The sequence below is a fragment of the Martes martes genome (assembly GCF_963455335.1).
Source record: "Martes martes genome assembly, chromosome: 1".
Classification (NCBI taxonomy): domain Eukaryota; kingdom Metazoa; phylum Chordata; class Mammalia; order Carnivora; family Mustelidae; genus Martes; species Martes martes.
This window is the reverse complement of record NC_137888.1, coordinates 158,101,401-158,389,758: the sequence shown is the minus strand read 5'-3', so window position 1 is coordinate 158,389,758 and position 288,358 is coordinate 158,101,401. Positions and strand designations below refer to the sequence as shown.

At 43.2% G+C, this 288,358-nt stretch overlaps 3 protein-coding genes across 3 annotated transcripts in view; all 3 read left to right on the top strand.

The window, feature by feature from the left end:
- Positions 1 to 96,144, top strand: part of ALDH1L1 (aldehyde dehydrogenase 1 family member L1) — a 108,982-nt gene extending 12,838 nt beyond the window's left edge. The window contains exons 2-23 of the mRNA XM_080805995.1: positions 7,760 to 7,911; positions 9,919 to 10,153; positions 10,989 to 11,154; positions 12,985 to 13,086; positions 13,913 to 14,002; positions 14,958 to 15,095; positions 17,170 to 17,295; positions 20,763 to 20,854; positions 55,368 to 55,515; positions 57,279 to 57,398; positions 58,646 to 58,773; positions 62,478 to 62,628; positions 63,789 to 63,859; positions 66,909 to 67,014; positions 68,368 to 68,455; positions 82,005 to 82,098; positions 84,449 to 84,548; positions 85,849 to 85,947; positions 88,700 to 88,865; positions 92,578 to 92,683; positions 93,813 to 94,012; positions 95,801 to 96,144. Of these exons, the coding sequence (XP_080662121.1) occupies positions 7,785 to 7,911; positions 9,919 to 10,153; positions 10,989 to 11,154; positions 12,985 to 13,086; positions 13,913 to 14,002; positions 14,958 to 15,095; positions 17,170 to 17,295; positions 20,763 to 20,854; positions 55,368 to 55,515; positions 57,279 to 57,398; positions 58,646 to 58,773; positions 62,478 to 62,628; positions 63,789 to 63,859; positions 66,909 to 67,014; positions 68,368 to 68,455; positions 82,005 to 82,098; positions 84,449 to 84,548; positions 85,849 to 85,947; positions 88,700 to 88,865; positions 92,578 to 92,683; positions 93,813 to 94,012; positions 95,801 to 95,856 (2,709 nt within the window). The 5' untranslated portion in view covers positions 7,760 to 7,784 and the 3' untranslated portion in view covers positions 95,857 to 96,144. The remainder of the gene's footprint in view (positions 1 to 7,759; positions 7,912 to 9,918; positions 10,154 to 10,988; positions 11,155 to 12,984; positions 13,087 to 13,912; positions 14,003 to 14,957; positions 15,096 to 17,169; positions 17,296 to 20,762; positions 20,855 to 55,367; positions 55,516 to 57,278; positions 57,399 to 58,645; positions 58,774 to 62,477; positions 62,629 to 63,788; positions 63,860 to 66,908; positions 67,015 to 68,367; positions 68,456 to 82,004; positions 82,099 to 84,448; positions 84,549 to 85,848; positions 85,948 to 88,699; positions 88,866 to 92,577; positions 92,684 to 93,812; positions 94,013 to 95,800) is intronic.
- Positions 96,145 to 121,245: 25,101 nt separating this feature from the next.
- Positions 121,246 to 253,084, top strand: SLC41A3 (solute carrier family 41 member 3). Its single transcript, XM_080813098.1, has 12 exons — positions 121,246 to 121,345; positions 121,916 to 121,975; positions 132,101 to 132,318; positions 154,830 to 154,937; positions 196,787 to 196,858; positions 224,294 to 224,438; positions 227,422 to 227,568; positions 230,504 to 230,648; positions 231,714 to 231,793; positions 234,387 to 234,521; positions 250,778 to 250,926; positions 252,169 to 253,084. The coding sequence occupies exons 3-12, from the start codon at positions 132,133 to 132,135 to the stop codon at positions 252,376 to 252,378; spliced, it is 1,377 nt and encodes a 458-aa protein (XP_080669224.1). The 5' UTR covers positions 121,246 to 121,345; positions 121,916 to 121,975; positions 132,101 to 132,132; the 3' UTR covers positions 252,379 to 253,084.
- A 16,432-nt stretch (positions 253,085 to 269,516) lies between these two features.
- On the top strand, positions 269,517 to 278,194 carry ZNF660 (zinc finger protein 660). Its single transcript, XM_080797429.1, has 4 exons — positions 269,517 to 269,696; positions 270,744 to 270,844; positions 272,331 to 272,425; positions 276,340 to 278,194. The coding sequence occupies exon 4, from the start codon at positions 276,510 to 276,512 to the stop codon at positions 277,503 to 277,505; it is 996 nt and encodes a 331-aa protein (XP_080653555.1). The 5' UTR covers positions 269,517 to 269,696; positions 270,744 to 270,844; positions 272,331 to 272,425; positions 276,340 to 276,509; the 3' UTR covers positions 277,506 to 278,194.
- Positions 278,195 to 288,358: the final 10,164 nt, after the last annotated feature.

Below are 288,358 nucleotides of genomic sequence, written 5' to 3'. Positions count from 1 at the left end.
GTGGTCCATAAAGTTGCTGTTCATCTGTTCTTTCAGTTGGTCTTCTGGACCTTCTGGGGGAGGGGCCTGCTGTGATGAGTTTCAGGTGTCTTTGACTGGGTGGAGTTTCACAACCCCTTGCCAGGGGGCCAGGGTCAGTGTTAAGCTGTTTTTAGTTGCTCTGTGTAGCTTTTGTTTCCTGAAGGCTTTCTGTGCTTCTTTAGAGGATCAAGATAAAAATGGCTTTGTCTTGATCTCTAGTCCCAGAGCTAAAAGATCGTGGTCCCATCTCTTTAGTAAGCCCTCAGGGATAAGTGGCCTTCACTTTTGTGTGGCCAAACTCTGCTGACTCCTGGGGTACATGCCCACACGGATCCTCCCAGGAGAAGGCAGAGGGTCCCAGGCTTCTGCACTTTGTCGGGGCCTGGCATGGGGAATGGTCTTGGGATCATGCCTGCACCCACTTCATCCCTCTTGGGGGAAGGCGGGGAAGCGCAGGGCTCTGGCACTGACAGTTGTTCCCCAGTTGTGTGTGGACATGCTCCAGCCCTCCCAGGGGAAGGAGGAGGGTCCCCACATTCCTGTCCTTTGCAGGGTTCCCACAACAGAGAGCAGTCACCTGATGGTGCCATGGCTCATGGTTTATGGTGAACAGAGCTGAGACTTCCCTCCCAGGCTCGCTGACTGTAAATAGTTTCCCCACTCCACTGATTGAGAGCTCTACTGCCTCGGCACCCCCATTCTTTTTGTGACTTCAGAAATCCTGAGACCAAACTGTCCCACCTAGAATTCTGCTGTGTTTCACCACCTGAGCACCTTTCATGCAGGAATATCTCTCAACAGATTTCTAAGGGTGCTGATTTTGCCCTCCAGGGCTATGTCACTTTCCAGTAGCCAGCTTAGTAAGACTCCCCCCACCCTCCACCAATTACCTTCCGATATATCCCCTCAGAATCACTTCTCCGACTGTCCTACCTTGCAAAAAGTGGTCACTTTTCTACTTGTAGAGTTCCAGATATTATTTTCTTACATCTCAGGTTGAATTTACGGGTGTTCAGAATTATTTGATAGTTATCTAGCTAAATTCCGTGGACCAGATGAAACAAAGTCTCCTACTCTTCCACAGTCTTGCTTCCTCTAGCAGCACTGGGCATTGTATGAAAGCAATGAATCACTAAATTCTACTCCTAAAATTAATATTTATGTTAACTAACTGGAATTTTAAAACTTTAAAAAAAGTATGAAATATCTAGGAAATAGTTTAACCAAAGAAGCGAAAGTCTTGTACAATGAAAATTTTAAAACAATTCTGGAGGAAATTAGACAAGACCCAAATAAATAAAGACATGCTGTCTTCATGGGTAAAAAGCTTTAATCTTTTGACAATACTACTCAAAGTTATCTACAGATACAACACAATCCTTATCAAATTTTCAAGAGTCTTTTAGGCAGAAATAGAAAAGCCAATCCTAAAACTCCTGTGTAATTGCAAGGGGCCCTAACAAGTCAAAACAATCTTGAAAAAGAATACATTTGAAGAACTAACTTTCCTTCTTTCTTCATTTCCTTTCCTTTTCTTTTTCTTTCTTTTTTTTCTTTTTTTGAAAACTCACTTTCTGATTTCAAAACTTACTACAAAGCCACAATAGTCAAAAGAGCATAATCCAGGGGTACCTGGGTGGCTCAGTTGTTAAGTGTCTGCCTTTGGCTTGGGTCATGATCCCAGGGTCCTGGAATGGAACATGACATCGGGCTCCCTGCTTGGTGGGGAGCCTGCCTCTCCCTCTGCTTGCTGTTCCCCTGGTCATGCTTCCCCTCTCCCTCCCTCCTTCTCTCTCTCTGGCAAATAAATTAAAAAAAAATTTTTTTAAAGAGCATTATCCTGATCAATGGTTGCATGTGGGAGTCCAGAAATAAACGTGTCTGACCAATTGGTTTTTAACAAATTCACTAAGTGGGGAAAGATTAGTGTCTTCAATAAACAGTGTTGGGGCAACTGGATTTCCACATGTAAAAGAATGAAATGGGATCCCTAGCACACAGCATGTACAAAAACTAACTTAAAATTGGTCAATCACCTAAATGTAAAAACTAAAACCATAAAACCCTAGAAGCAAAGATAGGGGTAAATCTTCATGATGTTATATTTGGCACTGGAATTTTAGACATATACCAAAAGCAACAAAGGAGAAATTGGTAAATTTGACTTCACCAAAATTAAAAACTTCTGTCCAGCAAAGGATATTATCCAGAAAATGAAAAGACCACTTTCAGAATGGGAGAAAATTTTTGCAAATTACATATGTGATAGGATATTAATATTCAAATTTATAAAGAATTCCTACAGCTGGAAAACAAAAAGACAGCTCAGTTATATAATGTGCCTAGGTGTGGCATACTGAGGAATATGGTAATTTTATGTTTAGGTTTTTGAAGATTGCCAAACTGTTTTCCACAGTGCCTGGACCATTTTATATTCTTACCAGTAATGTATAATGGTTCTAATTTTCCACATCTTTGCCAATACTTGTTTTCCCTTATTAAAGTATTATAGATGAGCCAAAGTAGGTGTGAATTGATATTTTACTATAGTTTTGCTTGGCATTTCCTTATTGACTAATAAGGTTGAACATTTTTTTATGTGCTTGTTGACCATTTGCATATCTTCATTGGAGAAATGTCCATTCAAGTCTTCTCCATTTTTAATTGTTTCACAAAACAGATATTCAAACAGATACTTGTTTTCATTTTTTTATTTTGAAATTTTTACCATTTAAAAATTTTTTAAATTTAAATTTAAAATTTAAATTAAATTTTGTATTTCAATTCAATTTTAAATTTAAATTTTGTATTTTTAATTTTTAAAATTTTGTATTTCAAAAATTTTAAATTTTTGTATTTCAATTCAATTTAAATAACATACATTGTATTATTAGTTTCAGGGGTAGAATTCAGTGATTCATCAGTTGCATACAACACCAGTGCTCATTGCATCAAGTGCCCTCCTTAATGCCCATCACCCAGTTATCCCATCTCCCCAGCCACCTCCCTCCAGCAACCCTCAGTTTGTTCTCTGTAGTTAAGAGTCTCTCATGGTTTGCCTCCCTCTCTTGTTTTCATTTTATATATTTTTCTTTCCATTCCCCTAGGTTCATCTGTTTTGTTTCTTAAATTCCACATATGAGTGAAATCATACGTATTTGTTTTTCTTTGACTGATTTATTTTGCTTAGCATAATACCATCTGGTTCCATCCATGTTTCCATGTTGTTGCTAATGGCAAGATTTCATTCTTTTTGATGGCTAAGTAATAGTCCATTGTTTGTGTGCGTGTGTGTGTGTGTGTGTGTGTGTGTGTGTTTTGGCAGTTGTGGACTTTGCTGCTATAAACATTGGGGTGCATATACCCCTTCAAATCACTATGTTTGTATCCTTTGGATAAACACCTACTAACGCATTGCTAGGTCATAGGGTAGTTCTATTTTTGACTTTTTGAGGAAACTCTCTACTGTTTTCCAGAGAGGCTGCACCAGGTTGCTGTCCTACGAACAGTGTAAGAGGATTCTCCGTTCTCCACATCCTTGCCAACATCTGTTGTTTCCTGAGTTCAAAGAGATACTTGTATACCAATGTTCACTGCAGCCTTATTCACTACAGCCAAGAGGTAGAACTGGCCCAGTGTGCAGGAACAGATGAATGGATGTATATAGACATGCATGCACATGCACACACACAAATAGATAAATAAAATTCTTTCATAAAAAGGAATAAAGTTCTGATACATACTACGACATGTTTAAAGCTTGAAGACATTGTGCTAGATGGACTAAGCCAGATACAAAATACAAATATTCTATGATTCCACTTATATGTGATACCAAGAATAGTCAAATTTACAGAAACAAAAAGTAGATTAGAGGTTAATAGGGGCTACTTGTAGTGGTTGGGAATGGGAACTTATTGCTTAAAGAATATAGAGTTTCTGTTTGGAGTGATGAAATAGTTGTGATACTTACACAATACTGTGAATGTAAAAAAAAATGTCTGAACTGCACATTTAGAAATGATTAAAATGGGGGCTCCTGGGTGGCACAGTTGGTTAAGCGATTGCCTTCAGCTCAGGTCGTGATCCTGGAGTCCCAAGATCAGATCCTGCATTGGGCTCCCTGCTCGGCAGGGAGTCTTCTCCCTTTGACCCTCCCCCTACTCATGCTCTCTCTCTCTCTCATTCTCTCTCTCTCCCTCAAATAAATAAAAAAATAGAAATGATTAAAATGGTGAGTTCTATGTTACATATCTTTTACCATTATAACAAAATTTGTAAGCTATAATAAACACAAAAGATAGACAAACTGAAAATGGAAAAGAATACGGGTCCAGAGACAGATTTATCCAGATATGGTACTAGAAAAACATTTCTGGACTTCTGTGTCATAGACAAAAATCAATTCTGGAGGGATTGCATGCAGTGAAAAAAAACCAAAACAATAAAAGTTTTTTTCTTTACTAATATCTCTTTTTTTAAAATTAAGAATTGATTTTTTAGAGATGTTTTAAGTTTGCAGCAAAATTAAGGGACAGGTACAGAGATTTCTTATATACCCAGTGCCTCCTGCCACACAAAACATCCCCTGTTATCAGTTTCCTCCTCCTGAGTGATACATTTGTTATGACTGATGAACCTACACCAATAGAGTATCACTCAGAGTCCATAGTTTACATTAGCTTTTTTCTTGGTGTTGTACCTTATGTGGTACAACCTTATATGGGTTTGGACAAAAGCAAAATGATATGTGTCTGTCATTATGGCGCCACACAGAGTGTTTTCATTGCCTAAATATCCTGTGCTCCACCTGGTCATCTCTTTCCCTTTTCCAACCCTTGGCAGCCACCAATCTTATCGTGTCTCCATAGTCTTACCCTTTCCAGAATGTCATATAGTTTGAGTCATACATTATGTAGCCTTTCAAGATTGACTTCTTTCACTTAGTAATGTGCATTTAAGGCTCCTGCATGTCTGTTTGTGACTTGATAACTCATTTATTTTCAGGGCTGTTGTCTGAATGTACCACAGTTTATTAATCCATTCACCTACTGGAAGACTTTGTGGTTGCTTCCAAGTTTTGGTAATTATGGATAAAAGTTCTAAAAACAGCCATGTGCAGGTTTTTGTGTGCATGTAAGTTTTCAGCTCCTTTGAGTAAATACCAAATAGTATGACTGTTGGATTGTACGGCAACAATATGTTTCCTTCATAAGAAACTGCCAAAATGTCTCCCAAAGTGACCCTGTCATGTTGCAGCCCATCAGCAACGTATGAGAATTCCTGTTGCTCCACGTTCTTACTAGCACTTGATGTTGTCCACGTTCCAGATTTTGGTCATCCTAATAGGCGTGTAGTCGTAGTGTCCCTTTGTTCTTTTAAACTGAATTTGCCTGATTATGTATTATGTGCAGCATCTTTTCATATACTTGTCATCTTTATATCTTGTCTGGTGAGGTGTCTCTTTAGGAATTCAGCCTACATTTTGTTGAGGTGATTTGTTTTGTAATTGTTAAGTCTTCAGAGTTTTTTGTATATTTTGGATAACAGTCCTTTATCGATGTGTCTTTTGCAAATGTTTTCTCCCAGTCTGTGGCTTGCCTCCTCGTTCTGCTGGCAATGTCTTGCAGAATGGAAGCTTTTAATCTTAATGAAGTCCAGCTTAACAATTTTTTCTTTCATGAATTGTCCTTTGATGTTATATCTAAAGAGTCACTGTGTACTGAAGGTCATTAAATTTTTTCCTGTGTTATCGTCTAGGAGGTGTAATATTGCATTTTACATTAGGTTTGTGATGTATTTTGAGTAAATTTTTGTAAAAGGAGTAATGTCTGTGTTTAGATTAACATTTTTGCATGTGGATGCTCAGTTGTTCCAGCACCATTTATTGAAAAACTATTTTTGCTCCATTTTGTTGACTTTGCTCTTTTGTCAAACAATAAAGATTTTAGAAGACAGAGAGGACATCTTCATGAACTGGCATAGGCAACAATTTCTTAAATAGATTATAAAAACCACTAACCATAATGGGAAATTTTGATGAGTATACTATGTTAAGTTTAAGAACTTGGGTTCATTAAAACACACATAAGACAGTGAAAAAAATCAAGCCACAGAATTGAAGTTATGTTTCATAAATATGTATGACAGAGGATCGATAGTCCAGATTATTAAAAAACAAAATCAAAAGAAACAAACAAACAAAACCAAACCCCTCTTGCTGCAAACTAGTAAGGAAAAGGCCACCCAATTAAAAACAACAATAAGAAAACAAACCAAAAAAACCAAAAGTCTTAAAGAGGCAGTTCCCACAAACAGATGTTCAAGTGACCAATAAACAACTTGATCAACTTCAATAGTCATCAAGGAATTGCAAATTAAAGCCCAATGGCATGGCTATATTTCACGTTAGCAAAATAGATGAAAGGAAAGAGGCACAAGGCCTCTATGCCAAACACGTGGGCATGGGAATTGGTACAACCACTTTGGAAAATGGACAGAATCTGTTAAAGCTGAACATTTTCATGCCTCTGACCCCAAAATTCCACTCCTAGGAACGGAATTTGCCCAACGTAAATATGTGTCTATATACAGTAAGAATCATATGCCCAAATCTTGATAGCATCCCTATCATAATAACCTCAAACTGGAAACTACCAAATGTCCATCAATGGTAGAATGGATGAATAAATGTGTTTATTCACATTCACACAGTGAAATACCATGAAATACTATGCAGCAATGAGAATGAGCACAGTACAACTACATGCAACAATGTGCATAATGTTGAATGGGAAAAATCCACAGAACATTGCACTGCATGATTCTATTTTATAAATACAAACATACATATATGGGAGCTGCTGGAGTGTTTCTTTCTCTGAGTGCCGATTATAGAGGTGTGCTTAGTCTGTGAAATTCATTGATCTACATACCTATAATTTTGCGCTTTTCTGTATGTATGAAGCATGTTAATACTTCAATCACATTTTCCAAAAACACATGTATATTTTTACAAATGGATAATTTAAATAAATATATCAAGTGAAAAATAGGTGTTACAGATATGAGCATGGGGATTGAATGGCCGAACTTTGGAGACAATTGCATGATGTAACTACTCATTATTTCACATATCTTCCTTCTACTTGGCCAGCCCAGTAGCACCCCGTTTCGTTCCCCCTGACCCCGCCCTCGGTCCTCAGGGCCTATCCACCCAAGCATTCTTTTCTGTGAGATGGAGATAAGCAGACCCCCAGGCCCAGGTGTCCTTGCTGCTTTCTGGCTCAGGGAAATGAGCCTGATGGGCAGGCTGAAAGCTGTTTGCAGAACATAGCATCTGAGAAAACAGACTTGATGTAACCAGGTCACAGAACTGGTTAGCTACAGAAATATGTTTAAATACATCTCAGAGGACTTGCCTCCCAGTGTTCCACGCCAATTTAGAGGATTTCAAGGAGGAATCCCTAATTCTATAATCTCCATTCAAATCACCCACTGTGGCATATAAAATCCCTCCCTTGCAAAAGAAGTTTCTCCTCTGGCCTTCACAGTAGCAGCTCTCTGCAGAGGCCTGATGCTCAGGGAGCTCCGGAGGTGACCTTAAGTGGTGGAGGTGGGCAGGGTGGATACTGTACAGTGGATACAACTGTGCAGTTGTCCACTGGGACTAGGGCCAGATCCCTGAGCATCCTGTCATAGTACTATGTCTAACACTGTGGTTTTGTTCCATCCCCAGATCCTTCTGACCCATCCCTTCTGCCATGAAGATCGCAGTGATTGGGCAAAGCTTGTTCGGCCAGGAAGTTTACTGCCACCTCAGGAAGGAGGGCCATGAGGTCGTGGGTGTATTCACTGTCCCAGACAAGGATGGGAAGGCTGATCCCCTCGGTGAGTGGGTGGCCCAGGAATAGGGAAAGGGGGTGCCCAGGCAGGCAGGTAGCTATGGGTAGGAGCAGAAGTCTTGTGGTGGTCATGGACATCCCTGGCTGGAGGCAGCCCTACATGCCCCACCTTGAATCCTGCTCAGGTGCAAACCAACTGCTTGGCTTTTCTGAAACAAAATAGAGACCCCTTCCCCAACTGATCATGGGGTGGGGCTTGTGTCCTAGAGAAGGGTCAGGGAGAAGCCCAATCTGCCCCCAGGGTCCTGCTGTCTGACAATTTCAGGCTTCTCCGACCCCAGCACCAGGCTCTGGAAGGGCTGCTGCTAGATGGGAGATACCGCAGGTCAGCGTTCCCAAATGTGAATGTTCAGGGTATCTCCATCAGTGGGACTGCCTGCTATGCAAAGTGCTGAGCCCTTCCCTGGGAGTTTCTGTCCAAAAGGGTGGGGTTGAGTCTGAGAATTTGCATTTCTAACAAGTTCCCAGGTGATGCTGATGCATCTGGCTCTATGAGATGCACAGTTTAAGAATCTCTAGCCTCTAGACTGGGAGCCTCAGCAGCACTTCAGGATGCAAGGGCCTCAGCTCAAATGTACAGACCCTCCAGGGACACTCAGGTCCTTCAGAGGCCAGATGGATGCAGAATATAGAGCAGAGGTTAAAAACGGAAGGCCAGATTGAGAAAAGAGCCTTGTGGGGCTGGCCGAGAACAGGGGCATTGTTCATAGGGATAATGAATCTCGCTAGACTGAGAAGCACAGCTGACCCCCGGACCCAGGTCCAGGACCACTGTGATGCTAACCAGGCCTCAGTCTCAGACTTGACCCCACTGTGACCTGTGATATAGCCTGACCTCACCACAGCCTGAGCCCTGCCCTCAGCCACTAAATGACCATGGATACTAGTCTCTGAGCCTAGACCCAGATGGAGCCTAGCTGAGACTTGACCCTGGCCTTGGATGTCTTGCAGAAGTATTCCCTTGATCCCGGTATGGACAGCTTTTGCAAGCACAGTCTAGTCTGCTCACTTTGATCCCCCCCTCCCTTGTTATCCCCAAATGCAAGGCAGAGGCAGAGCAGGTCAGTTCTAGTGAGAGGCTAGTCATCATGCTGGGTCTTCTAACAGAGAACCCAGTACAGGGATGTGTTTGTTAGGTGCTGAAGAGGGCAGGCAAAAGAGAACTCCAAGCTATTGGGGTAGTGACTGCTGAGGGCAGATGTCCCCTTTCAGGCTGGGTAAACAGAGGGAAGCTGTAACCTGTAGAACTTGGAAGCTTGGGGTTGTACTGAACTGCTGCTCACAGGTGGTGGGCGCTGGGTGGGCTGGGGTCCCTGCACGCTGAGACCTGGAACTCAGAGGGTGGACATGGTGGGAGGAAGGTGTACATTAGGGCCAATTCTGCAGATATTGGGAGAACAGCAACGAATTCAGCCGCTACTCTGGGGAGACAGTGCCGCCTCTAGGGTGAAGAAGTGAGGCAGGAGGGTGGGGGGCTGTCAGGACCGAACCTGACACAAAGGAGCGAGTCCCTTCTTTCCCCTTCTCCTCAGCCTTTTAGTCTCCCTCCAACACCCCTTATCAGTAGTGCTTGACATGGAGCAGCTGATGAAACAGGAATGTAATTTGCAGGGTCCCAGCTGCCATCCCAGAGAGCAGGAGAAGGGCGGAGGACAGTAACTTGGGGACAGCATGACAAGGCTGCAGGAAGGGTTGAGGAGAAGGGCCCAGTCTTCGGGGGCCAGACAAGAGTCTGGGTGAGGGGGAGCTTAGATGTCTCGGAGGTCAGCAGCAGTCCATCCACGCAGAGCAGCCCTGCAACCTTGCCCTTGGCCAGTGCTCTCCCCTCGGTGCTGTCCCTTCCATGCTGCCCAGTGGAGCCCCGCTGTGCAGTGGGGAAGGACAGGAGGGACAGGCTGGGAGGGAAGATGCAGGAGTCACTCTGCTGGGAAGGCAGCAGTGGCTGTGGGGGGTGCACGCAGGGAGGGGCCGTTTCTCACCTGCTGCTCCACAGGCCTGGAAGCCGAGAAGGATGGAGTACCAGTGTTCAAGCTCTCCCGCTGGCGGGTAAAAGGACAGACGCTTCCCGATGTGTTGGCGAAGTACCAGGCTTTGGGTGCCGAGCTCAACGTCCTGCCCTTCTGCAGCCAGTTCATCCCTGTGGAGGTCATCAACGCCCCCCGCCATGGCTCCATCATCTACCACCCGAGTCTGCTCCCCCGGCACCGAGGGGCCTCAGCCATCAACTGGTGAGACAGAGCAAAAACACCCACCTCTTCCCAGAAGTCATCCTGCCCTAGCACGGAGCAGGCATCATGCAGGGCCCCATCCTGTCAGCTGTTGTCAGATGGCATCCACAGCTGACTGGTGCGGTGTGACGAGTAATCAGGAGTGCCAGAGAGAACTAGGGACAGGCGTCATCAAGTGCTCTGCGCTCCCCCAGGAAACTGGGAAGTGAGCACTTCAGTGTTCCTATCCTGTAGGAGGGTCACTGGGACAGCCGGTTACGGTGTTCACCCAAGGGTACCAACCCAGGCTGGGTGGGACCAGAGGCCTGCATTAACCCACACCATTGCATCCCCCTTGGAAAGGGATAGAGATGAAGTAAGGGTCACCTGAAGAAGACAGTTGGACTTGAGAGGCACTCAGGAGACAATAAATGGGATGATGTGACTGATGGGTACTGCAGTTCAGTTGGGTGATCAGCAAGGGGAGATAGCCAATCTGGGAAAAGAGTACGTTTCTAGTCAGACTGGGATTCAGGCTCCCTGACATCTGGTTACATCACTTATCTGGGCTTCAGTTTCCTTATCTGTAAAAGGGGCATATAGTGCCTGTGACAACTGTTGGGGTATTTATGTCACATCAGGCATATAGGGCTTTTACCACAACACCTAGCAAGTGGTTGGTGTCAGTAAATACCTTCTCTTTCCAGCTCTCACCTGAGCAAGTATCAGTCCCCTCAGGGGCAGGGCATGGAGGAGGTTGTTAGAGGGTGACCAGAGGCCCCAGGAGCTGCCCCCAGTTTGCCCTTCTCCCTGATCCTTCCTCCTGGACTCAGGCTCTTATACTTGTGCTCCCCAGGACCCTCATTCATGGAGACAAGAAAGGGGGGTTTACCATCTTCTGGGCAGATGACGGTTTGGACACTGGGGACCTTCTGCTCCAAAAGGAGTGCGAGATCCTCCCAGATGACACTGTGAGCACTCTGTACAACCGCTTCCTCTTCCCTGAAGGCATCAAAGGGATGGTAAGTGCTGGGAGCTGGCCACGCCACATGTGAGCCTCCCTATCCTGGTGCCCTTTCTAGGCCAACCCCCACCAGGCTGTTCCTCAGTTCCAGGATTCTGGAGGGAGAGAGCTCTCATTTCAGGGTCTCAAAGAGGCAGGATTAGAACATACAGTGTATTGTGTTAGGCAAGACTCTTGGCAGTGTTAGGCAACTGACAGAACCCTATTCAGAAAGCTTATCCAAGAAGGGAACATTTTTGGCCCATTTAATATGGAAGACAAAAGGCAAGGGTGGTGTCAAGCATGGCTGAGTCCAGAAGCACAAGCCATGTCATAGGATTTTGTATCTCTGTCCCCTTATTGATTCTGTTTTTCTGTTGGATTAGCTTCAACTTCAGGTGGGCTGCCATCAAATGGGAGGAAAGGCAGTTGCTGGTGGCTCAGGGGTTATACCTCTTGATTCCAAAGGAAGAAAAACTCCTTTTCTCACAGAATTCATGAATGAAAAATCAGAGAAGGCCAACTGTAGTCATGCAGGTTGAGTTGTCTGCAGGAGAGGGGGTTCTGTCATCAGCAAGACAGACAAAAAGGACTGAAGTCAGACAGTTGAGGTTGGCATGGCAGGCAGGCCCTGTGGGGCCTGACTCCATAGGGACTGATGTGTCTGTGGGGCTACAGGTGGTAAGCCCAAGGAGGCCAGCTAGGGTTGGCCCAAGGCAGACACACTTGAGCTTCCCAATGATACCAGCAACTGGCAGGGGTCAGACAGGAAGCCATGTCTCAGAGGAGAGCATTCCCTGTTTGGAGGTAGCAATAAGCATCACAATGACTAAGATTGTTCACTGCTGCCCAGATGTCAAGCATCCCCTTCCCTCTGCTCCTGCTTCTTGCCAGCCACCTTTTATTTTTCACATTGTGTCAAACAAGATGCCTCTTGTATTCTCTCCCATGGAATCCGCCTACTCACAGAAGTAGTGAACAAAGTAGATTTGCTGGAGATTTGATATAAGAGACAGAGAAGGGGGTCACATGGCATATCCCACAGGAAACAACTAAAAACATCCTTTGGGGCTACACTGTCCAATATGGCAGCTGCTAGCCACATGCTGCTATTAAATTAATTAAATTGGATTTTAATTAAAAATTGAGTTCCTCAGTCCCACTAGCTAGCTTTCAGGTCCCCAGGACAGGAACTACACATGGCCTATGGCCATTGTATTGGACAGTTGCAGCATAGAACATATCCACCACTGCAGAACATTCTGGAGGGCAGTCCTGCTTTAGACGTTTCTGACATTCATCACTTCTTGGTTTGGGTGGCTCTGCGGCTCTCCCCCCAGGACCCCTTCAGGATGGACCCAGACTCCCTGGCTATCCTCCCCACTTCCCTGATTCCTTCCTCCGCAACCTTCCCCTTTCCTTAACAGAAAAACTACTTTGTGCTTAATCTCGGACTTCGAAACATCATGGGGCTCAGGATCCATTCTCCTTAAAAGTCAGGGAAGGTTTTAAATGAAAACATGGGAATCTGTGTTTGTTACACCTCTATAGGGCCCTGTAGTTTATACAGTCTTCTTCTGAGATCTCAGAAGGTACAAGATCTCTATAATCTTCTAAAACTGTCTGTAGTAGAGAGAGTGGGTTTTGTACTCATTCAGATTGGAATTAGATTCAGGCTAACTGTACCTGTTCCTATGATGGATATTCCTTGGGTGCCCATTGTGTACCAGGTGTGGGGCTATGCAAGTCTGGTCAATGTGGGGCTGAGTCCAGGCCCCTGGTGAACCCAGGGGCTGGGAGTAAGGGAGGGTCGTAATGCTGGTAATGCCAACTGACCCGGCCTCCCCAGGTGCAGGCTGTGCAGCTGATCGCAGAGGGCAAAGCCCCCAGACTCCCTCAGCCTGAGGAAGGAGCCACCTATGAGGGCATTCAGAAGAAGGAAACAGCCAAGGTGAGTGAGTGCAGGGTCCTGCCCACCCTGAGTTTGCCAGTGCATGGTCTGGGATGCAGAGGGTGTTCACGGAAGCTGGGGTTCAGACTGAATAGCCAAGTTGTAATTGCTTCAGACCTGAAAAGAGAGCACCTCAAGCAGGAGACACATGAGGAAAGCTCATGTGGCATCTGGACAGGCAGGGAGCAGGGTGTGTTCTGGGTTCTTCTCTGTTCCTCTTAGGGAGGAATGGGCAGACAGGGTCACCAGGGAGAAGAACTGGGGGCGGGGGCAGTGTGTTAAAAATCAGCCATAGGACTGGAAGTCTCTAAGATGGGGTATGAGAGGTAATTCAGTTTCTTGGAGCTATTGCAGCCTTGGGGGTGTGGGGGAGACCTATGGGTTGTACTTCTGCTCAGTCCTTATGGGGTGCATAGGGATCTCTGTGAGCCCTGAAAGTGAGGAGAAGCTGTCAGGGGTGGGAGAATGCCTATGGGATGGGATTGCACTTTGTGCTGGGGAGGCTGTGTAAGGCTTTGGCCATCTTAAGAGAATGCTATCTTGCCCAGTCATCCTGAAGTTTACACAACTAGTGAAAGACTGGTGTCAGAGAACACCCAGAACTGGGAGAGGCCTGTCCCAGCTCAGGGGCTCAGACCCAAATGTCCAACAGGAAGCCAGACTTCCCACTTTCCTCCCCAGACCTCCACCTAGTTAAGGGTCATCAGAGCACAGGTGGGGTAGGAGGTGGCCTGGAGTTGAGGGGTTGGGGGAAGATGGGGGAATGGCAGGGTATGACCAAGGAGTAGGGAAGAGACTGGCTGAGCACACACATCTTGCCCCACAGATCAACTGGGAGCAGCCAGCAGAGGCCATTCATAACTGGATCCGAGGGAATGACAAGGTGCCGGGTGCCTGGACAGAGGCCTGTGGGCAGGTATGTTTGTGCATGGCTGCGATTGGGCTAGATGCACTGGTGTGCCCTGCTGGCTGCAAAACTATCAAAATATATTTGAACTGGCTGGCAAATAAACTGCCCTGAACCCCAGCCCCACCCAGGTGCCCTCAGTCACCTCAGCCACCCTCCCCCCAGAACCTTGAGACCTGTCCACCATCTGGTGGCTGAAGGATAAAGGTCCAGCGCAGCTCAAGGCCTCCAGGGTCCTATAGCAACTCTGAGCTCAAGCTGTATTGCTTGTAAAATATTCTGACTCCCACCACAGGCTCAAAGGGATCCCAAGTCCAGCTCCGACTTTGACCTGGCGCCAGTGGGGAAGGGCAGCCTGCTTAGTTAGGCCAGGGATTCGGCAGTGGGCATTCTTCAGATGCTGAAGATAGTGAGCTCTAGGGCTCGCAGGCTCTCGAGAGGCATTGAGAGGTGTCAGGATTGTAAGAGGGAACCTTTGTCTGTTCCCCACAGGGCAGTCCTGTCCTCCACAAAGCCTCAGACTATCCAAACCCCTGACTGCTGCCCAGCTGCCCAGCCTTTGTCCAGGAGTCTCTCTCCTGCCCTCATCACCACAAGATTCTTTGCAAAGTGACCAGAGCTTGGTGGCATCCCCAGGGCACTCTGTGATGCCTTGAGCAGATTTCTGCTGATGCCTGTCCACCTGAGGACTTGAGGCCAGGGGCCAATATATAGTGTCTAAGGGGCATTCAGGGCTTGAGGGCCCCCTGAGGCCTCCAAGGCTCCTCCAGATCTTGTTTGTGCCCCTAGAGGGAGAATCCTTGGGGTTGCAGGTCTTGTTTTGTGGCTGCCCTGGCCCCCTCCTTCCTCTCCGTGGCCCCACCCAGCCCCCCTTCATCCCCTTAGCCCCACTCAGACTAGTCTGGGCTGCCAGCAGTGGGAACCTCTTTCATCCACCATCTTCTGGTTTTCCTGTCCTCAACAGAAGCTGACTTTCTTCAACTCAACACTAAACACTACAGGTGTGGTGCCTGAGGGAGAAAATTTGCCCATCCCAGGAGCCCATCGGCCGGGCATAGTCACCAAAGCGGGACTCATCCTTTTCGGGAATGATAACAGAATGGTAATGGTGCTGCTTTCAGTCACATGTCTGTACTGTAGGCTCCTGGGGCTCAGGTCTGGCAGTTAGACCCCAGGCTGCTCTAGAGAAAACGGGAAAATGAGACTGCAGACTCCAGAAGTCTGCAAGAAGACACAATGCTTGTAGTTCCCTGTTCTGGGAAGTCTGGCCCCTTCCTTGCTTTTCCTGACCAGGCTCCTCAGCCAGAGGGTACCAGAGCCCTATGAGGGTATTGGAATCAGAGAGGCCCTGTCCTGGGGGCCCTGAACTTGGAGCCTCCTTTTAGTTCAGCAGAGTGTCCAGGTGCCAAGGGGTGTGGTCACTCTGTGCCTCAGTTTCCTTCTTTCTGAACAGGGACATCACAGGGAAGAACCCTTGGAGCCATACTGGGCACACTACATGTCCAGACTCATGTTAGCAGACTCTGCAACTCCGAGTAACAGCTAATATTGATGGAGTGCGCTATTTGAAAACAATTTATATCAATTAAAATTTATTTTCCCAACAACTGTATGAGATAGGTATTATACTCATTTAACAGAAGAGAAAACTGAGACAAAGAGGTTTAAATAACCCTCCTAACATCACCAAGTGAGTTTGTGGCGGAGCTGGGATTCAAGCCCTAAAATTCTGGCTCCAAAGCCCACCTCTTGGCCACTAATAGTTATTCTCTTCAGTGGTTGGGTAGGTCTGGACCTTAATATACTGGGGACAGAGAAGGAGCACAAGCGGGGGTCTCCAAGCATTTTGGGGATTTCAGCAAACCCTGTGGATGTTGAACCATTGGCTGCCTTGGTGTGTATAGGCCAGATGGAATGTGGAGCAGCTTTGCCGGGGATTTGTGTGAGCTCACTCTGTGTACCTACCCTACTGTACCCTGCCATTGGAGGGCCTGAGGCTGCCCTCAGTGTCTGCGATTTATGGTGATGGGGTGTTTTAAGTATTCATGCTTGATACATGCAGTTGAAAGATGCTGTCCATCTTGGGTCAAGTTCCCTAGAAGCAGCATCTGAGACAGGAATTCTTGTGCACCTGATTTATCGAGGGAGTGCTCTTGGAAAATCCCACATAACCTAGGGCTAGGCTGGGACATAGGAAAATGCTAAGCAAAGATATAAGGGTTCTGGAGTTTTCCAGCCTTTATTTCATCACAGGCTCTGCAGTGTGAATTGCATCTGCTGCATGCTCACATCACTAAGTGCTCAGTTTCTGCTGCCCCTGGGGAAAGGGATTGGCAGTAAGGCATAGCCCCTGGTCTTTTGTGTGTGGCTGTGTTTATCTAGCTACAGCTGTAGAGGGGGAAGGTGCAGATGTAGGCTGCTAATGGCCCACTCATGCAGCAGCTAGAGGATGGGGACACCATCCAAGAGGAGGTCTGGTTGGGGGGTACCAACTGCACCTTCCTTGATGTCCACAGGGACAGCAAAGCGAAGGAAGCAGCCTTGGAAGAGATCCTTGGTTGAAGCATCTTTCAGGAACTTCTAGCTGGGTCTGGCTGGGCTTTAGCTCACCGAAAGCTCCAGAATATTTCCAAAAGGCAAAAGGGTGGAGATCAGGCAGGGAACCGGCTCCAGTTATGTCGGGATATATATAGAGTATGCCATTCCTATAAACCACTCTTGTCAAACACAGATGTCCTTGTCTGCTCCTCTTCCCACCTCTAGACCCCATGGGACATCTGATGACCTTCACCAGATGTTTCCCTGGGGTTTCTGGGAGCTGGTCTATTAGGTGATTAGTTGTTTTTTTGGTCAACTTTCAAAGTCATGCTTGAATTATTTTTGTCTAATAAATAGGCATTTTTATAGAAATGATAAAATCGTTAAACTTAAAAAGAAGTGAGAGCTTGGTTGGGGGTAGGTGACCAGGAGAAGTGAGCTCTACCATTCCCTCCGTGTCCATAGAATAGCCAGCATGCCCACTCTGAATGTCTCTCTTCCTCATTAATCTTGTGCCTTTCTTCTCATGGTGCGGGTTAGAGAAGTGTGTGGGGTGCCCAACACAGTACTGCATATGGAACTGCTCTTCACCCTGAGAGGAGGGCAACCTCGGGTGCTGTGAAGCCTTCTTTTTGCAGCTGCTGGTGAAGAACATCCAGCTGGAGGATGGCAAGATGATCCCAGCCTCCCACTTCTTCAAGGGAGCAGACAGCAGTGCCCTTGAGCTGACCGAGGAAGAGCTGGTCATAGCAGAGGCTGTGAGGGTAAGAGATCCCTTCAGGGATTCTGTCTGGTTGTGCAGGTTGTGCACTGCACATGTGTTTTTTGACTCACGCTCCCTGGAGTTGGGTGTGCACACCCTCTGTGGATATATGTGCTGACCCCAGGCACATGTTGGTTCTATCCTGTCTTGAAGCTTTCTGATGTCCCCTTGCTTTCTTCCTTTGTCACTGTGGCACTGGTATTTGGCTGGCTGGATCTGACTTTTCTAACACTCCTTGTCAGTGGTGGACAAATGAAGCAATAAGCCCCTGGAATAGATAACAAAGGCAGGTTCCAAGTCCATGGCCCTTTGATAAGAATGTGTGCAGTGTAACCTTCCAGAAAAGCTCCCTGAGAGGGAGTCTCTTGCCCTGTGACCAGCATGGGCATCATAGTCAGGCAGACCTGGGCTCTAATCCAGCTGCCTTGCATGATGCCAGAGAGCACTTCCCTCTCTGAGACGCAGTCCCTTCCACCACAAGTCAAATCAGAGGTCACTTCCCAGAGTTGTTCCTGGTCCTTCCTGCCCGCCCCCCACCCCCCGACTCATCTCCCTCTCCTTGGGAGGCAGGGTATTGACGGCATTTAGTCTTATTGAATGGAAGGCATTAGATGAATTTCCACTCATTCACTCATTCAGTCATGTACTCAGTGACTTGTTTAAGAAATACATGAGCTCCTATCAAATGCCAGGTGCTAAATCAGACACAGGAATATGGCAATAAGCAGTGTCCCTGTTGTCACGAGGTGTCCTTTTTCATGGGGAAGAGAGCCAATGAACACCCAAACATGACTAAGATAATTTAAGACAAAGAGAAGTGCCTGGAGCAAAATAATAGGATGATGGAGACAAGATCCTTCGGGGAGGGGAGGACGACTGTAGAAGAAATAATCAAGGCAGGCTCCCCTGGGCAGGAGGAGAGGAGGTGTGCCCTGAGAGCTGAGTGGAGAGAGTTTGGGTGAAAGGAGGGCTGTGGTGAGTGAAGGTGGATCAGTTGGCTGCCACACTGGTGACTGTGGGTGTTGATGACAAGTGCAGGGGACAGGACCCAGCAAGGGAGGGACATGAAGAGCTGGTACTGCTCCAGAGGGCACTGAGCATTTCCTTGGTAGAAAGCTGAACATTCTGAATGTCTGTAAAAAGAAAGAAAGAAAAAGAAAGAAAGAAAGAAAGAAAGAAAGAAAGAAAGAAAGAAAGAAAGAAAAAGAAAGAAGGAAAAAAAGAAGGCTATTCACTCAAAAATATTCTTGGGACCACTGCTCTGGCCCCAGCCCTGCGCATGCTGGGGATTCTGGGGCCAGCTGGACAAACTGGCCTGCAGCTTCTAGTTGAGTGGCACTTGGGGTGAGCTAAGGTTGTGTTAAACCTGAGTCAAAAGCTGCTGCAACTGTGTCCTTCATCTGTGCACTAGGAAGAATAAACGCCATGCCTGTGGGTGATATGAGTGGTAGAGGAGAGAACACAGATGGAGAGGGTCCATTTAGCCAGCACCTATGAGGACCTCAACAAATGTTGACAAGGGCCTAGTGGTCGTCAGGAGAAGCACATACTTGCACAGTGTGCACCCATGTCATGTTCTAGACACTTCAGGAATGGTAGTGTGTTTAATTACTGTAACAGCTCCATGAAGTAGGTGCTATTATTACCTTCATTTCCCAGCTGAGGAGCCCGAGACTTGAGGCGGGGTCACAGCAGATGAACACCGGCCTGGGCTTGGAGCCCAGCTGGTGGGGCTGGAGTCCTGGCTTCTACTGCTGTGTGGCTTGCCACATGGCCTCTGTCATCCTCAGCATTGATATCATGACACCTGTTGGTCACAGCTGGGCTGGCCTTTCACAATGCCTGTTCTGGAGGCAACTGGGGTGGAGGGGAGATGGCCGGGGACGAGAGGCCAGTGTGGGGTGGTTGTGGCTCTGTGTGGCCACCAGGATAGTGTTGGTGGAGAGAGCTCATCCTGGCAGCTGCAGCAGGGGTCAGTTGTGTTCAGCAGACCTCACCAAGTGCACACCGTGGGCTGGGGCAGGCCTTTGGCAAAGAGCCCAACCTCACACCCTCCTGAACCAAGCCTGTGCAGAGCACTGCCAGTGGCACAAATGCCACATTTGCTGAGCTCCTTCTGTACACCAAATGCTCTGTCTGCCTCAGGCAAGACATCCCCCACAGCCATTATCAGCTCCTTGCACAGATGAGGAAATAGGCACTGAAAGGCTGTCTGCATCTCCATGTCTTGTCAGGAGCCAAGCTGGGGTCTGAGTGAGGCAATGTGGCTTTGGGGTGCACTGCCCCTCAGAGGTTCCACATGCATCTGATAAGGGCCAGTGCATCTTGTAGGTACCTTAGGGTGGTATGCCCACATACCATCAGGTGACCCGCGGCCCCAGGCCACTTGAGTCTGAAGAGGGCCTTTGCCAGCACAGCAGTCAGTGAAGATTTCAGGAAAGAAGTGACATAATAGTTGGCCTTAGAGGCTGCCCAGGATTTAAACATGAGCTGGGGTTCAGAGAAGGGCATCACTGGTAGGCAAAGGCTCGGATGGAGGCCTTAAGGCAGGCAGTAATCAAGTGGGGATAGGGAGTGGCTCAGCATGGGTGCTGACGGTCACACTGAGCATGGGAAAGGCAAATTACAACACCTTTCCAAGAATGAAAGAGAAAGCCAAGGAGAGGTTAGGTTAAGGGTGCCAGGGGGCTGGTCCTAATTGGACCTGCCCACTTCCATCTGGGTCAGTGATCAGCCAGGCCTGAAGTTCAGACAGAGGGTGAGCCATCTTCTCCTGTCCTGAGAAGCCCAACTGGGAACCCAGCCAGAGAACAGCTATCCCCGCCTGACCTACTGGATGGTCTTAGAATTCTAGATGGTGTTACCCACTGGCACTGCCCTTTCCGTGCTCGTCCATGGGGCTGGCTGGTGGGCGCCGCTGCCCTCTGCAGGCCCTGGGCCAGAGGAGCATAGAACCAGCTAGCCTATTAGTGAAGACAAGACCCAGGCCTCCTGAGCCCCATCAGTGTGCCTCATTTTTATCCTCAGAACCAACCCCACGCTTTGCTTTCCCTTCCACACTGCAACATACCCAAACACCAGTGTCACTCTGGGGACCTCACTAGGGTGACAGCACCCAGGGGAGGCTGGGCGTGAAGTGGGCTTGAGAGTAGCTGGTCCACAGCCATACCCTGAGCTCTGCATGTCCAGTCTTCCTGCTGCCCATGAACTGGTATGGGTATCCCAGAGAGGTTGGGATCAAGGTGAGGTGCTTAGGAGGACGGTAGCTTAGCTCCTTGGGCTTCTACTTCCCCAAGGAGGCAGTTGCTCCGTTACCATCAGGCTCCTGAGAGCAGCAGCACTTTGGGATGGACAGAGAGCCCAGCCTGGCGATAGGTAGTCCGAATGCATATCAGGGTCTGCTCTCACCTGGAAGGTGCCTGCTCTCAGGTCCCCTGGGAGCCCTTTCTCATTGCACCTGTTTTTTAGAGTGCCTGGAAACGGATTCTCCCCAATGTCCTGGAGGTGGAAGACTCCACCGATTTCTTCAAGTCAGGGGCTGCATCAGTCGACGTTGTGAGGTAAGGCCAGGAGTGGAAGGGTGCATTCCCAGGTGCCTGTGGTTGTGTCACAAACCATACTAAAACTGAGTGGCAGGGAACAACCACCAGTTGTTATGTCTGTGGATCAGGGATCCAGAAAGGACCCATGTGTGTAGGCCTTGGGGGATCACCTCGAATGGTGGTGGGTCGGTGAATTGGCAGGATCTGGAAGAGCTGGGCAGGGGTATCCTCCTCCAAGGTGGCTTCTCTCTGCCATGCCTGGCCATTGGGCCTGGAGGGCTGGCATCTGCTGAGGTGGCACCACCGACTAGACACCTGTGTGCCTGCTCACAGGCACACAGAGTGGCTACTTTGGGATTTGGTGTCATTGTAGGTGGTGGCTTATGGCTCTGAGTGCACTGACGCCAGCAAACAAGGCAGATGCAGACCAAGCCTGAATGGTCACATGGCATCACTGCCACTGGCCTGATTGTTCTCAGTGGTCACAAGCTGCCCAGATTTAATGGCAAGAGCTGGGGCACTGAGACCCAGCCCTCAACAGGAGGAGGTCAAACAATGTGCAGCTCTGTCTTAAAACTGCCACAAGCTCCAACATCCACAGTGAAAGCCAAGGTGTTGGGGAAAGGGAATGGGCAGTTAGGGATCACCAAAGACTAGGTTACCCATTCTTCAACTTCATATGAACCATCTTGCTTTCCATTTAACAGTGGTAAGTTCTAATTTGCATAAAGGGAAGGATGTGGGATATAGTAGAACTTCCTTTCTTCAAGCAACTGTAACTTAGTTTAGTCTGGTTTGGACAAAAAAGAACAAAAGTCGAAAGTACCATGATAGCTTTCTTTAGGCATGGCTGATCACCTCAAAGACTCAAATTATGTCATTAACATTGTCACTGTATGTTGCTTCATTTTGGGGTAGGATTTCTCTTCATAGTGACAAGATGGCTGCACAGTAGCTCTGTTCTACTTTCTTGTGTTATCAGCATTTCCAGTCAAAAGGTGGTAGGTCTCTGGCAGTTTCCACATAAATCCTAGACTTTAATTTGACTGATTCTGTTGGAGTCATGTGCCCCAGTAAGAAACAGTTGCTGGCCAAGAGGAAGCATGCTCTGACTGGCCAGGGCTGGGTCATATGTCCTCCTCTGGAGCCAAGGGTCGAGAGGACTACATTCAACCCACATCTCTGGAAAGAGAGGAGAAAGTTGTTCTCTTGGAAAGTGTCATTGCTGGGGGAAAGTGGGTGTTATGAAGGCAGAAGCAAAGATGTGTACCACACATGTGGAGAGGTTTCTTATGCTTCAGGAAGGTGCAAAGGAAATTCTGTGGAGCTCACTTAAGTAGAGAGAAATTCATGTGTGAAATTAAGGAAGTGTGTGCTCTTGATAGGGTGTGCAGAAGACTGTCAGAGAAACACTCAGCTGAGCTCTGTATTTGGGTTCCTTCAGTAGATCTGTAGAGTGACAGTACCAAATAGAGGAGTGCATTGATGAGGAGAAGAGATCCAGGGTGAACTAAGATGTGTGAAATACAGTCCCCCATGACTGCAAAGGAAGACTTACATGTTTCCAAGAACTTTGGGGAAAAAAAACAAGGAGGAGGCTTACACTTCTGCTCTGGGGTGAGCTAAGAGTACAGCTTCTGTCTGACCAAATTGAAAGTCTACCTGAGGCTGAACTGAGTAATCCCAAGTCATCCTGGTGACAGGCCTCTCTCCTTTGTATTAATGATATTGTAATAAAAAGCTTCGTGTAAATAGTAGTTTGAAGAGGAGTTCCATGCTATGCACCTGGAGGAGATTCTGGGGAGGATCTTAAAAGGGGTTGATTCAGAAAAGCAACTATGATCATGAGAATGGGGATATGTATTGTATCAGTTAGTTTTTGCTGTGTAACAAAGCACTTCAAACATAGTGGTTGAAAACACCACCATTTTTTAAGCTCACAGTTCTGTGGATCAGCAGTCTGAACTGGGCTCAGTTGATCTAGGCCAGACTGATGTCAGCTGGGCTCACTTAAGTGCTTGTAGTCAGCTACCAGGTCAGCTGGGGGCTCATTGGTCTAGGATGGACCCTTCAGAGGGCCACTACAGTGCAGACTTGTTCCCATGATGGTGAGAGGATCCTAGGAGGCAGAAGGTCCACATCAGCACATCATATCTGCTGCATTTATTGGCCAAAGCAAGTCATGGGGTTGTCCCAGCTTCAAGGAGGAAGGAAATGGACACCACCTCCTAACGGCAGGTGCTCTAAAGGCTGGGACTACGGAAAAGGTGGAGCACGGTAGCCAGTTTTGTAACCTACCACACATATAAAAAGGTGTGAACTGGGCCTGTGTGCTTGGAAGCCTCGGACACTGCAGGTCTCTTGTAACTCATTCTGATTTATGTATGTGGTCAGTATGAAGAATAAAATCAATGTCTTTTTTTTTTTTTAAATAATGCTCAGAAGAAGAATTTAAGACAACTGAGAAAATGATGTCCTGAGGACAAGCAAGAGTGCCTAGAGCTTTTGAGCTGAGGTGTATTGTAGGATGCAGATAAAACTGATTCATTTTTGTTTTGTGAATACTTAAGAACATATATCCTTTTATTTCGATTATGGTAAATACACGTATGAGATCTACCTTCTTAACAAATTTTTAAGTGTACATTCCAGTATTGTTAACTGTAAGTACAACAGTGTACAACAGATATCCAGAACTTTTTTTTTTATCTTTCATGACTGAAATTTTATACCCATTAAAGAACAACTCCCTATTTCTCTCTCTCTGCCCAGCCCATGGCAACCATCATTCTACTCTCTACTTCTGTGAGTTTGATTACTTGACATACATTATATGAGTGGAACCATTCAGTATTTGTCCCTCTTTAACTGGCTTATTTCATAGCATAATCAGGTTTACACGTATTGTGGTATATGACAGGACTTCCTTCTTTTTTAAGACTGAATTAATATTCCACTGTATATTTACACCACATTTTCCTTATCTATTCATGTGTTGGCAGATATTTAGATTGTTTCTGCCTTCGGCTCTTTTGAATAACAGATATGGGATTGCGCTTGAGATCCTGATTTAAATTCTTTTGGATAAATACCCCAAAATGGGATTTATAGTAGTTAGGTAGAACTACCTACCATAAGTAGATAGAACTACTTATTGTAGTTCTAACTTTTAAAATTATTTATTTCTATAAGTAATCTCTACACCCAGTGTGGGGTTTGAACTCACAACCCGGAGATCAAGAGTCACATGCTCCTCCAATTGAGCAATCCAGATATCCTTGGTAGTTCTATTTTTAATGTTTTCAGCAATATCAACACTGCTGTTCATTTCATAGTGGTGGCACCATTTTACATTCCTACCATCAGTGGACAAGGGTTCAAATTTCTCTTGAGCACTTAAAAAAAGACCATCCTCGGGGCTCCTGGGTGGCTCAGTGGGTTAAAGCCTCTGCCTTCAGCTCAGGTCATGATCCCAGGGTCCTGGGATCGAGCCCTGCATCGGGCTCTCTGCTCAGCAGGAAGCCTGCTTCCTCCTCTCTCTCTCTGCCTGCCTCTCTGCCTATTTGTGATCTCTGTCTGTCAAATAAATAAATAAATAAATAAATCTTAAAAAAAAAAAAAAGACCATCCTCATACTTGTGGAGTGATATCTCATTGTGGTTTTGACTTTCATGTCACTAATTATTGGTAATATTGATGATCTTTTCATATACCTTTTGGTCATTTGTATGTGTCTTTGGGGAAATGTTTCTTTAAGTCTTTTGCCCAGTTTAAATTGGACTATTTGGGGAGGGTTGTGGTTGAATTGTAAGGGTTCCTTACATATTTTGGATATTAACCCCTTACATATGTTGTTTGCAAATATTTTCTCCCTTCCTATAGGTTGCCTTATCACTCAATTGGTTGTTTCCTTTGTTGAGCAGAAGCTTTTTATTTAATGCAGTTCTACTTGTCTGTTTTTGCTTTTGTTGCCATGATTTTGATGTAATATCCAAGAAATCATCACTAAAACCAATTTTATGAAAAATTTCCCTTTATATTCTTCTAGGAGTTTTGTAATTTCAGGTCTTTGATTAGTCTTTAATCCATTTTGCGTTGATTTTTAAATATGGCAAAAGATAAGGGCCCAATTTCAATCTTTTGCATTTAGATACCCAATTTCCCAAACACTAGTTGTTAAAGAAATGATCTTTCTCCCATTGTACATTAGCAGCACCCTTACTGAGGATCAGTTACCCATCTATGGAAGAGTTTATCTCTGGACTTTCTATTCTGTTCCATGGGTCTATATGTCCATCTTTATATCAGTACCACTTTGCTTTAATTACTGTAGCTTTGTAATGTATTTTGAAACTAGAAAGTATGATGCCCCAGAAAAATTAGGAAGAGAACTTTATTCTTCTTTTCAAGATTGTTTTGTTTATTCAGAGTCCTTTGTGGTTCCATATGAATTTCAGAATTGTTTTTGTCAGGGGCGCCTGGGTGGCTCAGTGGGTTAAAACCTCTGCCTTCAGCTCGGGTTATGATCCCAGGGTCCTGGGATCGAGCCCCATATCGGGCTCTCTGCTCAGCAGGGAGCCTACTTCCTCCTCTCTCTCTGCCTGCCTCTCTGCCTACTTGTGATCTCTGTCTGTCAAATAAATAAATAAATAAATAAAATCTTAAAAAAAAAAGAATTGTTTTTGTCTGTTTCTATAAAAAATAAGATTGAGATTTTGATAAATATTTCATTGAATCTGTAACTAGCTTTGGGTGGTATGATTATTTTAACAATATTCAAACCCATGACCTTGGGATATCTTTCCATTTATTTGTGTCTTCCTCACTTTCTTTCAGCTATATTTTGTAGTTTTCAGTGTACAGGTGTTTCACCTCCTTGATAGAGTTTTTCCTAAGTATTTTATTATTTTTGATGTTAGTAAGTAGGATTATTTTCTTAATCTCCTTTTTAGATTGCTAATTTTTAGTGTGTAGAAATGCAACTGATTCTTGTATGTTTATTTTGTTTTCTGAAACTTTACTGAATTAGTTTATTAGTTCTCACAATATTTTGGTGGAATTTGTAGGGCTTTCTACATAGAAGATCATGCTGTCTGCAAACAGAGGTCATTTTACTTCTCCCTTTCTAATTCTGATGCCTCTTATTCTTTCTTTTCTTTCTTCCTCCCATCTAATTGATCTTTCTAGGATTTCCATTACTATGTTGAATGAAAGTGGCTGGAACAGGCATCCTTGTCTTTTTCCCAAGGGAAAGCTTTCCGTCTTTCACTATTATGATGTTAGCTATGGGCTTTCACATATGGGCTTTATAATGTTAAGGTGTAAGGTAATTTTCTTCTCTTCCCAAGTTTGTTGACTGTTTTTATTATGAAAGGATGTTGAATCTTGTCAAATGTTTTTCCTGCACCTATTGAGATAATCACGTGATTTTTATCTTTCATGCTGTTAATGTGGTGTCACATTTATTGATTTGCGGGTGTCAAACTTCATCCTTGCATCCCAGGGATGAATCCCACATGGTCATGGTGTATGATCCTTAATGTGCCATTAAGTTTGGTTTGCCAGTTTTTAAAAATAATTTTTGCATTTATATTTATCAGGGATATTAGCTTGTAGTTTTCTTTTCTTATGGTGTCCTTATCTGGCTTAGGTATCAAAGCAATTTTATCCTCATAAAATGCATTTGAGAATGTTCCCTCCTTTTCAGTTTCTTGGGAGAGTTTGAGAGGCATTGACATTAGTTCTTCCTTAAATGTTTGGTAGAATTCACCAGGGAAACCATCTGGTCCTGGGCTTTTCTTTGTTGGGAAGTTTTTGATTACTGATTCACTCTTCTTGCTCACTATTGGTCTGTTCAGATTTTCAATTTCTTTTTTAAAAAGATTTTATTTATTTATTTGGGAGAGAGAGAGAGAGAATGAGAGAATGAGTGGGAGGAGGGGCAGAAGTAGAGACTCCCTGCAGAGCTGGGAGCCCAACTCAGGACTCGACCCCCAGACCCTGGGATCATGACCCAAGTTGAAGGCAGACACTTAACCAACTAAGCCACCCAGACACCCCAGACTTTCTACTTCTTCATGATTCAGGATTGTAGATTATGTTTCAAGGAATTTATCCATTTCTTCCAGGTAATACAACTTGTTGATGTGTACTTGTTCATAGTAGTCTCTTATAATCATTTGTGTTTGTGTGGTATCATTTATAATGTCTCCTCTTTCTTTTCTGATGTTATTTGATTCTGTTTTTTTTCCTTAGTTAGCCCACCTAAAGATATGTCAGTTTTGTCTATCTTTTAAAAAATCCAGCTCTTAGTTTTGTTGATCACTTCTATTGTCATCTTATTGTTATTGTTGTTGTTTTGGTCTCTATTTTATTTATTTCTGCTCTAATCTTTGTTATTTCCTTTCTCCTGGTAACTTTGAGCTTCATCTATTTTTCTTTTTCATAGTGTAAAATTTGGTTGTTTATTGGATTTTTTCCCCCTTAATGTTAGCCTTTATCACCAAACTGCTTTTTCTGTGTCCCATAAGATTTAGTGTTTGTGTTTCCATTTTTGCTTGTTTCAAGACATTATTTTATAATAGCTTAAGATTTCCAAAAACCTTGTGAAAACAGTACAGAGCATTCCCATATACTCCACATCAGTCACCTTATTATTAACTTCGTATGTTAGTATGGTACATTTGTCATGATCAGTAATCCAATATTGCTAGATTATTTTTAATTAAAGTTGATCTACTTTATTCAGATTTTCTTAACTTTTGTGTAATGTCCCTTTTGTATCCTACTACCCCATTGGGATACCACATTATATTTAGTCATTAGGTCTCTTCTAAACTGTGGTAGTTTCTCAGACTTGCCTTGATTTTGATGATGTTAACATTTTTTAGGAGTACTGCTCAGGTATTTTGTAGTCTGTATTCATGTCCAGCTGTAGTCCAGTTCATGAAAATGGTTATATCTTTTTCATTTTATTTAGGTCTTTTAAAATTACTTTCAGCAGTACTTGTAGTTCTCAGTGTAAAACTCTGTTGCCTCCTTGGTTACTTTATTGCCGTTTTATTCCTCTTGATGGTATTGTAAATAGAATTGTTTTCTTAATTTCTGTTTATTGTTAGTGTGTAGAAATGGAATGGATTTTCCTGTGCTGTTTTTGTACTCTGCAACATTGTTGAATTTGCTTATTAGCTCCAATAATATGTCAGGTTTTTAAAAATTACAATATGTCAAAGTGTGTGTGTGTGTGTGTGTGTGTGTGTGTGTGTGTGAAATCTTTGTATGTGTGTGTGTATGTTCCAGTAAAACTTTATTTACAAAATAGGCTGTCGCTAACTGATCTCTGCCTTAAACCAAAAGCCTGGGGATAATATGCTGTGATCATGCAAGAAGGAACTCAGCATATAACTCAGCTGTGCTTCTTAAATGAGAAAATAAGCCTTTTTTCCCCCCTCCTTCACTCCTTTTTCTTGATTCATAGCTTAAAGACAATTTTATAATTTTTCCTTTATTTAATAAAAATGTAAATATTTAAGGTGTGTGATAGTATGATTGATATACATTGTGAAATGATTATTATAGTCAAGCTAATTAACACACTCATCTCACATAGTTACTTTTACTTTTTGACAGAGCATCTGAGCCCTACTCTTTTAGCAAATTTCTACTATACATTGCAATATTATTAACTATAGTCAACTTGATGTACATTAGATCTCTAGAACTTATTCATCCTATGTAACTGAAAGCTTGCCCCCTTGACCATAAGGTAAACCACCATTGCAATTGAGAATTCCATCTGGTGACAATGAATTTGGCTTACTATTATTTTTGAGAGAATTTTAGCATTTATATTGATCAGGAATATTGGCTTGAAATTGTCTTTTCTTTCTTTTTTAAAAAAATTTTTTATTTTTTAAATTTCTTTTCAGTGTACCAGAATTCATTGTTTATGCACCATTCCCAGTGCTCGATGTAATACGTGCCCTCCATAATACCCACCACCAGGCTCACCCAACCTCCCACCCGCTGCCCCTTCACAACCCTCAGATTGTTTTTCAGAGTCCATAGTCTCTCATGGTTCATCTCCCCCTCCAATTTCCCTCAACTCCTTTCTCCTCTCCAACTCCCCATGTCCTCTGTGTTATTTCTTATGCTCCACAAATAAGTGAAACCATATGATAATTGACTTTCTGTGCTTAACTTATTTCACTCAGCATAATCTCTTCCAGTCCCATCCATGTTGATAAAAAAGTTGAGTATTCATCCTTTCTGATGGAGGCATAATACTCCATAGTGTATATGGACCACATCTTCCTTATCCATTTGTCTGTTGAAGGGCATCTTGGTTCTTTCCACAGTTTGGCGACTGTGGCCATTGCTGCTATGAACATTGGGATACAGATGGCCCTTCTTTTCACTACATCTGTATCTTTGGGGTAAATACCCCGTAATGCAATTGCAAGGTCATAGGGAAGCTATATTTTTAATTTCTTAAGGAATCTCAACACTGTTTTCAAAGTGGCTGCACCTACTTGCATTCCCACCAACAGTGTAAGAGGGTTCCCCTTTCTCCACATCCTCTCCAACACATGTTGTTTTCTGTCTTGCTAATTTTGGCCATTCTAACTGGTGTAAGGTGGTAGGTATCTCAATGTGGTTTTGATTTGAATCTCCTTGATGGCTAGTGATGATGAACATTTTTTCATGTGTCTGATAGCCATTTGTATGTCTTCATTGGAGAAGTGTCTGTTCATGTCTTCTGCCCATTTTTTGACATGATTATCTGTTTTGTGTATGTTGAGTTTGAGAAGTTCTTTATAGATCCTGGAAATCAGCTTTTTGTATGTACTGTCATTTCCGAATATCTTCTTCCATTCTGTGTGTTGCCTCTTGGTTTTGTTGGCTGTTTCCTTTGCTGTGCAGAAGATTTGATCTTGATGAATTCCCAAATCTTCATTTTCGCTTTTGTTTCCTTTGCCTTTGGAGACATATCTTGAAAGAAGTTGCTGTGGCTGATATCAAAGAGGTTACTGCCTATGTTCTCCTCTAAGATTCTGATGGATTCCTGCCTCACGTTGAGGTCTTTTATCCATTTCGAGTTCATCTTTGTGTATGGTGTAAGAGAACGGTGAGTTTTATTCTTCTACATATAGCTGTCCAATTTTCCCAGCACCATTTATTGAAGAGACTGTCTTTTTTTCCACCGTATATTTTTTTCCTGCTTTTTCGAAGATTATTTGACCATAGAGTGGAGGGTCCATATCTGGGCTCTCTACTCTGTTCCACTGGTCTATGTGTCTGTTTTTGTGCCAGTACCGTGCTGTCTTGGTGATCACAGATTTGTAGTAAAGCTTGAAATCAGGCAAAGTGATGCCTCCAGTTTTGTTTTTCTTTTTCAACATTTCCTTAGCGATTCGGGGTCTCTTCTGATTTCATACAAATTTTAGGATTGTTTGCTCTAGCTCTTTGAAAAATGTCGGTGGAATTTTGATTGGAATGGCACTGAAAGTATAGATTGCTCTAGGCAGTACAGACTTTTTAACAATGTTTATTCTTTCGATCCATGAGAATGGAATGGTCTTCCATCTTTTTATGTCTTCAGTTTCTTTCATGAGCGTTCTGTAGTTCCTCGAGTACACATCCTTTACTTCTTTGATTAGGTTTATTCCCAGGTATCTTATGGTTCTTGGTGCTATAGTAAATGGAATCAATTCTCTAATTTCCCTTTCTGTATTTTCATTGTTAGTGTATAAGAAAGCCACTGATTTCTGTACATTGACTTTGTATCCTGCCACATTACTGAATTGCTGTATGAGTTCTAGTAGTTTGGGGGTGGAGTCTTTCGGGTTTTTCATATAAAGTATCATGTCATCTGCGAAGAGTGCCGCTTCTGTTCGGCGAATGGGAGAAGAATTAGGCACAAACAAGTCAGCTGCAAGAGACTGGGAGCAGGGGACAACAGTCGAAAAGACTGCTGCCCCGAGCATCTCCAGAGTCCCACTTTTATTAGATAGAAACAATAGCCAACAGAAGAACCGATGAAGGTCAAACATTAGTCACATGTCTCATGGACAAGCAAGAAGGAGGATAAAGTTTATAGTTAATCAAGCACATTCAAAGGACTCATCTAACTAACAACGGGCGCTTCTGGGAAGAGAAAGGAGCAATAATGGAAAAGGGAAGCAGGCGGTATTTCGTTCCACCCTGAGCTGACCGGGCGTTCCCGGGTGTTCGGCTTCCCTGAAGCAGGCGGGTTCTGCCCTGAGTGAGCCAGGTATCCCCAGCTGCCCAGCTTCTGTGAAGGGGCGTCGTTTGGCCCTGAGCAAGCCAGGCATCCCCAGCTGCCCATCTTCACGGTCGTATATCGTCCTTCTCCCCAAAGGCCTGTTGCTAGTATATGTTTTTCTTAAGGCCATATCCAAATGTGCTTGGTAACTAGTAAAATCCTCCAGGGGCTATAGTTTAAGTAACACATTGTTCCGAGGTGCAGAAGCAGAAGAGAGAGAGTTTGACTTCTGCATTGCCAATTTGAATACCTTTTATTTCTCTTTGTTGTTTGATTGCTGTTGCTGGGACTCCTAATACTATGTTGAACAAGAGTGGTGAGAGAGGGCATCCTTGTCGTGTTCCTGATCTCAACGGGAAGGCTGTGAGCTTTTTCCCATTGAGGATGATATTTGCTCTGGGTCTTTCATAGATAGATTTGATGAAGTTGAGGAGTGTTCCCTCTATCCCTATATTTTGAAGCGTTTTAATCAGGAACGGATGCTGGATTTTGTCAAAAGCTTTTTCTGCATCAATGGAGAGGATCATGTGGTTCTTCTCTCTTCTCTTATTGATTTGTTCTATCACATTGATTGATTTGCGAATGTTGAACCATCCTTGTAACCCAGGGATGAATCCCACCTGGTCATGGTGGATAATCTTTTTAATGTGCTGTTGGATCCTGTTTGCTAGGATCTTGTTGAGAATCTTAGCATCCATATTCATCAGGGATATTGGTCTGAAATTCTCCTTTTTGGTGGGGTCTTTGCCTGGTTTGGGGATCTTCGTAAAAAGAGTCTGGACGTTTTCCTTCTGCTTCAATTTTTTGAAACAGCTTCAGGAGAATAGGTGTTATTTCTTCTTTGAAAGTTTGGTAGAATTCCCCAGGGAATCCATCAGGTCCTGGGCTTTTGTTTTTTGGGAGGTTTTTGATCACTGCTTCAATCTCATTACTAGATATCAGTCTGTTCAGGTTGTCAATTTCTTCCTGGTTCAATTTTCGAAGTTTATAGTTTTCCAGGAATGCATCCATTTCATCTAGGTTGCTTAACTTATTGGCATATAACCGTTGATAATAATTTCTGATGATTGTTTCTATTTCCTTGGTGTTAGTCGTTCTCTCTCCCTTTTCATTAATAATTTTATTAATTTGGGCTTTCTCTCTTTTCTTTTGAATTAGTTTCTCCAATGGTCTATTGATCTTATTGATTCTGTCAAAAAACCACCTTCTAGTTTCATTGATGCATTCTACTGTATCTTTAGTTTATATCTCACTGATCTCTGCTCTAATCTTGATTATTTCCCTTCTTGTGTGTGGAGTTGGCTTAATTTGTTGTTGATTCTCCAGTCCTTTAAGGTGTAGAGACAGCTGGTGTATTGTGGATTTTTCAGTTTTTTTTGAGGGAGGCTTGGATAGCTATGTATTTCCCCCTTAAGACCTCCTTTGCCATATCCCGTAGGTTTTGGACCGAAGTGTCTTCGTTCTCATTGCTTTCCATGAATTGTTTAAGTTCTTCTTTGATTTCCTGGTTGATCCAAGCATTCTTAAGCAAGGTGGTCTTCAGCTTCCAGGTGTTTGAGCTCCTTCCGAACTTTTCCTTGTGATTGAGCTCCAGTTTCAAAGCATTGTGATCTGAGAATATGAAGGGAATAATCTCAGTCTTTGGTATTGGTTGAGTCCTGATTTGTGACCCAGTATGTGGTCTATTCTGGAGAAGGTTCCATGTGCACTTGAGAAGAATGAGTATTCTGTTGTTTTAGGGTGGAATGTTCTAAATATATCTATGAGATCCATCTGGTCCAATGTGTCATTCAATGCTTTTGTTGCTTTATTGATTTTCTGCTTGGATGATCTATTACTGGGAGTGGCATGTTAAGATCTCCTACTATTAATGTATTCAGATCAATATGACTCTTTATCTTGATTAACAGTTTTCTTATGTAACTGGCTGCTCCCATGTTGGGGGCATAAATATTTACAATTGTTAGATCATCTTGGTGGATAGTCCCTTTAAGAATTATGTAGTGTCCTTCTGTGTCTCTGACTACCGTCTTTAGTTTAAAATCTAATTTATCTGATATGAGAATCGCTACCCCAGCCTTCTTTTGAGGCCCATTGGCATGAAAGATGCTTCTCCATCCCTTCACTTTCGGACTGGGTGTATCCTTAGGTTTGAAATGGGTCTCTTGTAGACAGCATATGGATGGGTCCTGTCGTTTTATCCAATCTGCAACCCCGTGCTGTTTTATGGGTGCATTTAGGCCATTCACGTTGAGAGTGATTATTGAGAGATACATTTTTATTGACCTCGTGTTACCTGTGAAGTCTTTGTTTCTATAGATTGTCTCTATATATCTGTTCAATGATATTCTTAGGATTTTTTCTCTTTTATAGAAGCCCCCTTAATATTTCCTGCAGTGTCAGCTTGGTGGTCACATACTCTTATAAACCTTGCCGGTCTTAGAAGCTCCTTATCTCTCCATCCATTTTTTTAAAAGGTTTTATTTATTTATTTGACAGACAGAGATCACAAGTAGGCAGAGAGGCAGGCAGAGAGAGAGGGAAGCAGGCTATCTGCCGAGCAGAGAACCCGATGTGGGGCTCGATCCCAGGACCCTGGGATCATGACCTGAGCGGAAGGCAGAGGCTTTAACCCACTGAGCCACCCAGGTGCCCCTCTCCATCCATTTTGAATGTCGGTCTTGTTGGCTAAAGCATTCTTGGCTGCATGTTTTTCTCATTTAGTGCCCTGAATACAACTTGCCAGCCCTTTCTGGCTTGCCAGGTTTCTTTGGACAGGTCTGACTTTATTCTGATGGGCTTTCCTCTGTACGGAAGGAATTTCTTCACCCTAGCTGCTTTCAGGAGCTCCTGTCTACAATTATAATTCATCATTTTCACAATCAGGTGTCTCGAGGTCTTTTTAGATTCTTTGATCTTGGGGGCAGACCTTTCTGCCTCTAGTACATGAACGCGGGTTCCATTCACCAGATTGGGAAAATTTTCATGGAGAATTTGTTCAACTACATCTTCTAGTCTTCTTTCCTTCTCCCCCCCCCCTTAGGGATTCCAGTAATTCTGACATTGGAACATTTCATGGCGTCATTTATTTCCCTAATTCTGTTTTCATGGCGTCTAAGCTGTTTGTTCCAGACTTCCTCCTGATCCTTTTTCTCTGTTTGTCCTCCAGATCACTAATTCTATCCTCTGCCTCAGTTACCCTAGCTGCCCACTGCTTTCTTCTGCCCCCGTAGAGATCCAGAAGTGGATAATTCTAATCTCAGGCTGATTTCATGGGTGATCAAAATTCTTTGGGAGGTAATCAGCTAACTTTAGGGGACAGGTTGAAACAGCGCCTCCTCCTACTTCTCCGCCATCTTATCTCCCTCCATCTTTTCTTGAGGTGACTTTTTCTGGCTTTGGTATCAGGGTATTTCTATCTTCCTAGAATTAACGGGAAGTGTTTCTTCTTCATTTTTTGCAGTGGGGGGGGGGGGATGATTTTGAGAAGGATTGGTTTCAACTCTTCTTTAAATATTTGGTAGAATTCACCAGTGAAGCCATTCAGCCTTGAGCTTTTCTTTGTTGGAAGGTTTCATTATTACTGATTCGGTCTCTTTACTAGTTATGGGTATATTCAGATTTTTAAATTTTCTCATGAGTTAGTTTATGTAGATTGTATGTTTTCTAGCAAATTGTTCCTTTCATCTAGGTAATCAAATTTGTTGGTGTATAAATTATCACAGTATTCTCTTATGATCCTTTTTATTTCTGTAAAATTGGTATAATCACTTTCATTTCTGATTCTAGTAATTTGAGTTTTTTCTGTTTTTCTTTTTCTTGGCCAGTCAGGTTTGTCAATTTTGATTTTTTTCAAGGAACCAACTTTCATTTCATTGATTTTCCTGATTCTTTTATTCTTTATTTTATTTATTTCTGCTCTAATCTTTATTATTTACCACCTTCTGCTGGCTTTTGGTTTAGCTTCCTCTTTAAAAAAAAATTCCTTAAGGTGTACAATTAGTGTATTAACTTGAGTTCTTCGTGCTTTTTTTAAAAAAAAAAGTTACTTATTTATTTTTATTTCTTTTCTGTGTCCCAAAATTCATTGTTTATGAACCATACCCAGTGCTCCATGCAATACGTGCCCTCCACAATACTTCATTTTAATGTATGGATTTACAGTTATAAATTTCCCTCTCAGCACTATTTTTGTTGCCATCCATGTTTTGCTATGTTGTGTTTTTGTTTTTCTTTGACTAAAGTTATGTTCACTTCCTTTGTGTTTTCTTTTTTCGCCTATTGGTTGTTTAGGAGTGTGCCATTTAACTTCCATATTTTTGTGGGTTTTCTAATTTTTCTTCCACTATATTTCTAGTTGCATTCCGTTGTGGTCAGAAAAAGATGTTTTATAAGATTTCAATCTTTTAAAATTTATTAAGATTGATTGTGTAGTCTAACAAATGGTTTATTGTGCAGACTATTCCATGTGCACTTGAGAAGGATGTGAATTCTGCTATTCTTAGGTGTTCTGCATGTCTGTTCTGTGCATATGCAGTTGGATTATAGTGTTGCTTAATTACTCTCTTTCCTTATCTTCTCTCTGGTTGTTCTAATCATTATTGAAAGTTAAGTATTTTAGTCTCCAGCTATTATTATAGAAGTTTTGCTGTACATTTTTGGGAGCCTGTGTTTTTGATGCCTGTGTGTGTGTATATATATATATATATATATATATATATATATATAGTTACCATATCCTCTTGCTGGGTTGAACCTTTTATTAATTGTGCTTCTCATAACCTTGTTTGATTTAAAGTCTATTTTTTCTGTGACAGTATAGCCACCCAGCTCTCTTTTTTGTTTACCCTTTGCATAGGCTACCTTTTCCACCCTTTTGCTTTCAATTTTTTTGTGTGTATACTTATATCTAAAGTAAGTCTCTTGTAGCATGTGGGGAGATGATATTTTTTATCCAATCTATCAATCTATGTTTTTAATAGGAGAGTTTAATCCATAACCATTTATTATTGGATTATCAGATTATTGATAAAGAAAAGGATTTAGTACTGCTATTTCTCTATTTGTTTTCAGTATGTCTTTTTGTTCTGTTTTGGTTTTGTTTTTTTTTTAAGATTTTATTTGTTTATTTGACAGACAGAGATCACAAGTAGGCATAGAGGCAGGCAGAGAGAGAGAGACAGAGGGAAACAGGCTCCCCACTGAGCAGAGAGCCCGAGGCAGGGCCTGATCCCAGGAGCCTGGGATCATGACCCGAGCCGAAGGCAGAGACTTTAACCCACTGAGCCACCCAGGGGCCCCTGTTTTCAGTATGTCTTATATGCTTTTTGTTCCTCAGTTTCTTTATTATTGCCATTTTGTGGAGGGATAGTGTACTACTTTGTTTCCCCCCTTTTTTAGTTATTTCTTAATTAACTTAGAGATTATAGTTAACATATTTATTTATTTATTTTTTAATTTTTTATTTCTTTTCAGCATAACAGTATTCATTGTTTTTGCACAACACCCAGTGCTCCATGCAATCCGTGCCCTCCCTAATACCCACCACCTGGTTCCCCCAACCTCCCACCTCCCGCCCCTTCAAAACCCTCAGGTTGTTTTTCAGAGTCCATAGTCTCTCATGGTTCACCTCCCCTTCCAATCTCCCTCAACTCCCTTCTCCTCACCATCTCCCCTTGTCCTCCATATTATTTGTTATGCTCCACAAATAAGTGAAAAAAAGTGAAACCATATGATACTTGACTCTCTCTGCTCGACTTATTTCACTCAGCATAATCTCTTCCAGTCCCGTCCATGTTGCTACAAAAGTTGGGTATTCATCCTTTCTGATGGAGGCCTCATACTCCATAGTGTATATGGACCACATCTTCCTTATCCTTATCCATTAGTCCGTTGAAGGGCACCTTGGTTCTTTCCACAGTTTGGTGGCCATTGCTGCTATAAACATTGGGGTACAGATGGCCCTTCTTTTCACTACATCTGTATCTTTGGGGTAAATACCCAGTAGTGCAATTGCAGGGTCATAGGGAAGCTCTATTTTTAATTTCTTGAGGAATTCTCCAAAGTGGCTGCACCAACTTGCATTCCCACCAACCGTGTAAGAGGGTTCCCCTTTCTCCACATCCTCTCCAACGCATGTTGTTTTCTGTCTTGCTAATTTTGGCCATTCTAACTGGTGTAAGGTGGTAGGTATCTCAATGTGGTTTTGATTTGAATCTCCTTGATGGCTAGTGATGATGAACATTTTTTCATGTGTCTGATAGCCATTTGTATGTCTTCATTGTAGAAGTGTCTGTTCATGTCTTCCGCTCATTTTTTTATATGATTATCTGTTTTGTGTGTGTTGAGTTTGAGGAGTTCTTTATAGATCCTGGATATCAACCTTTTTTCTGTACTGTCATTTGCAAATATCTTCTCCCATTCCGTGGGTTGCCTCTTTGTTTGGTTGACTGTTTCCTTTGCTGTGCAGAAGCTTTTGATCTTGATGAAGTCCCAAATGTTCATTTTTGCTTTTGTTTCCTTTGCCTTTGGAGACATATCTTGAAAGAAGTTGCTGTGGCTGATATCGAAGAGGTTACTGCCTATGTTCTCCTCTAGGATTCTGATGGATTCCTGTCTTACGTTGAGGTCTTTCATCCATTTCGAGTTTATCTTTGTGTATGGTGTAAGAGAATGGTCGAGTTTCATTCTTCTACATATAGCTGTCCAATTTTCCCAGCACCATTTATTGAAGAGACTCTCTTTTTTCCACTGTATATTTTTTCCTGCTACCAAACTTTCAAAGAAGAAATAACACCTATTCTCCTGAAGCTGTTTCAAAAAATTGAAGCAGAAGGCAAACGTCCAGACTCTTTTTATGAAGCCAGCATTACCCTGATCCCCAAACCAGGCAAAGACCCCACCAAAAAGGAGAATTTCAGACCAATATCCCTGATGAATATGGATGCTAAGATTCTCAACAAGATCCTAGCAAACAGGATCCAACAGCACATGAAAAAGATTATCCACCATGATCAGGTGGGATTCATCCCTGGGTTACAAGGATGGTTCAACATTTGCAATTCAATTAATGTGATAGAACAAATCAATAAGAGAAGAGAGAAGAACCACATGGTCCTCTCAGTTGATGCAGAAAAAGCATTTGACAAGATCCAACATCCGTTCCTGATTAAAACGCTTCAAAGTACAGGGATAGAGGGAACATTCCTGAACTTCATCAAATCTATCTATGAAAGACCCAGAGCAAATATCATCCTCAATGGGAAAAAGCTTGCGGCCTTCCTGTTGAGATCAGGAGCATGACAAGGATGCCCACTCTCACCACTCTTGTTCAACATAGTATTAGAAGTCCTAGCAACAGCAATCAGACAACAAAGAGAAATAAAAGGTATCCAAATTGGCAAGGAAGAAGTCAAACTCTCTCTCTTCACAGATGACATGATTCTTTATATGGAAAACCCAAAAGACTCCACCCCTAAACTACTAGAACTCATACACCAATTCAGTAATGTGGCAGGACACTTATACACTAACAATGAAAATACAGAAAAGGAAATTAGAGAATCGATTCCATTTACTATAGCACCAAGAAGCATAAGATACCTGGGAATAAACCTAACCAAAGAGGTAAAGGATCTGTACTCGAGGAACTACAGAACACTCATGAAAGAAATTGAAGAAGGCACAAAAAGATGGAAGACCATTCCATGCTCTTGGATTGGAAGAATAAGCATTGTTAAAACGTCTATACTGCCTAGAGCAACCTATACTCTTAATGCCTTTCCGATCAGAATTCCACCGGTATTTTTCAAAGAGCTGGAGCAAATAATCCTAGAAGGTGTATGGAATCAGAAGAGACCCCGAATCGCTAAGGAAATGTTGAAAAACAAGAATAAAACTGGCGGCATCACGTTACCTGATTTCAAGCTTTACTACAAAGCTGTGATCACCAAGACAGCATGGTGCTGGCATAAAAACAGACACATAGACCAGTGGAATAGAGTAGAGAGGCCAGATATAGTTAACATATTTAATTTGTAGCAATGTAGTTTGAATAATACCAATTTCGTTTCATTAGTGTATATTCTAATCCTGTACATTGCTGTTCCTCCCCTATTATTGTCACAGATTGCATCTTTATACATTGTATAGCCACTAATAGTGATTTAAAATTTTTGTTTTCTGCATTTGGCTGTTATATAGGGAAAAGAGAGAAATTGCAAACTGTACCAAAAGTACAGTAACTCTGGTTTTCATATTTGCCCTTGTGTTCTTTTTTTTTCCTTATATCTTTGAGTTACTCTTTAGTTCTTTAGTGTTCTCCTTTTTTTAAAAAAATATTTTATTTATTTATTTGACAGAAATAGAGAGAGAGGGAAGCAGAGGGAGAGGGAGAAGCAGACTCCTCATTGAACAGGGAGCCCAATGTGAGACTCTATCCCAGGACCCCCAGATCATGACCTGAGCTGAAGGCAGATGCCTGACTGATTGAGCCACCCAGGCACCCCTCTTCTGTGTCTCTTGTATAGCAAGTCTACTAGGAACTAACTACCTCTGCTTTTGTGTATCTGAAATGCCTTAATTTCTCCTTCATTCTAGAGAGATAGTTTTGACAGATACAGAATTCATAGTTAACATTCTTTTTCTTTCAAGACTTTAAATATGCCCTCTCACTGCTTTCTGGCCTTCATGGCTTTTGAAGGGAAATCACCTTTTAATTTTATGGAGGATCCTTTGTATGTGATGTGTTAGTTATCTCTTACTGCTTTCCAAATTCCTTCTTTGCCTTTGGATTTCACATAGCTAATTCAGTTTAATGATGGTTGACGGTAATGTGTCTTGGTGTAAATCTCTTTTTGAGTTTACCCTCCTTGGAACTCATTGTTCTTCTTGGATGTGCTTATTCTTGTGTTTCCTCAGATCCGAGAACTTTGGGACATTATTTCTTGAAATATTTTTTCTGCCCCTTTCTATCTATCCTTAGAACTGCTAAAATGAGAATGTTGATAAGTTTGATGATGTCGCTCAGACTCTGTTCATTTTTATTCATTCTTTTTTTCCCTCTCTCCTTCATACTGGATGATTTCAAGTTCACCAATCCTTTCTTCTGCTTCTGCTCAAATCTGATATTGAACCTCTTTAGTGAGTTTTTAAATTACAGTTATTGTACTTGTCCACTTCAGAATTTCTTTGGTTCACTTATAAAATTTCTATGTCTTTATTGATATTCTCATTTTTTCATGCATAATTTTCCTGATTTCCTTTAGTTCTTTGTCCAGGGTTTCCTTTAAATCATTGTACGTATTTAAGACAGTTGACTTAACATCGATGAATAATTCTAATATCTGGTCTGCCTAGAGAATGATTTCTTCCAAATTCTTTTATTTTTCCTGTAAATCAGCTATATTTGTCTGTTTCTGTGTATGTTTTACATTTTTTGACCAAAACTGGACATTTTGAGTGTTATGTTATAGTAATTCTGAAAATGTAATTGTTTCACTCCTCAGTGATTGCTAAATCTTGCTTGTGGAGGGTTGGAGTCAACCATTTGTGACTTTTCCTTGAAGCTTATCTCTATATGAATATTAAAAAAAATAGAAAAGCAGAAGAAAAACACAGGTATATGTATCAAAAAAGCTCAAGTTAAAAGGTTATTATGGAATTTGTTGTATTGAACCTCTCATTGTGATGGTAAATAGGTTAAAAAAATTAAAAACAATTGAAAAGAATGAGAATAGTTGGAATGAATTAAAAATGAAAGTTGTATCTATGAAGTATACAGGTTTTAGGGCAATACTGGGAGCTTAATATCTTCTTTTCCCCTAATATTGGGGTTTTACAGTTTTATGGGGACCCTGTGATGGTTGTCCTGTAGTTTTTTTCTTGGCTGGCTTTCTCGGGGAGGGGCCTGCTGCATTGTGTTTCAGGCAGTCTTGCTTGGGTTAAGTCCTCCTGCCCCCTATCAAGGGGCTGGGCTCTGAGGAAACAGGTTTTTCAGGCTTTTATTCTCTGGAGTGTCCCGTGTCCCCCCCCCCCCCCCACTTCCCCTGCCTTGTGGGCTTTTGGCTTTTCGGAGGTTTGAAGAAAGCAAACTGCACCCAGACTTCTGTCTCAGAGACAAGCCTCAGTTTGTTCCCCTCTGGGTGTTCCAGAGCACATAGACTCCTCTTCTGTCACCTCCCTCCCACCAGCAGTGGGTCATCATCCCCAGTCACCATCTCAGGGGGTGCAGGAGCTCCCGCTTGTCTCTGTACCATGATGCTATTAAAACTGTGAGCAGGGTCATAGGGAAGCTCTGTTTTTAATTTCTTGAGGAATCTCCACACTGTTCTCCAAAGTGGCTGCACCAACTTGTATTCCCACCAACAGTGTACCCCAAAGATACAGATGTAGTGGAAAGAAGGGCCATCTGTACCCCAATGTTTATAGCAGCATTGGCCATGGTTGCCAAACTGTGGAAAGAACCAAGATGCCCTTCAACGGACGAATGGATAAGGAAGATGTGGTCCATATACCCTATGAAGTATTATGCCTCCATCAGAAAGGATGAATACCCAACTTTTGTATCAACATGGACAGGACTGGAAGAGATTATGCTGAGTGAAATAAGTCAAGCAGAGAGAGTCAACTATCATATGGTTTCACTTATTTGTGGAGCATAACAAATAACATGGAGGACATGGGGAGATGGAGAGGAGAAGGGAGTTGAGGGAAATTGGAAGGGGAGGTGAACCATGAGAGACTATGGGCTCTGAAAAACAACCTGAGGGTTTTGAAGGGGCGGGGAGTGGGAGGTTGGGGGAACCAGGTGGTAGGTAATAGGAAGGGCACGGATTGCATGGAGCACTGGGTGTGGTGCAAAAACAATGAATACTGTTACACTGAAAAGAAATAAAAAATTAAAAAAAAAAAACAACTGTGAGCAATATTGGTCACACTCTTCCAGTGGCTGTCTTTGCCTAGCAAAGACCTGTTGTTTGGGCAGGTCCAGACTGCCCAAGAGACCCCAACCAGAGATAACCAGCGCTGAAATTTGCATGCCCACCTGAGCTGGGAGTGTTCAGACTCTTTCTGGTCCTAGAGAGCACTGGCTAGTGCCCGCAGGGACCTCTCTCAGGGAAGGGTGTGGAGCGTGAATCAGACTCTGGTTGAGCAGCACGTGTACAGAGTGTAGAAGGCTGTGGTTCTAGAGAGCACCAGCTGGCATGCACCCAGACTCTCTCACTCATGGTGGCTCAGGGACCATGGCTTGGAGCCTTTGCTGCACTCTCTCTGGCATGGCGCCAGCAGCGGCGTCCTGGGTCCTTTGGCTTAAGCCCTTGCCTGTAACCACCCAATTCCACCAGTTTCCCATTAAGATCTTTTGCTCTTTTTGAGTGCTTTTAACCAAACTCCAAGTTAATGCTGGTCCCCAACCACAGGGCACTCTCCCATTGGGGTATTACTTTCCAGTGGGTTGCTTCTGGTGGCTCCCTCCCCCTTCTGTTTATCCTCAGATATCAGTCCAATCATTCAAACTCCACTGCTTTAACTCACCACTGGCATCTTCTGCCCCTGTAGAGATCCGGAAGTGTATAATCCTACATCTCAGCTGATTTCATGGGTGTTCAGAGTGTTCTGGCACATAATCAGCTCACTTTAGGGGACCTGCTGGAACAGTGTCTCCTACTTCTCCACCATCTTGCCACAATTCATCCATTTGTGACTTTTCCTCTTTCCACTCTTTCTCCCTCTCTTTCTTTCTTTCTTTCTCCCTCTCTTTCTTTCTTTTTTTCTTCCTTCTTTCCTTCCTCCCTCCCTCTTTCTTTCTTTCTTTCTTTCTTTCTATTTATTTATTTTTATCTTTCTTTCTCTTTCACAAAGTGTGTGTGTATTCTTTATTGTATTTAGAAATTAAAGTTTCTGTTCTGTTATCTCTGGTCAGCCAGTGGCCAAATATTTTCTTAAATGTCTGAGTCCCAAAAGAGGTGAAAGAGTACTGCCTCAGTCAGTGGGGTTAAAAGCTGTGGCTGCCAGCATTTTTGCTGGCCCCTCAGTGATCAAAAGGAGCATCAACACTCAGACCACACAATACGCATATACAGAAGACAAGGTCCTTATTGCCCACCCTGGCTCAGAGAGCTGCACCAGGAACTAGGCCAGCTTCCCCCACTGCCTCCTGCCACAAGGGTGGGGACAATTACATCATGAAAGGTTGAAATTATTGATGTTTACAGCCTCTTCATTATGTTCTTTCCTGGATGTTGCAAGTGTTTGACTAGACTCCAGAGTTCCAGAATATTTGATTTGGGTGATTCTGCCAGTTCAGTAGTTGTTTAGGTGGAGGGACAGATCTTTGGAGCTTCAGCTCTACCATCTTCTGTCTATATGTAGGTTTTTATTTATCTTGAGTAAATACCTAAAAGTGAAATGGGAAGTACATGTTTAATTTTTAAGAAACTGCCAACTGGGGACCCCTGGGTGGCTCAGTCAGTTAAGCCACTGCCTTCGGCTCAGGTCTTGATCCCAGGGACCTGGGATCCAGTCCTGCATCAGGCTCCTTGCTCAGAGGGGAGCCTGCTTCTCTCTTTGGCTCTGCCTGACACTCTACCTGTTGTGCTCTCTCTCTCTCTCTGACAAATAAACAAACAAACAAATAAATAAATAAATAAATAAATAAATAAATAAAATCTTTTAAAAAAAAGGAACTGTCAACTGCTGTCCAAAGTGGTTTCCAAAGTACTATTTCAGACAATCCCACCAGCAGTATATGAGTTCAGTTGCTCTACATATTTACTAATAATTGGTATGGTCAGAATTTGGTTTAATTCAATTTAATTTTTTTTCACATTTTGTATTTAAATTCAGTTTAGTTAGCAAATACTGAGTGTATTACTAGTTTCAGGGGTAGAATTTAGTGATTCTTCAGTTGCATATAATACCCAGTACTCAAGTGCCCTCCTTAATGTCCATCACCAGGTTACTCCATCCCCCACCAACCTCCCCTGCAGCAACTCTCAGTTTGTTTCCTAGAGTGAAGAGTCTCTATGGTATCCCTACCACTCTGTTTTTATCTTATTTTTTTTCTGTCCTTCCCATATGTTCTTCTGTTTTGTTTCTTAAATTCCACATATGACTTAAGAAACAAAGCAGAGGATTGTAAGGGAAGGAAGGGGAACAGTGTCAGGGAATGGGGTAACTGGATGATGGACATAAGGAGGACATGCGATATAATGAGCACTGGTATTATGTAAGATTGATGAATCACTAAACTCTGCCTGTGAAACTAATACTACACTATATGTTAATCACTTGATTTTAAATTTTAAAAATCCACATATGAGTGAAATCATATGGTATTTGTCTTTCTCTGACTCCTTACATTTAGCATAATACCCTCTAGTTCCATCCACATCATTGCAAATGGCAAGATTTCATTCTTTTTGATGGCTGAGTAATATTCCTGTGTGTGTGTGCGTGCGTGTGTGTGTGTGCGCGCGCACGTGCGCGCATATGTGTACACGCACATATACTATATCTTCGTTATCCATTCATCTATCAATGGACATCCAGACTCTTTCCATATTTTGGCAATTGTGGGCATTGCTGCTATAATTCTTAGGGTATATATGCTTCATATCACTGTGTTTGTATCCTTTGGATAAATACCTTGTAATGCAATTGCTGGGTCACAGGGTAGTTCTATTTTTAACTTTCTGAGGAACCTCCATACTGTTTTCCAGAGGGCTGCACCAGTTTGCATTTCCACCCACAGTTTGCATTTCCCTTTCTCTGCATCTTCACCAACATCTGTTGTTTCCTGACTTTTAATTGTAACCATTTTGACCTGTGTGAGGAGGTATCTCATTGTGGTTTTGGATTATGTTTCCTTGATGCCAAATGATGTTGCACATTTTTTCATGTGTCTGTTGGCCTTTTGTATGTCTTCTTTGAAGAAATGTCTATTTGTGTCTTCTGCCCATTACTTTGGATTTTGGGGGTTTTTTGGCGTGTTGAGTTTGAAAAGTTCTTTATAGATTTTGGGTACTAGCCCCTTTTTTTGAATAAAGTTTTTTTTTTTTTTAACTCATGAGAGATAGAGAGAGCATGAGAGAGCACAAGCAGGAGGAGGGACAGAGAGAGAGGGAGAACTGACATGGGAGAACAGGGAGCCTGACATGGGGCTTGATCCCAGGACCCTCGGGCCATGACCTGAGCTGAAGGCAGATGCTTATCCAACCAACTAAGCCACCCAGGTGCCCGGGATACTAGCCCCTCCTCATTTACAAATATATTCTCCCATTCCGTAGGTTGCCATTTAGTTTTGTTAACTGTTTCCTTTGCTGTGCAAAAGCTTTTTATCCTGATGAAGTCCCAATAGTTCATTTTTGTTTTTGTTTCCCTCATATTTGGAGACATGTCTAGTAAGAAGTTGCTGTGGGTTAGGTCAAAGAAGTTGCTGCCTATGCTCTTCACTAGAATTTTTTAAAAAATATTTTATCTATCTATCTATGGGTGGGGGAGAGAGAGGCATAGCAAGAGAAAGCATGAGTGGGGAGGAAAGGGAGAAGCAGGCTTCCTGTGAGCAGGGAGCCCAATGCAGGGTTCAATCCCAGGACCCTGGGATAATGACCTGAGCCAAAGGAAGACTCTCAACCACCTGAGCCACCCACTTGCCCCTACTCTAGTATTTTCATGGGTTCTTATCTCACCTTTAGATCTTTCACACATTTTGAGTTTATTTTTGTTGAAAGTGCTCTAGTTTCATTCTTTTGCATGTGGCTGTCCAATTTTCCCAGCACCATTTGTTGAAGAGACTGTTTTTTTTCCATTGGATACTCTCTCCTGATTTGTCAAAGTTTAGTTGACCATCGAGTTGCGGGTTCATTTCTGAGTTCTCTATTCTGTTCCATTATCTATGTGTCTGTTTTTGTGTCAATACCATACTGTCTTGATGATTACACCTTTGTAATATAGGCTGAAATCTGGCATTGTGATGCTACCAGCTTTGGTTTTCTTTTTCAACATTCCTTTGATTATTTGGGGTTCCATACAAATTTTAGGATTATTTGGTCCAGGTCTGTGAAAAATATTGATGGTATTTTGATAGGGATTGCATTGAATGGGAGATTGCTCTGGGTAGCATAGACATTTTAACAATATTTATTCTTCCAATCCATGGGCATGGAACATTTTTCCATTTCTCTGTGTCTTTCCCAATTTCTTTCATGACTATTCTATAATTTTCTGAGTACAGATCTTTTGCTCTTTGGTTAGATTTATTCCTAGGCATCTTATGATTTTGGTTGCAATTGTAAATGAGATCAATTCCTTATTTTCTCTTTCTTCTGTCTTTAAAGAAATACAGCTGATTTCTGTGCATTGATTTTGTATCTTGCCACACTGCTGAATTGCTGTATAAGTGCTAGCAATTTTGGGGTGGAATCTTTTGGGTTTTCCACACAATGTATCATGCCATCTTCAAAGAGAAAGAGTTTGACTTCTTCTTTGCCAATTTGAATGCCTTTATTTCTTTTTGTTGTCAGATTGCTGAGGCTAGGACATCTAGTATACTATGTTGAACAAAAGTGGTGAAAGTGGACATCCCTGTTGTATTCCTGACCTTAAGGGAAAAGCTCTCAGGTTTTCCCTGTTGAAGATGATATTGGCTGTGGGCTTTTTGTAGGTGGCTTTTATGATATTTAGATATGTTCCTTCTATCCCTACACTGTGGAGAGTTTTAATCAAGAAAAGGTGTTGCATTATATGTCAAATGCTTCTTCTGCATTGATGGAGAGGATTGTATGGTTCTTGTCCCTTTTATTAATGTGATGTATCACATTGATTAATTTGTGAATGTTGAACCACCTTGGAGTCCAGGAATAAATCCCACTTTGTCATGGTGAATAATCCTTTTAATGCACTGTTAGATCCTATTAGCTAGTTTGTTGGCGAGAATGTTGACAACCATGTTCATCAGGGATATTAGTCTGTAATTCTCCTTTTTGATGGGGTCTTTTTCTGGTTTGGGGATCAATATAGTGTTGGCCTCATAGAATGAGTTTGGAAGTTTTTTTTTCAATTTGTATATTTTGAAACAGTTTCTAAAGAGTAGGTAATAACTCTTCTTTAAATGTTTGGTGGAATTCCCCTGGAAGGGGTGCCTGGGTGGCTCAGTGTCTTAAGCCTCTACCTTCTCTGCTCAGCAGGGATCCTGCTTCCCACTCTCTCTGCCTGCCTCTCTGCCTACTTGTGATATCTTTCTCTGTCAAATAAATAAATACAATCTTAAAAAAAAGAATTCCCCCGGGGTGAGAAACCATCTGGCCCTGGACTCTTGTTTGTTAGGAGATTTTTGATTACTGATTCAATTTCTATGCCAGTTATGGGTCTGTTCAGGTTTTCTATTTCTTCCTGTTTCAGTTTTGACAGTTTATGTGTTTCTTGGAACTTATCTGTTTCTCCCAGATTCCCTGATTTGTTGGGATATAATTGCTCATAGTATTTTCTAGTTATTGTATTTCTTTGCTGTTGGTTGCGATCTCTCCTCTTTCATTCATCATTTTATTTATTTGGATCCTTCCTCTTTTCTTTTTGATAAGCCTGGCTACAGGTTTATCAATCTTTTTAATTCTTTCAAAGAACAAGCTCTTAGTTTCATTGATCTGTTCTGCTGTTCTTTTGATTTCTGTGTCTTGTGTCTTTGATTTCTGCTCTAATCTTTATTATATCTCTTCTACTGGTGGATTTAGGCTTTATTTGCTGTTCTTTCTCCAACTCCTTTAGGTTTAAGTTTAGGTTATGTATTTGAGACTTTTCTTGCTTCTTGGGGAATGACTGTATTGGTATTTACTTCCCTTTTAGGACCACCTTTGCTGCATCTCAAGTGCTCCTTGTTTTCATTTTCATTTGTTTCCATGAATTTTAAAAGAAATTCTTTAATTTCCTGGTTGACCCATTCATTCTTCAGTAGGATCTTCTTTAACCTCTATATCTTTGTGGTCTCCTTCCAAATTTTTTCTCATGGTTGACTTCACATGATAGCATTGTGGTTTGAAAATATGCATGGTATGCTCTTATTTATTTATTTATTTGTTATTATTATTAATATTTCTATTTTTTTTTACCAGTTGAGGCCCGATTTGTGACCTAGTATGTGATCTCTTCTGGAGAACATTCAATGTGCATTTGAGAAGAGTGCATATTCCGCTGCTTTAGAATGAAATGCTCTGAATATAACTGTTAAGTCCATCTGGTACATTATGTCAATCAAAGTCCTTGTTTCCTTGTAATTTTGCTTAGATGATCTGTCCTTTGCTGTGAGTGGGGTGTTAAAATCCCCTACTATTCGTGTATCATTATCATCACTGAGTTTCTTTAATTTTGTTATTGGATTTACACATTTTGCTCTTCCCACATTAGGGGCATGAATAGTTACAATTGTTAGCTTTTCTTGTTGGATAGACCCTTAAATTATGATACAGTGTCCTTCTTCATCTCTTATTACAGTCTTTGGTTTAAAATCGACCAAGTTGTTTGTTTGATATAACAAACAGTTATAGTTTGTCTGATGTAAGGATTGCTACTCCAGCTTTCTTTTAATTTTCATTAGCATGTTCAATGGTTCTCTGCCTCCTCACTTTCAATCTGGTGGTTTCTTGAGTCTAAAAACGAGTTTCTTGGAAGCAGTGTATCAGTGGGTTTTGTTTTTTTGTCCATTCTGATACCCTATGCCTTTTCATTGGAGTATTGGGTCCATTTACATTCAGAGTAATTGTTGAAAGATATGAATTTAGTGCCATTGTATTACCTGTAAAACTGATGTTCCATAGATTGTCTCTGTTTCTTTCTGATCTTTGTTTCTTTTGGGCTCTGTCTTCACCCAAAGGATCCCTTTAATACTTCTTGCAGAGCTGGTTTTGTATTCACAGATTCCTTTAGGTTTGTCTTGGAAACTAGTTTTCTCTCCTTGTATTCTGAATGACAGCTGTGTTGGATAAAGTATTCTTGGCTGCGTATTTTTTCCATTTAGCACATTGAATACATCATGCCAGTCCTTTCTAGCCTGCCAGGTCTCTGTGGACAGGTCTCCTACCAGCCTTTGTGTTTGTAGGTCCTTTGTAGGTTAAGGACCTCTTTTCCCCTGAGCTGCTTTCAGGATTTTCTCTTTATCTCTGAAATTTGCAAGCTTCAATATTATATGTTGGTGTGCTGACCCATTTTTATTGATTTTGAGGGGAGTTCTCTGTGCCTCCTGGACTTGAATGCCTGTTTCCTTCTCCAGGTTAAAGAAGTTCTCAGGTACAATTTGCTCAAATAAACCTTCTCCCCCTTTCTCTCATCCCTCCTCTTCTGGGACCCCTATTATTTAGATATTATTTTGCTTTATGGGGATCACTGTGTTCTCTAAGTCTCCCTTCATGATCTAAGAGTTTTCATTCTCTCTTTTTTTAAGCTTCCTTATTTTTCATAATTTTACCTTTTAAATCACTGATTCTCTCTTTTGTTTCATTCATCCTCATTTTTGTAGACTCCATTTGGGACGCATCTCAGCAATAGCATTTTTAATTTTGGCCTGACTAGATTTTAATTCTTTTATCTCTACAGTAAAACGATTCTCTAGTTTTTTCAAGCCCAGCTAGTATCTTTATAATTGTTGTTTTAAATTGTAATTCAGATATCTTCCTTATAGTCATATTGATTAAATCCGTGGCAATAAGTATTACCTCCTTTGGGGTGAATTTCTCTCTGTTGTCATTTGGCCTTGAAAAGAAAAGAAGAAAGAAAGAGAAACAATGACGAAAGAAAAAACAAAAGAAACAAAACAGAAACAAAAACAGAACTAAACAAAAGCAGACAAAACCCAAAACAACAAACTAGATCCTGGGTGTGTTTTGGTTTGCTTGTTAAAAGAAATTAGATCCCAAAATAAGAAAGAAGCTCCAAGTTCACATCCCCTACTCTTCAGTGAGCCCTCACAGAAAAGCAGTCAGTCACTCTTTTGTCTCCGATTTCAGTCCAGACTCTGTGTCCACCAGGCCTATGACTGAGCATTTTTATCTCAGGCATGTGACTGAATTTCAAAACTCCAAGTTTTACAGACTCCTGCAACATAGACCTGCACTGTTCCTCCCAGGAAATGGAGGGGTGTCTCACCACACTTCTGCCTTTGATTGACCCCTGCAAGGAAAATAGTCACATGACCACATAGCAATTCATAGTTTATGGCAACATAGCACAGAAAGCTGGCACCTAAAGTCACTGTTTTCAGCTGGCTTCCCCACTCTTGTGCCTGGGAACTCGGCTGCACACAGGCACCCCTATTCTTATGACTCTGGGGATCCTGAGACCATCCTATCCCACCTGGGATTTTGCCATGATTCACCACCTGAGCACCTTTAACCCAGGGACATATCCCATTGTAGCAGAATTCTAGCTCTGATTTTGCTCTCTGCTACTTACAACACTTTGCAGTAGCCTCCTTAAGCAGGCTCCCTCCCCTCCACTCTATCCCCACATATAGCATCCCACATCAAGTCTCTGTACCTCCTACCTTCCAAAAAGTGGTCACTTTTATACTTACAGAGCCGCAGCATTTCTTTTCTCAGATCTCCAGTTGCTTTCACAAATGTTCAGAATGATTTGATAACTACCTAGCCATAGTAAAAGGACAAGACAAACTTAGGGTCCCCCTACCCCTTGCCATCTTAACTCCTTCCCCTGAGGTCAGAATTTAATTTTAAATATTCTGGTATGTATTTAGACATAGTTCATTGTCCTTTTAATTTTCATTTCCCTAATACCTAGTGATGTTGAACGTATTTTCATATGGGTTTTGCCATCTGTATTTCTTCTTTGGTGAAACATCTGTTCAGCCTTTTGCCTGTTTTACCTTGGATTTTTTTTCAAAGATTTTATTTATTTATTTGACAGAGAGAGATATCACAAGTGAACAGAGAGACAGACAGAGAGAGAGGTGGAAGCAGGCTCTTTGCTGAGCAGAAAGCCTGATGAGGGGAATGATTCCAGGACCCTGAGACCATGACCTGAGCTGAAGGCAGAGGCTTAACACACTGAGCCACTCAGGCACCCCTGGTTTTTTTTTTCTTTTTTTTTTATCCTTTAACAATGTCTTTCAAAGAGTTATTAATCTCATATTGATTATTATTACCAACATGTGGATTATGTCATTTTCTCATTAGAAACTGGTGGAAGACCAAGGTGATCTAACAGTTGTAAATATCTATGCCCCCAATATGGGAGCAGCCAATTCCATAAGAAACTGTTAATCAAGATAAAGAGTCATATTGATCTGAATACATTAATAGTAGGAGATCTTAACATGCCTCTCTCAGTAATAGACAGATGATCCAAACAGAAAATCAATAAAGAAACAAGAGCATTGAATGACACATTGGACCAGATGGACCTCATAGATATATACAGAACATTCCACCCTAAAACAACAGAATACTCATTCTTCTCAAGTGCACATGGAACCTTCTCCAGAATAGACCACATACTGGGTCACAAATCAGGACTCAACCGATACCAAAAGACTGAGATTATTCCCTGCATATTCTCAGATCATGATGCTTTGAAACTGGAGCTCAATCACAAGGAAAAGTTCAGAAGGAACTCAAACACCTGGAAGCTAAAGACCACCTTGCTTAAGAATAATTGGATCAACCAGGAGATCAAAGAAGAACTTAAACAATTCATGGAAACCAATGAGAATGAAGACACTTTGGCCCAAAACCTATGGGATACGGCAAAGGTGGTCCTAAGGGGGAAGTACATAGCTATCCAAGCCTCCCTCAAAAAGATTGAAAAATCCACAATACACCAGCTGTCTCTACACCTTAATGGACTGGAGAATCAACAACAAATTAGGCCAACTCCACACACAGAAGGTAAATAATCAAGATTAGAGCAAAGATCAATGAGATAAAAACTAGAGATACAGTAGAATGTATCAATGAAACTAGAAGGTGGTTTTTTTTTAAAGAATCAATAAGATCAAGAAACCATTGGCCACACTAATCCAAAAGAAAAGAGAAGGCCCAAATTAATAAAATTATTAATGAAAAGGGAGAGATCACAATTAACACCAAGGAAATAGAAACAATCATCAGAAGTTATTATCAACAGTTATATGCCAATAAGTTAAGCAACCTAGATGAAATGGATGCATTCCTGGAAAACAATATATAAACTCCCAAATTGGACCAGGAAGAAATTGACAACCTGAATAGACTGATATCTAGTAACAAGATTGAAACAGTGATCAAAAACCTCCCAAAAAACAAAATCCCAGGACCTGATGGATTCCCTGGGGAATTCTACCAAACTTCCAAAGAAGAAATAGCACCTATCCTCCTGAAGCTATTTCAAAAAACCGAAGCAGAAGGCAAACGTCCAGACTCTTTTTATGAAGCCAGCATTACCCTGATCCCCAAACCAGGCAAAGACCCCACCAAAAAGGAGAATTTCAGACCAATATCCCTGATGAATATGGATGCTAAGATTCTCAACAAGATCCTAGCAAACAGGATCCAACAGCACATTAAAAAAATTATCCACCATGACCAGGTGGGATTCATCCCTGGGTTACAAGGATGGTTCAACATTCGCAAATCAATGTGATAGAACAAATCAATAAGAGAGTAGAGAGAACCACATGGTCCTCTCAGTTGATGCAGAAAAAGCATTTGACAAGATCCAGCATCCGTTCCTGATTAAAACGCTTCAAAGTACAGGGATAGAGGGAACACTCCTCAACTTCATCAAATCTATCTATGAAAGACCCAGAGCAAATATCATCCTCAATGGGAAAAAGCTTGCAGCCTTCCCGTTGAGATCAGGAACACGACAAGGATGCCCACTCTCACTACTCTTGTTCGACATAGTATTAGAAGTCCTAGCAACAGCAATCAGACAACAAAGAGAAATAAAAGGTATCCAAATTGTCAATGAAGAAGTCAAACTCTCTCTCTTCGCAGATGGCATGATACTTTATATGGAAAACCCAAAAGACTCCACCCCCAAACTATTAGAACTCATACAGCAATTCAGTAATGTGGCAGGATACAAAGTCAATGTACAGAAATCAATTGCTTTCTTATAAACTAACAATGAAAATACAGAAAGGGAAATTAGAGAATTGATTACATTTACTATAGCACCAAGAACCATAAGATACCTGGGAATAAACCTAACCAAAGAGGTAAAGGATCTGTACTCGAGGAACTACAGAACACTCATGAAAGAAATTGAAGAAGACACATAAAGATGGAAGACCATTCCATGCTCTTGGATCGGAAGAATAAACATTGTTAAAATGTCTATACTGCCTAGAGCAATCGATACTTTTAATGCCATTCCGATCAAAATTCCACCGGTATTTTTCAAAGAGCTGGAACAAATAATCCTAAAAGTTGTATGGAATCAGAAGAGACCCCGAATTGCTAAGGAAATGTTGAAAAAGAAAAACAAAACTGGGGGTATCACTTTGCCTGATTTCAAGCTTTACTACAAATCTGTGATCACTAAGACAGCATGGTACTGGCATAAAAACAGACACACCAGTGGAACAGAGTAGAGAGCCCAGATATGGACCCTCCACTCTATGGTCAAATAATCTTCGACAAAGCAGGAAAAAATATACGGTGGAAAAAAAGACAGTCTCTTCAATAAATGGTGCTGGGAAAATTGGACAGCTATATGTAGAAGAATGAAACTCGACCATTCTCTTACACCATACACAGAGATAAACTCGAAATGGATGAAAGACCTCAACATGAGACAGGAATCCATCAGAATCCTGGAGGAGAACATAGGCAATAACCTCTTCGATATCAGCCACAGCAACTTCTTTCAAGATGTGTCTCCAAAGGCAAAGGAAACAAAAGCAAAAATGAAGATTTGGGACTTCATCAAGATCAAAAGCTTCTGCACAGCAAAGGAAACAGTCAACAAAACAAAGAGGCAACCCACGGAATGGAAGAAGATATTTGCAAATGACAGTACAGACAAAAGGCTGATATCCAGGATTTATAAAGAACTCCTCAAAGTCAGCACACACAAAACAGATAATCATGTCAAAAAATGGGCAGAAGACACGAACAGACACTTCTACAATGAAGACATACAAATGGCTATCAGACACATGGAAAAATGTTCACCATCACTAGCCATCAGGGAGATTCAAATCAAAACCAAATTGAGATACCTACCACCTTACACCAGTTAGAATGGCCAAAATTAGCAAGACAGGAAACAACGTGTGTTGGAGAGAATGTGGAGAAAGGGGAACCCTCTTACACTGTTGGTGGGAATGCAAGTTGGTGCAGCCACTTTGGAGAATTCCTCAAGAAATTAAAAATAGAGCTTCCCTATGACCCTGCCATTGCACTACTGGGTATTTACCCCAAAGATACAGATGTAGTGAAAAGAAGGGCCATCTGTACCCCAATGTTTATAGCAGCAATGGCCACGGTCGCCAAACTGTGGAGAGAACCAAGTTGCCCTTCAACAGATGAATGGATAAGGAAGATGTGGTCCATATACACTATGGAGTATGATGCCTCCATCAGAAAGGATGAATACCCAACTTTTGTAGCAACATGAACGGGACTGGAAGAGATTATGCTGAGTGAAATAAGTCAAGCAGAGAGAGTCAACTATCATATGGTTTCACTTATCTGTGGAGCATAACAAATAACATGGAGGACATGGGGAGATGGAGAGGAGAAGGGAGTTGAGGGAGATTGGAAGGGGAGGTGAACCGTGAGAGACTATGGACTCTGAAAAACAACCTGAGAGATTTGATGGGGTGAGGCGTGGGAGGTTGGGGGAACCAGGTGGTGGGTATTATGGAGGGTACATACTGCATGGAGCACTGGGTGTGGTGCATAAACAATGAATTGTGTTACGCTGAAAAGAAATAATAAAAAAGAAAAGAAAAGAAACTGGTGTAAGAGCTATTACTGTTCCAGTATTGCAGCAAAGAAACTAAGGTGCAGAGGAGTTTTTCACTTGTCCAGGGTCACTAATTAGTAAATGATGGAGCCAGAACCTGAAACCAGGGCCTTCTGAATCCCTGGGCTAGGCTCTGAACCCCAGTTCTAAATTAACACTCACACTTTGGTGTTGAGATGAAGGTCTGTTCTGGGAAACTGTGTTTGGCATCATGACCTCTGCCACTAGTGATGTGGTTCTGCCAAGCCTCTTCCCATTCTTTCACTTTTCCATCTTCTTTTTTTCCAGACTGGTTGAGGAAGTGAAGGAGCTGTGTGATGGACTGGAATTAGAAAATGAAGATATTTACATGGCAACCACCTTTGGAGACTTTATCCAGCTATTAGTGAGAAAGCTGCGAGGGGACGACAAAGACAACAAGTGCATCATTGACTATGTGAGTCTTCCTCCACATGGGCTTGGCCCTACAGACCCCTCAGACACCCACATATATGGATCCACAATGACACATGGGGGAGACCTGGACATCAGGAAGCCAGGGCACCTAAGAGCCCACCTTCAGTGTCCCAGGCTCTCCCTGGTAACCCTGGATACCCTGAGGATGCCAGTACAGTTAGGAAAATACAACAGAGGAGATTGTTATCTACAGGACAAATTCTGACCCTCAAGACATGAAACACAGGATTGATTGATTGATTGATTGATTTTAGGAGCAATTGAGCGTGAGCAGGGTGGGGAGAGGAAGAAGGAGTGGGAGAGAAATAATCTTAAGCAGGCTCCACACCCAGCATGGGGTCAATCTCATGACCCTGAGATCATGACCTGAGCTGAAATAAAGAGTTCAATGCTTAACTGACCAAGCCACCCAGAAGCCCTGAGACTAGGGTATTAGGAAGAGACTTCTACAGTGTACTTCTCACCCTCCTTCTCCTTTGGTGGTTTTTCCCAATAGTGGCCTCATCTCTGCTGGGGCTCCAGCCCCTGCCAGATCACCCTGTCAGGACTCTAGTTCCTCTGGGGGACTCTAGACCCTAGTTCTGGTACCACCACTTCCTTGTCCTTCTAGTCTAGTAATAGCTGGGACTTCAAGCTGTTGTCAGTCTCTCGGTCAATCTCTGGATTGACTCCTGGCCTCAGCTCTTTCATCACCTGTGCAGCCAGTTGCCTGCATTAAATTCCTTTTGTTGCAATGCCAAAAGAGGGAGAGGAAGAGAGGGAGAGAAGGAGGTAGAGGGGAGAAAGAGAAAGAGAGAGAGAGAATGGGGGATTGGGAATATTTTTCTAATAAGCAAAACAAGTGACCCTGTACATTTGACTTGTATATATGGAGAGGTAATGATGTAATTGCATATTTACATATGTATATATATTTCAGATTTTATTTATTTGAGAGAAAAAGTGAGAGAGAATGAGCTGAGAGAACAGCAGAGGGAGAAGCAGACTCTCCACTGAGCAAGGAACCTGATGAGGCGCTCAGTCCCAGGATGCTGGGATCATGAGGTCCTCCACAAACTTATTTTTAAAACAAATTCTTGAAAAATCATCCTGAGGTATCTTGGTAGGGTACCAGCCCCCATAGGACTTAGCATTGGGATAGTTTGTTTGGAACAAAAGATGAAGAAAGTGGCCAGGTGGCCAGGATGGACAATGAGGTTCGCCTTAGGATTGTGGACAGATGACTAGTGAACAAATTGCAGGAGAGGAATGACATCCAGAGAATGCATTCAGTGTGAAATTTCAGGTCTATAGGGAAGTGAGCAGTGGAGTTGGCATCATGTCTGGTGAGTGACAAGTGTCTGTCTACCAGCTGGCATTTCTTACATGTGGAGGCCAGGCAACCAGCCTGAGGTCAGGGGATTGGGGTTGTAGCCCAAGCAGTCTGTCCTCAGATTCTGTGCCATCTCTTCTTATGATTCAGCTGCCACCACTGTGCACATAAGAGCTCGCTGGGCCAAGGAAGGCAGCAGGACCAGATTCAGCAAAAGAGACTTGAAAAGGCTGAGGAGCCTTGAGCCCTGGTCCCCTTGGCACTGTGTGTGTGTGTGTGTGTGTGTGTGTGTGTGTGTGTGGTATGTGCACAAGTGGTTATTCTTTGACTGTGAGAGTTTCCTGTGTCTCTGTGAGGGTTTGTATACATCACTGATGCACCTTGTGAAGAGTCCACACTGCAGCTAACACCTGCAAAAACTCCCTTCCCAGGTGGAAAAGGCAGTGAACAAGCTGACCCTCCGAATGCCCCACCAACTCTTCATTGGGGGCATGTTTGTGGATGCCGAAGGTGCCAAGACCTATGAGACCATCAACCCGACAGATGGAAGTGTGAGCACAGACCTAGCGTGCCCTCCTACCTTTTCTCCTCCCTACTCACCCCATGGCCTCTTCTCCCATCTACTCCTCCACCTGGCATCTGGGGATTCTGGCCTGGGCGCAGGCCTCTGCTTGGATGCAAAAGGGTTGCAGTCATTTTCCAGTCTCCCTACAGGTATGGCCCAGAGGGGAGAACTGGCAAGGAGTCAGGAGGACTCTAAAAGTCTGGAGCCTGCTTCAGAGAATGAAACAGAGTTAAACTCTGCCCCCTGCCCCAAAGAGGAAATAAAGCCATTCCCTCCTCTTCCATACAATAGCCGTAGCATGGCTCCTACCTTCTTAAATATGTGTACACTCACTGTTGGGAAATTCTTCCTTGAATATCCTGTGTTTGTCAGACTGTCTTGACTGTGATCCTCTTACGTCATGACCCAGTACACAAATATTGTATTCTCTTACACATACACCTACCTGAAACAACACTTACTCCAACATGTGCATACTGATAGTTTTCCATTCTGCCCCACCCTATAGCATCTCTCAGGGCCTGCAGAAAACAGCACACTCAAAGTGGGTCATTTGAGGAGAGTTTAAAGAAAGTGGGGGACAAAGGTGTGGAAAGGGTATGGGGACACACAAAAGGGGATGCAGTGCTCTCAGGCAGAAATTGGGAGCTGTTACCACCTTAAGGCCTGTTTTGAGAATCCCAGAAGGGAGGTTGTGTGGGCAGGACTGCTTGGGTGCTAGGGCCTGGGCAGGGAGGGTGCAGCCTACCTGTGGTGACCAGCAAGGTGCTAGCCTCGCTCCTCTCACTTCTATCTCCTCCTGGGTTTCCCTTCGGCCAACCCCAGGTGGAAGGAGGTGTGAGAGCCTGCCCTGTAGTGCATGTGGGCACTGTCAGGACACAGAGCAAGGATGGGGACAGGAATGGTTCTGCCACAGTCAGTGTCTAGACTAAAGAAATAAACCTTCTACCTCAGACTCACTGAATTAATGGGTTCTATTGTTGGCTTGAAAACACTGAGTTGATCCTCAGCCTTGTAGCTGGAGCCTGAGTCTGTTGCCCTGTTTGGGCTCAGTGGCAAGTGCAAAGAAGGATCCTGGTGTGTAGAAACACAGTAGATCTCTGAAGGCCCTTGCCTTTCCTCATTGGCCGACCATGCCCTCTGTGCCCTCCCAGGTGGCCAGGGGAGTGGGTGGTGCGGGACTTCCTTGTACATGGAGTCCAGGGAAGATCTCACAACTCCGCTCCACCACAGGTCATCTGCCAGGTGTCCCTGGCTCAGATCAGTGATGTTGATAAGGCAGTGGCTGCCGCTAAGGATGCCTTTGAGAATGGATTGTGGGGGAAGATCAATGCACGGGACCGGGGCCAGCTCCTGTACAGGTAAGAGCCCCACAACTTCCTGTCAGCCCCCGACCTTCAGCTTGGGTTGGGGCTGCATGCTTGGGTCCTACCAGGAGAAGGGTGAGTCTTGGACATGTTTGTTCAACCAAGGCCTGAGGCTGAGAAAAGGCTCCAGAGGAAGTGGTTTGAGAGTCAGGAGGGATTTTGCCAGACACAAGTAGCCCTGAGGGGAAAGGTGTCCTCAGTGGAGGGGACAGTGTATTAGAAGATGAGAGGGTGCAAAAGTGAAGGTGTTGATCAGATCAGAGCAGCAGACTGGCAAAGCTAACAGATGGTACTGGGCAGACTCAGGACAGCATTTACCTGGAGTGGCCTGGACCAGAGGCAGGATCAGGCTACTTCATGCAGAAGACAGCAAAGGAAGGATGGGGCCTGTTCTGTCTGCGGTCTCCTGCCCAGCTTCACACTAACTGCTGGAATCTCACACTTCTCTGTCTTGTTTTTTTTTTTTCTTAAACCAAGGCAGAAAGGATTCTTTCCCCTTAGTTCCATCAGAGATCTTAGGGAAGACCAGGTTGCTCCAGCTTGTGAGAAGAGGGTGGGAATAAGGCCTGGAGAAGAGATACTGCTCCCCTACAACCAGGTGGTCCCAATGGGGGAAGAGCAGCCACCTCCAAGGAAGTGGGGTAATGTTTCCAGAAGGGGTCTGCTGGGCAGATGAATTAAGGAATGTTGAAAAGACTGGTGAGCAAGCTGGTTTCAGGAACTTGGCTTTTCTGCTCTGGGTCCTGGGGAAGTTGTTAGGCATACAGCCTGGTCATGATGTGGTCCAAATGTGCTTGTCATCTGGTGGGAGAGAGAACCTGTCTTGGCCTTGCAGTCAGAATGCCATTTTTTTTCCTGTTCTGGAGGACAGCCCCCAGCACAGGGGGCTAGAAAGGGGGGCCTGTATGGTTTCAAAATGGAACACAGATGGTGGGGTTTAGGGAGGTGTGCCCAGCCTGCCGTAACTCAAGTTTGTTTCAAGACTCCTTGAAGAGTCCATCAATTTTAGGAAGCCACTGGCTTCCTAGAGCCCCCGGGTTAGGCAGAACCAAAATGTGCAAGCCCAGGCTTACGGTGCTGAGCCTTCTGGCCCTGAAGCAGGGACCCCCATGGCAGAATGTGCTGGTCCAGAAGTTTTTTCCTTGAGGTTCTCTGCTGTCATCTAGTGGCATATGCCATAATAGCACCACTGGTCACACCACAGTGAGGGATTGTTGATTCCTGCACAACTGTAAAGAGAGTCCTGGACTGCCTGGACACACATCTTGAGGCCAGGCCTGAGAGCTCCTAATAACCCGGTCCCTTCCTCATGTAGTCTCCCAGTCCCCATGGTGGAGGTGTGCCCATTGCTGGCCCAGGAGGGGGCAGCCTCTCATTCAATGAGGAAAATAGGACCATGGGTAGATACTATGGAATACAGAATGCGTTGTAGGGCTAAGTTGGGAAGAAAGAACCAGAAAGGAGTGTTACAGAAAGTCACCAGGCAGCCCCCAAGAACCACTGAGGGACAAGATCGAGCCTCTCAGGAACCTGGAGAGCCAGTATCCCAGCTACGAGAGTGGGACCACCAAGAACTGCTGGGAGAGTCTGTGGGAAGTTGTCACCTTGTGTTCAGACACCCCCTTAAGTCCACAGCCAGGAATGTGGTGGTGGCCCACGCTGCTGTTAGGGAGCCAGGGGTGCCAGGCTGAGCCTGCCTGGCACCCCACCCTTGCCCTTCCTTGCGTCCATCCTGCAGACCTGTGGGTTGATGGAGATTGCTTCCCCTGCTTTCCCCACTGGCACTTTCTCGAGACAGGACTCTGGGAGGTAGAGCAGCAGCTTAACAAAGTGGACAGTAAAACAGTCCCACTCAGCTGTCCTTGAAGAGCCTCCCAAATGATATGCTAGGGTGATAGTCACACTAGGGACTTATGACATGGCCACATCACGTGCGTGTGACATTGTCTGGCAGAGTTGGAGGGATTTGGGGCTGATCAAGGGAAAAGATATGACCATGAGAAGTAGTAATATGCAAAAGGCTTCATGGGATGGTGCCCCCATAGTGGGAGGCCCTCCAGAGATTGTAGTGGGGTGCCCCTACTCAGAATGGGAGGGGTGCAAGGGAACTCTTAGGGTTCAGGAGATCCAGGAGGGGGCTCCCATGTTCTGGCACTGTTGCTCTGTAGCAGAACAGGAGTCTCTGGGTCAGAGGGCTGGAAAGGGCAGAAGTTACAACTGTGTGGTCCATCTCACCAATGATAACAGCTGTCAAGTAAGGCTCCTCAGGATACAAAGCAACAAGGCTCTAAATGGCTCAAAGTCTGCTTGTTCGGACTATTTTTAAAATAACTGGATACATAAATGTGTATGCAGCAAGCATCTGAGCTGACAGGTCTCACGCTGCGATGAGGATGTGAACAACCTAGGGGCCAATGCACAGAGGCCATCTTTGGCTTATTTGTAATACAGATTTATACCTTAGGCACATCTGTTTTTCTAGTGGATGAAACCCTGGTCCTTGAAATGCCACAACATGGTGTTTTCCTTATCAGGTCTAGAATAGTTCTCAAAGAGTGATTGACACCTTTGTTATTCTTAACTAGAGAATTACCTGGGTATATACCATCTCTGAGGTAACAGTGTGGCTCTGCCACTAGATTGCTCATGTCTGTTTGGTCCAGTTTCACTCACCAGCCTTGTGCCACATGTTGACTGTGTGCCTGGTGGGTGTAGGAGGCCCAGGAGAGAGCAGGAGACCAAATACTGTCCCAGCCCTCAGGGGAAGGCAGATTGCACCAGAATATTTGTCTAAGTGGGTATCTGTGATAGGTGAGGTTTGAAGAAAGACGGACGGCGCTAGGAGGACACTGCAGGGAGGTGTGATTGATGTGGGGTGAAGGTTGGCTTCCCAGAGAGTGTGAGTGTGTACTTGGGGGTTTAAGACATGGCACAGCTATGTGCGGAGAGGAGCAGCTCAGCAGGCTTTGGTCCCAGACTCGTCTCTGGGCGAGAGCTCCCCCATGTACAAGATTGAGAGCTGCTCTAGATCTGTGGTCTCCACCTTCCCCTGTCCACCCTGCCCCCTGGGCTTGCTGCTCCCTTACATCAGGGAAGGGGGCAGAGTCCTAACTCCCAGGCTACCCATAGCAGCATACCCACCAGAAGCATGGGAGGGCGGCTGGCTGTCAGGGTGCCCCCATTTAAGAAGGGCTGTGTAGATGCGCCTTCCCTTGCATCTCTCCCATCATCCCCCCATCCCGCCCTCCTCACAGATGCCATCCTTGGGGGCATACTCCACCCGATTGGCTGGTACTTGAAGCCAGACATGCTTTCCCCTGGTCAAGGCTGTCCGGAGACAGAGAGGGTGGCCTTTTGAAATGGTGATCTCCTTATTAGAGAGGCAGAGGGACTGTTTTGTAGGATCATTTGTAAGCACCATTATGAAGTAGTTAATCCATCAATATTTAGGAAGGAAGAAAGGAAAAGAGAGGAGAGAGAGACAGAAGGACACCATTCTCACACTCATCCCGCAAAGGAAACCTTACTGTCCCATCTCACAGATGGGGAAATTGAGGTCAGCACTCCCAGCACTGTGGCAGAGTTGGGAGTGCAGGGCAGAGCCCCTGACTCACTGAAGGAGGGCCTTCAAAGAACAGGCCAGGCTGCTCCAGGCCTGAGCCCATCTCCCTCCTCTCTGCACCCCACCCCTTGGCCAGGTTGGCGGACCTCATGGAACAGCATCAGGAGGAGCTGGCCACCATTGAGGCTCTGGATGCAGGTGCTGTCTACACATTGGCCCTGAAGACCCACGTGGGCATGTCCATCCAGACCTTCCGCTACTTTGCTGGCTGGTGCGACAAGATTCAGGTGAGGCTGAGGCTCCTGCCCACCAAATGAGTTCACACAGGCAGGCTGGGCCCAGCAGGAAACTCTGAGGGCAGGGCATTAGCCTGCTTGCAACATAAGAAATGACCACAGCTTATTGGCTTAAAACAACCCCATTGATCAGCTCTCACTTCTGCAGATGGGCCGTCCAGGCAGGCTGGGCTGGGTTTCATGCCGGGGTTTCCTAAGGACAATGTCAAGGTGTGGCCAGGCTGGACTTTGGCCGGAGGCTCTGGGGAGACCCTGCCTGCAGGTGCATTCAGGCATTGGCAGAGTTCAGCTCCTATTGATGCAGGACTGAGGCCCAGGTCCTTGCTGGCTGCCAGCAGGGGCTGCTGTCAGCTGCTGCAGACCTTGCTCTGGCCCTTGCCCCAGCCCTCCATCCCCTTGCTGTTTTCAGGCTTGGCATCCATCTGCCATGAACTGGAGAAAATTTTGCCTTTGTGGGGGCTCCTGAAGTGGTGCTGGGGACACCTGCATCATCTCCTCTTCCTGAGGTCAACTGTGCCATTACGCATCTTTGCAGAAGGAGTAGCTCACCATCTCCCAGATCCCAGGGATCAGAGTGGGACCATGGGACCCATTTTCAGAGATTTGCCCACTACAAGCAGTGATGGGACACTCACCACCGAGGGGTTCCAGATTTAGGGTTCAAGCCTTGTGTCCTCTCCATGGGGTGGAGGGTGCAGGTGTGATGGAAGGCCCACCTTCTTCTCCTCCTGCTGCTGCGTCACTGCTGGCTAGAGCTGCCCCCGCTTGGGCCCTCCTGGGCTAGCACACCCTCCAGAGGCAACTTGGCCTCTCACTCCCCTTTTCTCTGCCCCAGTGTCAAAGCCAGAGATCTTACCTGTACCAGGACCAGCTTCCCATCTGAGGACTCTGCCAGGCTCTGTGCAGCAGGCACCTTGCACCTGGTGGCTGCCCACTCCACCTGTGTCTGGAGTTCTCAGATGCCCCTGTCATACATAATCTGGAAGGTTTGGGTCTCTTACCTGTCTGGTTCATGGGGGCTGCAGGACATAGACAAGACTCTTGAATTCTGAGCTCCAGGCACAGTCTGGCTGTCCAGGGGGAATGGATGAGGAAACCATGGATTCCCCTCTCGGTGACCCGTCCCCCCGCCCACTCCATGCTTCTTCCAGGGCTCCACCATCCCTATCAACCATGCCAGACCAAACCGCAACCTGACCTTGACCAGGAAGGAGCCTATTGGGTGAGTCACAGCACAGGGCAAAGATTCGCCACACACTGGGTGCTTTTCATATGGTATGTTGTGTGGGCACTCATCCCCTTTCTGCATATCTCTCCCATGTCTGTTTATTCGACAGTCACTACGTGCCAGGCAGTTCAGGTGCTGGAGATACAGTAATGATCAGAGCTGATGAGAATGCCTATCCTCAGGGGACTTACATTCTAGCAAATGAAACAGCTTTCACTCCCAAAGTACCTGCTCTGTGCCGACACTGTTGTAATGACTTTATAAGTATAATTTTACTTAATCCCCTCAATAACCTTCTAGCAGTCAAGCTCATAGAGGGTGCACCTGGAAAATTTCTTCTGGGAAGATCATAATGATGAATGTGTACAAAAACAAAGAATACACAGAACCAAGGAGCAGGAACAAAATAATAGAGAAATAGGCAAAGGATAGGAACTGGCACTCCAAGGGGGAAAGACAAGTGTCCACTGCACACAGAACAGTGAGAACAGAACTCACTGATGATTTACACCCATCAGTGAGGCCCAATAGCCTAGGGAGAGAGAAGCCCCCTTACACTGCCTTAGAGCAGTGGAGGGGCTCCACCCTTGAGAAAGGCAGCTTGGTATTGACTGTTCAGTCCCCAGATGCACCCCCACCAGAAGGCATGGCTGTGGTGGCTCACTGACAGAGGCGCACCGGGAGACCAGCCCGAGCAAAGAGAGCAGAACCCAGCACAGCCCCTGCTGAGCTCTGCAGCATCCTTACCAGGCATGGTGTGCAGCTCTGTGAAGGCGTGGGGCAGAGCTAGGGGGACCCCAAGGAGCAGGCCTGAGAGAAACTTATGTGAGGAAAGCACACTGAGGAATGTCCTCTAAAATCATCTAAAATGGGTCAGAGCCCCAGTGTGATCAGCACCCAGCAGGCCTTCCCAACCTGCTCTGTGCCCCCAACAGCGGGAGGACACCATGACCCACCAGCAGGGACCTCACATCCCCATGGACGGTGGTCAGAGCCACTCAGCTTCCTGGAGAATGTGGGAGTGTTTCAGGAGAAGGGGTTCAAATGTCATTTAGATCAACAGAAATGAGCACAGATGGACACACCAGGTCCTGAACGACAGGCCTGCTAGAGAGGGAGGCTTCTGTCAGGAGAGTGGACTGTGGACACAGTAAACCCTCTCCTGTAGACCACAGAGAGGGGCAAGGCTAGGGGGAGATGGCACGGACTCCAGGGCAGGGGTGCCCACCCAGCCTTTCCCCCAGAGGGCATGAGATGGAGGGAGTGCTCCAGGACAGCCCCCCACAACAAAGAACTCCCCAGCCAAGATGTCAGAGTGTTGAACGAGAGCCCTGCAGGTCCAGAGTACTTAGAGCCCCTTCCTCTGGCGCAGGCTATGAGAGGGGCTGGGCTGGGATACCAGGGCGCAGGTGAACACTGGCTGCCAGACACATGAGTCTGTAAGGTCACTGATCTTCCAGGCGCCTCTCAGGGAGTCTGTCCTGTCAGACTGAGGAGGATGCTGATGCTGAGCCTCCCAGTGAGATGGGGGAGCGGGAGGTTTCCCTATATCGGCAGGTGTATGAGTTTGCTAGGGCTGTCGTAACAAAGTACAAAAACCAGGTCGCTCAAAGAGCACGCATTTACTGTCTCGGCATTCTGGGGTGGGAAGTTTTAGATACAGGTGTCAGAAGGTTGGTTTCTTCTGAGGATCTGCTCCAGCCCTCTCCCCTAGCTTCTGGGCTTTATCGGCAATCTTTGGTGTCTCTCTGTCTCTGCCCTCATGTTCACATCGTGTTCTCCTCCTGCCTGTCTGTCTCTTCACATGGCCTTGTTTTTATAAAGGCACCAGTCATTTTGGGCTAAGTACCCACCCTATTCAAGTAAAACCTCATCTTAACTAATTACATCTGGAACAACCCTAATTCCTGGAGTTAGGATTTCAACACGTGAATTTTGGAGAGTACAGATCAGCCATGACAGTGGGACTTCCCTGACGTCTTTTTTTCTTTGGAGCCTTTACAACCCTGATGACCTCACCCCCTTCCCTGGGAACACTCGCTGTGCTCCCTCCGCTGTCTCAGCCTGCTGGGTGGGGAGTGGTTCTCCTAAACCCTCAGTGCACCCCATTGCTCCCAGGACAGTGTGCAGGCCCCGTTGACCCTGCCCTCAGCCATTCATCCACACTCTTCCCCTTGCCTGGGCTTAGCTAAGAAGTCATCTTTTGGGGAGATGATCTGATGATGATGATCATGAATATGATGATAATGAAGAAACAAGTCACGTAGCCTGTGTGGAGCTCTTGTATGGATGGGCTCAGTAATTGTCTGACACTGATGAAGATAGTGCCCCGCACTTTGCAGGAGTTAGGGGAAAGCAGGACCACATGCCTGCTAGGGCCACACGTGTCATCAGTAGGCCCCCAGGACTGTGAGGGCCTCCCCTTGGTGGAGACACTGCTTGTACTGAGGGTACCGTCTCTTAACGCACAGCAGACAAGCCTTAGCAGGCCTCCCAGGCTGACTGTTTCCCTCTCTCCATGGGACTCACCCCTGGCCTCAAGCCTAGGAAGACCCTCACCCACTTCCTCCTGGCCCACCATGTGATCCCAGCCCTCTCCCCTACCCTCTCAGACTGCTTGTGTGATCCTTGGCCTTCTACCAGGCCCTGCCTGCCATCACCTCCCCCACTGCCTGGTGTCACACCCTACTCAGCTTTCCTTAAGCAGGTCTCACAGCTCCCATCAGAAACTTCCCTGCCATCATGCCCTGCTGGGAAGAGGGGCTACTGCCAGATTGAACATACTGCCCCATCAGGGACTGGAAAGCCAGGCATGAGCTATCTCTCAGGGGACCTTTGGCTCCATATCAGGAAGCCTGGAGTGGACTGGAGTGGGGTGGAGTGGAGTGGATTGAAGCGGAGTGTTGTGGAGTGGAGTGTTGTGGAGTGGAGTGAGCGGAGCCCAGCTGAGTGGGTGTCAGGCTTGGGAGAGAAGACACTGGGAGGTGTACTCTGGCCCTCAGGCTGCATAGAGAGATAGAGTCCCTCTTCTTTTGTATGGCAGGGTCTGTGGCATCGTCATCCCCTGGAACTACCCCCTGATGATGCTCTCCTGGAAGACGGCTGCCTGCCTGGCTGCTGGGAACACAGTGGTGATCAAGCCTGCCCAGGTGGGTGTGGGCATGTTCCAGGCAGGGCCTGTGGGCTGTAGAGGGTGTTGGTAAGCACCCTATAAAGGAGACAGGTGCCCACCTGGGACTGGTTTCTCTCCCAGAGAGGAGTGGTACTGCTGATGAGGACTGGCCTTCCGTGGGTCCCATTCGGTCAGAGGTGGCATACAGCAGGGACCAGTGGGGGCTGTAGGCAGTCTGTTCTTTCAGTGGTAGAGTGGCTGAGTCAGGTTAGCTGACCCTGTACCTATAGCTGCTTGGTGGGCAGTCAGGGATTTCTCCACAGGTGCCAGCACTCTGGGTTTGGGGGAGCAGAAACCCTGTTTGGTAACCCTTGTCCAGGCCTCATGCTCTGAGACTGAAGCCCAGCCTCTCACAGAGAAGCTACAGAGAAAGGGCCTTGGGGTCACTCACACAGTCTGGAAGGTCCTGAGCATGGTTCCCCTGGGATGAGGACACCCCCTGAAGGAGCCTCAGCTGCAGTAGCAGCCCCTCCCCTGCCTGCCCCCAGTGGTGTTAGGAACTGAAGGCAAGATGCTCTATCATGGGGCTCTGGACAGTGTGCCCCGGAGGCCTCTTGCTCCCCTGGCTGCTTTGGGGCAGTTTGGCTCCAAAAGTATTAGAATTTAAAAACCAACAATAACAACAGTTGACACTTACAGTATTCACACTGAGTCAGGAACTCCTAAAGCATTTTAATATATAACAAATTATACTAAAATTTTGCATGTATTTGCTTATTGAGCATCACAGCAACCCTCTGAGTTGACCCATAACTCTCTTGTTAGCATGGGGGTGCTGCGCACAGATTCAGATGATTGTCCCTGGAAGAGCCCCCAACAGGCCTGTGCTCTCCCAGGGCCAGTACCCCACAGATATGGTGATTCTGAGGCTCACTGGTAGGTGGGGTACAAGCCAACATTTACAAGGAGTATTACCTGGGCCCAAAGAGGAATGGCTGCTGGCAGGCCAAGAGGAGAGGAACGGCCTCCAGCAGTGAGGAGGTAATCAGAATCTGGCACTGAGGTGCATCCAGGCTGTCCCAGGACTCCCTACTGCCTGAGTGAAGGAGGTATGAACATTCAGGAAGAGCCCAGTCCTAGCCACAGGGCTGGAGCCTGCCAGGAGAAGACACTAGAAGGTACATGAGGAAGCAGGCCTTACTCCCAGCTTTCCACTGGAGCCATGGGGGAAGCTGGCTGGGTGGGCAGTACCCCCTCTGATGGGGCTTCCCCTTGAGAGTCCTCCCACCATGCCTGCTTCTCCCTGCTTGCTATCTAGGCTTCTGGGAGAGGATGGAAGAACCTCACTTCCCAATTCCTCCTGACCCAGTCTTCTTTCCTGTCTCCTCAGGTGACCCCACTCACAGCCTTGAAGTTTGCAGAGTTGACCTTAAAGGCTGGCATTCCAAAGGGTGTGGTCAACATCCTCCCGGGATCTGGTAAGGGATGTGGACATGGGCATCTGGGGGTGCCAGGGCTCCAGGGAGTTGAAGATGCCCTTGGTCAGAACAGGGCTTGCTGCGTGAGGTACTCTAGTGGGGCAGAGCAACCAGGGACACAGTGATCCAGTGGGCGTGGCCAACCTGATGAAGAGACCCCCCTCTCCTGTGGTGGGAGAGACACATACCTGGAAGTGTTCTAGCTTTAAAATGCTTCCCCAAATGTTTTCCATTTTTTTGGTATGTCTATATGTGCTCTGGCATAACTTACATAACTTGGGAATTATCTGCCCTTGGAAGTTTGAGAGAATTTATCTAGGCTTGGGGCACCTGGGGAGGTATTACATGAATTGCCTTTTTAGTTTCTTCTGTGGTTAGTAGTCTAGTTTATTGGAAAAGTTGTTTCTTCTTGCACACATTTTAAAATATATTGACCTAGAGTTGTATTAATAATGTCTTATAAGTAATTCCTTTTTGAGTCTCCCTTTGATTGTTAGAGTATCCACTTTATATTTTACAGTTTTTCTTTCTCTTTTAAAATTGATTAAATTTGTGAAGAGTGCTTGTTTGTCCCCATACTTCCCTCAAAAACAAAAGAGCCCTCAAATTTCTTTACCCATTCCATTGCTATTCTGTTTTTTTCTCTGCTTTCATCAGTATTTCCTACTGTGTTCTCCTGTGTGTTTTTTTGTATCTTTTTGAGTTGAAAGTTTAATTCATTTATTTCTACTTTTGTCATTTCAATAGGGAAATCATTCAAAGAGAGCTTTGGTGACATCTCATACCTTTTGATTGACATTTTCATTATTATATAAATGTCCTTCTTTCTTTTTCATAATATTTTTGTCTTACAGTCTACTTCATCTGATATTAGCATAGCTACTCCAGCTTTCTTATGGTTTTTGTTTGCATGATATATTCTTTTCATCCTTTAACTTGCAGCCTATCTTTATCTGATGTCTCCTTGGACAGCAGATACTTGGATCTTGTTTTGATCCAGTGTGACAGTCTCTGGCTTTCTGACTGGATTGTTTAATTCATTCATATTTACTGTTATTATTGATAGAGTTGGATTTATGTCTGAAGTTTTACTTTTTGCTTTCTGTGTTTCCTGTCTTTTGTTTTTATTTCTCTTCTACAGTTTTCTTTACATTGAGTGAATATTCTCTAGTGTAACATTTTAATTCTTTTAATGATTTTTTTCACTATATAGTTTTTAGTTATTTTCCCAGTGGTTACTCTAGGATTTACCATATGCTTCTTAAGTCATCAAAAAATACTTCAGATTTATGCTAACTTAATCCCAGTGAAATATGCTATTCCTACCTAGCTGTAGTATCCCTTCTCCCTTTCTGTGATGTTTTGTCACATATTTGTGTGTACTTATCACTATGTTACATTGTGTTAAAAAGAAAGAAGAGAAAGAAGTTAAAAAGAAAGGAGAGAAAATATATAATTACAGTGTTTGCTGTATTAACCTCATTTACATTTCTGGTTCTCTTCATCTGTTCCTGTTCTTGAATTACTCTGTTGCTACTTTCTTACTCCATTTCCTTACTACCTCCTTTCTGCTATTATTGTCAAGTATATTTCATTTGTATTTGTTAGAAATCCAACAATACAATTATATAAATATTATTCTATACAATTTCTTTTTAGCTCAGTTAGGAAAGGAAAGGAAATATTCATTTAAGCTGTCTTTTATAATTATATAATTACCTTTACTGGTGCTCTCTGGTGGATTCAGATTATTGCCTATGTGACTTGCTTTTAACTTGAAGAACTTCCTTTGGTATATTTCTCTTAAGTGAGTCTGTTGGCAACAACTTGTTTAAGTTTTGTTTATCTGGAAATGTCTTTATTTTGCCTTTATTTTTTGAAAGATAACTTTGCTGAATATAAGATTCTTGGTTGACAGTTTTGTTCTTTCAGCATTTCAAATGTATCATCTCACTCCCTCCTGGCCTCTATTGTTTCTGGTAAGAAGTCAGCTATTAATCTTATTGGGATTCTCTTATATACAATGAGTCATTTTTCCTTATTGCTTCTTTACTGCTTTGTAGTTTTCACCATTTTTACTAAGATGCATTTGGGAGTGGGTCTTCTTATGGTTATTTTACGTGGAATTCATTGAATTTCATGGATTTTTAGACTATTTTTCATCAAGTTTGGAAAGTTTTTAGCCATTATTTACTCTAACATTTTTCTCTGTTCTTTTTTCTCCTCACCTTTGGGTACTCTCATTATACATATGTCAGTATGCTTAATGGTAACCCACTCTCCTCTGAGGCTCTATTCATTAATTTTTTTTTCCTTTCTGTTCTTTAGATTACATATTCTCTAACTATCCTCAAGTTCCCAGAGTCTTTCATCTGCCAGTTCAATCCCACTGTTGAGCCCCTCTACTGAATTTCTTACTCAGTTACTGTACTTTTCAGTTGCAGAATTTCTACCTGTTTTTACTTAATTTATTGATTATTGTCTACTTGATGAGACATTGCCATCCTAGCTTCCTTTATGCACCGTTTCCGTTAGTCGTTTGAACACACTCATAATGGCTGCTTTGAAATCTTTGTTAAGTATAACATCTGGCCCCCTCAACTTATATTCCCTTCTTCTTCTTTTTTTGTTTATTTATTTCCTCCTGATGGGTTACACTTTTCTATTTCTTTGCTTGCATCATAGCTTCCTTTGTTAAAAGCTGGATAATTTAGATAATACATTGTGCCAACTCTGGATATTGACCCTCTTTTTCCCTTTCCAGACCTTGTTTTCATTATTTGCTTCTTTATGTCTTTAGTGACTTGGCTAGGCTATTTAAGTGAAGTCTGTTTTCCCTGTGGTGTATAGCCAGTGATGTGACTCCTCAGGGAGCACAGCCTTGAGCACAAGATGACAGCAGTTTTAGTGGGGCTCTCTTTGACTCTTTTCCCCTGGTCTCCCTGCTAAGCTATCCACCTCCTTTGTTATCACAGTCAGCAGTTCAGCTCCATTAACTACAGTCTGCTTGCTGTAGTGTTTTCAACAATGCTCTGGGTCATAAATTGCTCTACAATCTGATCCAATTAAATTTGGGACCCTTTGCAGGGGTAATTATTGAGGCCATGCTTTGAGGTTTGTTCTTACCAGAGAGCACTTCTCTGGTTCTCTCTGTTAAACTAACCGACCTGTAGTTTACCTCATTGCTGTCATAGAGCTGTCAGCCTTCTCTTAATTGCTCACCACCAAAATCTCCATTGTTTTTCAAATACCCTTAGATTTGAACTTCCCCCACAGTTTCAAATAAAGTTAGTATCTCTGTTCTTATAGGAAGTTTCTTGCCCACCCAAAATCTCAGAACCACTGCCTCAGGTGTTGGGCCCTATGAGGAAACATATAAGTTTCCAGTAATCTCACTGCCACATCCAGGGTAGAGCCTTCACTTTATGAGTGAGTGGAGTGCACTGGGTAGAGGCCGTACTTACCAGGCTTCTAAAACACTGAGTTGGAGGAGAAGAAAAATGGTGATGGACTGCCCCCTCTTAGTAAGATGTCATATCCCTGGACTAGCAGCTAGAGGAGAGGAACTCTACCTTAATGTCCATACCCCCTGGGGTGGAGTTTCCATCATGTAGAGGGAGAGGGGAGATGTGGAAGGAGAGAATTCTTCACAGACTCTCATTGTTCCTCCTGAGATTTAGTAGATGAACTTGAATAAATGTTTCTTCACTTGCTATATGGAAATTTAGGAAAATTTTCAGAGACTTTAAAAAATTTTTTAATGATTTTCATCAATGACCCTTATTTTGCTGGGAATTGTCAACAGCACTCCTCATGATAGCCTTCAGAAGTGACTCCATCCTCATTACCTTTTTTTTTTTTTAGAATACCCTTTGAACTTGTGTTCATACTTTTATTATTTTTTAAGCTAACATTTTCAATTTTTAAAATTTTTATTTTTAAAGATTTTAAAAATTCTGTTCACTGATTCATTAGTTGCATATAACACCCAGTGCTCATCACAACACCTGCCCTCCTTAATACTCATCATGCAGCTACCCCATCCTCTCACTCCCCCTTCTTTCTGTAAACCTCAGTTTGTTTTCTAGAATCCAGAGTATCTCATAGTTTCTCTTCCTCTTGGATTTCTTCCCCTTCAGGTTTCCCTCTCTTGCCCTAATGTCCTCCATGCTCTTCCTTCTGTTCCACATATGAGTGAAACCATTTGATAATTGTCTTTCTCTGCTTGACTTATTCCACTTACCATAATCCCCTCCAGTTCCATCCCTGTCAATGCAAATGTTAAGTATTCATCCTTTCTGATGGCTGAGTAATATTCCATTGTATATATGAACCAAATCTTTTTATTCATTCATCTGTTGAAGGATATCTCATCTCCTTCCACAATTTGACTATTGTGGACATTGTTGCTATGAACATTGGGTGCATGTGCCCCTTCTTTTCACTACAACTGTATCTTTGGGATAAAACCTAGTAGTACAATTCCTGGGTTGTAGGGTAGCTCTATTTTTAATGTCTTGAGGAACCTCCATACTGTTTTCCAGAGTGGCTGCACCAGCTTGGATTCCTACCAGCAGTGTAAGAGGGTTTCCCTTTCTCCACATCCTCACCAACACATGTTTCCTGTCTTGTTAATTTTTGCGATTCTAACTGGTATAAGGTGGTATCTCAATGTGTTTTTTTTTTTAATTTCTTTTCAGTGTAACAGAATTCGTTGTTTTTGCACCACACCCAGTGCTCCATGCAATACGTGCCCTCCTTAATACCCACCACCTGCTTCCCCCAATCTCCCACCCCCTGCCCCTTCCTAAACCTCAGATTGTTTTTCAGAGTCCATAGTCTCTTTTGATTTGAATTTCCTTGATGGCTAATGATGATGAACATTTTTTCATGTGTCTGTTAGCTATTTGTATGTCTTCATTGAAGTGTCTGTTCATGTGTTCTGCCCATTTCTTGACTGGGTTATTTGTGTTTTGAGTGTTGACTTTGAGAAGTTCTTTATAGATCTTAGACACCATCTGTTTGTAGTGTCATTTACAAATATTTTCTCCCATTCTGTGGCCTGCCTCTTAGTTTTGGTAACTGTTTCCTTTGCTGTGCAGAATCTTTTTATCTTGATGAAGTCCCAAAAGTTCATGTTTGCTTTTGTTTCCCTTGCCTTTGGAGATGTGTCTTGAAAGAAGTTGCTGTGGCTTATGTCAGAGAGGTTACTGCCTATGTTCTCCAGGATTTGGATGGATTTCCTGTGTCACATTGAGGTCTTTCATGAATTTTGAGTTTGTCTTCTTGTATGGTGTAAGAGAATGGTGCACTTTCATTCTTCTGCATGTGTCTGTTCAATTTTCCGAGCACCATTTATTGAAGAGACTGTCTTTTTTCCATTGGATATTTTTTCCTGATTTGTTGAAGATTAGTTGACCATAGAGTTGAGGGTCCATTTCTGTGGTCTCTGTTCTCTTCCATTGATCTGTGTGTCTGTTTTTGTGCCAATACTATGCTGTCTTGATGATCACAGCTTTGTAATATAGCTCGTACATGTAATACAGCTTGTGATACAGCTTTTGTTTTCTTTTTCAACATTCCCCTGTCAATTCAGGGTCTTTTTGGGTTCCATCCAACTTTTAGGATTGTTTGTCCCAGTTCTTTGAAAAATGCCAATGGTATTTGAGATGGATGATATGGATGGCATTGAGAGTATAAATTGCTCTGGGCAGCACAGACATCTTAACAGTGTTTATTCTGCCAACCATGTGTATGGGATATTTTTCCATCTGTTTGTGTCTTCCTCAATTTCTTTCATAAGTGCTCTGTAGTTTGTGGAGTATAGACCCTTTACATCTTTGGTTAGATTTATTCCTGGGTATCTTACGATTTTTTGGTGCTGTTGTAAATGGAATCAATTTCTTAATTTCTCTTTCTTCAGTTAAATTCTTAGTATATAGAAAAGCAACTCATTCTATGTATTGATTTTGTATTCTGCCACATTACTGAATTGCTGTATGAGTTCTAGTAATTTGTGGGTGGAGTCTTTTGGGTTTTCCACATAAAGTCTCATGTCATCTGGAAAGAGAGAAAGTTTGACTTCTTCCTTGCCAATTTGAATGTGTATTTTATTTCTCTTTGTTGTCTGATTGCTGAGGCTAGGACTTCTAGTACTGTGTTGAATAGCTTGTGATGAGAGTGGGCATCCCTGTCATGTTCCCGACCTCAGGGGAAAAGCTCTCAGTTTTCCCCCATTGAGAATGTCATTCTCTGTGGGCTTTTCATAGATGGTTTTTATGATATTGTGGTATGTTCCTTCTATCCCTACACTTTGAAGAGTTTTAATCAGGAAAGGAGGCTGTATTTTGTCAAATGCTTTTTTGCATCAGTTGAGAGGATCATAGCATTATTATGTTTTCTTTTATTAAATGCGTTATTATGTTGATTGATTTGCAAATGTTGAAGCAACCTTGCATCCCAGGAATAAATCCCACCTGTTTTTGGTTGATAATACTTCTAATGTACCGTTTGATGCTGTTGAGTAGAATCTTGTTGAGTATTTTGGCATCCATGTTCATCAGTGATATTAATCTGAAATTCTCCTTTTTGATGGGGTCTTTGCCTGTTTTGGGGATCAGAGTAATGCTGGCCTCATAGAACAAGTATGAAAGTTTATCTTCTATTTCTGTTTTTTGAAACAGCTTTAGTAGAATTGGTGTAATTTCTTCTTTAAGTGTTTGGTAGTATTCCCTTGGGAAGCCCTGGACTCATGTGTTTTGGGAGGTTTTTGATTACTCTTTCAACTTCCTTCCTGCTTATTGGTCTGTTCAGATTGTATATCTTTTCTTGTTTCAGTGTGGGTAGTTTATAAGTTTCCAGGAAGGCATCCGTTTCTTCCAGATTGCTTTATTTGTTGACGTATAGTTGCTGGTAATAATTTCTAATAAGTGTTTCTATTTCCTTATTGTTAGGTGTGATTTCTTCCCTTTCATTCATGATTTTATTAATTTGGGTCCATTCTCTCTCTCTCTCTCTCTCTCTCTTTTTTTTTTTTTTTTGATAACTCTGGCCAGAGGTTTATCAATTTTAGTAATTCTTTTGTGGAAGCAGCTTATAGTTTCATTGTTCTGTTCTACTATTTTTCTGGTTTCTGTTTCATTGATTTCTGCTCTAATCTTTATTATTTCTCATCTCCTGCTTGGTTTAGGATTTCTTTGCTGTTCTCTCTCCAGGTCCTGTAGGTGTAACGTTAGCTTGTGCATTGGGGATTTTTCTAATTTTTTGAGAGGCTTGGATGGCTCTGTATTTCCCCCTTAGGACCACTTTTGCCATATCCCATGGGTTTTGGACTGGTGTGTTTTCACTCTCATTAGTTTCCATGAATTGTTCACATTCTTCTTTAGTTTCCTGGTTGACCCAGTCATTCTTTAGCAAGATGCTCTTTAACTCGCAAGTGTTTGAATTCCTTCCAAATGTTTTCTTGTGATTGAGTTCCAGTTTCAAAGCATGTGGTCTTAAAATATGCAGGGAATAATCCCAATCTTTTGGTATTGGTTTAGACCCGATTTGTGATCTAGTATGTGGTTCCATGTCCCCTTGAGAAGAATGAGTATTTTGTTGTTTTAAGATGGAATGTTCTTTATATATCTACAAAGGCCATCTGGTCCAATGTGTACTTCAATAGTCTTATTTCTTTTTGATCTTTTGCTTAAGTGATCTGTCTAATGCTGTGAGTGGAGTGTTGAAGTCTCCTACTATTACTGTATTATTATCAATATGTTTCTTTATTTTCATTATTAGTTGGTTGATACAATTGGCTGCTTCCATGTTGGGGGCATAGATGTTTACAATTGTTATATCTTCTTACTGTATAGAACCTTTAAGTATAATATAGTGTCCCTCTACATCTCTTATTATGGTCTTTGGCTAAAAGTCAAATTTTTCGATATGAAGGTTGCTACCTCAGCTTTCTTTTGAGGTTCATTAGCATGGTAGATAGTTCTCTATCCCCTCAATTTCAATCTGGAAGTGTCTTTAGATTCAATATGAGTCTCTTTTAGACAACATGGATGGGTCTTGCTTTTTTATCCAATCTGAAACCCTATATCTTTTGATGGGAGGATTCAGCCCATTTCCTTTTAGAGTAACTTGAAATGTGAATTTAGTGCTATTGTAATGCCTATAAAGTCCCCTTTTCTATAGATTTTTTTTTCTTTTTTGTCTATGTGATTGTTGGGGTTTCTCTTCATTTACAGAATCCCCTTTAATATTTCTTACAGGGCTGGCTTAGTGGTTGCATATTCTTTCAGTTTCTCCTTTCCTGAAAGCTCTTGATCTCTCCATCCATTCTGAATGACAGCCTTGGTGGGTAAAGTATTCTTGGCTTCATGTTCTTTTCACTTAGTAGTCTGAATATGTCCTGCCAGCTCTTTCTTGGCTTTCCATGTTTCTGTGGACAGGTCTGATGTTATTCTGATCTTCCTCCCTCCATATATAAGGAACCTCCACTCCCTGGCTATTCTCAGGACTGTTTCCTTGGCTGTAAAATTTGCAAGCTTCACTATTGTATGTTGGGGTGTTGATCTATTTATTAATTTTGGGAGGAGCCCTCTCTGCCTCTTAGACAGGAATGCTTGTTTCCTTTCCCAGTTTAGGGAAGTTCTCAGCTATCATTTGTTCAAATATACCTTCTAGCTGCACCCCCTCCACCCCCTTGGGGATCCCCCAAATTTTGACACTGGAACATTTCATGGCATCATTAATCTCTGCAATTCTCTTCTTAGGTGCTACTAGTTACCTGTCCCTATTTTCCTCAGCTTCCTTCCTTTCTATCAACTTGTCTTCTAGATCACTAATTCTCTCTTCTGCCTCATTTACCCTAGCTGTTAGAGTATCCAATTTAGACTGCATCTCATTCATAGCAATTTTTTCTATGGCCTGACTAGATCTCATTATGCTCTTAGAGATTCTATATTTTCACTAATGCTTCTTTCAATCCTAGCTATTGTTGTCATGATTGCGATCCTGAATTCTCTCTCTGACACTTTGCTATATCCATTTCCATTAGTTCTATGGTAGATTACATTGTCTCTGGTTATTTTCTTTGTTGAGAGTTTCTCCTCCTAGTCATTCTGTTGGGGGATGGTTGAGTGAAGGAGTAGAGTCCAAAATATCAACCATGACCCAAGCAGGGTGTACCCTAGCTAAATCCAGAGCAGTGAGAAGCCATCACTGAAAAAACAAATCCAGAATGAAACACAAGAATAAAGTCTATTAAATTAAAAAATTTTAAAAAGGGGGGATGAGGGAAGGGGGGGCTATAATCTTTCAGTGTGGACAAAGCAGGGTGTTTCGGTTGTTCCTGTGTGTATTTTGGTTCATGTGTTAGAGAACACTATTTCCCAAAATTACAAGGAAAGTAAAACTTTTATATATATATGAAAGTGAAACTTTTATATACATACGTATGTATACATATATAAAAGTAAAAGTATATATATATATCATATATGAAAGTTTTACTTTCATATATTACTTTATATACATATATAAAAGTTTTACTTTCCTTGTAATTTTATGTATATATATTTTATATATATATATATGTAAAATTGAATAGTAAAGAAAGGACTACAATAGAGCATATGCCTATAAAAACATACAGATGTGAAAAAATACAAGTTAAAAAGCTACTATGAATTACATGTTGATATAATAAACATGTAACTGAAACAAGAAAAAGGTAGAATAAAACAGAGGAAAAGCATAAGAGAAAGAAAACAAAGAAAAAGAGAGTTAAATCTGAAAAATAAACAAGCCGTGAGGCAACACCTGGAGCTCACCATACTATTTTCCCCTGGTGTTGGGATTTTACAGTCTTACGGGGTTTGTAAGGTTGTTGTCCTCTTGTTCTTCCAGCCTGTTCTGGGGGAGGAGTATGGCGCCCTGTTTCTCAGGCAACCCTGCGTGGGTGGAGTTACCCTGCCCCCTGTCAGGGAATGGGCTCAGTGGAAACCTCTTCTTGTGCTTTTGTTCTGTGGCAGTTTTTTGTGCTTCTCCTGAGGGGTAGAGCAAAAATGACCACACCCAAACCTCTGGCCTGGAGCAGAAAATTCACAGTCTGCACTCTTTAATAAACCCTCCAGGGCAAACAGTCTCCTTTTCTGTATGTGTCATTGAAAACCACAGCCTCCCCTGCAGTGACTCAGAGGTTGTCCCAGGGGCCCAGGCCTGGTGCTGACCTTTGTGCTTCTAAAACCCTGAGCAACTGTGGGCTCACCCTCTCACCCGCAGCCCCTGGATCCTGTGTGAGCACTGCTCTAAAACCCTTTCCCAGCCTCTACAGCTCTGTGAGTTTTTGCCTGGTTGTGGGCCCAGGCTCCGGATTTTTTCAGGCTGCTCAAGAGAAGAGCAGTTCTCAACCAGGCTGGCTTGCAGTTTATGGTGATCTGAGCTGAGAAACCATTCCTGGGCTCACTGACCATAAGCTGCTTCCTGGCTCCACTGCTCGGGTACTCTGCCAGTTCAGGAAGCCCCTTTGGCTCTGAGGCTTCTATCCCGAGACCACAATGGTCTCCTAGAATTCTGCCTGTTCCTTTCCAGATCTCCTTTCCAAGAGGGATGTCACTCCTTAGAGCAGATTTCTAAAGGTTCTGATTTTGTGCTCTGGTGTTATATCACTTTCCATGCACCAGCTTATGGTGCCTCCCTCCCCCTTCTGTTTATCTTCTGATATCTCCCTACAGATTTGTGACTCTGCACTTCCTACCGTGCAAAAAAACAGTGCTTATCTGCTTGTAAAGATCCAAATACGTATTCTTACACCTCAGACTGATTTCATGGGTATTCAGAATAGTTTGGTAGATATCCACCTAAATTCAGGGGACCAGTTGAAATGCGGTCCCATACTCCACCATCTTGCCTCCTCTATTTTTGTTATTCCAAAGTAACATGCAACTGTAGTTCTGTTATCTTCTTTGATCCAGTAAGAAAGAAGACTAAAGGAATTTCCAAGTTTATTTTTTCTAAAATTCTCTTCTTATATTTCTAGTTTTATTAGGTCATGATTAGAGACTATGGCCCATGCATTTGTTTGCTAGTGCTGCTTAACAAAGGACCCCTAACAAGAGAGCAAATAAAGTCACATTATGAGGGCCTGGGGTTTAGGATATCAACACAACCTAACCCATAATAGTTGTACACAATGCTTTCTGAAATGGAAGTTTTCTGTGGCACCTGGCCAGGTCAGTCAGTGGAGCATGCAACTCTTGATCTCAGGACTATGGGTTCTAGCTCCACATTGGGTGTAGAGATAACTTAAAAACAAAATCTTTAAAATGGAGAATTTCTTTGTAATCTGATACATGATACCATCTCATAAATATTTCTTTGATAACCTATAAGAGTGATATTATTATTGTTAGTAGTAGTAATAGTAAAAACACTATTTTTCAGAGCAGTTTAAGGTTCACAGAAATATTGAGTTGAAAGTGTAGAGAGTTTCCTTATACCCCACACCCTCTATGCACACAGCCTCCCTCACTATCAACATCCTATGCCAGAGTGGTAGGTTTGTAACAATTGACAAACTTACACTGACATGTCATTATCACTCAAAGTCCACAGTTTTCATTAGGATTCACTCTTGGTGTTGTACATTCATGATAAATATATAGTGACATGCCTCTACCATTGTGGTATACAGAATCATGTCACTGCCCTAAAACTTCCCTGTGCTCTGTCTACTCATCTCTCCCTCCCTCCAGTCCTTGGAAGCCACCAATCTTTAACTATCTCCATAGTTTTTCCTTTTCCAGAATGTCATATAGTTGGGGTCATATGGTGTATAGTCTTTACAGGTTGGCTTCTTGCACTTAGTAATATGCATTTAAGTTTCTTCCATATCTTTTCATGGCTTGATAGCTCACTTCTTTTTAATCTGAATAATAATATTCCATTGTCTGGAGGTACCACAGGTGATTTATCTGTTCACCTACTGAAGGACATATCAGTTGGCTCCATGTTTTGGCAGCTATGAATAAAGCTGCTAATAACATCTGTGTGCAGTGTTTTATGTAGACAAGTTTTCAACTCATTTGGTAAGTACCAGGGGGTGTGATGGATGGCTCTTATGGTAAGGTTATGTTTAGTTTTGTAAGAAATGGCCAAACTGTCTTCCAAAGCAGTCGTACCATTTTGCATTCTCATCAACCATTAATGGGAATTCCTTTTGCTCCATATCCTCTTCAGCATTTGGTGTTGTCAGCTTTTTGGATTTTGGCCATTTTAATAAGTGTGTTGTGTTGTTTTAATTTGCAATCTCTAATAATATATGTTGAACATCTTTACATATACTCATTTGCCATCTGTATATCTTCTTTGATGAGGTGGGTGTACAGATATTTGGCCCATTTTTTAATTGAGTTGTTTGTTTTCTTATTTTGGATCACAGTCCTTTATCAGATACATCTTTTGCAAATATTTATCTTCCAAGCAGTTATTTTCTTTTTGACAAGAATGGTGGAATGGAATTAGTATCAAAATCACTTAGAGACCTGTGGCATCTGGGTGGCTCAGTTGGTTAAGCATCTGACTCTTGGTTTCAGCTCAGGTCATGATCTCATGTGTTGTGGGATGAAGCCCTGTGTTGGGCTCTGCACACAGTGGGGAGTCTGCTTGAAGATTCTCTCCCTCTGCCCCTTCCCACATTTGTGCTTTCTCTTTCTCTAAAATGAATAAGTAAATCTTCAAAAAAATCACTTATAGAGCTTTCACTATATTTGGAGCTTTAACGATATATAGAACTTTAACTATATAGGGAGGATGCAAGTATCCCACTCCAAACCTACTAAACCAAAATCTTCACAGGTTCTCCTGGGCACATGCAGTTTTATGAGCTTGGAGGCAAGGGAGTAGTGGAAACAGAGGGACTGGGTGGGTGGAGAAGCCCAGGACTGGGCAGTTGACAAGGTGGGGAGGGAACTGTCAGGACTGACTCCCAGGTTCTTGGCTTCAAAAAATGCTTTCAAGGAGAGGTTGTTTACTGAAATGGAGAACCTGGAGAAGGAGCACATCTGGGGAAAGATTTAGAGTTTGGTTTTGACTATGTTGTATTTGAGAGGCTGTTAGATATCCAAGTAAGGATGCTGAACAGTCAGAGGAATCACAAATGGATCCAGATCCCAGACACATTAAGAGGATGATGTGTCTGAGATGGCATTTGAAGAGGTGGGCCAGGGTGGGATCAGCTGAGGAGATAGTGTGTTGTTGAGGAAAAGAGGAGATGGCCTCATTTAACTCAATCACCTCTTTAAAGACCCTGTCTCCAAATACAGTCAGATCTGAGGTACTGGGGGTTACGACTTCAACATAGTGAATTTTGAGGGGACACAATTCTGCCCATGGCAGGCAATGAAGCACAGTGAGCCCTGGGACTGAAGGCACTAGGCACTTGGGGTGCAGTGCCCAGAATTCTGGCTTCAAGATGGACATGTGGAGGGTGGTGGAGCTTGTACCTCCCCCTCAGCACCTGGCAGCCCCCTGACCCCTTGTCCACCCTTATCTACAGGCTCGCTGATTGGCCAGAGACTCTCAGACCATCCTGATGTGCGGAAAATTGGGTTCACAGGTTCCACAGAGGTGGGAAAACACATCATGAAGAGGTAGGTGGTTGAAGGTACCTCTGACCACAGTGTTGGGAGATGGACAGTGCTGTGTGTGAGCTTCATGCAGGTTGTGACTCTGTGTCTGGGTTTCTGACAAGCTCTTGGTGAGACTGGTGCAGCTGCTCTGTGGAGCACACTCAGACCAGGGGACTGCTGAAGACTCAGTGAAATTTGGGGCCACCAGCACAGGTGTTACAGAGCTGCTCTGTACTGAGATATGCTTCAAATGTAAAAGGTCCACTGGATTTTGAAAACTTAGTATACAAAGTGCCTTGTTAATAACTTCTTATATTGATTGCAAGTTGAAATGATATTTTTTATTAATTGGGTTAAATAAAATATGTTAGAATTAATTTCATTGGTTTCTTTTTAGTTTTCTTTTAAAACTAAAAGAAATTTAATTTAGCTTTTTAGTGGCTACAAAAGAATTGTCATTACATATGTGGCTGGTATTTGAGGTGTTTGCTCTACTCTATTGGACAGCTCTGTTCTAGAACATCCTCTCATGTCTTACTCCTTGGACTTCCTCAGGCAGCTGGGGTTGTGTTCCTGGCTCTGTCACTAATTCATGATAATGACTAGGGCCTAGCCCTGACCCTTCCAGGCCTCAGTTTCCCCATCACTTCAGCAAAGGTAGTTTGCATGCTCCGTGGTACTGGTCTATGTAGCTGATGAGCTTGGAGAGGGCTGGACCACCACCACATAGTATCTTGTAACCCTGGCATCCCCAAGACAACCACGGGATGCCTGAGCCCCACCCCACTGAAGCTGAATTCTAGGGGGTGGATTTCAGGCATCTGTACTTGAGTGAAAAGTACAAATAGAGAGGAGCTGGGGCTTCTGTTGGGCATACTGCTGCTTTTCTCTGAGCTCATGTGACCACCCTCCTCTGTGTTGCAAGACTCATGCTTGAGACCTCCCGGGGCAGTCCAGCTATGACATGAAAATTTCATGAGGAGAAAGGCTTCTCTGGTGTTAAAACAACATCTCCTTGTAGCCCCCAGTGCAGAGCAGTGTTCCTTCTCCCTGGACTCTTCTGCAGCCTCTGACCCTGCTCTCCATGAGCCCCTCTGTGCACCACAAGATGGGATTCTCACCTCTTGGCCCCACGCCCGCTCTGTGAGCCAGGGTGCATCCTGGACCCTGAGTGGTGCCATGCTTGATCACAACAGCTTTACATGAGATCCTCCTCTGGGTCAGGAGCCATAGCCAGTGTAGCTGATGGAATGTCTTTAGGGTCAGTAGAGGCTGATGTCACAGCCTGTGAGGAGGCCAGATGGAGCCGTACTGATTCATTTTGAGTGCAGGAGAGCAAACCTCAACATTGAAGAGAGGGAGGCTGGCTGTGGTGCAGGGCTGATGTACACAGTGGGAAAGGCGGCTGCAAGCAGCCACAGTGGCTTATTTACCTGTCATTATTCAAAAGCTAGCTGGTCTCCCTGGTGCTGTATAGATAGGCATGTGTGCTAAGGTCAGAGAGAAGGCTCAGTAAATGTCAGGTCTGAGGACTGCAGGGCAGGAGGGCTTGGGACATCCTGTCAATGTGGGACTGCCATCTTCTGGGGACTTTTCAAGCCTGCTGTGGCTGGTGCCTGAGATGGAAGTGCTCTTCCAGGGTCAGTCCTGAGTGAGGAGCACCCACCCTACCCTGAGTCATACCTGTCTTTCCCTGGCCCAGTCCTTTGGGTGTCCCTTGAGAGGTCAGTATCATTGAGTCCACTTTGTGCCCACCATGTAGCATGCACAGGATTCCCACCTTCTCTCTGTTTGCACCTGTCACTGAAAATCTGAGCTGCCAGAGTCCCTGTGGCACAGCAGCTGCCCCAACTGGGGACTGGTTCTGTGTTTGGTTTATTCTTGGATATTTACCAAACACTGCTGCATGACCAGACAAATGCCTGCCTGCCCCGGTGGGACTTATGCTTTGATGGGCAGGGTTGGACACAAGTAAAATGTGCAGCAAAGCACAGCAGGCACAGAACACAGGAGCATGCCATTTATAGGGGGCAGTTGGGCAGGTACCCCAACAAGGGACGGAGCAGAGGCCAGAAGGAAGTGAGGAATGAGCTTTGAGGATATCTGAAGGAGGAATGATCCAGAGGGCTGTGTGAGCAAAGGCCCTGTGGTGGGTGTGGGCCTGGGTGTGGAAGAGGAGGAAGGCAGCACTGTGGCAAGGGGAGGGAGTTAAGGAGAGCTGATGAGCATGGAAGTGGGGAGAAACTCCTTCTGACCCCCTGCTTGCTCTTTGAGCAAAGCATGCTTTGCAGCTTCCCTTGGCCCCTCCACCTGGAACCCCCATGTCTCAGTCTCCCAGGGACCCAGCCCTACCAATCTCTGTCCCTTTCAGCTGTGCCCTGAGTAACGTGAAGAAGGTGTCCCTGGAGCTGGGAGGGAAGTCGCCCCTCATCATCTTTGCTGACTGCGACCTCAGCAAGGCTGTGCAGATGGTGAGGGCCTGCCTGGGTCGGTGGAGGTGGGGCACTCATCTCTGATTCTATAGTCAAACTCACACATTTGGCCTAGACTGGCAGGAAGGGACCTAGGGGACAAGGAATGACATATGCCTTCCAGGAAACAAATTTCTCAAGAAGTTTCATAACTATCAGGATTACTGAGATCAGCTTCACAGAATGATAAATGTAAGCCACAGTTCCATCCGTTCTGAAATCAGCATGACAACTTTTCGTTTTTCCCATGTCCACTTGCCCAGCTCCTCCACTGACTCACTGGGCAGCCTCAGGCAAGTTACTCAATGTTTCTAGGCTTCGTGTTCTCACCTGTATCATAGGGAGAATACGCCTGTGGTTATTACAGGGATTCAACAAGCTATGAAGTCTGAAGGGCTAAGAAGATGTGGCGGGTGCTGTGTGTCAGTGGTTCTTTTGTTCATGTTGTCATTGTCATTGTTGTGCCTTGGTCCCTCTTTCCACACCTGTGGCAACAAGTCAGTTCAACCTGGTGTCCAAATATGCCTCATTCCCTCTAAGTCTCGCTGTGCCTTAGAGGACAATGTGATGCCCAGCATAGACATGAAAGGGAGTGCAGCTTCAGATAGGGAAACTGAGAGAGGCAAGTCCATTTGCAAAGGGTCTTGGCACCAGTGCCAAGGCCATTACTTCAGGGCCAAAGCCCCAGGCCATGTTATTGGGCAGTGCAGTCCCAGCTGCCGGGAGAGCCAAACTCTCGCTCATCCCTTGTCCCCACAGCCCCCCGCCTGCCAAATAGGGCTTCCAGGTCCGAAATGCAGGCCCCCTTGAGCCTCTGAGGACACTTATTCTGGACTGCTGCCAGGAGTTCTCTCAGGCCTAGGCTGGAACCCAGTCCCTCCCAAGACAGGGGGCTGTCTGCCTGCCTTTGCCTGTCATCTGCTGCCTGCTCCAAGCTAGCAGACTCTCTGGGCTCAGCCCCAGGAGTGTGGACTCTGACTCCTCCTGCATCACCCCAGGGAGCACGCCTGCATACAGGGTCTCCTCTCCACTCCCTCTTGTCCTCCACTCTCTGTAATGTGAACACAGGTGTCCCCGCAGGGGATGGGACTCATCTCTTCTCTTGAGGTGACTAAAGAATGAGTAGAGCCTGTATGTCCATTGCTGGCTGGGCCTGGGCTGCCATCCCATTGAAGACTGGAGACACACATTCCTACCCTTCCCTATAAGGAGGTGGTAACTGGGCCTGGGTAGGTGGGATGTGGGGGGACTGGCACCCCAGGAGCAGTTGTGAGCCAGCATCCTTATCCATTCTCCAAAGGGGATGAGCTCCGTCTTCTTCAACAAGGGGGAAAACTGCATTGCAGCGGGACGGCTTTTTGTAGAGGACTCGATCCATGACCAGTTTGTACAGAAGGTGGTAAGTTCTGCTGCAGAGTCTTCACTGGGACGGCCACCTGTGCTTCAGGGGTAGGGGGCAGGGAGGCAGGGCTGGATCAGGTGGAGTCGGGCACTGTCCTTCTGAGTCAGGAAGCCCTCAGGCAAAACTGTATCCTTTTTCACATGTTTTTATTATTTCAGCAAGAAATGGTAACTCTGCAGCTCACACTGACATAACCAAAAAGGGCCTGTCCTAGGTCAGCTCCCGAACAGTGAACCCTAAACCACGGATTCAGGTGCATGTGGCTCACTGTGGGTGAGCTGTCAGGGGAAGCCTGGGAGGTGGGAGGGACCAGGAGAGGACAGAGACAGGTCTGGTCTCAAAGTGACATCCAGCCCTAGCCTGGCCCACAGATAGAAGCTCTGGAGCACAAATGGTGCCTCTTAGGTGTACCCCTGGGGTCAAGGGGCCAGGCATCTGTCCCCTGTCAACAGTTGCTGGCTATGAGTGTTCATGGGCTAGAAGAGGTCTCCCTGGGACCTGGGACGAGCAGCTGTGAGAGGCGGGTGGGTACTCACAAAGAGGGTGGGGTGTGGCACTCACAGCCTCTCCTACATTCTTACAAGACAGGACCAAAGGGGAGATTACTCTACCCCACTGACTCTGTTGGAAGAAACTGTGGGGGAGGATGCTGGTTGGTGTCACTGGGTCCCAGGTCCATCCCTGGTTCATTCAGAGATTGTAGAGCCTACAGAACTCTGGTTGGCTAAGCTTCAGCCAAGAATCCTTCCCCACATCCTGGCAAGAAGAGTCTGATCCCAGCGAATATGAGAGAAGATGTTGGAACACAGCCCCTACGTGCTGGTGTAAAAAACTGTATTTAGGAAGCCAGGAAAAAAGACAGAGCAGGACTGGGACAAGGCGAGGCAGCTGTAAGGAAGGCGTTCTGGAGAGGGTCTTAGATAACGAATAAAAATATGAAAGGCAGTGAGGAAAGAAACAGGGTTTCTAGAAGGGAGTGTAACAGCTTTTGCCACTTGGTGGCTTGGGATAACAGCCATTCGTGCAGTCATGGTCCTGCGGGTGGGCACTGTGGGCACCAGCCCAGGTTCGCCGGAGCTCGATCGTGCATCTGCAGGCAGCGGGGGCGCTTGGCGGCTGCGTTGGGACGGCTCATCTTTGTCCTTGGGCTCCTTCGTCCTGCAGCGTGTGCTCAGACACATGCTGGGCCAATGGCAGGACTCCTAGGAGTGAGAACAGGAGTGTAGAGGCTTCTTGGGACCCCTCAAGTTTGCTTCTGCCACATTCTGCCTGCCCAAACAGGTCACAAGTTACCTCAGATTCAACCCTTTCCTGATGAGAAGTGAATGCAATGCATAACCCACTGTAGTTTGGGAGCCGGGCAGCCTGGTGAGCAAGTCCTTTGCTGTGACAGGCCCAGTATAGGACTAGCTGAATCTGGGGCACAGGTGGGGAGTCATGATGGAGGGCCTATGAAGGGGCAGCTCACTGAATGGATGTAGTTGTGGAGAATATAGCTGGGCAAACCCTGGCCCCCTCCATGTCTGCAAAGGAGTCATCAAACCCCCACAGGGTGAGGATAGGGGTCAGAATCCCAGGAGAACTGTCAGGGTAGTTTCAGCTCCCAAATGTGGGAAGTGAGAGGCACATCCAGAACACTCAGCATTATTGCCCTTGGCATCCTAGTGATGGAGTTGGGGGTAGGGGAGAGTTGGTGGCCAGGTGGGAACAGGGAAAGGGAGCACAGCAGGGATAGGGACTCCCTTCAGCACAGAAGAGCTAAGGGGTCTTTGATGAGAGGGTAGGGGCTGGTCCTTGGGGGCCTGAGCGTCTTCTGATTAGGCCTGGCTAGGTGGTGGGTGTGTAGAGCCTGAAGGAGGGGTGAAGTAGCCCTGGCCTCAGAGGAGGAGGCAGCCAGTCAGGCCTGACCTTGAGGCACCTACAGGGATGGTGGAGATGACCTTGTCTGATCTTAAGAAACTGAGGAAGAAGCCTAGAGAGAGGTGGCAAAAACAGAGGGGTGAACCAGCCAGGAGCCCGGAAGGTCTGATGTCTACCTCCCACTGGTAGTGCCATCTAAATTCTTTTCCATAGCACAGCATCCCATATTTAGGGGCTTTTCTGACTCTCTGCATCCAGCCCCAGAATCCATCACATACCATGTAGCACATCTTTTGTGAAGAGCAAAACCCATGTCTCCAGGGGGCAAAGCCTAGACCTACTTTTAGGCTGACTGAGGCAACCAGGAAGCCTTTCTAGAGGAGGAGACCTTGAAGCTGTGCTTTGAAGCAGGAGGTTGTGGGAGGAGTGGATGGACTCAAGGCCCAGACCCCTCCACTTAGAGTCTGTTCCTCTTGTCACCAGGGCACTGTGGCAGGACATGTGTCTCCCTGCCCCACCCCCATTCCATATTTTGGAGGCACCAGACAAGTGATCTCTCAGCTTCTCAGCCTATGAAGCTGGGTGCAAGACCACTATAGGGACACACTCTTTGCTGACCCATGTCTGGGCCTCACCCTATCCCTGGACACCTCTGTTTTCTCAGCCTGTCTGATGCTAGGCTTGGGTCTCCCTGCACATTAGAGGCATTTGGGGTTTCAGCCTTGAAGGCAGATCTGGAACCAGAATAGAGACTGTCCTGAGGGTGTGTAGACTTTCTTCAGGGCCCAGTGGCTGGTCACCAAACATGCAAACGTGTTAGGCGGGTCAGGTTGGGAATATCAAAAATCATGGTACCTGACCAGGACCTGACTGGGAGGACTCTCCACAGGTAGAAGAGGTAAGGAAGATGAAGATTGGCAACCCTCTAGACCGGGACACCAACCATGGGCCGCAGAACCACCAAGCCCACCTGCAGAAGCTGGCAGAGTACTGCCAGCATGGTGTGGAGGAAGGGGCCACGCTGGTCTGTGGTGGGAGACAAGTGTCTCAGCCAGGTCAGTCAGAGCACTTCTGGCTTACTGGGGTGAACTGGAGGGCAGGCAGCATGGCCTCTGGTATCCTGCCCCACTCTAACCGCAGGTGTCTGAACTCCACAAACTCCATGGTTAGACTCCCAGACCTCAGGGCTTATTCGGGATGTTGGCTGTGGTGTCCTCGGCTATTTGGATCCCAGCCAGACCAGGTGTTGTCTTGGCAAGGTGAAGACACCAGAGCTGAAATCTAGTCAGTGCTCGTTTAATACATGTCATAGGGGACTTTGATTTGTTGTAAATACCTCCACATCCTTGAAGTTCTTTCCTCCTGTGGATTCCGTGGCACTGGCTTCCATGGCTTTCTGTCTTTGCTGTTACTTCTCAGTGGTCACTTTTTGCTGAACCTCCATTTCCACCTGTGCCTTGAATGGAGGTATAGCCCCAAGTATATCTTGAACTTGGAGCACTTCTCATGGCAGACCCTTTCCCTGGAGGGTCTCACTCCCTGCAGTGGCTCACACCCTCCCAAGTACCTGTGTCCAGGATCCTCCTCATCCAGAATTCCTGACCACCTAGACACCTCCACCGGCATGTCCGCAGGCCCTTCAGACTGAACAGGTACCAAATTCATCATGTCATCTCAGTGTCCTGACCCAGACATACACTTGCTTCTCTAGAATCTTCCATCTGGTCAAGTCACCAGAGCCAGAGGAACAGGGGCTGCGGCATGGACTGCTCGAGCTGCTTCTTTGTCAGACTGCCCACCACAAGGGGGCAGGTCCCATGTCTGGCTTCCACGCCATTAGGTCCTTCATGCCAGCACTGAGACTCACACCAAATCTGAGTTAATCTGATGGAGGGAAGGAGGGAAGGAAACAATGAATTCTAGATTCCTCTCTCTTCCTGACTTCTACTTTAAATTAATTGCCTCATTCTCTTAAAATAAAAATCTTTCTTCCTCCCCTGCATCCCTGCTGCCATACTGCCTACTCTGCTGCTCATTTTGCCTGCGGCATCACGTCTGCTTCCTGAGGAACCTCTTGTACTGTACTAACCCTTTACTCATGTTAGCTGCCGGAAGTCTGATTATGTCTTCCCCAGTGCTGAAGCAACTTCTGCAGTGACCCATCCTCCTGCAGCAGCAAGCTCAAACTCCTCACTTCATGTGCAGGGTCTTCCATAGTTTGTTGCGAACTGGCCTGCCCATGACCCTTGCTCCAGCCACGTTTTACTCTCTCTGAGTACATCTCATGTTTTCCTGCTCCCCGGGCTTCTGCTGCTCCTCTGATTAACAAACCTCTCCCCATTTCCTCAGCAGCTGGCGAATTCATCAACCAGCTCAAATAACATCCAGGTCCAGACCATAGGTACTCCTTTGTCCAGATGTTCCCTGGCACTTCGTACAGTGACAGTTTTATAGCCATTGATGGCTACCCCTTTCCCTGCTCTCAGTACACTAGAGTTCAGGGTCTGATGGGAGAGAGTGAAATGAAGGCATGGTTTGCAGAAGAGTTTAGGGGGTGCATCACCCAGAAACCAGGACACTGGGGAGCGACTGTGAACACCTCCTGGCCTGAGGGCCAAGAGGAGGGAGCAGAATTCCTGGAAGCTGGTGAGGGGCAGAGCTGTGAGGTACAAACCCAACTGGTTGTCAGAGAATGGTGGAGCTTCATGTGAGCAGAGTCCAGGAGGGCAGAGAAGAGTACAGAAAGAACAGGAAATGGACAGAGCCAGGCCAGTGCAGAGCCTCCCGCACCTGGTGGGCAGCCCTCATTTGCAGACAGAGCATATAGCCCATACCACATGAGTCAACAGGTTTTCATACCTAACGTAGCTTTGAAAAACTGTAATTAATGTTAAAACATAATTTTTTAATGTATGAAAAGTATGGAATATTTTATTAAGTTGCTTTTAAGGTTAATTTTTTAGAAATTAGAGATTAGATTAGATTAGATTAGAAATTAGATTAGATTAATCTAATCTAGATCTAATATAATCTAGATTAGGTTAATCTAATTAGATTAGAAATTAGAAAGAGAAAATTTCAAGTCTCTCAATTTTCCTTTACTCGGGCTAAATTATATCTCAGTCCAGTAGAGTCTCAGGGTCCTGGGGCTCCCTGTCTAGAAGAGAAATAAAGGAAGCATTTCTTTATTTTTTTTTTTCAGTGTTCCAATAGTCATTGTTTATGCACCACACCCAGTGCTCCATGCAATACATGCCCTCATTAATACCCACCACCAGGCTCACCCATCCCCCATCTCCTTCCCCTCCAAAACCCTGTTTGTTTCTCAGAGTCCACACTCTCTCATGCTTCATCACCCCCTCCGATTTCCCCCAGTGCACTTTTCCTTTTCTTCTCCTAATGTCCTCCATGTTATTCCCTATGCTCCACAAGCAAGTGAGACCATATGATAATTGACTTTCTCTGTTTGACTTATTTCTCTCAGCATAATCCCCAGTCTCGTCCATGTTGATACGAAAGTTGGGTATTCATCCTTTCTGATTAGGCATAATATTCCATTGTATATATGGACCATATCTTCTTTATCTATTCGTCTGTTGAAGGGCATCTTGGCTCTTACCACAGTTTGGTGATTATGGCCATTGCTGCTATGAACACTGGAGTACATATGACCCTTCTTTTCACTACATCTGTATCTTTGGGGTAAATACTCGGTAGTGCAATTACAGGGTCATAGGACATGTCTCCAAAGGCAAAGGAGACAAAAGCAAAAATGAACCTTTGGTACTTCATCAAGATAAAAAGCATCTGCACAGCAAAGGAAATAGTCAACAAAACAAAGAGGCAACCCACGGAATGGGAAAAGATATTTGCAAATGACACTACAGACAAAGGGCTGATATCCAAGATCTATAAAGAACTTCTCAAACTCAACACCCAAAAAATATAATCACGTCAAAAAATGGGCAGAAGACATGAACAGACACTTCTCCAATGAAGACATACAAATGGCTAACAGACATATGAAAAAATGTTCATCATCACTAGCCATCAGGGAGATTCAAATCAAAACCACATTGAGATACCACCTTACACCAGTCAGACTAGCCAAAATTAACAAGACAGTAAACAACAAGTGCTGAAGAGGATGTGGAGAAAGGGGAACCCTCTTACACTGTTGGTGGGAATGCAAGTTGGTGCAGCCACTGTGGAAAACAGTACGGAGATTCCTTAGGAAACTAAAAATAGAGGAAGCATTTCTGCTGTCAGAAGTGGTTCCATCGACGAACAGGGCCTATAGGAGCAGCAGTCTTTATGGGAGGAGGTGGAAGGCATATGTTGACAGGAGAGCAGGAGAGTGTATCCTGGCTGAGAGCACTCGCCCCTGCACCTGCATGGAGGGTCCAGGAAGCAGGGAGACAGTACTAAGGGGTCCTGGCCATCAGAACCCGTGTCCAAGGCTCCCCCCTCCACCCAGATCAATCTGCTCCATAGGGACTGATGGAGAGCCATTGGCACTAGGTTAAGAATCGCCACTCTGTCAGACCAACACTGAGCTGCCCATCTTCCTTAGCAGCATTTACTTGAAAGGGTTGTGAGGATCCTGGGAACTCAGAAGTCTGGGGCAGGAAAGCCACCCACCATCTGTAACAACCACCACACAAGTGTCACAACCTGCAAGATGTGTGCATGGTGGCTGTTTGGGCCCAGGCCTGGCTGGGGAGAGGTCTGCCCGCTTGCAGACCATGGACTTCTGTCTCCCCCTAGGTTTCTTCTTCGAGCCGACTGTTTTCACGGACGTGGAGGACCACATGTTCATAGCCAAGGAGGAGTCCTTTGGACCCATTATGATCATCTCTCGATTTGCTGATGGGTAGGGAGTCCTGCTTATGTCTCTTGAGAGCCTGATCCTCTCCCATGCCTTCCTGGTGTCTTTGTTTGAGCTTTGTGGAGGGGAGTACAGAAGGGGAATGCAGATGGGGTGGGGGCTGTGGATGCAGCCTAGCTTCCTGTGGAGTCTGTCTCAAGTGCTGAAGTTGGGAGAGCCCCAGGGGACCAGCCAGGCTGGGTCCCACTGAGAGTGTCTTCCTTGTCTCTCTGATGCCTCACACAGCATGCTGGGTTCTGTTCTTATCCACTGTTGTGTAATAAACCACCCCAAGCCCCAGTGGCTTAGGATAGCAAATTACTTAATTCACTTGCAAGTCTTCAATTGGGTTAGGGTTCCATGTGGCTGGCCAACTCTGCTCTGTGCCATGTTGGGGCAGCTGTTCCCTGGTGCCTAGCTCCCTCAGAGAGGCCAGGTGGAAGATGCAAAACTCCTCAAGAGCCATCAGTTGGCCTCAAAAAGCCCTGAACCTCACTTCCACCTGTCCTGTTGGTCCAGCTGAGGCCAGATCTGGCCCAAAGGGAGAAGAACTGGACTGGCCATAATTGCTCTACCACAGGCCCTTTTCCTGACTATCATTTTTCAGAGCAGCACCTTTCAGCAGATTGCAGAATGGCATCTCCTCCTCGATATACTATACTTCCAACTGTCAAAAAATTATAAAAGTTTTCTTTACTTGCTGATTGTATTAGAATGAGATACTTTTCTCCCATCTACCAAGCATTGTGCCCAGTCTCCAAGCCTATGATGTCTGTGGATGCCCCCAGTGTAGCTGCCCAAGGAAAGCCTTTCAATGTGTTGTGGGTTCCCAGCCTGCCCCCCTCCCTGGGCTCCCAACCCCCTGTCTACACAGTGAGGGACTCACCCATGATAACCAGAAGGGACCGACTCTGCTCTGCCTCCTCTCTCATTCTTTCCTCTTTGCTTGGCTGGTCTGTCTCCTCCACACTTTCTGTAGGCCCAGTGCATTTGCTTAGAGGGTCCTATGTGGTGGAGAGCTTGGAGTTGGCTGCCCCCCCCCACCAGGAGTAAGGAGCACAGGTCTTTCTGTGTTCCATGCACATTGTGGCCCCATGACCCTCCTCACAGAGTTCTTTGTGGGTTTTCCCTGCAGCGACGTGGACACTGTGCTGTCTCGGGCCAATGCCACAGAGTTTGGTCTGGCCTCTGGCATCTTCACCAGGGACATCAACAAGGCCTTGTATGTCAGTGACAAGCTGGAGGCAGGCACCGTGTTTGTCAACACATACAACAAGACTGACGTTGCCGCTCCCTTTGGAGGGTTCAAGCAGTCCGGCTTTGGCAAAGACCTCGGTAACTTAATCCTGAACATCTGTTAAGGCTCCTTGGTGCCAGGCCCTGTCCTGGGGGCCAGGCTATATGCTGACAACTGGGAGGGAACAGGGGATAATTAAGGCACTAAGCAAGATCCTGCTAGGAAGTGAGGAGTGCAGGAAGTGGACGAGACAGAGTGATCTGGCAGGAAGACCAAGAGGGTAATTTTAGTGGGGACCAGGGTGGGCCTCTCCAAGAAGGTGGCGCCTGTGCTGAGGTGTGAGTGGCTGGAGGAGGCGGTAGGAAGACCTGAGGATATGTGTTCCTGGCCAAGAGGACAGCAGGTCCTGAGAGAACCAGCTTTGTGGTCTAGGAGCTGCAGAGAGGGGCCTGAGTGCAGGGATGGGGAAGTCTGGAGGGGAAGAGGCTGGGGAGGCAGGCAGGGGACCAGAGAGCAGGGCCCTGGGGGCTGTAGTCAGATCCTCATCCACAGAAAGAGGGGAAACTGTGGAGGCTGAGTGTGGAGCCCAGTGGGGCAGTGTGAGTCCCCAGTGTAGAAACACTCTCACCCAGGTAGCCAAGCACAAGCCCCACCTGGCCTGCCAGGGGAAGTGGAGGTCTGGTCTGGCACTCCACTTTCCCCGGGCTGTGGCGTGATTTAGGATGAGTGCTGTCTCCCCATCCTGCCACCATGGAATCCAGCAGTTGAGGACTGACTCCAGTTGGGGATCCCAGCTCTGATGCCCAGCAGTGGTGGTGGGGGGCAGGAGAGGGCAGGGTCTGGGAGAGCAGCTGTCTCTCAGAGCCTTCATCCTTGAACCCAACTCAGGATCCTCAGGGAGGTTTGAGCAGAGGCTTGACCATAGAGAAGTTGCTATTTCATTTTCTACCCTCACTCCATCCTTTATACCCTGCAGAAAACCCCAAGGAGGCTTGTGAAAGCAGCCCCAACAACACTCCCCGCCAAAGTCTGACACTGAACACTGCACACAGAGGTGGGACTCACACTCAGACACATGCACATACATGATGTTGGACAGTACTGCTCCCTTTGTCCCTGTCTGCCATCTCTTCCCACCCCTGCTTCTTGGTTCCTCCATGGGAATCTACAAGGGCCACTGCTATTCAGGAGGCTGGGGTGCCAAGTCCCCAGGATCTGATCTCTGTCACTTATGGCCCTGCCCCTGAGGTGCTCCCGCTGATCCTCTCTGCTGCCACCTCGTCCCTTGTCCTGTGCACATAAACCAGGCATCCCCAGTAATCCATTGTGGTTTGGCTCAGAGACCTCAGCAGGCCCCGGCTCCTGGAGCCAACCTTAGCATGTGGGGAAGATGTCAGGCAACTGTAGGCCCCACATACTGGTTGTGGGACCGAACCCAACAGCTGCAGAACAGCTAAATTCTGGGTTCCTGCGACTCCCTTCACCAGTAGGAGCATGACCTGGAATTACATGGGGGGCAGCAGTGGGGACAGACAATGGGCTGGCACCTCTGGGTAGTAGGAAGGCACCAGAGAGACCCTCAACTGCCCTCAGGGTGATGGGGCTGCCATTCTTCTAGAAGAGCTAGAGCAGGGAAGTTTCTGGAACAGTTGCCCCCAGTTAGTTTGTATTCCTATGCCTGCAGTGGAATCCTTACCACTCCCCACCCCACAACTGATGCCAGACCTGCCAGGGCCTTGGTTTCTCTTTTGTAACTGGGGCTGACCCCACACGGTTGCTGCAGGGATGTGTGAGGTAAAAAGGTTGCAGCACTCGCAACAAGGTGTGGCCAGCCCTAGAGGCCGCTGTGAAGATGACCTTTCCCAATGGTCTGTGCTGTCTTGCAGGAGAGGCGGCCCTGAATGAGTACCTGCGGGTCAAGACTGTTACTTTCGAGTACTGAAGAAAGGTCTCCTGCAAGAAAGCCCCCCTCTCCACGACGTGTCCTTGCCCTCTACAACCTGGCCTGAACCGGGCCTGCCTTCTCGGGGGGAAGCCAAGGCTGCTTCCCTGGAGTTCCCACCCTCTCACTTCTCCTGAGCATGTAGCACTTCCACAGGAAATGCTGGTGGAAGCCTCCTGCCTATACCCCTGTCCTCACTGAGACACCCCCACCCCTGTCCGATCACAGAGACCTTTGGCTAGTTGAGAAAGTGGCCCCAGAATGAATAAAGGTTCTGGCCAGTGGCAACCCTGTGTCTCTCATTCCATCTGTGGGTGCTCCTGAGTGGCCCTGTCAGTCCAGGCACTCAAGTGGAGGAAGGCACCCTGGGGAGAGGTGTACCAGTGAAACGTGGGTGTGTATCAGCTAGGATGAAGCTAGGCATGGGAGACATCTGTGGGGTCACTCCTGGGAAATGCAGAGCAGAGGAAGCAGGAAGTTCAGCAGAAGCCTCCCACTGTGATTCAGCTCTATCTTCCTGGCACTGTGCTGCCTCAGGCTGGCCTTTCAGAGCTGGGGGATGGGTTCCATCTTTCCCTCTATTGTGTCTTCTGTGACTCTCTGTGGATTTCCCCTTGGCCCCAGTATCCTGCTCTCTCTTTTTCCTCTCATTCTGAAGGACTCTAAGGCCCTCCCTTCTTCACCCCCACGCCCTAGGTCCCAAACATTACACCTCTACATACCTGTTGTTGCCTCAGTTTACCCCACATGGCACTCTCTGCTTGACATTTGAACACCCCAGTCCACGTGGCTCTGTCTCTTTGGGCTCCACACCATCTGAAGTTCCCCTCTTCCCCCTGCCGTTTCCCTGGCTTTGCTAGGAACATTCCGGCCCCAGCTTTGCTTATCTGGCCTCCCTGCTAACAGCCCTTCCCAGCAGAGCAGGCAACATGTGGAGCACATGCCCATCTGAACCCAAAGAGAGCCAAGAAACCCTTTTCTTCCCTCCTCAGAGACACACAGAGAGCTTGGTTTCAGCCAGGGTGCCTCCCTACAGTTCCACTTGAGACCTCTGATTTAGATGTTCAGGGCTGGGCTCCTACCTTTTTAGGTTCCCCTCTCTTCAAGAATTCTCCTGTAACTATAAGGTAAATCTGTAAGAAAAACCACCCTGCTTTCCTCTCCTTTCTATTTCTTTCCTGTTGGGACTCCTTTACTTTTACACAGAACACTTCACTTCTGACACTTCTGGTCACCACATGTGGGGGCTGTTTCCCACATCAAGCAATTCTCTATGACACCAGCTGGGTGTCCTACCATTTAACTCAATTCTGACACTATCTACCCAGAAATAGTGTCAGATCCCACAGGTTGAGAGCTCAGTCCCACAAAACTGTTCCCATCCACTTTAGATGCCAGTCACAAGTAGCAGATCTTCAGGTTGCCTCACAACTTCTATCTGATTTGGCTACAGATCGAAGGTTCCCATGACCCCTACCTGGAGTTACATTAATTTTCTAGAGGGTCTCACAGAACTCAGAGAAACCTTATGTTTCCAGTGTAATAAGGATATGATAAAGGATACAGAGGAGGAGCCAGATGAAGAGATGCATAGAGTGAGGTCTGGGAGGGTCCTGAGCACAGGAGTCTTTGTACTTGTGGAGTTGGCGTGGGTGTGGATATCTTTGCCAACCTGGAAGCTCTCCAAACCCCATACTACTGGGATTTTTATGGACTCTTCCTCACAAATTCATGATCAATCCCTAACTTCATTTCTAGCCCCCCTCTTCTCTCTGGAGATTGGTTGGATGTGGGGGCTGAAAATGCTGAGCTTCATCTTTCTGGTGACCAGTTGCCATCCAGGAGCCCACCCAATCACCTCGATAGAATAAAAGATGCTCCTATTGCTCCTCCCATTTATGAATTTACAAAGGTTCTGGGAGCTCTCTGTCAAATGTGGGGTCAGAGACAAATATTAGTGTACTTACCACTTGGGAAAGGACAAGAATTTCAGGAGCTCTATGCCAGGAGCCAAGGGAAGAGACCAAAATGCATTTTCTATTGTCTCACAGTAATAAGGGTGAGGCTATTAGTTTACTCATTTCCTTTATCCCCTTCTTTCTTGAGTTATAGAACCCCAAATTTTACATGGGCATATGACTGAGCTGAAGAAAGAATTCCCAATCACCTCTGCAGTTAGGTGATGGTCATGGAACTGAGCCTAGCAGATGGAATGTGAATGGAAGTGATTACCTGCCCGTCCACAGACATGCCCTGTAAAGGGGGTCATGTTGTTGCTCTCTGTCTTTTCCTCCCCTTGGGCTGGCTGGAAGGAGACCCAGGAGACAGGCTGGTGGGCATTTTCTGACCATGCAGATAGGGCAACACCTGTGAAGGGGTGAGCAGCACACAATGGCAGACACCTGAATTCCCAATAACATGGAGGTGCATATCAACCAAGGTGACTGGTACATGGGAGATATAATCTTGTTGTCTTCTTGTGATTTTTTAAATGCATTTATCTTTGTCCAAATTAACTGAAGAGTTAAAGGCATTTTAGAAACATAATAAAATAAAAAATGCATGAGCGAATCGGGGCAAAGAGGAATGCAGTAGAAGGATAAAACAGTAGTGCGCTTGGTATCAAAACTGCATGCTGTGAAATTTTATGCCATTTTAAAGTTGGACCACAGTTTAGCTCAGCATTTTCTAGTCAGCAAGAGTGTGAGGGAACTGGACCTGTGATCTAACTCAGTGTCCATATGAGAGAAGAAACCAACTAGTTTTTCTGGAGTACAGAAAGAAATCCACTTTTTGAGTCCTAAAAAAAAACCCAAACAAAAAAACATTTTATTGTGTGATGACCACTGCCTTATACTATTTATAATAGGGTGTTAAGCTGCAGACTGCTGTGTCTTAGGACCTTCCCCCAAGGTAGGCTGAGCTCATGTTGACCCACTGGCAGCCCAAGTGACCGACATGGCAGCATGGTTGGAACACTACGTACTCCTCCAACTACAGTGGGTTGTGGTGGAGAGGAGGATGGACTCTAAAGCTCAGTTTTAGCTCTCTGTTCATCTGACTTGATCTAAACATGATGAGCCAGAGGAAATAGAGTTCACCAGAAGCCATTTCAGGCAGAGCCTTGCATTTCATCAGAAGAAAATATTCTGATGAGGTTAAAAGGGGATGGTGGGTATGTTCAGGATCAGAAGATGACCACAGGTTTGCTCTATGTCACACAGGGAAGAGGACTTTGAAATATGTGTAGGGAGGAGGTGGACCTGGTAAATGCTACAGGGGGAAGGTGGGAAGGGTGACTCCCCAGTGGCTGAGGCAAATGTTCTTTGGGGGATATGTGGGAGTGTGTGGTGGAAACTTCTTTCCCTTCTCCCTCCAAGCTCATTGATTCCTCACTATTCCCTGTGCTTTCCTGTGAACTGCTCTTCTTGGGAAAACCCCAAGGAAGAGACGGTTTGTGTACCCAAGGAGACACAGGAAGAGAAGAGTGTAGGAGCAGAGAACGCTCCAGAGAACAACCGGTTATGTGAGAACACACTTAGGTACATGGTTGGGTTGCATGTTCATCAGTAATCCTTCAAAAGCACTGCTTCTCCCAAGGGAATGTGTAAGACACATTGGGCAGTGAGTCCCTGGAGGGCACTCTAACCACAATCCCAATGTCATGGGGTCCTCTGAGCTGGGCCAAGGAGTGAAGTTCCCTTATAAACTGCACTTCAAATGGGTAAAGGAGTTTAATAATAAAGACATGAGGATACACATTACTCTACAAAGAGCATCAAATTGAAACCCTTCCTTCCATAGAGTAAGCAGTCATGCCCAGAATACATGCATGAGACCAGTTCACTTAGAAACACAGTCTTGGTACATAGTAGGCATTTGATAAGTACCTAGGAATGAATGACTTGATAAATTTTTCTCATACTGGCCTTAGATGAGTTACTAAACTTCCTCTGTGCTTCAATCCCCTCATCCATAAAATGTCACAGTGTTTTGAAAATTGCCTAACACTCAGTGAGAACAAGGTAAATATTAACTTTCATGATTCATGGAGTGGACTAGATAAGTTTCAAGGTCTAGTTTATATTAAAGTTGTTATTTGTTCATTGAAGAAATGTTGAGTGTCTACTATAAAAAATGAGGACAGAATGCACAGCTTGTTTACTTCATGACTCCCAGTGCTTAGGAAAGGCTTCATGTATTTATTGAAATGGATTGTTATTGACCAAATGAATAAAGCGCTATGCTGATCATTCTAAATTCTAGAATTTATCTTCTAGAAAAATTCTTTTTTTCTACAATTCTTTTAAGAAGTAGTAAAGACCTGACCAGATTTGTTTACTTTTGGAAAACCATGGAAGAGCCAACTCTTACAGTTACCTCTGTACATTCAGGAGTGGCTAGTTTAACAACTCAGTGAGCTTGCTTCTTACTTATGGTCTGTGTCCATCACAGATTGTCAAGGGGCTCCTTGTTCCAAGATAATAACATCTTGGCATGGCAGAGGGAAAGACACCCTGGAGAGTCTGCGTCAACACTTAAATGCTCTTCACTGGAAATGACATGTCACTTCTGCTCCTAACCAACTGGCCCAGGCTAGCCACAGAGACCCATCCAACCAAGGGAGCAGGAAGTTCTGGCTCCACGTGCCCAGAAGTGGGGGAACGGATTGCTCTAAGATGGCGGGGAAGTAGGAGGAGGCGCTGTTTCAACCTGTACACTAAAGTGAGCTGATTACCTACTAAAGAACTCCGATCACCCATGAAATCAGCCTGAGATCAGAATTATACATGTCTGGATCTCTACAGGGGCAGAAGACACCAGTGGGCAGGTAAAGTGGAGTGGGAACATCGGACTGATATTGGAAGATAAACAAAAGGGGGAGGGAGCCACCAGGTATTATTTTCCGATTGGAAAGGAATACCCCAATACGAGAGTGCCCTGCATCTGGGGACCAGCCTTAACTTGGAGTCTGGTTGAAAGCACTCAAAAAGAGCAAAGGATTGTGGGGGGAAGTTGTGGGAATCAGGGCAGCTAGGGACAGGGGCTTAAGTCCCCGGACCCAGGACAGCCTCCCCTGGCGCTGAGCCAGAGAGAGTGCGGCGGAGAAACCAAGTCTTGGTCCCTGAGCTGCCAGCGCGCCCGAAAATGCATGGAGTCTGGCTCCTGTGAGGGGCTGGGAGCTGCGCCAGATGGCAGAATGCGCACCTACTATCAGCCTGAGACATCCGCGCCCCACACCCTCCCCCAGGAGAGGTGCACTCAAGCCTGGCGCTCTTAGACCCGGAAGGACCAGGCACCCCCAGCCCCTGGCCAGCGGGAAAATCTGTGTGCGATCGCTGCTTGGAACCTCTCTGGTGGTCTGGAGCTGCGCAGACAGCTGCCGCTGCTGTGGTTTTGCATACAAGCAGGAGATCCTGCATCCCCAGGGACCGCAACTAGGAACCTGCTCTGCCAGCGGCCAACGGGAAATTAATTTGGGCTCTGCAGCACCCACAAGGGAGCAGACTGAGGCTTTTCTCTGAGTGGGAGGTCAGGGTGCAGTTTGCTTTCCTCTAAACCCCCCCAAACCATCAAAAGCTGTCAAGGCGAGAGAAAAGAAGTGAACAAACATAAAAACCTCCAGAGAACAAAAGCCTGAAAACACCAGTTTCCACAGAGCCCACCCCCTTGAGGGGGGTGGGAAGACTTAACTCAGGGAACATCATTGACTGAAAACCCACGTGGGCAGCACCCTCCCCCAGAAAACCAACCAGGAAAGAAAAAAAAAAAAAAAGACTACAAGAGAACAACCACCACTACTTCATAGATACAACTTTTATTTTTAACTCATTCTGGTTCATTTTTTTCTCTTTTTTTATATAGATAATTTTTTAACCTATTTACCATCACAGTGAGATGTCCAGTACATCAAATTCCATAATAAACTTCTAACCTGAACTTTGTGATACATACACCTGTGTTTTTCTTTTGATTTTCTATTTTTTTTAATTTTTTTAAAATTTTAGTTTAGTTTAGTCCAGTTTATTCCTTTTTTATTTTTATTTTCTAATATTCATAAAGAGTTAAACTTCAAGGTAACCTCCTTTCTCCAATCAATGCTACCCCTATAGGTAAACCAATTTTTAATCCCCCTTTATCTTAGGAAAGTTGAGTCCCTTAACAAAGATATCAAGATACATCCAGGAAGAATCAAAATAACCTTCCTCGCCCACAATGAGAATCTATAACCATGCTCCCATCTTTTTCTTCCGCCAGTGTTTCTGTGTATTTGTGTTTGTCCTGGTAGTATATAAATCTTATACTTGGGGTTCTTTTTGACGAGGTTCTTACTTTTTTTGCATATATATATATATATATATATATATATTTTGCTTATACATATATATTTTTTCTCTTGTCATATACTTTTATCAGTCTTTTTGTTTGTCTGTTTTTCTTTGTATACTTCATAAATCTCACCTTGGGGCCCATTTGGGCTGAACCTTCTCTTTTATCTTCCCTTTTTTCCCTGTCTCTCTCTCTTTTCTTTTTCTTTTCTCTTTTCTCTCATTTGGGTGGGGAATCCTGAGTGCTCAGAAGCGTTCCAGGGTGCACCTTGACTGCACCATGGTTGATACATCCAGCTACATCTGTCCAGTCATCTCTCACCAAAATGACTAGGAGGAGGAATCCCCAACAGAAGAAAAATACAGAGGATGGGCCTTCTGCAACAGAACTAATGGCTATCAACATAGACAATATGTCGGAAAGAGAATTCAGGCTAACAAATATCCAGGCAATAGCTAGGTTGGAGAAAGCCATGGATGACCAAACGGAATTGATTAAGGCACAATTTAAGCCACCAGCGATGATGTTCACAATGTTAGGGCAGAGCTGAAGGCCACCAGGGATGAGGTTCACAATGCTCTCAATGAGTTCCAATCTAATCTAAATTCTCTAAAAGCTAGGGTAACTGAGACAGAAGATAGAATTAGTGATCTGGAAGACAAACAGATAGAGAGACAATATCAGGAAGAAGCCTGGAACAAACAATTTAGAAGCCATGAAAACAGAATCAGGGAAATAAATGATGCCATGAAACATTCCAACGTCAGAATTATTGGAATCCCTGAAGGGGAGGAGAAAGAAAGAAGTCTAGAAGATATAGTGGAACAAGTTCTTCATGAAAATTTTCCCAATCTCGCGAATGGAACCAGCATTCATGTACTAGAGGCAGAACAGTCTCCCCCCCCAAGATTATAGATTCCAAAAAAACATCCAGGCATCTGATAGTAAAATTGGGAAATCATAACTGTAGATACAATCTCTTGAAAGCCGCTAGGACAAAGAAGCTCCTTACATACAGAGGAAAGCCCATCAGAATAACGTCAGACCTGTCCACAGAGACCTGGCAAGCCAGAAAGGGCTGGCAAGATATATTCAGGGCACTAAATGAGAAGAACATGCAGCCAAGAATACTTTATCCAGCAAGACTGGCATTCAAAATGGATGGAGAGATAAAGAGTTTCCAAGACCGGCAAGGCTTAAAAGACTATGCAACCACCAAGCCGACACTGCAGGAAATATTAAGGGGGGTTCTATAAAAGAGGAAAATCCTAAGAATAGCATTGAACAGAAATATAGAGACAATCGACAGAAAGAAAGACTTCAAAGAAAACACAATGTCAATAAAAACGTATCTCTCAATAATCACTCTCAATATGAATGGCCTAAATGTGCCCATAAAACGACACAGGGTTGCAGATTGGATAAAATGACAGGACCCATCCATATGTTGTCTACAAGAGACCCATTTTGAACCTAAAGATACACCCAGACTGAAAGTGAAGGGATGGAGAAGCATCTTTCATGCCAATGGGCCTCAAAAGAAGGCCGGGGTAGCGATTCTCATATCAGATAAATTATATTTTAAACTAAAGATGGTAGTCAGAGATACAGAAGGACACTACATCATTCTTAAAGGGACTATCCACCAAGATGATCTAACAATTGTAAATATCTCAGCCCCCAATATGGGAGCAGCCAATTACATAAGAAAACTATTAATCAAGATAGAGTCATACTGATGAATACATTAATAGTAGGAGATCTTAACATGCCTCTCTCAGTAATAGACAGATGATCCAAACAGAAAATCAATAAAGAAATAAGAGCATTGAATGACACATTGGACCAGATGGACCTCATAGATACATACAGAACATTCCACCCTAAAACAACAGAATACTCATTCTTCTCAAGTGCACATGGAACCTTCTCCAGAATAGACCACATACTGGGTCACAAATCAGGGCTCAACCGATACCAAAAGACTGAGATTATTCCCTGCATATTCTCAGATCACGATGCTTTGAAACTGGAGCTCAATCACAAGGAAAAGTTCAGAAGGAGCTCAAACACCTGGAAGCTAAAGACCACCTTGCTTAAGAATGCTTGGATCAACCAGGAGATCAAAGAAGACCTTAAACAATTCATGGAAACCAATGAGAATGAAGACACTTTGGTCCAAAACTTATGGGATACAGCAAAGGCGGTCCTAAGGGGGAAGTACATAGCCATCCAAGCCTCCCTCAAAAAAATTGAAAAATCCAGAATACACCAGCTGTCTCTACACCTTAAAGAACTGGAGAATCAACAAAAAATCAAACCAACTCCACACGTAAGAAGGGAAATAATCAAGATCAGAGCAGAGATCAACGAGGTAGAAACCAGAGATACAGTAGAATGTATCAATGAAACTAGAAGCTGGTTTTTTGAAAGAATCAATAAGATCGATAAACCATTGGCCACACTAATCCAAAAGAAAAGAGAGAAAGCCCAAATTAATAAAATTATGAATGAAAAGGGAGAGAACACAACTAACACCAAGGAAGTAGAAACAATCATCAGAAGTTATTATCAACAGTTATATGCCAATAAGCTAAGCAACCTAGATGAAATGGATGCATTCCTGGAAAACTATAAACTCCCAAAATTGAACCAGGAAGAAATTGACAACCTGAATAAACTGATATCTAGTAACGAGATTGAAGCAGTGATCAAAAACCTCCCAAAAAACAAGAGCCCAGAACGCAACGGATTCCCTGGGGAATTCTACCAAACTTTCAAAGAAGAAATAACACCTATTCTCCTGAAGCTGTTTCAAAAAATTGAAGCAGAAGGCAAACGTCCAGACTCTTTTTATGAAGCCAGCATTATCCTGATCCCCAAACCAGGCAAAGACCCTACCAAAAAGGAGAATTTCAGACCAATATCCCTGATGAATATGGATGCTAAGATTCTCAACAAGATCCTAGCAAACAGGATCCAACAGCACATTAAAAAGATTATCCACCATGACCAGGTGGGATTCATCCCTGGGTTACAAGGATGGTTCAACATTCACAATTCAATTAATGTGATAGAACAAATCAATAAGAGAAGAGAGAAGAACCACATGGTCCTCTCAGTTGATGCAGAAAAAGCATTCAACAAAATCCAGCATCCGTTCCTGATTAAAACGCTTCAAAGTACAGGGATAGAGGGAACATTCCTGAACTTCATCAAATGTATCTATGAAAGACCCAGAGCAAATATCATCCTCAATGGTAAAAAGCTTGCGGCCTTCCCGTTGAGATCAGGAACACGACAAGGATGCCCACTCTCACCACTCCTGTTCAACATAGTATTAGAAGTCCTAGCAACAGCAATCAGACAACAAAGAGAAATAAAAGTTATCCAAATTGGCAAGGAAGAAGTCAAACTCTCTCTCTTCGCAGATGACATGATTCTTTATATGGAAAACCCAAAAGACTCCACCCCCAAACTTCTGGAACTCATACAGCAATTCAGTAACATGGCAGGACACAAAGTCAATGTCCAGAAATCAGTGGCTTTCTTATACACTAACAATGAAAATACAGAAAGGCAAATTAGAGAATCGATTCCATTTACTATAGCACCAAGAACCATAAGATACCTCGGAATAAACCTAACCGAAGAGGTTAAAAATCTGTACTTGAGGAACTACAGAACACTCATGAAAGAAATTGAAGAAGACACAAAAAGATGGAAGACCATTCCATGCTCTTGGATCGGAAGAATAAGCATTGTTAAAATGTCTATACTGCCTAGAGCAATCTATACTTTTAATGCCATTCCAATCAAAATTCCACCGGTATTTTTCAAAGAGCTGGAGCAAATAATCCTAAAATTTGTATGGAATCAGAAGAGACCCCGAATTGCTAAGGAAATGTTGAAAAAGAAAAACAAAACTGGCGGCATCACGTTACCTGATTTCAAGCTTTACTACAAAGTTGTGATCACCAAGACAGCATGGTACTGGCATAAAAACAGACAGACCAGTGGAACAGAGTAGAGAGCCCAGATATGGACCCTCAACTCTATGGTCAAATAATCTTCAACAAAACAGGAACAAATATCCAGTGGAAAAAAGACAGTCTCTTCAATAAATGGTGCTGGGAAAACTGGACAGCTATATGTAGAAGAATGAAACTCGACCATTCTCTTACACCGTACACAAAGATAAACTCGAAATGGATAAAAGACCTCAACGTGAGACAGGAATCCATCAGAACCCTCGAGGAGAACATAGGCAGTAACCTCTTTGATATCAGCCACAGCAACTTCTTTCAAGATATGTCTCCAAAGGCGAAGGAAACAAAGGCAAAGATGAACTTTTGGGACTTCATCAAGATCAAAAGCTTCTGCACAGCAAAAGAAACAGTCAACAAAACAAAGAGGCAACCCACTGAATAGGAGAAGATATTTGCAAATGACAGTACAGACAAAAGGTTGATATCCAGGATCTATAAAGAACTCCTCAAACTCAACATACACAAAACAGACAATCATATTAAAAAACGGGCAGAAGATATGAACAGACACTTCTCCAATGAAGACATACAAATGGCTGTCAGACACATGAAAAAATGTTCATCATCACTAGCCATCAGGGAGATTCAAATCATACCATGTCTGACACTATGAATAGACCTTGAGAGTATTATGCTAAATAATATAATTCAGATAGATAAAGACAAATACTGCATGGTATCACTTATATGTGGAATCTAAAAGAAAATCAAACTCATTTAAAAATAGAGTAGAAAGTGGTTGTGGGGGCCTGGGAGGTGAAGGGATTAGGGAGAGGTCTGAAGATCTATTGTATAACATGATGACTATAGTTGATAACACTTTATAAGTGAATTTTGCTTAGAGAGTTGAATTTAAATGTTCTCACACACAAGTAAATATGTAAAGTGATAGGTGTTTCAATTAACTAGATGAGAAGAATCCTCTTCTAATGTACATGTATATAATATAATCACAATGTACACTTTAAATATTTTACAATTTTATATGTTAATTATACCTCAATAAAGTTGAAAAGTAATCTCAAAAAAAAAAACAAAACCACATTGAGAAAGCACCTTACACCAGTTAGAATGGCCAAAATTAGCAATTAGTGTGGGTCCAACGTGTGTTGGAGAAGATGTGGAGAAAGGGGAACCCTCTTACACAGTTGGTGGGAATGCAAACTGGTGCAGCCACTTTGGAGAACAGTGTGGAGATTCCTCAGGAAATTAAAAATAGAGCTTCCCTATGACCCTGCCATTGCACTACTGTGTATTTACCCCAAGGATACAGAGGTAGTGAAAAGAAGGGCCATCTGTACCCCAATGTTTATAGCAGCAATGGCCACGGTCGCCAAACTGTGGAAAGCACCAAGATGCCCTTCAACGGACGAATGGATAAGGAAGATGTGGTCCATATACACTATGGAGTATGATGCCTCCATCAGAAAGGACGAATACCCAACTTTTGTAGCAACATGGACAGGACTGGAAGAGATTATGCTGAGTGAAATAAGTCGAGCAGAGAGAGTCAAGTATCATATGGTTTCACTTATTTGTGGAGCATAACAAATAATATAGAGGACAAGGGGAGATGGAGAGGAGAAGGGAGTTGAGGGAAATTGAAAGGGGAGGTGAACCATGAGAGACTACGGACTCTGAAAAACAACCTGAGGGTTTTGAAGGGGTGGGGGGTGGGAGGTTGGGGGAACCAGGTGATGGGTATTAGGGAGGGCACAGATTGCATGGAGCACTGGGTGTGGTGAAAAAACAATGAATACTGTTACGCTGAAAATAAATAAAAAATTTAATTAAAAAAAATAAGGTTGATATCCAGGATCTATAAAGAACTCCTCAAACTCAACACACAAAAAACAGACAATCATATTAAAAAATGGGCAGAAGATATGAACAGACACTTCTCCAATGAAGACATACAAATGGCTATCAGACACATGAAAAAATGTTCATCATCACTAGCCATCAGGGAGATTCAAATTAAAGCCACATTGAGATACCACCTTACACCAATTAGAATGGCCAAAATTAGCAAGACAGGAAGCAACGTGTGTTGGAGAGGATGTGGAGAATGGGGAACCCTCTTACACTGTTGGTGGGAATGCAAGTTGGTGCAGCCACTTTGGAAAACAGTGTGGAGATTCCTCAAGAAATTAAAAATAGAGCTTCCCTATGACCCTGCCATTGCACTACTGGGTATTTACCCCAAGGATACAGATGTAGTGAAAAGAAGGGCCATCTGTACCCCAATGTTTATAGCAGCAATGGCCACGGTCGCCAAACTGTGGAAAGAACCAAGATGCCCTTCAACAGACGAATGGATAAGGAAGATGTGGTCCATATACACTATGGAGTATTATGCCTCCATCAGAAAGGATGAATACCCAACTTTTATAGCAACATGGACGGGACTGAAAGAGATTATGCTGAGTGAAATAAGTCGAGCAGAGAGAGTCAAGTATCATATGGTTTCACTTATTTGTGGAGCATAACAAATAACATTGAGCAAAAGGGCAGATGGAGAGGAGAAGGGAGTTGAGGGAAATTGGAAGGGGAGGTGAACCATGAGAGACTATGGACTCTGTAAAACAACCTGAGGGTTTTGAAGGGGTGGGGGGGTGGGAGGTTGGCGGAACCAGGTGGTGGGTATTAGGGAGGGCACGGATTGCATGGAGCACTGGGTGTGGTGCAAAAACAATAAATACTGTTATGCTGAAAAGAAATTAAAAATTAAAAAAAAAAAGAAGTGGATGAACGGAGGAACAGGGGCAGTATTAATCACTAACCCCAACAAAGACTTTCAGCTCAGACCAGGAAAGAGTTTTTTTTCTTTAACTGCTAGGAAATAGATAATTTTCAAATCTATGTCCCAGTGCATAGAAAAAGATGAACGTTTTCTAATTATAATTATAGAACTGTCATGTTGCTAGTGTCCAAACTTGACAAAGACAGCATAAAACCAAATGAATGGAACAAACACACAAATGGAAAGATAGTTAAAATTGACAATGATATGCTCATAAATTGAATTTCTCTGTTGATAGAGAACGATTCATTATGACCAAATTGTGTGCATTCTAGGAATACAAGGATGGTTTAAAGAAAAATAGAATCACCTCCATTGACAATGAAAGGTCATTTTCATGTACCCATATTCAAATATTCAGTCTATCACTTAATAACTCTGTGACTTTGGATAAATATATAACCTCTCTGAGCCCGATTTTCACATCTGTAAATGGAATCTTCACACTCCTTACTTCCCACGGTAATTGAGAGTGTTGGAAGACAATGAATCTGAAGTGTTCAGCACGTGTTTGTGTGCAATGTCAGTGCTCAATGTCAGCTGATTCTATTACCATTATCATCAGCATATTGAATCAATAGCTGATTCAGACATTTTTCTATTTCTTTATTTTGCAAATACATATCGAGTAATTGCTATATGCCAAATACTTTCCAAGAGGCAGTTTCTGCTTCATAAATTCTATTTGGCAAAAAACAGGAAACCAACAACAAGTCTGGTCTATATCATGTAGTGGTAAGTATTTGGAGAAAAATAAAGCACTGAGGGAATTGGGAATGCTGTCTTTGTGCAAGAGTGGAACGGGAGAGGTACTAATTTTATAGGGTGCTCAGGAAAGATCTTTCTGATAAGGTGGGATTTGAGCAGAGATCTGAAGGGAATGGGAATGAGGTAAACCGCTCACTGTGTCTATCAAGAAATGAAGTTTATTTCTCCATCTCTTGAATTTGCTTGGCCTTGTGACTTTCTTTGACCGATAAGATGTGACAGATATGATGTTGTGCCAGCTCCAATCTTTGGCCTCAAGAATGCATGAAGCTTTCATTCCCTCTGTGCTTTGAACCACCCCTACCCTATGAACAAGCTTGAGGTAGCCTGGTGGAAGTTAAGAGACATGCGGTTCAGCATTGCTGATTCCCAGAGGTACAGCCACCTAGATGGTCAGCAGCTGACTGCAGGCATATACATAAGTCCAAAAGGAGATCAGCAGGTGGACCACTCCACTGGGCTCAATCTGAATTATTGGCCCACAGAATCATGAGATAAATGAATGTTGTTTCCAGCCATGCAGTTTTGGGGTGGTTTTTTATACAGCCAAAGCCTACTGATAGATATAGCTTTAAGAAATGTAGTATCTGAATCAATGTTTAAGTGTGGAAATTAGACTATAAGGACATGCATAGAAGCAAGGACACCATTAGAAAGCTGTTTCTCTAATTTAGGTGAGAGGAGGAGGTAGTATTGGTGGAAATGATGGGGATTGATTTTTCTAGACACCTTTTGAAAGAGAACTAATAATATTTGCTGATGGATTGGGTATGAGGTGTGACAGAAAGAAAAGACTTGAGAATAATGTCCAGATGTTTTGCTTACACAACTGAAGAATGTAAGTGTAATTTAGTGAGATGGAAAGGACATAGAAGAAAGTTGGCAAGGAAAGTTGAGTGGGCTTGTTTTGGATGTGTAAAATTTGAAACGCCTATTAAGCATCCACTTAGAGATGCCAAATAGACAAGTTATACAGGTGGAATTAGGGAGAGAGATCCTGGCTGAAGATGTGGATTGGGGCGTCATTGCCATTGAAAGCCCTTAAGTAGGACATGACCCTGGATTAGCTCAGCTAGGGCTAGGTATAGATAGAGGAGGGGTGCAGACTAAGGATATGCCCTAGGACATTGCCAGTGTTTTGAGATTGGAGAGATGGGGAGGAACCAGCAAAGGCAAATGAGAATGAGTGACCAATGAGGTAGGAGGAGAACTGGGTGAGAGGTGTCCTGGACACCAAGCTCAGAAAGGGCCTTTAAGGCAGAGGGAGTCATTAATCAATGGTGTCAAATGCTGTGTAAGATGAGAACTGAAGACCGACCCTTGAATTTGTCAACAAGGAGTTTATTGGCAACCTTGAAGTGCACTATTTTGGAGGAGGATACAGGGCAAAAGCCCAGGGAGAATTAGAGGAGGTTCTGGGAAAGTGGGTACATACAACCCTTTCAGAGTATTTATAGATAAGGGATGACTCTGTAAAACAATATAGAAGTTCCTCAAGAAGTTAAAAAATAGAGCTACCCTATGTTCCAGCAATTGCACTACTAGGTATTTATCCAAAGATAGAAACATAGTGACCCGAGGGGCACCTGCACCCCAATGTTCATAGCAGCAATGTCCACTTTAGCCAAAATATGGAAAGAGCCGAGATGTCCTTCAACAGATGACTGGATAAAGAAGATGTGGTTCATATATAAAACAGAATATTACTCAGTCATCAGAAAGGATGAATACTTACCATTTACATTGACAAGGATGGAACTGGAGGGTACTATGCTGAATGAAGTAAGTCAGTCAGAGAAAGACAATTATATTATTTCACTCACATGTGGAAAATAAGACGTAGGGCAGAGGATCATAGGGGAAAGGAGGGAAACTTGAATGGGAAGAAATCAGAGAGGGAGAAAAACCACAGGATACTCTGGATTCCAGAAAACAAACTGGAGGTTACAAAAGGGAGGGCGTGGGGGAACGGGGTAACCGGGTGACAGCTATTAAGGAGACCACGTGTCGTGATGGGCTCTGAGTGTTATACACAACTAATGAATCGTTGAATACTACATCTAAAACTAAAGATGAACTCTATGTTGGCTCTCAATTAAACATAATAATAAAAACAATATACATGACTTAGTGTAACCAAACAAAACAAAATAAAACAAGACAAAAAACCAGAAGCGTGAGTATCCAGCTTCCCATTTGGCCTCCCTGAGTTCTTGAGGTTTTGGCTTTTCACTACAACTGTGGTGGCCAACTACATCCCAGGGGTTCCAGATTTCCATGTTTTCAAATTTGTTCTTGCCTGATTGACCTGGTGCTTCCCAGGTGTTTACAATCCATTGGACCCTGCCAACTCTGCTTTAGGTCTGGTCAGGGCCACAGCTGGGGCCAGGGTTAGGGTTACAGTCCTGAAGACGCTAGGGTCAAACTCAATGACCATGCAGAGTCTTATCCTGAGGGCTGAGGAGAGGGTTAGCATTAGAGTGAGGCTTGGTCTTTGGCTTTGGCCTCAGGGCGCGATGCTGTTAGTGTGGTTGTTTCAGGTTTTTTGCTAAAATCATGTTCCCCATCCAGCAACATCTGGGGGCTTGGTGATGACACTGTTTCCTTCTTTCCTTTCCTTTCTGACCCCATTAGTCTGGTATCTTCCAGGTGACCCAAATCCATTGTGCCCTTAGAACCAGTGTTCAGGCACAGTAGGTTGTTCTACAGGCAGGACTAGTGTTAGGGCTATGGTCTGGTAGAGGGTTGGAGTCAATCCGAAGGCAGTGTGGAGACTTGCTTTGGGGCCTGAATGAGCTTTAAGGTGGAACTGTGGATTTGGGTGGGGTCTCAGGGTCTACTCACCTACTGGGCATGAGTGTCACGTGTTCCCTAGAATCCTGCTCTTTGTTTCACTGCACCAGTTGCCTGGTGCATGGCTGGATCCTGTTTTCTTGCTGGATTTGTCCTGAACCAGTCTTTGGTCCCAAATCCCATCTTTCCTCAGAGTTAGCATTCGAGTGGCAGTAGGCTCAGAGCCATTCCTAGGGTTTGGGTGAGAATCCAGGAGATGGTAGACACTTAGTGGTGGCAAGGCTGAGTCATGCCCTGAAGGTTGAGTTAAGGTCTAGCATTAGGGTGAGGATCTAGCTTCCCATTTGGCCTCAGGAATTGCTTCTTGTGTTCCTGAGGTTTAGGATTTCTCTAGAATCATGGTGTCCAGCAACATCCCAGGAGTTGCAATCTACACAGTTTCCTTCTTTGTTCTTGCTCGACTGGCTTTGCACTGTCCAGGTGTCCACAATCCACTGGACCCTCCCAACCAGGGTTTGGGTTTGGTCAGGGTCACATTCAGGCCCAGGATAAGGGTTAGAATCCTGAAGATGTTAGGGGCCAATTCAATTGTAGTGCAGTCTTAACTTGAGGCCTGAGGCGAGGACTAGTATTAGGGTGAAGCTCAGGCTTGGGGTTTGGCCTCAGGGGGATGTTCCAAATGTTGCCAGAGTTCAGGTGTTTTACTAGAATCCCGTTCTCAAGCAGCATCTGGGAGTTATAAGTGGCACGGCTTCCTTCTGTGTTCCTGACTGATGAATCTGGCATCTGTCAGTTGACTCCAATTGATTGTGCCCTCAGAACTCGGTTTTGGGCACAGGAAAGGGCATAGTTGAGGCTAGGGTGAGGGTTCCGGTCTGGGAAGTGGGAGGAATATATCCGATGGCATCGCGGTTTCATTTTTTGGTCTAAGGCGTTGTCCTCAGGCTTCCACATGTACACGGGAAATCCTTTCTATCTTTGTGAAAAAAGTTTGTTGATAGTTACCTTCTCCACACACTTATTTCTCAGAGTTGAGTAGAGGGCACGTTCCTTATTGTGGACACATACTTCTGGCAATGTTTCTAGCTTCATGAAATAAGGTGTCTGTGGAAAGTTGGTTTCTGTACAGTGTTGTTTCCTAGTGTTCTGTCTCTGGTACTCTGCTTATGCCTGCTTTCACATGCATTTTTGAAATGCCTCTGTCTGCATGGGAGAAGATATTTGCAAATGACATATCAGATAAAGGGCTAGTATCCAAAATCTATAAAGAACTTACCAAACTCAACACCCAAAGAACAAATAATCCAATCCAGAAATGGGCAGAAGATACGAACAGACATTTCTGCAAAGAAGACGTCCAAATGGCCAACAGACACGTGAAAAAGAGCTCAACATCACTGAGCATCAGGGAAATACAAATCAAAACCACAGTAAGGTATGGCTAAAACTAACAAGTCAGGAAACGATGGATGTTGGTAAGGATGTGGAGAAAGAGGAACCCTCCTACACCGTTGCGGAAATGCAAACTGGTGCAGTCACTCTGGAAAACAGTATGGAGGTTCCTCAAGAAGTTGAAAGTAGAGCTACCCTACAACCCAGAAATTGCACTACTGGGTGTTTACCCTAAAGATACAAATGTAGTGATCCAAAGGGGCACAGGCACCCGAGTGTTTATAGGAGCAATATCCATAATAGCCAAACTATGGAAAGAACCCAGGTGTCTATCAACAGATAATGGATAAAGAAGATATGGTCCACATATGCAATGAAAAAGTATGTCTCCATCAGAAAGGATGAATACCTACCTCTTGTATCAACATGGAAATGACTGGAGGAGATTATGCTGAGTGAAATAAGTCAAGCAGAGAGAGTCAATGATCATATGGTTTCACTTACTTGTGGGACATAAGGAATAACACAGAGGACATTGGGAGTTGGAGAGGAGAAGTGAGATGGGTAAAATCAGAGACTCTGAGAATCATAGAATCTGGACTCTGAGAAACAAACTGAGGGTTTTGGAGGGAGGGAGGTTGGGAGGTTGGATGAGCCTGGTGGTGGGTATTATGGAGGGCACGTATTGCAAGGAGCACCGGGTGTGGTGCATAAACAATGAATCTTGGAACTCTGAAAAAAAATAAAGTTAAATTAAAAAAATAAAGTTAGAGATGTAATTTGTCAAAAAAAACCCAAGCAAACAAAACAAAAAAAAACCAAGATGTTAGTTGAAACTTGAATCCTATGATTTTGATGTTCGTAGCTGCAATGTGCACAATAACCAAACTGTGGAAGGAGGTGAGATGTGCTTCAGCAGGAGAATGGATAAAAAACCTGTGGTTCCTATCTACAAAGGAATACGACTCAGCCATCAGAAAGAATGAATACCTACCATTTGCATCGACAAGGATGGAAGCTGGAGGGGACTATGCTAAGTGAAATAAGTCAAGCAGAGAAAGACAATGATCATATGGTTTCAGTCACGTGGAACATAAGAAATAGCTTGAAGGACCACAGGGGAAGGAAGGGAAAACTGAATGCGAAGGAATCAGAGAGGAAGAGTAACCATGAGAGACTCTGGACTCTGGGAAACAAACTGAGGGTTATGAAACGGAGGGAGGTAGTGGGATGGGGTAACTGGGTGCTGGGTATGAAGGAGGGCACATGTAGTACATATGGTGATGAGCACTGGGTGTTATATACAACTAATGAATCATTGAACAGTTCATCAAAAACTAATGATGGACTCTATGTTTGCTAATTGAACATAATAACAAGAAAAATGCACCACAAATTTTGTAAGCCTGTTTTAACATTCCTTCATTTTTTTAATATACGGTTATCCTCCAGGCATGGAAAGCGCCGGGCCTCTTGGGCCTTTGGTAGGAAACAGTCTGCATCTTAGAGATGAGGAGACAGGCTTTCCTCAGGCTCTCATGTCTGGTGAGTGACTGTCCCCTTTGCCAGCTGCTCTTCGAAGGGAAGTCAACAGAACTTGTGGAACTATTTTTAGTGACAGACTCAGTGACCTTAGGTCCTCCTTCTGAGGTCTGGGGCCTTGAAGTGTCTTCCCAGAAGCCTGGGTGTTGTTTCTAAGTGTCTGTAATACCTGAGGAGGCAGCTTTTGAATGTGTTATCTACCTCTGTGGGGCTGTTCCGTCCTGCATCTCCAGGCTGGCAAGGTCCTGCATGTGGGCCTAGCTTCTTCTGGCACTCCCACTTGGAGGGAGAGCCAGCAGCTTCACCGATGCTTACCCTGATGCCATGCCCCTATCCGGGTGCTGTAAGTCCCCTTGCATGAATCTTAATGAAGACAATAAGTCCATTATCTGCTGTCAAGTAATTTGCAGGGTGGAGAAGACTCCTAGGTCTGCTGTGGGGCAGTTTTCTAAAAGAGGCATGATCATGCCTTCCATTGTAAGGCCAGCATGTCCAGACACTCCCTGGTGGTCAAGCCTCAGTTTCCTCACTGGAAAGTGGGAATGGTAATGCCTGTTCTGCCTGCCCCCAAGTCTGTCACAATGATTTTATGAAAGCACAGATGTGAGCATGTATTGGAAAATCCTAGTGAAGTGCAAGGTACTATTTCCATTACAGCATGAATAATTTTGTTGACATTTATGCTTTTGCGAATTGCAGGTGGGTTCTGAGTAGTGATGCTGTCTTCCTTCCTGGCAGCTCTCGGTGCAAGTGTGGTGGTCTGGGCCCAGAACAGAGGGAACTGCTGTAGTCCTGTCCCACCTCCAGGCCCATGTGGTTCTTCCTGCTGTCACCAAGTCTCTATTGGTTCCCTGCAGAGCTCTGGAATAGGGTCACTAATTTGGCAGGACAAACAAAACCAATAGCCCACTTCACCCCATGTGAGTGAAGCACAGGAATGACCTTTGGGTGTGCATGGACTGGCTGGAGTGGTGGGTACCAAACCAGCCCCGAATTACTCAGCACGCCAGACAGGGATCAGGGAGGGGTAGGCCCTGAGGGGTCTTGAACTATCTTCATCATTTTTACAGACCAGATTTCATTCCTTGGAATTTTACTATTTCCTGTGTAAATTTGACATCTTAAATTTAATAGCTAAGAGCAGCTAGTTCATGGAGCAGTCATCTTTGAACCAGGACGCTAGACGAATCAGAGCATCTCCCTTATAAAGCACTCATTTGCTCATGCATTCATTCACTTGTTTGCTTGTTTGAGAGAGGCAGTCTGGTTGACGGAACGGAAGGGTCATCTTTAGATTCCTTTGGCACAGAGTTTGAATCCCGACTCTGTCTCTCGGGGCTGTGACCTTGAGCAAGTGGAATAACTCTTTGGGACCCCACTTTGCTCAGCCGTAAAAAAGGCAGGTGACATTCCCCTCGCTGGCTTGCTCTGAGGGTTGGCACTGATGTGCAGACGATAATGTTCACCCAGAGTAAGTGGCCAGGAATCAGACTTCTGCTCTCCAGCTCTGCAACTTTTCACTTATTCTGCAATCAACAAATGTCTTTCTGGTGCTGCAGATGTCCCTGCTGCTGCCCCACTCGGGTTCCCCCTCCAGTCCCAGGCACACCTTCCCGATTTCTTAATGTGGGCCAGCAGTGGTGCCCAGGAAGTCTTTCTCTACCTGTGGGTGCCACTGGCTCACCTTATCTGACAGTTCATCAGGCCTGAAGGGCCAGTGCAAAATTGTGCCTTGGAAGTAGTCCTCACATACACTCGGGGGAAATTAGGATTTGCACACCCTTCAAGATATGTCTGAGGTTCCCAAGGGTCCAAGCAGGACTGAGCTCCGGATGTCCACAGTGGTAACTTGCTTGGTAATGAAACTTTATCGGCTGCCCTCCTTTCCTTCCCTCACCTCCTCGCTTCCCCCACCAATGTTTTCTGGGATGATCTGTCAAATAAACTACTTGAACTTGAATCCTCATCTCAAGGTCATCACTTCTGGGAGCTGGGAGGGAGCAACTTAAAGCAAGCATCTGATAGGTACTAGTGGATATGTTCAGAGAACAGAGTCTCCTCCCTTGGGGAATTCAGTCTGAGAAGCAAAAATATCCAACCTGATATAGCACAATGACATAGTTAAGAGGTGCTGGGGGTTGGGAGAAAGGAGGCTGAAGGGTGTGCACTTGAATTTCCCAAGGGAGGACAAGCCAAGCCTGAGCAGAGGCTAAGGGAGCCATTGCAGAGGGCAGCCTCTGCAGGGACAGGACTGGGAAGGAGGCCAACCCCGCTGCAATCTCTGAGGGGATGGCCAAGTGGCAGTACAGGAGCAGGTGGGCTTGTTGTGGGAAGAGGATGAGGGCCCTAAACTCCAGAGTCATTTTGTGGGGTGAGTCTGTAGGGTGGGGCTGCACCCCTCAACTCTGTGCAGAAGGGCAGTCAGGGCTTGGCCAGCCCACCACATGGGCCTCTGAGACCATGGGGGGGCTGGGCAGATCTTGAAATGGGCCTGCTGCCACCAAGTTGAAGGCCATTTGGGGAAGACAAGGACTGGCTGGGAACACAGGATAGGTGCTGTAGTGGCAGAGTGACAGCAGGAAGCTGGAACAGACGTGAGGAAAGTTGTGGGCAGGGTAAAGCCCAACTTGTGTCCCAAACCTCCTCCAGGGATCCATCCACATGCCTGGAATCAGCCCCCTGCTTGGGATTTGTCCTGTCAGAATTTCAGTAGTAACAATAAACATAGTAGCAGGAAACATGGGTTGAGCCCTCACTACATTTGAAGCACTGTGCTGAGGACTTTACATATATGGCTTCCTCCATGTCCTCTTCCTCTATGGCTTCCTGTCATCCTCAACCCTTTGAGATAGGCACTAATATTAACATCACTTTACAGATGAGAAAAATAAGGTTCATATCTTTCCTAAACTCAGCTTGTGAAATTATTAATTTCCTTCATTCATCAGCTTGGGCTTTCACAACAAAGTACTAAAGACCAGGTGCCTTGAACAATAGAAATTTATTTCTCACAGGTCTTTCTTCACAACTTGAAGTTCAAGCTTGAAGTCAAGCTAAAGCCAACAGGATTGGTTTCTGGTGAGACCTCTCTTCCTGGATTGTAGATGGCCACCATCTTGCTGGGTCTTCACATGGCCTCTTCTCTGTGAGCACAGGGAGACAGGAAGAGAAAGATGAAAGAGAGAGAGAGAGAGAGAGAGAGAGAGAGAGACGAAAGAGGGAGAGAGACATGAGAGATGAAAGACACACACACACACACACACAGATGAGAGATGAAAGACAGGCAGACACACACACACGCACTGGAGGGGGGAATCTCTTGAGTCTCTTCCCCCAGTTGTTGGGGCATCAGTCCTATCTCCTCAGGGTCCCACCCATAAGACCTCATTTAACCTTCATTGCATCCCTATAGGTCCCATTGCCAAGTACAGTCACAGTGGGGATTAAGGCTTTAATACATGAATTTGTTGGGAGTGGGGGTTGAACAACATAATTTAGTCCATAATATCCCCCAACATTGTATAAAACTTTATCATTTACAAATGTCATTTTGTAAATGGTGAGGTCTATATATCTTAAGTTTCCATCCCAGGACTACAGTTTTGGCATAGTAGCTCTTTGCAAAAGCTACTTACCGCTTACAATTCAGACAGGCCTGTGGACTCTCAAGGCAGCACTCTGGGTGGGCACTTACTAATGCTGTAAGTGAGAGGAAGAGAATGGGGCATGAGCCAGGACCTGGTGCACACCACCTGCCACTTACCAAGGCCCTTAGGAATGGGTCCTGTGTCCTAGCATGGAGATTGTCCTTTGGAGCTGAGCTGGGGCTGCCCCCTTCTCAAGAGTGCTGTATTCTCCCCTATGGTTTCTTTGCTAGAGGTCAACTGTTAGTTACCATTTATCCTTACACTTTTGTTGGCTTATTTTTCCTGCATTAGAGTTAAGTAGGAAATAAAATGTTTCTTATACCCATAACTATATATTGAAACAAGATAATCTCCCCTAAAAAGTTACAGAACCCATGGCAAGGTTACAAATAGGGGCCCACAGATCATATGTTTAACTACATATGCAAATAAAACATGGCTGGGGTGCCTGGGTGGCTCAGTTGGGTAAGCGTCTGCCTTCAGCTCAGGTCATGACTGGGGTCCTGGGATCAAGCCCTGCATAGGGCTCTCTGCTCGCTTTCTCTCTCCCTCTGCCTCTGTCTCTCTCTCTCTCTCTCTCAAATAAATAAACAAAATCTTTAAAAACATATAAATAAATAAATAAGTAAAATCTTAAAAACAAACATGGCTGTAAAATAGTCTATTCTATTGTCTAGCCTTGACAAATGTACCTCCATTGCAACTTGGGAGGCTGGGTTCTAATGTAGAATTCTTGGACTCCTGTGGGCATGCCCCCCACCTGTTCATTCTCTGGGGCACTGATCCCAGGTACACATCCGAGAAGTGGGCTTAGGGTCATTCATAATTCTCAGGTCCTGGGAAGTTGGCGCATGGTCTGGAGAGTTTAGGGCAGGATTACTAGCTACCAGTGGACATAAACCCTCTTTCTGTGGGGAGGGCAGAAGGTGCCAGAGGATGGCTGGCCCCTGAAGCCTAGGTGCCTAAGGAGGTATGCAGGCAGTACCTAAACATTTCCTGAAAAACAGGGTGTGAATGAGTGTGCGTCTGTGAACCTGTAGAATATTTTTTTGTTTAATCTGCAGAGTTGTCTTTTGCTGAAATAATATCATGTAGTACTAAATCTTGTTAAATATCTAGCTTTCATTCTCCCTTGCATTCCCATCCCTGTTTTGGACATTCTTCTGGTTGAACTCATGTTGAACTTTGCCTGAGGCTCTCTGCCTCCAAAATCTCTCACCCCTCTTTAGATCTTGGTTAAAAGAGGCCGAAAGTCAAGACATTTTTGAGTCTATCACGGAAAATAGATCCAGACTGGATATTGCTCACTTTGTTAGGTGTGATACTGGTATCATGGGAATGTTTGAGAAAACAAACATTTATACATTAGCTAAGATACTCAAGTATTTAAAGGTGAAATATGTCTGCTGGAACGCTTTAAAATTGCTCCAACGTGGGGGTTGGGGGGAAGGTGTGTGTGGGGAGGGATATAGATGGGGGAAAAAAAAGGCAAGGTGCAGACTATGATGGAAGCTGGTGCATGGACGCGTGGGACAATTCCACTGTTCTACTTTTGCGTGCGTGCACATTCCTACAACAAAGATGTTAACCACGAGAACAAAACGCTATTCCTGGAGACTCGATGGAGCACTGGCTGCCCGCGAAGCATCTGTGCCTTAGGAATGGCCCGTCTTCATACTTCCTTAAGCCCCGTATCCTCCCGGGACGTTTTACAGCCCGAGATTCGGTTTCCTTTTTTGTAAATCAAGCCTTGGATGATTCACTACCACACAGGAGGAGGGGGACCTGGCGCTCTCAGGGAACGCTCGGGCTACACAGTCATAACCCGGGTGAACCGGACCTGGAGACGACTTCCGACGCCACCAGTCCTCCGCACAAACTCCAAGGTCCTAGTCCCCGGGGGCGGGCTCTGCGCGGCTCTGTCCTCCGGCGCGGGCTGCGCAGGGCAATGCGATTGGTCCGTCTGGTCCCCGCCGCCCCGCCTCCGCCACGCCTCCAGGGCCGCCCCTCCCCCGGCCCCGCCCCCGCGCGCAGTCTCCGGGTCCTGCCCCGGCCGGGAGGGGTGGCTGGAGGAGCCTGACTTCCCAGTTTCCTCCGTGAGCCCTTCCCGCGGCCGGCCCACCTCCTGGCCGCCTTTTGTGCGCCGCCGCCCGGGAGGGGATCCGGTAAGCGTGGCCCTGCGCCTCACGCGGGCTGGGGCGGGGGTGCGCGTAGTCTGGGTAAACCGAGGGTGTGGTCCAAACCGGGGCATTCCGAGGGAGGGTCTGGGTGGGTGGGGGTGTCTTACTGGAGAGGCCCGGCCCAGGGGAATCGCTGGGGTGGGGCCCAGGATGGGGGTGCGCCGCGGAGGGAGTAAACCCAGAGCTGTTCCAGGGCATCTCGGGGCCCGGTGGGTCACACCTGGGAATCCCGGGGCTTGGGGAAAGCGGAAGAAGAGGTAAACCGACAGCCGGGGTGTCAGATGGGAGTCCGTGCCAGGAGGTATGCGAATGTAAGGTAAAACGGGGAAAGGGAAGGAAAAGTGATTCCGGGGGACCTAGGGCGAGGCGATGCCTAGTCAGTTAGCCAAGTTAGGACTCAGGGCAAGGGCAGCGCTAGATGAGGGACCTGGGATGGAGAGAGACAAACCAGGGCTGGCTCAGTGCTCTTGCGGGTGGGAGGTGGGGAATCCAGACTCTGAGGGGTGGGCAAGTCTTGTTCTTCAGGTATCTCTGAGGCATCCTCCTCTCCCACAGGTCCAGTGTCTGGGCTTAACTGGCCTCCTCTACCGCACCTACTGATCAGAAACTACCCAGGTGGGTACTCCAGGTGATTCTAATGCAGCCATAGTTTAAGAACCACAGGTCTAAAACATGAGAACTTTGAGGGGTTTGAACTAGTGATGGGGCCTGGCCAGGTGTCTTGTGAAATAAATGCGTTATGTTATTTAATCTTCACAACTTTGAAGTTGGTGCTATTGTCCCCATTTAACAGATGAGGCACTGGAGGCACAGAAATTGAACTTTTCCAAGGACCCACATTTAGGAAGGAGAAGAGCTAGGATTCAGACCCTTCTGGCAGGCTCCAGGGTGCTCCCACTGAATCTGGTCTCCTGTGCAGCCCAGAGGCACTTTGACCTCACAGCCAGGTAGTGGGCAGCTGAGTGGAGCCGATTCACTCCAGCATTTAAGCTGCGCACTGAATAGTTAGGAATGGCCATCGCTCCTGCCTTGGGGTGAGCACTAGTTTGTATGAAGTGCTAGCAACCAGGTCTCAGACCTGATATGCACTAGGGTTCCCAAAAGGGCTTGGATTCAAGGCCAGCTTCTCCCTGACTCACTGGGAGGCATCTGGAAGATCAGTGACCTTACAGACTCATGTGTCTGGCAGCCAGTGTTCACCTGCGCCCTGGTATCCTGGCCCAGCCCCTCTCCTTGCCTGCGCCAGAGGAAGGGGCTCCAAGCACTCTGGACCTGCAGGGCTCTCGCTCCACACTCTGACATCTTGGCTGGGAAGTTCTTTGTTGTGGGGGCTGTCTTGGAGCACTCCCTCCATCTTGTGCCCTCTGGGGGAAAGGCTGGGTGGGCACCCCTGCCCTGGAGTCCGTGCCATCTCCCCCAGCCTTGCCCCTCCCTGTGGGCTACAGGAGAGGGTTTACTGTGTCCACAGCCCACTCTCCCTACAGGAGCCTCCCTCACCAGCAGGCCTGTCCTTCAGGACCTGGTGTGTACATCTGTGCTCATTTCTGTTGATCCAAATGACATTTGAACCTCTTCTCCTGAAACACTCCCACATTCTCCAGGGAGCTGAGTGGCTCTGACCACCGTCCATGGGGATGTGAGGTCTCTGCTGGTGGGATATGGTGTCCCCATGCTGTTGGGGGCACAGAGCAGGTGGGAAGTCCTGCTGGGTGCTGACCACACTGGGGCTCTGACCCATTTAGATGATTTTAGAGGACATTCCTCAGTGTGCTTTCCTTACACAAGTTTCTCTTAGACCTGGTCCTTGGGGACCCCTAGCTCTGCCTTGCACCTTGAGACGTGGTCTCTTTATCAGCAGTCAGGGAACCCTTCAGTTTAGCTCGGCTGCTGGCACTTGCCTCCTGGTGCCAACCTGGTTTCTTGGTGTATCTGGAAGCTCATTGTGTTCTGCCTGAATCTCACCACAAGGAGGGGGTCATCTGCAGTTTTATTTTATTCTTTTTTTGTTTGTTTGTTTAAGATTTTATTTATTTATTTGACAGACAGAGATCACAAGTAGGCAGAGAGGCAGGTGGAGAGAGAGGAAGGGAAGCAGGCTCCCTGCGGAGCAGAGAGCCCGATGGGGGGCTCGATCCCATTTTCCTGGGATCATGACCTGAGCCGAAGGCAGAGGCCCCAACCCACTGAGCCACCTGTATTTAACTTTTCTGTTTTGATCTCCTAATGAACTTGTGGCCCTTTGTAGATTCTACTTGTGAAGTGGTAATTACACTGTATTTATTATTATTAGATGCTGAAGTTATCACTGATTGACAGTGGTGGTCTATTTACATTTTGTTCCTTTGTCATTTTCATCCCTCAGACACTTTTGAAAGCATCTTATTTTCTAGCAACAGCAGAATGTTCCAGAGCCATCTTGATTTTTCTCCAACCTCGAGTTATGGAAATCATTGTCCTCTAAGACTCCTGGTTCTGAGTATTAGAGATGAATATCTGAGTGTCAGAGGCGCATTGGAGGTACCCGCTGGACTAAAGGGAAGTCCTGTTGCTTTGGACTACTTTTAGAAGTGTCAGAGTCAGAAAGTACATCTTTTTTTAAGGTTGGTGTTCACACTGACTTTGAGCATCTTGATGCTATGTACTCAGCTATCCTTGCAGTATGTCATGTCATGGGTGTCTAAGACTTCTCTTCCACACTGGAAGTCCTCAACTCAGCCCTCAACTTGAGCTCTCAGCCCCAGAGGAGGGCAGGTGAACTGTAACTGAAGTCACAGAGCCGGGAGTTGTCAGTTACCCTTGATGTGTAACAAAGCAGGGGAAAACCTAGGGACTTAAAACAACAGTGATTTATCCTTTCTCAGTGTTCTGTGCATTTATTGCTGGGGTGTAACTTTGGCTTCACGGGAGTCATCTGGGGACACTCATCAGCCCCGACCCCTTTTAGTGGGAGAAGCAAGAGGGTTGTGTTTTGGGACAGAAAAACCAGTCTGAGGAAGAAACAAGAACTCCTTCCTCTGCCTTTAAGGCCCTACAGGACAGGCTATCCTGCCATCCTCAAGTTTGCCCTACCCCAGTGCCTTTATACTTGCTGCTGTCTCTGCTCACAGGGCTCTTTCCCTAGACCTTTGCACAGTTGGCATTTTTTAAAAAAGCTTTATTATTTATTTTTTAGTAATTGCTATACCCAACATAGCTCGGACTCACAAGAGTCACATGCTTTTCTGACTGAGCCAACCAGGTGCCCCTGTGCAGTTGGAATTTTTTTTTTTTTTAATCAGTTAGAGCTTAGTAAAATGTCACCCTCTCTTCTAGGGCCTTTCTTGTTCCTCCATCTTACCCTACCCTACACTTTCCTGGGGTAGTCCCTGTCAGTTCACTGTGTTTAATTTCTCTTGCTCAGTTGTTTGTTCTCTTGTTTATTTATGTCTCTGCCTCTACAATGCAAATTTCCTGAGAGCAGGACCTTTATCTGTCTTGCTTTTCACTGTATTCTTGGTGCTTAGAAAAATCCCTAGTATAAAAGGAAGGAACAAAACATCATTTGTTGAATGGATGATGAATCATTCATGCACTGAGGGGGCAAGAAGGATGACAGGATGAAGCACAGAGGATTTCTAAGGCAGTGAAACTACTTTGTATGAGTGCATTATGGTGGATACACATCATTATACATTTGTCCAGACCCACTGAGTGTACGGTGCAGGAGTGAACCCCAATATAAACTGGACTTGGGGTGATTATGGTGTGTCAGTGTAGGTTTAGTGTACCCTGCTCCTCTCTTGTGCAGGATGTTGGGGGAACTCTCTGTACCTTCCTCTCAATTTTTCTGTGAACCTAAGACTGCACTAAAAAAGAAAGGTGGTTTTTTTAAATAGTGTACGTTCATTGGGAAGAAGTCTGAACAGTATAGATGTGTATAAAATCCAAAGGATTACATCCACGCCTCCTGAACCCCAGGCCCTTTCTGTTTATATCCGCGCCTCCTGTGTTGACTGGCTGGGTGGCTGTGGTGCCTTTCATGGGAAGGATGAGATTGAGAGGAGGCATGGGGACATTGAGAGCTCTGCGTTAGATCTAGGGTGCCCAAGGCACCTCTCAGACCGGTGAGTGGGAAGTTGGCTTTTTCCGCATCTGGATGTAGGCTGAGCTGGAGGCCTCTGTTGAGGGGGCAGCAGCAACACATCGTTGTTACTTCAGGCACGGGCCTGGGGGAGGTTCAGACACAGGCTGTGGACACAAGAGAGGTGGAGAGTCTGGAGTGTCAGTGCTAGAGGTCGGTGAGGAGGAGAAGCCACAGCAGGAAAAGGGATTCCTTTAGTGGGGGAAGCAACAGAGTTGTCTTTTGAAAACTGAAAAGGGACAGTAGGACACCAGGCGAGTAGGACAAAGTGAAGCATGCATGGAAACCTGGGAAGGGCCATCAGGAAAGACAGAGAATTTCAGATAAATAAGGAATCCCTTTTCAGTGTAAGTGTGTCCCACTTGATCTGCTAAATCTGGCAGCCCAAAGCCAGGAGGAGAAGGCTGTGACATCCCTCTCAGCCTTTCCACAGTGGTGCTATAAAGGCCAGGGAAGCCTGTGGGCCTGTACTACTTGTGAGCCCCCAACCAGTTCCCCAGCTGGGACTACTGTTGAGGCTGGACTGGCCCTTGTGGTTCTTACTGCCACAGGAAGTGCCTCAGCAAAACCCATCAGAGGATTTTGAAGAACAAGCTTTCTTACAGGTCGTGGGGGGACACTGCATGCCTCAGGGCCACACAGCCACACAGTGTGGTCTCAGGTAGAGAGAGGGAGGGGGCGAGGACATAGGGCCAGCCTTTCCTCAGGTGGGATAACTAGGGTTTCACGGGTTCACTGTTTATCGGATGATTTAAAACCCAAGAGCAAAAATCAGGGTGAGGGAGGAGAAGTGCGGTCTCTCAGCCAGTCAGTGATCTAGGTTACCTAGGATCTGCTAAAGGGGGAGCTCCGTGGGTGCAGTGGCCTGGCTCTTGGGTGGTCTGCTAGTAGCTGTGTCATACAGCTGGGTTCACAGAGGTCTTTGTTATGGCTGCATTAGCAATCAAAGGCTTCATGTCTGGCACACACTACAAGGGAGTCTCAAGGAGCCTCAGGAGAAACAGAGTCAGCCCCAGCACCATTAACATAGCCTTTATTCTAGAGTACTGAACATTGGAAGGGTCCCAAAGAGCATTCTAACTTGGAGAAGGAGGGTGGAGTGTTTTATGGGCTTTAGCAGGAAGGTATTGGTTAGAATTCCCCTAAACTTAGCAGGAAGAGGGCAGCCCCAGTCCAGCCAGTTTCAGAAATGAGAGCAGGCCATTGTTCTTGAGTGTCAGCAGCTCTTTCAGGCAGTTGGGACTTTATCAGGAGGGATAAAAGGAGCAAGAGCTAAAATCACATGTAGGAGGGGCTGGGGGCACACTGCAGGGACAAGGATGTGGGGGAGGCCATGGTGGGCAGGTCTCAAATCCTTGAGAGTGTCTCATGCCATGCTGAGGTTTGGGGGAATTGTTTGGCATTGTGCAGGTGACCTCTGGCCTTGGCAAGGGCCACTTGTGCAGGGAGGAGATGGATGGCTGTTGAGCACAGAGGAAGGACACAGAGACAGTGGGGATGTGTCTCTTTCATTGTGTTCTGAAGGGGAGGAGGAAATGGGGTGCAAGCTAGAGGGTGGCTTGAGAGAGATTCTAGAACAAGGTTCTGTTGTCACCAGATGATCCTGGAGAGGTAGAGGAGAGAAACTGAAAAGGCAGGAGAGAGGAGACCTTTGTGAGCCCTGGTCCTTGCGAGGGCTGAGGTGGGCTCTGGGGCACAGATGAGAGGCTGGTGCTCCTCATGCCCTTTACTCTGTGTTTCCTCTGCTATGTGATGGGGGCAGTAATAGACCTTGAGACTTGTGAGGCTAAGGGATGTGAAGGACCGCTGCATGGGTCACGGGGCGCTGTGTCTCTTATTATTATTATTATTTTTAAAGAAATTATGGATCTGGTACTGCAGGGACTCAGGGATCACCCTGCCCTGCTCTACTAATTGTCCTTCCTTCCTAGGGGTTCCAAGGGAGCCACATAGAAGACCAGAATGGGGACCTGAGACCCTGTTGACAGTTTTTTATGTGGCTCCCAGTGATGGTCGTACTGGGGCTGTTCCTTCCTCCGTTACCTGCTTCCCTGCTATGGCCAGGCCTCCCATGGGAGCCTGACTCACTTTACCAGGACTGCTGTACAGACTGTGATGAATTTAAAGAGAATGGTTGGTTTGCCTCAAGGGTTTAGGGCAAGAAAGCCACTGGGAAGGTAGAACAAGGGTCTTAGTCCTAACAAATGACCTGGGTCTGAACCAGCCCGGTGAGGGTGGCTCCTGTCGGCGGCTGGCGGCGGGACCAGGATGGGGGGGTCAGGGTGGGCCCCTTGGGCCTGCTGTGGCAAGAGGAGCAGACCTTTCCCATCCCACTGCTGGGCTGCTACAAAGCCTTTAGGAAGGTGGAGTCATGCTGCAATAAGTTGTTCCCATTGTTTATTTGTTTGTTTGTTTGTTGTGGGTTCTTGCCTTTTTGAGCTGAGCAAAGCCTGCCTTGGCCCGAGTTCTGTAGGCTTGTGTGTGTGTGTGTGTGGAAGGTTTCTACCTTCTTAGGCTTGTGTGTGTGTGTGTGTGTGTGTGTGGAAGGTTTCTACCTTCTAAGGTGTCCTTGAAGACGTGAGGCCTCCCCAGTGCCCTGTTTACTCACTGCTCACTCAGACTGTCCTCACAGGCCCAGTGTCTCTGCTGACTTTAAGAAACCTGCTGCACACAGTGCAGGGGCTCTGTCCCCCTGATAGTGGGAAGGTGGGGCTGGTGGCCTTGGGCTGCTTGTGGCTACAGGTTAAAACATCGCCTTGTCCCTGCTGAGTTCTTCCGTCTGCTCTTCCTGCCTGTAAATCCTGCGGAAAAGGCTTTACCAGCACCTGGGTGGACTATCAAGGATGACATGAGAAGCCGTGAAAATGACATCTGTAATATATGGACAAGTATGTACTAGATAGTAAATATAGTAATTAAATTATTTATTAAATTATATATTACATAAAACAAGCCAGGACCTAGAACCTTGACTAAAAAAAATAGCATTCATGAGTCTGTGTGTATGTTTGTGTACATTGGAAAGATACACACTAGATTTAGTGTTAGTTATTGGGGGGGCAGTAAAATTGTTGATTTAAATTTCCATAGTTATACCTTTTTTGTGTTTTCTAAATTATATTTTTTTTGTAGTATTCTGCTGGTATAATAATTTATTTAATTCTTTGCTCTTCTTTGTTTTTTTTTTTTTTTAATTTCTTTTCAGCGTAACAGTATTCATTGTTTTTTCACCACACCCAGTGCTCCATGCAATCCGTGCCTTCCCTAATACCCACCACCTGGTTCCCCCAACCTCCCACCCCCCACCCCTTCAAAACCCTCAGGTTGTTTTTCAGAGTCTATAGTCTCTCATGGTTCACCTCCCCTTCCAATTTCCCTCAACTCCCTTCTCCTCTCCATCTCCCCATGTCCTCCGTATTATTTGTTATGCTCCACAAATAAGTGAAACCATATGATACTTGACTCTCTCTGCTTGACTTATTTCTTATGAACACATTAGTTGTGTATTAAAAAACTATGAGGCAATTTTTATTTTGGAGTCGATCTTGGTGGTCATATGGTCAGATTGGGCACAGCAGTAAAATGAGATGGCCCCACAGCCTGGCTGAACATGACAAGACTAATGTCCGGCTGAAGAAACCAAACATGAATAAATGAGAGCATGACTTTACTGATCTAAACTGCCAAGTTATCAGACACTATTGCTTAGGACTGCGCTCCTAGGCACACCTGTTTAGGACTACACTCACAGTTGGTAACACTAAGGAAGAAATGAAACGGCAGCTGAGGAGTGGTTCTCTCCAGTTTGGACAGCGGTCACCTGTGATAAGGAGTAGGCGCTGTTATTGGACAGGGGCTCAGAGAGCTTGGGAAGCTGTAGTCTGCCTCTTGACCTTATCCATAAATAATTCATGAATATTTTTTACTGACATCCAAATCACGTATCATAAAATTCACCCTTTCAAAATGTATAATTCAGGAGAACAGAAATACATGTTCATACAAAGACTTGCATACATATGTTCATAGCAGTATTATTTGTAATAGCCAACAAGTAAAAAAAAGTTCAAATGTCTGTCATCTAATGAATCGGCAAACAAAATGTGGTCTAGTCATACAGTGGAATATATTTCCCTAGTATATGAAACTTTGTTCCTATATATAGCTCTGTGCTCTCCTACTTTGTGCTCCTACTGTCATACAAATTGCATATTTAGTTACTGTGTACCCATATGTAGTGATTTGTCATTATTGAGTTTTGCAGTTGTCTTTGAATTAGATGAGAGAAAAAAGTTACTAATAAAAATGCATTTATGCTGTTTTTTATATTTGCCTATGTAGTTACCTTTACTCATGCTCTTTATTTCTTTATGTGGATGCAAACTACTATCTGGGTCCTTTCCTTCAGCTTGAAGGGCTTTGTTCCTGTAGGGCAGGTGTGCTATTGGCAGATTCTCCTGGTTTTTGTTCACTTGCAAATCTATTACTCTGCTCCTTCCAGAACTCTTGGCTGGCAGTCTTATTCTTTAAACACATTGAGTATGTCATCTGCTGCCTCTGGCCTCTGTGGTTTCTGATGAGAAAGAAGCTGTTAATCTTCTTGAGGAGTCCTGGCCCATGAAGAATGACTCCTCCCTGCTTTTAAGATTCTCTGTGTTTGACTGTTTGATTATGATGTGTCTTGGTGTGGATTTCTAAATTTATTCTACTTGGGATTTGTTGAGCTTCTTGACTGTGGAAATTTTTCTGATCATGTTTGGAAAGGTTTGGCCCCTTCTGTCTTCAGATATTCTTTTGGACCCCTTTCCTCTCCCTTATCCCTTTCTGAGACTCCTGTTATGCAAATGTTGGCTTGTTTGATGACGTCCCACAGGCCTCTGAGGATTTGTTCATTTTTCTTCATCCTGTTTCTTTCTGTTCTTCAGATTGGATAATCCGTGTTGATTTATCTTTCTGTTCAGTGGTTTCTTATTCTCCCTGCTCAGATCAGCTGTTGTACTCCTTGAGGGTATTTTACAGTTTGGCTGTTAAATTTTACAACTCCAGAATTTCTATTTGGTTCTTTTAAGACGTTTTTATCTCTTTATTGATATTCTCTATTTGGTTAGACTTCCTTTTCATACTTTCTTTGGTTCTTCAGGCATGGTTCCTTAAGTTCTTTGTACATATTAAAAATAGCCAATTTAAAGTTTTGTTTAGTTAGTCCAATGTCTGGCTGCCTCAGGATATTTTTTATTAATTGCATTCTTCCCTGTGCATAGGTCATAGTATCATGTTTTCTTGCATGTCTCCTATTTTTTCTTGAAAACTGGACATTTAAACTTCTATAATGTGGGGCGCCTGGTTCGCTCAGTTGGTTAAATGTCCAACTCTTGATTTCATGATCTCAGGGTCCTGGGATTGAGCCCTACATTGGCCTCTCTGCTCAGTGGAGAACCTACTTCTCCCTCGTCCTCTGCCTGCTGCTCCCCCTACTTGAGCTCACTCTGTGTGTGTGCGTGTGTGTGTGTCAAATAAATAAATAAAATCTTTTTAAAAAGATTTTAAGTCTCTGCTCATGGTCAGGTAATGCTTGGCTAGAGATCTCCTTGAACACCCTATGTGGAACTGCTGAACCTCCCTGTCTTTGCCTGGAGGCTCTGTGTGCATGTTGGGGCACATCTTCAGCACAGGGCCTGGGAGGGGACAGCTCTGCCTCAGCCCTCACTGTCTGCTCCTGTAGAGCCTCCAGAGCAGTTGGAGGGTAGAACTTCAGGCCTTTTCAGCTATTTCCTGAGCAGATGCCCAGCCCAGCTCAGTAGGAGTGGCCTTCTAGATTCCCAAGAAGTTTTAGAAACTTTGCAAAATTTTCACAGACATCTCATTCCCCAGCTTTTCCTTTTAGGCTTTTTGGTTGGTGTATTATTTACCCCAGCTATTACCCACTACCTCAGGCAGCTGTGGAGAGCCTGTAATGGTTTTCAAGAAATGTCCCCCAGGGAAGAGGCTTTTTACACTGAGTAAATTATGAGTCCAGTGAAATACAGATAGTTTGTAAGTGGCAGTTTCCAGTGAACCACCTGCTAGGTCAAAGAAGGACAATTTTCTGAGAATGAGGCTTTGAAAGATCTTGAACCCATTCTGTTCTCTCTGGGCTGTTGGTTTTTAAGGCTGCTGCAGAACCAGAGCGCAGGGGGTAGGACTAAGGCACAGTTAAAACATCATGAATACCCATGTTGCTGTTCTTGCTAAAGATTCAGCATTTTTTCTTGAATAGATACTCCTTGCATTGCTGCAAGCCTTTGATTAATTTCCAGAGTTTTGAAAAAGTGGATTTTGACATTTTTTGCTAGCTTCCTTGTTCTTTTATGGAGGAGAGAATTTTCAGTTCCCTATATCACCAGTTTTGCTGACTCTAATTCATAAATATTTAGTGCTGTCTTCTATAATGTGTTTTTTTTCTCTCAAACATATGCATATTTAATTTAAAAAAAGCTTTAAATTGGGGTTGCACGAGACCATGTGGAGCAGTCGCTGAATGAGGGGCTGCTGGACAGAAGGGCTTGAGGGCTTACCGGGCATCAGCCCCAGAGGGGTCAGGAACTCTACCAAACAGTCCCTGTTGGCTTTGTGTCTCCCAGGTTACGGCTGCCAGAGACTCAGTTCTGCTCACATGGATGGGACAGAGACCCGGCAGCGTCGGCCAGAGGAGCTGGTTCTGCCACACACACTCAGTCCTGGAAGACTCCCTGCAGCCTCAGAAGATGGACCTCTGAGTGTGCCTGAGAGCCAAAGGGCAGTCTCTAAACCACTGGGGACTGAGCTCAGCAGGGAGACTGCCTTATCCATTGGCCTTCAGGTGATAGTCCCCTTCGTGTTTGCTGGACTGGGACTCTCCGGGGCTGGTGTACTTTTGAACTATTTCCAGGTAAGAGGGAACTAAATGGTAATAGTGCTGTTGGTGGCATTGTTGAATGTCATCCCTAAAGTTGAGTCCAGCTTGAGGGACAAGGGGCAGGGCCTTCTGTTCTCAAACACCATTTTTCTACAAATTTCACAGGATTCTTTTAGTTACTGGTGATGGAGACTAAATTTAACCCAGGTTAAGCTTAAAAGAGACAATTTATTGGCCCCTATAATCGGAATATCTAAAGGGTCATGCAGCTTTTCTAACAGCACACGGGAGAAGAATGAGGCACAAACAAGTCAGCTGTAAGAGAGAGGGACCAGGGGATAACAGCTGGAAGGGCTGTCCCCCAAACAACTCCTCAGTCTCTCATTTATTAGATACAAGATAGCAACAAAGGAGAAGAAAAGGTTATACAATAGCCATAGGTCTAGTAGGTAAACAAGAAGGAATGTGAGTCACATATGATGGTCACAAGTCTTAGGGGCAAATGAGGTAGACAAGAAGAGGAGTAAGGTATGTCGGGTCCAGCAGCACGGATTTGTAGTTTTGCAAGCGCACTTAAAGGGATTGATTACCTTAACAGAAGGCTTTCTCTGAGGCAGGGGAGACAACAAAAAAGGGAAGCAGGTGCCGTTCCACCCTGAGCAAGGCTGGCATTCCCAGCTGCTTGGCTTCAAGGACGGGTATCATCCCTTCCACCAGAGGCCTGCTGCTCGTACCTGTTTTTCTCAAGGTCATCTTTAAGCATGCTTGTGTCACCAGTACAACTCCTCGTTATTTAAAGTTATATTTTAAGCAGTATATTATTCTGAGGGACGGTTACAGAGTTAGATTTTAGCCTCTGCACGATCCAGGTGCTTAAATGATATCATTATGCTGGCTTTTTCTCTGTCACTCAACTATGTTTTATTTTCAGGCAGAATTCTGTACCTAGAGGTGAGGATGGCCCTTGGCAGTTAATCCTTGGTATATGTGTTATTAGAAAAAAGAGAGACCTCTTTGTCAATGTCCACATCAGTCTCTGAACATTGATTCTGATGTCAGGTGTCCACTCCTGGTCCAGTCACTATTCCCTGAGGGAGGACATTCTCTGCTTGGCTAGCCTGACTCTCGAGTATTAATAACTCTTTGAGGGAGGCAGGGCCCTTTGATTTGCAGCCCTACTGGAATGCCACATAGTGGGGAACTGGGAGTCACCCATCAGACAAAAAAGTTACCAATGTGCCATGCCTTGCCTGTTCTGCTACTGTCAGAGCCCTTTGTCAGTCCTCCCTGAAAAAGCATAATCCCAAAGAATATTCTAAGTAATGACTGGTCAGATCTCTCCTATCAGCAGAGAACAAGGATCATCTAGAGTGGGGCTGGGAGAAGCAGGGCTGCCCTGTCGACAGCTCCCAGCCCATGCCTCACTCAGTGCTCCAGGGGCTCTGCGCTGGGGTGGTGGTGGTGGAGGGGTCTCTGTGTCTGGGAAGTTGGGCCCTGCCCCTCACTCATTCGAGTCCCAGTTCTGCCATGCAGCTGTAAGGGTGGTGGTTTTAAAATTATTATTATTATTTTTTTAAAGATTTTATTTATTTGACAGACAGAGAGCATAAGCAGGCAGAGAGGCAGACAGAAAGAGAGGGGGAAGCAGGGTCCCCGCTCAGCAGAGAGCCCAATGCGGGGCTCGATCCCAGGACCCTGAGATCACGACCCGAGCCGAAGGCAGCGGCTTAACCCACTGAGCCACCCAGGCGCCCCTAAAATTATTTTTAAACTAACACTAAAATCAGATTTCATGTAAAAGTCTGAATTTCTATTTTCTCTTGAAAACCTGGCAACTCTTAACAACGTTGGATCCATATTCTCTTAGGACTGCAGTCAGTGGTTGCTGTCCCCTCTAGGTGGCCATATTCTCTGGTTTGCCACAGTGCCCACCACTCCCTCTTATTACCCCATCCTGCTTCACTCCATGATCTGCCTGGCCCTGCCCCAGTCTGGGGTTCTCAAAGACCTTTCCAATACCCAGCTATCTAGTTTTTCATAACATCACAACACCAGTGACCAGCTCCACTCCAAAGATCCACCTAGAACTTGTCAGGCCCCAGGATGAGCTTCTCTTAAACTGGAGTCCCTGGGGCACCTGGGTGGCTCAGTGGTTTAAAGCCTCTGCCTTCGGCTCGGGTCATGATCCCGGGGTTCTGGGATCGAGCCCTGCATCGGGCTCTCTGCTCGGCGGGGAGCCTGCTTCTTCCTCTCTCTCTGCCTGCCTCTCTGCCTACTTGTGATCTCTGTCTGTCAAATAAATAAATAAAATCTTTAAAAAAACAAAACAAAACTGGAGTCCTTATCCCAGTTGGATTCAGCCCCTTTCCCCATGTTTTGTCTCTCTCTGACCTCCAGACCCCTCAGCTCTCTCCTTTCTCCCAGTGACTGGTGCCCTCTGGCCCTACATCTTTCTTAAATCCATGGTTGGTTAGCATTGCCATAACCTCTGGAGCATCTCAGTAAATCTCCATATCCTGGAGATTTCCTCTCTACCGCACTCCTGGCTCCTGCCACTGCCTCGTCACTGCCTTCCTTACTTTGGGTCCTCCTCCCTACAGTCCATGCTCTATACCAGCGATATTCAGAGTCTGTTTTATTGAAGGTACCTGCCAATGTGATGTCACTGAGCGTGTATCCCACACACTCAAATGCACACACACTTCACACATACATATTTATAGATCCGTTCATAGACATCAGCTGCCTGTACACACACACATTGGTTCAGAAAGTGTACAGACACACACGCACACATAAATTTATAAATTACATATGGAGGGGCAGTATCATAAGTATCTTAAGAGCCCAGACTCTGGAGCTATACTCTAACTGGATTTGAGTCCAACCTTTGTCGCTTACACAAGTTGCTCTTTGTTCCCTGTTTGCTCTTCTGTAAATTAGAGTTGACCCCACAAGGTTGTTGAGAGGACTGTGAAGTGCTGGTCACAGTGCCGGGCATTAGAAAGCACCCAGTGAAGGTTAACTGCTGTTGTTGCTGTTGTCACTGATAATCTGTCACATGCAGTTCTGGGCCAGTTACATAAAATTACTTACATAAAATTGCAACTCAAGAGGATAAAGATTAGGCAGAAATATCCATTCTCGAGTTTACATAATTACTGGGCCAGTTACATAAAATTACTTACATAAAATTGCAACTCAAAAGGATAAAGATTAGGCAGAAGTATCCACTCTGGAGTTTCTTTCATGTATTCATTAGACCTACATGAGGATCATGTCCCAACTGCTGTGTCAGGGGGACCTCCATGATGCAGAACTGAATTTTAAAATCCATGTTGATTAACTGTGGAATAAAATACAGACTCCACAAACTGGTATACTGCCTAGAGCAATCTATACTTTTAATGCCATTCCGATCAAAATTCCACCAGTATTTTTCAAAGAGCTGGAGCAAACCATCCTGAAATTTGTATGGAATCAGAAGAGACCCTGAATCGCTAAGGAAATGTTGAAAAACAAAAATAAAACTGGCGGCATCACGTTACCTGATTTCAAGCTTTACTACAAAGCTGTGATCACAAAGACAGCATGGTACTGGCATAAAAACAGACACACCAGTGGAACAGAGTAGAGAGCCCAGATATGGACCCTCAACTCTATGGTCAAATAATCTTCAACAAAACAGGAAAAAATATCCAGTGGAAAAAAGACAGTCTCTTCAATAAATGGTGCTCGGAAAACTGGACAGCTATATGTAGAAGAATGAAACTCGACCATTCTCTTTCACCATACACAAAGATAAACTCGAAATGGATAAAAGACCTCAACGTGAGACAGGAATCCATCAGAATCCTAGAGGAGAACATAGGCAGTAACCTCTTCGATATCAGCCACAGCAACTTCTTTCAAGATACGTCTCCAAAGGCAAAGGAAACAAAAGCGAAAATGAACATTTGGGACTTCATCAAGATCAAAAGCTTCTGCACAGCAAAGGAAACAGTCAACCAAACAAAGAGGCAACCCACGGAATGGGAGAAGATATTTGCAAATGACAGTACAGACAAAAGGTTGGTATCCAGGATCTATAAAGAACTCCTCAAACTCAACGCACACAAAACAGACAATCATATAAAAAAATGGGCATAAGATATGAACAGACACTTCTCCAATGAAGACATACAAATGGCTACTAGACACATGAAAAAATGTTGATCATCACTAGCCATCAGGGAGATTCAAATTAAAACCACATTGAGATATCACCTTACACCAGTTAGAATGGCCAAAATTAGCAAGACAGGAAACAACGTGTGTTGGAGAGGATGTGGAGAAAGGGGAACCCTCTTACACTGTTGGTGGGAATGCAAGTCGGTGCAGCCACTTTGGAGAACAGTGTGGAGATTCCTCAGGAAATTAAAAATAGAGCTTCCCTATGACCCTGCCATTGCACTACTGTGTATTTACCCCAAAGATACAGATGTAGTGAAAAGAAGGGCCATCTGTACCCCAATGTTTATAGCAGCAATGGCCACAGTCACCAAACTGTGGAAAGAACCAAGATGCCCTTCAACAGACGAATGGATAAGGAAGATGTGGTCCATATACACTATGGAGTATTATGCCTCCATCAGAAAGGATGAATACCCAACTTTTGTATCAACATGGACGGGACTGGAAGAGATTATGCTGAGTGAAATAAGTCAAGCAGAGAGAGTCAATTATCGTATGGTTTTACTTGTTTGTGGAGCATAACAAATAACATGGAGGGCATGGGGAGATGGAGAGGAGAAGGGAGTTGAGGGAAACTGGAAGGGGAGATGAACCATGAGAGACTATGGACTCTGAAAAACAACCTGAGGGTTTTGAAGGGGTGGGGGGTGGGAGGTTGGGGGAACCAGGTAGTGGGTATTAGGGAGGGCACAGATTGCATGGAGCACTGGGTGTGGTGAAAAAACAATGAATACTGTTACGCTGAAAAGAAATAAAAAAATTAAAAAAAAAAAAGATTTATTTATTTATTTATTTATTTGACAGACAGAGATTACAAGTTGGCAGAGAGTCAGGCAGAGAGAGAGGGGGAAGCAGGTCCCTGCCAAGCAGAGAGCCCAATGCGGGGCTTGATCCCAGGACCCCGGGATCGACCTGAGCCGAAGGCAGAGGCCTTAACCCACTGAGCCACCTAGGCGCCCTTAAATTTTCTTTTTGTAGAAAAAGTAAAATATCCATGTGGTTCAGGGTTCAAAAGTTTCACCAGTGTGAGACTGGGCTCCCCACTCTACACAGAGGGATCCAGTGGGCCCCAGTTGGCTATGTTTTCTCCTAAAGATGAACAAGTATCTATATCTGTTCATCTGCTTCTGTATATTTTTCTCTTTTTTCAAGTTTTAGCATATACAGACTATTGACTATCTTGCTTTTTTCTCTGTATAGTATGTACAGTATTCTCTGTACAGTATGTTCACTACAAAATATTCCCTTTACAATATTCTTTATAGGTATATTAAAAGTTTACTTTTTTAAATGGTTATTTAGTGTTCCATTATACAAATATACCAGAATTTATTTAGCCATTTCCCTTCTGATGTACTTTTCAATTTAATTTAATAGTTTGCTAGGGCTACCATAACAGAGTACCACAGACTAGGTGGCTGAAATGTCAGAGACTTCTTTTCTCACAATTCTGGAGACTGGAAGTCCAAAATCAAGGTGCCGTCAGGGTTGGTTTCTCTCAAAGCCCCTCTCCTTAGTGTGCAGATGGCCACCTTCTCCCTGTGACCTCACATGGTCATCCCTCTATGCTTGTCTGCATTCAAATTGTCCTTTTCTTATAAGGACACCAGTCATATTGGATCAAGACCCACCCTTATGACCTCATTTTAATTTAATACCTTTTTAAAGGCCCAATTTGTTGGCACCAAATGCAGTGATATTCTGAAGTATGGGCTGCGGTGGAGCGGGGGGAGAGGTTTAGAACTTCAGTTTGGGGGAGGGGACACGATTCCGCTCATAACAACAACTTAAAATGGTATTACTAACAAAAGCTGCAGTGAATCATCTTGACATTTCCTACACACCTGAGTAAATGAGTAGGATAAATTGTTGCAAGTAGAAGTTGCTGGGTCAAAAGGTGCATGCATTTGTGACTTGGACAGATATCCCCAAATCACTTGCCCTGGGTGTGGCACCCGATCAACAAAACTAGAAGCTGGTTCTCTGAAAGAATTAATAAGATCGATAAACCTTTGGCCAGACTTATCCAGAAGAAGAGGGAAAGGACCCAAATCAATAGAATCATGAATGAAAGGGAAGAGATCATGACTAACACCAAGGAAATAGAGAAACAATCATCAGAAATTATTACCAGCAACTGTATGCCAACAAATTAAGCAACATGGAAGAAATGGATGCCTTCCTGGAAACTTATACACTACCAAGACAATCTGAATAGACCAGTAACCAGCAAGGAAATTGAAATAGTAATCAAAAACCTTCCAAAACATGAGTCCAGGGCCAGATGGCTTCCTAGGGCAATTCTACCAAAATACTTAAAGAAGAAATTATATCTATTCTATTGAAGCTGTTCCGGAAAATAGAGATGGAGGGAAAAGTTCCCAAAACTCATTCTGTGCGGCCGGCGTTACTGTGAGTCCCAGACCAGGCAAAGACCCCATCAAGAAGGAGAATTTCAGACCAATATCCCAATGAACATGGATGCAAAAATTCTGACAAAAATACTAAGCAATAGGATCCAACAGTACATTAAAAGGATTATTCACCACAACCAAGTGGGATTGACTCCTAGGGTGCAAGTTTCAAAATCCGCAAATCAATCAATGTGATAGAGCACATTAATTAAAGAAAAGGCAAGAACCATATGATATTCTCAATTGACGCAGAAAAAGCGTTTGACAAAATACAGCATCTTTTCCTGATTAAAACTCTTCAGAGTATAGGGATACAGGGAACATTGCTCAATATTCCTTCACCACCAAAAGAAAAATCCCTGTTTCCCAGCACTTGGCAACATGGTTTATTATCAAATCCTTTGATCTTTAACAATCCGATAGATGGAAAATTGCATTGCATTGTACGCTTAGTTTCTGTTACTATGTAATACATCATCGTAAAATCTAGCAGCTTAAAATGGCACTCACGTATTACCTTATGGGTGCTGTGGCCAAGAATCCAGGTTAGTGGATTTCCTGCTTCCAGGCCTCTCAGGAGGCAGCAGTCGAGATTCTAGACCATGGCCATGGCATCTTCCCAATGCGCTCACATGGTTGTGGGAGGGTTTTAGCTCCTGGCAGATTGTTGGACGCAGGTTCTCAGTTCCTCACTGCCTGTCACCCATAGGCCGCCTTTAGTACTTTCCCTGCTGGACGTGTCCCACATGGCAGCTTCATCAAAGCATGGTGTCCAAGAAGGAACCAGTCTGTTAGCAAGTCACACAAACCATTGCCTTTTGTAACCTCACCACAGAAGAACATTTATTCTTTTGGCTAGAAGCAAGTCACTGAGTTCAGCCTATGTTCAAGGGGAGGGGATTACACCGAGTGTCAGTACAGAATGTATTGGGGGCTATTGTTGAGGTCCCTTGTGGTGTAATTTGCATTTTTTACATTAACAAGTAAAGTGGAATATCTTTGGATATTTGCTTCTATTCGCTGTCCATATTTGTATGGAGTGGTTATCCTTTTTCTTATTGATACCTAAGGGTTCTTTATAGGTAGGGAAATTCGCTCTTTGTGATATGGATTACAAATATGTTTCTTATTTTTCTGTTTCTCTTTTGACTTTGCTTTTGGCCCTGCATACACACACACACACACACACACATATGTGTGCAAATATATATAATATAATAATATTTATATTTGTATGTGTATATATATATATTATGTAGTAAAATATATATTTTATATATATATAAAATATATAAATATATATATAAAATATATATTTTTTTTATATCTTTCTTTTAAGGCTCTGAGCCTGTGTTCTCCTTAGAAACAGAAGCTGCCTCTCATATAGCTCTCCAGCCCCCTGGGTGCCCACACAGGCCAGCATATATTACAGGGTTTGGGAATGTATTCATATGAAGAAGAGAAAAACCCATTCTTTGTGATGAGTCTGATCTCTTTGCATTACATATAGCAGAAGTTCAAACTGGTGGTCTGCAGAGTGGTCAGGAACCTTGGGCTCTGTGGAAGTGGGTGGGGGTAAAGAGGAGGGAGGGTCTGGCAGGGATCCTGCCTGCGCAGAGAAAGGCAGGAGGGCAAGGGGCTAATGGGAGGGGAGAAGCAAGAGGGTGGAGAGTTCTGTGAGTGAAGGGATTCAAGCCTGGATTGAGTGTCACGGGGGCTGAGGCCAGCCTGTTGCCTCCCCTTGGTGAGGGAAGATTCCTGTCTTAGGGTTATGGGGTGGCTGAACATTCGGGACCCAGCCCTGGACTGTTGAGAAATACTGCAGGTTATTAATCACATGTACTCCTAGTCTGAGAGGGGGAGTGCGTGCTTTGCAGGCTCTCAGGAGGGAGTGCTTGGGAGCAGAGAAAAGCTGCAGGGGCTGTGGGAAGCCCTGCCTGGTATCAAACTGGTGGGGGAGCCCCTGGCTTCTACGGGAGGGTGTGACTGGCATGTTCACAGGGACCTGGCAGAGAAGTAGATAGAGCCCACTATGCGAGGATAAGAAGGAACCATCCCTTTGATAAGAAGGGCTGCGAGAACAGCAGGGTGGGACTTGTGGTTAGGCTACGCAGGACCCTCCCGCTTTGTGCCAGGTCACAGCAGCACATAGTGCTGCTAGTTTAAGGCCTCACACCACATTGACCCTGTGATGCCTTGACACCAGCTTAAACCCTGGTGGTGACTGGGACTTCTAGGGAGTGGGCAAGTGAAGTGGCCCCTTGACCTGAAGGGAGAGGGCCCCATGGGGAACTTACAGGGGCTCCCTATTGCAGCCAATAATGTCAGTGCTTTTATTGGGCCTGTGTTGTGGGTGCAGGGAGCATGTCTCCCCAGGAGCAGGAATCCAGATTAGAATCAGTGCCAGGTTAATCAACCTTCCACCCTCAGTGGGGCTCATCTGCTACCTTGTAGCTTAAATAGGAGTTGTTGGAGAAAAACAGTGTGCCTTTCAGTCCCACTGGCTGCTCAGGGTCTGCAGGGGAGGTGGGAGTTTACTGAACCCTTCCTGTGGAGCCAGAATTGTGTATCCTGCATATCCAGGAGGGCCTGGCCATGGTCTGTAAGTTGGAACAACAAGGAGGACAAGGGGTGTCCCAGTGACACCTTGATTGTGGCCTTACTATCTATAGAGACAGCTGTGACTGACTTTGACTTCTATTTGGGGTGTCTCTGAGGCAAGAGTGCCCCAAGTTCTTCCTTGTCCTGAAAGGGACAACTCAGGCAGTGCCTCGGGAGTTGGTGAGGGGTGCAGATGGGGACATTGGCTGGCCAGGGCATCCAGTGTTAAATGGCATTCTAAAGTTTGGCCACTTTTGCTGACTGTTGGGTGGGTTGTGTCCTTTATTAGAGACATAAACATTCCACTGAGCTCTGTCATGTAGTACAGTGGTCACACCACCCATAAAGTATACAGACTACATTGCTGTTCATTCAGCTGGTGTTGTGGGGGCTCCCTGCACAGCCAAGGGGACCAGGGGAGGGGCGACCTCCTCTGGCGTGGGTGGCATTTGGCAAGGAACAGCAGGGGAGACCTCTTCTTGGAGGTGGCGCATGCCAGGGGGACCAGATTTGACTCTATCCTGCATTGAGGAAGCCTCAGTAGCTATGCTTCCCAAGGCTCAATGGGCAGCTGGATATGGAGGGTCACAGGCCAGGGTGTGTGAAAGCCTCTCTTTCCAGGATAGCCCAGTGTGTGGCCAGCAGTTGCCTTTTGGTTGGTGTATAGTGTAGGCAAGGAAGGTGTTTTCTTACATCTGAAGGCCTTGAGCACTCTGTGTCCATATGGATATATGGTCCAGAGACCAGGAAGCATAAGAAGAGGTTGCTAAAGCTTTTTCAGTGAAGAGGTATTTGAAGGCACTGATGGGAATGCCTGTTGACTTTATTTTTTTTAAGATTTTATTTATTTATTAGGGAGAGATAGAAAGAGCACAGAGGGAGAGGGAGAAGCAGATTCCCCACTGAGCAGAGAGCCTGATGCAGGGCTCCATCCCAGGACCCCAAGATCATGACCTGAGCCGAAGGCAGATGCTTAACTGACTGAGCCAGCCAGGCACCCCATGCCTGTTGACTTTAATTTGGGCAGATTCTAGGGCCTTTTGTTGGAGGTATCCATTCAAGGTAGGCTTCTTTGCAAGAGAAGCATAAATGGGTATAAGTAAAATGTGTCGATGAGCACTGTGTTGCCTCTGGAATCCAAAAAGGGCTAAAAGATTTTGGGCTGGTATTGCCAGTGTGTGTGCTGAGAGGTCAGTCAGTAGCTGTTTTCTGACAGTGTCAAGGATGGAGTTGCTCTGGGTTTACCAAAATAGTTTTCATGAATTTGCCAGGGTGGCTGGCTGTGCCCTGCCTGTGGAACCATGGCCTATCTTCTCTTTGTGAGCTCCTTTCTGAGTATTTGGATGTCCTTGATGAATGTGTCACATGAGCCTCCCTGCAGGAAGACATCATAATGTGTTGTCAGACCTGTGCTCCTTGAGAAAGGCACAAGCAGTTAAGACATTGTCTGCAAAGATTGTGCATGGCAGAGCTGGCAAGGTACCCTGTGAGTAGCCTGGAAAAGTCTACTGTGTCCATTCAGAGTTGAAGGTCAGCTGCATCTAAGAGGTTGTTGAAATAGGCACTGAATAGAACACATTAGCCAGGTCTATAATAGCAAAATACTGGTTGCTGATTGGTTGGGGTCAGTAATCTCAGTAACATTGGATGGGGGCCTCAGAGGATGGAACCAGAGCATTAAGGTTGTGGTCATGCACTCTGAGGCACCTTATATTCTTTCCAGGTTTAAAAACAAGCCAAATTAGACCTGAAAGAAGCAGTGGGGATAATCACTCCTTCACCAAGTAGGTCTTGTATGATCAATTTCAATCCTTGAAGACCCTGTGTTAGCTTACACTGGACTGTGTTAACTATTTTAGCTCCATAAATGGGGGGGGGGGGTTCATGAGATCTTATTTTGGCTATTTAATTGATAAATCAGACTAGGTGGCAGGAGTGTCATAGAGCTCTTGCAGATACAGACTGCCCCCCCGCCAAAGGTACCTCCTACTGGGATATGGCCAGTTGGCAGTAGTTCTTGACTTGGTGATGGGAAGAGGTGGCTGTGCCCAGGAGAGACAGTGAGTAGAACACAGAGCAGGCTAACGCACAAGCTGGCCAGCAGTTCACAGCTTCATCCCAGGCAGCCCTGGTCATGTCAGCAGATAGTTAGCAAAGAGCAGCTGTTGAAAGCTGACCAGGGTTGGGCTGTCCTAATCCCGATGCCAACTGTTGGAATCACCTCCTTCTGACTCCAGTGGTGATGGAGGGGTTCCCACCGTAGGAGGTCCCACCATATGGAGCTGGCCCAAACACACAATGACCCCATCACTGAACAAAGGAAATCCCCGAGTTTATCAGTCACACGTACTCACAACCTGGGGGAGGAGGACGCTCCCTACCACCCAGAGACACACAGGGTTGCACTGGGGAGCAGAGTGAACTGCCGGGAGCTCCAGGAGGCAGTCTTTGTAGTAACAGTAGAAGGAGGTGCCCCTGGTTCCCATGAAAAGGTGTGGACTGGCAGGAACTAAAACCCTCTGCTCAGGGATAAGCAGGAACTGTGCCTGGTCCCCTGGATAAGGAGGGTTGCTTTATTAGAGGACCTTGTCTGTTGGAGCAGAGGGGGGAAAGAGAAGTTGCAGTTAGAACATTTGAGGCCCTCCTGGTTTCACCAGATGTCAAGACAGCAAATCTTCATTAATTTTAGGCCTTATAGCACTCAACCTATAGAAGGCTGATGGGGTTTCTTTTTCTCTTTTTGATTCTATGATTCTGTTTACTTGTTCATTTGTTCACTCATTCATGCCATGCACACGTGTGTGTGTGTGTGTGTGTGTGTGTGAGAGAGAGAGAGAGAGAGAGAGAAATAGACAGAGCAGCACTGTCCTGGTTGCTATGGAGGAGCCAACAACCAGGCCCCACTCTCACAGCATCACAGCCAAGCAGGGGGGGACAGACAGCAGATGCATAAGTCAGTGTTGGACAGCAGAAAGGGATATGAAGACAATAGGTCAGCTGTGCCTCAGACTCAGAGGGGGAGGCAAGAGGAGGCCTGAGGACTAGAGGCTAGAGTGAGGCTTGAGTGACACAAGGGAGCTGCCTGGGGAGATCATGCATGAGATTAGTTGGCCCCGGGTGGGAGGGAGTGCTCTGGATCTATGTTTTCACCTGTGTGTGGGTTCTGCCAGCGTCAGCAGAAGCAGGAAATATAGGAGAACCCCTCCTGTTATTGAAATGTAATTGGCTTAATCTCTGAGACCTTAACAAGATGGGGAAGAATTCAGGTCTTTTAAGCGTGACCATTGGGTTCAGACCATTTGGAAGGTGCGCTGCTGGGAAGATAACCAGTTCCCGCTGAAGAATCAGAAAGGAAAGCTAAGAATGGCAGTGTGCATTCCAAAACCCTCTGCCCACCCACTGCAGGCCCTCCTAATTGTGCTACAAAGACACAACCCCTAAAAGTTGAGGGTATTGGAATGGGTGAGGGATTCATGCTGTAGGCCTGGGGATCCTGATTCATTGATCCGTGCCTGGGTCTGAGTTTCAGGTTTCAGGTCGTTCTGATGGCAGAATAGACTGAAAAGCATTGATGGTGTCCCACCCCTCATGATTAGAAGTTAGAGGCTCAAACGGGCAGGGACTTGTTCAGGGTCACCCAGGAAACCACCTGATGTTTGACCCGGATTCTACCCCACTACCTAGTGTAGCCCCAGAATCTAGCTCAAGCTCTTTGAGATTTTCTACTGTGCTACTGAGCTATTTTTAAAATCACAGTCTTGATTTTCTGGATTGTGACCTAATAAACCAGGTTGACAGATTTTGTTCTCAAATAGCACAGGAAAGTGTTTCATGTAATGACATCTTTTATTTATTTTTGGTGACAGTTTATGTTTTGATGATTATGAAAGCAAGTGATCACAATAGAATGTACAGAAAATTATACAATAAAAGTCACTTTTAAAAAAGATTTTATTTATTACTTGACAGAGACACAGCGAGAGAGGGAACACAAGCAGGGGAAGTGGGAGAGGGAGAAGCAGGCTTCCCACTGTCACTTTTAACTCTACCATTCAGAAGCAATCACTTTTAGCATCTTGATGTATATCCTTCTGAACTTTCACTGCTTGTGTTCACTGCTGTGTGTATTTATGTTAATTTCTCATTTGCTTTTTTAAACAGAAATGAGAAACATTTTCATAATGATTAAGAACTGCATAATCAGAAATCTCTTTCTCTGTGAAATTGTACAAATGATTGTCTATTTCCATATCTTCTGTACTGATGAGAGTGGCTCAAAGGCCCACTGTGTATAAGTATACATTGTATTATGAAGTTTGACCAAATTCAAAAGTATAAAGAAATCATAGTAAAGTGACCACTTGTTGGGGGTCCCTCCAGCTCGGTGCCATAGGAGCAGTGTGATCAGTGTCCAGAGAAACCAGGCTAGCTCTGAGCTGTTCTCTTGTAAACCAGCTAACTTCTACAGCTCCTTTCCCAAAAACGACATTTCTCTCTGCCTTCTGCTGGTTCAGACTCTTGTTGGAACACAGGGCTCCAAACCACAGATGGCAGGCAGCAGCAGATGGGAGAAGGGCAAGGAGTGGACCACAGCGAGGGCGGCGGAGGCAGTCTGCACTGGGAGTCAGGGTCTTAGTCCTGCCTCTGGTACTGACATGAGTGATGATCTTCAGCAAACTCTCTAGGGCCTTCAATTTCCTTTTTTTTTTTAATTTAAATTCAATTAGCCAACATATTAGTTTTTGATGTAGTGTTCAGTGATTCACTTGTTGCCTATAAAACCCAGTACTCATCACGACATGTGCCCTCCTTAATGCTCATCACCCAACTACCCCATGCCTCCATCCCCTCCCCTCCAGCAATCCTCAGTTTATTCCCAGAGTCAAGAGTTCTCATGGTTTATCTACCTCTCTGATTTCTTCCCATCCAGTTTTCCATCCCTTCTATGATCCTCTGCGCTATTTTGTATGTTCCACATATGCATGAAAGCATATAATAATTGTCTTTCTCTGCTTGACTTACTTCACTTAGCGTTATACCTCCAGTTTCATCCCTGTCGAGGTAAATGATAGGTATTCATCCTTTCTGAAGGCTGAGTCATATTCCATTGTAGATATGAACAAGATCTTCTTTATCCATTCGTCTGTTGATAGGCATCTCAGCTCTTTCTAGTTTGTCTGTTGTGGCCTTTGCTGCTGTGAACATTGGGGTGCATATGGCCCTTCTTTTCACTACATCTGTATCTTTGGGGTAAATATCCAGTAGTGCAATTGCCGGGTCATAGGCTAGCTCTATTTTTAACTTCTTGAGGAACCTCCACACTGATTTCCAGAGTGGCTGCAGCAGCTTGCATTCCCACCAACAGTGTAAGAGGGTTCCCCTTTCTCACATCCTCAGCAATGTCTGTCTCTTCCTGGCTTGCTCATTTTAGCCATTCTGACTGGTGTGAGGTAGCATTTCATTGTGGTTTTGATTTGTATTTCCCTGATGGCAAGTGATGGGGAGCATTTGGTCATGTGCCTGTTGGGCCTTTGATTTCTCATTTGCAAAAACAGAAGGTTGCACTTCCTGGTGAACATCCTAGGGATACTTTGTGAGTCTGGTGGTGTACTGAACGTGAAATGGTTCAGCATGAAAGGGCTTTGAGAAGCACAGTGGGCTACACAAGGGAGTGAAGCTCTTTCCTTCCTTCATTTATTCATTCATTTGCAGGTCTTGGTGCTGTGTGGTTGTTTGTCCCTCATCTCTGCTCCCGTTCCTTGGGTTTCCTTCAGAGCACTTGTCACAGGTCATACTTACATTTTCCATTTTAGGATTGGTTGCCATAGTAGAAAGCTCTAAGCATGTGTCTTTCAGCTAACAGATGCACCATGACACTTAGACCATGAATCTGGCAAATACTAGGCCCTCAGTACTAATTTGGGGAGTAAATGAATGAATGCTTTCCCTTCCTCTGAAGATTGCAACAGTGAGTCAGCCAGACTCCATCTTGAAGGGAGTGCACTCCAGGACGGGAGAGTCAATGTGTGTGCATTTCATGTTGCCACCCAGCAAGTGTGGGCTTGTCTTCAGAGGGGTTCAGAAAAAGAGCTTGGGAATCCTGGGAAAGATGTCAGGCTCTATCCAGGAAACTGGGATGGCCTCAAAGACGAGGAGGCACTCAGTTGGCCCTGAGGTTTGGCAGGAGTTCAGTCTGAGCAGTGTGTGGAACCTGCAGAAAGAGTGGTGGGAACATAGGCACGGCCCACGTGAGGGTCCATGGGGAAGTTCCTTCTAGGCCGTGCGGTGTATGACTATGTTCTAGAAAGAGAGAGGCCTCACGTGGATGCTCCCCACCCCAGATTGCAAGGGACCTTGAATGTGTGGCCACAAAATCTCAGCTTTCTCAGGTAATGAGCTGACAGCTCTTGAGGATATTTGGGCAAGCGGGTGACTTGGAGATGTAATGTAAAATGTGAATGTGAAAAACATGCATTATTTCTGGTGGACAGATGGGTTAGGAGGTACTAAGGGCCCTGCTGAAGGTGGTATCCATGAGCTGGAGAGGAGGGGACGGGCATGGCAGAGACATGGGGATGAGCAGATTGGGTGTGGTGTTGAGGTGGTTGGGGGTTGGGTGATCAGAAAGGGTTTTGGTTTTCTGGCAGAAACATTCACTGAGGCAGGAGGCTTGGGAGAGGGGTTGGAAGGAAGGATCATGGAGGACTAATTGAGTTACATGGGAGTTCCATGGAGTCTGCGAACTCAGGGAAGCTTGGTAATTATTAGTTTATCTGAGATGAGAAAAATAGAGTGGGGACAAGGCTCCCCAGATGTCCCTGTTACCTATTACCATGCAGCACACCACACCCAAATTTAGTGGCTTGTTTCAAGCCAGTCATTCAGTTAGATCATGAATCTGCAGTTTGGGTAGAACTTCATGAGAATGGATGTCTGGTCTGCTGCTGTGTCTGCTGCGGTGGCTTGCTGTGTGTTGTGTGCAACACAGGCTAGCTCACTATGTGACATGACAGTTACTGCTGGCTGTCACCTGGAATTACAGCAGGAACACCCATAGGGGGCCTCTCCATGTGACCACTTGGGCTCCTCACAGTATGGTGTCTGGGTTACAAGCATGAGCATTTCAAGAGATGGGAAGCAGAGACTCAGTCTCTCAGAAACCAGACTGGCTTGGTTTCTTTTTACAAATCAAAGGGAGGAATGCCTGAGAAGGTTAGAGCTCATTATGACTGGCTCCAAGGAAAGACTTAAAAATACCTGTTGAATGAATGAGTAAATGAACTGTGTGAGGACAGATGCAGAGAGAGGAATACCTGGGGCTTGAGGGAGACAGTTGTCGGGGGACTTTAGCTGGAGTTGGTGAGGAGGTGGATGGGCTGGAGGAAGTCAGTAGGATCTAGATTGGTGAGGACCATGAACTCCAGGCTAATGGGATGGGATCTGAGAATGGGATAGACTATTCAACACAGAGCAACTAGCTAAACTGCCTGAGATGAACAGGATCTGAAGTTGAGGCCCAGATCAAAGGCCCAGATAGACTATTCAACACAGAGGAACTAGCTAAACTGCCTGAGAGGAACAGGATCTGAAGTTGAGGCCTGATCCAGGTGAAGTCTTCCCGGGTCAGTTGGTGAGCGTGCTTCTGACTTTGGGCTTCTTTTGCCTGTGGCCTTGGCCTTTGTTCCGGCCAGCCCTCAGGCCTGCCATTCCACCCCTGGTACATGGGGAAGGAACGGGGCACCCCCAACCATAGAATCTCTAGCAGTCAGAGGTGATGTCCCAGCGAATTCTCTGGGTTGGGACAGTCAGGGTACAGGGAGTGGGGGGTCCCTTTCGAAACATGTTTATAAGCCTTCTGGGCCCTTGAGAGAGAACAGTACTGTGTTTCCTTTGTGAACACAGCTTCTTCATATGGCCGTGAGCCTTTCGACTCTGAAGTCAAGGTGAATGTAGGACATGGCTTCTTTCTTGGGTATCTGCAGCACTCTTGACCTTGAGGAATGAACTCCTCAGGGGCCTATAGGAGTGGGTCCTTTATGCTGAGATTTCTCCAGGCCCTTGTCTTCTGAAAGTAGAAGCAGCCTGGGGTGTGTGTGCAGAGGCGGGCAGGATTTTTTGTAGCCCTCACCAAGGCCAGGTCTGGTGCAGCTCTGTTTCCCTGGGTCCAGCCCAAGCCAGCATTGGCTGGATGCTCTCAAGGCCACCAAGAGAGGCTGTGAGTCTCCTCGCGATAGTCCAGTTGAGGGAGGTCCCAGCTGGCACAGCAGCCACTCTGAGGAGAGCCTGATCTGCAGGGAGTGGACGGACAGGAGGAGCTTGCCAAGGCCCCAAATGAGGCTCTGAGTCACACTGGCCTTTGTTCCTTGCTTGCTCTCGCCCTTGGCTGAGGGACTATAAGGGTGCCTTTCAACAGCTCAGGACACTGGCAACATTACCTGTGTGGACCTCTTAGGAAACGGATCCTGGTGTGTGCAAGGAGGACAGAGGACAGACCTGGGCTCCTTGCTCCTGCACATGTAGTTCACAGCCTGACCATGGTGGTCACCCAGCTGAATCTGGAGTTTCGCTTCCAGGGCAAGAAGCTGCGAGGCTTCAGCTGTGAGCTGACCCGCTCCCCCCACGGGGTCTGGCCTGAGACTATCTTCACTATCATTTGCCAGATCGTGGTGCCCATTCTTCTCTCGGGCGTGGGCATGCTGACAGCCGGCCTGGTGATGAACACCATCCAAGTGCGTACTGGGCATATGAGTGCCAGCGTGGGGCCCTGGGTGGAGGGAGAGGGGTATCAGGCTCTCTGGGCATCACAGATAGGACAGGGTGGAGGACAGCAGAGGCCCTGAGTGGGGCTGCAGCCCTGATCCTGGCCCAATGCCCAGGAGTCACGGGCTCAGTGGTGCCAGCTGGAGATTCTTCCAGGGACTCCAGGTCCGAGATTCATAGAAGCTTCTGATGACTCCCTCCAAGGTCAGCCTACACATGTTAGTCTGTGGAATTCAAACCATTTTCCTTCCAAGGGATGCAGGTTCATCAGGCAGGGCCTGGAGGGGCTCAGATACTCTGCCATTCACTCACTACCTGAGGGAATTCATTAAGCTTCCCCTGCATCAGCCTCCCCATCTACAGACAGGGTAAATGAATGCACGTATGTCACAGGATTGTGAGGGATAGGCGTCCAAGTATGCCTCATGTTGTAGCCCCGAGGGTAAGGGGGCTGTTTCCTGCAGTCCCCGGAATCTCTGTCCAGAGCCTGGGCTGGGGTCCGAGCAAGCACAGGGAGGTAGTGGTCTCTCTTGGGTATTAGCATTTGCGGGAGGCCCTCGGGTGAGCACACACTCTAGCACTCACTTCTCCTGGTCTGTTTATGCCCTGGGATTGGCTCAGGTAATGCTGTTTGAATCACAGAGGGTTTGCTTTGTCTGCCTAAACATTTTTATAGAGTTAGTCTGATTTTAGACAATATATGTAAGTGAAGAAGAGAGGGTGCCCATAATCTCTGTCAGTGTTTTGGTGTGTATCCGTCAAGAACGTGTGGGATCATACTATATGATGATATGCTTTTTAGTCAGTGATACTAAGTTTAAATTTAGTTTTGCAGCCCGTGGGGACATCCCAGCTAGTGTGGGTCTTTCTCAGCTGGACCCAGCATCTCCTTCCCGATGGCTGTCTCCCAGTCTCTGGATGAGGTCATGATGCCTCCTAACTGGCCTCCACTTACATGGCTCAGCAGAGGGCATATTCAGCCCTCCCGGGTCTGGGAGAGCCCATTGTGTACTGGCCAGTACCGTTAGAAAGCATTCACTTGGGGGGCTTGCCACCTGTATACCCATCTCTCCCACCTCAGAGCTGCACCCCTCGAGCTGCTGCAGTAGTGTCTCACGCCTTCCCTAAGACCCTCCTGGGGTTACTGCGGAGAAAGACTCCGCCCTGGGTCTCTCCTTTTTGACCTTCCATGACTTTCTCATGGAGCACGGGTTTCAGCCCTCCCCCGCATTGCATGTCCCTTAGTTGCCGCAGGCTGGGAGAATATTGATCAATTGGTTGGGGGGGGATCTCGGAAGAGTCCAGAAGATTCTGTGGCATGTGGGGGGAAGACAGGCTTGGGATCATGCCTGACCATCAGCAGTGGTGGTGCAGAAGGCCAGTCCAGGGGGAAGGCCAGCCAGAGCACAGAACACCTTTCTGGACCTCTGTGTCAAGGTGCCATCTGGGAGGCTAGCATGCAGTAGAAGGTGTGTCTTGGGAAGCAGGCCCAGAGCATGCAGGGGGAAGGCTGTCTGCAAATCCAGGCCTTGAGCCCTCCAGCTTTGGGAGACCCAGCAGCTGGGAAAAACTGGAAACATCCCTAGAAGATACACCTCGTCCCTTCTTCCCACTTTGCAAACGTGCAGGGCCTCCCGGGGAAAGTGAAGTTCAAGGGCACTCAGCTTTCCATGGCTCCTACGTGTGCACCAGCACCTCCCTGATCATGGCCACTCAGTGGTGCAGGAGGCAACCTTGCCAGCACCGTTTCACAGGGTAGTCCCGCAACACAGGAGGGTGACCTGGCTTCAGCTATTTCCAGGCTGCTGCATGTCAGGGCCTCAGGGCTTATGAGCCTGCAGCAAGGATGACCGCCTGGCAGGTGTGCCCTGGGGATGTCCCTGGCACAGTGGGCTGGCCCTAAGGGCACTGGCCAGGTGCTGGTTTTATCTCCTCTAGATTTGGGGCCAGGGATCTGGGTTCTCTGTTTATGGGGTCTGAGTTCAGTCTGTCATTGGGCCCAGGGATTGAGGCCCACTAAGTGGCCAGAGTATCAGTTCTTTTTCTTTCTTTCTTTTTTTTTTTGATTATCTTTTTGTTACACAAGAAAAGTATAAATATTTTTCTTTTTTACAAAATAAATATCGCAGTTGAGGTTAAGCCTCAATCTCAGTTTATTTGTGGAGGAAGCCTCTATTATCACGTCATGTGTGTCCTTCAGACCTTGTGGGAGTGCACCCAGGGGCAATGACTGTGGTTTTAATTGTTAGAGTGTATGTGGTCTTTCTTCACTGAATCAGACATGAAGCAGATAGGATGTAGCCATACGCAGAGTAGGTTAGATGAATTCATTCATTCGTCTTGTTCTTCATTTATTCACTCTGCATATTTTGTTGAATTCTGTACCAGCTGCTCTTGGGCCCTGGAGGTGCAGTGGTGAGCAGTAACAGACCTATCCTTGCCTTCCTGGCATTTGTAGCCTAGTGAGATGAGGCAGGCACTCATCTGATCATCCCTCAAACACGTGTCCAGGAGCGGAGGTAGTGAGCAGACATTTGCCTATGAAGAAAGAGGGAATGACTCGTTCTTCCTAGACGGATCAAAGAATCTGTAGTTAGCAGGACAACTGGAGTTGGACCTTAAAGGATACTCTAACAGCTTCTAGGATGGTGTGAGAGACAGCAGTCATTCCAAGCAAAGGGATAAGTGTGTGCAGAGATATAGTTGAGTGACTAGGCATTGCAAGGAATGAGGAGTGGCATGCGACCATGGTCAGGGTGCTGGACAGACGGTGAGGGGACCCGTTTGCACTACTCGAGTTGTATGCTGAGTACCAAGGAGTTGTGTGGGTGTTGGTGAGCCTTCTATGGCAGGATATGCTGAGAGAAGGGGTTTATTTTTACTCTTGAGTTGGCGGGTACTCAGATTTGTGTGTCAGCCAAAAAGAAAGTGCTTGGGAGCAGACAGCTTGCTGGGAGGTAGAAGGAGGCTTGGAGTATAGGAAGTCAGTCTCAGGGGAGACCAGAGGCCAGGGAGGAGGGCCCTTCCAGGAATTGGATGGCATACTGACCTCTCTGGATGGGATGTGGTGCACTGATAGGACAGCTGCACAGGGGACTGGGGCTGTATGCTTCTGAAGACTGAGAGCTGCAGGAGCCTGCCAACCGACCATGGGAGCACCTCCTTGCCTGGGGACACAGTCCTCTTCTGAACTTTCAGGGAAGAGCAGACTCCTCACTCCATCAGAGCTGGGTATGGATTCTGAATGCCCCAGCTTTGAAGTTAAGGTGAAAGGAGAAAGGGAGCCATCAGCCATGGGTGCTCTTTGTCCATCTGAGTACCTGAAGGAGGCCCGACCCCTTTCACTTCAGGCCCTGTGAGGTATTCTGTTGGGCTGCTTTAGGTGACTCTTCTGGGCCCCTAGTAAGTGGATTCTTACATCTTCAGTCTCAGGGAACAGGGACCAGACCCCAGGCCTCCTGCCTCCTAGCTGACAAGGTAGGAGGGTTTTTTAGGTCTAGAATTACAAAACTAAGAGGAACCTTTAATGTAGGGATCACAGATATCTATAGGGGCCAGAGAGTTAAATTAAGTCACTGGTACCAGATGGGTTTTGAAAATTGGTGGAGGGGGCACAGGCAATATAATTGCATATAAATAGGTAGGAATTTTCACTGCACAAGTAAGTTTTTTCCCTTCCAGTTTTTTTTATGTGCTCTTTCATTCTTTTTAATTTTCTTTTATTTTTGAATATTTTATTTATTTATTCAAGGTAGAGCAAGAGTGAGAAAGAAGAGGGAGAGCATTAGCATGAGGTGTGGAGGGACAGAGAAGCAGGCTCCCCACAGAGTAGGGAGCCAGTTGTAGGACTTTTTCCCAGGACCCCAGGATCATGACCTGAGCTAAAGGCAGATGCTTAACTGACTGAGTGACACAAGGACCCTTTTAAAATTTTTAATATTTTACACTTGATAGGACATGGATAGAGACATATTCTGTCTGTTTTGACAATTCCAGAGCCCATACGTGATGCTCTGGGGCCACTTGGCCTTAGTGTCTTGGGGCCACCTGAGAATCAGTGTCCGCGGTAGAGCAGAGCCACTCCTTGGTCCTAGCTGGTCTCGCCAGCTCTCTCATTCAAATCTCTCAGCTTTGAAATTGGTGACTCATTCCTGTTGCTACAAACACATGGGTCACACTGGACACAGCGTGTTTGCAGCTGTCAGCCTCAGACCCTAGCTTGGCCCCCAGTTTCCCCAGCTGCTGAAGACCAGAGAAAGAAAGGGACTATCTTGAGGCCACAAGTGATGTTTGCTGAATAGTATTCAGAAATTTTCATGGCTTCCTTAATCGGCATTTAATTTAAAGCCATTTAAGAAACTACTTAGTCTTATTCATGAGAAGTAACTTGCCACACCTTCTTTTGAGAAATTTCGAAGATGTGCCAGTATGTGTACTTGGATTGATCTCCTGTTCTTTCCCCACCAGCACTGGCCGGTGTTTGTGGAGGTTAAAGATCTATTGACATTGGTGCCGCCCCTGGTGGGCCTGAAGGGGAACCTGGAAATGACGCTGGCGTCACGACTCTCCACAGCTGTAAGTCGATATCTGAGCATCTGGGCCACCTGCCTCGGCAGGGGTGGACCCACGGGCACCTTTCAGGCTCCCCTCATAGCTTGTTAGCCGGTGGGTTGGACTCTGGAAAAATGAGTGTCGTGAGGTTCTGTTCTATCATGATGTGTCACCTGGTCACTTCTCCCAGTCTGCCAACATTTTTCCACAGTGCAGCTGGACTTCTGGCAAGGGCCAGGCCCAGCCCCGTGTACCCTTGGTTTCTCCTCTAGCCCCGGTGTCAGCTGCTGGTCTGTGTCCCCGAGCCCAGCTCCACACATTCACATACAAGCTGTAATGAGCAACGTAGGCTTGCTGGAGGGTTTGGGAGAGAAGAGAGGGGGTTTGAATCAATATGACACCTACCTCCCTTGGAGAATTTTGTTCTCTAGAATGTGTCCTTGAATGTTCCATCAGCAGAGGGGTCTACTCAGGGCTCTGTGGCTCACACTGCCCTCGCCTTGTTGCTTATCCCAGCCCTCTCGGCTCTCCTGGGAACCTACATTCTCCTCCTGTTACGCAGACTGGTCTCTCCCCTCCTGTGAACCAGTGTGTGAACCTGGCCTGTGGCAAGAGGAGGTGTGGTATGGCCAAGAGACTGAAAGGGGAGCAGTGTAGCTGGACTAGGGCAGGTGAGGGGAGGGGGTGCCGGGAGAGAGGGTGAAGGGCGGTCAGCCAGGCAGTGACGCCTCAAGAGCCACAACCTAATCAGTCGGGCCTGTGCATGGTTCCTTATGTGGACAGGGTCTTTGCAGGTGTGATTATGTGAGGGACCTGGGAAATGATCCTGGATTATCCAGGTGGGTCTCAGTGGCAGCACAAGGGACAGGGAAGTTTCAGAAGAAAATGCCAGGAAAATGCCAGGTGAGGGAAGCCAAGGCAGAGCAGATGCTCTGCTACGGGATTGGAAGATGGAGGAGGAGCCAGGAAATGTGGCTCCACCTGCTGGAAAAGGTGAACAGGAGAATGTATTTCTGTTGTTTCAAGCTATAAAGTTTGTGATAATTTGTTACTGCAATAACAGGGAATTAACAGGTAAGGCTGGATCATTTATAGACCCTAAGGACATTGAAATGTTTTAAGCAACAGATAACATGATACAGACATGCGCACGTATGATGTCATTGGTCAGTGTTTGAGAGGATAAAAAGTGTTCCTTGCCGCCTCTGCTGTGGCGGCATTTTAGGTGTTAGCATTTTTATTTCATAGTGTTTAACTACATATTAAACATTCTCTGCAATGATCAAATCTTCATTCTAATTTGTTTAAAATACATAAAACATGGAGGGAAAACAAAACTAGTGGTAGAATTCATTACAGCCATCTGTCCAAGGAGAATTCCATCATTATCATTACATGTGATGATAATGAGCTTTTGAAGTCACTCAACACCCATTCTGTATTTTTGTTTAAATCACTGTATTAAGGTATAAATTAATAAAATAAAAACTCACAAAATTTAAACATACAGGTCGGTGACTTTTGACAGATCTGTGTCCCTGTATAACTACCACCCCAATCAAGATCTAAAACATTTCCATCTCCTCAGGAGATGTCTCCTTATGCACTCGGCCCAGCCTCTCCCACCACTCCATCCCGGCAACCCTGATCCAGCTCTAGTCTCTATAGATAAGTTTCATTTTCTTTTTCTTTACTTTTTAAAGATTTTATTTATTTATTTGACAGACAGAGATCACAAGTAGGCAGAGACAGAGGTGGAAGCAGGCTCCCTGCTGAGCAGAGAGCCCGATGTGGGGCTCGATTCCAGAACCCTGGGATCATGACCTGAGCCAAAGGCAGAGGCTTTAACCCACCGAGCCATCTAGGTGTCCCAAGTTTCATTTTCAACACACATTCATGATTTTTAAAAATACTCTTAGTGCAACTTGAAATAGAATAATTTTTCTATATTTTTATTTTGTTTTATTTTAGCTATATTGTTCTGGATGTTTTAGATATTGTAATAAGCCAAGAAAAGGAAATAAGAGACTAGCATATTGGGAAAGAGAAAAACTCATTATTTGCTATCAATATATATTTCATCTTGGAAAGATCTAAGTAAAGCAACTAGAAAACTATGAAACTAAACAAGCTTAATAAAGTGACCTGGTTTCAAAATATCTAGATGAAATTTAAAACATATATATATGTATTGACATCTATAAATGTTTATCTGTATACTCCTGGACACACTAGAAATCATCATTTATGAAATACAATCAGAAAAGAGTTATCTTTTAGAACATTAACTAATTTTAAAACATCTTCAGACTGAAGCTGCAAATATTCAGGATCTAAACAAATAAAATAACACTTTACAAATGGAAATATAAATTTGGAGAGAGATATGAAGTTCCTGAATGGGGCAAGCCAGTGTTGTAAAGTTATAAATTTTCCTTGTTTTCGTTTATAAAGTTAATGCAGTTACTCTCAGTGTGCCAAAGGGAGTTAGGGGAACAGGTGACAATGATATTTTAAAGTTGATCTGGACGAGTAAGTGAGTGAGAATAGCCAAGGAAATATTGATAGGAAAAAGAGTAAGCACATTAATAGTAATGGTGGAATTCGATTTCCACATTTTAAAATGTAATATAACACTATAGTAATTAAACTATTTTGTAACCAGTATTAGTTAATGTATTTTACAACAAAACATCCAGAAATAAGCTCAGATGTACGTAAATATAATTTATTGAATACTAGCACTTTAAACCAGTGAAAAAGGTTGAATTTTTTAAAAAGATTTATGTATTTATTTTAGAGAGAGAAACAAACTCCCCCTGAGCAAGGAGTCCAACACAGGGCTCGATCCCAGGACCCTGAGATCATGGCCTGAGTGGAAACCAAGAGTCCGACTCTTAACCAACTGAGCCATCCAGGTGCTCTGAGAAAGGATGAATTACTAATAAATGGTGCTGAGATTATTGGTTAATTCTTTAGAATTAATTTTTCCTTACATCATTCATCAATATATATGTTGAGGAGATTGAATAATTTTTTTAAAGATTTTATTTTTATTTATTTGTCAGAGAGAGTGCACACAGGCAGGTAGAGTGGCAGGCAGAGGCAGAGGAAGAAGCAGGTTCCCTGCCGAGCAAGGAGCCCGATGTAGGACTTGATTCCAGAACACTGGGATCATGACCTGAGCCAAAGGCAGCCGCTTAACTGACTGAGCCACCCAGGCATCCTGATATTGAATAATTTAAAGTGAAGCATGATACCAGGAAGACACACCATTATTTTTAGAATCTGGTATAGTGTTTTTTAAGTAGCAGAACAAATGCAAAGCCCATTGGAAACAAAGTGTTTTTTAAGTATTGTTTTAAAACAGTAGTGTTTTTAAAGTAGCAGAACAAATACAAAACCCATTGGAAACAATGTAATAATTTGTTTTAGTTTTCTAGGGCCACCATAACAATGAACCCCAAACTGCTTGGCTTAAACAGCAGAGGTGGATTTTCTCACAGTTCTGAGGGCTGCAACTCCAGATCGAGGTGGCAGGGTTATTTCCTTCTGAGGGCCATGAGGGAAAATCTGTCCTAGACCTCTCTCCCAGCTTCTGGAGACTTTTGGCATTCCTCAGCTTGCAGACACATCACCCCCATCCCTGCCTTTGTCCCAGGGCATTCTGCCTGTATTCCTCTACGTGTCCAAATTTCCCCTTTTCACAAGGACACCAGTCTTACTGGATTCAGTACCTGTCTTACCCCACTATGACCTCATCTAAACTAATGACATCACTGCAATCCTATTTCCAAATCAAATCACATACTAAGGTACCGGGGTTAGGACCTCAACATCTTTTGGAGGGATACAATTCTACATAACAGTCTCCTTGCATAAATTTAAATGGGGAATAACTAACAAGGGAAGAAGTTATAATATATAAAAATTAACAGTCTGTATCCTCAACTCTCTAAGTAGCTGTTACGTATCAATATGAAGACAAACCCTTCAAATCAAAATGAACAAAGGACATGAATCATAAATCCATGTTCACAAATAAATAAGACCATAAAACAGTAGAGAAAAAAATCTCAATCATACTAGTCACCAGTGTATAGTCATTAACCAGTACTATATTATTGTATATCAAGTGGGCTTAGATGAATATGAGTGTGAGTGTCCACTTTTGGCAATTGTGTGGAGATGAGACTTGTCAAACACTGATGTCAGCAAGTGTAATTTGGTAGTTTTTCAGAAGAGCAATTTATCAAACCACAAATATATGTAGACCCTTTACCTCAGAAATTCTGTTTCTGGTGGGTTATCCTAAAGAAGCAGTTACCCAGAGATACCAGTACAAGGATGTTCTCTCGTAGCTTCTTTTTCTACGTATTTTGAAGTAATTATAAATTCACAGGAAGTTGCTAAGATAGTACAGAGTCAACCTTTATACCCATCTCTCACTTTCCCTAAGTGTTTGCATGTTACATAGTTCTAGTGCATTAATGAAACTAGGACATTGACATTGGCACAAGCTGTATGCGGAGTTCCCTGTCATTTTATCACATGTAGATTCCTGTGATCATCATCACAATCAGGAATAAGAATTGTTCCTCTCCATGAAGACCTCTCTCAGGCTACCCCTCGCTCCACCCTAATCCCTGGCAAATACTTGGCTGTTTTCCACTTTAAGTTTTGTCATTTGAGAGGAGCTTAGTGTTTCTAAGTGATAATGTCCTTGAGTTCCATTCATGTGGTTTGTTGTACGTATCAGTAGTTCATTGTGTTTATTTTATTTCTTTTCAGTGTAACAGTATTCATTATTTATGCACCACACCCAGTGCTCCATGCAATACGTGCCCTCCATAATACCCACCACCTGACGCCCCCAACCTCCCACCCTCTGCCCCTTCAAAACCCTCAGATTGTTTTTCAGAGTCCATAGTCTCTCATGGTTCATCTCCCCGCCCAATTTCCCTCAACTTCCTTCTCCTCTCCATCTCCCCATGTCCTCCATGTTATTTGTTATGCTCCACAAATGAGTGAAACCATATGATAATTGACTCTCTCTGCTTGACTTATTTCACTCAGCATAATCTCTTCCAGTCCTGTCCATGTTGCTACAAAAGTTGGGTATTCATCCTTTCTGATGGAGACATAATACTCCATAGTGTGTATGGACCACATCTTCCTTATCCATTCATCCGTTGAAGGGCATCTTGCTTCTTTCCACAGTTTGGCGACCATGGCCATTACACCTGTGTTTTTATTTTGCTTTTCTATTTAAAAAAAATTTTTTTTTAATTTTAGTTTAGTTTATTCCTTTTTTATTTTTATTTTCTAATATTCATATAGAGTTAAACTTCAAGGTAACCCCCTTTCCCCAATCAATGCTACCCCATAGGTAAACAAATTTTTAATCCCCCTTTACCGTAGGAAAGTTGAGTCCTTTAACAAAGATATCAAGATACATCCAGGAAGAATCAAAATAACCTTCCTCGCCCACACTGAGAATTTATAACCACTCTCCCATCTTTTTCTTCCACCAGTGTTTCTGTGTATTTATTTTGTCCTGGCAGTATATAAATCTTATACTTGGGGTTCTTTTTGACGAGGTTCTTTCTTTTTTTGCTTTTTTATATATACATATTTTTTTCTCTTGTCATATAGTTTTATGTCTTTTTGGTTGTCTGTTTTTGTTTGTATACTTCATAAATCTTACCTTGGGGCCCATTTGGGCTGAGCCTTCTCTTTTATCTTCCGTTTCTTTCCTGTCTCTCTCTCTCTTTTTTTCTTTTTCTTTTCTTTTTTTCTCTCGTTTGGGGAATCCTGAGTGCTCAGAAGTGTTTTAGGGTGCACTTTGCACCACGGTCGATACATCCAGCTACATCCGTTCAGTCATCTCTCACCAAAATGACAAGGAGGAGGAATGCCCAACAGAAGAAAAATACAGAGGATGGGCCTTCTGCAACAGAGTTAATGGCTGTCGACATAGACAGTATGTCAGAAAGGGAATTCAGGCTAACAATTATCCCGGCAATAGCTAGGTTGGAGAAAGCCATGAATGACCAAACGGAATTGATTAGGGCAGAACTGAAAGCCACCAGGGATGATGTTCACAATGTTAGGGCAGAACTGAAAGCCACCAGGGATGATGTTCACAATGTTCTCAAAGAGTTCCAATCTAATCTAAATTCTCTAAAAGCTAGGGTAACTGAGACAGAAGATAGAATTAGTGATCTGGAGGACAAACAGATAGAGAGAAAGGATCAGGAGGAAGCCTGGAACAAACAGCTTAGAAGCCACGAAAACAGAATCAGGGAACTAAATGATGCCATGAAACGTTCCAATGTCAGAATTATTGGAATACCTAAAGGGGAAGAGAAAGAAAGAACTCTAGAAGATATAGTGGAACAAGTTGTCCATGAAAATTTTGCCAATCTCACGAATGTAACCAGCGTTCATGTACTAGAGGCAGAACGGTTTCCCCCCAAGATTATAGATTCTCGAAAGTCCTTGAGACAACTAATAGTAAGAATGAAGAATTATAATTGTAGGCAGACCCTCTTGAAAGCAGCTAGGACAAAGAAGCTCCTTACGTACAGGGGAAAGCCCATCAGAATAACGTCAGACCTGTCCACAGAGACCTGGCAAGCAATAAAGGGCTGGAAAGATATATTCAGGGCACTAAATGAGAAGAACATGCAGCCAAGAATACTTTATCCAGCAAGACTGACATTCAAAATGGATGGAGAGATAAAGAGTTTCCAAGACCAGCAAGGCTTAAAAGAGTATGCGACCACCAAGCCAACACTGCAGGAAATATTAAGGGGGGGTTCTATAAAAGAGGAAAAATCCTAAGAATAGCATTGAACAGAAATATACAGAAAATCGACAGAAAGAAAGACTTCAAAGAAAACACAATGTCAATAAAAACGTATCTCTCAATAATCACTCTCAATATGAATGGCCTAAATGCACCCATCAAATGACACAGGGTTGCAGATTGGATAAAATGACAGGACCCATCCATATGTTGTCTACAAGAGACCCATTTTGAACCTAAAGATACACCCAGACTGAAAGTGAAGGGATGGAGAAGCATCTTTCATGCCAGTGGGCCTCAAAAGAAGGCCAGGGTAGCAATTCTCATATCAGATAAATTAGATTTTAAACTAAAGATGGTAGTCAGAGATACAGAAGGACACTACACCATTCTTAAAGGGACTATCCACCAAGGTGATCTAACAATTATAAATATCTCAGCCCCCAATATGGGAGCAGCCAATTACATAAGAAAACTATTAATCAAGATAAAGAGTCATATTGATATGAATACATTAATAGTAGGAGATCTTAACATTCCTCTCTCAGAAATAGATCATCGAAGCAGAAAATCAATAGGGAAACGAGAGCATTGAATGACACATTGGACCAGACAGACCTCATAGATATATACAGAACATTCCACCCTAAAACAACAGAATACTCATTCTTCTCAAGTGCACATGGAACCTTCTCCAGAATAGACCACATACTGGGTCACAAATCAGGACTCAACTGATACCAAAAGACTGAGATTATTCCCTGCATATTCTCAGATCACAATGCTTTGAAACTGGAACTCAATCACAAGGAAAAGTTTGGAAGGAACTCAAAACACCTGGAAGCTAAAGACCACCTTGCTTAAGAATGCTTGGATCAGGGGCACCTGGGTGGTTCAGTCGTTAAGTGTCTGCCTTCAGCTCAGGTCATGGTCCCAGGGTCCTGGAATTGGGCCCCACCTCGGGCTCCCTGCTCAGTGGGAAGCCTGCTTCTCCCTCTCAAACTCCCCCTGCTTGTGTTCCATCTCTCACTGTGTCTCTCACTGTCAGATAAATGAAATCTTAAGGAAAAAAAAAAAGAATGTTTGGATCAACCAGGAGATCAAAGAAGAACTTAAACAATTCATGGAAACCAATGAGAATGAAGGCACTTCGGTCCAAAACCTATGGGATACAGCAAAGGCGGTCCTAAGGGGGAAATACATAGCCATCCAAGCCTCCCTATAGAAAAATTGAAAAATCCAGAATACACCAGCTGTCTCTACACCTTAAAGGACTGGAGAATCAACAACAAATCAAACCAACTCCACACGTAAGAAGGGAAATAATCAAGATTAGAGCAGAGATCAATGAGGTAGAAACCAGAGATACAGTAGAACGTATCAATGAAACTAGAAGCTGGTTTATTGAAAGAATCAATAAGATCAATAAACCACTGGCCACACTAATCCAAAAGAAAAGAGAGAAAGCCCAAATTCATAAAATTATGAATGAAAAGGGAGAGATCACAACTAACACCAAGGAAGTAGAAACAATCATCAGAAGTTATTATCAACAGTTATATGCCAATAAGCTAAGCAACCTAGATGAAATGGATGCATTCCTGGAAAACTATAAACTCCCAAAATTGAACCAGGAAGAAATTGACAACCTGAATAGACCGATATCTAGTAACGAGATTGAAGCAGTGATCAAAAACCTCCCAAAAAACAAGAGCCCAGGACCCAACGGATTCCCTGGGGAATTCTACCAAACTTTCAAAGAAGAAATAACACCTATTCTCCTGAAGCTGTTTCAAAAAATGGAAGCAGAAGGAAAACTTCCAGACTCTTTTTATGAAGCCAGCATTACCCTGATCCCCAAACCAGGCAAAGACCCTACCAAAAAGGAGAATTTCAGACCGATATCCCTGATGAATATGGATGCTAAGATTCTCAACAAGATCCTAGCAAACAGGATCCAAGAGCACATTAAAAAGATTATCCACCATGACCAGGTGGGATTCATCCCTGGGTTACAAGGATGGTTCAACATTCGCAAATCAGTCAATGTGATAGAACAAATCAATAAGAGAAGAGAGAAGAACCACATGATCCTCTTAATTGATGCAGAAAAAGCATTCAACAAAATCCAGCATCCGTTCCTGATTAAAACGCTTCAAAGTATAGGGATAGAGGGAACATTCCTGAACTTCATCAAATCTATCTATGAAAGACCCAGAGCAAATATCATCCTCAATGGGAAAAAGCTTGCAGCCTTCCCGTTGAGATCAGGAACACGACAAGGATGCCCACTCTCACCACTCTTGTTCAACATAGTATTAGAAGTCCTAGCAACAGCAATCAGACAACAAAGAGAAATAAAAGGTACCCAAATTGGCAAGGAAGAAGTCAAACTCTCTCTCTTCGCAGATGACATGATTCTTTATATGGAAAACCCAAAAGACTCCACCCCCAAACTTCTGGAACTCATACAGCAATTCAGTAACATGGCAGGACACAAAGTCAATGTCCAGAAATCAGTGGCTTTCTTATACACTAACAATGAAAATACAGAAAGGCAAATTAGAGAATCGATTCCATTTACTATAGCACCAAGAACCATAAGATACCTCGGAATAAACCTAACCGAAGAGGTTAAAGATCTGTACTTGAGGAACTACAGAACACTCCTAAAAGAAATTGAAGAAGACAAAAAAGATGGAAGACCATTCCATGCTCTTGGATCGGAAGAATAAACATCGCTAAAATGTCTATACTGCCCAGAGCAATCTATACTTTTAATGCCATTCCGATCAAAATTCCACCAGTATTTTTCAAAGAGCTGGAGCAAATAATCCTAAAATTTGTATGGAATCAAAAGAGACCCCGAATTGCTAAGGAAATGTTGAAAAACAAAAACAAAACTGGCGGCATCACGTTACCTGATTTCAAGCTTTACTACAAAGTTGTGATCACCAAGACAGCATGGTACTGGCATTAAAAACAGACAGATAGACCAGTGGAACAGAGTAGAGAGCCCAGATATGGACCCTCAACTCTATGGTCAAATAGTCTTCGACAAAACAGGAAAAAATATCCAGTGGAAAAAAGACAGTCTCTTCAATAAATGGTGCTCGGAAAACTGGACAGCTATATGTAGAAGAATGAAACTCGACCATTCTCTTACACCGTACACAAAGATAAACTCAAAATGGATAAAAGATCTCAATGTGAGACAGGAATCCATCAGAATCCTCGAGGAGAACATAGGCAGTAACCTCTTTGATATCAGCCATAGCAACTTCTTTCAAGATATGTCTCCAAAGTCAAAGGAAACAAAAGCGAAAATGAACATTTGGGACTTCATCAAGATCAAAAGCTTCTGCACAGCAAGGGAAACAGTCAACAAAACAAAGAGGCAACCCACGGAATGGGAGAAGATATTTGCAAATGACAGTACAGGCAAAAGGTTGATATCCAGGATTTATAAAGAACTCCTCAAACTGAACACACACAAAACAATCATATTAAAAAATGGGCAGAAGATATGAACAGACACTTCTCCAATGAAGACATACAAATGGCTGTCAGACACATGAAAAAATGTTCATCATCACTAGCCATCAGGGAGATTCAAATCAAAACCACATTGAGATACCACCTGACACCAGTTAGAATGGCCAAAATTAGCAAGACAGGAAACAACGTGTGTTGGAGAGGATGTGGAGAAAGGGGAACCCTCTTACACTGTTGGTGGGAATGCAAACTGGTGCAGCCACTTTGGAGAGCAGTGTGGAGATTCCTCAAGAAATTAAAAATAGAGCTTCCCTAGGACCCTGCGATTGCACTACTGGGTATTTACCCCAAAGATACAGATGTAGTGAAAAGAAGGGCCATCTGTACCCCAGTGTTTATAGCAGCAATGGCCACGGTCGCCAAACTGTGGAAAGAACAATACATTTTTTTAAAAGATTTTATTTATTTATTTGACAGAAAGAGATCACAAGTAGGCAGAAAGGCAGGCAGAGAGAGAGGAGTAAGCAGGATCCCCGCCAAGCAGGACCCTGGGATCATGACCTGAGCCGAAAGCAGAGGCTTTAACCCATTGAGCCACCCAGGCGCCCCTTACCAATACATTTTTAAAAAAATCTTTCTAAATTTTCATTCTTATAGTCATATTTTATCCCTTCATTGTAGTTCAACTTATTTTTTTATACATATAGGTTTTCTCATTGAAATTTTGAGATACAGTTTCTTATAGTAGATCAAAATATACCCTAAATCTAGAATATGGCTTTGTTCTAGTCTGCAGCCTAATCACATTCTCTCCTCTTTTTTTTTTCCAAACAACTTATCAATTCCTTTTTTTAAAAATTTTTTAAATATTTTATTTATTTATTTATTTACTTATTTAATTTTCAGCATAACAGTATTCATTGTTTTTGCACCACACCCAGTGCTCCATGCAATCTGTGCCCTCCATAATACCCACCACCAACCTCCCACCCCCCGCCCCTTTGAAACCCTCAGGTTGTTTTTCAGAGTCCATAGTCTCTCCCGGTTCACCTCCCCCTCCAGTTTCCCTCAACTCCCTTCTCCTATCCATCTCCCTTTGTCCTCCAAGTTATTTGTTATGCTCCACAAATAAGTGAAACCATATGATAATTGACTCTCTCTGCTTGACTTATTTCACTCAGCACAATCTCTTCCACTCCTTTCCATGTTGCTACAAAAGTTGGGTATTTATCCTTTCTGATGGAGGCATAATACTCCATAGTGTATATGGACCACATCTTCTGTATCCATTCTTCCGTTGAAGGGCATCTTGGTTCTTTCCACAGTTTGGCGACCGTGGCCATTGCTGCTATAAACATTGGGGTACAGATGGCCCTTCTTTTTACTCCATGTGTATCTTTGGGGTAAATACCCAGTAGTGCAATTGCAGGGTCCTAGGAAAGCTCTATTTTTAATTTCTTGAGGAATCTCCACACTGTTCTCCAAAGTGGCTGCACCAGTTTGCATTCCCACCAACAGTGTAAGAGGGTTCCCCTTTCTCCACATCCTCTCCAACACACGTTGTTTCCTGTCTTGCTAATTTTGGCCTTTCTAACTGGTGTAAGGTGGTATCTCAATGTGGTTTTAATTTGAATCTCCCTGATGGCTAGTGATGATGAACATTTTTTCATGTGTCTGATAGCCATTTGTATGTCTTCATTGGATAAGTGTCTGTTCATATCCTTTGCCCATTTTTTGATATGATGAAATCTTTAAAAAAAAATTTTTAATTTAAATTTTTTAAATTTTTTACATTTTTTAAATTTTCATCTTTACAGTCAGTCATATTCCATCCCTTCCTTATGTTTACCCTTATTTTTGGTTACATATATAACTTTTTCTTTGTTTAAAATTATGACAGGTAGTTTCTTCTAAGAGACGAGAATACATCCAAAATCAAGTGTGTGCCTCTGTTCTATTCACCAGTCTAATGTTTTTTTATATTTATTTTATTTTATTTTTCCCACTTTCTTCTCCCCCCAGTTTCAGGTCTCTTCTGATTTGGTTAGAATATATTTTTCTGGGGTCCTTGCCACCCTTTTAGTATATAATGAGAGTATTCTCTCATTCATATATTTGTATCTGGACAAAATGAAAAGATGGAAAAACGCACCACAAAAAACAAAACAAAACAAACAAACCAAAAAAAAAAAAAAAAAAAAAAAAAAAAAAAAAAAAAAAACCAAGAGGTGGTATCAATGGCTAAGGACCTAATCAGTACAGACATTGGTAATATGTCAGAGCTAGAGTTCAGAATGACAATTATCAGTGACAATTATCAATGCTAGCTGGACTCAAAAAAGGCATGGAAGATATGAGAGAATCACTGTCTGGAGAAATAAAATTCCTTTCTGGGGAAATAACTAAAATCTAAACAAGTTGAAATAAAAAAAGCTATTAATGAGGTGCAATAAAAAATGGAGGCTCTTACTGCTAGGATAAATGAGGCAGAAGAGAGAATTAGTGATATGGAAGACCAAATAATGGAAAATAAAGAAGCTGAGCAAAAGAGAGACAAACAACTACTGGACCATGAGAGGAGAATTTGAGAGATAAATGATACCATAAGATGAAACAACATTAGAATAATTAGGATCCCAGAAGAAGAAGAAAGAGAGAGAAGGGCAGAAGGTATATTGCAGCAAATTATAGTAGAAATTTCCCCAATATGGCAAAGGGAATAAGCATCATAATCCAGGAAGCACGTAGAACCCCCCTCACAATCAATAAAAATAGGTCCACACCCCATTGTCTAATAGTAAAACTTACAAATCTTAGTGATAAAGAGAAAATGCTGAAAGCAGTCTGTAACATACAATGGTAGAAATATTAGGCCAGCAGCAGACTTATCCACAGAGACCTGGCTGGCCAGAAAGAACTGGCATGATATATTCAGAGCACTAAATGAGAAAAATATGCAGTCATGAAAACTATATCCAGCTAGGCTGTCATTGAAAATAGAAGGAGAGAGAAAAACCTTCCAGGACAAACAAAAATTAAAAGAATTTGCAAACACCAAAGAAGCCCTACAGGAAATACTGAAAGCGGTCCTCTAAGCAAAAAGAGAGCCTAAAAGTAGTAGACCAGAAAGGAACAGAGACAATATACAGTAATAGTCACCTTACAGGAAATACAGTGACACTAAATTCATATCTTTCAGTAGTTACCCTGAATGTAAATGGGCTAACCCCAATCAAAAGACACAGGGTATCAGAATGGATTTAAAAAACCAAGATCTATCATTATGCTGTCTACAAGAAACTCATTTTAGACCCAAAGACACCTCCAGATTAAAGTGTGGGGTTGGAAAACAATTTACCATGCTAATGGACATCAAAGAAAGCTGGGGTGGCAATCCTTATATCAGATGAATTAGATTTTAAGCCAAAGACTGTAATAAGAGATGAGGAAGGACACTATATCATACTCAAAGGGTCTGTCCAACAAGAAGATTGAACAATTTTAAATATCTAGGCCCCTAACATGGGAGCAACCAATTATATAAAACAATAGCAAAATCAAAGAAACATATCAAAAATAGTACAGTAATAGTAGGGGACTTTAACAACCCCCTTACTGAAATGGACAGATCATCCAAGCAAAAGATCAAGGAAATAAAGGCCTTAAATGACACACTGGACCAGATGAACATCACAGATATACTCAGAACATTCCATCCCAAAGCAACAGAATACACATTCTTCCCTAGTGCACATGGAATGGTCTCCATAATAGATCATATCCTGGGTCACAAATCAGGTCTCAACCAATACCGAAAGATTGGGATCATTCCCTGCATATTTTCAGACCACAATGCTCTGAAGCTAGAACGCAATCACAAGAGGAAAGTTGGAAAGAACTCAAATACATGGAGGCTAAAGAGCATTCTACTAAAGGATGAATGGGTCTACCAGGAAATCAAAGAATTGAAGAAATTCATGGAAACAAAGGAAAGTGAAAACACATCTGTTCAAAGTCTTTGGGATGCATCAAAGGGGTTTCTAAGAGGAAAGTATATAGTAATCCAAGCCTTTCTCAAGAACATGAAAGGTTTCAAATACACAACCTAACCCTCCACCTAAAGGAGCTGGAGAAAGAACAGCAAAGAAAGCCTAAACCCAGCAGGAGAAGAGAAATCATAAAGATCAGAGCAGAAATCAATGAAATAGAAACCATAAAAACCCAGTAGAACAAATCAACAAAACTAGGAGCTGATTCTTTGAAAGATTGAATAATATTGATAAACCCCTGGCCAGACTTATCAAAAAGAAAAGAGAAAGGACCCCAATTAATAAAATCATGAATGAAAGAGGAATGATCACAACCAACACCAAAGAAATGCAAACAAGTATAAGAACATATTATGAGCAAATATACACCAGCAAACTGACAATCTGGAAGAAATGGTTTCATTCCTAGAGACATATAAACTACCAAAACTGAACCAGGAAGAAATGGAAAACCTGAACAGACCCATAACCTGTAAGGATTGAAGCAGTCATCAAAAATCTCCCCAAAACCGAGTCTAGGGCCAGATAGTTTCCCAGGGGAATTCTACTGAACACTTAAAGAAGAAATTATACCTATTCTCCTGAAACTGTTCCAAAAAATAGAGATGGAAGGAAAACTTCCAAACTCATTCTATGCGGCCAGCATTACCATGAGTCCCAAACCAGACAAAGACCCCATCAAAATGGAGAAATTAGAGACCAATATCCTTGATGAACATGGATGCAAAAATTCTCACCAAGATACTAGCTAATAGAATCCAACAGTGCATTAAAAAGTACATTAAAATTAAAAAGTACATTAACAGTACATTATTCACCATGACCAAGTGGGATTTATTCCTGGGCTGCAAGGGTGGTTCAACATCCACAAATCAATCAATGTGATACAGTACATTAATAAAAAAAAAAAAAAGAACAAGAACCATATGATAACACTCAATGTATGCTGAAAAAGCATTTGACAAAGTACAGCATCCTTTCTTGACCAAAACTCTTCATAGTGTAGGGAAAGAGGATACATACCTCAATATCATCAAAGCCATCTATGAAAAACCCACAGTGAATATCACTGTCAATGGGGAAAAACAGACAGCTATCCCCCTAAAGTCAGCAACGTGGCAAGGATGTCCATTATCACCACTGCTATTCAACATAGTACTAGAAGTTCTAGCCTCGGCAGTCTGACAACAAAAAGAAATAAAAGGCATCCAGATCAGTGAAGAAGAAGTCAAACTCTCACTCTTTGCAGATGATATGATACCTTATTTGGAAAACCCAAAAGACTCCACCCCAAAACTTGCTAGAACTCATACAGGAATTCAGTAAAGTTTCAGGATAATCATTGCACAGAAATCAGTTGAATTTCTATACACCAACAGCAAGACAGAAGAAAGAGAAATTAAAGAATTGATCCCATTTACAATTGCACCCCAAACTATAAGATACCTAGGAATAAGCCTGTCCAATAACAAATAATCCTAAAACTTATATGGAACTAGAAAAGACCCAAAAGAGCCAGAGGAGTGTTGAAAAAGAAAGCCAAGATTCGTGGCATCACAATTCCAGACTTCAAGCTCTATTACAAAGCTGTCATCATCAAGACAGTATGGTACTGGCACAAAAACAGACACATAGATCAATGGAACAGAATAGAGAGCCCAGAAATAGACCCTCAACTCTATGGTCAACTAATCTTTGACAAAGCAGGAAAGAATGTCCAATGGAAAAAAAGACAGTTTCTTCAAAATGGTGTTGGGAAAATTGAACAGCCACATGCAGAAGAATGAAACTGGACCGTTTCCTTACACCACACACAAAAATAGACTCAAAATGGATGAAAGACCTCAGTGTGAGACAGAAATCCATCAATATCCTTGAGGAGGACACAGGCAGCAACCTCTTTGACCACAGCTGCAGCAACTTCTTCCTAGAAACATCGCCAAAGGCAAGGGAAGCAAGGGTAGAAATGAACCATTTGGACTGCATCAAGATCAAAAGCTTTTGCACAGCAACGGAAACAGTCAACAAAACTGAAAGACAACTGACAGAATGGGAGAAGATATTTACAAACGACATATCAGATAAAGGGCTAGTATCCAAAAATCTATAAAGAACTTCCAAACTCAACACCCAAAGAACAAATAGTCCAATCAAGAAATGGGTGGAAGACATTTCTGCAAAGAAGACATCCAGATAGCCAACAGATACATGAAAAAGTGCTCCATGTCACTCGGCATCATGGAATTACAAATCAAAACCACAATGAAATACCACCTCACACAGTCAGAATGGCTAAAATTAACAAGTCAGGAAACAACAGATGCTGGCGAGGATGCGGTGAAAGGGGAACCCTCCTACACTGTTTGTGGGATTGCAACCTGGTGTAGCCACTCTGGAAAACAGCATGGAGGTTCCTCAAAAATCTGAAATAGAGCTACCCTACAACCCAGCAATCTCACTACTGGGTATTTACCCTAAAGATACAAATGTAGTGATCCAAAGGGGCACGTGCATCCAAATGTTTGTAGCAGCAATGTCCACAGTAGCCCAACTATGGAAAGAACCTAGATGTCCTTCAGCAGATGAATGGATAAAGAAGATGTGGTGTGTGTATATATATATACAAGGAATACTATGCAGCCATCAAAAGAAATGAAATCTTGCCATTTACAATGAACTGCATGATACTAGGGCTGTTATGCTGAGAGAAATAAGTCAATCAGAGAAAGACAATTATCATATGATCTCTCTGATATGAGGAATTTGAGAGGCAGGGTGAAGGGTTTGGGGGGTAGGGAAGGAAAAAATGAAACAAGATGGGATCAGGAGGGAAACAAACCATAAGAGACTCTTAATCTCACAAAGCAAACTGAGGGTTGATGGGGGTGGGGGGTATGGAGCGGGTGGTTGGGTTATGGACATTGGGGAGGTTACATGCTATGGTGCGTGCTGTGAAATGTATAAGCCTGACGATTCACAGACCTGTACCCTTGGGGCAAATAATACATTATATGTTAATAAAAATAGTTTGAAAAAAATAAAATCAATTCTGCCAATATGTATCTTTTAATTGGGGAGTTTAATCCATTTACATTTAAGTAATTATGTATAAGGAAGGACATTACCATTTTGTTGTTTTCTGTATGTCTTACAGCTTTTTTTGCCCCTTATTTCCTTCCTTTGTGTTTAGTTGATTTCTTGTAGTGATACATTTAGATTCTCTTGTAATTTCTTTTGTTTATATTCTGTAGATATTTTCTTTCTGGTTACATAGAGATTACATAAAACATCCTGAAATTACAACAATGTATTTTTAAACTGATGATAATTTCAATCACGTTAAAAAATATATTCCTTTATAACTCTGCCCAGCCCCCCCCGATTTATTGTTACTGATGTCACAAATATATTTTTTGACTACCCATTAATGTAGATTTATTTTTATTTTTACGATTTTGCCTTTTAAATTCTATGAAAGAATAAAAAATGGAGTTACAAACCAACATTAAAATAAAACACGTTTTTGTATCTGTCCAAATATTTACCTGTACTAGACAATTTTATATTTTCATACAGCTTTGAGTTCTTGTCTTGTGTCCTATCATTTTAATCTGAGGGGCCCATTTTAGCATGTCTAATATCATGTCATTTTTTGTAAAGATTTTATTTATTTATTTGACAGACAGAAATCACAAGTAGGCAGAGAGCCAGGCAGAGAGAGAGAGGGAAGCAGGCTTCCCACTGAGCAGAGAGCCTGATTCAGGGCTCGATCCCAGGACCCTGAGATCATGACCTGAGCCAAAGGCAGAGGCTTAACCCACTGAGGCCACCCAGGTGCCCCTAATATCCTGTCATTTTAACTTGTATAGCTTTTCTAGCATCTTACTGTATTAACTGGAAGTGTTTCTTTTATGGCAGGTCTAGCAGTATTTAACTCTCCCTCAACATTTGTTTATCTAGATATGTCCTACTTTCTCCCCTTTTTCTTTTTCTTTTTTTTTTTTCCAGGTTATTTCTGCCGTTTCTAGAATTTCTAGTTATTTTTTTCTTCTAGCACTTTAAATATATTATCCCATTACCTTCTGACCTACAAGATTTCTGCAAGAAAGATGATAATCTTATGAAAATCCCTTGTTTGTTTAATCTTTTGAACATTTTATTTATTTATTTATTTATTTATTTATTTATTTATTTATTTGAGAGAGAGAACCTCCAAGATTCTCTCTTGGAGAGAATCTCCAAGCAGACTCCCTGCTGAGTGTGGACCTCCCCCCGACCCTGAATTACGACCTGAGCGAAAATCAACAGTCAAATGCTTAACTGACTGAGCCACCCAGGCACCCCAAATTTCCCTTGTTTGTAATGTATCTTTTCTCCTGTAGCTTTCAAAATTTTCTCTTTTTCTTTGACTTTCATTGGTTTGATTATAATGTTTCTTGGTGTAGGCCTCAGGACAGGGTTTGTCCTGTTTGGGTTTGTTGGCCTTTTTGTATTTGTATATATATGTATTTCTTAAAATTTGTGAATATTTGGCCATTCTTCAGATAGGCACTCTGCCCCATTTTGTCTCTCTTCCCTTTCTGTTATATACATTAGACGGGTGGATGGATGGATGGATGGATGGATAGATCTGATTGATGGTGCCTCATAAATCCAGTAGACTCTGTTCACTTTTCTTCATTCTTTTTTGTTATTGTTTCTCAAACTTGAATTTAAATGTTTGAGTCTGCTTTGGTGAATTCTTCCATTCAGTGATTGTATTTTCCAGCTGCAGTATTTCTCTTTGGTTCCTGTGTAATAATTGCTCTTTGTAGATGTTCTCATTTTGTTCATACATCTTTTCCTAATTCCCTTTACATCTCTATTCATGTCCTCCTTTAGTTTATTGAGCATGTTTAATGCAGTTGTTTTAAAGGCTTTCTCAGGTAAGTCCAAATTTGTTCCTTAGTTTCTGAAGACTTATTTTGTTCCTTTGAATGGACCACATTTCCTTGTTTCTTTGTTTGCCTTGTCATCTTTTGTTAAAAAAAAAAAAATTGGCATTTAAGAAAATAGCCACCTCTCCCAATCCTTGCAGACTAGCTCTGTGAAGGTGAAGACCTTCACCACTCAGTCTGGTGTGAAGGCTTAAAGTCTTTTCAGGCCTTTTCAGGGCATATGATGTCCCTGGGCCTGTGTATGTGCTTTTTTTTCCCCCAACCCACTTCAACACACAGGGGTGCTATTAAGTGTCTTAACTAACCTAAAAAGCCCAGCCCTACTTCTCCTTTGGGGCCTTAGATGTTTTATTGTATTCTTCTGACCGTATCCTCGCTCGAGGCATGGATGGGCCTACAGTTCCCTGCAGATGTACTATATCCAGCTGTCCTGGTATCCAAACTATGATACCTTCCTCCTTCTGATCTCCAAATGAGGCAAAACAGAAACCAGTTCCTCAGGTAACCTGCAGGTAAGCCAGGATCATGCAGACTGTTCCCCTATTTTCCTTCTGTCCTGAGAGAGGAACCAAACACTGCACTACTCTGTACAGAGGAGGGAGTGGAGCAAGGATAAGGAAAAACACTGCAATTTTCTACTATTTTGAGTGTGGGTTTTTCTTCGTTGAGCGTTCAGTTGGTTTTACAGATCTGTGACTGGTTTCTAGTACTCTCACAAAGCTGTTTCGGTCAGTTGGTTGTTTACTTGGTGTTTTAACTGAAGGAAGAGGGCCTGGAGCTTCCTAGTCTTCCATCTTCCTGATAACCACTCTCTCTCAGTGTTCTGTTCAATTTAATTTTTGGTTTGCATTAGTATGCGTTCTCATAATCATTTCAGGTAAGATTTGTTGGAAGTAAACTTTTTGGACATTTGTAGTATGACAATGCTTTATTTTATACTCATATTTGAATTCCATCCTGGTTACCCGGAGAATTCATTGTTCACAATTATTTTTCTTTGGTACTGAGGCATATTTTCAGTGTCTTTTTGTCTGCAGTGTACTGATGGAAGCCTTATTACTTTTTTTTTCTTTATTCCTTCTTTTTTCTTTAGAATTATTATTTATTTTTAAAATTTCTTTTCAGTGTTCCAGAATTTATTCTTTACCCAACACACCCAATAATTCTTTGGAATTATTATTTATTTTTAAAATTTCTTTTCAGTGTTCCAGAATTCATTCTCTACCCAACACACCCATGCAATATGTGCCCTCTACAATAACCAACACCAGGCTCACCCAACCTCTCACCCTGCTCCCCTCCAAAATCCTCAGTTATTTGGACAGAGTCCACAGTCTCTCATGGTTCATATCCCCCCCAATTTCCCCCAACTCCCTTCTCTCCATCTCCACCTGACCTCCATGTTATTCCTTATGCTGCACAAATAAGCGAAACCATATGATACTTGACTCTCTCTGCTTGACTTATTTCACTCAGCATAATCTCTTCCAGTCCCACCCGTGTTGATACAAAAGTTGGGTGTTCATCCTTTCTGATGGAGGCATAATAATCCATAGTATATATGGACCACATCTTTTTTATCCCTTCCTCCTTTGAAGGGCATCATGGTTCTTTCCACAGTTTGGTGACCATGGCCATTGCTGCTATGAACATGGGGGTACAGATGGCCCTTCTTTTCACTACATCTGTATAGTTGGGGTAACTACCCAGTAGTGCAATTGCAGGGTCATAGGGAAGCTCTGTTATCAATTTCATAAGGAATCTCCACACTGTTTTCCAAAATGGCTGCACCAACTTGCATTCCCACCAGCAGTGTAAAAGGGTTCCCATTTCTCCACATCCTCTCCAACACATGTTTCCTGTCTTGTTAATTTTGGCCATTCTAACTAGTGTCAGGTGGTATCTCAATGTGGTTTTGATTTGAATCTCCCTGATGGCTTGTGATGATGAACATTTTTTCATGTGTCTGGTAGCCATTTGTATGTCTTCATTGGAGAAGTGTCTGTTCATATCTTATGCCCATTTTTTAATACGATTATCTGTTTTGTGTGCGTTGAGTTTGAGGAGTTCTTTATAGATGCTGGATATCAGCCCTTTGTCTGCACTGTCATTTGCAAATATCTTCTCCCATTCCGTGGGTTGCCTCTTTGTTTTATTGACTGTTTCCTTTGCTGTGCAGAAGCTTTTGATCTTGATGAAATCCCAAAAGTTCATTTTCGCTTTTGTTTCCATCGCCTTTGGAGACATATCTTGAAAGAAGTTGCTGTGGCTGATATCAAAGAGGTTACTGCTGATGTTCTCCTCTAGGATTCTGATGGATTCCTGTCTCACGTTGAGGTCTTTTATCCATTTCGAGTTTATCTTTGTGTATGGTGTAAGAGAATGGTCGAGTTTCATTTTTCTACATATAGCTGTCCAGTTTTCCCAGCACCATTTATTGAAGAGACTGTCTTTTTTCCACTGGATATTTTTCCCTGTTTTGTCGAAGATTATTTGACCATAGAGTTGAGGGTCCATATCTGGGCTCTCTACTCTGTTCCACTGGTCCATGTGTCTGTTTTTATGCCAGTACCATGCTGTCTTGGTGATCACAGCTTTGTAGTAAAGCTTGAAATCAGGCAAAGTGATGCCCCAGTTTTGTTTTTCTTTTTCAACATTTCATCAGCAGTTCAGGTTCTCTTCTGATTCCATCCAAATTTTAGGATTGTTTGATCCAGCTCTTTGAAAAATGCCGGTGGAATTTTGATCAGAAGGGCATTGAAAATACAGATTGCTCTAGGCAGTACAGATATTTTAACAATGTTTATTCTTCCGATCCATGAGCATGGAATGGTCTTCCATTTTTTTGTGTCTTCTTCAATTTCTTTCATGAGTGTTCTGTAGTTCCTCAAGTACAGATCCTTTACCTCTTTGGTTAGTCTTATTCCCAGGTATCTTATGGTTCTTGGTGCTATAGTAAATGGAATCGATTCTCTAATTTGCCTTTCTGTATTTTCATTGTTAGTGTATAAGAAAGCCACTGATTTCTGTACATTGTTTTTGTATCCTGCCACGTTACTAAATTGCTGTATGAGTTCTAGTAGTTTGGGGGTGGAGTCTTTTGGGTTTTCCATATAAAGAATCATGTCATCTGTGAAGAGAGAGAGAGTTTGGCTTCTTCCTTGCCAATTTGGATACCTTTTATTACTTTTTGTTGTCTGATTGCTGTTGCTAGGACTTCTAATACTCTGTTGAACAGGAGTGGTGAGAGTGGGCATCCTTGTCGTGTTTCTGATCTCAAAGGGAAGGCTGTCACTTTATCCCATAGAGGATGATATTCACTGTGAGTTTTTTATAGACAGCTTTTATGAAGTTGAGGAATGTTCCCTCTATCCCTATACTTTGAAGCGTTTTAATCATGAATGGATGCTGTATCTTGTCAAATGCTTTTTCTGCATCAGTTGAGAGGACCATGTGTTTCTTCTCTCTTCTCTTATTGATTTGTTCTATCACATTCATTTAAGAATGTTGAACGAGCCCTGCATCCCATGGATAAATCCCACTTGGTCATGGTGGATAAACTTTTTAATGTACTGTTGGATCCTATTAGCTAGGATCTTGTTGAGAATCTTAGCATACATATTCATCAGTGATATTGGTCTGAAACTCTCCTTTTTGATGGGGTCATTGCCTGGTTTGGGGATCAGGGTAATGCTGGCTTCATGAAAAGAGTCTGTAAATTTTCCTTCTGCTTCAATTTTTTGAAACAGCTTCAGGAGAATAGGTATTATTTCTTCTTTGAAAGTTTGGTAGAATTCCCCAGGGAATCCCTCAGGTCCTGAGCCCTTTTTTGGAGGAGGTTTTTAGATTATTCCTTCAATCTCGTTACTAGATATTGGTCTATACAGGTTGTCAGTTTCTTCCTGATTCAGTTTTGGAGGTTTATAGTTTTCCCGGAATGCATCCGTTTCATCTAGATTGCTTAACTTATTGGCATATGACTGTTGATAATAATTTCTGATGATTGTTTCTATTTCCTTGGTGTTAGTTGTGATCTCTCCCTTTTCATTCATAATTTTATTAATTTGGGTCTTCTCTCTTTTCTTTTGGATTAATTTGGCCCATGGTTTATCGATCTCATTCATTCTTTCAAAAAACCAGCTTCTAGTTCCATTGATGCATTCTACTGTATCTCTAGTTTCTATCTCATTGATCTCTGCTCTAATCTTGATTATTTCCCTTCTTGTGTGGGGGGTTGGCTTAATTTGTTGTTGATTCTTTAAGGTGTAAAGACAGTGGTGTATTCTGGATTTTTCAGTTTTTTTGAGGGAGGCTTGGATGGCTATGTATTTCCCCCGTAGGACTGCCTTTGCTTTATCCCATAGGTTTTGGACTGAAGTATCTTCATTCTCATGGGTTTCCATGAATTGTTTAAGTGCTTCTTTGATTTCCTGGTTGTTCCAAGCATTCTTAAGCGATGTGTTCTTTAGCTTCCTGGTGTTTGAGTTCCTTCCAAACCTTTCCTTGTGGTTGAGTTCCAGTTTCAAAGCATTGTGATCTGAGAATATGCAGGGAATAATCTCAATCTTTTGGTATCAATTGAGCCCTGATTTGTGACCCAGTATGTGATCTATTCTGGAGAAGGTTCCATGTGCACTCAAGAAGAATGAGTATTCTGTTGTTTTAGGGTGGAATGTTCTGTATATATCTATGAGGTCCATCTGGTTCAATGTGTCATTCAATGCTCTCGTTTCTTTATTGATTTTCTGCTTGGATGATCTGTCTATTACTCAGAGTGGCATGTTAAGACCCCCTACTATTAATGTGTTCATATCAATATGAGTCTTCATTTTGATTAACAGTTGTCTTATGTAGTTGGCTGCTCCCATTTTGGGGGCATAAATATTTACAATTGTTAGAACTTCTTGGTGGGTAGACCCTTTAAGAATGATGTAGTGTCCTTCTGTATCTCTGACTACAGTCTTTAGTTTAAAATCTAATTTATCTGATATCAGAATCGCTACCCCAGCCTTCTTTTGAGGCCCATTGTCATGAAAGTTGTTTCTCCATCCCTTAACTTTCAGTCTGGATGTATCCTTAGGTTCAAAATGGGTCTCTTTTAGAACATATGGACTGGTTCTGTCAGCGTATCCAGTCTGCAACCCTATGTGATTTTATGGGATCATTTAGGCCATTCACGTTGAGAGTGATTATTGAGAGATTCATTTTTATTAACATCGTGTTGCCTGTGACGTCCTTGTTTGTATAGATTGTCTCCATGTATTTCTGTTCCATGGTATTCTTGGGTTTTTTCATCTTCTATAGAACCCCCCGTTAATATTTCTTGCAGTGCCGGCTTGGTGGTCACATGCTCTTTTAAACCATGCTGGTCTTGGAATCTCTTTATCTCTCCATCCATTTTGAATGTCAGTCTTGCTGGATAAACTATTCTTGGATGCATGTTCTTCTCATTTAGTGCCCTGAATTCATCTTGCCATCCCTTTCTGGCTTGCCAGGTTTCTGTGGACAGGTCTGATGTTATTCTGATGGGCCTTTCTCTGTACGTAAGGAGTCTTTTCCCTCTAGCTGTTTTCAAGGGCTCGTGTCTAAAATTATGATTCATCATTTTCACAATCACGTGTCTCGAGGTCTTTCTAGATTCTATGAACTTCGGGGTAGACCTTTCTGCCTCTAGTACGTGAACACTGGTTCCATTCCCCAGAGTGGGAAAATTTTCATGGAGAATTTGTTCAACTATATCCTCTAGTCTTCTTTCTTTCTCCCCCGCCTCAGGTATTCCAATAATTCTGACATGGGAATGTTTTGTGGCATTATTTATTTCCCTATATCTGTTTTCATGGCTTCTAAGCTGTTTGTTCCAGGCTTCCTCCTGATCCTTTTTCTTTATCAGTTTGTCTTGTAGTTCACTAATTATGTCTTCTGCCTCAGTTACCCTAGCTTTTAGAGAATTTAGATTAGATTGGAAGTCATTGAGCACATTGTTAACATCATCCCTGGTGGCTTTCACTTCTGCCCTAATCAATTCCATTTTGTCATTAATGGTTTTCTCCAATCTAGCCATTTCCTGGATAATTGTTAACCTGAATTCCCTTTCTGGCATACTGTTTATGTCCATATCCAGTAGCTCTGATGGAGAGGACAGAGTCTCTGAATTTTTTCTCTGTTGGGTATTCTTCCTCCTAGTCATTTTGGTGAGAGATAGCTGAGAGGATATGTTGCTGACTGTATCAACCATGGTTCAGGCTAGCTGTACCCTGGAATGCTTCTGATCAATCAATAGTCCCCACCAAAAGGAAATAAAAAAGAAAAAGAGAGACAGGAAAAAAAAAAAGACTAGACCCAGCCCCACTGGGCCCCAAAAGTGAAATTTTAAAGTAACAAACAAAAACAAAAAGAGCCACAAAATTAATGACAGGAAAAAAAGAACCCAGCCAAAATGAACCCCAAGTATAAGATTTATATACTATCAGAATAAAAACAATTACTCAGAAACACTGAGAGAGGGAAAAAAAAAGAAAAGATGGGAGGGTGGTTATAAATTCTCAGTGTGGGTGAGGAAGGTTACTTTGATTCTTCCTGGGTGTATCTTCATGTCTTTGTTGAAGGAGTCACTTTCCTGACATAAAGGGGGATTAAAACTGGTGTGTATAAGGAAACAGTCAACAAAACAAAGAGGCACCCCACAGAATGGGAGAAGATATTTGCAAATGACAGTGCAGACAAAAGGCTGATATCTAGCATCTATAAAGAACTCCTCAAACTCAATGCACACAAAACAGACAATCATATCAAAAAATGGGCAGAAGATATAAACAGACACTTCTCCAATGAAGACATACAAATGGCTATCAGACACATGAAAAAATGTTCATCATCACTATCAGGGAGATTCAAATCAAAACCACACTGAGATACCACCTTACACCAGTTAGAAAGGCCAAAATCAGCAAGACAGGAAACAACGTGTGTTGAAGAGGATGTGGAGAAAGGGGAACCCTCTTACACTGTTGGTGAGAATGCAAGTTGGTGCAGCCACTTTGGAGAACAGTGTGGAGATTCCTCAAGAAATTAAAAATAGAGCTTCCCTAGGACCCTGCGATTGCACTACTGGGTATTTACCCCAAAGATACAGATGGAGTAAAAAGAAGGGCCATCTGTACCCCAATGTTTATAGCAGCAATGGCCACGGTCGCCAAACTGTGGAAAGAACCAAGATGCCCTTCAACGGATGAATGGATACAGAAGATGTGGTCCATATACACTATGGAGTATTATGCCTCCATCAGAAAGGACGAATACCCAACTTTTGTAGCAACCTGGACGGGACTGGAAGAGATTATGCTGAGTGAAATAAGTCAAGCAGAGAGAGTCAAGTATATGGTTTCACTTATTTGTGGAGCATCACAAATAATGTGGAGGACAAGGGGAGATGGAGAGGAGAAGGGAGTTGAGGGAAATTGGAAGGGGAGGTGAACCATGAGAGACTGTGGACTCTGAAAAACAACCTGAGGGTTTTGAAGGGGCGGGGGGGTGGGAGGTTGGGGGAACCAGGTGGTGGGTATTAGGGAGGGCACGATTGCATGGAGCAATCCGTGTGGTGAAAAAACAATGAATACTGTTACGCTGAAAAGAAATAAAAAATTTTAAAAAAAGACATATCTATAAGTACCTCAAGAAAAAAAAACTGGTGTATATATATGGATAGTATTGATTGGGGAAAGAGGATTATCTTGAAGCTTATGTCTATATGAATATTAAAAAATAGAAAAGCAAAAAAAAATGCCCCACAGGTATATGTATTAAAGAAGTTCAAGTTAAAAGGTTATTATGGAATTTGTTGTACTCAACCTCTCATTGTGATGGTAAATAGGTTTAAAAATAATAAAAAGTTAAAAAGAATGAGAATAGTTGGAATGAGTCAAAAACTAAAGTTGTCTTTATGAAGTATACAGGTTTTAGGGCAATACCGGGAGCTTAATATCTTCTTTTCCCCTGATATTTGGGTCTTACGTTTTGGGGGCATCCTGTAGTGGTTGCCTTCTTTTTTTTTTTGACTGGCCTTATGGAGTAGGGTCCTGCCGTGTGTTTTTTCAGGCAGTTTTGCTAGAGTGGAGTCCTCCTGCCCCCTATCAAGGGGCTGGGCTTGACGAAACCGCTTTTTCAGGCTTTTGTTCTCTGGAGATTTTTTTATTATTTTTTCCCCTACCCTTGTTGGCTTTTGGTGGTTCTTCAGAGGTTTAAAGGAAAGCAAACTGCACCCAGACCTCTGTCTCAGAGAGAAGCCTCAGTCTATTCCCCTCTGGGTGTTCCAGAGCACATAAACTCCCCCTCTGCCGCCTCTCACCAGCAGAGCGCATTCCCAGCCACAGTCTCAGGGGTTGTGGGAGCTCCCACTTGACCCCAGTGCTTCTAAAACTGGGAGCCATATTAGTCCAGAGAGCTGGTTTCCAATGGCTGCCTTTGCTGCAGCTGTCTGAGCAGGTCAAGACTGCTGGAGAGATCCCAGCCAGAGATAGCATGCTGAGATTTTCCTCTCGGCAGGCGCTGGGAGTGTCGCACTCTTGCCAGTCCTAGATAGCACTGGCTAGTGCCCCCATGGACCTATCTCAGGGGAGGGTGTGGAGCATGACTCAGACCCCAGGCGTGCAGCATGTGTGCAGAATGCAAAAGGCTGTGTTCAAGAGAGCACTGACTGGCGTCCACACCAGATGCTCTCGTGGGCGCTGGTGGCTCAGGGACCATGGCCTGGATGCTTAGCCACACTCTCTCTAGCAGGGCGCCGGCTGTGGCCATCCTGGGTTTGTGGGCTTATGCCCATGCCCCTAACTGCCTGATTCCACCAATTTCCCCTTAAGATCTTCTGCTCATTTTGAGTGCTTTTAACCAGACTCCAGATTAATGCTGTTCCCAATCACAGGGCACTCTTGTATTGGGGTATTACTTTCCAATGGGTTGCTTCTAGTGGCTCCCTCCCCCTTTTGTTTAGCTTCCGATATCAGTTCCCACTCTGCTTTACCTGTCCACTGGAGTCTTCTGCCCCCGTAGAGATCCAGAAGTGTATAATCGTACATCTCAGGCTGATTTCATGTGTTTTCAGGGTGATCTGGTAGGTAATCAGCTCACATCAGGGGACCAGTTGAAACAGCATCTCCTACTTCTCCATCTTGCCTCTGAAGCCTTATTACTTTTTTAAGATTTTATTTACTTACTTGAGAAAGAGAAAGAAAAAGAGAGGACACAAGCCAGAGGGAGAGGCAGTGGGAAAAGCAGCCTCCCTGATGAGCAGGGAGCCCAATGTGGGGATTGATCCCAGAACCCTGTGATCATGACCTGAGTTGAAGGCAGATGCTTGACTGACTGAGCCACTTACTCAACCCCCTCATTGCTTCCTTAAATTTTTAAAAATTTTTAGTAATCTTGAGATCAAGAGTCACTACTCTTCTGACTGAGCCAGCTAGGTGCCCCCTGGAATCCTTATTTACTTATAGAGTCTAATTTCTTATGGGTAATCTGTTTATCTTTCCATGTCTTTTGGGGATATTTCTCTTTATTATCTGTGTTCACCATGATGTCTCTGGCATGGAACTTTTCTTGTTGTCTTGCATGTATCTTAGATTTTCCTATCTAAATAGATATGTCTATCTTCAGCTCTTTGGAAATCTTTTTGTTGTTGCTACTGCTATTTGTAATATTTTGATATTCATTCATTCTTCCTGCCACCCCATATAACTACTATTGGCTACACAGTGCAGCTTCTGAGTGTCCCTTCTGAGTTTCTTAACTGTCTTTTCACATTTTCCATATCTCTGTCTAGTCTGGGAGAATATTTCTGCTTGATGTGTCATATCACTAAATCACTTTTCTTTCTATGTGCACTATGCTGTTGAGGTTATCTAACGAAGAGCTTTTGTTTTAAATTCTCTCTCTTTTAAATTCAAAGTTCAATTTTGTGCTTTCTGGAATTTCAGATTGTCTTCCTACTTATGGAAGCACCATTCTCTCACATCTCTTAATTTGCTTATTCAGTTTCCTGTTTTGACTCAGTTTCTTCATATTTTTGTGCTTCCATTTGCTGAGTTTGATGGTCTCTTTCATGATTTTGGTTTACCTTTAGTGAACAGTGATTCTTGGTTGGTTGAACGTCGTTTTATTTTAGCTCTCCTCTTACTCTGTGAATGCTGTTCTTTAGAGCAGGAGACCTCTGGTGATTGGGGGGAGTGTCAAAATGGGTTGCCTGGAAGTATGTGCCAGTAACTGGGCTTATGGATCTGGGGGCTCTGTGTCCATCATTCGATAGCCACTCTGGGCACTGCTTGTGTTTATAACCCCAACACACTCACTAGTTCTGCTTAGAGCCAGGTAGCCAGGTGTCTCGTTGGTATAAAAGGGAAGAGGCCAACCCTCCTTGAAGTTCCTGCTCCTCTTCTCTTCTCTTTTATTTTCTTTTCTTTTTTCTTTTTCAAGTGTACCCTACACCAGCGTGGAGCCCAGCATGGGGCCTGAACTCATGACTCTCAGACCAAGACCTAAGTTGAGATCGTGTCAGATGGTTAACCAGCTGAGTGACCCAGGTGCCCTGCTGCTCTACTTTCTGAACCAAATACCCTTCCAGTTTTCCCAGATTCCCTTCTCCTCCCGTCACCCCCAGGGCCCCTTCTGCTTTGTGCAGTAGACCTTTCCCGCTTTCACTTTTGGTCTTAGGGTCTTCTACCAAACTAACTACTCAGATTTGCATTGCTTAGGGATACTCTGTTAATCTGTGTTAAACTGTGGATACCTCTTCTTATTTTCCAATTCTCTTGTCCATTTTAAAAACTATCTCTTCAGTGCTAGAATCAATCCTATGATCCTGGGTTAGACTCAAAGATATCAATATGAAGTCCTGTTTATTTTAATACATATGCAGATAGATACAACAATAAATATGGGTATGTGTGGATACATAGGTTAGCATACATACATACGTTTCCTAGCTTCATTCACTAGAGGTAGTACCTAGCAACACCTAGCTCATCTTCTGTCCACATCTTGGTTTCTGATACCATTCTTCAGTAAAAGGAGCCAGTCTTGGGAAAATGGCTTGTTCTAGAATGGGGGTGGGAGATAGTAAATACAAGATGTGCCTGAGGTATCTGATAGTGCTAGAAAGTAAGGAAGTACTTAATGGCATGTGGGTGCATGTCAGAAAGAAGCTTAAACCAACCTGAATGAGCTTCCAGTGCCCACAGCTGGAATAATGTTAGCAACAAAATAAGTAAAATAGTTTTATTACCTCAAGAATAAAATACATACACATGAGTCTAATCATACCATATAAGTAAATGATTAAGTCAATAAATAAATGGGGAGAAGTGACAACTCTATATTAGAGAAACATTTAACGTTAATAAGTGTAGAAAGGAGACAAGATGATGGAGAAGTAGGAGGAGGCGCTGTTTCAACCTGTCCCCTAAAATGAGCTGATTACCTACCAAAGAACTCTGATCACTCATGAAATCAGCCTGAAATTAGAATTATACACTTCTGGATCTCTAAGGGGGCAGAAGACACCAGTGGGCAGCATTCCACGGTGCACCTTGCCTGCACCATGCTTGATGCATTCAGCTACATATCCGTTCAGCCATCTCTCACCAAAATAACTAGGAGGAGGAATTCCCAACAGAGGAAAAAATTCAGAGACTGGGCCCTCTCCATCAGAGCTATTGGATATGGACATAAGCAGTATGTTGGAAAGGGAATTCAGGCTAACAATTATCCAGGCAATAGCTAGGTTGGAGAAAACCATTAATGACAAAATGGAATTGATTAAGGCAAAAGTGAAACCATGAGAGATGATGTTAACAATGCTCTCAATGAGTTCCAATCTAATCTAAATTCTCTAAAAGCTAGGGTAACTGAGACAGAAGACAGAATTAGTGATCTGGAGGACAAACAGATAGAGAAAAAGGATGAGGAGGAGGCCTGGAACAAACAGCTTAGAAGCCATGAAATCAGAAATAGGGAAATAAATGACGCCATGAAATGTTCCAACATCAGAATTGTTGGAATACCTGAGGGGGACAAGAAAGAAAGAAGACTAGAGGATATAGTTGAACAAATTCTCCATGAAAATTTTCCCACTCTGGGGAATGGAACCAGCATTCATGTACTAGAGGCAGAAAGGTCTACCCCCAAGTTCATAGAATCTAGAAAGACCTTGAGACACGTGATTGTGAAAATGATGAATCATAATTGTAGACAGGAGCTCTTGAAAGCAGCTAGAGTGAAGAAATTCCTTATGTACAGAGGAAGGCCCATCAGAATAACGTCAGACCTGTCCACAGAAACCTGGCAAGACAGAAAGGGCTGGCAAGACGTATTCAGGGCACAAAATGAGAAGAATATGCAATGAAAAGTACTTTTTTTTTAAAAAAGATTTTATTTATTTATTTCACAGACAGAGATCACGAGTAGGCAGAGAGGCAGGCAGAGAGAGAGGGAGAAGCAGGCTCCCCGCGGAGCAGAGAGCCCGATGTGGGGCTCGATCCCAGGACTCCGGGATCATGACCTGAGCCGAAGGCAGAGGCTTTAACCCACTGAGCCACCCAGGCGCCCCAATGAAAAATACTTTATCTAGCAAGACTGACATTCAAAATGGATGGAGAGTTAAAAGAGCGTCCAAGACTGGCAAGGTTTAAAAGACTATGTGACCACCAAGCCGACACTGCAGGAAATACTAAGGGGGGTTCTATAAAAGTGGAAAAAAAACTAAGAATATCATTGAACAGAAATTTATGGAGACAATCTATAGAAACAAAGACTTCACAGGCAACATGATGTCAATAAAAACATATCTCTCAATAATCACTCTCAGTGTGAATGGCCTAAATGCGCCCATAAAACAACACACGGTTGTAGATTGGATAAAACAACAGGACCCATCCATATGTTGTCTACAAGAGACCCATTTTGAACCTAAGGATACATCCAGACTGAAAGTTAAGGAATGGAGAAGAATTTTTCATATCAATGGGTGTCAAAAGAAGGCTGGGGTAGTGATACTGATGTCAGATAAATTAGATTTTAAACTAAAGACTGTAGTCAGAGATACAGAAGGACACTACATCATTCTTAAAGGGCTATCCACCAAGAAGTTCTAACAAATGTAAATATTTATGCCCCCAATATGGAAGCAGCCAACTACCTAAGAAAACTGTTAATCAAAATAAAGACTCATATTGAAATGAATACATTAATAATAGGAGATCTTAACACGCCACTCTCCGTAATGGACAGATCATCCAAGCAGAAAATCAATAAAGAAACGAGAGCATTGAATGACACATTGGACCAGATGGACCTCATAGATATATACAGAACATTCCACCCTAAAACAACAGAATACTCATTCTTCTTGAGTGCACATGGAACCTTCTCCAGAATAGATCACATACTGGGTCACAAATCAGGGCTCAATTGATACCAAAAGACTGAGATTATTCCTGCATATTCTCAGATCACAATGCTTTGAAACTGGAACTCAACCACAAGGAAAAGTTTGGAAGGAATTCAAACACCTGGAAGCTAAAGAACACCTTGCTTAGAAATGCCTGGAACAACCAGAAAATCAAGGAAGAACTTAAACAATTCATGGAAACCCATGAGAATGAAGACGCTTTTGTCCAAAACCAATGGGATACAGCAAAGGCAGTCCTAAGGGGGAAATACATAGCCATCTCAGCCTCCCTCAAAAAAACTGAAAAATCCAGAATAAACCAGTTGTCTTTACACCTTAAAGAAGTGGAGAATCAATAACAAATTAAGCCAACCCTATACACAAGAAGGAAAATAATCAAGATTAGAGCAGAGATCAATGAGATAGCAACTAGAGGTACAATAGAACACATCAATGAAACGAGAAGCAGGTTTTTTGAAAGAATGAATGAGATCGAGAAACCATTGGCCAAATTAATCCAAAAGAAAAGAGAGAAGACCCAAATTAATAAAATTATGAATGAAAAGGGAGAGATCACAACTAACACCAAGGAAGTAGAAACAATCATCAGAAGTTATTATCAACAGTCATATGCCAATAAGCTAAGCAACCTAGATGAAATGGATGCATTCCTGGAAAACTATAAACTCCCAAAATTGAACCAGGAAGAAATTGACAACCTGAATAAACCGATATCTAGTAACGAGATTGAAGCAGTGATCAAAAACCTCCCAAAAAACAAGAGCCCAGAACCCAACGGATTCCCTGGGGAATTCTACCAAACTTTCAAAGAAGAAATAACACCTATTCTCCTGAAGCTGTTTCAAAAAATGGAAGCAGAAGGAAAACTTCCAGACTCCTTTTATGAAGCCAGCATTATCCTGATCCCCAAACCAGGCAAAGACCCTACCAAAAAGGAGAATTTCAGACCGATATCACTGATGAATATGGATGCTAAGATTCTCAACAAGATCCTAGGAAACAGGATCCAACAGCACATTAAAAAGATTATCCACCATGATCAGGTGGGATTCATCCCTGGGTTACAAGGATGGTTCAACATTCGCAAAACAATCAATGTGATAGAACAAATCAATAAGAGAAGAGAGAAGAACCACATGGTCCTCTCAACTGACACAGAAAAAACATTTGACAAAATCCAGCATCTGTTCCTGATTAAAACACTTCAAAGTATAGAGATAGAGGGAACATTCCTCAACTTCATAAAATCTATCTGTGAAAGACCCACAGCGAATATCATCCTCAATGGGAAAAGCTGACAGCCTTCCCGTTGAGATCAGAAACACTACAAGGATGCCCACTCTCACCACTCCTGTTCAACATAGTATTAGAAGTCCTAGCAACAGCAATCAGACAACAAAGAGAAATAAAAGGTATCCAAATTGGCGAGGAAGAAGTCAAACTCTCTCTCTTTGCAGATGACATGATTCTTTATATGGAAAACCCGAAAGACTCCACCCCCAAACTACTAGAACTCATACAGCAATTCAGTAATGTGGCAGGATACAAAGTCAATGTACAGAAATCAGTGGCTTTCTTATACACTAACAATGAAAATACAGAAGGGAAATTAGAGAATCGATTCCATTTACTATAGCACCAATAACCATAAGATACCTGGGAATAAGCCTAACCAAAGAGGTAAAGGATCTGTACTTGAGGAACTACAGAACACTCATGAAAGAAATTGAAGAAGACAGAAAAGGATGGAAGACCATTCCATGCTCTTGGATCAGAAGAATAAACATTGTTAAAATGTCTATACTGCCTAGAGCAATCTATACTTTTAATGACATTCCGATCAAAATTCCACTGGTATTTTTCAAAGTGCTGGAGCAAATAATCCTAAAATTTGTATGGAATCAGAAGAGATCCCAAATCACTAAGGAAATGTTGAAAAACAAAAATAAAACTGGCGGCATCACATTACCTGATTTCAAGCTTTACTACAAAGTTGTGATCAGCAAGACAGCATGGTACTGGCATAAAAACAGACACATAGACCAGTGGAACAGAGTAGAGAGCCCAGATATGGACCCTCAACTCTATGGTCAAATAGTCTTCGACAAAACAGGAAAAAATATCCAGTGGGGGAAAGAAAGTCTCTTCAATAAATGGTGCTGGGAAAATTGGACAGCTAGCTATATGTAGAAGAGTGAAACTTGACCATTCTCTTACACCATACACAAAGATAAACTCGAAGTGGATAAACGACCTCAACGTGAGACAGGAATCCATCAGAATCCTAGAGGAGAACATAGTCAGTAACCTCTTTGATATCAGCCATAGCAACTTCTTTCAAGATATGTCTCCAAAGGCAAAGGAAACAAAAGCGAAAATGAGCTTTTGGGACTTCATCAAGATCAAGAGCTTCTGCACGGCAAAGGAAACAGTCAATAAAACAAAGAGGCAACCCACGGAATGGGAGAAGATATTTGCAAATGACAGTCCAGACAAAAGGCTGATATCTAGCATCTATAAAGAACTCCTCAAACTCAACACAAAACAGATAATCGTATCAAAAAAATGGACAGAAGATATGAACAGACACTTCTCCAATGAAGACATACAAATGGCTGTCAGACACATGAAAAAATGTTCATTATCACTAGCCATCAGGGAGATTCAAATCAAAACCACATTGAGATACCACCTTACACCAGTTAGAATGGCCAAAATTAGCAAGACAGGAAACAACGTGTGTTGGAGAGGATGTGGAGAAAGGGGAACCCTCTTACACTGTTGGTGGGAATGCAAACTGGTGCAGCCACTTTGGAGAACAGTGTGGAGATTCCTCAGGAAATTAAAAATAGAGCTTCCCTATGACCCTGCCATTGCACTACTGGGTATTTACCCCAGAGATACAGATGTAGTGAAAAGAAGGGCCATCTGTACCCCAATGTTTATAGCAGCCATGGCCACGGTCGCCAAACTGTGGAAAGCACCAAGATGCCCTTCAACGGATGAATGGATAAGGAAGATGTGGTCCATATACACTATGGAGTATGATGCCTCCATCAGAAAGGACGAATACCCAACTTTTGTAGCAACATGCATGGGACTGGAAGAGATTATGCTTAGTGAAATAAGTCAAACAGAGAGAGTCAAGTATCATATGGTTTCACTTATTTGTGGAGCATATCAAATAATATAGAGGACAAGGGTAGATGGAGAGGAGAAGGGAGTTGAGGGAAATTGGAGGGGGAGATGAACCATGAGAGACTATGGACTCTGAAAAACAACCTGAGGGTTTTGAAGGGGCGGGGGGTGGGAGGTTGGGGGTACCAGGTGGTGGGTATTAGGGAGGGCACAGATTGCATGGAGCACCGGGTGGGGTGCAAAAACAATGAATACTGTTACACTGAAAAGAAATAAATATATTTTTAAAAACCGTCATATGCCAATAAGTTAAGCAACCTAGATGATATGGATACTTTCCGGAAAACTATAAACTTCCAAAAATGAACCAGGAAGAAATTGACAACCCGAGTAGACTGATTTCTAGTAATGAGATTGAATCTACACCAAAAACCTCCCAAAAAACAAGAGCCCAGGACCTGATGGATTCCCTGGGGAATTCTACCAAACTTTCAAAGAAGAAATGACACCTATCCACCTGAAGCTGTTTTAAAAAACTGAAGCAGAAGGCAAACTTCCAGACTCTTTTTATGTAGCCAGCATTACCCTGATCCCCAAAGCAGGCAAAGACCCCACCAAAAAGGAGAATTTCAGACCAATGTCACTGATGAATATGGATGCTATGATTCTCAACAAGATCCTAGCAAATAGGTTCCACAGCACATTAAAAAAGTTATCCACCATGACCAGGTGGGATTCATCCCTGGGTTTCAAGGATGGTTCAACATTCACAAATCATTCAGTGTGATAGACCAAATCAATAATAAAAGAGAGAAGAACCACGTGGTACTTTCAATTGGTGCAGAAAAAGCATATGACAAGATACAGCATCTGTTCCTGATTAAAATGCTTCAAAGTCTAGGGATAAAGGGAACATTTCTCAACTTCATGAAATCTATGAAAAACCCACAGTGAATATCATCCTCAATGGTATAAAGCTGCCAGCCTTCCCGTTGAGATCAGAAACACGACAAGGATGCCCACTCTCACCACTCTTGTTCAACATAGTATTAGAAGTCCTAGCAACAGCAATCAGACAACAAAGAGAAATAAAAGGTATTCAAATTGGCAATGAAGAAGTCAAACTCTCTCTCTTCACAGATGACATGATTCTTTATATGGAAAACCCAAAAGACTCCACCCCCAAACTTCTAGAACTCATTCAGCAATTCAGTAAGGTGGCAGGATACAAAGTCAATGTACAGAAATCAGTGACTTTCTTATACACTAACAATGAAAATACAGAAAGGGAAATTAGAGAATCGATTCCATTTACTATAGCACCAAGAACCGTAAGATACCTGGGAATAAGCCTAACCAAAGAGGTAAAGGATCTGAACTTGAGGAACTACAGAACACTCATGAAAGAAATTGAAGAAGACACAAAAAGATGGAAGATCATTCCATGCTCATGGATCGGAAGAATAAACATTGTTAAAATGTTTATTATACTGCCTAGAGACATCTATACTTTCAATGCCCTTCTGATCAAAATTCCACCAGTATTTTTCAAAGAGCTGGATCAAACAATCCTAAAATTTGTATGGAATCAGAAGAGACCCTGAATTGCTGTTGAAATGTTGAAAAAGAAAAACAAACCTGGGGGCATCACGTTGCCTGATTTCAAGCTTTACTACAAAGCTGTGATCACCAAGACAGCAGGGTACTAGCATAAGAACAGACAGATAGACCAGTGGAACAGAGCAGAGAGCCCAGATATGGACCCTCCACTCTATCGTCAAATCATCTTCGACAAAGCAGGGAAAAGTATATACAGTGGGAAAAAGACAGTCTCTTTGTTTTCTCCCCCATTGACGGCTTTTGGCGGTTTTTGGAGGTTTAGAGGAAAACAAACTGCACCCAGGCCTCCCTCTCAGAGAGAAGCCTCAGACTGGAAGAGATTATGCTGAGTGAAATAAGTCAAGCAGAGAGAGTCAATTATCATATGGTTTCACTTATTTGTGGAGCATAAGAAATAACACAGAGGACACAGGGAGATGGATAGGAGAAGGGAGTTGAGGGAAATTGGAAGGGGAGATGAACCATGAGAGACTGTGGACTCTGAAAAACAATCAGAGGGTTATGAAGGGGGGGCGGGGTGGGAAGTTGGGTGAGCCTGGTGGTGGGTATTAAGGAGGGCACGTATTGCATGGAGCACTGGGTGTGGTGCATAGACAATGAATTCTGGTACACTGAAAAGAAACTAAAAAAATTAAAAATGTTTAAAAATATATAATAAAAAAAGACAGTCTCTTCAGTAAATGGTGCTGGGCTAATTGGACAGCTATATGTAGAAGAATGAAACTCGACCATTCTCTTACACCATACACAAAGATAAACTCGAAATTGATACAAGACCTCAATGTGAGGCAAGAATCCATCAGAATCCTCGAGGAGAACATAGGCAGTCACCTCTTCGACATCAGCCACAGCAACTTCATTCAAGATATGTCTCCAAAGGCAAAGGAAACAAAAGGAAAAATGAATTTTGGGGACTTCATCAATATCAAAAGCTTCTGCACAGCAAAGGAAACAGTCAACAAAACAAAGGGGTAACCCACGGAATGGGAGAAGATATTTGGAAATGACAGTACACTCAAAAGGCTGATATCCAGGATCTATAAAGAACTCCTCAAACTCAACACACACAAAACAGACAATCATGTCAAAATATTGGCAGAAGACATGAACAGACACTTCTCCAATGAAGACATACAAATGGCTGTCAGACACATGAAAAAATGTTCATCATCACTAGCCATCAGGGAGATTCAAATCAAAACCACATTGAGATACCACCTTACACCAGTTAGAATAGCCAAAATTAGCAAGACAGGAAACAACGTGTGTTGGAGAGAATGTGGAGAAAGGGGAACCCTCTTACACTGTTGGTAGCAATGCAAGTTGGTGCAGCCACTTTGGAGAACAGTGTGGAGATTCCTCAAGAAATTAAAAATAGAGCTTTCCTATGACCCTGCCATTGCACTACTGGGTATTTACCCCAAAGATACAGATGTAGTGAAAAGAAGGGCCATCTGTACCCCAGTGTTTACAGCAGCAATGGCCACGGTCGCCAAACTGTGGAAAGAACCAAGATGCCCTTCGACGGATGAATGGATAAGGAAGATGTGGTCCATATACACTATGGAGTATTATGCCTCCATCAGAAAGGATGAATACCCAACTTTTGTATCAACATGGGCGGGACTGGAAGAGATTAAGCCGAGTGAAATACGTCAAGCAGAGAGAGTCAATTATCATATGGTTTCACTTATTTGTGGAGCATCACAAATAATACGTAGTACAAGTGTAAATGGATAGGAGAAGGGAGTTGAGGGAAATTGGAAGGGGAGGTGAACCATGAGAGACTATGGACTCTGAAAAACAACCTGAGGGTTTTGAAGAGGTGGGGGGTGGGAGGTTGGGGGAACCAGGTGGTGGGTATTAGGGAGAGCACGGATTGCATGGAGCACTGGGTGTGGTGAAAAAACAATGAATACTGTTGTGCTGAAAATAAATAAAAAAATTAAAAAAAAAAAACCACATTGAGATACCACCTTACACCAGTTAGAATGGCCAACATCAACAAGACACAAACAACATGTGTTGGAGAGGATGTGGAGAAAGGGGAGCCCTCTTACACTGTTGGTGGCAATGCAAGTTGGTGCAGGCACTTTGGAGAACGGTGTGGAGATTCCTTTAGAAATTAAAAATAGAGCTTCCCTATGACCCTGCAATTGCACTACTGGGTATTTACCCCAAAGATACAGATGTAGTGAAAAGAAGGGCCATCTGTACTATGGTGTTCATACAGCAATGTCCACGGTCATCAAACTATTGAAAGAACCAAGATGCCCTTCAGCGGATGAATGGATAAGGAAGATGTGGTCCATATACAGTACGGAGTATTATGCCTCCATCAGAAAGGATGAATACCTTTTGTATCAACATGGACGGGACTGGAAGAGATTATGCTGAGTGAAGTAAGTCAAGCAGAGAGAGTCAATTATCATATGGTTTCACTTATTTGTGGAGCATAAGAAGTATCATGGAGGTCGTTGGGAGGTTGAGAGGAGAAGGGTGCTGGGGAAGATTGGAGGGGGAGATGAACCATGAGAGACTATGGACTCTGAAAAACAATCTGGGGATTGAAGGGACAGCGGGTGGGGGTTTGGGTGAGCCTGGAGTTGGGTATTATGGAGGGCATGTATTGCATAGAGCACTGGGTGTGGTGCATAAACAATGAATTCTGGTACACTGAAAAGAAATTTAAAAAATAAAAAAAAATTTTTTAATTAAATTTTTTATTTATTTTCAGTGTAACAGTATTCATTGTTTTTTCACCACACCCAGTGCTCCATGCAAAGAATAAAACAGAAATGCTTACACACTCTCCAAAATCCTATTTACTTCACATCCCATCTCTTCTCACAACTTCCTTCCCTGTGGTACTCTTCCTCCCTCATCTCTATGAGGTTTGTAAGCTCTCCAGACCTCCTTTACTCCTCCAGCACCTCTTTGCATCACTCCCTTTCCTGTTCAACCTCAGCTTGGAAATATAACATCTTGAGGAAGGAATGCCTTTCTGATTTATACTCAGGGGTCTTGGGCCAATAGCATCCCTTACCTGGTGAGTACTAGGGTTTGAATTGGCTGTTCGCTAGGAAACAGCAAACAGGTCCATTGAGTCTAGTGTAGTGGGAGACCAGAGAGGGGAGACAAACCTGTTGGCCTCACGTGTTTGGCACATGGCAGGCTCTGTGGCTGTATTCTGCTCCAGCTTAGTAGCTTGTCCTTGTGCGCACCCCTAAGATAGGTATTAGTCTACCTTTATGAAGGAAGAGTCACCTGGGATGCCATGATGGTTCCATGCTGTGTCTGAGGTGTCCATCATGCTGAAAACAAAAGAATCCCCTTATTTGTTCATGAAAAGTAATTCCATTTTCCCCCTTGGAGTTCGGAAACTTAATGAACTCAGTACAAAGGAGCTAGGAAAATACATTTATCTGCGTCTTGAATTTTGCTGGCAAGTGCTGTGAAGTTAGGAGCTGACTACCATTTTTAAAGGAGGAACTCCTATTTCAGATCTTGTTTTTTATCCTATGTGAAGGACTTAAGCATTTCTTTTTTTTTTTAATTTTTTATTTCTTTTCAGCGTAACAGTATTCATTGTTTTTGCACCACACCCAGTGCTCCATGCAATCCGTGCCCTCCCTGATACCCCCCACCTGGTTCCCCCAACCTCCCACCCCCCTCGCCCCTCAGGTTGCATTTCTTTTTTTTTTTTTAATTTTTAAATTTATTTGATTGACAGACAGATTACAATTAGGCAGAGAGGCAGACAGAGAGAGAGAGAGGAGGAAGCAGGCTCCCCGCTGAGCAGGGAGCCCAATGTGGGGCTCGATGCGGGGCTCAATCCCAGGACCCTGGGACCATGACCTGAGCCGAAGGCAGAGGCTTTAACCCACTGAACCACCCAGGTACCCCAGGACTGAAGCATTTCTTAAACAGGATGATTTACAGAGGTACTGTTGGGTGGTTAGTGGTCATCTGAGATGTAACTTGCTGGAGGGGAGAGAAGGGAATTGTAGGTGGCTGAAGACCTAGCTGAGGGCACAATACAGCTTCCCAGAAGAGTCCTTCCCATGGTGCCTGTGGATGAGCTTGAGTCAGGTGGCCTTGAAATTGTTGGTGACACTTAACTCTATGTGCTTGCATACTTGAGCATGGAAGAGGTGATCTATGACACCATCTTACTCTCAAAGGGACTTGGGTCCTTACCTTTCCCACCCTCAGTCAATTTTGAGAGCTGGGCAGAATAATTTGCTCTAACATCAATGAAATTAATTTGCTGATTTCTCTCCTAAGACACTGCCTCTTCCAGGAAAGCTTAGCCTGGCTTTGTGACCACCCAGACTTACCTTTTGTCCTTATCTCTCCATCCTTAGGCCAACACTGGACAAATTGATGACCCCCAGGAGCAGCACAGAGTTATCAGCAGTAACCTCGCCCTCATTCAGGTGACTGCCCTTTGTCCCATCCACGAATCTCCTCCCTGCTTTTGAATCTGCAGCCAGGCCTGCTCCAGGGTGCAGGAAGGAAGGGTGAAGATTAAGTAAGCCCTTCTCTCTGCGCTCCAGATTGAACTTGGGGAACAGGCCACCTGTATACCCTGAACCCACGAGACCACACTCATAGGGCAGCTGGAGGCTCAGCTCAACTATAGGGCACCAGAATATCCACCTGAAAGTAGATGCCTCTTCTGGGACCCAGGGTCCCTCCAGCACCCCCAGCCCCTTCTTTTCAAGATAGGCTTATTGAAAGATTCACCTATACTTGCTCACTCCTCTTTCTCATAGTCTGGATAAAGCTAAGAGCTTTCTCTTCCCACTATCTTAACTCCAGCTGTGCTTGCCAAGTTCACTGACATCCTAATTGGTATACCCTCTGATTGCCTCATACAGGTGATACTACTTGTTCTCTCAGGAGTATTTGGGACTCTTCCTATCTGATATTCCTTCGTGGCTGCACTCCTGCCTCTTAGCCTCTTCTTTCTCAGCCTTTGCAGGACACCCCACCCCCCATGCCTTTGTCCCTTAAATGCTTCATGCTCATTCAAATTTGTACCTCCTTCTAGGAGACCCTCATTGGGCTAAGTTCTCATCCTAGGAGTCTCAGAGTATTATAGAGTCAGGAAGCCCAGGGCAGGGAGAGACTGGGAAGAGATTGGGCCAAGGTAAAAGAGGAAGTGGCTTCATCCAAAACCTTCTGAGCATCTCTGGGGTAGCCAGTGGCCACCCAAAGAACCTGGACTTTGAGATCAGACAGGCCTGTAATTAAGGCTATCATTTATCAAATGGGTGGCCTTGGGCAGGACACATAAGACTTGCTTAGCTGTATCTCCCTATTCATCAAATGAGGAGGATACCCACTTTACCTCTCACCTGGGTTCCACAGCCCCTGTTTCTAGCTCTCCACTGGGTATCTCCATCTACCTGTCCCAGAAGCATCCCTGAAACAGCTTAGCCAGATCTGGCCTCATCACCTCATCTCCTCACACTCACCTCTTGTGAAGTCCCCAACCATAAATAGTTTGATGGTTGAAAGCTCATTCTGGGGGTTGGCCAGCTGGAGGCCCTTGGGCAAGTCACCTCAACTTATCTATAATGTGAGCCATTGTGAGGTTTCAATCATGGAAGGCTGTGACCCCTGGCCATCATGTGGTAATCTCCCAGTCATGGTCACTGTTCCCATTAATCAAGCTAGAGACCAAGTCACCTTCAGCATCTCTTTGCTCCTTATCCTTATGTCCAGTCCTGAGGAGTCTGCTGCTGAACTATGCTTGAATCAGCCCTGCTTCTCCTCCTCCTTGCCTTGACCTCTTGGTCCCTGACCTCACTGACTACAAACCTCTTCACTGTTCTAACTGGCCCAGGCTTCTTCCTCTCCAGCTCTTCTCTGCATGGCCACCTGAGTGACCTTTTCTAAATCCTAAAGCTGATCAGGTGTCCTCCTCCTGAAGCTCCTTTTTTGGTTCTTCTTGTCCAAGTGTGGGCCCAGCCCAGAGGTACTACTAGTCTGGTACTGTCCTCCTGTAGTCTTATGTTCCCCATCCCTGCTGCCTTTGCATATGCAGTCGTCTCTCTGTGGAATGTCCTTTCTTCTTGTTCTCCTGGCAATGAAGCTCCAGTCAGTTCCAACACAACACCAGGTACTGTCTGGAGCCTTGTTAAAAATTGCTGGGGCTGCCCTGGTTGCAATTCTGTGTTTAGATGTCTGCTTTCTCTGCTTGAACTGAGTCACACGGGCCAGGAGGCTTCTAGTCAATAAATATACTGCAATGAAGTTATTCTTTTTTGCATGAATTTCTTAAGAGAAGTTCCCACAAGTTCACAAGATATGAACAATTTGAAGTTCTAGATTTTTTCCAAAATTATTATAAAATATTTGAATTCTTAGTATCAAATAATAGCACCAGTTCTTCTGAATGACTTTCTGCATTTGCCATATATATGTATGTGTCCATAGAAAATATATAATACAACTTTCTGTGTTCTTTTATGGATCTTTTTGTTTACATTTTTTTATTAACATAAAATGTATTTTTTGCCTCAGCAGTATAGGTCTGTGAATCGTCAGGCTTACACACTTGACAGCACTCACCACAACACCCTCCCCAATGTCCATAACCCAACCACCCTCTCTATACCCACCCCCATCAACCCTCAGTTTGTTTTGTGAGATTAAGAGTCTCTTATGGTTTGTTTCCCTCCTGATCCCATCTTGTTTCATTTTTTCCTTCCCTACCCCCCAAACCCTCCACCCTGCCTCTCAAATTCCTCATATCAGAGAGATCATATGATAATAGTCTTTCTCTGATTGACTTATTTCGCTCAGCATAATACCCTCTAGTTCCATCCACATCATTGCAAATGGCAAGATTTCATTTCCTTTGATGGCTGCATAGTATTCCATATGTATACATCTTTATCCGATCATCTGTTGATGGACATCTAGGTTCTTTCCATAGTTTGGCTATTGTGGACATTACTGCTACAAGCATTCGGATGCACTACATTTGTATCTTTAGGGTAAATACCCAGTAGTATGATTGCTGGGTTGTAGGGTATCTCTATTTCAGATTTTTGAGGAACCTCCATGTTGTTTTCCAGAGTGGCTGCACCAGCTTGCATTCCCACCAACAGTGTAGGACGGTACCCCTTTCTCCACATCCTCGCCAGCATCTGTCATTTCCTGATTTATTTTATTTTTTTCTTTAATAAATTCAAAATTTTTCATTGAGATAAAATTTACACAATTAACATGCACCATTTTAACTATTTTAAGGTATAAAATTCAGTGATTTTTTTTATATTTACAATTTTGTGCAAACATCACCATTATCTAATTCTAGAACATCTCATCATCCCCAAAGAAGCTCCATGTCTATTAATTATTCTGGGTTCCCCTCTCTTCTCAGACTCTGGAAGTGAGAAATCTACTTTCTACCTCTTTATTAAAATTATGTATTTGATGACACATTGTTCTCACAGTTTCCTCTAATTCTTTGGTCATGGTTTCCTTTAGCCCTTGGAATATATTTAAAATAAGTGATTTAAGGTCATTGTCTAGTTAACCTGATGTCTGGGCTTCCTCAGAAAAATTTTTTTTTTTCCAAAAAAGTTAATTTCTTTATTACCCTTAAATATTTTATGGATTTAAATCCGTATCATTGTACTAGGGGAATGATATCAGATAACTTTTTATTTACTTTTTTTTTTAATTAAATTTTTTATTTATTTTCAGCGTAACAGTATTCATTGTTTTTTCACCACACCCAGTGCTCCATGCAATCTGTGCCCTCCCTAATACCCACCACCTGGTTCCCCCACCCTCCCACCCCGCCCCTTCAAAACCCTCAGGTTGTTTTTCAGAGTCCATAGTCTCTCATGGTTCACCTCCCCTTCCAATTTCCCTCAACTCCCTTCTCCTCTCCATCTACCCTTGTCCTCTATATTATTTGTTATGCTCCACCAATAAGTGAAACCATATGATACTTGACTCTCTCTGTTTGACTTATTTCACTCAGCATAATCTCTTCCAGTCCTGTCCATGTTGCTACAAAAGTTGGGTATTCGTCCTTTCTGATGGAGGCATAATACTCCATAGTGTATATGGACCACATCTTCCTTATCCATTCATCCGTCGAAGGGCATCTTGGTTCTTTCCACAGTTTGGCGACCGTGGCCATTGCTGCTATAAACATTGGGGTACAGATGGCCCTTCTTTTCACTACATCTGTATCTTTGGGGTAAATACCCAGCAGTGCAATTGCAGGGTCATAGGGAAGCTCTATTTTTAATTTCCTGAGGAATCTCCACACTGTTCTCCAAAGTGGCTGCACCAGTTTGCATTCCCACCAACAGTGTAAGAGGGTTCCCCTTTCTCCACATCCTCTCCAACACACGTTGTTTCCTGTCTTGCTAATTTTGGCCATTCTAACTGGTGTAAGGTGGTATCTCAATGTGGTTTTGATTTGAATCTCCCTGATGGCTAGTGATGATGAACATTTTTTCATGTGTCTGACAGCCATTTGTATGTCTTCATTGGAGAAGTGTCTGTTCATATCTTCTGCCCATTTTTTAATATGATTATCTGTTTTGTGTGTGTTGAGTTTGAGGAGTTCTTTATAGATCCTGGATATCAACCTTTTATCTGTACTGTCATTTGCAAATATCTTCTCCCATTCCGTGGGTTGCCTCTGTTTTGATGACTGTTTCTTTTGCTATGCAGAAGCTTTTTATCTTGATGAAGTCCCAGAAGTTCATCTTTGCCTTTGTTTCCTTCGCCTTTGGAGACATATCTTGAAAGAAGTTGCTGTGGCTGATATCAAAGAGGTTACTGCCTATGTTCTCCTCGAGGATTCTGATGGATTCCTGTCTCACGTTGAGGTCTTTTATCCATTTCGAGTTTATCTTTGTGTACGGTGTAAGAGAATGGTCAAATTTCATTCTTCTACATATAGCTGTCCAGTTTTCCCAGCACCATTTATTGAAGAGACTGTCTTTTTTCCACTGGATATTTTTTCCTGTTTTGTCAAAGATTATTTGACCATAGAGTTGAGGGTCCATATCTGGGCTCTCTACTCTGTTCCACTGGTCTATCTGTCTGTTTTTATGCCAGTACCATGCTGTCTTGGTGATCACAGCTTTGTAGTAAAGCTTGAAATCAGGTAACGTGATGCCGCCAGTTTTATTTTTGTTTTTCAACATTTCCTTAGCAACTCGGGGTCTCTTCTGATTCCATACAAATTTTAGGATTATTTGCTCCAGCTCTTTGAAAAATACTGGTGGAATTTTGATCGGAATGGCATTAAAAGTATAGATTACTCTGGGCAGTATAGACATTTTAACGATGTTTATTCTTCCGATCCAAGAGCATGGAATGGTCTTCCATCTTTTTGTGTCTTCTTCAATTTCTTTTAGGAGTGTTCTGTAGTTCCTCGAGTACAGATCTTTAACCTCTTTGGTTAGGTTTATTCCGAGGTATCTTATGGTTTTTGGTGCTATAGTAAATGGAATCGATTCTCTAATTTGCCTTTCTGTATTTTCATTGTTAGTGTATAAGAAAGCCACTGATTTCTGGACATTGACTTTGTATCCTGCTACATTACTGAATTGCTGTATGAGTTCTAGAAGTTTGGGGGTGGAGTCTTTCGGGTTTTCCATATAAAGAATCATGTCATCTGCGAAGAGAGAGAGTTTGACTTCTTCCTTGCCAATTTGGATACCTTTTATTTCTCTTTGTTGTCTGATTGCTGTTGCTAGGACTTCTAATACTATGTTGAACAAGAGTGGTGAGAGTGGGCATCCTTGTCGTGTTCCTGATCTCAATGGGAAGGCTGCAAGCTTTTTCCCATTGAGGATGATATTTGCTCTGGGTCTTTCATAGATAGATTTGATGAAGTTCAGGAATGTTCCCTCTATCCCTATACTTTGAAGCGTTTTAATCAGGAACGGATGCTGGATTTTGTCAAAAGCTTTTTCTGCATCAATGAGAGGATCATGTGGTTCTTCTCTCTTCTCTTATTGATTTGTTCTATCACATTGATTGATTTGCGAATGTTGAACCATCCTTGTAACCCAGGGATGAATCCCACCTGGTCATGGTGGATAATCTTTTTAATGTGCTGTTGGATCCTGTTTGCTAGGATCTTGTTGAGAATCTTAGCATCCATATTCATCAGTGATATCGGTCTGAAATTCTCCTTTTTGGTAGGGTCTTTGCCTGGTTTGGGGATCAGGGTAATGCTGGCTTCATAGAAAGAGTCTGGAAGTTTTCCTTCTGCTTCAATTTTTTGAAACAGCTACAGGAGAATAGGTATTATTTCTTCTTTGAAAGTTTGATAGAATTCCCCAGGGAATTCGTCAGGTCCTGGGCTCTTGTTTTTTGGGAGGTTTTTGATCACTGCTTCAATCTCGTTACTGGATATTGGTCTATTCAGGTTGTCAATTTCTTCCTGGTTCAATTTTGGGAGTTTATAGTTTTCCAGGAATGCATCCATTTCATCTAGGTTGCTTAGCTTATTGGCATATAACTGTTGATAATAGCTTCTGATGATTGTTTCTACTTCCTTGGTGTTAGTTGTGATCTCTCCCTTTTCATTCATAATTTTATTAATTTGGGCTTTCTCTCTTTTCTTTTGGATTAGTGTGGCCAATGGTTTATCGATCTTATTGATTCTTTCAAAAAACCAGCTTCTAGTTTCGTTGATACGTTCTACTGTATCTCTGGTTTCTACCTCGTTGATCTCTGCTCTAATCTTGATTATTTCCCTTCTTACGTGTGGAGTTGGTTTGATTTGTTGTTGATTCTCCAGTTCTTTAAGGTGTAGAGACAGCTGGTCTATTCTGGATTTTTCAATTTTTTTGAGGGAGGCTTGGATGTCTATGAATTTCCCCCTTAGGACCGCCTTTGCTGTATCCCATAGGTTTTGGAGTGAAGTGTCTTCGTTCTCATTGGTTTGCATAAATTGTTTAAGTTCTTCTTTGATCTCCTGGTTGATCCAAGCATTCTTAAGCAAGGTGGTCTTTAGCTTCCAGGTATTTGAGTTCCTTCTGAACTTTTCCTTGTCATTGAGCTCCAGTTTCAAAGCATTGTGATCTGAGAATATGCAGGGAATAATCTCAGTCTTTTGGTATCGGTTGAGCCCTGATTTGTGACCCAGTATGTGGTCTATTCTGGAGAAGGTTCCATGTGCACTTGAGAAGAATGAGTATTCTGTAGTTTTAGGGTGGAATGTTCTGTATATATCTATGAGGTCCATCTGGTCCAATGTGTCATTCAATGCTCTTATTTCTTTATTGATTTTCTGCTTCGATGATCTGTCTATTTCTGAGAGAGGCGTGTTAAGATCTCCTACTATTAATGTATTCATATCAATATGACTCTTTATCTTGATTAATAGTTTTCTTATGTAATTGGCTGCTCCCATATTGGGGGCATAGATATTTACAATTGTTAGATCACCTTGGTGGATAGTCCCTTTAAGAATGATGTAGTGTCCTTCTGTATCTCTGACTACCGTCTTTAGTTTAAAATCTAATTTATCTGATATGAGAATTGCTACACCGGCCTTCTTTTGAGGCCCATTGGCGTGAAAGATGCTTCTCCATCCCTTCACTTTCAGTCTGGGTGTATCTTTAGGTTCAAAATGGGTCTCTTGTAGACAACATATGGATGGGTCCTGTCGTTTTATCCAATCTGCAACCCTGTGTCGTTTTATGGGTGCATTTAGGCCATTCACATTGAGAGTGATTATTGAGAGATACGTTTTTATTGACATTGTGTTATCTTTGAAGTCTTTCTTTCTGTCGATTTTCTGTATATTTCTGTTCAATGCTATTCTTAGGGTTTTTCCTCTTTTATAGAACCCCCCTTAATATTTCCTGCAGTGTCGGCTTGGTGGTTGCATAGTCTTTCAAGCCTTGCCGGTCTTGGAAACTCTTTATCTCTCCATCCATTTTGAATGTCAGTCTTGCTGGATAAAGTATTCTTGGCTGCATGTTCTTCTCATTTAGTGCCCTGAATATATCTTGCCAGCCCTTTCTGGCTTGCCAGGTCTCTGTGGACAGGTCTGACGTTATTCTGATGGGCTTTCCTCTGTATGTAAGGAGCTTCTTTGTCCTAGCGGCTTTCAAGAGATTATATCTACAATTATGATTCCTCAATTTTACTATGAGGTACCTGGATGTTTTTTTTGAATTTATAATCTTGGGGGGGGACCTTTCTACTTCTAGTACATGAATACTTGTTCCATTCGCAAGATTGGGAAAATTTTCATGAAAAACTTGTTCCACTATATCTTCTAGACTTCTTTCTTTCTCCTCCCCTTCAGGGATTCCAATAATTCTGACGTTGGAACGTTTCATGGCATCATTTATTTCCCTGATTCTGTTTTCGTGGCTTCTAAGCTGTTTGTTCCAGGCTTCCTCCTGATCCTTTCTCTCTATTTGTTTGTCCTCCAGATCACTAATTCTATCTTCTGTCTCAGTTACCCTAGCTTTTAGAGAATTTAGATTAGATTGGAACTCATTGAGAGCGTTGTGAACCTCATCCCTGGTGGCCTTCAGCTCTGCCCTAACATTATGAACCTCCTCTCTGGTCGCTTTCAATTCTGCCCTAATCAATTTCGTTTGGTCATCCATGGCTTTCTCCAACCTAGCTATTGCCTGGATAATTGTTAGCCTGAATTCTCTTTCTGACATATTGTCTATGTTGATAGCCATTAGCTCTGTTGCAGAAGGCCCATCCTCTGTATTTTTCTTCTGTTGGGGATTCCTCCTCCTAGTCATTTTGGTGAGAGATGACTGGCCAGATGTAGCTGGATGTATTGACCGTGGTGCAGTCAAGGTGCACCCTGGAACGCTTCTGAGCACTCAGGATTCCCCACCCAAATGAGAGAAAAAAGAAAAGAAAAAGAAAAAAGAGGGAGAGAGAGAGACAGGAAAAAAAGGGAAGATAAAAGAGAAGGTTCAGCCCAAATGGGCCCCAGGGTAAATTTATGACGTATACAAACAAAAACAGACAAACAAAAAGACTGATAAAAGTATATGACGAGAGAAAATATATATATATATAAGCAAAAAAAAGGAGGAACCTCGTCAAGAAGAACCCCAAGTGTAAGATTTATATACTATCAGGACAAACATAAATACACAGAGACACTGGCAGAAGAAAAAGATGGGAGCATGGTTATAGATTCTCAGTGTGGGCGAGGAAGGTTATTTTGATTCTTCCTGGATGTATCTTGATATCTTTGTTAAAGGACTCAACTTTCCTAAGAAAAAGGGGGATTAAAAATTGGTTCACCTAGGGGTAGCATTGCTTGGAGAAAGGGGGTTACCTTGAAGTTTAACTCTATATGAATATTAGAAAATAAAAATAAAAAAGGAATAAACTGGACTAAACTAAATTAAAAATTTTTTTAAAAATTAAGAAAATGGAAAAGCAAAAGAAAAACACATGTGTATGTATCAAAAAATTCAGGTTAGAAGTTTATCATGGAATTTGATGTACTGGACATCTCACTGTGATGGTAAATAGGTTAAAAAATTATCTATATAAAAAAAGAAAAAAAAATGAACCAGAATAGTGGGAAAGAATTAAAAATAAAAGTTGTATCTATGAAGTAGTGGTGGTTGTTCTCTTGTAGTCTTTTTTTTTTTTTCTTTCCTGATTTGTTTTCTGGGGGAGGGGGCTGCCACGTGGGTTTTCAGTCAATGATGTTCCCTGAGTTAAGTCCTCCCGACCCCCTCAAGGGGGTGGGCTCTGAGAAAAACAGTTTTTTCAGGTTTTTGTTCTCTGGAGGTTTTTATGTTTGTTCACTTCTTTTCTCTCGCCTTGACAGCTTTTGATGGTTTTTGGAGGTTTAGAGGAAAGAAAACTGTACCCCAACCTCCCTCTCAGAGAGAAGCCTCAGTCTGCTCCCCTGCAGGTGCTGCAGCCGCTGGGCCGCTGGCAGAGCAGGTTCTGAGTCGCGGTCCCTGGGGACGCAGGATCTCCTGCTTGTACGCAAAACCAAGGCAGGTGTGGCTGTCTGGGCAGCTCCAGAGCGCCAGAGAGGTTCCAAGCAGCGATCGCACACTGAGATTTTCCCGCTGGCTGGGGCTAAGAGCGCCGGGCTTGCGCGCACCTCTCCCAGGGGAGGGTTTGGGGTGCAGCGCCTCCAGCTCTATCGGCTCTATCGCCGCGTGGGTCTATCGCTGCGTGGGTCCGAGAACACCAGGCTGGGCATTCGTGCACCTCTCTCATGGGAGGGTGAGGCACGCGCCCATCTTCAGTAAGGTGCGCATTCTGCCGTCTGGTGTGGCTCCCAGCCCCTCACGGGAGCCGGACTCCACCCGTTCTCGGGCGCACTGGCGGCTCCGGGACAAAGACCAGGTTTCTCCGCCGCACTCTCTGGCTCAGCGCCAGGGGAGGCTGCCCTGGGTCTGGGGACTTAAGCCCCTATCCCTAGCCTCCCCCATTCCCACAATTTCCCCGCGCGATCGTTTGCTATTTTGAGTGCTTTCAACAAGACTCCAAGTTAATGCTGGTCCCCAGATGTAGGGCACTCTCGTATTGGGGTATTATATTCCAATCGGTCGCCTCTGGTGGCTCCCTCCCCCTTTTGTTTATCTTCCAATATCAGTCCGACGTTCCCACTCCACTTTACCTGCCCACTGGCGTCTTCTGGCCCCCGTAGAGATCCAGACGTGTATAATTCTGATCTCAGGCTGATTTCATGGGTGATCGGAGTTCTTTGGTAGGTAATCAGCTCACTTTAGGGTACAGGTTGAAAAGGCACCTCCTCCTACTTCCCCGCCATCTTGTCTCCCCCCCCATTTCCTGATTTATTAATTTTAGCCATTCTGACTGGTGTGAAGTGGTATCTCATTGTGGTTTCAATTTGTAATTCCATGATGCCGAGTGATGTGGAGCACTTTTTCATGTGTCTGTTGGCTATCTGGATGTCTTCTTTGCAGAAATGTCTGTTCATGCCTTCTACCCATTTCTTGATTGGATTATTTGTTTTTTGGGTGTTGAGTTTGAGAAGTTCTTTATAGATTTTGGATACTAGCCCTTTATCTGATATGTCATTTGCAAATATCTTCTCCCATTCTGTCAGTTGTCTTTTGGTTTTGTTAACTGTTTCCTTTGCTGTGCAAAAGCTTTTGATCTTGATGAAGTCCCAATAGTTCATTTTTGCCCTTGCTTCCCTTGCCTTTGGCGATGTTCCTAGGAAGAAGTTGCTGCGGCTGAGGTCAAAGAGGTTGCTGCCTGTGTCCTCCTCAAGGATATTGATGGATTTCTTTCTCACATTGAGGTCCTTCATCCATTTTGAGTCTATTTTCGTATGTGGTGTAAGGAAATAGTCCAGTTTCATTTTTCTGCATGTGGCTGTCCAATTTTCCCAGCACCATTTGTTGAAGAGACTGTCTTTTTTCCATTGGACATTCTTTCCTGCATTGTCAAAGATTAATTGACCATAGAGTTGAGGGTCTATATCTGGGCTCTCTATTCTGTTCCATTGATCTATGTGTCTGTTTTTGTGCCAGTACCATACTGTCTTGATGATGACAGCTTTGTAATAGAGCTTGAAGTCTGGAATTGTATTGCCATGAACTTTGGCTTTCTTTTTCAACATTCCTCTGGCTCTTTGGGGTCTTTTCTGGTTCCATATAAATTTTAGGATTATTTTTCCATTTCTTTGAAAAAAACTGATGGTATTTTGATAGGGATTGCACTAAATGTGTAGATTGCTTTAAGTAGCATAGACATTTTCACAATATTTGTTCTTCCAATTCATGAGCATGGAACATTTTTCCATTTCTTTGTGTCTTTCTCAATTTCTTTTATTAGTACTTTAGAGTTTTCTGAGTACACATTCTTTGCCTCTTTGGTTAGGTTTATTCCTAGGTATCTTATGCTTTTGGGTGCAGTTGTAAATGGGATTGACTCCTTAATTTCTCTTTCTTTTGTCTTGTTGGTGTATAGAAATACAACTGATTTCTGTGCATTGATTTTATATCCTGACAATTTACTGAATTCCTGTACAAGTTCTAGCAAATTTGGAGTGGAGTCTTTTTTGGGTTTTTCACCTAAAGTATCATATCATCTGCAAAGAGTGATAGTTTGACTTCTTCTTTGCCAATTTGGATGCCTTTTATTTCTTTCTGTTGTCTGATTGTCGATGCTAGGACTTCTAGTACTATGTTGAATAGCAGTGGTGATAATGGACATCCCTGCCATGTTCCTGACCTTAGCGGAAAAGCTCAGTTTTTCTCCATTGACAATAATATTTGCTGTGGGTTTTTCATAGATGGTTTTGATGATATTGAGGTATGTACCCTCTATCCCTACACTTTGAAGAGTTTTGATCAAGAAAGGATGCTGTACTTTGTCAAATGCTTTTTCAGAATCTATTGAGAGTATCATGTGGTTCTTGTTCTTTCTTTTATTAATGTATTGTATCACATTGATTGATTTGAGGACGTTGAACCAAACTTGCAGCCCTGGAATAAATTCCACTTGGTCATGGTGAATAATCCTTTAGATGTACTGTTGGATTCTATTGGTTAGTATTTTGGTGAGAATTTTGGCATCTGTGTTCATCAAGGATATTAGTCTGTAATTCTCTTTTTTGATGGGGTCTTTGTCTGGTTTGGGACTCATGGTAATGCTGGCCGCATAGAATGAGTTTGGAAGTTTTCCTTCCATCTCTATTTTTTGGAACAGTTTCAGGAGAATAGGTATAATTTCTTCTTTAAGTGTTCAGTAGAATTCCCCTGGGAAACTATCTGGCCCTAGACTCGGTTTTGGGGAGATTTATGATGACTGCTTCAATCTCCTTACTGGTTATGGGTCTGTTCAGTTTTTCCATTTCTTCCTGGTTCAGTTTTGGTAGTTTATATGTCTCTAGGAATGAAACCATTTCTTCCAGATTGTCAGTTTGCTGGTGTATAGTTGCTCATAATATGTTCTTATACTTGTTTGTATTTCTTTGGTGTTGGTTGTGAGCATTCCTCTTTCATTCATGATTTTATTAATTGGGGTCCTTTCTCTTTTCTTTTTGATAAGTCTGGCCAGGGGTTTATCAATCTTATTAATTCTTTCAAAAAACCAGCTCTTAGTTTCATTGATTTGTTCTACTGTTTTTTGTTTTTTGTTTTTTTTTTGTTTGTTTGTTTCTATTTCATTGATTTCTGCCCTGATCTTTATGATTTCTCTTCTCCTGGGTTTAGGCTTTCTTTGCTGTTCTTTCTCCAGCTCCTTTAGATGTAGGGTTAGGTTGTGTACTTGAGACCTTTCTTATTTCTTGAAAAAGGCTTGTATTGCTGTATATTTTCCTCTCAGGACTGCCTTTGCTGTGTCCCACAGATTTTGAACAGTTGTGTTTTCCTTATCATTTGTTTCCATGAATTTTTTCAATTCTTCTTGATTTCCTGGTTGACCCATTCATTCTTTAGTAGGATGCTCTTTAGCCTCCATGTATTTGAGTTCTTTCCAACTTTCCTCTTGTGATTGAGTTCTAACTTCAGAGCACTGTGGTCTGAAAATACGCACGGAATGATCCCAGTCTTTCAGTACTGGTTGAGACCTGATTTGTGACCCAGAATGTGATCTATTCTGGAGACTGCTCCATGTGCACTTGGGAAGAATGTGTATTCTATTGCTTTGGGATGGAATGTTCTGAATATATCTGTGATGTTCATCTGGTCCAGTGTGTCATTTAAGGCCTTTATTTCCTTGTTGATCTTTTGCTTGGATGATCTGTCCATTTCAGTAAGGGGGTTGTTAAAGTCCCCTACTATTATTGCATTCTTGTCAATGTGTTTCTTTGATTTTGTTTTTAATTGGTTTATATAGTTGGCTGCTCCCATGTTAGGGGCATAGATATTTAAAATTTTTCAATCTTCCTGTTGGACAGACCCTTTGAGTATGATATAGTGTCCTTCCTCATCTCCTATTACAGTCTTTGGCTTAAAATCTAATTTATCTGATATAAGGATTGCCACCCCAGCTTTCTTTTGATGTCCATTAGCATGGTAAATTGCTTCCCACCCCGTCACTTTAATTTGAAGGTGTCTTTGGGTCTAAAATGAGTTTCTTGTAGACAGCATATTGATATGTTGTTTTTGTTGTTGTTTTTTTAATCCATTCTGATACCCTGTGTCCTTTGGTTGGGGCATTTACCCATATACATTCAGGGTAACTATTGAAAGATATTAATTTAGTTCCATTGTATTTCCTGTAAGGTGACTATTACTGTATATTGTCTCTCTTCCTTTCTGGTCTACTACTTTTAGGCTCTCTTCTTGCTTCTATGACCCCGTTCAATATTTCCTGTAGAGCTGGCTTGGTGTTTACAAATTCTTTTAGTTTTTGTTTGTCCTGGAAGCTTTTTATCTCTCCTTCTATTTTCAATGATAGCCTAGCTGGATATAGTACTCTTGGCTGCATGTTTTTCACATTTAGTGCTCTGAATATATCATGCCAGGTCTTTGTGGCCTGCCAGGTCTCTGTGGACAAGTCTGCTGCTAATCTAATATTTTTACTATTGTATGTTACACATTTCTTATCCCAGGATGCTTTCAGGATTTTCTCTTTGTCACTATGACTGTTAAGTTATACTATTAAATGATCACGTGGGGATCTATTTTTATTGGTCTTCAGTGGGATTCTCTGTGCCTCCCGGATTTTGATGCTTGGTCCCTTTGCCATATTAGGGAAATTCTCTACAATAATTCACTCCAATATACCTTCCATCCCCCTCTCTGTTTCTTCTTCATCTGGAATCTGAATTATTCTAATATTGTTTTGTCTTATGGTATCACTTTTCTCTCAGATTCTCCCCTCATGGTCCAGTAGTCGTTTGTCTCTCTTTTGCTCAGCTTCTTTATTTTTTGTTATTTGGTCTTCTATATCACTAATTCTCTCTTCTGCCTCATTTATCCTAGCAGTAAGACCCTCCATTTTTTATTGTACCTCATTAATAGCTTTTTTTAAATTTTAGTTTGGTTAGATTTTAGTTCTTTTATTTCTCCAGAAAGGGCTTTTATTTCTCCAAACAGCGTTTCTCTAATATCTTCCATGCCTTTTTCAATCCCAGCTAGCACCTTGAGAATCATCATTCTGAACTCTAGCTCTAACATATTATCAATGTCCGTATTAAGTCCCTAACCTTTGGTACTGCCACTTGTTCTTTTTTTTTGTGGTGAGTTTTTCTGCCTTGTCATTTGATCCAGATAAGAAAATATGAATGAGAGAATAAAATACTAAAAGGGTGACAAAGAACCCAGAAAATCAGAATCAGAAATCAAATCAGATGAGACCCCAAATTAGGGGGAGAAGAAAGGGGGTAAAAAGAAACTAAAAAAAATTTTAAATTAAAAAAATATATATGTATATATGAATATGTTAATTAATATAATTAAATAATAATATATATTATTATATATTATATATATATATAAATATATATTAGCTTCGTGTGTATATATAATATATAAAATATATAATATATATATTATATATTATATTATATATTATATATTATATTATATATTATTATATAATTATATAATACGTACATTATATAATTATATAATATATATTATATATATTATATAACTTATAATAAATATATAAATATATATTTATATATTTATATATAAGAATATAAATAATAAATATAAATAATAAATATATATTATATAATATATATTATATAATTATAAAATATATATAATTATATATAATTATAATTATAATTATAATTATAATTACAATTTTATAATTTTATAATTTATAATTATAATTATATATTATATATAATATATATATTTAATATATATTATATACATATACACACATGAAGCTAATATATATTTATATATGTATATATATATTTATATATATATACACATACACACATGAAACTAACATATTTATATATATATTTATTTATATGCATATATACATAAATTTATACATAATATATACATAATATAAAACGTGAATAGAACAGAGCAACCCACTTGATTTTGGGTGTATTTTGGTCTCTTAGAAGAAACTACCTCCCAAAATTTTAAAGAAGGAAAAACATATATATGTAAAAATAAGGGTAAACATGATGGATCAGAGACAAAATGACGGAGAAGTAGGAAGTGCTGTTTCAACCAGTCCCCTAAAGTGAGCTGATTATCTACCAATGAACTCTGATCACCCATGAAATAAACCTGAGACTAGAATTATACATTTATGGATCTCTACAGGGACAGAAGATGCCAGTGAACAGGTAGAACAGAGTAGGAATATCGGACTGATATTGGAAGATAAACAAAAGCTGGAGGGAGCCACCAGGAGCAACCCATTGGAAAGTAATAACCCAGTCAAGAGTGCCCTGTGATTGGGGACCAGCATTAACTTGGAGTCTGATTAAAAGCACTCAAAAAGAGCCAAAGATTTTAAGGGGAAATTGGTGGAATCGGGCAGTTAATGACCGGGGCTTAAGCCCACGGACCCAGGATGGCCACCGCTGGTGCTGGGCCAGAGAGAGTATGGCAAAGAAGTCAGGCATTGGTCCCTGAGTCCCTGGCGCTTGTGACAGCATCTGGGTGGCAGCGCACATGAGAGACTTTGGTGTGGACGCCAGCTAACACTCTCTAGAACCATAACCTTTTACACTCTGCATGCGCACTACACTACCAGGGTCTGAGTTACGCTCCACACCCTCCCCTGAGAGAGATCTGTGCAGGTGCTTTGTCGGTGCTCTCTAGAACCGGGAGATTCTGAACACTCCCAGCCTGGGCCAGTGTGAAAATGTCAGTGTGCTGTCTCCTTTTTGGACCTCTCTGGCAGTCTGAACCTTCCCAGACAGCCACAGCAGAGGCAGTGCTCGAAGCCAGCTCTCTGGACTATTACTTCTCACCATTTTGGTAACATTGGGGTACAAGAGGGAGCTCCTGAGACCCCGAGACTGTGAGTAGGGATGTGATCTGCTGGTGGCAGAGGGGGAATTTATGTGCTCCAGAGCACCCAGAGGGGAACGAGCTGAGGCTTCTCTCTGAGACAGAGGTCTGAATGCAGTTTGCTCTCCTCTAAACCTCCAAAAACCGCCAAAGCCGCCAAGGGGAGAAGGAAAAAAAAAAAAGAAAAAAGAAAAAGAAAAAACCTCCAAAGAACAAAAGCCTGAAAAATCGGTTTCCTCAGAGCCTAGCCCCTTGTTAGGAGGCAGGAGGACTCAACTCTAGCAAGACTGCCTGAAAAACCATGCAGCAGGCTGCTCCCCCAGAAAGCCAGCCAAAAACAAAAAGAAAAACAAAGACCAAGAGGAAAACCACTACTACTTCATAGATACAACTTTTATTTTTAATTCGTTCCCACTATTCTCATTGTTTTCAATTTTTTAATAATTTTTAAACTATTTACCATCGCAGTGAGATGTTCAGTATAACAAATTACATAATAACCTTTTAACTTAAACTTTTTTGATACATATACCTGTGTTTTTCTTTTACTTTTCAATTTTTTAAAATTTTCATATAGAGATAAGCTTTGAGGTAATCCTCTTTCCCCAGTCAATACTATCCCTATATATAAACAAAGTTTAATCCCCCTTTATCTCAGAAAAGTTGAGTCCTTTAACAAAGATATCAAGATACACCCAGGAAGAATCAAAATAACCTTCCTCACCCACACTGAGAATTTATAACCATGCTTCCATCTTCTTATCTGTCATTGTTTCTGTGTATTTGTTTTTGTTCTGGTGGTATTTAAGACTTATACTTGGGGTTCATTTTGGCTGGGTTTTTTTTTCTTGTCATTTACTTTTGCCAGATTTTTTGTTGCTCTGTTTTTGTTAGTGTACTTTATAAATCTTACCTTTGGGGCCCGTTTGGACTGGGTCTTCGCTTTTATTTCTTTTTTTTCCCCTCTCTCTCTTTTCTTCTTCTTTTTTCCCACTCTCTCTCTTTTTCTTCTTTTTTCTATCTTTTTGGTGGGGACTCCCAGTTGCTCAGAAGCGTTCCAGGGTGCACCTTGCCTGGATCATGGTTGATACAGTCAGCTACATATCCCCTCAGCCATCTCTCACCAAAATGACTAGGAAGAAGAATACCCAACAGAGGAAAAATTCAGTGACTCTGCCCTCTCCATTAGAGCTATTGGATATGGACATAAACAGTATGCCAGAAAGGGAATTCAGGCTAAGAATTATCCAGGCAATGGCTAGGTTGGAGAAAGCATTTAATGACAAAATGGAATCAATTAGGGCAGAAGTGAAAGCCACCAGGGATGATGTTAACAATGCGCTCAATGAGTTCCAATCTAATCTAAATTCTCTAACAGCTACGTATTTGGGGCAGAAGATAAAATTAGTGATCTAGAGGACAAACTGATAGAGAAAAAGGATCAGGAGGAGGCCTGGAACAAACAGCTTAGAAGCCATGAAAATAGAATTAGGGGAATAAATTATGCCATGAAATATTCCAATGTCAGAATTATTGGAATCCCTGAGGGGGAGGAGAAAGAAAGAAGTCTAGAAGATATAGTTGAACAAATTCTCCATGAAGATTTTCCCAATCTGGGGAATGGAACCAGCGTTCATATCCTAGAGGCAGAAAGGTTTTCCCACAAGATCATAGAATCTAGAAAGACCTCGAGACACCTGATTGTGAAAATGATAAATCATACTTTTAGAAAGGAGCTCTTGAAAGCAGCAAGGGGGAAAAGATTCTTTACATAGAGAGGAAGCCCTATCAGAATAATATCAGACCTGTCCACAGAAGCCTGGCAAGCCAGAAAGGGATGGCAAGATGAATTCAGGGCACTAAATGAGAAGAACATGCATCCAAGAATACTTTATCCAGCAAGACTGACATTCAAAATGGATGGAGAGATAAAGAGCTTCCAAGACCAGCAAGGTTTAAAAGAGCATGTGACCACCAAGTCAGCCCTGCAAGAAATATTAGGGGGGGGGTGTATAAAAAAGGGGGAAACCCAAGAATATAAATGAACAGAAATTTATGGAGACAATCTATAGAAACAAAGACTTCACAAGTAACACGATGTCAATAAAAATCTGTTTCTCAATAATCACTCTCAACGTGAATGGCCTAAATGCACCCATAAAATGACACAGGATGACAGATTGGATAAAACGACAGGACCCATCCATATGTTGTCTACAAGAGACCCATTTTGAACCTAAGGATACATCCAGACTGAAAGTTAAGGGATAGAGAAGCATCTTTTGTGCCAATGGGCATCAAAAGAAGGCTGGGGTAGCGATTCTCATATCAGATAAATTAGATTTTAAACTAAAGATGGTCATCAGAGATACAGAAGGACATTACATCATTCATAAAGGGTCTATCCACCCAGAAGGTCTAACAATTGTAAATATTATGCCCCCAATATGGGAGGAGCCAACTACGTAAGACAACTGTTAATCAAGATAAAGAGTCATATTGACATGAATTCATTAATAGTAGAGGAACTTAACATACCACTCTCTGTAATGGACAGATCATCCAAGCAGAAAATCAATAAAGAAACAAGAGCATTGACTGACACATTGAACAAGATGGACCTCATAGATATATACAGAACATTCCACCCTAAAACAACAGAATACTCATTCTTCTTGAGTGCACATGGAACCTTCTCGAGAATAGATCACATACTGGGTCACAAATCAGGGCTCAATTGATACCAAAAGATTGAGATTATTCCCTGCATATTCTCAGATCACAATGCTTTGAAACTGGAACTCAATCACAAGGAAAAGTTTGGAAGGAACTCAAACACCTGAAAGCTAAATAACACCTTACTTAGAAATGCCTGGATCAACCAGGAGATCAAAGAAGAACTTAAAACAATTCATGGAAACCCATGAGAATGAAGACGCTTCAGTACAAACCTATGGGATACAGCAAAGGCAGTCCTAAAAGGGAAATACATAGCCATCTCAGCCCCCCTCAAAAAAATGGAAAAATCCAGAATACAACAGCTGTCCTTACACCTTAAAGAATGGAGAATCCACAAGAGATTAAACCAACCCCACACAAGAAGGGAAATAATCAAGATTAGAGCAGAGATCAATGAGATAGCAACTAGAGGTACAGTAGAACACATCAATGAAATCAGAAGCAGGTTTTTTGAAAGAATCAATGAGATCGAGAAACCATTGGCCAAATTAATCCAAAAGAAAAGAGAGAAGACCCAAATTAATAAAATTATGAATGAAAGGGAGAGATCACAACTAACACCAAGGAAATAGAAACAATCATCAGAAGTTATTATTAACAGTTATATACCAATAAGTTAAGCAAACTAGACCAAATAGATGCATTACTGGAAAACTACAAACTTCCAAAATTGAACCAGGAAGAAACTGACAACCTGAATAGACCAATATCTAGTAACTAGATTGAAGCAGTGATCAAAAACCTCCCAAAAAACAAGAGCCCAGGACCTGATGGATTCCCTGGGGAATTCTACCAAACTTTCAAAGAAGAAATGACACCTATCCACCTGAAGCTGTTTCAAAAAACTGAAGCAGAAGGCAAACTTCCAAACTCTTTTTATGAAGCCAGCATTACCCTGATCCCCAAACCAGGCAAAGACCCTACCAAAAAGGAGAATTTCAGACCAATATCCTTGATTAATATGGATGCTAAGATTCTCAACAAGATCCTTGCAAATAGGATCCAACAGCACATTAAAAATATCATCCACCATGACCAGGTGGGATTCATCCCTGGGCTACAAGGATGGTTCAACATTCGCAAAACAATCAATGTGATAGAACAAATCAATAAGAGAAGAGAGAAGAACCACATGGTCCTCTCAACTGATGCAGAAAAAGCATTTGACAAAATCCAGCATCCGTTCCTGATTAAAACACTTCAAAGTATAGAGATAGAGGGAACATTCCTGAACTTCATCAAATCTATCTATGAAAGACCCTTAGCGAATATCATCCGCAATGGGAAAAAGCTTGCAGCCTTCCCGTTGAGATCAGGAACACGACAAGGATGCCCACTCTCACCACTCTTGTTCAACATAGTATTAGAAGTCCTAGCAACAGCAATCAGACAACAAAGGGAAATAAAATGTATTCAAATTGTCAGTGAAGAAGTCAAACTCTCTCTCTTCACAAATGACATGATACTTTATATAGAAAACCCAAAAGGGATGCCTGGGTGGCTCAGTTGGTTAAGCAGCTGCCTTCGGCTCAGGTCATGCTCCCAGCATCCTGGGATTGAGTCCCACATCCGGCTCCTTCCTCAGCAGGGAGCCTGCTTGTGCCTCTGCCTCTGCCTGCCTTCTGTCTGCTGTGCTCTCTCTCTCTCTCTCTCTGAGAAATAAATAAATAAATAAATCTTTTAAAAAAAGAAAGAAAACCCAAAAGACTCCACCCCCAAACTACTAGAACTCATTCAGCAATTCAGTACTGTAGCAGGATAGAAAATCAATGTACAGAAATTAGTTGCTTTCTAGTACACTAACAATGAAAATATAGAAAGGCAAATGAGAGAGTCAGTCCATTATCTATAACACCAAGAACCATAAGATACCTGGGAATAAACGTAACCAAAGAGGTAAATGATCTGTACTCAAGGAACTACAGAACACTCATGAAAGAAATTGAAGAAGACACAGAAAGACAGAAGACCATCCCATGCTCATGGATCGGAAGAATAAACATTGTTAAAATATCTATACTGCTTAGAGCAATCTATACTTTCAGTGTCATTCCAATCAAATTTCCACTGGCATTTTTCAAGGAGCTGGGCCAAACAATCATAAAATTTTTATGGATCAGGGGCGCCTGGGTGGCTCAGTGGGTTAAGTCCTCTGCCTTTGGCTCAGGTCATGATCCCAGGATCCCGGGATCGAGCCCCGCATTGGGCTCTCTGCTCAGTGGAGAGCCTGCTTCCCTTCCTCTCTCTGCCTTCCTCTCTGCCTGATTGTGGTCTATCTGTCAAATAAATAAAATCTTTAAAAAAAAAACTTGTATGGATCAGAAGAGACTCCAGTTGGCTCAGGAAATGTTGAAAAATGGAAAGAAAACTGGCAGTATCACGTTGCCTGATTTCAAGCTTTACTACAAAGCTGTGGTCACCAAGACAGCGTGGTACCGGCACAAAAACAGATACATAGACCAGTGGAACAGAGTAGAGAGCCCAGATATGCACACTCAACTCCATGGTCAAATCATCTTCAACAAAGCAGGAAAAAATATACAATGGGAAAAAAACAGTCTCTTCAATAAATGGTGCTGGGAAAATTGGACAGCTATATGTGGAAGAATGAAACTCGACCATTCTCTTACACCATACACAAAGATAAACAAGAAATGGATAAAAGACCTCAACGTGAGACAGGAATCCATCAGAATCCTAGAGGAGAACATAGGCAGTAAGCTCTTTGACATCTGCCACAGCAACTTCTTTCAAGATATGTCTCCAAAGACAAAGGAAACAAAAGGGAAATGAACTTTTCGGACTCCATCAAGATCAAAACCTTGTTCACAGCAAAGGAAACAGTCAACAAAACAAAGAGGCAACCCATGGAATGGAAGAAGATATTAGCAAATGACAATACAGACAAGGGGCTGATATGCAGGATCTATAAAGAACTTCTCAAAGTCAGCACCCCAAAAATCAGAGAATCAAGTCAAAAAATGGGCAGAAGACATGAACAGACACTTCTCTAAAGACATACAAATGGCTGACACATGAAAAAAATGTTCACCATCACTAGCCATCAGGGAGATTCAAATTAAAACCACATTGAGATACCACCTTACACCAGTTAGAATGGCCAAAATTAGCAAGACAGGAAACAACGTGTGTTGGAGAGGATGTGGAGAAAGGGGAACCCTCTTATACTGTTGGTAGCAATGCAAGTTGGTGCAGCCACTTTGGAAACAGTGTGGAGATTCCTTAAGAAATAAAAAATAGAGCTTCGCTATGACCCTGCAATTGCACTACTGGGTATTTACCTCAAAGATACAGATGTAGTGAAAAGAAGGGCTATCTGTACCCCAATGTTCATGCAGCAATGGCCACAGTCACCAAACTGTGGAAAGAACCAAGATGCCCTTCAATGGATGAATGGATAAAGAAGATGTGGTCCATATACAGTACGGAGTATTATGCCTCCATTGGAATGGATGAATACCCAACTTTTGTATCAAGATGGTTGGGACTGGAAGAGATTATGCTGAGTGAAATAAGTCAAGCAGAGAGAGTCAATTACCATATGGTTTTACTTATTTGGGGAGCGTAAGGAATAACACGGAAGACATGGGGAGCTGGAGAGGAGAAGGGAGTTGGGGGAAATTGGAGGGGGTGATGAACCATGAGAGACTGTGGATTCTGAAAAATAATCTGAGGGTTTTTGCAGGGCGGGGTGTACGAGGTTGGGTGAGCTTGGTGGTGGGTATTATAGAAGGCACATATTGCATGGAGCACTGGGTGTGGTGCATAAACAATGAATTCTGTAACACTGAAATGAAATTTAAAAAATAAAAATGTAAAAAATAAAGAAATTTTTTTGGATGTATGGGTTAAATAAAATGTTAAAATTAAAAAGGTTAACACAATGAAGGGATGGAATATGACTGTAAAGATGAAAATTATAAAAAATTCTAAAAAAGGAATTGATAAGTTGGTTGGAAAAAGAAAGGAAACGAAAGTGGAGAGAAGTTGATCAGGCTGGACTCTAGAACATAGCCCTGTATTAGATTTATTGTATATTTTGATCTATTAGAAGAAGTTGTATCCCAACATTTTTTAGATGAAAAAACTCTATATGTATACAAAAATTAAAGTTAGATACAATGAAGGATAAAATATGACTATGATAATGAAGTTTTAAGATATTTTTAGAAAGGTATCGTTAAGGTAAACTAAAAAGCCTTAAAAGAGGAAAAAGGAAAAAAATTAAAAATTAGAATAAGAAATATATAAAATTAAAAAGTTTAACTAACTTTTCATGATTTAAGGAATCATGAGGAGAAAGCCATGAATTCCGTGTTTTGCTTTCCCCTCCTCTGGAATTCTGCTGTTCTCCTTGATCAGTGAGCTTGATCTTGGCTGGATGTTCTTGCTGATCTTCTGTGGGAGAGTCCTGTTGTAGTAATTCTCAGAATTCTTTGCCTCAGATGGAATTGCACCACCCTTGCCAGGGGCCAGGCTAAGTAATCTGCTCCGGTTTGTTCTTAGGAGCTTTTGTTCCCTAAATGCTTTCCATCAAGCTCTGGAGGACAGGAATGAAAATGGTGGCCTCCCAATCTCCGGCCCAGGGAACTGAGAGCTCAGGTTCGCACTCCTCAGTGCACCCTCAGAGAAAAGCAGTCAATCCCTCCTATCTCCCTGGTCTCCAGCCGAGCTCCATGCTCACCTGGCTTGTGACCAAGCATTTCTATCTTTTGCACTCCGCCCTATTTGGAGTCTTCAAACCCAGCAGATTCCTGCCCTGCTGCTCTTCCAGCAGAGGAATCTGGGTCTCCCTGGATCTGCCACTTGTGGGGTACCTGCTCAAAGAGCAGTGGTCGGACTGTGCCGCAGATCACAGTTTAAGGTAACCCCAAGCTGAGAGCGCACTCCTCGGCTCTCTTTGTAGTTGGCTTCCCCACTCTGATACCTGCAAGCTCTGCTACACTCAGACACCTCTGGTCTTTCCGGGCAGAGAGCCCGATGCGGGGCTCGATCCCAGGACCCTGAGATCATGACCTGAGCTGAAGGCAGAGGCCTTAAACCACCGAGCCACCCAGGCACCCCCCCCTTTTTTTTTAAAGATTTTGTTTATTTATTTGACAGACAGAGATCACAAGTAGGCAGAGAGGCAGGCAGAGAGGGAAAGAGGAGGAAGCAGGCTTCCCGCCGAGCAGAGAGCCTGATGCAGGGCTCGATCCCAGGACCCTGAGATCATGACCTGAGCTGAAGGCAGAGTCCTTAAACCACCGAGCCACCCATGGGACCTGAGACCACACTGTCCCTGTGAGGGCTCCACTCCCGCTTAGCCTCTAGAGCAATGTCTCTCAGTGGAGCAAACTTCTGAAAGTTTGGATTTCATGCTCCGTTGCTCCACTGCTTGCCAGGAGCTGGCCTCTCCCCCAGCAGTCTATCTTCCAATCGCTTTGGATTCACTTCTCCGCACAGCCTACCTTTCTGTCCCTAGAATTGCTGCTCTTTTTCTCTTCAATCTCCTGTTGGGTTTGTAGGTATTCAGAATGGTTTGATAACTAGCTGAACTCCTGCGACCTGATATCATCTCTATCTGCTACTCCTCTGCCATCTTGACCCAACTTTCTGTATTTTAAGCATTAGAAGTATTGTACTGTACATATAATTCTGTAACTCATACTTTCAAGAGTGACTTAATAAGTGGAAATCACTGAGAGTAGCACATAGTAAGCATTCAGTAAATATCAGCTCCAATCATCATTATCATTATTACATTATTCTTTGTTCACATGTGCAAATTTTTCCTGGGCAAATGTTAGATCATAAAGTATATGGATAAATTGTAACCAAATTCCCTCCCCCCAAATTCCTGTACCAATTTTACCATGTCTACATTTAAGAGAACCATTTTCATATATGTCAGTGTGTATTTTATGTTATCAACCTTTTAAATTTTAATTTTACCTAGTCTGATGGATAAAAATAGTGTATCCCATCCATGCATTGATTCATTCATTCATTGGATGAGCACAAATGAGGACTAAGCACCTGCTGAGGGACTCCAGTAGAAACTGAGATGGCACTGACCTTTTAGTAGAGGAAAATCAATGTCAGTCACAAAGAAATAAGATACCTACTATTAAATTGGGATTTTATTTTAAGTTTTCCTGATTATTCAGGAAGTTGGTTTTTTTGTGTGTTTTGTGTGTTTCTTGGCCATTTGTATTTCCTTTTCTGTGTATATTTTTCTATTGAGTTCTTCAAAGTTGCCATTGATTCATAAAATGGACTTCATTATTTTGATCACTAATGCTTTATTAGTTATAAATGCTGGAGATATTTTCTCTAGCTCTCTCTTCATCTTTGAATTTCTGGTATCACATAGAACTCATAATTGGATTTATATACAGTTATCTCTATTTTTATTTATAGACTTTACATGTTTTATCTTCAGAGGGAGTCTCTCTCTAATCTAAAATCTGAAACATATTATTCTATATTTTCTTCTTTTTCACACTTGAGGTTTTATGTTTAGTGGTGTGTCTATGTGTATGTGTCTGTATGGAATAAAATAGGAATATAATTTTCCCCCAGATAGATACCCACTTTCTCTTTCCTTGTTTATTCAGTATCCACCCATTCCATACTGATTTGAAATGCCACCTTTATCATTACTAAATTTTTATATATTAAATTTTCATATATTCATACTATTCCTGAATACCAGTCTGTCCTGCTGATCTGTTTGTTTGTTTCTCTGCCAGTACCACCATGTTTTCATTACTATAGCCTTAAAACTATGTATTGATAATGAATGTGCCAAAACTCCCTCTTGATCTTTTTTCTCAAACTGTCTCGGCTATTTCTGCACATCTGCTCATCTTTGTGAAACTTAAGATGAGTTGTCAAGTGCCATGAAAAAGCTTCCTGGGACTTTGGTTGGAATTATATAGGTTAACTTGGGGAGCATTTTTCATCTGTGTATATGGTACAGTTCTCTGTTTTTCAGTCTTCTGTAATAATACAACATGTTTCTGTTTCCATTAAGACATTTGAATTAGGGCACCTGGGTGGCTCAGTTGGTTAAGCAACTGCCTTCAGCTCAGGTCATGATCCTGGAGTCATGGGATTGAGTCCCATGTTGGGCTACCTGCTCGGTATGGAGCCTGCTTCTCCTTCTGACCTCTCCCCTCTCATGCTCTCTCTCTCTCTCCCATTCTCACGCCCTCTCTTAAATAAGTAAATTTTTTTTTAAATGAAAAAAGTATTTAAAAAAAAGACATTTGAGTTACAGTTAACCCTTGGACAACACAGGTTTGAACTGTGCATGTCTGCTTCTACGCAGATATGTTTCAATAAATACAGTACTATAAATGTACAATTCCTTATGATTTTCTTAATTTTCTTTTCTCTAGCTTACTTTATTATAAGAATACAATATGTAATACACATAACATACAAAATAAGTGTTACTTGACTTGACTTTATATGTAAGGCTTCTGGTCAACAGTAGGCTATTAGTAGTTAAGTTTTGGGGGAAGTCTCAAGTTATACACAGGTTTTCATCTGCATAGGATTGAAGGGTCAGCTGTCTTGAGAACAGGTGCCAGGATTGATACTCAGACCAGGGGAACCTCATGGTGCTAACCTGAGTGAGCAGCAGAGATGTGTCCCCACTGAGATGAAATGGGAACCACAGCTTGGATGGGGGAGAATGTAGAGAAAGGGGGCACCAGCATGCAGAGCAAGTGCCAAGGAAGGAAGGCAGGGAGAGAGATGGAAAGTGTGCAGAGAGGCTTCCAAGGTATAGCTGTGGATCATGGAGTGTTTCCATATTGCAGGGGAGATTGGTTGTCTGTGTAGCTGGAGACCACAGAGCACTTCTTCCTAGAGCTGTGAGAGGAGCCCCAAGCAAGAGACTGGTTGCCCTTGGCCAAAGGCTGAGTAGAAGATGATTTCCTGAAGCAAATGATATTGAACTAGTTGCAGAACAGGAAAACTAGTTTTCCAAGGAATTGGATTGAAGAAAGGTGTTAGTCTTTGTTTTTCCCTGGTTGGAGGGGCCATTGGCAGATTTTGGGGTAAGGGAAGAGAGGTAGAGGTGAATGGCATAATGACCTCATGGTCAGAGAGGAGACAGAGTGAAAGGCAGGGAGGAGTGATGGTGGTCAGAGGTGTGTTTCCTCACATTTCTGATTTCTGCCCTGACAGGTGCAGGCTACTGTCGTGGGTCTCCTGGCTGCTGTGGCTGCCCTGCTGCTGGGCGCTGTATCTAAGGAGGAGTTCGACTTTGCAAAGGTGGAGTTGCTGTGTGCCAGCAGCATCATCACTGCCTTCCTTGCTGCCTTTGCTCTAGGTCAGCTGATCCCCCCACCCCAGTGACCGCCCCCTCCTGGTTCTCTCTGCCCCCATTCCTAAGTGCTCTGCTCTCACCTCTGTGTGTTTCAATTCCTTGAGATATGAAAAATGGAAGCACTAATGATAGAGCCTCACATACCTGCCAGGGGCTGGGGGACAGCCTGTTGGGTTACTGATGCACCTTGAAAGTGGGCAGGGAGGATGAGTCCCCTTCCAAGCAGGATGTGTGTGCCAGAGCAAGCTGCTGACTCCACTTCTCTTCCTTCTGTTTAAAGAACTGGCCTTTGCTCAGTAGACACATTCATCTCTCCATCCATCCATCCATCCATCCATCCATCCATCCATCCATCCATCCATCCCCTCATCACTTCATTCCTTCATCCCTTCTTTCATTTATTCATTCAGTCGGTCTTTAAACATTTCTTGAGCACAGCTTACATTTGGACTTGTGGTGGGCTCTGGAGCCTTCAATCATGGTGGGGAGCAAGGCTCAGGTTTTAACTTGAATTTCATCTCTGCAGAGAGGTCTTTTCAGATGGCCTTTGTACAGGTTCTGCCCTCCCCCCTTCTCCCCAGCTGCCACCATGCTCTTCTGAACCATGCACCTGTTTTCTTTATAAAGCACTTGTGAAAATCTGTAATTAACCACTTGCTTCATTCATTTTCTGTCTCACCTCCTAGCTAAAATGTCATCTCCTTAGAGAGGGCCCCACTTCTCCAATTCTGTTCCTATCACCACACTGCCTGCCACACACCAGGTGCTTCCTACATGCCTATAGAAGGCAGGAAGACATGAGCACTGCCAGATATACCCTGTCTTCAGGGAGCTAATGCATGTCAGTAGCAGCTGTTACTGTAGAATGTCACCTGTTCACTCATGACTTGTTACTTACTGGGCATCTGCCGTGCTCCGGGCACTATTGTGGTCCGGGACGCTCTGGTGAGTTACTGCACTGTTTTGTGATGTTGGTGTTCTGGTGCAGAGTGAGACACCCATCCATGAGCATGTAGAATTTCAGCAAAGTGCCAAGTGTCTCTTCTGAGCCCTCTCTGATCAGCTCTCTAGGGCTGCCCCCTATTTGTAATCATGCTTTCTTTTCATGTCCTGTTTATTTACTTCACACGCTGGTTCACTTGTTTGTGCACTGTCCAGTCCTCCACCTGACAAGCATTTAGTGTGTGAGTACAGAGCCTGATGGTTATTTTCATTACCTAAAAGAAGCATATTACCAGCTCCTAAATGTTTGCTGAATGAATGGGCTTTATTCTCTTTCTCTCCTGGACTGCATGTCTGAGTATCTCTTGCAAACCATTTGCAAGTACAGAAGGAATAAGTGAAAACTGTGAATTGGATTTGCATTTACACTTCTGTCCCCCATCTGACTGCTCAGAAAACCCCTTTGAGCTCAGCATTCTGTAAGATGATCTGGCAGGCTATTTGGTGGTTTTCCTTCCTTCCTGTGATAGTGCATATAATCAGGAGGGAGAGTAAGAGTACAGAAACCCAGGAGCAGATTCACAAACTGTGCTTCCCTGGGTAGGATGTGTGCTCCTGTCCAGGTACCTGTTCCAGTCTGGCCAAGGGAAGAGCAGGATGAGTATGCCACACCCTCTGGAGAGTTAGAGCCCTGGAGATCCTTGACATGAAGTCTCTGAAAACCACACAATCAGATGATCCAGAAGGCCAGTCCTGTTCTGTGGGGCCATGTAGAGAATGCCATTCCTAGCTTCCCATTTTATAGATGAGGAAACTGAGGCTCAGAGAGGGTGTGGAGCTCAGCAGCATGGACATAGCTGGGTTGTCCAGAGAGGTATAGAAGTTCAGAAACATTGCTGGTGGCTCATCATGACCCCTGCATGACTCCGCTGTAGAGCTGGGGGTAATGGTGGTAGATTTTAGTAAGTGCTCTCAAACCGGTGGTGTCTTGTGTGGTCCCTGGGGGATTGCTGCCATACCGTCAGCTATACAGATTCAGCTTCACTTAGAACTGACCTTTTGAAGGAGAGAAAGTAGCTGTGACCTGGTCATGAAATGGCACAAACTATGGCCAGTTATGGCTATGCTAGTGTGGCATGGAGGTGATAAGAATAATTTATTTAGAGTTACAGAATACTGGGTAAAATGTTAAAACACCAATAGCCAAGATACAAAGTGTCTTCTTAAAGACCCACATGCAACGCTGTTGGATTAAGTCCTAAGCTGAAGACTAGAAGATGACCTATGACCATCGCCTCAGAACACGGGGTCAGGATGGAAAGGAGGCCCTGGGGAGGTCGCCAGTGTGGCACCTGAAACTCCACCCCCAGCCCCACTGGCGGAGGCCACCTGCTGCCTGCACCCAGTGGTGGCCCTGCTGGGCTCCTGAGATGGGCCTGTTCCCCAGAGATGTGGCCCCGCTGACAGTACTCTAGTGAAGTCTGCACCTGCTTCCCCTTCCCTCCCTCCCCTTCTCCCACCCTGGATGACCCCTGCAGCATCCTGTGGCTCTCCTGGCACCCCCATCTCCCCAACTCCCCCTCCCAGGCTTTGCCCCTAACAAACCCCTCACATGACCAATTGCACTAAGGCACCTGTTTCCCCAGGGACTCCAATCGACACAAGAGGATGTGCTCTGCCTCTGGGGCTCCATCATTCAGAGTGGTTTTGGAATCATCTTCCCTGAAGTGAGGGGCTGTGAGCTTCATGTCTGTAGTTCCAGGTGGTTTGGGAGCCCAGGAATCATCTCCGTGTTTTCTCCCTCATGGATTTGAGTGTATCAGCAAAGCTTTCAGACTGATCCTTGATATCACACTTGCATGTCACAGGGTCCACCCCCCACCCCAAAGCTGTAGCCTTCTCAGGCTCCAGCACAGCAGTGAAACTGAGTGTCAGGGCAGCCTGGCTTCAGGCTAGGTCTGTGTGAATAGAAGTAAGTTACTGTGCAGCCTCCCTGCCACCTTCTCATCCTGTGCTTTGAGTGTCCTCTGTCTCCTCTCCACAGGAATGCTGATGGTCTGTATAGTGATTGGTGCTCGGAAGCTCGGGCTCAACCCAGACAACATTGCCACGCCTATTGCTGCCAGCCTGGGAGATCTCATCACATTGTCCATTCTGGCTTTTGTCAGCAGCTTCTTCTATAAACACAAAGGTAGGGGGTGCCCCAGGGAGGAGGGGCCCATGAGCAAGGCTGGATCTGACATTCGCACCCAGCTTGCACCATTCAGATCAGGCACCCTTCACACAGAAAGGAACCCATGGGGTCTGTCATGGGGTCAGAAATCCTACTTTTCCAGAGGCAAAGCCTGAGGTCATTCGGCAGCTTTGAGGTGTTCTCCAGCATGTACCTGAAGCTCTCCCAACCACTCAGGTCAACAGATACATTGTCAGTCTCCCCCTTAGGACAGGGGTGCACAAGGAGACCGGGGAGGGCTGGAGGCTAACAGAGCTCCATGGGAAGGCAGTTCACATTGGACACATTCAGACCACCTGGGAAGCAACTCTCAAAGAGGAATGCCACAACTGTGGGCAGTGAAGCAGACACAGCATAGGCTCTCTCTACAGGTGTGAGGCAGGAGAAGCCTCAGGCTCCTCAGAGGGTGGCCCAGTTCCTGGCCAGCAGCCAAGGGAGGCATTTACATATCCTGTATGACAGGCCCTCATGGCCAGAGGACCTCCCTCCACCAGGGGTCTCCCCAGGTCTTCTCTGGGAGCACCAAGATTTCCTCATGTCCTGGGCCGTGTTGATAGGCAGCATCCCCCTTGCCAGATGGTTCTCACCTTCCAGCTTTCCACAGCTGGCCACTCCCCTCTGAGCCTCACAGTTGTTACTTTCCCCCTCAGCTGACCACCCACAATTGTTTGGATCTAGTAAGTGTGGATTCTGAGCATGGTCACTACCCTGAGTGCTGGGGGGCAGAAGGGCATCAGTGAGTGGAGCGGATGGTGAAGAGGAAAGCGGGGAGCAGTGAGGTATGTGATGTCACTCAATTGGAGGAAATGCCTGGAGAAAGGCACAGCTGCAGTGAAGCCCCGGCTTAGCATTGTCCTGTGGGAACATGAACCCAGGACCATGAGAGATCATCCAGCCTCTTCATGCCAGTATCTTAAGCATACTGACCAGGTACCTGCCATGTACAGTGTTCAGGCACTGGGAATCTTTCCCTATCAGCTCTGGGCCTGGCTCCTTGCCACCCGGGATATGCTTGCCACTGATATTTAATGGTTGGGAGATTCTCAAGGTTCCTGTAAGTGGCAATCAAGATCTAATAATAAGATGACCTAATTTTCTCTTTAAACAAAACTGAATTTAAAAAAAGATTTGTCTATGGGTTGATTAATCGAGTTTTAATTGTAAAACAAATGCAAGTCACAGATATCCCTAGACCCTTCCTCTCCACCCGGCTGTACCCCTACTGAAGTAGTGCATGTTTCAACACATGACCTACTAAGCTGTTGAATAGTGTTAGGCTGTACATCTCTCGAATTAGACTGTGAAGATACCTTGGGTGTGTTTGGGGGGTTCACTGGGCCTAGGATGTATCAGACAAATCTTCACTGATAAAGAGTGAGCTGTTGACCATGTCACCTGTCAGTGTAGTTGGGAAGACAAGCCATATGCAGAGGGATGTATTCATCATGGTGGTAGGAAAATATGAGGTGGAACCCCTGCCAGGTTCCAAGTCATTCGAGAAAAATTGGACTGCAAAAGTATCCTGCAAGTAATGGCTCCTGTAGATAGCTGCCTCCCAGAGCCTTTGAGATTTGCTTAGAGCCTGTTGGGTCTGTCTCTCATCTCTTGGGATGGTGAAGAGGCTGGCCACTTCTGCCATGAAGCACTTGGTCTGTAGCTTCATGTGGCCTGCCCTTCCTTGTAGTCAGTTGCTCCAGGAAAGGAATGGACTGTAATTTCTTAGTGCAGAGAAAGACAAGAGGGAGATGCTTCTAATGATGCTGATCAGAGAAAGGACCATGGGCCACAGACCCACTTGAACACCTCTGAGTGCTGAGGCCCACTCTGCAGAGGGGCATGCACCGCCCTGAGCCTGAGCCTGCCCTTTGGATGTGGGGCTGGGTGTAAGAAGACTGTTCTAGAGAAAGCTTGTGTCTTATTCTGTGTGCATTTGGAAGGTGACATGCAGACTATAAGTAGAAAGAGAGTGTGTGGGAATGGCAATGATATGTGTTGGGCCCTGGCCTGGCCCCAGATACAGTCAGGTGTCCCAGTCCCAGGTCTGTATTCATGGCTCATACCAGCTCAAGAAAATGACACAGAGGGGCGCCTGGGTGGCTCAGTGGGTTGAGCCTCTGCCTTCGGCTCAGGTCATGATCCCAGGGTCCTGGGATAGAGCGCCGCATCAGGCTCTCTGCTCAGCAGGGAGCCTGCTTCCCCTTCTCTCTCTTTGCCTGCCTCTCTGCCTACTTGTGATCTCTGCCTGTCAAATAAATAAATAAAATCTTTCAAAAAAGAAAATGACACAGGGGCATGAGTGGCTGCAAAGCTTACCATGTTCTGGGTCCTGAGACTCATGGATGCTGAGGAGGTCGCCTTGGACTGGCCTCAGCCAGGAGCAGGATGAGCATCATTAATTAACTCTGGCTTTAGCCCTGATTTCTGCATACTGGCTTGTGTCCTGGTGGGCCATCTCTTCACACTGTAGTCTCTCCTATGCCTATCTGAGGAGTAGTTGAGAACATGAAGTAAGTTTGTGCTTGGGAAGTGCTGAGAGCAGTGCTGGCCTATGGTCATAGTCCTATAAATGCCACCATTAATACTAATAATTAGGTTGGGATGGGAGGAACTGGAAGAGGGTTCTTATGTCAGGAAAATAGTGAAAAAGAGAAGTGAAGGGGACTCTGTCAGGAATTGAGGACAAAGAGGAGCTTTTCCAGTTGCTTCATTAGATGGTACAAATTACTGAGAGGTATGTTAGGTTGGTCCACCCTAAGCTGCTGGGAACAGAATTGTCTTCTCAGACCTCTAGTGCCCTTAGTGCTCAGCCCACCTTTCATCTTTGGGACCCAGGCCATGGCCCAGGAGGCCATGCTCATGTGCCCTGGCATGCATCCTGTCTCTCTCCCCGCAGACAATCGATATCTGACACCACTGGTGTGTATTGGCTTCACGGCCCTGATCCCCGTGTGGGTCCTCGTTGCCAGGCAGAGTCCACCCATCATGAAGATCCTGAAGTTCGGGTGGTTCCCAATCATCCTAGCGATGGTCATTAGCAGGTGAGCATGAGCAAGGGCTGCCACCAGCTTCTCCCTTCCCAGGCTGCCCCTGGCCTCTGAGACAGGGAGCATACCTAAGACCCATGGTGCCTCTGGAGTGAGGGGGCACTCATGGTTTCTGTGGGCTCCCCAACTAAGTCCTGGTGCTGGTCGAGTCATGCCTTTCTTCTTCATCTCTTTCCCTCTCACCAGGAACCTTAGGGCTTACTTATTCTGAGAGGCAGCCCTATTTACAATTGTAGGAGCACCAGAGAGCCAGGAAGAGCTGGAACTGGGAACATCAAATGAGCTCAGGAGTGCCTCAGTTCCCTGTCCCCTCATGGCATTGCAGGACACTGGGTCTCCCCCTCCTATGCTGCCAGAGCTCTCACTGGCCTGGACCCCTGCTTATGCTGTAGGGAGCCCTGTACCTGGCTCTGTGAACACCATTTCTACAGCATGGCTGCTGATGGGACCTGGAAGGCTGAGAGATTAGTGGCCCCAGGCTCCTTAGCTCATCTCAGGTCTTCCACCCTGGAAACCTGATCCTCCAGAGCCCTTTCTGTTAGCAGGCCTGGACAGGGACCACCCCAGTCTTTTCTGAGATGCTTTCCTAACTTTGAATCTCAGGGAGAGGCCATTATGGTCTAGGTGTCTTTGCTCCCAGGAACCTCCTGGGCTCCTTAAACAAACCAATCTAACTTTTCCAGGACTGTAGGGGGGCAGGACAGCCTTTGCTAAACTATTGGGCCTGGTGGGAGTGAGGTATTGTTGTGGCATCTCCAAGAATAAGCAGCATGGGATGATACTCATGCAGGTTCCATTTTCTGCTTGGGAAAATAGCATTAGAGTTAAAGTTCAGGAGCAGTCACATGGCAGAGCCCAGCCAGCTAAGTGGCTTTGAAGAGTTTAACATTTGTTTTTAGTAGGCTGACATTATCTGATGGGTCTTCTGGAAAGTGGGAAGGCAGGGTGATGAGATATTTTGTATAGAGGTGTGCCAGGTCACTACATCTACCTGTACACAGGGGCATGAGTGTCACCTACAAAGGTAAACTAACCTTTTGGCTTCTACTTTCTCCCCAGTTTCGGAGGACTCATCTTGAACAAAACTGTTTCTAAACAGCAGTACCAAGGCATGGCCATATTTACTCCTATCATATGTGGTAGGTATGGGCAGCACCATAACCTGGGGCCTCTGGGCTACACTGGCCCCCAGGGCTGGGTCAGTGGGATCTAGACAACAGTGACTTCAGAGATCCGGCCCCAGGCCCTCAGAGCCATGGCCATTCTTCTGCCGGGCAGCGGCTGCTGGGCTGGTTTGTCTCAGATGGAAGGAGACCCTTGAGGAGAAAGTCCTGCCCACTGCTCCACCAGCTCACACCCTTTTCCTCACAGTCACCACAAAGACTTGAACCTTCCCCCAGAGCTAAATCCCCCTGTTGAAGGCACACAGTGTCTAAGCCAGGATTCACTGGAACATGCAGATGGAATGTGGCTTTTAGAACTGGGGTGTTGGCTTCTCATGGTTTGGTTTTGTTTTTAAACTTAGATTCATTGATGACATTTGAAACTCAGACATTTTTACATAAAAATCTGGATTTCTGTCTTCTTAAAAAGCAAGGCTGTGACAGTATTGAATTTACATTCTGGGTGAGGTGAGAATCAGCTGCCACTGAGATAGGGCTTATGCTGTTCCATTGGCCTGAACCCCCTCCACTCCCCATTGTCTTTCACCGGACCCTTCACTGATTAACGTTTTAGGCTTAGACCCTGTGGGCATAAAAGGACCCCTCTTTTTTTTTTTTTTTTAAATTTTACTAATTTATTGGACAGAGAGAGAGAGATATATATCACAAGTAGGCAGAGCAGCAGGCAGAGAGAGAGCGGGAAGCAGGCTCCCCGCTGAGCAGAGAGCCTGATATGGGGCTCGATCCCAGTACCCTGAGATCATGACCTGAGCTAAAGGCAGAGGCTCAACCCACTAAGCCACCCAGGTGCCCCAAAAGGACCCCTCTTTTAACCAAAGTTTGGTTCGTGTACATCCTCTGATAAGGATCTGTAAGTGAGACTGACCAGTCAGGAGAGGAACCAAATGTGATAACATACTGCACACTTCACTTGGTCCCAGGCTCTGGTGTTCTGGGGCTATAGAGACATGCTTCAGGGGCACCTGGGTGTCTCAGTCAGTTAAGCAGCTGCCTTCAGTTCAGGTAATGAACCTGGGGTTCCAGGATTGAGTCCCACATCAAACTCCCTGCCTAGTAAGGTGCCTGCTTCTCCCTCTACCTGCCACTCCCCCAGATTATGCTGTCAATCTCTCTCCCTCTCTCTCTGTCAAATACATAAATAAAATCTTTAAACAGAAGGAAGGAAGGAAAGTAGGAAGGAAGGAAGGAATAGGCTTCAGAGGCCCTTGGGAACCCACTCCCCCTACTTTCATGGGAACCCAGGTGATTGTTCCTTACATGTCAGTGGGCCACTCTGCAGGTCTGCTCCCAACAGGGGCAGGGCTGACCTCTCACATGGAGGGCCAGCCACCTAGAGGACTACAGTGGCTCAGTCAGGTCCTGATGTTTAACACTTGGAAATATTTCCTTGGATATCACCAACTCAGATGCCTCTGGGGCCACGAATGCAGTTTGAATGAGTTCAGCAGGTGTGACAGTAACTGGGCAGTAAGGAGTGGGAACAGTTACACTACAGAGCATGTTCCTGATGTGGAGTGAGCAGGGCCTGCTCAGCACCAGCCAGTTGCTCCCTGGCAAGATTGGAGGTCTGGAGTTGCCTCAACAGACTTCTTAGGAGAAACTGGCAATGAATTTGAGTTACATTTTTTCAAAGTTTTTTCCTTTTTTAAAAATCATGTGCATAACACTCAGTGCTACACAACTATTGAATCATTAAGCACTCCATGAAAAACTAGTGATGTACTATGTGGGGGCTAACTGAACATAATAAAATCAATCAGTCAATCAATTGTGTGGGTCTAGCAAAATAGATATCAGCTGTCCTCTGCCCACAGACCATTCTTTATATCCAGGGTAGTTAGTTTTTCCCTTGGAGATCACTGGGCACATCCGGCCCAGTGAGGGGTTAATCCCCAGGGGGCTGAGACAATAGAATGGGGGCAGCCCGCCCAGCCTCTAAAGGAGATGGCCATGGGTAGGCCCCATCCTCTGCCAGCCCCAGATCCTGGCCCTGCAGAGGGAGCTCAGCATGGCCTTTGTCGCCTGGGCCCTATGGTCCTGGCAGGGCTGGGCACAGCCCACTTCCTGTGGAAACTGGGGCCTCAATCAGCAAGCCCCAGGCCCGTTGCATATAATAGCTCCTCTTCCCTTGTTGCTGTCCCCCACTTTCTCTTCTGTCTCCTTCCCACCTTAGGAGAAAAAAACCCTTTCATTTTCTCAGATGTTCCAGTCTGTAATCTGATTCCTATCACATCCTACGACCTTAAATGGCTTATCAAGATACCCTCCCATAGACTTTTCTGTCACTGCCCTTCCTTCCTCCCTCCCTCCCTCTTCTACACTCCCTCCCTCTACCCAACAAATATGTATTAAAAATCTACTTTGCCTAAGGTGATACCTCATTCACAGGGTCCAGTTTACCCATGCTTGGGGCCAAACAAGATCTGTGGTGAAGTGGGAGGGGAGGAAGATAGATCCAGTGCTGAATCAGTCAAGGAAGAGTTCCCAGAGGACATAGACTTAAACAAGAGATAGAACTTAGAAACTGGTGTTCTTTTTCTCCTCCCAGGTGTTGGTGGCAATCTGGTGGCCATTCAGACCAGCCGGATCTCCACCTACCTGCACATGTGGAGCACGCCTGGTGTCCTCCCCCTGTGGATGAAACAGTTCTGGCCTAACCCATGCTCCACTTTCTGCACCTCAGGTGGGTCTGGTGTCTTCAAGAGGCCATGTGACCGTTTCTTTACACAAGTAAAATTGCCATCATTGGAATCTGCTCTATAGCAACAGATATTGAGACCACTGCTGACCTCAGCCCAGATCATCATCATTCCCAGCTCCTCCTCCCAGAGACCTGACTCCCTACCCCTGCCACCAGTTGATTCATTCATTCATTCAGATATTTATTGAAGGTCTGCCAGGTACTAGGTGTCAGGTTGCAGTGATGAATCAGAGAAAGCTGATTCTTGCCCACATGGATTTACACAATCCAGAAGAGCAGATAAACACACCAAAAAAGGAGAATTTAACTACAAATTGTGTAATGTTTTAAAATAAAAAAACACAGGGGGTGCCTGGGTGGCTCAGTGGGTTGAGCCTCTGCCTTCGGCTCAGGTCATGATCTCGGGGTCCTGGGATCGAGCCCCGCATCGGGCTCTCTGCTCAGCAGGGAGCCTGCTTCCCTTCCTCTCTCTCTGCCTGCCTCTCTGCCTACTTGTGATCTCTGTCAAATAAATAAAATCTTTTAAAAAATTAAATTAAATTAAATTAAAAAGCACAGGGTGTAGTGGAAAGAATTTCAGGAGATACTGAGATTTGGGTTTGGAAAGTTCCTTTCTGAGGATGATGAGGGGAGCAAGGGAGAGTGGGTGGGGAGGAGGTGTGCTGGAGCAAGAGTGTTGTTTGAGACAGGGAAACAGCATGAACAAAGGCTCAGAAGCAGGAAGGAGCTTGGTAAGTCTGAAGAACTGAAAGGCCAGGGAGGCCTGAGCATAATGAGCAGGGTGAGGATGGAGGAAGCAGAGACCAGGGAGAGAGGGATTGATCACTATAAGGCCTTGAAGCTTGAGGAAGGGAGACTGGATTCTGTTCCAACGACCACTGGAAACTATTGGAGGTCTTTTTATCTTTCTGTTACTTTTAAAACTTGCATTTTTTTTCTCCCACTGCATTTTCTTTTAATCATTTCCTTCCTGTTTCAAGAACTACCCATTCTTTTAGGGTAGGTTTCTTGGCACATTCCTGGAGGATATTTTTGCCAGATATAAAATTCAGGGTTGATGTTTCTTTTCGGTACTTGAAAAAGGTGCCATTTTCTTCTGAATTCCCTGGTTTCTGATGAGATATTACTGTCATTTAAATTATTTTTATAATATACATAAGGTGACATTTGTCTTTTGTTTGTTTCAAGACTTTTTCTTCACTTTTTAGTTCTTGAGTTGTGATGCACATGGGTGTGGATTTCTTCAGGTTTTCCATGTTTGGGGTTTACTCAGCTCCTTGAGTACATGTATTTATCTTTTGCCAAATTTGGGAAATTTTAAGCCATGATTTCTTCAAATACACCTTCAGCCCCACTGTCTTCTTCCTTTCCTTCTGATTCCTTCTGATTATTCTGATGACATGAATGGTGGATCTTCTGTTACAGTCTCAAACCCCCACCCCTGGGGGTTCTGTTCAACTTTTCCCCAAGCCTATTTTATTCTCTCTTATTCAGATTCACTAATTTCCATAGGTTTTTCTTTTTTTTCAAGTTCACAGGTTCATTCCTCTGACCTCTCCACTCTGCTACTCATCCCATTCATTAAGTTCTTTGGGGATTTTGATTATTGTATTTTTTTCATTTCTAAATTTCCACATGGGTCTTCTTTATGTCTTCTGTTTCTTTTATGAGACTTTTTATTTTTTACCAGAAATTTCTATTTTTATCGTTTGCTTCAAATACATTTGTAATTGCTAGTTTAAGCACTTCTATAATGGATTCATTAAAATTGCTTTCAGATAATTATACCATCTGTGTCATCTCATTTGTAGGGTCTGTTGGTTGTCTTATCAAGTTGAATTTTTAAAATTAATTAATTTTTTAAAATTTCTTTTCATCATTCCAGAATTCATTGTTTATGTACCACACCCAGTGTTCCATGCAACACATGCCCTCCAAAATACCCACCACTAGGCTCACCAAAACCCCCACTCACCTCCCCTTCAAAACCCTGTTTGTTTCTCAGAGTCCACAGTCTCCGTGATTCATGTCCCCCAACTCACTTCTCATCTGTTTCCCCATGTCTTCCCTGTTTTTCCTTATGCTCCACAAGTAAGTGAAGCCATATGATAATTGACTCTCTCTGCTTGAATTATTTCACTTAGCATAATCTCTTCCAGTCCTGTCCATGTTGATACAAAAGTTGGGTATCCAACCTTTCTGATAGAGGCATAATACTCCATAGTATATGTGGACCATATCTTCTTTATCCATTCATCCGTTGAGGGGCATCTTGGTTCTTTCCACACTTTGGGGACTATGGCCATTGCTGCTATGAACATTGGGGTACAGATGGCCCTTCTTTCCATGACATCTGTATCTTTGGGGTAAATACCCAGTAGTGCAATTGCAGGGTCATAGGGAAGCTCTATTTTTAATTTCTTGAGGAATCTCCACACTGTTCTCCAAAGTGGCTGCACCAGTTTGCATTCCCACCAACAGTGTAAGAGGGTTCCCCTTTCTCCACATCCTCTCCAACACACGTTGTTTCCTGTCTTGCTAATTTTGGCCATTCTAACTGGTGTAAGGTGGTATCTCAATGTGGTTTTGATTTGAATCTCCCTGATGGCTAGTGATGATGAACATTTTTTCATTTGTCTGGTAGCCATTTGTATGTCTTCATTGGAGAAGTGTCTGTTCATATCTTCTGCCCATTTTTTAATATGATTGTCTGTTTTGTGTGTGTTGAGTTTGAGGAGTTCTTTATAGATCCTGGATATCAACCTTTTGTCTGTACTGTCATTTGCAAATATCTTCTCCCATTCCGTGGGTTGCCTCTTTGTTTTGTTGACTGTTTCTTTTGCTGTGCAGAAGCTTTTGATCTTGATGAAGTCCCAAAAGTTCATTTTCGCTTTTGTTTCCTTCGCCTTTGGAAACATATCTTGAAAGAAGTTGCTGTGGCTGATATCAAAGAGGTTACTGCCTATGTTCTCCTCGAGGATTCTGATGGATTCCTGTCTCACGTTGAGATCTTTTATCCATTTCAAGTTTATCTTTGTGTACGGTGTAAGAGAATGGTCGAGTTTCATTCTTCTACATAGGCTGCCCAGTTTTCCCAGCACCATTTATTGAAGAGACTGTCTTTTTTCCACTGGATATTTGTTCCTGTTTTGTTGAAGATTATTTGACCATAGAGTTGAGGGTCCATATCTGGGCTCTCTACTCTGTTCCACTGGTCTATCTGTCTGTTTTTATGCCAGTACCATGCTGTCTTGGTGATCACAGCTTTGTAGTAAAGCTTGAAATCAGGTAACATGATGCCGCCAGTTTTATTTTTGTTTTTCAACATTTCCTTAGCATTTCGGGGTCTCTTCTGATTCCATACAAATTTTAGGATTATTTGCTCCAGCTCTTTGAAAAATACTGGTGGAATTTTGATCGGAATGGCATTAAAAGTATAGATTGCTCTGGGCAGTATAGACATTTTAGCGATGTTTATTCTTCCGATCCAAGAGCATGGAATGGCCTTCCATCTTTTTGTGTCTTCTTCAATTTCTTTTAGGAGTGTTCTGTAGTTCCTCGAGTACAGATCTTTAACCTCTTCGGTTAGGTTTATTCTGAGGTATCTTATGGTTCTTGGTGCTATAGTAAATGGAATCGATTCTCTAATTTGCCTTTCTGTATTTTCATTGTTAGTGTATAAGAAAGCCACTGATTTCTGGACATTGACTTTGTGTCCTGCCATGTTACTGAATTGCTGTATGAGTTCCAGAAGTTTGGGGGTGGAGTCTTTTGGGTTTTCCATATAAAGAATCATGTCATCTGCGAAGAGAGAGAGTTTGACTTCTTCCTTGCCAATTTGGATACCTTTTATTTCTCTTTGTTGTCTGATTGCTGTTGCTAGGACTTCTAATACTATGTTGAACAAGAGTGGTGAGAGTGGGCATCCTTGTCGTGTTCCTGATCTCAATGGGAAGGCTGCAAGCTTTTTCCCATTGAGGATGATATTTGCTCTGGGTCTTTCATAGATAGATTTGATGAAGTTCAGGAATGTTCCCTCTATCTCTATACTTTGAAGCGTTTTAATCAGGAACGGATGCTGGATTTTGTCAAAAGCTTTTTCTGCATCAATTGAGAGGATCATGTGGTTCTTCTCTCTTCTCTTATTGATTTGTTCTATCACATTGATTGATTTGCGAATGTTGAACCATCCTTGTAACCCAGGGATGAATCCCACCTGGTCATGGTGGATAATCTTTTTAATGTGCTCTTGGATCCTGTTTGCTAGGATCTTGTTGAGAATCTTAGCATCCATATTCATCAGGGATATTGGTCTGAAATTCTCCTTTTTGGTAGGGTCTTTGCCTGGTTTGGGGATCAGGGTAATGCTGGCTTCATAAAAAGAGTCTGGAAGTTTTCCTTCTGCTTCCATTTTTTGAAACAGCTTCAGGAGAATAGGTGTTATTTCTTCTTTGAAAGTTTGGTAGAATTCCCCAGGGAATCCGTTGGGTCCTGGGCTCTTGTTTTTTGGGAGGTTTTTGATCACTGCTTCAATCTCGTTACTAGATATCGGTCTATTCAGGTTGTCAATTTCTTCCTGGTTCAATTTTGGGAGTTTATAGTTTTCCAGGAATGCATCCATTTCATCTAGGTTGCTTAGCTTATTGGCATATAACTGTTGATAATAACTTCTGATGATTGTTTCTACTTCCTTGGTGTTAGTTGTGATCTCTCCCTTTTCATTCATAATTTTATTAATTTGGGCTTTCTCTCTTTTCTTTTGGATTAGTGTGGCCAATGGTTTATCGATCTTATTGATTCTTTCAAAAAACCAGCTTCTAGTTTCATTGATACATTCTACTGTATCTCTGGTTTCTACCTCATTGATCTCTGCCCTAATCTTGATTATTTCCCTTCTTACGTGTGGAGTTGGTTTGATTTGTTGTTGATTCTCCAGTCCTTTAAAGTGTAGAGACAGCTGGTCTATTCTGGATTTTTCAATTTTTTTGAGGGAGGCTTGGATGTCTATGTATTTCCCCCTTAGGACCGCCTTTGCTGTATCCCATAGTTTTTGGAGTGAAGTGTCTTCATTCTCATTGGTTTCGATAAATTGTTTGAGTTCTTCTTTGATCTCCTGGTTGATCCAAGCATTCTTAAGCAAGGTGGTCTTTAGCTTCCAGGTGTTTGAGTTCCTTCTGAACTTTTCCTTGTGATTGAGCTCCAGTTTCAAAGCATTGTGATCTGAGAATATGCAGGGAATAATCTCAGTCTTTTGGTATCGGTTGAGCCCTGATTTGTGACCCAGTATGTGGTCTATTCTGGAGAAGGTTCCATGTGCACTTGAGAAGAATGAGTATTCTGTAGTTTTAGGGTGGAATGTTCTGTATATATCTATGAGGTCCATCTAGTCCAATGTGTCATTCAATGCTCTTATTTCTTTATGGATTTTCTGCTTCAATGATCTGTCTATTTCTGAGAGAGGCATGTTAAGATATCCTACTATTAATGTATTCATATCAATATGAGTCTTTATCTTGATTAGTAGTTTTCTTATGTAATTGGCTGCTCCCATATTGGGGGCATAGATATTTATAATTGTTAGATCACCTTGGTGGATAGTCCCTTTAAGAATAGTGTAGTGTCCTTCTGTATCTCTGACTACCGTCTTTAGTTTAAAATCTAATTTATCTGATATGAGAATCGCTACCCTGGCCTTCTTTTGAGGCCCATTAGCATGAAAGATGCTTCTCCATCCCTTCACTTTCAGTCTGGGTGTATCTTTAGGTTCAAAATGGGTCTCTTGTAGACAACATATGGATGGGTCCTGTCATTTTATCCAATCTGCAACCCTGTGTCATTTTATGGGCGCATTTAGGCCATTCACATTGAGAGTGATTATTGAGAGATACGTTTTTATTGACATTGTGTTATCTTTGAAGTCTTTCTCTCTGTCGATTGTCTCTATATTTCTGTTCAATGCTATTCTTAGGGTTTTTCCTCTTTTATAGAACCCCCCTTAATATTTCCTGCAGTGTCGGCTTGGTGGTTGCATAGTCTTTTAAGCCTTGTCTGTCTTGGAAACTCTTTATCTCTCCGTCCATTTTGAATGTCAGTCTTTCTGGATAAAGTATTCTTGGCTGCATGTGTTCTTCTCATTTAGTGCCCTGAATATATCTTACCAGCCCTTTCTGGCTTGCCAGGTCTCTGTGGACAGGTCTGACATTATTCTGATGGGCTTTCTTCTGTATGTAAGGAGCTTCTTTGTCCTAGCGGCTTTCAAGAGATTGTATCTACAATTATGATTCCTCAATTTTACTATGAGGTGCCTGGATGTTTTTTTGGAATTTATAATCTTGGGGGGAGACCTTTCGGCCTCTAGTACATGAACACTTGTTCCATTCGCAAGATTGGGAAAATTTTCATGAAGAACTTGTTCTACTATATCTTCTAGACTTCTTTCTTTCTCCTCCCCTTCAGGGATTCCAATAATTCTGACATTGGAACGTTTCATGGCATCCTTTATTTCCCTGATTCTGTTTTCTTGGCTTCTAAGCTGTTTGTTCCAGGCTTCCTCCTGATCCTTTCTCTCTATCTGTTTGTCCTCCAGATCACTAATTCTATCTTCTGTCTCAGTTACCCTAGCTTTTAGAGAATTTAGATTAGATTGGAACTCATTGAGAGCATTGTGAGCCTCATCCCTGGTGGCCTTCAGCTCTGCCCTAACATTATGAACATCATCCCTGGTGGCTTTCAATTCTGCCTTAATCAATTCCGTTTGGTCATCCATGGCTTTCTCCAACCTAGCTATTGCCTGGATATTTGTTAGCCTGAATTCTCTTTCTGACATATTGTCTATGTTGATAGCCGTTAGTTCTGTTGCAGAAGGCCCATCCTCTGTATTTTTCTTCTGTTGGGGATTCCTCCTCCTAGTCATTTTGGTGAGAGATGACTGGCCAGATGTAGCTGGATGTATTGACCGTGGTGCAGTCAAGGTGCACCCTGGAACGCTTCTGAGCACTCAGGATTCCCCACCCAAATGAGAGAAAAAAGAAAAGAAAAAGAAAAAAGAGGGAGAGAGAGAGACAGGAAAAAAAGGGAAGATAAAAGAGAAGGTTCAGCCCAAATGGGCCCAAGGTAAGATTTATGACGTACATATACAAACAAAAACAGACAAACAAAAAGACTGAGAAAAGTATATGACAAGAGAAAAAAATATATATATAAGCAAAAAAAGTAAGAACCTCGTCAAAAAGAACCCCAAGTATAAGATTTATATATTATCAGGACAAACATAAATACACAGAGACACTGGCAGAAGAAAAAGATGGGAGTATGGTTATAGATTCTCAGTGTGGGCGAGGAAGGTTATTTTGATTCTTCCTGGATGTATCTTGATATCTTTGTTAAAGGACTCAACTTTCCTAAGATAAAGGGGGATTAAAAATTGGTTTACCTATAGGGGTAGCATTGATTGGAGAAAGGGGGTTACCTTGAAGTTTAACTCTATATGAATATTAGAAAATAAAAATAAAAAAGGAATAAACTGGACTAAACTAAACTAAAATTTTTTAAAAAATTAAAAAATAGAAAAGCAAAAGAAAAACACATGTGTATGTATCAAAAAATTCAGGTTAGAAGTTTATTATGGAATTTGATGTACTGGACATCTCACTGTGATGGTAAATAGGTTAAAATATTATCTATATAAAAAAGGAAAAAAAAATGAACCAGAATAGTGGGAATGAGTTAAAAATAAAAGTTGTATCTATGAAGTAGTGGTGTTTGTTCTCTTGTAGTCTTTTTTTTTTTTCTTTCCTGATTTGTTTTCTGGGGGAGGGGGCTGCCACGTGGGTTTTTCAGTCAATGATGTTCCCTGAGTTAAGTCCTCCCGCCCCCCTCAAGGGGGTGGGCTCTGAGGAAAACAGTTTTTTCAGGCTTTTGTTCTCTGGAGGTTTTTATGTTTGTTCACTTCTTTTCTCTCGCCTTGACAGCTTTTGATGGGTTTTGGAGGTTTAGAGGAAAGCAAACTGCATCCCGACCTCCCTCTCAGAGAGAAGCCTCAGTCTGCTCCCCTGCAGGTGCTGCAGCCGCTGGGCCACTGGCAGAGCAGGTTCTGAGTCGCGGTCCCTGGGGACACAGGATCTCCTGCTTGTATGCAAAACCATGGCAGCGGTGGCTGTCTGGGCAGCTCCAGCCTGCCAGAGAGGTTCCAAGCAGCGATCGCACACTGAGACTTTCCCGCTGGCTGGGGCTGGGACTGCCTGGTCTTTCCAGGTCTAAGAGCGCCGGGCTCGTGCGCACCTCTCCCAGGGGAGGGTGTGGGGCACAGGCGTCTCCGGGTCTAGCATGGCACGGGTCCCAGAACACCAGGCTGGGTGTTCATGCACCTCTCTCAGGGGAGGGTGGGGCACGCGTGCATCTCAGGCAAGGTGCGCGTTCTGCCATCTGGTGTGGCTCCCAGCCCCTCATGGGAGCCGGACTCCACTCATTCTCGGGAGCGCTGGTAGCTCAGGGACCAAGACCTGGTTTCTCCACCGCACTCTCTGGCTCAGTGCCAGGGGAGGCTGTCCTGGGTCCAGGGACTTAAGCCCCTGTCCCTAGCTGCCCTGATTCCCACAATTTCCCACCCCCCCCCCCGCGATCCTTTGCTCTTTTGAGTGCTTTCAACCAGACTCCAAGTTAACGCTGGTCCCCAGACACAGGGCACTCTCGTATTGGGGTATTATTTTCCAATCGGTCACCTCTGGTGGCTCCCTCCCCCTTTTGTTTATCTTCCGATATCAGTCCGACGTTCCCACTCCACTTTACCTGCCCACTGGCGTCTTCTGCCCCCTGTAGAGATCCAGACGTGTATAATTCTGATCTCAGGCTGATTTCATGGGTGATCAGAGTTCTTTGGTAGGTAATCAGCTCACTTTAGGGTACAGGTTGAAAAGGCGCCTCCTCCTACTTCCCCACCATCTTGTCTCTCGACTTTGAAGCATTTTAATCAGGAATAGATGCTGGATCTTGTCAAATGCTTTTTCTGCATCTATTGAGAGGACCATGTGTTTCTTCTCTCTTCTCTTATTGATTTGTTCTATCATATTGATTGATTTGTGAATGTTGAACCATCCTTGCAACCCACAGATAAATCCCACCTGGTCATGGTAGATAATCTTTTTACTGTACTGTTGGATCCTATTAGGTAGGATCTTGTTGAGAATCTTGGCATCCATATTCATCAGGTATATTGGTCTGAAATTTTCCTTTTTGGTGGGGTCTTTGCCTGGTTTGGCGATCAAGGTAATGCCGGCTTCATAAAAAGAGTCTGGAAGTTTTTCTTCTGCTTCAATTTTTTGAAACAGTTTCAGGAGAGTAGATATTATTTCTTCTTTGAAAATTTGGTAGAATTCTCCAGAGAACCCATCAGGTATTGGGCTCTTGTTTTTTGGGAGGTTTTTGATCACTACTTCAATCTTATTGCTAGATATTGGTCTATTCAGGTTGTCAATTTCTTCCTGATTCAGTTTTGGAAGTTTGTATGTTTCCAGGAATGCATCCATTTCCCTTGGGTTGGTTAACATATTGGCATATAACTGTTGATAATAATTTCTGAGGATAGTTTCTATTTCCTTGGTGTTAGTTGTGATCTCTCCCTTTTCATTTATAATTTTATTAATTGGGGTCCTCTCTCTTTTCTTTTGGATTAGTTTGGCCAATGGTTTCTCGATCTTATTGATTCTTTCAAAAAACCAGCTTCTAGTTTCGTTGATGTGTTCTACTGTATCTGTCATTCCTAGTTTATTGATCTCTACTGTAATCTTGATTATTTCCCTTCTTCTGTGTGGGGATGGCTTAATTTGTTGTTGATTCTGCAGTTCTCTAAGGTATAAAGAGAACTGGTGTAATTCTGGATTTTTCAGTTTTTTTGAGGGAGACCTGGGTGGCAATGTATTTCCCCCTTAGGACTGCCTTTGCTGTATCCCTTAGGTTTTGGACTGAAGTGTCTTCATTCTCATTGGTTTTCATGAATTGTTTAAGTTCTTCTTTGATTTCCTGGTTGATCCAAAGATTCTTAAGCAAGGTGTTCTTTAGCTTCCAGGTGTTTGAATTCCTGTCAAACATTTTCTTGTGGTTGAGTTGCAGTTTCAAAGCATTGTGATCTGAGAATATGCAGGGAATACTCTCAGTCTTTTGGTATTGGTTGTGTCCTGATTTGTGACCCAGTATGTTGTCTATTCTGGAGACAGTTCCATGTGTACGCCAGAAGAATGAGTATCCTGTTGTTTTAGGGTGTAATGTTCTGTACGTATCTATTAGGCCCATCTGGTCCAATGTGTCATTCATGCTTTTGTTTCCTTATTGGTTTTCTGCTTCAATGATCTGTATATTACTCAGAGTGGTGTGTTAAAATCCCCTATTATTAATGTGTTCATATCAATATGAATCTTTATCTTGTCTTATGTAGTTGGCTGCTCCCATGCTGGGGGCAGAAATATTTGCCATTGTTAGATCTTCTTGGTGGATAGATCCTTTAAGAATGATGTAGTATCCTTCTGTATCTCTGACTACAGTCTTTAGTTTAAAATCTAATTTATCTGATATGAGAATCACTACCCCAGGCTTCTTATGAGGCCTATTGGCATAAAAGATGCTTCTCCATCCCTTCATTTGCAGTCTGGATGTATCCTTAGGTTCAAAATGGGTCTCTTGTAGACAGCATATGGACAGGTTCTGTCAGCGTATTCAATCTGCAACCCTGTGCAGTTTTATGGGATCATTTAAGGTGTTCTTGTTGAGTGTGATTATTGAGAGATACGTTTTTATTGACATCGTGTTGCCTATGAAGTCCTTGTTTCTATAGATTGTCTACATATATTTCTGTTCTATGACACTCTTGGGTTCTTTCTTCTTTTACAGAATCCCCTTAATATTTCTTGTAGTGCCGGCTTGTTGGTCACATACTCTTTTAAACCTTGCTGGTCTTGGAAGCCCTTTATCTCTCTATCCATTTTGCATGTCAGCCTTGCTGGATAAATTATTCTTGGCTGCCTGTTTTTTTTTTTTTTTTTGTTTGTTTGTTTTTCATTTAGTGCCCTGAATATGTCTTGCCAGCCCTTTCTGGCTTGCCAGGTTTCTGTGGACAGGTCTGATGTTATTCTGATGGGCCTTCCTCTATACGTAAGGAATCTCTTCCCCCTAGCTGCTCTCAAGAGTTCCTGTCTAAAATTATGATTCATCATTTTCACAGTCAGGTGTCTCGAGGTCTTTCTAGATTCTGTGATCTTGGGGGGAAGCCTTTTTGCCTCTAGGATATGAACACTGGTTCCTTTCCCCAGAGTGGGAAAATTTTCATGGAGGATTTTTTTTTACTATATCATCTAGTCTTCTTTCTTTCTCCTCCCCATCAGGGATTCCAGTAATTGTGACGTTGGAATGTTTCATGGCATTATTTATTTCCCTAAGTTTTTTTTTTTTTTTCATGGCTTTTAAGCTGTGTGTTCAGGCCTCCTCCTGATCCTTTTTCTTTATCAGTTTGTCCTCTAGATTACTAATTCTATCTTCTGCCTCAGTTACCCTAGCTGCTAGAGAACTTATATTAGACTGGAACTCATTGATAGCATTGTTAACATCTTCCCTGGTGGCTTTCACTTCTGCCCTAACTGATTCCATTTTGTCATTAATGGTTTTCTCCAACCTAGCCATTGCCTGGATAAATGTTAGCCTGAATCTTTCCGACACACTGTTTATGTCCATATCCAATAGCTGTGATGGAGAGGGCACTGTCTCTGAATTTTTCCTCTGTTGGGCATTCCTCCTCCTAGTCATTTTGGTGAGAGGTGTGTGAGGGGATATGTAGCTGACTGTATCAACCATGATCCAGGCAAGGTGCACCCTAGAATGCTTCTGAGCAATTGGGAGTCCCCACCAAAAGAGAGAAAAAAGAAAAAAAGAGAGACAAAGAGAGACGCAGGAAAAAAAAAAAAGAGAGAGAGAGAAGACACAGCCAGAATGGGTGTGTAAGATGTAAGATTTATAAGATACAGAAACAAAAACAGACAAAAAGACTGACAAAAGTAAATGACAAGAAAAATAGAACCCAGCCAAAATGAACCCCAAGTATAAGATTTGTATACAACAGAACAAAAACAAATACACAGAAACACTGACAGAAGAAAAAGATGGGCGGGTGGTTATAAATCCTCAGTGTGGGGTGGGGGGAGGTTATTTTTATTCTTCCTAGCTGTATCTTGATATGTTAGTTAAAGGATTCAATTTTACTGAGATTAAGGGGGATTAAAACTGGCTTATATTTAGGGGTAGCATTGATTGGGAAAAGGGGATGACCTTGAAGCTTATCTCTATATGAATATTAAAAAAAAATAGAAAAGCAAAACACAGGTGTATGTATCAAAAAAGTTCAAGTTAAAAGGTATTATGGAGGGGCGCCTGCGTGGCTCAGTGGGTTTAGCCTCTGCCTTCGGCTCGGGTCATGATCTTGGGGTCCTGGGATTGAGTCCCGCATATGGGCTCTCTGCTCAGCAGGGAGTCTGCTTCCCTTCCTCTCTCTGCCTGCCTCTCTGCCTACTTGTGGTCTCTCTCTGTGTGTCAAATAAATAAATAAAATCTTTTTTAAAAAAAAGTTATTATGGAATTTGTTGTATTGAGCCTCTCATGATGGCAAATAGATTAAAAAAAATTAAAGGAATGAGAGTAGTGGGGACGAATTAAAAATAAAAGTTGTATCTATGAAATATACAGGTTTTAGGGCAATACCGGGAGCTTAGTATCTTCTTTGTCCCTGATATTAGGGTTTTACAGTTTTATGGGGACACTGTGGTGGTGGTTGTCCTCTCATTTTTTTGGCTGGCCTTCTGGGGAGGGGCCTGCTGCTTGGTTTTTCAGGCAGTCTTGCTTGGGTTGAGTCCTCCTGCCCCCTATGAAGGGGCTGGGTTTTGAGGAAACTGGTTTTTCAGGCTTTTGTTCTCTGGAGGTTTTTTTGTTTGTTTGTTTGTTTTTCCTTGGAGGCTTTTGGTAGGTCTTGGGAGGTTTAGAGGAAAGCAGACTGCACCCAGACCTCTGTTTCAGAGAGAAGTCTCAATCTGTTCCCCTCTGGGAGGTCCAGAACACACAGACTCCCCCTCTGCCACTTCCCATGGGAAGATCATGCCCCCAGTCACCATCTCAGGGGCTGCAGGAGCTCCTGCTTGTCTCTGTACCCTGGTGCTACTAAAACAGTGAGCAATATTAGTCCATAGAGCCCACTTCCAGTGACTGCCTTTGTGGGGGCTGCTGTCTGGGCAGGTCCAGACCACCAGAGAGATCCCAACCAGAGATGTCACTCTGATATTTTCATGCCCACCAGGGCTGGGAGTGTTCAGACTCTCTGAGGTCCTAGAGACCACTGGCTAGCACCTGCAGGGACCTCTCTCAAGGGAGGGTGTGGAGCATGGCTCAGGCCCGGTTGTGCAATGCACATGCAGTGTGCAAAAGTCTAGAGAGCACCGCCTGGCATCCACCCAGACTCTCTCACGCTTCCCAGAGGCTCAGGAACCATGGCCTGAAGGCTTCGCTGCATTCTCTCTGGCATGGGTGGTCACAGGCATTGGCCGTCCTGGGTCCGTGGGCTTAAGCCCATGCCGGTGACCACCCAATTCTGCCAGTTGCCCCTTAAGATCTTTTGCTCATTTTGAGTGCTTTTAACCAGACTCCAGGTTAATGCTGGTCCCCAATCACAGGGCATTCTCATTTTGGGGTATTACTTTCCTATGGGTCACTTCTGATGGCTCCCTCCCCCTTCTGTTTATCTTCCAATATCAGTCCGATTTTTCCCACTCCATTTTACCCATCCATTGGTGTCTTCTGCCCCTACAGAGATCCAGAAATATGTAATCCTACATCTCAGGCTGATTTTGTGGGTGTTCAGAGTGTTCTGGTAGATAGCTCACTTTAGGGGACTGGTTGAAACAGCTTCTCCTACTTCTCCACCTCCTTCCCTTTTTTTCTTTTATAAGAAGTGATTTCTGATCGAATCCCAGGCATTCGGGGTATATATTGTGAAACTCTGGGTCTTGTTTAAGTCTTTTTCAGCTACCTTTTCTGACACTGCACTACTGAAGGAAAGGGAACACATCGCTTCCTAACTGCCAGGTGAGGTTAGAAGCCTGAGTTTCTTCCCCACCCCCACCGTCACCACCATCTCTGTTCAGACTCTGGGGGGAAGAGGAGTACTTCTTTGCTGATGGGATACTTTATTTTTGCTGCCCGCATGGCCTTCACAGATGTGGTTGGGTGGAGAGCTCATTGCCAACAGGCAGAGTACCACTTACTCTCCACTCAGCCTTCTCTATTCCACCTCAACCAGAAAGGGTGAGTGCCAAATTCCACCTAGATTTGGTCAGAAGTTCAGGCTCCCCACTTGGCCTTTGCTGATGGAAGTTGGGCTGTAGTTTTTCCTGTGATGTTCGGCTGGTATAGAAAAGTTGTCCTGTGTTTTGCTAGGCTGTCCCTCTTTTGGACCTTTGACTAGACAGAGAAAGCTTTTGTTGAGTCTTTTTTTTTTTTTTTTTTTTTTTTTTTTGGTCTGTACCCATTGACATATATGGGTTTCTGACTTCTCCAGCATTTGGTCTGGGATATATGAGGCAAAACTCTCACAAAACACCAAAACAACTACTCAGGGAACTCACTTCCATGTTGCCCAGTTCCCTGGCCAGCCCACATTTTCTCTCCACCTTTTCAAATTTTATGTTTGTTTTATATGTAATGTCCAGGGTCCTTTTTAGTTGTATGTAGTGAGAGGAATAGGAAGAAATATGTCTAGGCATCTTGTCTTGAAGGGGAAATTCCCATTGTATTTTCCAATTTGTCATCGAAGTATAGAAAATCTATTTCTATTTCTCTATTATTTCTGTACCTGTCTTGATTCAGGCTCTATAAAAGAAGTATAGAATGGGTGGGTCATAAACACAAGAAACTAATTTTTTATAGTTGTGGTTTGTGGAAGTTCAGGGTCAAGGCACTAGCAAATTTGTCTGGTGATGGCCTATGTCCTAGGTCATAGACAGCTGTCTTCTCACTGTGTCTTCACATAGTAGAAGGGGTGAAGTGTCTGAGGTATTTTTTATAAGGTTATAAGTGTTAATGGCATTTATGAGTACTGTACCCTTATGACTTAATCATCTCCAAATGCCATCACATTGAGGGTTAGACTTATGACATATGGATCTGGGTGGTGGAGGGCACCTAGAAGCTGTAGCATCTGAATATTTCACTGAATTGTTATTATGTAGTGTTTCTACAGATTTTCTTGAATTTTAGTGCCAGCTGCCAATAGCAATTATTTGTTTTGTTTCTACTTTTTTTTTCAAAGAATCTTTTCATACCATGTCTAATTTTTCATGATGAATAGTAGATTTTGGAGCTCTTGAGTGTTCTCACCCCCTCTCTACCTCTTATTTTATGGTAGCATTTTTAGCTTCTAAACTGTATGGTTGTTCCTCCTCTTTCTTCTTAGTTTACGAACCATATTAACTCAGAGGTGAATGGAGACTTTTTATTGAAACTCTGTTTCTGTTTGAAAAGTCAGTTGCATTCACATGTACAGTTTCTTAAAGTGTGTGTGGTTGGGGCATGGAAGTCACACTTTTTGGAGAGTCTCAAATTCTTAGAGCACTAAAGCGAAACAAGAATGTGCTGAATGAGTCCCTGAGGCAAAGCATGAGGAAGGGGCTGCCTGAGGCCCCCCATGAGTGTGCCACCCTTCCCTGGATTACTAATTCCACATGCTGAGCCTTTGTTCATGCACATTCCAGAGCTCTCTTCCACTTCCAGCCCCTTGCATATTCTCTTTCCTCTGCCTCTGCCCAGAGTCCTCCCTTCTGGATTCATATCTCAGCCAAGATGCATCATCTCTGGAGGACTTCTAAGTCTCTAGTATTCATCCTTCTAATATACACTTTGTTCTCTATCACATTATCCTGGCTTATTTTCATCCTAGCACTGGTCAGTTTGAAATGACTTTTCTTGTTTGTTTGTTTCTGCTACTTGATTCTGGTTTTGTTTATTTTTTCTCTTCCCTAAAATGTCAGTTCCATGAGGGAAGGGACAGGAGTATATACCTATATACAAGAACATGCCTGCCACATAGTAGGTGCTCAGCAAATACCCATGTAATAAATAAATAATGTGGATGCCTCACTGGAGACTGCCACATGCCAAGGTGGCCTCTGCTGCCCAACAGGTCACAGAATCTCCTTGGTTTTATTTTTTTTCAGAAGTTAATTCCATATCAGCCCGAGTTCTGCTCTTTCTGGTAGTTCCGGGTCATCTGATTTTCTTCTACATCATCTACTTGGTGGAAGGCCATTTGGTCCCAAACAGTAAGATCTTTGTGGTGTTCTATCTGCTAGCAAGCCTGATCCAGGTAAGGATGATTATAGCAGTACCAAAACAGCACTCACTGGTTAGCCAGCAAGATTTGTCTCCCTGTCCTGGGAATGATGCTGGGGGAGATAAAGTTGGGGTTTCCTGGACATGGCTGGGTACAGTCCTCATCTTCCAAGAGTCAACTTGTTCAAGCACAAGGGCATGATCCAGACAGAGAGGCCACTCCACACTCTGTGCTGCACACTTCCCCCTGTACATTCCACACAGCACATGCTACATTGCACACTTCATAGGGTACATCCCCCACAGGGCACATTCCATACCACATATAGAACACTGCACACTCATCAGCAGAGGATCAGATATGGTCCTGAAGTGGCAGCAAGTTTCTGTGAAGCAGGTTGATGAGTGGGTCCAGCTGAGGAATGGGCCATGCACACCATCCATCACGGAAAGGGTGGGCAGAGACCAGCCCCCTGCTGGAGTGTTGCTAAAAGGCATGCATGGACTTCAGTCAGGGCTGAATGATGATAGGGACATGATGAAAGAGATTAAGCTGGTGCCTGCCTCTGGGTGGTACTCAGCAGACTGTCTGCCCAGACTAGCTGGCTGATGTCTCTTGTGGGCCCATGTTGTTGGCAGAGAGAACTGCGGGCACTGAAGGGCAGTTCTAGGAGGGTAGTGCTACAACGAGGTACTGATGTGTTCAAATCTCCCTGAATTAGGGCATTTGCAATTGCAACATATCTCTGACCCTGAATGGTGGACTGGGACACTCTGAGACACTGTTTTGAGCAGGAGCAAGGAAGGAGCTGGAGTGTGCCTGGGACAGGGGACTGAGGAGCCCTGAAATAAGGCCAGGACTGTGCTCACTACCCTGTGGCACTTTCAGGAAAGGCTTATTGTCGAAAGCTGCCCATACAAGGACCTTCAGCAAATCCAAATTGAATCCATGTGCCAATAAGGCCTATGTCTTGAGTTTCCAAAGACAGTGTGACAAGCTGCTGTAGCAGAGATGGTCTTTCCAGCACCTCAGTTTGCCATGAGCAGGGCCTGACCACAGAGAAGGAGGCTAGGCAAGTATGGGTAAGGGTGGACTTCCTGCCTTTCCATGAGCTCAGAGCTGGGCATTGACCCCAAGAAAAGCTGGAGAAAGGGGACTCCTTGGAGTAGACATGTTCACCTTGGTATCTGCCTTTGAAATTTGCTGGTGTTTCTTAGTGATGCTTGGCTTTCTGACTTAGTTGTAATTTTTTGTGTCTGCTTGCTCTTATGCCAGGTGGCAATCCTGCTGTACCTGGCAGAAGTGATGGTTCGGCTGACATGGCACCAGGCCCTGGATCCAGACAACCACTGCATCCCCTATCTCACAGGGTTGGGGGACCTCCTAGGGACTGGCCTTCTGACACTCTGCTTTCTTATAAACTGGTTATTGAGAAGTGAAGCAGCGCTGGATGGCTTCTCAGAACCAGCATCTGGACCTCCATAATGAGCCCAGGCAGCCTCAGTTGCTCAGTAGAACTTTCCTTCGCACAAGCAGGGTACAGCATACAGTTTCTCCCTGCCTGGGTCTTCTGGAAGACGATTGACACCTTCTGGAAGATGGTTGACACCCTGACTCTGCTGTGGCCCTTTGTCAGTCTGCAAAGGACACTAACACACATCTTTACTCTGGAGTTGGAACCTGAGCCTATAAAGGTGAGGGAGGAGTGAAATCAGAAGCATTGTTTGTGTGTGAATGTGACTACATGTTCCTGGACATAAGTGCACACCCATGTGCTTGATGAGTGCAAATGAGTGCAGATGTGTGTGTAGAGAGCAGGGGACTCTGGCCTGAAGATGCTGAAGGAAGAGACATATCCAGTACACATGGGAGATACGCTGGCACTGTTCTGTGCCCATGCAGCCTGGTTTGGGGAGAAGCAGGAATGAGATGCCTTCTGTGCCCAAGCCCCAAGACTGAGCTGTGGCTTAAGCTCAGTCTTCACCATGTCCAAGCGTTGTGGGCCATTCTGCTGGTGTGCCTGCCAATGCAGTCCTTCCCAGGACAGCCCTTTCTTGTACACCCTTCATCTGCTCCCAGTATTTAATCCTGTTGATATTTTTTCTCTTTTTCTTCTTTTTATGTTTATGTGAAACTTCTCTTTAGAGTTTAATGATTAGAGAAGTATAAAATAAAATATACAGTATATTATAAAAAAAAAAACGGAATAAGAATAAAAAAAATATATATATACAGTATATTATACTTGGCCTTTGTGTCCTTAAAGATAGTTCATACCACCATGAGCTTGGGGTCTATAAGTAAGAAGATCTCTGGTATTTCTCTAGTTTCTGTTTCTTAAACTCTGCTCTCCAGAACAGAAGCATCAACATCACAGCAAAACTTGTTAGAAATGCACCTTGTTAACCCACCTTTCCTTAGGCCTGCCAAATCAGCCTGTCTAGGGGTAGAACTCAGCAGTGTAGGTTTCATAAGTCATGTTGTTCTGATACACTCTCCTGTTTGAGAACCACTACTCCATAATGCTCTCACTTTTAAAAAAGATTTTATTTATTTAATTGACAGAGACACAGTGAGAGAGGGAACACAAGCAGGGAGAGTGTGAAAGGGAGAAGTAGGCTTCCCGCTGAGTAGGGAGCTCATTGTGGGGCTCGATCTCAGGGCCTTGGGACCATGACTTGAGCTGAAGGCAGATGCTTAAGAACAGAGCCACCCAGACACCCCATGCCCTCACTTTTTAAATTAAATGTTCCTTCCTGTTTCTTTTTCTTTCTCTTTGAAATTTATTTTATTTATTTATTTAGGGAACACACACAAGTGGGGGGAGTGGAAGAAGGAGAGAATCTTAAGAAGACACCATACTAAGCATGAAACCTAACACAGGGCTCAATCACATGACCCCAAGATAATGACTGGAGCCAAAATCAAGAGTCAGATGCTCAAGTGACTGAACTACCCAGTCACCTTTATGTCTTATTTCTTATTAACTCATTATAACAACTTTGTTTTTTATAATTTTTTATTATGTTATGTTAGTCACCATAGAGTACATCATTAGTTTTTGATGTAGTGTTCCATGATTCATTGTTTGTGTATAACACCCTTTGCTCCATGCAATATGTGCCCTCCTTAATACCCATCACCCAGGCTCACACATCCTCCAAGTCCCTCACCTCCAAAACCCTCAGTTTGATTCCCAGAATCTATAGTATCTCATGGTTCATCTTCCCCTATGACTTCCCCCACCTTCATTTCCCCCTTCTTTCTCCTAAGGTCCTCCACGCTATTCTTTATGTTCCACAGGTAAGTGAAACCATATGATAATTGTCTATCTCTGTTTCACTTGTTTCACTTATAATAACCTCCTCCAAGTCCATCCATGTTGATGCAAATGTTGGGTATTCATCTTTGCAGATGGCTGAGTAATATTCCATTGTATATATTAATGACATGCTCTTTATCCATTTGTCTTACTGAGGGACATCTTGGCTTATTCCACAGTTTGGCTATTATGGACAATAATTGCTCCTATGAACATTGGGGTGCATATGGCTCTTCATTTCACTACATCTATATCTTTGGGGTAAATGTCCAGTAGTACAATTGCTGGGTCATAGGAAAGCTCTATTTTTAATTTCTTAAGGAATCTCCACACTGTTTTCCAAAGTGGCTGTACAAACATGCATTCCTATTACCAGTGTAAGAGGGTTCCCCTTTCTCCACATCCTCTCCAACACACATTGTTTCCTGTCTTGCTAATTTTGGCCATTCTAACTGGTGTAAGGTGGTATTTCAATGTGGTTTTGATTTGAATCTCCCTGATTGCCAGTGATGATGAACATTTTTTCATGTGTCTGTTAGCCATTTGTATGTCTTCATTGGAGAAGTGTCTGTTTATATCGTCTGCCCATTTTTTGACATGATTATCTGTTTAGTGTGTGTAGAGTTTGAGGAGTTCTTTATAGATCCTGGATATCAGTCTTTTGTCTGTACTGTCATTTGCGAATATCTTCTCCCATTCTGTGGGTTGCCTCTTTGTTTTGTTGACTGTTTCTTTTGCTGTGCAGAAGCTTTTGATCTTGATGAACTCCCAAAAGTTCATTTTTGCTTTTGTTTCTTTTGCCTTTGGAGACATATATTGAAAGAGTTTGCTGTGGTCGACGTCAAAGAGGTGACTGCCTATGTTCTTATCTAGGATTCTGATGGATTCCTGCCTCACACTGAGGTCTTTTATCCATTTCGAGTTTATCTTTGTATATAGTGTAAGAGAATGGTCGAGTTTCATTCTTCTACATATAGCTGTCCAATTTTCCCAGCACCATTTATTGAAGAGACTTTTTTTTTCCCCCCACTGGATATTTTTAACTGTTCTGTCGAAGATTATTTGACCATAGAGTTGAGGGTCCATATCTGGGTTCTCTACTCTGTTCCACTGGTCTATCTGTCTGTTTTTATGCCAGTACCATGCTGTCTTGGTGATCACAGCTTTGTAGTAAAGCTTGAAATCAGGCAACATGATGCCCCCTGTTTTCTTTTTCTTTTTCAACATTTCCTTAGTCACTCGGGGTCTCTTCTCATTCCATACAAATTTTAGGATTGTTTCCTCCAGCTTTTTGAAAAATGCCAGCAAAATTTTGATTGGAAGGGCATTAAAAGTATAGATTGCTCTAGGTGGTATAAACATTTTAACAATATTTATTCTTCCGATCCAAGAGCATGGAATGGTCTTCCATCTTTTTGTGTCTTCTTCAATTTCTTTCATGAGTGTTCTGTAGTTCCTCAAGTACAGATCCTTTACCTCTTTGGTTAGGCTTATTCCCAGGTATCTTACGGTTCTTGGTGCTATAGTAAATGGAATCGATTCTCTAATTTCCCTTTCTGTATTTTCATTGTTAATGTATAAGAAAGCCACCGATTTCTGTACATTGACTTTGTATCCTGCCACATTACTGAATTGCTATATGAGTTCTAGTAGTTTGGGGGTGGAGTCTTTTGGGTTTTCCGTATAAAGTATCATGTCATCTGCGAAGAGAGAGAGTTTGACTTCTTCATTGTCAATTTGAATACCTTTTATTTTTCTTTGTTTTCTGATTGCCATTGCTAGGACTACTAATACTATGTTGAACAAGAGTGGTGAGAGTAGGCATCCTTGTCGTGTTCCTGATCTCAAAGGGAAGGCTGTCAGCTTTACCCCATTGAGGATGATATTCACTGTGGGTTTCTCATAGATAGACTTTATGAGGTTGAGGAATATTCCCTCTATCCCTAGACTTTGAAGTGTTTTACTCAGGAACCCATGCTGGATTTTGTCAAATGCTTTCTCTGCATCTATTGAGAGGACCATGTGGTTCTTCTCTCTTATATATTTATTCAATCACATTGATTGATTTGCAAATATTGAACCATCCTTGCAACACAGGGATGAATCCCACCTGGTCAAGGTGAATAATCTTTCTAATGTGCTGTTTGATCCTATTAGCTAGGATCTTGTTGAGAATCTTAGCATCCATATTCATCAGGGATATTGGTCTGAAATTCTCCTTTTTGACGGAGTCTTTGCCTTGTTTGGGGATCAGGGTAATGCTGGCTTCATAAAAAGAGTCTAGAAGTTTTCCTTCTGCTTCAATTTTTTGAAACAGCTTCAGGAGAATAGGTGTTATTTCTTCTTTGAAAGTTTGTTCGAATTCCCCAGGGAATCCGTCATGTCCTGGGCTCTTGTTTTTTGTAGGTTTTTGATCACTGCTTCAATCTAATTACTAGAAACTGGTCTATTCAGGTTGTCAATTTCTTCCTGATTCAGTTTTGGAGGTTTATAGGTTTCCAGGAATGCATCCATTTCATCTAGGTTGCTTAACTTATTGGCATATGACTGTTGATAATAATTTCTGATGAGTGTTTCTATTTCCTTGGTGTTAGTTGTGATCTCTCCCTTTTCATTCATAATTTTATTAATTTGGGCCTTCTCTCTTTTCTTTTGGATTAGTTTGGCCAATGGTTTCTCGATCTTATTGATTCTTTCAAAAAACCAGCTTCTAGTTTCGTTGATGTGTTCTACTGTATCTGTAATTCCTAGTTTATTGATCTCTACTGTAATCTTGATTATTTCCCTTCTTCTGTGTGGGGATGGCTTAATTTGTTGTTGATTCTCCAGTTCTCTAAGGTGTAAAGACAGCTGGTATATTCTGGGTTTTCCAGTTTTTTTGAGGGAGGCTTGGATGGCTATGTATTTCCCCCTTAGGACTGCCTTTGCTTTATCCCATAGGTTTTGGACCAAAGTGTCTTCATTCTCATGGGTTTCCATGAATTGTTTAAGTTCTTCTTTGATTTCCTGGTTGTTCCAAGCATTCTTTTTTTTTTTTTTTAATTTTTTATTTATATTCAGCATAACAGTATTTATTTTTTTTTCACCACACCCGGTGCTCCATGTAATCTGTGCCCTCCCTAATACCCACCACCTGGTTCCCCCAACCTCCCACCCCCCGCCCCTTCAAAACCCTCGGGTTGTTTTTCAGAGTCCATAGTCTCTCATGTTCCAAGCATTCTTAAGCAAGGTGTTCTTTAGCTTCCAGGTGTTTGAATTCCTTCCAAACTTTTCCTTGTGGTTGAGTTCCAGTTTCAAAGCATTGTGATCTGAGAATATGCAGGGAATAATCTCAATCTTTTGGTATTGGTTGAGCCCTGATTTGTGACCCAGTATGTGATCTATTCTCGAGAAGGTTCCATGTGCACTTGAGAAGAATGAGTATTCTGTTGTTTTAGGGTGGAATGTTCTGTATATATCTATGAGGTCCATCTGGTCCAATGTATCATTCAATGCTCTTGTTTCTTTATTGATTTTCTGCTTGGATGAGCTGTCTATTACTGAGAGTGGTGTGTTAAGATCCCCTACTATTATGTATTCATTTCAATATGACTCTTTATCTTGATTAACAGTTGTCTTATGTAGTTGGCTGCTCCCATATTGGGGGTATAAATATTTACAATTGTTAGATCTTCTTGGTGGATAGACCCTTTAAGAATGATGTAGTGTCCTTTATCTCTGACTAGTCTTTAGTTTAAAATCTAATTTATCTGATATGAGAATTGCTACCTCAGCCATTTTTTGAGGCCCATTGGCATGAAAGATGCTTCTCCATCCCTTAACTTTCAGTCTGGATGTATCCTTAGGTTCAAAATGGATCTCTTGTAGAAAACATATGGATGGGTCCTGTCATTTTATCCAATCTGCAACCCTGTGCCATTTTATGGAACTGTTTAGGCCATTCACGTTGAGAGTCATTATTGAGAGTTACATTTTTATTGATATCATATTACCTTTCAAGTTTTTGTTTCTATAGATTGTCTGCATAAATTTCTGTTCAATGATATTCTTTATTTTTTTTCCTCTTTTATAGACTTCCCCCTTAATATTTCTTGTAGTTCCGGCATGGTGTTCATATACTCTCTTAAACCTTGCCAGTCTTTGAAGCTCTTTATCTCTCCATCCATTTTGAATGTCAGTCTTGCTGGATAAAATATTCTTGGATGCATGTTCTTCCCATTTAGTGCCCTGAATTCATCTTGCCAGCCCTTTCTGGCTTGCCAGGTTTCTGTGGACAGGTCTGATGTTATTCTGATGGGCTTTCCTCTGTATGTTAGGAATCTCTTACCCCTGGCTGCTTTCAAGAGCCGTGTCTAAAATTATGATTCATCATTATCACAATCAGGTGTCTCGAGGTCTTTCTAGGTTCTATGATCCTGGGGGTAGACCTTTCTGCCTCTAGGACACGAACGCTGCTATTTCCATTCCCCAGATTGGGAAAATTTTCATGGAGAATTTGTTCAACTACATCTTCTAGTCTTCTTTCTTTCTCCTCCCCTTCTGGGATTCCAATAATTCTGACGTTGGAACGTTTCATGGTGTCATTTATTTCCCTAATTCTCTTTTCATGAAGGAGAGCTTTTCCTAAGCTTTTTGTTCCAGGCCTCCTCCTGATCCTTTTCCTCTATCAGTTTGTCCTCTAGATCACTAATTCTATCTTCTGCCTCAAATACCTAGCTGTTAGAGAATTTAGATTAGATTGAAACTCATTGAGCGCATTGTTAACATTATCCCTGGTGGCTTTCACTTCTGGCCTAATCAATTCCGTTTTGCCATTTCTAACCTAGCCGTTGCCTGGATAATTGTTAGCCTGAATTTCCTTTCTGACATACTGTTTATGTCCATATCCAATAGCTCTGATGGTGAGGGCACAGTCTTTGAATTTTTCCTGTTTGGCATTTCTTCTTCTAGTCATTTTGGTGAGGGATGGCTGAAGGGATGTGTAACTGAATGTATCAACCATGGTGCAGGCAAGGTGTACTAAAAAGAAAAAAAGTGAAAGAGAAAGAGACAGGGAGAAAAAAGAAAGATAAAATAAAAGAGAAGGCCCAGCCCTAATAGGCCCCAAAGGTAAGATTTATGAAGTATACAAACAGAAACAGACAAACAAGAAGACTGACAAAAATAGATGACAAGGAAAAAAAAAAAAGAACCCAGCCATAATGAACCCCAGGTATAAAATTTATATACTACCAGAACAAAAACAAATACACAGAAATACTGACAGAAGAGAAAGATGGGAGGGTGGTTATAAATTCTCAGTGTGGGCAAGGAAGGTTATTTTGATTCTTCCTGAATGTATTTTGATATCTTTGTTAAAGGACTCAACTTTCCTGAGATAAAGGGGGATTAAAACTGGTTTACCTATAGGGGTAGCATTGATTGGGGAAAGGGGATTACCTTGAAGCTTACCTCTATATGAATATTAAAAAAAAATAATAAAATAAGAAAAATTTTAAAAAAATAGAAAAGCAAAAAAAAATAAAAAACAAAAACCCACAGGTATATGTATCAAAAAAGTTCAGGTTAAAAGGTTATTATGGATTTGATGTACTGAACATCTCATTGTGATGGTAAATAGGTTTAAAAGATATATAAAAAAATGAAAACAACCAGAATAGTGGGAGTGAATTAAAAATAAAAGTTGTATCAGTGAAGTAGTGGTGGTTGTCCTCTTGGTGTTTGTTTGTTTGTTTGTTTGCCTGGCTTTCTGGGGGAGGCTCCTGCCACGTGGTTTTCCAGGCATTCTTGCTAGAGTTGAGTCCTCCTGCCCTCATCAAGGGGTTGGGCTGAGGAAACTGGTTTTTCATGCTTTCTGGAGGTTTTTTGTTTTTTTGTTTGTTTTTTCTCCCCTTGGTGCCTTTTTGTGGTTCTTTGGAGGTTTAGAGGAAAGCAAACTGCACCCAGACCTCCATCTCAGAGAGAAGTCTCAGTCTCTTCCCCTCTGGGTGCTCCAGAGCATATAATTCCCCCTCTGCCACTGGCAGAGCACATCCCTAATCATGGCCTCTGGGGTCACAGGAACTCTTGCTTGTATCCAAAACCACGAGAAATACTAGAAATACTAGCTGCAGCTGTCTGGGCAGCTCCAGACCACCAGAGAGGTCCCAAGCAGAGATAGCACACTGAGATTTTTATGCTGGCCCAGGCTAAGAGTTCTCAGACTCTCCGGGTCCTAGAGAGTGCTGGCTGGCACCTGCGTGGACCTCTCTCAGGGGAGGGTGTGGGGCGCGACTCAGAGTCCGGTCGCACAGTGCACATGCAGAGTGCAAAAGGCTGTGTTTCTGCCAGCTGGTGTCCACAGCAGGCTCCCTCACCCTCATGGGCACCACCACCCAGATGCTCTCAGGTATGCCGGTGGCTCAGGGATGAAGACCTGGCTGCTTCTCTGCACTCTCTGGTTCCCTGCTGGAGGTGGCCATCCTGGGTCCGTGGGCTTAAGCCCCTGTCCATAACCGCCCAATTCCACCAATTTTCCCTGAAGATCTTTTGCTCTTTTTGAGTGCTTTCAAGCAGACTCCAAGTTAATGCTGGTCCCCAATCACAGGGCACTCTCGTATTGGGGTATTTTTCCAATGGGTCGCTACTGGTGGCTCCCTCCCCCTTTTGTTTATCTTCTGATATCAGTCTGATGTTTCCACTCCACTTTACCTGTCCACTGGTGTCTTCTACCACTGTAGAGATCCAGAAGTGTAAAATTCTAATCTCAGGCTGATTTCATGGGTGATCAGAGTTCTTTGGTAGGTAATCAGCTCACTTTAGGGGACAGGTTGAAACAGTGCCTCCTACTTCTCTGCCATCTTGTCTCCTCCCCCCTTAACTTAATTGTATTTTGATAATTTTAATAGGAAACATACAGCTGGTTCTTATGTTTTTAAAATTCATTCTGATCATCTTTTAATTGCTGTAGTGAGGCTAAAAAAAGAGATTTTTCATATTTCAAATGATTATTGGGATGCCTGGGTGGCTCACGGTTTTGAGTACACTACTCTTGACTTCAGCTCAGATAATGATCTCATGGGTCATGAGATCCAGCCACAAGTCAGGGGCAGTGCTCAGTGGGGTGTCTATTTGAACATTCTCTTCCTCTGGCCCTCTCCTCTCTCAGATGCACCTATGCACATACACACTCTCTCTCTTTAAACTAAATAAATAGTTAAATCGATTATTCATGTATTTGGTATGATGACTAACATATTTGCAACTACGTATTGTTGGGCCGGGGGCTTCGGGAATGCAGGAGGAACAACAGAAATGACCGCCAGGGCCACCATCTTCCAGCCCCCTCCCGCCCTTCCTTAACCCTTGACTCTCCGGCCAAAAGGATGTATGCCCAGGTCACGTCTCCATAGGTAACCAGATACCTATGCAGGAAACAGGAGTATCAGGAGCCCCCACCCCATACCCTCTGATCACCAAATACCTTACCATATATGGATGTGAGCCCGTGCCCTGCCTTGGCCTGATAAAAGACCCCCACCGACTCCCTCCCAGTGCGACTTCCCGACTCTGCTTCCAGGGTCGGGGAACCTCGACCAAGGCTGCCCACCTCCTCCCAGCGCCGACTTTCCTGGCTCCCCTTCTCCTGAGCCCTGAAACTTCACCGGAGAGTGCCTTTAATAAATCTTGCCTTGTGCCTACCTCGCCTGGTGTTGTTTACCTCGCCTGCAAAACTTTACACGTATGACCCATCATCCTTGTTCTTTCCTTTCTTATCGTTCACTCTTAAAATTATTTTTTGCCTTCTTTGCTTTTAATTAAGCATGCAATGTGATTCCATCTTTTTTCTCCTTTTGTGGAATACTGGTTACTGCTTTCCCACATTACATTGTTTTAATTGACTTCCTTCAAGTTTTTGATGTAAATTTAGAGGTAACCTGAGTTCACTCTCAAATAACACTGTATTTGTCCACATTTAGTACAGGTACCTTAAAACAAAGGATCCCCATTTCTTGCCTCCCATCCATAATGGAATACATTTCACTTTCCCATGACTATTATCATCATTGTATTTTTGCAATTATTATTTTGAACAAAAGTAATATATTTCATCAATGAAAAATAAGAAAAAAATGCAAACTGGTGTAGTCATTCTGGAAAAAAGTATGGAGATTCCTCAAAAAGTTAAAAACAGTGGTATCCTATCACTCAGTAATAGTATTATTAGTTATTTTTCCAAAGGACACAAACATAGTGATTCAAAGGGACACATACACCGCAGTGTTTATGGCAGCAGTGTCCAAAATATCCAAATATGTCCACAAAGCCAAAATATGGAAAGAGCCCAGATGTCCATCAATAGATGAATGGATAAAGATGTGGTATATATATATAATGGAATATTACTCAGCTATCAAAAGAATGAAATCTTCCCATTTGCAATGACATGGGTCTAACTCTGAAACTATACAAAAATTAAAAGAAAAAGAGAAAAACATGTAAAAACTATTTTGTTTAACCTTCATTTATTCCTTCTCTAAAGTTTTTTTTTTTTAAATAGACTCAAGTTTCTGTCCTTGTCAAAATAAGTTATTTTAACATGTCTTGCAAGGCAGGCCCACAGGAAACAAAAAGAGTCTATTTTTCTTAAAAAATATCTAAGATCAAAAGCTTCTGCACAGCAAAGGAAACAATCAACAAAACAAAGAGGCAACCCACAGAATGGGAGAAGATATTTGCAAATGACAGTACAGACAAAAGGTGGACATCCAGGATCTATAAAGAACTCCTCAAACTCAACACACACGAAACAGATAATCATATTAAAAAATGGGCAGAAGATATGAACAGACACTTCTCCAATGAAGACATACAAATGGCTATCAGACACATGAAAAAATGTTCATCATCACTAGCCATCAGGGAGATTCAAATTAAAATCACATTGAGATACCACCTTACACCAGTTAGAATGGCCAAAATTAGCAAGACAGGAAACAACGTGTGTTAGAGAGGATGTGGAGAAAGGGGGAACCCTCTTACACTGTTGGTGGGAATGCAAGTTGGTGCAGCCACTTTGGAGAACAGTGTGGAGATTCCTCAAGAAATTAAAAATAGAGCTTCCCTATGACCCTGCAATTGCACTGCTGGGTATTTACCCCAAAGATACAGATGTAGTGAAAAGAAGGGCCATCTGTACCCCAATATTCATAGCGGCAATGGCCACGGTCACCAAACTGTGGAAAGAACCAAGATGCCCTTCAACGGACGAATGGATAAGGAAGATGTGGTCCATAGACACTATGGAGTATTATGCCTCCATCAGAAAGGATGAATAGCTGACTTTTGTAGCAACATGGACAGGACTGGAAGAGATTATGCTGAGTGAAATAAGTCAAGCAGAGAGAGTCAAGTATCATATGGTTTCACTTATTTGTGGAGCATAACAAATAACATGGAGGATAAGAGGAGATGGAGAGGAGAAGGGAGTTGAGGGAAATTGGAAGGGGAGATGAACCATGAGAGACTATGGACTCTGAAAAACAACCTGAGGGTTTTGAAGGGGCGGGGTGTGGGAGGTCAGGGGAACCAGGTAGTGGGTATTAGGGAGGGCACGGATTGCATGGAGCACTGGGTGGGGTGCAAAAACAATGAATACTGTTACACTGAAAAGAAATAAAAAATTAAAAAAATATATCTAACCTTCACTTTTTAAAAATTTGAGTTCAATTACCCAACATATAGTACATCATAATTTTCAGATGTAGAGTTCAATAATTCATCTGTTGCATATAACACCCAGTGTTCATCACATCATGTGCCCTCCTTAATGCCCATCACCCAGTTATCCTATCCCCCACCTACCTCCCCTCCAGCAACCCTCAGTTTCTCTCTCATAGTTAACAGTCTCTAATCATTTGTCTCCTTCTCTGATTTCTTTCCATTCCATTTTCCCTACTCCTATGATCCTCTGTGCTGTTTCTTATATTCCTCGTATGAATGAAACCATATGATAAAATGTCTTTCTCTGATTGACTTATTTTGCTCAGCATAATACCCTCCAGTTCCATCCATGCCAGTGTAAATGGCAAGATTTCATCCTTTCTGATGCCTGAGTAATATTCCATTGTATACCACATCTTTTGTATCAATACCTCTGTCAACGGACATCTCAGCTCTTTCCACAATTTGGCTATTGTGGACATTGTTGCTATAAACATTGGGGTGCAGTTGCCTTTGTGAATCACTAATTTTGTCACTTTGGAGTAAATACCTACTAGTTCAATTGCTGGGTCATAGGGTAGCTCTACCTTTAATTTCTTGAGGAACATCCATACTGTTTTCTAGAGTTGTAGCATTCCCACAAACAGTATAAAAGGGTCCCTTTTCTCCACATCCTCAACAACAACTGTTTTTTTCCCTGACTTGTTCATTTTAGCCATTCTGACTGTGTGAGGTGGTCTCTCATTGTGGTTTTGATCTGTATTTCTGTAATGCTGAATGATACGGAGCATTTTCTCATGTGTCTAGTGGCCATTTGTATGTCTTCTTTGGGGAAGTGTCTGTCTGCCCATTTCTTGACTGGATTATTTGGGGGGTATTTTTGGGTGTTGAGTCTGATAAGTTCTTATGGATCTTGGATACTAGCCCTTTATCTGTGCTGTCATTTGCAAGTATCTTCTTCCATTCCATGGGTTGCCTTTCAGTTTTGTTGACTGTTTCCTCTGCTGTGCAAAAGCTTTTTATCTTGATGAAGTCCCAATAGTTCATTTTTGCTTATGTTCCCCTTGCCTTTGGAGCTGTATCTACCAAGAAGTTGCTGCAGCCAAGTAGAAGAGGTTGCTGCCTGTGTTCTCCTCTAGGATTTTGATGTACAATTCACTTTTGAAGGAGATTTTCAGGGATACAAAATTCCAAATTGGCAGTGTTTCTCTTTCAATACTTGAAATATGTCATTTTTATCTCTTTTTGCTTCTCCTTTCTCTGGCTGAAGAGGAAAAAAATGTGATTCTAACAGCGGTTTTACCACAGGGCAGTTTTGCCCACCCCCAACATGCCTTCAAGGTCTTCTTCTTGTCTTAATGTTCTGACACTTGTCAGAACAATGGGGTTGATAACTCGATATGCATCCTGCTTGGTGTTTTCTGAGATGTTTGGAGCTGAGATTCATGTATGTAGTATTTCAAATATTTCTTCTAATTCTCTGCCTTGTGTTTTCTTCTCCTAGTATTTTCACTGATTTTACACCTTTTGTCATTGTCCTACAGTTCCTGCCTATTCTATTTTCATCAGTATTTTTTCTGTTATCACTTAGTATGAGAAGGTTCTGGTTCTGTGTCTGCAAGCTCACTGAACTTTCCTCACACAGGAGCTCAATAAAAGCATTCCCCAATTCTGTTTACAATGATTTTTATTTCTACAATTACCTTTTGATCCTTTCCCACAAGTCCACCTCTCTGTGTGCCCATCACATCTTGCATGCTGTCCACTTTTTCTGTTGGAGGCTTTAGAATATTAAATGTGTTTGTTTAAAATTCCCAGTTTTATAATTCCCCAATCTCAGTCATATCCCAGTCTGATTCTGCTGTGGGCTCTGTTTCTTTGAACTGTGTTGTTTTTGTCATTTAACATGCTTTGTAATATTTGATGGAAATCTGGACATGATGCATTGAGCAAAAACTACTGAAGTAAATCTTCCTTTAATGTGAGTTGTGTGTGTTTTTTTTAATTTTCTGGGAGTTACTCCATTCTCAGTGTTTTTGGTGAGCCATAATATTCGAAGCCATAAATTCCTCTGAGGTGCTTTGTATTTTGCAGGAGGTTTTTGTTGCTTGTCTCTACTGTTTGCTTTGGGTTTCCCTGGATACTTTTTCTAGTAAAGTAAAAATAAATTTTCTAGTAAAATCTGAGAGTTGACCTTCTTTCAGTTGAAATCATGTCTTGATATCAGATCCACATTAATATAGTGGAAATGTAGGGGAAGTGTTGTGTAGTTGTATGGTTAGATCTTAGGGTTTTAGTGAAAGTGTGTCCCTGGGACTTGGTCTTTACAAGTGCTTCTCAGACTCTTGTTCCCATTAGCTAAGAGAATAGAGGAAGCTAGAGTTGGGTCCCTTCCTCTGCATAGAAACCTGGAGGGGTCTAGATTTGGGGATTTTCTTTCCTCAGGTCAGGTATGCTCTGGTCAAACCCAAAGTGCTTGCTCTGCTAACATAGTTTCCCTTGAGGGAAGGATCTCTTCAGGAGAACAGAGGGTACTGGGTGTGTTCCAGATGGTTGCTTCTCTAATCTTCCACACAGAAGTTGAACAACTTTTTTTTAAAAGATTTTATTTGTTTATTTGACAGAGAGAGATCAGTAGGCAGAGAGGCAGGCAGAGAGAGACGGAGAAGCAGGCTCCTTGCTTGTGGAGCAGATAGCCCGATGTGGGGCTCGATCCCAGGACCCTGCAATCATGACCTGAGCCGAAGGCAGAGGCTTAACCCACTGAGCCACCCAGGCACCCCTGAACAACTTTTCCTTGACCTTCATCGTGACAATGTGGTGGGACTACTGAAGGTAAATCATAGATGTATGGAAACCCCCACCAGAATTATCCCTCCCCTGGATACTTTCACCTTCCAGCCATGCTCACAGAACCTCCAGAGATTTTTCAGTCTTGGGTAACATTTGCAGGCCAGATCCTGGCTCCTGCAGACTCTTGTACTTCTGAGGCTGTGAGTGTTCTGTATTCATCTATCTCTCCAGTTTTTGTGGTGGCAGTTTGCCTTGAGATCTCAGTTCTTTGATGGATTTTTGAAGAATTGTTGATTTTCAGCTTGTTCAGCATTTCTTTTGTTACAATGACAGGAGTGATGATGTCTAAAGCTCTATATATATCAGACCACAAACTGGAAGACTATTAATCTTTCTAATAAAAAGTAACCTTAGCTTGTTCCCTCTGCAAATAACATCCTTCCATACCCTATTGTTGGAAAAAGAAGGAGATATAATGAGCTACTTCTGTTGATTTTTAAAAATAGGTTGTCAGGAGTTGCTCAGGGATTTGTCACATCATAGAATGAAATCCTGATTTGTTATCAGTAGTTATAAAGCCAGGCCTATGTTCCTTATGTAAGATACATATGTACATGATTTTCTTCACATGATAAAACAAAAAGTTAAAACAGAAATAACTATGTTAGACAAGATGAAATGCATGGAGTGCAGTAGGAATGTCCAGCCTGCTCCAGTCAGAGAGGTGTTTGAGCAGCAACAGTTCCAATAGGCAGGGATGAATCTTCCTGTGTACACCTCCCCCTGGGACCTCTGTTATCCTGGGCTGTATCCTTAAACCCCAAACACATTATCATATGCAGTTGTCAGTCCTTCTAGCCATCAAGCTTTGATGCTCTCTCTACCCTGTTAGCTGGTCCATGGGAAATATGAAACAGCTCCAGCCCCCATGTCACCTGTTATCCAAATCAGTGCTTTTCCACACTTGGTCTGCAGAGCATAGACACATGAGAATTTTGAAGAGGAACAGGTACAAATTTTTATGATAAGTTCTAGAGAAGACACATGGGTTCTGGGTAGAAAATAGGGAGAGGGGAGGGGACAAACTTAGGCAGAAGGCATCCTGTTACATCCAAGTCTGGAGGAAAATGGGACGTGAGCCCTTCCATCAACTGCCCTTTGAGAACTGTGACCACAGGGATTGAAACACAGCATTAAACCACCCACCTTTGGGGAAAATTGCAGGGCAGGAAATGGGGATGGAATGCTGTATCTGTAGTCACTCAGTTGGCTCCAGGATTACAAAGGTCAGGGCTGGATTTTCATTTCCCATCTAAACAAGGCCCATGCATGGTCCAGGCTGAGAAGAAGATGAACATTGGCCAATTTCAAGAGATCTATTCCCTGAGGCCAAGCATTTGCCTCTTAGGTCCCAAAGAACCAGATCCAACCATGAAGGAAAATATGGTCAATGGCCCAGAGGGTTTTGGTCTAACAAACTCAGGATGGAGATGAGGGATCCTACTGGTGAGGCTGTTTCTCCTTATGTCCACCACAGCAGTAGGACTTCTAGGAATAGAGACCCAGGAAAACACCTCCTTAAAGGTACCTGGCAGGCCATGGTCCTGGACCCTCAGCTGTAAGTCAGTGGGCTTCGACGTTGCCAGCCCCTGGGCATGTGACTTGAGAGGCAGTAGTATCTCCAAACCTAGTGGTATTTATGGGGTTGACCTCAGTGTCAGAGCCTGGCTGGAGAGCCATTATACATGTAACATACAACAGTATGAATTGACAATGTTATCCATAAGGCTTCTGGCCAACAGACTTAACAATAGTTAAGTTTTGAGGGAGTCAAAATGTGGATACGTGTATTTTCTTTTTACTGTCAGGGTCACTGTCCCTAACCCTGGCATTATTCAAGGATCAAATGTCTATGCAGAACTGTTTCTCATCATGTCCATCATTTCTAAGCTATCCAAGCCACCATCATTTCTCATCTGGAATACTGCAATGGCCTCTTAATCTCCCTGCTTCTACTCTCACCCATCTTCAGACTGTTCTCAACAGAGCAGCCAGAGCAAATTTTAAAATGTTATGTCATTGATGGAAACTTCATGTGTGGTTTCTTCAGAATGACCAGGGGCATGAGCAAGAAATCCCCAGAATTTGTAGAACAAGTTTCTTGGCTACTTTTGTGTTTAATAGCTAATAAACTTTAGATATGTGTCAAGAAAAGAAAAAGGTAACATCATGTCACTCCTGGGTTCCATAACCCTCCAGTATTATTACTGGCACATCCAAAGCCCTTATGGTCTATAAGGTCTGAAATGTGCCCTCCACCTCCCTCCTGATTCAAGGACTGTGCCCCTGATGTTCCGTCTATTAGGAATACTCTTCCCCCAGATGTATTTATTTATCATTGCATCCCCTGACCTGAAATTACGCCTTACGAGGCAGCGAGTTCATTTTCTTCACTACCTCATCAGCAGTGTCTAAAACAGTGACGTACCAGGCACCCCACAGTGCCATTTTATATGCTACCGGTAAATAGGAACTGATTCTGGCTTTGCGGCTGAAAGGCGCGGCATATGTGGAAGGAAAGACGACTTTCCTGGAGCAAGGAATGTGACTTCAGGGAGCCTCTCAGATGGAGAAAGGCAGCCTGGCCCCCAAGCTGATTGATTGCTCTTCCCGGCGTAACCAGGTCTCCTCCTCAGACTCCACCTCTTCTAGCGCCCTCTAGAGTCAATTGGCTGAACTCTCGGAGCCCTTTCATCCCCCCAGCCAATGATAGGGCAAAAACTATGCGGGAGGCGGAGCCAGGGTTCCCGCGAAGCTGACCGACTTCTGGGGGGTGGGAGGCTTCAACCTCCAGGGCACAGAGATTCCGAAACCTCCAGAGGCCTAGAAGGGCCCGGGGGTCAAGTTGAGAGTTAGTGAGGGGGTCGGTGACGCAGTTCCGTCTCCGCTGTGTTCCGAGATGTGAGTCTGGCGATTTCGACGAGAGGTATGTGGCATCCTGGTGTCGGGGTTCGGTCCGTGTTCTGGGAGAGGGTGGGTGACACCGGCCGGGACCCAGGCCTCCTTCTGCGCAGGCGCTGCGGCGACGGGGACGCGGTCTCTCTAGGGGTAGTCGAGGGCCTCTCCCTCCCTCGTTCGGCTCTGTCCGGTTGTCTGGGGTCTCATCTCCCACGCCGCCTAGCCGCTCGCTCTGATAGGGCTGACAGTGGTTATAGAATTTTGCCGTCCCCGGCCCTAGCCAGCAGGCCGCCCTGGTAACAGCGGTCTAGAACCCAGCCAGGCTGCACGGACTCCACAACCCCAATTTGAATCGAATACCAGTCCAGTCCCCGTTGTGTTCCCAGTGAGCAACAGAGTTTTGCAGGAGATTACTCATTCATTCATTCAGTACTTACTGAGCACCTACCACTGACTGCTAGGTCCTGGGGTGACAGTGTGTACAAAGCAAAGGTGTTTTCGGGTAGGCAAGAAATGGAACAAGCTTGAAGGGCTAGAAGCCGAGTCTGGAAATCTGGAGAGGTTGAACACACAAAACAGATTTTGAGGGCTAGTAATCCTAAGAACTAGGTAATCATTAAAAATAAACAAAGAAACAAGAAAACATTCACTTTTCATCCTCCCTTTAAAGACTTAGTTTTACCTCTTTAAAGATACTTGACTCAACAAAGTTCCCTTCTCATCTCCCTGCTGCAAACTTTGGCTGGCAAGCAGGATTGCAGGTGGAATGCATTTTGCAGTTAGAGAAGGATATGGAGACTTAGATGTCAAACAGAACAGGTGAGAAGGAGCAGCTGTAGTTTGATGGAATGAGGATTACCTTCAGACACAGAAGATTTGTCTCTTACCAGCCATACGACCTTTGGCATGTCATTCAATCTCTGGGAGCTGCATTTCCCCATCTTCAGAATGGGAATGATCATCCTAGCTTTTCATGGTTCTATAGGAAAGGAAGTTACCCAGGGTTGGAACACAACCCTGAGTGTCTGCTTGGAGTTGATCTCAGAGAACGCAATCTTCTCTCTTCTGTTTACAGCAATAGGACACCCCCTTAGGAACTTCCTCACCAACCCCGAGGAAGAGATCAGGCAAGATTTGTGCTGGGCAGATTCTTCGGAGTAAGGCTGTGCTGGCCAGGTGAGACCTATACTGTGAAATTAGTTATAATTTGACAGGAATCTGCTGACTAGAAGAAGAACCATGGCTGAAAGGGAGCATTTCTGGATGACTATTTATTGAGGACAAGAGAACCAGAGGAGTGGGAGTGAGCCCTCTGGACCTTGAGGAGTACAGTTTAGGGATGGGAGGAAAGGTGATAGAGTTGAACTCAAATTTGGGTGACAGGAGACTTGAATTTGAGTTGCAGCTTTCTTCTAAGTTTGTTTCCCCATCACTACATTTTGATAGAAGACAATGGGAGATCTGGGTGATTCCTTCCAGCTCTGACATTCTGAGAATCTCTGAGTAGTTAAAGTCAGTCAGTCTAGAATTGGGGCCCCTGGATGGCCCTGTTGAGACAACATGGCCAAGACTGTATATATACTGTCATGGTGTTGAGATAATATGAAGGACAAAAGAGATGAACAGGTGGAAAAGGAATGGTGGTGGTCATGTGTGAAGGGTGCAGTTCTTATCACCCCAACACCCAGATAGAATCAGAATCTTGAACTTGTTTAAGATTTCAAATCACACAACGTTTACTGAACCCTCTCTGTGCTAGGTACTTTGTGGAATTCCACCCATGAATACCATGGGCCTTGCTCTCGGGGGCTTAGAGCTTAATGTGTACTTGTGAGGAGGAGTGACAGAGACATACACCCAATTCTAGTGTAAGGCAGCCCTAGTTTATATTACAGATTTGTTACTGTGTTTTTTTTAAGTATAGAAATTTCTCTATGGTCGGATGAATTAGAGGTGAAAAAAAAAAAAGAATGGAATAAGGGAAATGAGTTGGGAGACAACTTTAGGAATGCAGGATGGGTGACCATTAGAGGGTCTGCCACTCTCTAGGTGTCCAATAAGTGTTTGCTGAATGAATGAACAAACGAATGGGAAATAATGAACAAATGAATGGGAAATGAATGAACAAATGATAGGAAAGAGAACGATGAAATCCAGGAATTTCCAGGAAAGCATAAACTTGTCTTAGACTGGATACAGAGGATGACTGAAAGAAAGAATTCAAGGTTATCAGATCCAGGTCTGACTATCAACAATGGTAATGTCACTAAGAAAGATGAAGATGTAGGAAAACACTTTAGATGAGAAGAGGAAGAATATGTCAGGAAAGCAAATTTGAGAATAAGACAGAGGGGACAAAGGGAGTTGTGCAAATATATTAGCTCACTGAGATAGAGATTTTGGTTAGAAGAGCAGGAAGGGAAAAAGAGAAATGCACAAGGATGTGCCATAAGGAAGCCCAAGGTGATTCTGGGGGAACTAAGAAGGAAGCAATATGCTCCCTCTTATCAGAAGATCATCTGCTTTTGTTATGATGTCAGGCTTTGTTTTATGCGCCTGAGATCAAGGAGTCCCCTGATAATTTTCTCCCAGTTCTTTTTAAATCTTTTTTTCTCATTTCAGTTTTTATATTTCATTCATCTGTCTGTCTGGATTTTTTCAGGTATTCCCTCTTATTCGTCACTGTATTGCAGCTAATCAGTAACCAAGGGCCATGTGACTGCTGCTCACAGAAACCCAAACAGGCAGGTGATGCTGGTGAGTTAAAGGAATACAACCTCCCGAGGTTTTTGGACACCTAGAGAGTGGCAGATCCTCTGATGGTCCCCCATCCTGCATTCCTAAAGTTTTCTTCTTAACTCATTTCCCTTCCTCCATTCTTTTTTTTTTTTTCACCTCTAATCTATCTGGGCTAATCTTCCTAAATCATTTTTTTTTAAATGTTTAATTGAAGTATAGTCAATATACAATATTATACCCTAAAGCGTTCTTTTCCTAATTCCACTTTTAGGTACAATGATATGAAATCTGTTGTCCAGACTGGAATATTTTCGTGAGATAAGGGGACCACCATTAATAATGATGCTGGAAACTGTATTCTTGACAAGTGAGAGTGAGAGAGGGGAATAGCAAAGTAGAAAAAAGAATATAGAGTGGGGAAAGAAAATGAGGATGGTTAATACTTGTTACCCAATGACCATCAAATTATACCCATACGTGCCCCATAATTTCAGTGTTCTGGCTCATCTCGCTTCATGCAACTTAATTCTTTCATCTGTTCATTCAAAAAATTTTCTTTTGGTGCCTACTGTGTACTTGGAACCGTGCTAGCTGCTGGGAAGACAAAGGTAAACAAAATGGACAAAATTCCCACCATCATGAAGCTACGTGATAGTGTAATCTACCACTTATTTCTGAGTACACTGGCCCTGTGCAAGCTTTTTTTTTTTTTTCTTTTTTTTACCTTCCCCTCTCTCACAAGCTTCTTTTTGAGGAAACCATTCCTTCATGTTCTGGAACTCAGCCAAAGGTTTGCCTTCTTAAAACACCTTTCCCTGAGTATTCTGGGCCCCAGTAATTGCTCCCTTCCCTAGTACCCTTTACCTCTTGATTGGGTACTTTGTAAATCTTAATTTGGTCTCTTCATTTTTCATGATTAACCCCGCTTTAAGCTCCTTAGGTGTAGGTTCGATACTTCATGCTTGTATTGGTATGCTCAGTCTGCTATAACAAAATCCCACAGACTGGGCAGTGTAAACAACAGAAATTCATTTTCTCACAGTTCTGGAGCCTGTAAGTCCAAGATCAAGGTGACCACCTAATTTCAGTTCCTGCTGAGAATGCTCTTCCTGGCTAATAGATGGCCACCTTCTTGTTCTTTGCTCATATGGCCTTCCTTAGTTAGTTTGGGGGAAAGGAGGCAGGAGTGGAAGCAAAAGCGAGGTCTGTCTTACGTCTTTTTATAAGGACACACTAATCTTATCAGACCAAGCCCTTATGATCTCATTTAACCTTAATTACTTCCTTAAAGGTCAGTCTTCAAATACAGTCACATTGGGGGTTAGAGCTTCAATGTGTGTTTTTGGTGGGGGAAAGGGGAAACATTCAGTATGTAACCATGCTTTATTTCATTTATTTATTTTTTTACATTCACTAATGGTATTTATTGCTTTGTGACAGAGCCATATAAATACCTGGCTATTAAACAGTTTCCATAGACACCTTTTTCTTGAAAGCCACGAGACTGATCTTTTCTATAGCAGCTTTTAACAACAGAATAGTTACTATAGTAGTTAGCTGAGAATATTTAGATCAGTCATGTCTAGAAATGAGACATTCTGGGGCTGGCTTCAAGGCATTGTCTCATTCTGAATCTCTAAAATATTTTGTTCTAGTAATTATGTGGATTCTCTAAAGTCATATCCCAACTTTTTATAAGAAATACTATAAAAATAATTAAAATATAATACAAGTTAGCAGAAGATAATTTGCTAGCAAAATGAGAGACCTCTGTAACAGTAAATATATAAACTTAACCACCTGTTCATCCCTCTGTTCATTCATACCACAAATATTGTCTACTTTTCTGTAATAATACTTTTTATTATTTTTATTATTTTCCCTGTTAAATCCAAAACAGAAATGTGTACAGAGTAGAATGCTCAATAATTACTGCTTTAAGACATGTGTAAAGAAAAGAGTTTCAGAGAAGATTACAAATGGAAAAGAAAGAAAGAACCATCAGCTTTCTCAGAGAACTCTGGAAATGGCCTAACTTACTGTTTTACTCTGCAGGCCCCTGGCTTCTCACTGAGTCTCCACCTCTTTGATTAGGAGAGGCAGCAACAGTTGGTTGTGAGTGTACTTCAGGATCTAGCAAGAATCCACTCCCCCAACTGTTTTCTTTGCCTCCTGTTTATATTTTGAGCACAGATTTGTATATATGTGTCCCTGTCTGGCATCAGTGGCACCTATATTCCTGAAATATGAACTCTAACTTCAGTTGGAATTTCTCTTCCTTTCTTGCTGGTCTTGAGCACTCACCATTAGATATGCTCCTCCTCCAGAGATTGTGACTCAGCTTATTGAAAAGCTGTGAGACAGTGGAAACTGGTCAAACTTTTTTGAAAAGCAGTAGGCATCACTGCAAAACAGTTTCATTCCCTCTGACCCAATAACTCCTTTGTGGAACTTTTATCCTAGGAATATATTTCAGTAGGAAGAAAACTTTGTGTAAAGTGATCATGATAGCATTATTGAAGTGGTTAAACAGCAGGGAGCAACAAAAATGTTGAATGCTAGCAAAGTTGTGGGTAAATTATAATGAATTCAGTTGGTAGTGTATTATATAGTCATAAAATGGTCTTATGATGATTAAATAGCAATGTGGAAAATTACATATGGTAGGATGCAAAATTATATCTACCGTATACTTGCAACCATATATAATCTAGGTATGGACAAGTTTGAAGAGGAATATAGTAAAAGGAACATTAATTATGTGTTAGTATCATGGAGTCATTTTTCTGTTTTCTGTTATGACCCCAATCCCCTCTGGATTTGAGGTATGCTGGAGTTACCTATATATTCCAAAAGTAGCAATAATTATTTGTGGTATGAATGAACAGATGGATGAACAGGTGGGTGAGTTTATATATTTACTGTTATGGAGGTTTCTCATTTTGCTATAATATATATTTTGTATATATATATAAAACATATATTATATACCTATATTACCTATATATTTTGTGTCAAACTCATTGAGAAGTCCTGCTCGTTCCTGACATCGGTTTCATGTATTAGCCCCTTTTGGTTGTTCTGTCTACTACTTTCACCCTTTTGCCGAAGTTAGATACTTTACAATTGTATCATGCAAAGTCTTATCAGAGCATGGCCTTACCCTGCCATGCTTTACCTAGCCCTGTTCCCCAACTCAGCCTCTCTGGCTTGCACAGTAGATTGGGTAATAGTTCATCAGAGTGATAGCTTGGTGAGAAGCAGACAGACTGAATGAGCATATGCAGCTGGATCCAGCTACAGAGTAGTCCCTAGAGAGTAGGTTATGGTGTGATTAGGCTCCAGTAGGCTCTGTTACTTGAAGAACAGTGTTACCCCTTACTAAGACAGGGCTTAAGAACAGAGATGTAGACAGGGGCCTCTTACCTGGACATAGAGGAAAAGATGAAATCTTAGTCATACCCTAAGACAATTGCAGTCGCTGGTCTATGAAACAATTCTTGAGCATCTATTTTGTGCCAGCCATTATATCATTGGTATTAGGGGAATAAGTCAGAAGAACTAAAAGCCAAACTGTTTTGGAGAGCTACTGAGCTGAGGATCTTTCAGTTCATTTTTTTCTAGGGACCAGATGAGGAGTTTGATGGCTCTAATCCTGGGAGTAGATGTGAGACAGGAGGAAACAGGGTGGATTTTATATTACTCATTGCTTACCCTGATGCTGGACCTTTTGGGTTCCCCTCTTGTCTTTCCATAAGCCTTTATTTACTTCAGCATCTGGATCTACCCTCATTTTTTTTTCATCTTATTTTTGATCAGTTCCCCCTGTCTTTGAATATTTCCTCTTCCTTGTGAGACCCTGTGATGTACCACATCTTGTGATCTTTGGATAGAGAATAGGTGACATGTGCAATTTCTGTTTCTTCTGTTAGATGGTGGAACTGAGGAGGTGTTGATTCCAATATCACTCCTAAAATGTGAGAATCTTACACTTTGAAGAGAACTCCACAGAGGTGTTTCCAGGGAAGTAAAAATTTAGAAAGCTCCTCTGAAGAGAAAGAGAAGATTCAACAGGCCATTGTGATGCTTCAAGCAAGAGAAAATGAGGAGAAAGAAAAGAAGCTTCAGGCATAAGATAGTTAAAGACAATAAAACACTTACAGAAGTGAGTGAGCATGAATATGAAAAAGATAGTAGTGAGTGCTTGGATCCTGAAACAAATACGAGAATTCAGGCTGAAAAGAAACAGTATATATGTACTGAGTGTGGGAAAGCCTTTAGTCAGAGTGCAAATCTTACAGTACATGAGAGAATCCACACAGGAGAGAAACCCTATAAGTGTAAGGAGTGTGGAAAAGCCTTCAGTCATAGCTCCAACCTTGTTGTTCATCGGAGAATCCACACTGGACTGAAGCCCTACACATGCAGTGAATGTGGGAAATCTTTCAGTGGTAAGTCTCACCTCATTCGGCACCAGGGAATCCATAGTGGGGAGAAAACTTATGAATGTAAGGAGTGTGGGAAAGCCTTTAGTCGGAGTTCAGGTCTTATTTCACATCATAGAGTTCACACTGGGGAGAAGCCCTACACTTGTATCGAGTGTGGGAAAGCCTTTAGCCGTAGTTCAAACCTTACTCAACATCAAAGAATGCACAAAGGCAAAAAAGTTTACAAATGTAAGGAGTGTGGAAAAACATGTATTTCTAATACAAAGATTATGGACCATCAGAGAATTCACACAGGGGAGAAGCCTTATGAGTGTGATGAGTGTGGAAAAGCTTTCATTTTAAGGAAGACCCTTAGTGAACATCAGAGACTTCACCGTAGAGAGAAACCTTACAAATGTAATGAATGTGGGAAAGCTTTTACTTCTAATCGAAACCTCGTTGATCATCAGAGAGTTCACACTGGAGAGAAACCTTATAAATGTAACGAATGTGGAAAAACCTTCAGGCAGACTTCTCAAGTTATTCTACATTTGAGAACGCACACTAAGGAAAAGCCCTTTAAATGTAGTGAGTGTGGGAAAGCCTATCGTTACAGCTCACAGCTTCTTCAACACCAGAGAAAACATAATGAGGAGAATGAAATATCATAAATAACATATATTGTTGGTAATAGGCTAATTGCTACTTTTTGGAAAAACAATTTTTCATTATTCTCAGCCTTAATTAAATTTCTATGACTCCATACAGGGAAAGTAACCAGAAGCAGACAAAGATGATCAGAGGGATATTCATATAACTGAAGGAAGAGAACTAGATTTTCAGTAGCATAGGGTTTAAATGAATGATGGTCTATCTACATGATGGTTTTGTAGCCATTATAAACATTTTTAAAGAATAATTCCATGAGGAAAATTATTTGTATAAAATGAAAGATAAAGAGAAAACAAATTTGATCCAAATTTTTAAAAAACATGTACCTATAGGAGAAAAATGTGAATGAAATAATACCAAACCAAAACGTTAACAGTGATTATCGTTGGGTGATAGGATTATAGGTGATTTCTATTTTCTTTATACTTTTCTATGCTTTTTAGATTTTCTATAAGAATATACTACTTTTATATTCAGGAAAGAAGTACAGTATTTTTTAAATACAGTGAGTACATGTTCATTTTCACTCATCAGTGTTACGAAAGGCATGTAGAACATGGACCCTAAACTCATGGGATTCCACCCTAATACTGGCACTTGGTAGCGGTGGAAGCATAAGCAAGTCACTTCCTTTAAGAGCCTGTTTCCTGTTTGTTAAATAATAAACATCAGTTGTTGGTCTTCTGCAGTTTTAAAATAAGCTGACTTTTTAACTCTTAGGTTAAAAGAACAACAAAAATTTACACATTCTCCTCTCCCACGGTTGTAGAAGGATCTGCAGGTAATAGAGACTTCATATTTTCGATATATATCTACAAAACCAGAAAAAATAACTCCTTATGAAATTGAAACAATTGCAGGTACATAACCTGTAAAGATGCACTCAGCATAATCTAAAACAAGGGGAAGACTCTGCCTTCTCGTGTATAATTTGGTATCTTAAAGTACGGACTTTGGGATCAGAGGTATGTGTTCTGATCCCAGATCTGCCACGCACTAGCTTGTCAATTATGGACAAGTCACTTAACTGCACTGAGCCTTAGACTTATCTGAAAAAGGGAATAACTACCTACTTCACAGGGTTGTGAGGATTTAATGAGATAATTCAGGTATTGTGTGATAAGGCTGGCACATAGTAAATGAAAATAGCTCAACTATGGGACATCGGAGCAGTGTTTCTAAACTCTTAGAGTGATTCAGGAAAAGTTTTACCTAAGGTAGCATTTAGGACATTTTCAGGTGTAATGAGCAAAATATCAAGAACTAGTAGCTAAAACCTTAAGAACATTGTTTACTTACGGGGAAGTCTGGAGGTAAGCATTTCCAAATTTTGTTTGGCAGCTGAGCAATTCATCAAACTTAAGTCTTAATTCCATAATTTTCAGCATATTGGATTTCATTTTTTGCAGTCTCCTGGTTGTAAGATGTTGGCCATAACTGGGAACTCTACTCTTCACAACTCTTTCAGAGTCAGGAAGTGAGGAAAGGAGCTAAGGCTTTCTGATCTATTTGCTTTCTCCCTTTTATCATTGAGGAAATGTTTCTTGGGAGAAGGGAGGGATGCTGTGCAGTCAGTACTACAGGTGCTCACTAGCTTCCTCTGCCTTTATGTCCAGCCCTTTGAGAAGGCCTTAACCCATTTTCAACATTTTAAACTTTCTAAGTCCTTAGCTCAAAATCCCACGGGGAACACTTAGAATCTGCCCATTCTTAAATGCAGTCACCTCTCTTTCTTCATGTACAGTGAATCCTTAAGCCTAGTGCCATTTGTCTTATGCACGTAGTGATTATTCTTATCCCATTCAATTCTTTTAACATTTGTACAAGAAAATTGAGTCTCATTGAGGTTAGGTGACTCAGTAGTTAGTGCTTGGAACCAGGATTTGAACTCAGATCTGAGTTTTAAGTCCATGCTTTCTTCGTTATACCAAAGTGCCTCTGCCCACCATAGCAGTTCTATATGTGAGTGGAAAATCAGTTGGGACTCTCCTGAGTAGACACCTCAATGAAAGGTAATTGTATCTGGATAATCATTTGATCATGGTTTCATAAGGAAGATGCTATCCATTTTCTCTGAGTTCAATTTATGGCTTATCTCTGCACCTTGTAATTTAGTTTTAAGAATTATATATTTCTTCCTTGCTCTTACTGGAGACAAAGAAGCAGAAGGTTGTAAAGGGTATTGTGTGAAAAGGGTTTGGTTTTGTCCTATTTTGATAGGATAGTGGCTTATATTCAATTTTGGGATATTATAATCCCTCTTTGCATGGTTATTCAAAACAAGGTCTAGAGGTTAGTCCCTCTTTGTATAGTTATTCAAAACAAGGTTTGCTGCATTCAGGGGTAGGACTGTTTGGTAGGCACTTCCCCAAGAGTGGGTGGACACAAGGGTAGGGTAACCCACATGTGGCAGTGGGTTACATTACTGTAGGACTAAGTGTCCTTCCACCTTTTTTCCCTTGTCTTGTGTCCTTTTAAAATTAAGGGAGGTGTTTGTAATTAGTATCCCATGCCTTTTGTCTCGCCAGCCATCCTCACCCACTGATTACCTATGTGGAAACTCCCCATGACTAATGTCTACTGGTGGCCAAAACCAAGAAAACAGGCAGTTGGCTTCTTATATGACTATCAGAGTTTATTTTTTGAACATTTATTATCACCAAGCAGAGTTGTTGATATTTCCTATGTTGCCAAGCAGGTATTCTGTGATATTTTCCTATCACTGTCTCATAGCATCTGAGATTCTTTCAAATAGGCTTTCTTTTTCATCTTAAAGATTTTTGTGATCTTCAAGAGTAAATACCTTCTGGAAGGATACTGTGTCATCTCAGACCCAGTAATCTGTATACAGATCTTCACATATCTTGCCCCAGGCAAGGTAAGATAATAAACCCTCAGCCATTTTCTAGGCTGATACCTGTCTTGAGCTGCAAGAGTAAATGCTGATAAGTGGTCCCCATGCCCTTCCAGATGAATATTCTGCACTATGATTTGAACTGATTATCCACCTTCCTCCAGGGACTCTTTCAAAACCACCAGCTGTCAACTTCAGTCAGAGTTTAATTATGCAACTCTTACCGTACTTTCAGGCTTTTCAAGATGCACCTGGATTCAGGGTCTTGTGTGTTTTTTCCAGCATCCTGTGCTAATGGAAACCTGGTTGTTCCTTAATAGCAGTGCTTCCTTTTCAGCACCTCAATTGTTAGTTTTTGTCTCCCTCAACCCATTTCCTGTCTTTATTGCTGTTTTTTCTCTATTTTCCATCAACCCAGCTCATCAAAAACCCAGCTCTTTTGAAATATACATCGCCAGACTACTGTGTATTACCCAGGACTGTTTTTGTTATCTGCTGGCTTCCTGTGCACTCACACTTACTCATTTATGTCTTTAGTACCCTGAATATTCTGGAGGAATATAAAGAGGTGATATTTTTAGCCATAGACATCGTGGTTGTGTAGAATTGCTCTTGTGTAGCGTAGAGATATATATGTCTCCTTTTAGTTGAGATAATGTGAAATAAAATCTCATTTTATATAGCTTGATTAAAGAGAAATATGAAAGACAAAGAATTAAGCATAGAGAGAAGAATGTCTTCCTAGGTTTAGAGATACTTTTTATTGATGGTATGTACTGTATTAGTTCTTACTTGGAACTGAGAAGAAAATCAAAACCAAAAAGGGCTTTAAATTCCATAAGACTAAATTTGATTTCAGTTCTGTATCCTCCGTGACAGACTTCCCTTTTTAAATTTTTCCATTAAATATAAATAATTCCATTTAATATACGTGAATAAAATATTATGCTTGCATTGTTAGATTGTTTTCAGAAACTAGACTGTCTTTAATCACCTGATGTTATAAAGCTGTTTTTGCAGGACATAGTTATAGTATCTCCAATAAATCTGCTGTTACTTACTTGTTATAAATACCACTGAATTTTTTTTCTTGTTGCTTCCTTTGTTCAGAGTGGGAAGAAACACTTCAGTTTGCTTTTCTTTAGGCAGCTTTTTTTTGGAATGAACTGATTTGGCTTATTTCTGATTTAAACACAACATGCAGCTTGTTATTTTCATACTTCTACTACATAAACATATGTAGTATGTTATACATACTACATAAACATACTACATAAACATACTACATAAACATACTACATACATACTACATAAACATATGTAGTATGTTATACATACTTCTACTACATAAACAAGAGCTTTCTAGTGTCTTGTAATTTCCTTAAAGGACTTGTACAGCCCGTTATTGTCCCAGCTCCTTTTTTTGGCCCCATCTGTGTTTCAAATCTTTCCTATTGTGTAGACCTTAGATGGCTATATAACCCAAGCCATGTTCTCTGATGTCTGTTTCTGCTCCAGAAAGTGGGTTTGTAAGTGGTATAAAGGAGATGGCAGACTCCTTTCTGGGCAACACAGAGAGGGCCTGACTAGTTCCCACTCTTCCCACTGATCGTTTAAATGCACATGGCACAATTTGACCACAGGGATTGTGTAGATATGCAAAAGCTGTAATGTGTCTCTGAAACTAAGACCAGTGGACTCCAAATCTGGGAACCACAAGAGGTAACAGCACACATACAGATCAATTTCTGAGGCCCACCAAATCTGGACCAGGGTCTTGGAATCTATATAAAACAATATTTTTGCAGTGGGGATTGAAGAAAATTTTTCATTGGGATCCTTGATTCTTTACATGACTACTGCGGTAATTGTCCATTTTTCCCTCAGAAGAACCTATAAATTACAAAATTATTGAGATATATACTGAAGTTTGTATAACCATGACAAATTAGCAACCAGTTTACAGAGTATGAAATAAAATGCTGTCACATTTGCAGTGTTTGTTTTATCACAAAACTGAGCAGAGATTCATGTCTTTAAAAGGTATAATAAAACAGTATGGCAAACTAGATAATTAAAGCCCTTTGGCTACAAAACAACCTAGCAATTCTGGGTAAAATTTAAACATCCTTTTAAAGGGCTTTTGAGAAGATAAAATAAATGCACAGAGCCTAAAAGAGGAGGTGGAAGCCACCAAGATAAGTCATTGGTGATACCTTGGGTGCTGTGAGGTAGTTTGGTGATATTGGTCACCAAGGAACATAGATTTTATCTGCTGCAAGGGCAGGATTTGAATCTGTGAGCTTGTAAAGGTGGAGAATTTGACGTGAGAGTTCTGTAAGAAGCCCAGATGTTATAAGCTATACCTTCAGTGAAAGCATGCCTTAGAAAAAAGTCAATCAGGAGCAGAGGAGCACATCAAGGAAGCTTGTGAGATTTGTCATGGGCTTTAAGTGGAAAATAAAAGTCTTGCTAATAATTAGTAGTCATGGGGCGCCTGGGTGGCTCAGTGGGTTAAGCCTCCCCCTTCGGCTCAGGTCATGATCTCAGGGTCCTGGGATCGAGCCCCGCATCGGGCTCTCTGCTCGGCAGGGAGCCTGCTTCTCCCCTCTCTCTCTGCCTGCCTCTCTGCCTACTTGTGATCTCTCTCTCTCTCTCCATCAAATAAATAAATAAAAAATCTTAAAATCTTAAAAAAAAATAATTAGTAGTCATGAGTCAATCCTCATGGTAACTTAGGGTTTAAATTTGAGAAACACTAAACCAATAAAGTAATACAAAATTAGATATGCACACTTGCAAGTATTAATGGAATAGTTATTTAAAACTTCAACAAATTTTTTAAAAAACTGAATTATCTAATTGTTTTAGGTTGACTTTTTAGGAAGTATGCATAGACAAAGGATAACATGCAGCAAATTTATTGGAGAGTGTTCTTGGGATAAACACCTATAGAGCAGGGAGAACACCAGATTAGTAGCAGGAGAAGCCATCTGAGTTGCTTCAGACTCGGTCAGACCAGTCTGCCTTTCAGAATTCTGTAGACCAGAGGTGAGAGGTCTGAGCCCTTATACCCCTTCATCAACCAATCACCGAGTACAAGCTCCATCACACCACCTTAAAGGGAACCACAATCTTGGATAAGGTAGACTTCTTCAGCTGAGGATAGTTTCTGGAGAGGACTGACAGTTGAGGGCTTTCAGCCTGCCCCTCTAGTGGGTGGAAGGCAAGGGAACAATCCAGGGAAATCCAGACAGTGCAACAAAATGTCCTCTACACGGATCATAATGCAGTTAGAATAGAAATCAACTAAAAAAAACCACATACATTTGGAAATTAAACACAACATTTCTAAATAATTCATGGGTTGAAGAAAACTTAATGAAAATGAGAAAATACTTAGACATGAATAAAACTGAAGGAGAGACTTCCTGTTCTGGCCATATTAGAATTAGAGGGATCAGAATTAGATCCCTGCCTGAAACAAAAGTCCCAGACAAAATATATGAAACAAGGATTTTTAACACATTGATATCAGCAACAAAAAAACAAGGATCTGATAGAAATAAATGAAGTGAGCCCTTATGTGTCCCAGTTTATTGCCTTGAGAAAGCCCTCCTGACAGTAGCATAGGGAGGAGGAGCTAAGTGGAGTCTGGTGAAATTCTTGAGTTGAAGAGACAGCTGAGAATCCAAGGAGACTGAGGCAGGAAGTGTTCACAAGATAGAACTGGAGGAGAGAGAACTACACAGAGATTTCTGGGTATCTGTGAATGGTCCCCTCCTCCCCCAGGATATTCAGCAGAGTACTGATCGGCACATTACATGAGGAAGCATGTAAGGCCGGTTGAGAAAAACGTTCCAAAGGATTTGAGTGAACAGTTCCAGGCACAAAAGCAAGGCTAGGAATATCATCTTCACACAAGTCAGACTGAAAAAATGCAATTACTTTGTGCATTGGGTAAAGTACTCAGAAGGGGCTTACCTTAGTAGTGGAGAACAGTAAGCCTAGAATAAATCTGGAGAAAACTACCCTAAGGTACATCACAAATTGCTCAAAACCAGTCAAGAAGAGAAAATTATAAAAACAGAGGAAAAAACATGCGCAGAGAAAGAAGATAGTCATAACAACAGATTTCTCTTTGTACTCTGTACAAGCATGCAGACAATGAAACAGCATCATTAAAGCACTGAAAGAAGAACCTGCCATCCTGGAATTGTAGAGCAGTCAATATATCATTCAAGCACAAACCAAGACACATCTTCAGACATTAAAAAGCTAAAAGAGGGGCACCTGGGTGGTTCAGTCAGTTAAGAGTCTGCCTTCGGCTCAGGTAATGATCATGGAGTCCTGGGATCAAGCCCTGCATCTAGCTAGCTCCCTGCTCGGTGGGGAGTGCTTCTCCCTTTGCCCCTCACCCCACTTGTGTTTTTTTCTCTCTCTGTCAAATAAATAAAATCTTAAAAAAGCTAAAAGAATTTCATCAGTAGCCAACCTTCACTACAAAAAATGTTAAAGTAAGTCCTTCAGTAAGAAGAAAAATGAAATGAGATGGAAATTATTTTTTTTCCCATCGTTTGTCTTGCATGTTTTAAAAAGTTTATTTAAGTAATTTCCAGGTGGGGCTCAAACTCACCACCCTGAAATGAAGAGCTGCATACTTTTGAGCCAGCCAGGTGCCCCTGTCTTAAAATTTGGGCTGTTGTGTTGGCTGTACTGTGCATTATAGGACATTTAGTAGCACCCATGGCTTCTACCCACTAGACACTGGTGTTTCAAAAGTATCTCTATGTATTGCCGCCAGGTTAGAACCGCTACTAAGCAAGTTGAAAAGCACTGGTATACAGAAAGTGATATAATGTCACTTGAAAGTAATAAAGATACATACTATAAATTGCAAAGCAATCATTAAAATAAAACAAAGTTATAGCTAATAACAAAAAGATAAAATTGCATAGAATTATACATCCACAAATTAGCATATACAAAATGGGTGAAATCTCAATAAGCTCTGTAGATTGTACAATTAACTCTCCTGGTTGAATTGATATTGTGCTCTAGTTATGCAAGATGTGACCTTTGGGGGAAACTGGGTGAAAGATACACAGGAACTCACTGTACTTTCTTTTTTTAGCCTCCAAAATTTTAGAGAAAATAAAACTGATAAACTTCCAGCAAGATTAATTAAGAGAAGACACAAAGTACCAATATCGGAAATCAAAGAGTTATCAATTAGATGAGATCCTATGCCAATTAAAGACATAAATTATTGTGATGGTTAACTTTATATTGAACTTGACTGAGCTAAGAGGTACTAGATAGTGATATTTCTGGGTGTGTCAGGTTATTTCCAGAATAGATTAGCATTCGAATTGGTAAACTCTGGGAGTTAGGACGGGTTCTAACAGTTTGGTTGACTGGCTGAAACACAAACCAAAAGATACATCCCCTACACCCCATGAATGAAACGGAAATGTTCAACCTCCTTTTCTTCAATTTAGAGAAAATGATTTAAAGGCTTAGAGAGATGGCAGTGTTTAGAGTGGCTTTGTCATTTAAGGTGTACTCACCCACCCTGGGTTTGTCCATAAGACATACTTAATGTCTTTCGGATTCTTTAAAAGACATAAAATCACATAAAGTAATAATTCTAATAATACCACAAAAAAACAGGGAAAAGAAATAAAACTGTGCAGGCAGTAGCTACACAGGAGTTTGTATCTCACTGGAAATTACTATAAATCTGAAGTAGAATCTCATAACAAGATAAATATTAAGAACAACCACTAAGTAATAATGTAAAAAATGCAACGAAAAAATTGCTAAGGGAATTAACATGTTAGAATAGTGACGCAATGCAAATGAAAGAAGTAAAGGAAGACAAGAAAACAGGACAGATGTATGAAAAATAAAAGGTAAAATGGCAAATATAAATCAAACTACACCAATAATGACATTAAACATTTTTTAATTTAAATTCAATTTAGTTAACATACACTAAACTATTAGTTTCAAGGGTAGAATATAGTGATCCATCAGTTGCGTATAACACCCAATGCTCATTAAATCAAGTACTCTCCTTAATGCCCAACAGCCAATTACCCCATCCCCCAACCCACCACCCCTCCAGCAATCCGGAGTTTGTTTCCTACAGTTAAGAACCTCTGTGGTTTGCCTCCCTCTCTGTTTTCATCTTATTTTTTCTTTCCCTTCCCCTATGTTCCTCTGTTTTGTTTCTTAAATTCCACATATGAATGCAATAATATGGTATTTGTCATTCTGTGTCTGACTACTTTTGCTTAGCATAATACCCTTTAGTTCAATCCATCTTGTTGCAAATGGCAATATTTCATTCTTTTTGATGACTAAGTTCCACTGTTTATGTATACATACATACACACACATGCACACCACTTCTTTTTCTGTTCATCTGTTGATGGGCATCTGGGCTCTTTCCATATTTTGGCTATTTTGGACACTGCTGCTCTAAACATTATGCTGCATGTACCCCTTCGAATCACTATTTTTGCATCCTTTGGCGAAATACCTAGAAACCACCATAAGGACATTGAGAGAAGGTGGGGCAAGATGGTGGAGAAGTAGGAGACCCTGTTTCAACCAGTCCCCTAAAGTGAGCTAATTACTACCAGAACACTCTGAACACCCATGAAATCTGCCTGAGATATAGGATTATACACTTCTGGATCTCTACAGGGGCGGAAGACACCAGTGGAGAGGTAAAGTGGAGTGGGAATGTTTGGACTGTTAATGGAGTATAAACAGAAGGGGGAGGGAGCCACCAGAAGTGACCCATTGGAAAGTAATACCCCAATATGAGAGCGCCCTGCGACTGGGGACCAGCATTAACTTGGAGTCTGGTTAAGAGCACTCAAGAAAAGCAAAAGATCTTAAGGCGCAACTGGTGGAATCAGGCGGTCATGGGCACAAGCCTAAGCCCACAGTCCCAGGATGGCCACTGACGGTGACCATCCATGCCAGAGAGAGTGCAGCGGAGCCCCTGGAGTTGTGCAGCTTGTGCCACAGCTTGGCTGGGCACACTCCTGCTCCTGCATGAGGGAGTCTGGTGACGGTACCAGGTTGGGCTCCCTAGAAATTCTGCACACTGCGTGACTGGGGTCTGACCCACTCCATGCCCGCACCTGAGAAAACTCTGTGTGGGCGCTAGCCGATGGTCTCTAGGACCAGCCAAGTCATGATTCCGCGGTGCCAACCTGAGGTCTGTATCCCAGACAGCAGTCCTGGCAAAGGCAGCCACCAGAAGCAGGCTCCCTGGACCAATATCGCTTGTGGTTTTAGTGGCACGGAGGTGCAGAGACAAGTGGGCACTTCAGGCGACCCCTGAGACAGTGGCTGGGGATGTGCTCTGCCTGTGGGAGGTTGCACCGCTAAGTGGAGTTTGCAAAGGGGGAGTTTGTGTGTTCTGGATCACCCAGAGGGGAGCAGACTGAGGCTTCTTTCTGAGACAGAGGTCTGGGTGCAGTCTGCTTTCCACTAAACTTCAGAAAAGCCACCAGAAGCCACCAAAGGGAAAAAACCTCCAGAGAACAAAAGCCTGAAAAACCGGTTTCCACAGCCCCTCCACCTTGATAGGCAGCAAGAGGACTCAATCCAAGCAAGGATAATTGATAAACAAACAGCAGTCTCCTCCTCCAGAAAGACAGCAAAAAGAATGAGAGAACAACCACCACAGGATCCCCATAAAACTGTAAAATAAGGGAAAACAACATATTAATCTCATGGTATTGCCCTAAAACCTGTATATTTCATAGGTACAACATTTATTTTTCATTTGTTCTCACTACTCTTGCTTTTTTTAAAAAATTTTTAACCTACTTACTATTACAGCTAGAGGTTTAATACAACATATTCTATAATAACCTTTTAACTTGAACTTTTTTCATACATACACCTGTGTTTTTCTTTTTCTTTTTTTTTTAAATGCACATATAGATATGAGCTTTAAGGTAATCCTCTTTC

What these genes read in the sequence shown, in the direction of transcription:
- SLC41A3 (XM_080813098.1), top strand. Translation starts at nt 132,133, where the DNA reads ATGGATGGGACAGAGACCCGGCAGCGTCGGCCAGAGGAGCTGGTTCTG. An exon ending in CCTTGCTGCCTTTGCTCTAG is followed by an intron (nt 224,439 to 227,421) that starts GTCAGCTGATCC and finishes TCCTCTCCACAG; the next exon opens with GAATGCTGATGGTCTGTATA. An exon ending in TGCTAGCAAGCCTGATCCAG is followed by an intron (nt 250,927 to 252,168) that starts GTAAGGATGATT and finishes CTCTTATGCCAG; the next exon opens with GTGGCAATCCTGCTGTACCT.
- ZNF660 (XM_080797429.1), top strand. Translation starts at nt 276,510, where the DNA reads ATGAGGAGAAAGAAAAGAAGCTTCAGGCATAAGATAGTTAAAGACAAT.